Source organism: Manis pentadactyla, chromosome 7, assembly GCF_030020395.1.
Source record: "Manis pentadactyla isolate mManPen7 chromosome 7, mManPen7.hap1, whole genome shotgun sequence".
Lineage (NCBI taxonomy): Eukaryota > Metazoa > Chordata > Mammalia > Pholidota > Manidae > Manis > Manis pentadactyla.
The window spans coordinates 70,915,103-71,203,460 of NC_080025.1; the positions used below are offsets into that span (position 1 = coordinate 70,915,103).

Below are 288,358 nucleotides of genomic sequence, written 5' to 3' on the forward strand. Positions count from 1 at the left end.
ACAAGTACCAAATGATCTCACTCATCTGTAGAGTATAAGAACAAAGCAAAAACTGAAGGAATAAAATAGCAGCAGACTCACAGAACCCAAGAATGGACTAAGTTACCAAAGGGAAAGGGACTGGGGAGGATGAGTGGGAAGGGAGGGATAAGGGGCATAAGAGGCATTTCAATTAGCACACATAATGTGGGGTGGCACAGGGATGGCCGTATAGCACAGAGAAGACAAGTAGTGATTCTATAGCATCTTACTATGCTGATGGACAGTGAGTGTAATGGGGTATGTGGTGGAGACTTGATAATGGGGGGAATCTAGTAAGCACAATGTTGTTCAAGTAATTGTAATTGTACATTAACAATATCAAAATATAAATGAAAAATAAAAGGAAAAAGAAAAAAAACCTGCAGGAAAAGTAGCAAACCAATCACTTTACACAGCAAGTATAAAGTTTAAAGCACAAAAGTAGTAAAATCAATTATACACAAAATTTAATGAAGGGATACACAAAATAAAAGGTTGTTAATTATGGTATCATATACATAAAATATGGTTTGTGTTCAAACTTAAGTAACCGTCTACCTCATATAGACTATTATATATGTATATAGTTGCTAGGTCATAGTGATACAGGCGTACTTCAAGAAACAAGAACAATCACAAATAAACCATCTAATCTTACAATGAAAGGAACAAGAAAAAGAAGTACAAAATCCAAATTTAGTAAAAGGAAGGACATAATAAAGATCAGAGCAGAAATAAATAAAATAGAGATTAAGAAAACAATAGGAAAGAATCAATAAAACTAAGAGCTGGTTCATTGAAAAGATAAACAAAATTGACAAACCTTTAGTCAGACTTATCAAAAAAGAAAGAGGACTCAAAGAAAATAAGAAACAAAAGAGAAGTTATAACTGACACCAGATAAATTCACAGGATTATACAATTCTATGAAAAATTACATGCCAATAAATTGGATAACCTTGAGGAGATGGATAAATTTCTAGAAGCATAAAGTCTTCCAAAACTAACCTAGAAAGAAATAGAAAATCTGAACTGACTAGTGACTAGTAATGAAATTAAACTGGTAATTAAAAAGCTCCCAAAGAACAAAAGTCCAGGATTAGATGGTTTCATGGGTGAATTCTACAAAACATTTAAAGAAAAGCTAATATCAGTCCTTCTTAAAGTATTCCAAAAAATAGAAGAGGAAGGAATGCTTCCAAACTCATTCTATGAGTCCAGCGTCACCCTAATACTACAACCAAAGACAATACAAAAACAGAAAATTACAGATCAAAATCCCTGATGAGCATAAATGCAAAAGTCCTCAATAAAATATCAGCAAGCCAAATTCATAAATACATCAAAAGGATCATTCACTATGACCAAGTGGGATTTAGTCCAGGGATCTATAAGAATAGTTCAATATACATAAATCAGTGTGATACACCACCTTAGCAAGAGGAAGGAAAAAAACCATATGATCATCTCAATAGTTGCTGAAAAAGCTTTTGACAAAATCCAACATCCATTCATGATAAAAGTAGGAATAGAGAGCATGTATCCCAATACAATAAAGGCCATATATGACAAACGCACAGCTAACATCATCTCGATGGTGAAAAGCTAAAAGCTTTTCTTCTAAGATCAGGAATAAGACAAGGAAGCCTACTCTCACCACTTCCATTCCACATAGCATTGGTAGACCTAGCCATAGCAAGTAGACAAGAAAAAGAGATAAAAGGCATCCAAGCTGTTAAGAAAGAAGTAAAGCTATAGCTATTTCTAGATGTGATACTATATGTAGAAAATCCTAGACTCCACTAAAAAGCTGTTAGGACTGATAAATGAATTCAACAACAGAATTCAATAAAATCAATATACAGAAATCTGTTGCATTTCTACATATTAATAATTAATTAGCAGAAGGAGAAATTAAAAAAAAATCCCATTTACAACTTCATCAAAAAAGAATAAAATACCTAGGAATACACTTAACCAAGGAAGTGAAGGACCTATAATCTGAACACAATAAAACATTGATGGAGGGAATTGAAGAAGACCCAAATAAATGGAAAGATATTCCATGCTCATGGTTGGAAGAATTAATATTGTTAAAATGGTCATGATGCCCAAGGTAATATTTAGATTTAATTCAATCCTTATCAAAATCCCAATCGTATTTTTCACAGAGCTAGAAAAACACAATTCTAAAATTTCACCTAAGCAATCTTGAGAAAGAAGAACAAAATTGGAGGTATCATGCTGTCTGATTTCAAACTATACTACAAAGCTATAGTAATCAAAGCAGCATGTTATTGACTTAAAAACAGATAAATAGATGAATGGAACAGAATATACAGCCCAGAAATAAATGCGCACATGTATGGTAAATTAACATATGACAAAAGAGGCAAGAATATACAGTGAGGAAAAGAGAGTCTCTTCAAAAATTGGTGTTGGGAGAACTGGACAGCTACATGTAAGAGAATGGAACTGGATCGCTGTGTTACACTATACACAAAAATAAGTTTGAAATGGATTAAAGACCTAAATGTAAGATCTGAAGCCATAAAACTCCTAGAAGAAAACAAAGGTAGTAAATTCTTGAACATCAGCATTAGTAATTGTTTCCTGAATATGTCTCCCCAGGCAAGGGAACCAAAGCAAAAATAAACAAGTGGACTATGTCAAACTAAAAATCTTCTGCTCTGCACAGCAAAGGAAACCATCAATAAAAGGAAAAGGCAGCCCACTTTATGGGAGAATATATTTGCAAATGATATGTCAAATCAAGGGGCTAATATCCAAAGCACATAAAGAACTGATACAACTCAACACAAAAAAATACAACACAATTTTAAAAAGGGGAGAGGATGTGAATAGACATTTCCCAAAGATTGCATACAGATGACCAATAGGTACATGAAGATGCTCAACATCATTAATCATCAAGGAAATGCAAATCAAAACCATGTGAGATATCACCTCACACCAGTCAGAATGGGTACTATCCAAGTATAGGAAATAACCAGTGTTGGTGAGGATGTGGAGTAAAGGAAACCCTGTACACTGTTGGTGGGATGTAAATTGGTGCAGCCACTGTGGAAAGCAGTATGGAGGTTTTTTAAAAAACTAAAAATAGAAATACCTCATGACCCAGTGTAGTGCAGGGGCTCAGCTCCTGGCAGGTTCATATTGGATTTGGTGAAACCAAAAAATGACAAGGCTATAGGATTTATACCCAGCTTTTACTCTGCAGTGGCTAGTCAAGCACTAAGATTACACCCGCTGCATCTGCATGCAGCAAGCCTGTAACCCACAGTCCACATAGAGCACTGGGCGGCACTCCTTATACAGGAACATAGACAATTGCGACCTCCTGCCAATAGCGATCTAAGCTTGCACATGCTCAATAGACACGCATGAACACATGATGCACGTGCACTGTGAGGAGCCATGCGACAACATAGTGTGTGCCAAGTGGGCAGGTAGGTCAGGGTCAGGTGAGCATCCTGGCCAAAGGAACTCCATTTTCCCCACACCCAGTAATTCTACTTCTGGTAATTCACTTGAAGAAAACAAAACTACTGAATTGAGAAATATACATCCCTATGTTTATTGCTATATTATTTACAATAGCCAAAATGTGGTAGCAATTTAAATGTCCATCAATAGATGAAAGGATAAAAAAGAGGTGATACATATATAAAGTGGAGTATTATTCAAACCTCCCCACCCCCCAACATGGATTGATCTAAAGGGTATTGTGTGAAGTGAAATAAGCCAGGCAGAAAAAGACAAATATTATGATTTCCCTTACATGTGGAATCTAGGAACCAAAACAAATAAATAAAACAGAAATAGACTCAGACACATAGAAGAGACTGGTGGTTGCCATTGTGGCACAGGGTGGGGCAGGGCATGAAATAGGTGAAGGGGATAATGAGGCACAAAATTCTAATTATTAATTAGTTATGGTGATGAAAATATAGCATAGGGAATATAGTCAGTAATATTGCAATATCTTTGTATGTTGATATGGTAATTACACTTATTGGGGTGAGCATTTAACAATGTGGATTACTGTCATATCATTATGTTGTACACCTGAAACCAATATAATATTGTATATCAACTATTTTTCAATTTAAAAAGAAAAAGAAAAAAAATGTGATGAGAGGCGGAGCCAACATGGCGGCGTGAGTAGGACAGTGGGAATCTCCTCCCAAAAACATATATACTTTTGAAAATACAACAAACACAACTAGCCCTAAAAGAGAGACCAGAAGACGCAGGACAGTGGCCAGACTGCAGCTACACCAGCGAGAACCCAGTGCCTGGTGAAAGGGGTGAGATACAAGCCCCGGCCACGCGGGACCTGAGCACCCCTCCCCCCAGCTCCCGGTGGGAGAAGAATAGGCAGAGCGGAAGGGAGACGGAGCCCAGGACTGCCGAACACCCAGCCCCAGCCATCCGAGCCAGAGCGCAGACACAGTACATGCCCAGGGGGCCCTGGATACTGGGGGAACAGGGAGTAAGACCTCTGAGCGGGTGCCGAAGCTGATGCCCCTGTGACAAAGAAAAGCGGGGGCTTTTTGAAAGTCTTAAAGGGACAGGGACTTAACAGCTTGACGGAAACAACCCAGGTCACAGTACAGCAGCTGGAAATTACAGGGAAAACCGGGTGCACTAACCCCCTGGGCAACAGCTCTGAGACCCCTCACGGAGGCAAACAGTCAAGCAGCCCCCCCATCCATCACCCCACCGGGCGCTGCGAAAGCAGAGAAGCAGCCTGAGACAAATTCCGCCCACAGAAAGGGAAATTTCTCCCTCCCGGCCAGGCAAGACACAAGACCCAGTCTACACGCAATTACCCAACACAAGCCACTAGGGGTCGCAGTTGCCCCAGTAAAGAAAGGCCAGTAGTAAGTGAAAATTTTGGCCCTCCCAGCTGACAGTCAATAGCACCTGTCAACATGAAAAGGCAAAAAAATATGATCCAGACAAGACTAACCCAGACAGCTTCAGCATCTGCTACATCTTCCCCTGAGAAGGAATCTGGGGAGATAGATTTAGCCAGTCTACCTGAAAAAGAATTCAAAACAAAAGTCATAACCATGCTGATGGACTTGCAGAGAAATATGCAAGAACTAAGGAAGGAGAATTCAGAAATAAAACAAGCTCTGGAAGGACTTCAAAACAGAATGGACGAGATGCAAGAGACCATTAATGGACTAGAAAACAGAGAACAGGAACGCAGAGAAGCTGATGCAGAGAGAGATAAAAGGATCTCCAGGAATGAAAGAATTTTAAGAGAGCTGAGTGATCAATATAAAAGGAATAATATAAGAATCATAGGCATTCCAGAAGAAGTAGAGAGAGAAAAGGGGATAGAAAATGTCTTTGAAGAAATAATTGCTGAAAATTTCCCCAAACTAGGGGAAGAAATGGCCTCTCAGACCACAGAGGTACACAGAACTCCCATGACAAGGGATCCAAGGAGGGCAACACCAAGACACATAATAATTAAAATGGCAAAGATCAAAGACAAGGACAAAGTATTACAAGCAGCCAGAGAGAAAAAAAAGGTTACCTACAAAGGAAAACCCATCAGGCTATCATCAGACTTCTCAACAGAAACCCTACAGGCCAGAAGAGAATGGCATGATATACTTAATGCAATGAAACAGAAGGGCCTCGAACCAAGACTACTGTATCCAGCACGAATATCATTTAAATATGAAGGAGGGATTAAACAATTCCCAGACAAGCAAAAGTTGAGGGAATTTGCCTCCCACAAACCACCTCTACAGGGCATCCTACAGGGACTGCTCTAGATGGGAGCACTCCTAAAAAGAGCACACAACAAAACACCCAACATATGAAGAAGGGAGGAGGAGGAATAAGAAGGGAGAGAAATAAAGAATCATCAGATTGTGTTTATAATAGCTCAACAAGCGAGTTAAGTTAGACAGTAAGACAGTAAAGAAGCTAACCCTAAACCTTTGGTAACCACAAACTTAAAGCCTGCAATGGCAATAAATTCATACCTTTCAATAATCACCCTAAATGTAAATGGACTGAATGCACCAATCAAAAGACACAGAGTAATAGAATGGATAAAAAAGCAAGACCCATCCATATGCTGCTTACAAGAGACTCACCTCAAACCCAAAGACGCACACAGACTTAAAGTCAAGGGATGGAAAAAGATATTTCAAGCAAACAACAGAGAGAAGAAAGCAGGTGTTGCAATTCTGGTATCAGACAAAACAGACTTCAAAATAAAGAAAGTAACAAAAGACAAAGAAGGACATTACATAATGATAAAGGGCTCAGTCCATCAAGAGGATATAACCATTATAAATATATATGCACCCAATACAGGAGCACCAACATACCTGAAACAAATATTAACAGAACTAAAGGAGGAAATAGAATGCAATGCATTCATTCTAGGAGACTTCAACACACCACTCACTCCAAAGGACAGATCCACCAGACAGAAAATAAGTAAGGACACAGAGGCACTGAACAACACACTAGAACAGATGGACCTAATAGACATCTACAGAACTCTACATCCAAAAGCAACAGGATACACGTTCTTCTCAAGTGCACATGGAACATTCTCCAGAATAGACCACATACTAGGACACAAAAAGAGCCTCAGTAAATTCCAAAAGATTGAAATCCTACCAACCAACTTTTCAGACCACAAAGGCATTAAACTAGAAATAAACTGTTCAAAGAAAGCAAAAAGGCTCACAAACACATGGAGGCTAAACAACACGCTCCTAAATAATCAATGGATCAATGACCAAATCAAAATGGAGATCCAGCAATATATGGAAACAAATGACAACAACAACACTAAGCCCCAACTTCTGTGGGACGCAGCAAAAGCAGTCTTAAGAGGAAAGTATATAGCACTCCAAGCATATTTAAAAAAGGAAGAGCAATCCCAAATGAACGGTCTAATGTCACAACTATCAAAATTGGAAAAAGAAGAACAAATGAGGCCTAAGGTCAGCAGAAGGAGGGACATAATAAAGATCAGAGAAGAAATAAATAAAATTGAGAAGAATAAAACAATAGCAAAAATCAATGAAACCAAGAGCTGGTTCTTCGAGAAAATAAACAAAATAGATAAGCCTCTAGCCAGACTTATTAAGAGGAAAAGAGAGTCAACACAAATCAACAGTATCAGAAATGAGAAAGGAAAAATCACAACAGATCCCGCAGAAATACAAAGAATTATTAGAGACTACTATGAAAACCTATATGCTAACAAGCTGGGAAACCTAGGAGAAATGGACAACTTCCTAGAAAAATACAACCTTCCAAGACTGACCCAAAAAGAAACAGAAAATCTAAACAGACCAATTACCAGCAACGAAATTGAAGCGGTAATCAAAAAACTACCCAAGAACAAAACCCCCGGGCCAGATGGATTTACCTCGGAATTTTATCAGACATACAGGGAAGACATAATACCCATTCTCCTTAAAGTTTTCCAAGAAATAGAAGAGGAGGGGATACTCCCAAACTCATTCTATGAAGCTAACATCACCCTAATACCAAAACCAGGCAAAGACACCACCAAAAAAGAAAACTATAGACCAATATCCCTGATGAACATAGACGCAAAAATACTCAACAAAATTTTAGCAAACCGAATTCAAAAATACATCAAAACCATCGTACACCATGACCAAGTGGGATTCATCCCAGGGATGCAAGGATGGCACAACATTCGAAAGTTCATCAATATCATCCACCACATCAACAAAAAGAAAGACAAAAACCACATGATCATCTCCATAGATGCTGAAAAAGCATTTGACAAAGTTCAACATCCATTCATGATAAAAACTCTCAGCAAAATGGGAATAGAGGGCAAGTACCTCAACATAATAAAGGCCATCTATGAAAAACCCACAGGCAACATTATATTGAATAGCGAGAAGCTGAAAGCATTTCCGCTGAGATCGGGAACTAGACAGGGATGCCCACTCTCCCCACTGTTATTTAACATTGTACTAGAGGTCCTAGCCACGGCAATCAGACAAAACAAAAAAATACAAGGAATCCAGATTGGCAAAGAAGAAGTCAAACTGTCACTATTTGCAGATGACATGATACTGTACATAAAAAACCCTAAAGACTCCACCCCAGAACTACTAGAACTGATATCGGAATACAGCAAAGTTGCAGGATACAAAATCAACACACAGAAATCTGTGGCTTTCCTATATACCAACAATGAACCAACAGAAAGAGAAATCAGGAAAACAACTCCATTCACAATTGCATCAAAAAAAATAAAATACCTAGGAATAAACCTAACCAAAGAAGTGAAAGACTTATATTCTGAAAACTACAAGTCACTCTTAAAAGAAATTAAAGGGGACACTAACAGATGGAAACGCATCCCATGCTCATGGCTAGGAAGAATTAATATCGTCAAAATGGCCATCCTGCCCAAAGCAATATACAGATTTGATGCAATCCCTATGAAACTACCAGCAACATTCTTCAATGAACTGGAACAAATAATTCAAAAATTCATATGGAACCACCAAAGACCCCGAATAGCCAAAGCAATCCTGAGAAAGAAGAATAAAGTAGGGGGGATCTCACTCCCCAACTTCAAGCTCTACTATAAAGCCATAGTAATCAAGACAATTTGGTACTGGCACAAGAACAGAGCCACAGACCAATGGAACAGACTAGAGAATCCAGACATTAACTCAGACATATATGGTCAATTAATATTTGATAAAGGAGCCATGGACATACAATGGCGAAATGACAGTCTCTTCAACAGATGGTGCTGGCAAAACTGGACAGCTACATGTAGGAGAATGAAACTGGACCATCGTCTAACCCCATATACAAAAGTAAACTCAAAATGGATCAAAGACCTGAATGTAAGCCATGAAACCATTAAACTCTTGGAAGAAAACATAGGCACAAACCTCTTAGACATAAACATGAGTGACCTCTTCTTGAACATATCTCCCCGGGCAAGGAAAACAACAGCAAAAATGAACAAGTGGGACTATATTAAGCTGAAAAGCTTCTGTACAGCAAAAGACACCATCAATAGAACAAAAAGGAACCCTACAGTATGGGAGAATATCTTTGAAAATGACACATCCGATAAAGGCTTGACGTCCAGAATATATAAAGAGCTCACACGCCTCAACAAACAAAAAACAAATAACCCAATTAAAAAATGGGCAAAGGAACTGAACAGACGGTTCTCCAAAAAAGAAATACAGATGGCCAACAGACACATGAAAAGATGCTCCACATCGCTAATTATCAGAGAAATGCAAATTAAAACTACAATGAGGTATCACCTCACACCAGTAAGGATGGCTGCCATCCAAAAGACAAACAACAACAAATGTTGGCGAGGCTGTGGAGAAAGGGGAACCCTCCTACACTGCTGGTGGGAATGTAAACTTGTTCAACCATTGTGGAAAGCAGTATGGAGGTACATCAAAATGCTCAAAACAGACTTACCATTTGACCCAGGAATTGCACTCCTAGGAATTTACCCTAAGAATGCAGCAATCAAGTATGAGAAAGATCAGTGCACCCCTATGTTTATCGCAGCACTATTTACAATAGCCAAGAATTGGAAGCAACCTAAATGTCCATCGATAGATGAATGGATAAAGAAGATGTGGTACATATACACAATGGAATACTACTCAGCCATAAGAAAAGGGCAAATCCAACCATTTGCAGCAACATGGATGGAGCTGGAGGGTATTTTGCTCAGTGAAACAAGCCAAGCAGAGAAAGAGAAATACCAAATGATTTCACTCATCTGTGGAATATAAGAACAAAGGAAAAACTGAGGGAACAAAACAGCAGCAGAATCACAGAACTCAAGAATGGACTAACAGGTACCAAAGGGAAAGGGACTGGGGAGGATGGGTGGGTAGGGAGGGATAAGGGGGGGAGAAGTAGGGGGGTATTAAGATTAGCATCCATAGCGGGGTGGGAGAAAGGGGAGGGCTGTACAACACAGAGAAGACAAGTAGTGATTCTACAACAGGTTGCTACTCTGATGGACAGTGACTGTAAAGGAGTATATAGGGGGGACCTGGTATAGGGGAGAGCCTAGTAAACAAAGTATTCGTCATGTAAGTGTAGATTAATGATTAAAAAAAAAAATGCAGTTCCTATGTGGTGACCTCTAATGAGTTCTACACAATGATATAAAGGACATATAAAAGTGTAGGCAAAGGGTCTGTTTGTGTTTATACAGAGGATCAAAGCCTAATTTGGCTACCCCGAAAATGAACTAAGATACGATATGAAAGAGAACTTCCAACATCAGCACTCTCTGGAAGACTCATGCCAGAAGATGATCATCAAAAAACCCCAACAAAGATCCACGCACTGCTACAGCTGTAGATGCACTCATCCCACCAGCTCCTGGACTTGCCATGGGAATGAAGGAGATATCTAAGCTGGCCTGTGCATACAGTAAAACAACAAATTTGACTGGATCTATACTGTTGGAACTCAACCAAGAATTAGGAGAAGTGCAAATTGTAGCGCTCCAAAATCTTACAACTACAGACTATTTACTGTTAAAAGAACATATGGGATGTGAACAGTGCCCAGGAATGGGTTGTTTTAATTTGTCTGATTTTTCTCAAACTATTCAAATTCAGTTAGATAATAACCATCATATCATTGATAAGTTTTCACAAATGCCTAGGGTGCCTAACTGGTTTTCTTGGTTTCACTGGAGATGGCTGGTAATTACAGGTATGCTTTGGTTATGTAACTGTACTCCTATTATGTTAATGTGTGTGTGCAATTTAAGTAGTAGCTTAAAATCTATACATGCTGCAGTTACTCTACAAGAAGATATGTCAAAGAAATAATCAATCTTCCCATGTTTTCTCCCGCCTGCTACTTCTATAGCTTTTCTTCTTCCTTCCTAATTACAACGAATTCTTAAATAGAATTCGTGCCTCATATCAAATTTACCGAGTATCATAACTCCTCCAAGTGGTAAAGATACCTCAAGACAAATGCTGGGCATAGAAGCCACAGGGCATAAATATGCAAAGAAATAAAAAGCTAACCATTTCAAACAATAAGGCTTCTCTCTCACTTACCAACTTAACATTTCCCTGTATGGCCCCGGAAGATGACTGGTTAGCCAGAGACGGGTAAGATTCCTCAAGGGAGGAACAACCTAAGACAGGCACAGTCGCAGGGGGGTCATCAGGTGAGAAATTGGGGATCAACAGAGGTGAGGCTTAGAACCTCACCCTCCCTGTTCTGAGAGAAATCTTCTGCATATGTGGATGTTTTATTGCCCTTGTCTAGCTTGGATTAACACATAGTCTACAGGCACACACCTGATCATCTACATTTGCTCTCTTACAACACTAAACTATGTTTTCTACCTTTATGTTGTATCTACCTACCACTTCAGCATTTTATTAAAAATAATAAAGAGAGAAATGTGGTATCCACATATAAATCAAGCATAAAAATCAAATGTGTATTCATATTTGAACTGACTGTTTATAGTTCATAATGCATGAGCAAAACCAAAAGTTTCTGTGATGACTGCCCTTGTACTGTTCACCATGTAACTTATTCACTATGTAAGAATTTGTTCTCCATGTAAGAACTTGTTCGTTATGCTTCAGAAGATTGGAGACTGACGAAAATTAGGCTTGGGGTGGATTAATGATTGTGCATTGAGCATTGACTCCCCTATACAGAATTTTATTGTTGTTAACAACCATTTGATCAATAAATATGAGAGATGCCCTAACAACAACAACCAAAAAAAAGTACACACTTCCAATTGTAAAATAAATAAGTAACCGGGATGTAATGTATAGCATAAGGAATATAGTCAAAATATTGTAACAACTTGGTATGGTGATAGCTGGTACCTAGAATTATCATGTATATAAATGTTGAATCACTGTGTTGTACACCTGAAACTAATGTAATGTAATACTGTGTGTCAACTACCCTTCAATAAAAAATAATTATCTAAAAAGAAAAAAAATGAATGAGAGAAAATTTGAAGCAAGGTTGTAGAACAATAGATTTACAGGGGCCAAAACAGAGCCCAAATTATACTAACCCTGTTTCCTAGTCTAGGGATGAGGGTGCAGGGGTTGGTGGGAGAAAGTGTGGATTCCTCCTGATATTCAGGAAAGAGACCTTCATCAAGAGACAAACTTCAGATCTTCAGTTACAGGGAAGAGGCAGCAGCAGGTTAGGAAAATGCTGTATTTCTAAGGATATTTCTTGGATTAATTTGTGTCTTGACAACATAATAAGAAATTTTAAGGAGAGAATCATTGGGAGGAGGCCTGGAAATGGATAAAAATTGAAGTGGGTAGTGACGAACCTATGTAAGAAAATAAGTAACAGATAGGAAGTGTTATGGGCAATAACTGTGGTCAAAAGATGGGGGAGGCAGGTGTTGAGAGCTTGACCTAAATGGGACTATTTAGATTCAGGGTTGCCGCTGGTTATCAAGTTGGTTTTTGTCTGCAAATTTGCCATCTTACTCCTAGACAGAGCTGCAAACCTTTTCAAAGCCAAGGACATAATATGCTGAGGTTCTGCAGTGGATTATCAGTTCTTTTGGTGGCTTTGTCATTTTAGTGAGACTTTGGTGATTTGAAAAGGTGGGGTGGTATTACTTGGAAATTAAAATAATTCCAACCCTCGAGTTGGAATTAACTCTATCCCAACCAACTTCTTGGTTTTCATGAGGAAAGAAGGGATTAAGACAGTCATGAATGCTAAGAAAATGTTTTATTCCTCATGGATTTTTTCCCCCTATTCTTTTCTGAAGATGAAAGAACCACGCCTAATAGAAAGTCTGAAAAATTTAAAGAAGTAAAAGCAAAGAAACAAAATCTTCCTGAGTCTACCATCTGAGATCAGCCACCACTAACATTTCAGTATGTTTTCATCCCATGATTTCTTTGCCTTTCCCCTACTTTATGTAAGTCAAATCATAACACAAAAATATATACCTGGCCTTTATCATTTAATATTTTGTAGTAATCTAGCAGGATGTTTTTGAAGACTTGTTGGGATAAGCTGGATCTATTTTCAAGGCTTCTCCTAGAGTCTGAACCTGGTGAGGCATGCTCCCTTAAGTCCTCCTCCAGATGCCTCATAAACCCTCTCAAAATGTCTGCCTAAATTCATACCTATGAAATAACTACATTATTTGAGACATGTCATGCATATGCTTCTTATTATGGAATCTACAAACATTGATTGTGGATGAAAATGGTATTTGCACTGTGCTGACACATTTTTTAACTGTGCAGTTTTCTAAGATTTCTGAGTAAATTTTACAGAATTATATAAATGTGTGTATAGAAAGCCATCCTTTCTTATGGTAGAGTGGCAGAAAGGTTAGATTTAAGCAATAGAAAATAAGGCCTTAGATCCACCACATTCATTTCAGCAAGTTAAAATAAGGTAAATGGGATTAAATTGAATTTACTACTTGGAATTCTAAAAAAAAGTTTATAACTTTTGCAGGCATGTGAAAGTAAGTATTGACAAGTTTCCCTGTTTCTACAGGAAAAAAAAATTTTTAAGTATGGAATCTAATAATACTTTATATTTTTTAAATACAATGAGAACATTTTCATGATTAAAGTTTGATAATGATATGATGAAAGGAAATTTAAAAGAAAATTGAGACAGTTTTGAGGTTAATCAAGACTCAGTATAACTGAGAGGTCTCTGAGCTCCCTTATGAACCCTAGGCTCTAGGTTCCCTAAAATCCTAGATCTAGCCAAGGTGGTTAATGATAAGGACAGAACCTCCTAAACCCAGGCCTGGACACAGCTGCTCAACCTACCTCAGACTGGAATTCTCTGGACTGAAAAAGAACTGTTTGGTTAAAAGGTGTAAGGCCAGTTGTATCAAAGAATTTGGGGGAGGCGGAGCCAAGATGGTGGCGTGAGTAGGACAGTGGGAATCTCCTCCCAAAAACATATATATTTTTGAAAATACAACAAATACAACTATCCCTAAAAGAGAGACCAGAAGACACAGGACAACAGCCAGACTACATCCACAACTGCGAGAACCCAGCGCCTAGAGAAAGGGGTAAGATACAAGCCCCTGCCCAGTGGGACCCGAGTGCCTCTCACCCCAGTTCCCGGTGGGAGGAGAGGAGCTGGAGAGGGGAGGGAGAGGGAGCCCAGGACTGCTAAACACCCAGCCCTAGCCATCCACCCCGGAGAGCAGACACACAGTGTGTGCATGTAGTGCTGGAAACTAGGGAAACAGGACAGTAAGACCTGTGAGCAGGTCCCCGCAGCTGGCGCCCCTGGGACAAAGAAAAGCGAGTGCTTTTTGAAAGTCTTAAAGGTACAGGGACCCCACAGCTAGACGGAAGCATCCCAGGTCACAGCCCAGCAGCTGAAAATCCCAGGGAACTCCGGGTGCACTAACCCCCTGGGCAACAGCTCTGAGACCCTTCATGGTGATAAACAGCCAAACAGCCCCCCGAACATTATGCCTCCCGGGCCCCACCATAGCAGAGCATCAGCCTGAGGCTGGCCACACTCACAGCAAGGGAGCCTCCTCCATACTGGCAGGGCAAGATACAGAGACCCAGTCTACATGCAATTGCCCAACACAAGCCACTAGGGGTCGCAGTTGTCCCAGTAAAAAAAGGTCAGGAGCTAGTGGAAAGCCTTGGCCCTCCCAGCTGACCGAAAGTCAATAGCTCATCATTGCACCTATCAACATGAAAAGGCAAAAAAATTTGATCCAGACAAGACTAACCCAGACAGCTTCAGCATCTGCTACATCTTCCCCTGAGAAGGAATCTGGGGAGATAGATTTAGCCAGTCTACCTCAAAAAGAATTTAAAACAAAAGTCATAACCATGCTGATGGACTTGCAGAGAAATATGCAAGAACTAAGGAGGGAGACTACAGAAATAAAACAATCTCTGGAAGGACTTCAAAACAGAATGGATGAGATGCAAGAGACCATTAATGGACTAGAAAACAGAGAACAGGAATGCAGAGAAGCTGATGCAGAGAGAGATAAAAGGATCTCCAGGAATGAAAGAATATTAAGAGAACTGTGTGAACAATTGAAAGGGAACAATATCCACATTATAGGGGTACCAGAAGAAAAAGAGAGAGAAAAAGGGATAGAAAGTGTCTTTGAAGAAATAATTGCTGAAAACTTCCCCAAACTAGGGGAGGAAATGACCTCGCAGACCACAGAGGCACACAGAACTCCCATGACAAGGGATCCAAGGAGGGCAACACCAAGACACATAATAATTAAAATGGCAAAGATCAAAGACAAGGACGGAGTATTAAAGGCAGCCAGAGAGAAAAAAAAGGTGACCTACAAAGGAAAACCCATAAGGCTATCATCAAACTTCTCAACAGAAACCTTACAGGCCAGAAGAGAATGGCATGATATATTTAATGCAATGAAACAGAAGGACCTTGAACCAAGAATACTGTATCCAGCAGGATTATTATTTAAATATGAAGGAGGGATTAAACAATTCCCAGACAAGCAGAAGTTGAGGTAATTTGCTTCCCACAAATCACCTCTACAGGGCATCTTATAGGGACTGCTCTAGATGGGAGCACTCCTAAAAAGAGCACAGAACAAAACACCCAACGTATGAAGAACGGAGGAGGAGAAATAAGAAGGGAAAGAAATAAAGAATCATCAGACTGTGTTTATAATAGCTCAATAAGCGACTTAAGTTAGACAGTAAGATAGTAAAGAAGCTAACCTTGAACCTTTGGTAACCACAAACTTAAAGCCTGCAATTGCAATAAGTACATATCTTTCAATAATCACCCTAAATGTAAATGGACTGAATGCACCAATCAGAAGACACAGAGTAATAGAATGGATAAAAAAGCAAGACCCATCCATATGCTGCTTACAAGAGACTCACCTCAAACCCAAAGACATGCACAGACTTAAAGTCAAGGGATGGAAACAGATATTTCATGCAAACAACAGAGAGAAAAAAGCAGGTGTGGCAATACTAGTATCAGACAAAATAGATCTCAAAATAAAGAAAGTAACAAAAGATAAAGAAGGACATTACATAATGATAAAGGGCTCAGTCCAACAAGAGGATATAACCATTATAAATATATATGCACCCAATACAGGAGCACCAACATATGTGAAACAAATACTAACAGAATTAAAGGAGGAAATAGAATGCAATGCATTCATTCTAGGAGACTTCAACACACCACTCACTCCAAAGGACAGATCCATCAGACAAAAAATAAGTAAGGACACAGAGACACTGAACAACACACTAGAACAGATGGACCTAATAGATATCTATACAACTCTACTTTCAAAAGCAAGGATACACATTCTTCTCAAGTGCACATGGAACATTCTCCAGAATAGACCACATACTAGGACACAAAAAGAGCCTCAGTAAATTCCAAAAGATTGAAATCTTACCAACCAACTTTTAGACCACAAAGGTATAAAACTAGAAATAAATTGTACAAAGAAAGCAAAAACGCTCACCAACACATGGAGGCTTAACAACATGCTGCTAAATAATCAATGGATCAATGACCAAATTAAAATGGAGATCCAGCAATATATGGAAACAAATGACAACAACAACACAAAGCCCCAACTACTGTGGGATAGAGCAAAAGCAGTCTTAAGAGGAAAGTATATAGCAATCCAGGCATATTTAAAGAAGGAAGAACAATCCCAAATGAATGGTCTAATGTCACAATTATTGAAATTGGAAAAAGAAGAACAAATGAGGCCTAAGGTCAGCAGAAGGAGGGACATAATAAAGATCAGAGAAGAAATAAATAAAATTGAGAAGAATAAAATAATAGCAAAAATGAATGAAACCAAGAGCTGGTTCTTCGAGAAAATAAACAAAATAGACAAGCCTCTAGCCAGACTTATTAAGAGGAAAAGAGAGTCAACACACATCAACAGAATCAGAAATGAGAAAGGAAAAATCACGACCGACCCCACAGAAATACAAAGAATTATTAGAGACTACTATGAAAACCTATATGCTAACAAGCTGGGAAACCTAGGAGAAATGGACAACTTCCTAGAAAAATACAACCTTCCAAGACTGACCCAGAAAGAAACAGAAAATCTAAACAGACCACTTACCAGCAACAAAATTGAAGCGGTAATCAAAAAACTACCAAAGAAGAAAACCCCCGGGCCAGATGGATTTACCTCGGAATTTTATCAAACACACAGAGAAGACATAATACCTATTCTCCTTAAAGTTTTCCAAAAAATAAAAGAGGAGGGAATATTCCCAAACTCATTCTATGAAGCCAACATCACCCTAATACCAAAACCAGGCAAAGACCCCAGCAAAAAAGAAAACTACAGACCAATATCCCTGATGAACGTAGATGCAAAAACACTCAACAAAATATTAGCAAACCAAATTCAAAAATACATCAAAAGGATCATACACCATGACCAAGTGGGATTCATCCCAGGGATACAAGGATGGTACAACATTAGAAAATCCATCAACATCATCCACCACACCAACAAAATAAAGACAAAAACCACATGATCATCTCCATAGATGCTGAAAAAGCATTCAACAAAATTCAACATTCATTCATGATAAAAACTCTCAACAAAATGGGTAAAGAGGGCAAGTACCTCAACATAATAAAGGCCATATATGATAAACCCACAGCCAACATCATACTGAACAGCGAGAAGCTGAAAGCTTTTCCTCTGCGATCAGGAACAAGACAGGGATGCCCACTCTCCCCACTGTTATTTAACATAGTACTGGAGGTCCTAGCCACAGCAATTAGACAAAACAAAGAAATACAAGGAATCCAAATTGGTAAGGAAGAAGTCAAACTGTCACTATTTGCAGATGACATGATACTGTACATAAAAAACCCTAAATACTCCACTCCAAAACTACTAGAACTGATATAAGAATACAGCAAAGTTGCAGGATACAAAATTAACACACAGAAATCTGTGACTTTCCTACACACTAACAATGAACTAATAGAAAGAGAAATCAGGAAAACAGTTCCATTCTCAATTGCATCAAAGAGAATAAAATACCTAGGAATAAACCTAACCAAGGAAGTGAAAGACCTATACCCTGAAAACTATAAGACACTCTGAAGAGAAATTAAAGAGAACACTAGCAAATGGAAACTCATCCCATGCTCTTGGCTAGAAAAAATTAATATCATCAAAATGGCCATCCAGCCCAAAGCAATATAAAGATTTGATGCAATCCCTATCAAATTATCAACAACATTCTTCAATGAACTGGAACAAATAGTTCAAAAATTCATATGGAAACACCAAAGACCCCAAAAAGCTAAAGCAATCCTGAGAAGGAAGAATAAAGTGGCAGTTATCTCACTCCCCAACTTGAAGTTCTACTACAAAGCTACAGTAATCAAGACAATTTGGTACTGGCACAAGAACAGAGCCACAGACCAATGGAACAGAATAGAGACTCCAAACATTAACCCAAACACATATGGTCAATTAATATATGATAAAGGGGCCATGGACATACAATGGGGAAATGACAGTCTCTTCAACAGATGGTGCTGGCAAAACTGGACAGCTACATATAGAAGAATGAAACTGGATCACTGTCTAACCCCATACACAAAAGTAAATTTAAAATGGATCAAAGACTTGAATGTAAGTCATGAAACCATAAAACTCTTAGAAAAAAACATAGGCAAAAATCTCTTAGACATAAACATGAGTGACCTCTTCTTGAACATATCTCCCTGGGCAAGGGAAACAAAAGCAAAAATGAACAAGTGGGACTATATCAAGCTGAAAAGATTCTGTACAGCAAAGGACACCATCAATAGAACAAAAAGTTATCCTACAGTATGGGAGAATATATTCATAAATGACAGATCCAATAAAGGGTTGACATCCAAAATATATAAAGAGCTCACACACCTCAACAAACAAAAAGCAAATAATCCAATTAAAAAATGGGCAGAGGAGCTGAATAAACAGTTCTCTAAAGAAGAAATTCAGATGGCCAACAGACACACGAAAAGATGCTCCACATCGCTTGTCATCAGAGAAATGCCAATTAAAACCACAATGAGATATCACCTCACACCAATAAGGATCGCCATCATTGAAAGGAGAAAGAACAACAAATGTTGGTGAGGTTGTGGAGGAAGGGGAACCCTCCTACACTGCTGGTGGGAATGTAAATTAGTTCAACCATTGTGGAAATCAGTATGGAGGTTCCTCAAAATGCTCAAAATAGAAATACCCTTTGACCCAGGAATTCCACTTCTAGGAATTTACCCCAAGAATGCAGCACTCCAGTTTGAAAAAGACAGATGCACCCCTATGTTTATCGCTGCACTATTTACAATAGCTGAGAAATGGAAGCAACCTAAATGTCCGTCAGTAGATGAATGGATAAAGAAGATGTGGTACATATACACAATGGAATACTACTCAGCTATAAGAAAAAAACAGATCCTACCATTCTCAACAACATGGATGGAGCTAGAGGGTATTATGCTCAGTGTAAAAAGCTAGGCGGAGAAAGACAAGTACCAAATGATTTCACTCATCTGTGGAGTATAAGAACAAAGGAAAACTGAAGGAACAAAACAGCAGCAGAATCTCAGAACCCAAGAATAGACTAACAGTTACCAAAGGGAAAGGGACTGGGGAGGGTGGCTGGGAAGGGAGGGATAAGGGCGGGAAAAAAGAAAGAGGGCATTACGATTAACATGTATAGTGGGGGGGGGGCACGGGGAGGGCTGTGCAACACAGAGAAGATAAGTAGTGATTTTATAGCATCTTACTACATTGATGGACAGTGACTGTGAAGGGGTATGTGGGGGGTACTTGGTGAAGGGGGGAACCTAGTAAACATAATGTCCTTCATGTAATTGTAGATTAATGATACCAAAATTTAAAAAAATTAAAAAACCCAGAATACTGACAAAAAAATAAAAAAGAATTTTGGTATTTGAAAGGGATAGAGGGAATAGATGAAAGAGATGAGGATAGATGAAAGAAAAAGAGGGGATGCAAATTCAACAGTCCAAGCAGGTTTATTTGTAAACCGGAGAGGGACCCCCTCTGTCCTAGCCAGCAGAACAAAGGAAACAAGGGTCTCTAACAGGTCAACAGGCTTTTTATGGCCAGGGCTTTGGCAGGCTCTTTGAGGGGAGTGGTCAGGGGAAAAAGTGAGCTTGTGGTTTGCTGACATGTCCTCTGGAGGATGCTTGTAGCCTAGGTAAGATGACACCTAGGACTCTCTGAGATGGTGAGTGGGCTTATTCGAAAGGTGGTACTCAGGTCCAGATTCTATCAGTATTTATTGCGGAGCCCTGTAATGTGGGATACACTAAGCACAAGATGTTGGGCAAGTGAGTCATATTATGTCTCACCAATTTACAAAGATCTTGAATGAATTCTGCTTACCAGTAGAGATTCCAAATAACAATTCAGGTTAAGGAACAAAAAATAACACATTTATCAAACTACATAATTTTTCTAGGATTACTTCAATCTATCAGACTGAAATCATGAATTATGACTCAAAGACTTCGTCCCCAATTAAGGTTTTTTTTATTAAACTTTTTATTTTCAGATGTAGATTCATATCTACTTGTAAGAAATAATACCAAATATAATCCTAGTTATACTTATCCTGTTTTCCCTAATAGTAACATCTTGTAAAAAATTATCATACAATATTACAACCAGGATATTGACAATGATACAGTCAAGATACAAAACATTCCCATCACCTCAGAGATCTCTCAGGTTACCTATTCGTATAGCCACACCCAGTTCCTTCACTCCACCCTCATCTTAATCCCTGGCAGCTATTAATCTGTTCTGTTTCTGTCATTTTGACATTCCTAGAATGTTATATAAATGGGAACATCCAGCTGCCCTTTTGGAGATTGGGTTTTTCACAATCAGCACCTCCCAGGCTGTTGCATAGATCTATATAGTTCATTCCTTTTTTGTTGCCAACTATTACCACATACACCAGAGTTTATTCACTCACTGAAGGACATCTGGGTTGTCTCTCCTTTTGGCTATTATGAATAAACATGTATGTACAGGTTTTCATGGAGACATAAGTTTTTTATTTCTCTAGAATAAATGCCCAGGAGTATAATTGCTGGGTTGTATGGAAGTCTCATGTTTAACCTTTAAACAAATTGCCAGACTGTTCTGCATGATGGCTATGCCATTTTACATTCCCACCAGCAATCTATAGTGATCCAGTTCTTTGCAACCTCGTCAGCATTTAGTACTATTTTTATTTTAGCAGTTCTAAGAGGTGTATAGTGGTACCTCATAGTGGTTTAATTTGCATTTCACTAGTGGCTAATGAAATTTAACATCTTTTCATGTGCTTATTTAAAGGATCTGTACATCCTCTTCAGTGAAATATCTATTCATGTCTTTTGTTCTTCTAATTGGATTGTTCTTTACTGTTGAATTTTGAGAATCCTTTATATATTTTAGATGTGAGTTCCCTGATTAATATGAGGTTTCCAAATATTTTCACTTAGTGTTAATTTGTCTTTTAATCCTCTTACCAGAGTCGTTTGCAGAACAAAGTTTAAAAATCTTGACTCATCGCAAGTTCAATTTTTTCTTTTAAGGATCATGATTTTTGTGACCAGGCTAGGAACTTTTTACCCAGTAACATAACCTGAAGATTTTCTTCTCTTAAAAAAAAAAAAGAATTTTATATTTTACATTTAGGTCCATGATTCATTTTTGAGATAATTTTGTATAAGGTATGGGAATTATGTCAGGGTTCATTTTTTTGTTGTTGTCTGTGGACGTCCAATTGCTCCATCACCATTTGTTGAAAAGGTTATCTTGATTTTGAACATCTTTTTATGCTCTTGTTGGCTACTTGTATAACTTCTTTGGAGAAGTGTCTTTTCAAGTCCACTGCCCATTTTTTAATCAGGTTGTTGGTCTTATTGTTGTTGATTTGTAAGAGTTCTTTATATATTCTGGATACCAGACTGTTATAAGATATACAATTTGCAAATATTTTCATCCCATTGTGTAGGCTTTATAGATATTTTCATGATAGTACCTTTTTTTACTGTTAACCTTGATTTCCAAGCTCACTTTATTTTTATTGCACAAAAGGTTTTAATTTTGATGAAGGCCAATGTATCTGTTTTTTAAATTACATTACTTGTATTCTTGGTGTCACATCAAATAATCCATTGCCAAACCTAAAGTTTTTAAAAAAGAAACTCAAATGAATCCTTTCTTCTTCCTCACCCGTACCAGCAACTATTCTAGCAATAATTTAATGGAATTGTAGATCTTTGAAAATACATTGTTATGTAGTGATTTGTAATTTCCCCAAATTCACATGTTCAAGTACTAAGATCCAGTACTGCAGATGTGACTATGTTTAGGAGTAAAATACTTAAAGAGGTAATTAAGTTAATATGAGGCTGTCAGGATGGACGCTAGTCCAATCTGACTGGTGTCCTTATAAGAAGAGATTAAGGTATATAGAGAGAAATCAGAGATGGGTGTGCACAGAGAAATGGCATTGTGGGGACACAGCAAGAAGTGGTCATTTGCAAGTCAAGGAAAGAGACCTCAGGAGAAATCAAACCTGCTGATACCTTGATCTGGACTTCAAGCTTCTAGAACTGTGAGAAAATTTCTATTCTTTAAGCCACCCAGTCTGTGGTATTTTGTTATGGAAATCCTAACAAATTAATACACATATGGTGAGATTTGTATCCCAATTTACTTAGAGATATTGCAGCATTGGTAGTATCAAAGTGCACATTTATTCTTTTCAGTGTTAATGACCTTCTGTGTTCATTTGTTACTTTCTTGGCAAAAGATTTGGAAAATAAAACAAAAATTCCTGTTCCATTGCACAATTTTGCCTCTGGAATTTCTGTGTTCTTGAGCTTTGATATTTGATAGCTTCTGACATTGATGTGAACTGTATGAGCTGGAACTAAATGCAAGTAAGTAATCTTTGATTTTTATAGAATAATTTGAGATCAGCAAATAAATTGCATTCGCAAATCAACTGCAGCTAACATGAATTCCCATAGAGGTTGACCTTCAAATTACCAACACAGATTCTACAGCAGCTTTTAGGGAAGATGGGCAGGAAGGTGAAAGCAGAGTTTTCAAGAAGTACCTATCTCACGGTAACTGACTTGGTCAGGTTGGGCTACAACAAAGAATAAGTATTGTTTTAGATATAACTGTTCCCAGGAGTCTTCTTTTAATACAAATTGCTTTTGAGAGGTATACATTTTTGAGTTGTTGTTCTTGACTGTTCTAGTCTTCCTGAGTTAATTACGTAGTAATACTACTGGTAAGTAGGATCCTCAGGAGCATCAGATTCCAGGAATGGTGAGAGGAGTGAGTCCAAGAGAGTAATAAGGGAGCTGGGGGCAGGTAAGCGTGCAGAAACAAAATTGTTAAAATTGTGCTAGTTTACATTTGTTAACTATTTTATATGTTACAGAGCATTTTTGAGTCTTGTGCTCATCTAGACTATGAAAAATAATCCCTCATCTTCTGCTTCTTTAAAAAAAGAATTATAAAAAGTTTAAATATTAAGAATAAACCCAAGTTTCCAAAACTTCACTCACTTAGGAATTTGACAACCTGAACTATGTTTAGTTTTATTTTCATAAAAAAATGAAACATTGTGCAATCATTCTAATGACAGGCTAGATTATTCAGACCAACACTCTTGCTGAAAATTAAAAATAGCATGTGCAATATAGAAAAAAATGTCCTTAAAAATAGAGAAATACCTACCCATAGAATTTGACCTTGATTTAAAGCATTGCTCAACAAGGGAGGGAGCAATCAAAGCCTGATCCTGCCCAAGGTGCAAAATCTAAAGATATCTTCATCACATTAAACTGGCACCTTAAAAGGCTATATTTTAAATAAAAAAGATAAGTGCATAATTAAGCCAGTGCTTCATAGACTTGCAGCCCAAGTCTTCTTCAATTGTGTCATCCAAAAGCGTGAAGCTGTGAATTGAGTTTAAAGTGGTCTCAAGCTAGCAGAGACCTAAGGCAACAGAAAGAAGGCAGGTAACTTTTGGATGGAGGAAGTCACCTTCATTCAAGATCTCAGGTTTTTCCTAAAAGTAACTGAGTGGCTCATAAAAAAGTAAATAAGTAGGTAATTCACTCTATAAGAAAATAAATAAAACTTCAAATACAGAAATTAGGAAAACAATGTTTATGTTGTTTTTAAAAAATTAAAACATCTGTACTTATCTATAGGAAATAGGCAAATATAAGAAATGACCTAAATTAACTGAAAAAGGAAAAAATGAAATTCTAAAAATAACTATAATAATCTCAACTAAAAATTCAATAGATACAAACAGTATATAGGACTCTAAGAGAATTAGTGAACCAAAAGAGCAGAAGAAATTATCCAGAATGTGACTTAGAAAGAAAATATTGGAAAACAAAGAAGAAAAATTAAGAAACAGAAAATAGAGAAAGAAGGTCTAACATTGTTGTAATTCAGATGAAGAGGAGAGAGAAGAGGAAAGAAATGACATGGACAAGGTAATAGCCGATAATTTTTCAGAAATATGGAAATACAGTGATCTTGATTCAAGAATGAAGCTCAAAGAGGATACAAATAGAAATTTACATATAAAAACAAAATAGGAAAACGAGGACTTCAAAAATATAATTAGTTGGTGTAGTTATAATATCAGATAAATATACCTTCAGGCAAAAAGCATTACTAGAGAGAGATAAAAAGTCCACTTAGGGAATGACATCAAAATGGCAGAATAGGCAGCTCTATTCTTATATGTCGTTGAAAAACAAGCAGAAACCATCATAGCCAACCTTGTTAGAGTCCTAGAAAATAGAAGATTACATCAATCAAGCAAACACTGAATAAAGAAAAAGTCAACTTAAAAGAGTAGGAAAGCTCTGTGGTAATTTCACTTGACCCTGTCCCAGCCGCTCAGCACCCCAGTGGTCGTCTTGAAGAGAGCAGTCCCTATTCCCACAGTGAGACCTTGGTCCCTGGTGCTGAGGGAGCAGAGCAGACCTTACGCAACAATTAATGTACTGTTCTGTTCTAAACTGTGTGTGGGATTGAGGCAAGATGCTTGTGTGTTTCACCTAATTAGGAATTTACCTAGAACCCCTAGCAGTTAAGGAAATCTCTCCAAACACTAGCTGAACACAAACTAAGATACAGAGACATAAGTAACCACGTATGACAATGAAAACAGTCTCAGGGTAGGGGGTGTGGAGCTAGGAAAAGGCACTAGATAAAAGGACTACTACAGACTTCAATTTTTTAACAAAACAGAAAACCCTGGGAAAAGGGAGAATCTTATTTCCAGGGTTATTACAATATTCAAATATCTTGTCTTCAACATTCAAAACAATAACAAAAAATCCTAAGGTATATTAAAAAATTGAATATATGTCCCATTCAAAGGAAAAAAATTAATTGACAGAAATATCTCTGAGGAAGCCCAGACTGTGGATTTCCTAGATGAGGACCTTTAAAAAATTGGCAAATATGCACAAAGAGGTAAAATAAAATATGGATAAAGAACTAAAGAAAATAAGGAAAATAGATGAATACAATGAGAATATTAATAAAGAAATATAAATTTTTAGGAGACCATTCTATAAAAATCTGGAAAAAAGACAAGGATGCCTGATTTCACCATGTCTATTCAACATGTTGGACATTCTAACCAGAGCAATTAGGCAAGAAAAAGAAATAAAAGACATCCAAATTGGAAAGGAAGAAGGAAAATTATTTGTTTATAGATGACATGATCTTATATGAAGAAAAATTGTTAGAATAAAAGAATTTAGAAGAGTTGCAAAATATAAAGTCAACACACAAAAATCAGTTGCATTTCTACAAACTAACAATGAACAATTCTAAAATGAAATTAAGAAATTACTCTCATCAAAAAATAAAAAATAAGACACTTAGGAACAAACTTTGCCAAGCAGGCAAAAGACTTGTACAAAGAAATCATAAAACGTTGCTGAAAGACTTTAAAGAAAACATAAATAAATAGAAAGGCACTCCATGTTCATGGATTAGAAGGCTTAATGTTCTAAAGATGTCACAACTACCCAGAGGGATTTACAGATTTAGAGCAATCCCTGTCAAAATACCAACAACATTTTTTCAGATATAGAAAAACCCATCCTCAAATTCACAAGGAATCTCAAGGGACCCTGGATAGCCAAAACAGACTTGAAACAGAAAACTAAATTTGGAGGATTCAGTTTCAATTTTCAAAACTTATTGCAAAGCTTCAGAAATGAAAACAGTGTGGTACTGGTATAAAGATATACATATAGATCAATGAAATAGAATGGAGATCTCAGAAATAAACGTTCAAATATATGGTCAAATGATTTTTCACAAGGGTGCCAATTTCACTCAGTGTAGGAAGGACAGTCTTTTCAAATTGTGCATGGAAAACTGTTTAACCACATGCAAAAGAATGAAGTGGGACCTTTACCTTACAACACACACAAATATTAACTCAAAATGTATAAAAAACCTTAAGTGTAAGTGCAAAAACTATAAAACACTTAGACAGAAACATAAGGGATATCTTTATGCCATTGGATTTGACAGTGATTTCTTGGATATGACACCAAAAGCACAGGCAATAAGAAAAAGATATTTGTACAACATGTTCATAGCAGCATTATTTACAATAGTCAAAAGGTAGAACCCCGAGTCTATCAATGGACTGGTATATGCATGCAATAGAATATTATTCAGCCTTAAAAGAAGAAAATTATGCACATGCTACACACAGATGAACCTTGAGGACATTATGCTAAGTTAAATAAGCCAGGCACAAAAAGACACATATTTTATGATTCTACCTATAAAAAGTACGCAGAATAGTCAACTTCTTAGAGACAGAAAGTAAAACAGTAGTTGCCAGGGGTTGAGGGAGGGTGGAATGGGGAGTTTCAGTTTAGAGAGGTAAAAATGTTCTGTAAATGGATGGTGGTGATGATTGAACAACAATGTGAATATACTTAATGCCATGAAACTGTACACTCTGAAATGGTTAAAATGATAAATGTTGTGTTATATTATTTTACTCCAAGAAGAAATGGATCAACAACCTAAATATAATAGCTAACACCATCAAACACTTAGAAGAAAAATAAGGTGAATTTTCATGACTTGGCTTTGGCAGTAGATTGTTAGGTATGACATCAAAAACACAAGCAACAAGATTAAAAATAGGTAAATTGGACTTCTTCAAAATAAAACACTTTCATGCATCAAAGGATAGTATAAAACAGAGTGAAAAGACATCCTACAGAATAGGAGAAAATATTTGCAAATCATATATCTGATAAAGGTTCAATATCCAGAAAAAAAATATGTGCATTTAAAATATAAAAATGTATACATGTATATATTTTGCTGCGGCAATTGTGTATCTATGAGCCAAAAAAAGAAATCAACCAAACCTCACACCTTATAAAAAAATTAACTCATTATAGATGATATGTTTAAATGTAAAATATAAAATTAAAACTTTTAGTAAAAAAAAGAAGAAAATCCTTAGGACCTAAGACTTAGTGAAGAGTGTTTAGACTGGACACCACACCAAAATTTGATTCAAAAAAAGAAATTTTGATAAATTAAACTTGATCAAAATTTAAAACTTTTGCTCTGAGATAAAACCCTGTTAAGAGGATGAAAAGAAACTATAGACTGGGTAAAAAATAAAAAAGTAAATCACATATCTGACAACGAGCTGTATAAGGAACCCTAAAAACTCAGCAGTTAAGAAAACCCAAGCAATCCAATTAGAAAATAAGCAAAGTACATGAAGAGCTATTTCACCGAAGGGGATATTTATATAGCAAATAAACACTTGAAAAATGTGCTCAACATCTCTAAACCATTGAGGAATTGTGAATCACAACCATAATGAGATATTAATACACACCTACTAGAACAGCCAAAATATTAAAATCAATAATACCAAGTACTGGTGAAGTAGTGGAGAAACTGAATTTCTCATACACTGCTGATGATAATGTAAGATGGTGTGGCCACCAAGAAAATAGTTTGGCAGATTCCTGGCAAACTAAACATGTACTTAACATATGACCTAACAACTGTTCCCCTGGACATTTAACCCAGAGAAATGAAAATTTATGTTCCCACAAAACCTGCATATGAAAGTTCATAGCAGTTTATTTGTAATATTCTTAAATTTAAACAACCAGTGTTTCTCAGTAGGTGAATGGTTAAACAAATTGGTATATCTAAACATTGAAATACTACTCAGCAATAAAAAAGAAGGAACTTTTCCTACATAACAACTTGGATGGTTATCAACAGTATCTTGAAGTAAAGCAATCTCAAAAGGTCACACAATATATGAGTCCATTTATATAACATTCTTGAAATGACTAAGTTAAAGAGATAGAAAACAGATTAGTGGTTGCCACTGGTTAGGGATGATAGGGTAGGGGAAGGAGAGGGTGTACTTATAAAAGTGTAGTCCCAGGGCATTCTCTGTGGTGATGGAATAATTCTGTATCTTGATTACAGCTGTGGTTATACAAATGTACACATGTGATAAAACACAGAATTATATACACATGTTATTCCAATGTCAATTTCCTGGTGTTTACATGTACTATGTTTATGTTAAATGTAATTAAATGGGGAATCTAGGGGAAGAGGACATGAGACCTCTCTATACTACTTTTTCAACTTCAAATAAATTATTTCAAACTAAGATTTTTTTTAAAAGTTCACAACATAACAATAAAAGTTTAATTTTATTTTAAATTTATATAAACCAATAACTTAGCCTCTAAAGCAATAATACATTAAAAAACAACCTCAAGCCCAGAGGGCTTCTCTGGTGAATTCTAGCAAAAATCCAAGGAACAAATAACATCAATTTCACTCAAACTTTTACAGAGAATAGTAAAAGAAGAAACAGTGTCTATCTCATATTATGAGATGAGCAGAATGTTAATAACAAATCCCACGAAGACATTAGTGGAAATTAAGTTTTTGGCCAATGTATTAATAAACATGAATGGAGAAATCCTAAACAATGTATTAGCAAACTAAACCAGCAATATGTAAGTCAGGTAATACATTGTGACTATAATCCAAGCATTAAAAATTGATAGCTGGCCCTCTTCATTTCTGCTCTTCCTTCTTTTTTCCCTCTAAGGCTTAGAGCATGTGCTGTCTTCTCCACCACCACCAGGGTACTTTCTAGATTTCTATTCAGTTTGTTAGTATGTATTTTCTTTTGTGTGTTCAGCATAGAAATTAGGAAAGCTTTCACAGAAAATCGGATAAAACCTATGATATGAACAAAACAGAAATAGGGCTAATGATGGATCATAGTGAAGATAGATGTGTGGATTTAATGGATGCACAAACTGGGTCAGAGTGATGAGCTTTCTTTTTTTTTGAGCTTGGTAACCCTCACACTTGCCACTGGCAATGCCTGACTCAAGGCAGGTACTCAACAAAACTGCAGCCTGAACTGCCTAAGGCAGGACTGGATAAATGATCATGCATTCCATCAGAATCATATGGGAGATGTGTTAATCAATTCTTATAATTAGTTGGAAAGAGATTAAGATAGCAGAATAAAGAAAGCAAATGAATATGAGAGAGATGATTTTCAAACTGACTATAAGGTAATGTTTGCATTTATAATTTACATTTAAAATCTACTTCTCTTTAGAGTTTTAGATTTTATACAACTGATGGTTCAGACATTTGCATATTTTAACTTAAATTTATATCTACTATATCTCTTTTCAAAAACAACTTTAAACAATTTACAACTCAAGAAATGAGTAATAAAAGTAATAAAATGGAGGTTACAAAATTAGAACTGAGATGAAAATGGAGATAAACAATCTTTAAAGATGATCATGATTGACTAGCAAGAGATTAAAAATGGCAGCGTGAGAGGTGAGAGATACCTCCTCCTAAAACCATATGTAATATGAAAATATAATTAATAAACTAATCCTGAAAGAGCAATAGGAAAGAAGGCTGCACCAGACTGCAGACACCTGGAGAAAAAAACAGACCTCACAGAACAGGGTAACGTACCAAAGCCATGACCCAGCAGGACCCAAGCCCTTCCCCGCCCCAGCTCACTGGTGGAAGGAAGAGAAACAGAGTGGGGAGGGAGTGGAAGCCTGGGACTGCTCAACACCTAGCTCTGGAGTTCTGCTCTGGGAACATGAACCTACATTGCATGGTGCTCTGGTGATTAGTAGGGTTGGAAAGCAAAGACAGGCAGAATACCTGGAGAGACTGAGAGTCCAGCTGCTTATGAAAAACAGGGATCCATATCCAGCTGCTCTGGGTGGATAGGCTGAGAGACTTCCTAACAGCGAGAAGGCTGCAAAAGGAGCAAGGATTGCACATAGCTTAATGCTCAGGAGAAAGGACAGGTAAACAAAATTGTCTAGGTGCACTCTGCCGAGCAGGTTGGGAACTTTCAGGATCTTCAGGTGCTCCATCCCCCTGGCTGGCTATGAAGCTCCAAGGTCCCCCACTGTGATACACAGCCTGCTGCACCTCCTTCCCGGCGAGTCCCCACCTGGCCCACAAACCAGCAACTGCAGCCCTGGCATCAGGCCAGCTGGAGGGAAGCCCTTCCTACAGCAGCTAGAAACAAAGCATGGAGGCTTTTACACCTGTGTGTTCAGCCCACTGGTTCTGGCAATGGAGACAGACATAGCAGCCAGGAAGCAGGAAACAGCTCTTTCTTCCCACCAGGCACCAGCACCAATCCCCTGCAACCTCTGACATTGCTCTAGGGGCTGAGCAGCTCCAGAGAGTAGAGCTTCTGGGCACTAAAAGATGCCACATACAAATATAAAACATCAAAGGAACGTGGTTCAAACAAAAATTCCAAACACCAGAAAAAGGGCAGGTGAGGCTGAACTCATCAATCTTCCTGCAAGAGATTTCAAAATAAAAATCATAAACATGCTCCTGGAGGTACAGATAAATATTCAAGAACTCACAAATGAACTTTGGACAGAGATCCAATTGTTAAGGAACACAATGGAGGGTTTTAAAAGCAGGTTGGATACGGTGGAGGACATGATAAATGAAATAGAAATTAGAGAAGAGGAATACAAAGAAGGTGAGGCACAGAGAGAAAAAAAAGATATCTAAGAATGAAAAAATATTGAGAAAACTGTGTGACCAATCCAAATGGAACAATATTTGTATTATAGGGGTACCAGAAAAATAAGAGAGATAAAAAGGGATAGAAAGTGTCTTGGAGGAGATAATTGCTGAAAACTTCCCAAATCTGGGGAAGGAGATAGTCTTTCAGGTCTTGGAGGTGCATAGATTTCCCCACACAAGGGACCCAAGGAAAACAACAGCAAGACATACAATAATTAAAATGGTAAAGATCAAGGATAAGGACAGACTATTAAAAGCAGCCAGAGAGAGAAAAAAGATCACATTCAAAGGAAAACCCATCAGGATATCATCAGACTTCTCAGCGGAAACCTTACATGCCAGAAGGGAGTGGCATGATATACTTAATGCGATGATGTAAAAGGGCCATGAATCAAGAATACTCTATCCAGCAAGATTATCATTTAAATTTAAAGGAGGGATTAAACAATTTTCAGATAATCAAAAGCTGAGAGAATTTATCTCCCACAAACCATCTCTACAGTGTATTTAGGAGGGACTGCCATAGATGGAAGTGTTCCTAAGGCTAAATAGCTGTTTTATTTACTAGAGGTAATAAAACCACAGTAAAGAAAGTAGAACATAATGATAGCAAAAACAAACAAACAAATAAATAAAACAGCTAGAAAAAAGAAAAGAAAGTAGAACAGTTAATTATTAAGCAAATCCAAAATTAAATCAAATGCACCCAAAGTCAGTCAAGGGGTAGACAAGGAGTACAGAATATGATACCTAATATATAAAGAATGGAAGAGGAAGAAAAAGGAGAAAAAGAAAAGAACCTTTAGATTATGTTTGTAATAGCATATTAAGTGAGTTGAGTTAGACTCTAAGATAGTAAGGAAGTTACCCTTGAACCTTTGCTAACCATGAATCTAAAGCCTACAATAGCAATACGTACTTACATATCTATAATCACCCTAAATGGAAATGTGTAGAATGCACCAATCAAAAGACATAGAGTCACTGAATGGATAAAAAAACAAGATCTATCTATATGCTGCCTATAAGAGACTCACTTCAAACCCAAAGACATACACAGACTAAAAGTGAAGGGATGGAAAAAGATATTTCATGCAACTAATAGGGAGAAGAAAAAAGCAGGAGTTGCAGTACTTGTATCAGACAAAATAGACTTCAAAACAAAGAAAGTCACGAGACGAAGAAGGGCATTACATAATGATAAAGGGTTCAATCCAATAAGAGGATTTAACCAATATAAATATCTATGCACCCAACACAGGAGCACCTACATATGTGAAGCAAATACTAACAGAATTAAAGGGGGAAATAAAATGCAATACATTTATTTTAGGAGACTTCAACACACCACTCACTCCAAAGGACGGATCAACCAGACAGAAAATAAGTAAGAACACAGAGGTGCTGAGCCACACACTAGAACAGATGAACCTAACAGATATCTAAGGAGCACCCCATCCAAAATCAACAGGATACATATTCCTCCCAAGTGCACATGGAACATTTTCAAGAACAGATCATATACTAGGCCACCAAAAGAGCCTCAGTAAATTCAAAAAGATTGAAATTGTACCAACCAGCTTCTCAGACCACAAAGGTATGAAACTAGAAATAAAGTATGTAAAGAAAACAAAAAAGCCCACAAACACATGGAGGCTTAACAACATGCTTCTAAATATCCAATGGATCAATGACCAAATAAAACACAGATCAAGCAATATATGGAGACAAATGACAACAATAATTCAATACTGCAAAATCTGTGGAATATAGTGAAGGCCATGCAGAGACGGAAGTATATTGCAATACAGGGTTACCTCAGGAAAGAACAACAATCCCATATGAACAGTCTAAACTCACAATTAACGAAACTAGAAAAGGAAGAACAAATGAGGCCCAAAGTCAGTAGAAGGAGGGACATAATAAAGATTAGAGCATAAATTAATAAAATTGAGAATAAAACAGTAGAAAGAATCAATGAAAGCAGGAGCTGATTCTTTAAGAAAATAAACAAAATAAATAAACCCTAGCCAGACTTGTCAAGAAAAAAAGACAATATACATATATAAACAGAATAAAAAATGAGAAAGGAGAAATCACTATGGACACCACAGAAATACAAAGAATTATTAGAGAATACTATGAAAAATTATATGCCAACAAACTGGATAACCTAGAAGAAATGGACAAGTTTCTAGAAAAATAAAACCTTCCAAGGCTGACCCAGAAATAAATGGAAAATCTGAACAGATCAATTACTAGCAACGAAATTTCTTCTTAAAGTTTTCCAAACAGTAGAAGAGGAGGGAATACTTCCATACTCATTCCATTAGGCCAGCTTCACCCTAATACCAAAACCAGACAAAGACAACACAAAAAAAGAAAATTACAGACCAATATCACTGATGAACATAGATGCAAAAATACTCAACAAAATATTAGCAAACTGAATTCAAAAATACATCAAAAAGATCATCCATCATGATCAAGAAGAATTTATGACAGGGATACAAGGATGGTACAACATTCAAAAATCCATTAACATCATCCACCACATCAACAAAAAGAAGGAAAAAAACCACATGATCATCTCCATAGACATTGAAAAAGCATTCAACAGAATTCAATATCCATTCATGATAAAAACTCTCAACAAAATGGGTATAGAGGGCAAGTACCTCAACATAATAAAGGCCATATATGACAAACCCACAGCCAGCATCATACTTAACAGCAAGAAGCTGAAAACCTTTCCTTTAAGGTTGGGAACAAAAGAAGGATACCCACTCTCCCCAGTTTTATTCAACATAGTTCTGGAGGTCCTAGCCATGGCAATCAAAAAACACAGAGAAATAAAAGGCATCCAGATTGGCAAGGAAGAAATTAAACTGTCCCTGTTTGCAGAAAACACAATATTGTACATAAAAAAACCCTAAAGAATCCACTCCAGAAGTACTAGATCTAATATCTGAATTCAGCAAAGTTGCAGGATACAAAATTAGTACACAGAAATCTGTTGCATTCCTATATACTAATGATGAACTAGGAGAAAGAGAAATCAGGAAAACAATTCCATTCACAATTGCATCTAAAAGAATAAAATACCTAGGAATAAACCTAACCAAGGAAGTGAAAGACCTATACCCTGAAAACTACAAGACATTCATGAGAGAATTTTAAGAAGATGCCCATAAAAGGAAAGGCGTCATGTGCTCATGGATAGGAAGGATTAATATTGTCAAAATGGCCATCCTGCCTAAAGCAATCTACAAATTCAGTGCAATCCCTATCAAAATACCAATAACATTCTTCAGCAAACTAGAGCAAATAGTTCTAAAATTCACATGGAACCACAAAGACCTTGAATAGCCAAAGAAATCCTGAGAAGGAAGAATAAAGCTGGGAGGATTGCACTCCCCAACTTCAAGCTCTACTACAAAGCCACAGTAATCAAGACAATTTGGTACTGGCACAAGAACAAACCCATAGACCAATGCAACAGACTAGAGAGCCCAGATATAAACCCAACCATACATGGTTAATTAATATACAATAAAGGAGTCATGGACATACAATGGGGAAATGACAACCTCTTCAACTTCCAGTGTTGGCAAAACTGGTCAGTTACATGCAAGATAATGAAATGGGATTATTGTTTATCCCCATACAGAAAAGTAAACTCGAAATGGATCAAAGACCTGAATGTAAATCATGAAACCATAAAACTCGTAGATGACAACATAGACAAAAATCTCTTGAATATAAACATGAGCAACTTTTTCCTGAACACATCTCCTCGAGCAAGGGAAACAAAATAAAAAATGAACACATGGTAGTACATCAAACTAAAAAGCTTCTGTACAGCAAAGGAAACAAATCAACAGAACAAAAAAGCATCCTACAGTATGGAAGAATATATTTGTAAATGACATATCCAACAAGGGCTTAACATCCAAAATATATAAAGACTCACACGCCTCAACAACCAAAAAGCAAATAACCTGATTAAAAAATGCGCACAGGGTATGAACAGACAATTCTCCAAAGAAGAAATTCATATGGCAACAGGCACATGAAAAGATGCTCCACATCGCTAATTATCAGGGAAATGCAAATAAAACCCTCAATGAGCTATCACCTTACACCAGTTAGGATGGCCAGTATCAAAAAGACTAAGAACAAAAAATGCTGGTGAGGATGCAGGGAAAGGGAAACCCTCCTACACTGCTGGTGGGAATGTAAACTAGTTCAACCATTGTCAAAAGCAAGATGGAAGTTCCTCAAAAACTAAAAATAGAAATACCATTTGACCCAGAAATTCCACTCCTAGGAATTTACCCAAAGAATGTAATTTCTCAGATTCAAAAAGACGTATGCATCCCTATGTTTATTGCAGCCCTATTTACAATAGCCAAGAAATGGAAGCAACCTAAGTGCCCATCAGTAGATGAATGGATAAAGAAGATGTGGTACATATACACAATGGAATACTATTCACCCTTAAGATAGAAACAAATCCTACCATTTGCAACAACATGGATGGAGCTAGAGGATATTATGCTCAGTGAATTAGTCAGGCAGAGAAAGACAAGTACCAAATGATTTCCCTCATTTGTGGAGTATAACAATGAGAAAACTGAAGGAACTGTTCAGCAGGAAAACAGATTTGAGCAGGGTGGAAAGAGAGAAAGGCCATGAAATCCACTAAAAAATCCCAAAGTTAATCAATTAAAGCTCAAAAAGTCAGGAGCAATTTGGCCTGGAATGTTTGAATATTCCTCAGATAAAGGATGGTTCCTCAGCATAGCTCATGTCTTTATTGTGTTAATCATGCATACCCACTTAATTTTTTAACTTTACCTATATGCTGTTTGTTCTCCTGGCCCTAATCAAGTAGTTTGTAACCGAGCAACAAATTTAGCATGCCGGCCCAAGTGTAAACAACATAGTAAAAGGCAGGAAGAATTCCATCTTAAAGATTGTATTTTAATATCCAGGAAGTTAAAAATGTAAGATTCTTAACTTACTCTTTAGGAAACAGAGAATAACTCAGCCCACCTTGGGTGCTAGGCAGACAGCCTTGTTTCACATGCTCCAGGACCAAGACTCTAGAGAAATCAGAGCCGGAAGTTCCTTGTGTTAAGTTAATTCTAAGTATTCAAAGGCCACTTAACAGGTCTGAACCCCAAGGCCTTAGTCACATTGATGCCGGACTTCTTGTTTGCAGAGTCGAAGAATGAACTTAGCAAACACCCAAGGTAGGAGAGCCAGGGAGAGGATTTTACTTAGAGATACAGTGAAAGAACAGAGCTCCTGGTTCATGCCAGGAGGGGACAAAAGAGCCCAGGGTGGTGCATTGTCTAGGGGATTTATAGGCTGTTGAGGATTTTGGGGAACTGAGGGCTTAGCGTGTGGAGTTGTACCACCTTCCCTGCCCCTAAAGTGGGCTGGGTTGTTGTCTGTTTGCTAGGGCTGTTTACAGTGAAGTCACAGACTATGCTGAGATACCTGTCTTTATTTGCGGAACACTCAAACATTCCAGGCCAAGTTGCTCCTGGCCTTTTGATCTTTAACTGATCTCTCTGAAGATGTCTATTTTCTTAGTCTGGTATCTTTACCCTAGAGAATTAGTGTGACCTTGACTTTGAATAATGCTTAACACAGAGCTTCGATAGGGACTTCTTTGCACATTGTTACATTGCTCTGACTGTAAATATCCTGCCTTGCTTTTTCTGGAAGCCCTCACCCTACTCTGACTACACCCACTGGGTCTGTCTCAACATTCCTGAAGAATCCTTAAATGGGGGAACCCCTAATTTTTTGGGGCACTCCCCTCTCTGAGGTCACCCACACTTTGTAAGTGTGTAACCTTTTAATCTTAAACTTTCTCTTTCCAAACCTTTCAGGGCACCTTTCCTTGCGGAGGTGGCCTGTATTTTTTCTCTCTTTAAGTAACTTTAAATAAAAGTTTTACTCTGCTTCACTACTGTGTCTCTGCCCTTCAATTCTTTGTTGTGGCGGGAACAAGGACCAAGGAAAATACACAATGATCCCCCAACAGAACAAAACAGCAACAGACTCACAAACTTCAAGAAGGGACTAGAAGGTATGAAAGGGGAGGGGTGGGGAGGGAGGGAGAAGGGGATTGAGTGGTATTATGATTGGCATAATCATATACCAATATGATTGGTATCATATTGGTATGATCCCCATGGTGTGGTGGGGATCATGGGAAAGACAGTGTAGCACAGAGAAGAGAAGTAGTGACTCTGTGGCATCTTACTACACTGATGGGCAGTGACTGCAATGGAGTATGGGGGGCACTTGATAATATGGGTGAATGTAATAACACATTGTTTTTTCATGTGAAACCTTCATAAGAGTGTATATCAATAATTCTTTAATAAAAAAAACAGATGAGCATGACTGAGCATGACCTACACTCTAGTACAGGCAGCCAGGGATTGTTAACTTATTTGCTTCATTTGTATCCTTAAGGGCTTTAGTTAAGTATTAATATAATCAGCCTTTTTCCACCATTTATTTTGTAGTAGGAAAGAATCTAATGTCCTTTTTCTTGGGTAGCTGAAGGATCTTTCTGAGTTTGTTTTTCAAAGTAACCTTTAAGATTGCCCTAACTAGACTACTTTAAAAATGTATTCTGCCATTTAATTCTCAAGGACATTCCCTAAGGCAATTGGCCACACTGTCACTCATTTCAGACTTGAATCTGTTCGTCTTGCAACGCAGAAGGCTGTTGTTCACAGACTTAAACATACCAGAAACTTGCATTCTTTCATCTTCTCTCCTCTTTGTTCTTTCCATTCACTGTAGTTATACACCATAAAGCCAGAATGGCAGTGCAGTGTACTAAAGGTCTTCATTAAAATGTTAATGTATATAAAGGATGAGTGAGCTTTATATATGTAAAGTAAATCACATATAGCTAAAAATGTAAACACTCAAGAATTGAAAGTAAGTAGGTCATGGTGATTGTAGGTTCAGGAGGAAGAGAAGAATGAATGTTTGGAGAAGTAATATTCTTTTTCTCACTCAAGGTTGCTTCTGGTGTAGGGAGAATGGAAATTCCTCACCTGATCCTAATCTACTCATTGTGTACATGCAAGGATGTAATACTCAGCCTACTGTGCAGGCTCATACATGTACACCTGTTGGGAATAAGCCATTATTGTCTGTGTTGCTATAAAAGGAGTTCTGCCTGGAGCAAGGAGCCTAGAGAAGAGAGCAAGAGAGCAGGAGAGGGGAGAGCAGGGGCTGGAGGCGAGGGCAGAGCCTAGAGTGGAGACAGAGCCTGGGGCAGAGGCTGAGCCAGAGGTGGATGGGATTTAGCAGTTAACCTGCCTCCATGTGAATAAATCTTAATATAAGCCCCCTTTTACCCTCAACATTCCATTGTCATTATTCTGTCTCACCAGATCCAGAGTGAACTTGCCTGGGGCTGAAACCCTCAGGCAAGACACAGCCTTTGTTAGAATTGGTCTCATATACCACTGACACAGGGAATTACGATGTGTAGAAGACTGATAGGATACCAAAACCAACTCAAAATACTGTGACATATCCTTTTCTCAAAAATTTCAGACTTTTGGAAATAAAGGTCTAAATAAAATCTTACCTTTTTATACTCTTCCCTGCTGGAACATATTGAATGCTTAGAGGAATTTAGTGTACTTGCCTAACCAAGACAAGTTTTCCTTTGTGACTTGCTGGCTGAAAATCTTCTAGGACAGTTGCTGTGAAACAGTATGGACAGTCTGTCCCTGAAAGCACTTCCCTCTGGCAGTCGGAAGTATCCCTCTTCCAAAAGCACACTCAGATGGTCCAACTGGCTATTTAAAGCAGTCCCTGGGACTAAGTTCCTCTTGCTGCTTTGGAATGTTTAAATTCCGACCAGAGCTACGTGTTTTCTCTTGACCCGCTTTCTCTGGTTCTTGGACCTACAGTACCGTGGATCATCTCTTGGTTCCCTCTGAGTCTTTGAACATGATCTTCTATCTAAAGGGCTATTGTATCTTCACCTGGTAACAACCTAGTTACTAAGTTATATGTAGTAACTTACTCATCCTTTGGATCTCAGCTTAATGTACTCTCTTCAGAGAGTCTTCTTTTACCACCAAGTATAAATTAAAATATAAACCAAACTAGTGTTTTGTTTCACTTAATAAAAATTTTAATTAATCATTTATTTATTTTAGTTGCTTGATGGTTGTCTCATCTAGACTGTAAGCTCGATAAGGCTTGAGAGCATTTTAATCTTACTTTCTATTTCCTGTTTTAGTACTGTGACTAACAGTAAACACTGTTGAATAGATGGATGGATGAACAAATGAGAAAAACTGAATGTAGCAAATTATTATGGTATTTAACCAGGACACAGACTTTCACTTGCTTATTGGTTTGTGGACATTTATCTAGGATTGCTAGCATTCCTAGTAGTGGAATGTAATTTCCAAAGCCTAGGTTTTTGATTGACCACAAATACCCAACCCACTGTTTTCACATTTTCTGAAAGTGCCTGTGCTCTGGCAGAATAAAACTCCCTCTCCCTCCAGCAGCTACTCAGATTTCAGGGTTTCCAAACTTGTTGCAGCCTACCTCTCTCTTCTTGCAGTCTGTTTCTTTGCCATGTTGATCAACTGATGCTGGTGCCAGGTCCAAGGCTCCAGGTTGTTATTGCTCTCAAACTCTAACTCTCACTGTTTATGCCTCAGAGAGCATGCTATTTGGGCTAAGGCTGCTGACAGCATAAATACTGAACTGTTGCCTACTTGGGTTAGGCATTGTGTAATTCAAGTAGTCTGGATGTAGAACTGTTTCCAAACGCAACTCTGCCAGTGTGTAGCTTGAAGGCAAATGACACCACTACTCTTTTTTTTTTTAATGGTTGTCATTTCAACCATAAAAAAAGGAAGTGTGCTTTTTATTAAGCTATTACATTATCCCATAGCAGTATTACCTGAAATGATAATGAATAAGCAAATATTTGACAAAATTTAAAGCTTTTTTTTCAACAAGAGAGTTGGAAGAGATGATTAATAATGTCCCTTAAATTCCTAATATTTTATAATCCCAAAATAGTTTTTGAAGTACCCATGAGCGACTATCTTTTCTTAAGATAAATATTATTTTCACATCTGTTCATGAGGTTACCCTCCACTACCACAATGAGAAACATAAGTATATGTCGCCAAGGCTACTTACAGTATCAATTATTTTTCCCAAACTATGCAAGCCTGAGTCTGGCATCACTATTTTTGGCTTTGTAACTTCAACATGCCAATCGTATAGCCTTGCTTGTGATTTAATATGAGCCCTTTGAACTGCCTTTATTTAGTTCTTTTGAGTTCCCAGCCAGACGTGTTATTAGTATAAATGTCTACTGTGCTCATTCTTCCATCCATGCAACTCTGCCCTTTTCTTGACTGGATACCCTCTTCTCCTTTTCTCTACTTGGTGAACTCCTCCACAGATTCCTCATTTCAAGCCTGGCACTACATATCCTCGATCATTTTAATTTTTGCTATTCTTACTTAGGATTCTTAACATGAGATCTATATACAGTAGGCCTTGAGATTCTCATACTTCCCTGAAGGGTGGGGAAGGACAGTATTGTGAAAGAGGCAGATTCCTTGGCCCCACTGCTCCCTCTAACTCAGTAAGTCTGGCGCAAGGCTTGGGAATCTGCATTTCATACAAGCATCCCAGGTGATCTGACAAAAACTGTAGCCCATGCTTTAAGCAGTACTGAGAATGTCAGGGGATTTGTAAACCTCCAGACAATGTTTATAATATCTTGTTTCTATATTTGTATTTGTATTTCCCTGAGGGGAGGTTTCATAACTTTCAACAGATTATTAAAGGAGCCTGTGATAAAAATCACTTTTGTAAAAGCAATACATTATAATGTTAAATATTTACCATGAGGATATATTTGTCCTTATTGAATGAAATATACCTTCTTCCCTATTTGACAATAGAACATGAACTCAGGAATATCAATCTCCCTTTTATAAAGAAGTCAGTTTTGAGTAATGGTAAACTATAGGTAGTCCTTATAGAAAATAAGAAAAACAGGAAAATGTAAATGAGAAGGAAAACATTAATCCACAACCTCACACAGCAACTATTAATGTTGTTATATTTTCTTTAAAATATTATTATCAAGAGTCTAATGTATGTATTTTACTCTGTAAAGCCCTGTTAGATATACCAAAAAAAGACAAATTTTTCAGTTGATTAAGGGCAGTAGACACACACACACATACACACAAACCCGGATTGATTGAACACTTTGTTTTACGTTCTGGAATATCAGACATTTAATATAAAGTAGGTAGTACATATGTATAAAGCTGGAGGAAATGGTGGTTCCCCATTTCCACCTGCCATGCTCATTTTAACAGGAAAAATACAAAATTAGTAGCTGGAAAAATCTGGACCCTCTCCATCACTTCCTATTTGTAATAATTCTAGATAAGTCATTTAATATTTCTGGGCTTCTGATGATGCTTGATCTCTTATAAGGATAATGGGACATAATCTTTCTGAAGATAAGACACAGAACTGTATGATACTCTGACATCCCATAAAAATCTGCATGTGGATAGATACACATATATAGATATATAGATAGATAGTTATATCCACATGTATACATATATAACTATATATACATGCATGTCTGTATAAAATTATGTTGACCATTTGAAAAATGCAGAAGAGTGCAAAGGAATAAAAATAATCTATATTCTTAGAACCCAGAGATAATAACTATTATTCAGAAACTTTTTCCACACATAAAAATTCAAGCAGCACCCACTTTGGCTTGGCACTTTAAGACATGCAAAATATGTCTAATAAAATGACCTGTGCCCTATGATGGATTTTTATTTAAAAGCAAACATTAATGCAAGGGATGTAGCATTAAGTCCAGAAAAGAATCAAACCCAGCACTTGTATTTGTACCCACAGAATGTCAAATGCACTTTCTGTAGACATTACACATTTAGCAGCCTATGATTGTGTTTCACAATATACATACAAACTTCACCATAAAATTCAACAAAGAGTGCTTTCCAACTCCCACCTTCTGTGAGCTGTCATAATCATGAAACAGAAAACTGAAAAATACAGAACTGACTTGATTAGTATCTGTATTTAACATAATTCTGGGCAAGGAGCAGTGCTCAGTCTATACTTGTATCAGCCTCTGTGAAACAAAAAGAAAAGGAAGTGAACCATATACACATAAGGCAGAGTCCAAAACACTTGCAATGCTAACAAGAAAGCTACAATAATAGGCAGCCCGTGCTAACAAGTGTGAAATTGCCAGGTCACGTTAACTGTCCCAGTTAACCCATGTCAATTCACAGGGACTCAGGGAGCAATTGCCACTGGGGAAGTTTCACAATGATTACGTAAAGGATGGGCAGTGGAAAAGATCTGCGAGGAAACAAACTGTGCAGTTAGCCTGGCTGCTGGTAAAGAGGTGAGAAGAGGACGAGCAGGGGAACACGAAGAAAGGTTTCCTACACGGATTTATGTCGAAGAAAGACTAGAGAGCAGCCACAAGAGATGGGGGAACCCATTTTGTTTTCTAAGGAATCTTACAAGTTTCCTGTGGTGGATTGTACAGCACACATGCCATGACTACTCCACTTCCGCGGGAGATTTCTGCCCAACAAGAGACATGTAACATGTCTGCTGCTTTGGGATACCTTGTAAAAAGCTCATTAGGAGTTTCAGAGAATTACAGAGTAAGAAGGCCCTCAGAGGGCAACCACTTTGCTTCCCAAAATGCTCAGGCCTTTTAGGACTTGCGTGATTAACTCAAGAAAACATCTTAGCAGCAGGGGCCTGTTCCTTCACCATCCCATGAGTGCTCCCCCTGTCCTAACCTGCCTCATCCTACAGGGTGGGAATCACCGTGGCCCTGCTATGGGCTCTCAAGGCTCTCAAAGGCTAATCTGGGATCTATTTATAAAGGTTCCAGAATATTATAGTCCCTCTGCAGAATTCTGCTTGGAAAAATGATAGCCCCGAAGTCTGAATGGTTTTGTGTACCAAGGCAAGTCTCAGAACCTAGAAGAAACAGGAAGCTCCTCAGGGATCCTCAGTACTTCATAGGAAATGTATGTACCTCAGTAAAGCAGGGATACAATGTTGAATAAAAGTTGCTACACTACTGTGTAAACACGAATATGGCGGGGTACCATTAAGCTTTTAAAAAGTGTGGATAAAGTGAAGGTTCCTATGGCCAGGATTCTCATCTGGCCCTGGTCAGCTAGCTCACTATACCTGTGGACAATGCATTGCTCTTGACTCTATAAAGAGCTCTGCCCAGTGTTCTGAGTGACATGGTGGCAGGGCTGCTGCATGGCTGCAGGAGAGCAGAGGCTGGAGTGATGGCAGTGCTGAGAACAGAGACTGAGAGGGCTGCGGGGGCAGAGAGGCCCAGGGCAGAGACCGGCTTGCTGCATGCAGACTTGCTCTGAGTGGACAGGATTGTAGTGAGTAACCTACCTCTGCAAGAAAGTTCCATTGTCATTCTTTGGTCTCATTGAATCCATTCTGTATGTATTCAGGGCTGAAAATCACTGGCAAGACAAAAGATATTAAAATATTTTAATCTGAGTGTTTCAAAACTATTTTATTTTTATTGATTTAAGAGGTCACTTGAAGTTTTGTCATAAAAACTTCATCAAGTGGTTAAGTTTCTATTTCTCAGGAGAGAAGCTAGTTTGAAGGAAGAGCCTTTACTGTCTTCTTTTAGTGCCTGAGGAAATGGAATGTTTCCTTAAAAATACTTTGTATGAAGTAATAAACATTAGCATTAAATTAATAGTATTTTAAATTCACGCATAAAACTCACGCTCCAAAATTTGGGAAAGAGCATCTCCTGGTGCCTTACATTTTCCTGAAAAGTAGTGATGGGAAGGAACCACAAGTTTCATACACTGGAAGGATTGCTACTTAAGGGAATCCTTTATTAAATACATTGTAGACATTGCTCCTAAGAAAACCCTTAGTTTATTTTTAAGTAATTCCATATTATTATCTGATGTGAGCAGGTCAGGAAGTATGGATCCGCAGGGCGATGGAGTAATGAACTTAACGTCTTTATGGATACATGAATCACACGGTTTATTTTGCAATTTCCTTTCACACAACACTCAAAGGGGGGATTAAGCATATCTAAAAATCACACTTATCATGGATCAATACATCTCATACTGGTCACGACAGATGGTTCGGGTCCAGGCTGTCCCAATCAGCCTCTCTTCTGCCCCAAGGGGGAACGATGCAGGGGAGACAGTTCCTGTGGAGTGGTGCATCCACGATGGAGCAGCAGCACAGGCAACCCAGAACCTCTGGGACAGCTTGCCACAGGGGCTCTGAGTCCGGTTCTTCATATAGTCCAGTCCATCCATTTGGGGGCAGAAGATAAGAGGGACAATCTACATGTGGTGTTTTCCAGCTCAGGCGTTCACCAGCACGCCTGACATAAGGAGTTATCTGGTTTGGGCGTTCACTGGCACGCCTTTTGGGGTGGGGTATGTTTACAGAGGCTGTCGGCGCCAAAGCAAGCAAGCCTGACAGAAGCAACCCCATGTTGGAGACCTGACATAAGCAACTCCATGAAGGATGCTCACATCATTATCTAATATCTAATAGACATTATCTAACAGCTAATTTGCCTGACTGATGAATCTGAAGTAATCAAGGAATGGAAACAAGCTGTCTTCCTAGTCAGGTGAGACAGTTCAAAGGGCACAGATATAACAAGTGGAATATTCATAACATTCCCTAGATAAACAGGGACTTTTGTATTCCTATCTTGCCTTTTGCAATGCAGGGACAATAACAATAATGCAGAAGGTCCCTGGAAATGCTTGCCAACCAGCAAGCTCTTTTTTTCCCTTCAATAATGAATTCTTTCTTGAAAATTGAAGACTCTTCTTTGATTCTCCTAACAGCTCAAGAGAAATCTTAAAAGACAATGTGGTATAGCAGGAAGATCCCAGAGTAAGGAAACCTGCATTCCAGACTAGTGGCAGTTGGGGGGATATTAAATCCTTGGTGGTGTCTGTCTCTTATTTATAAAAGGGAAAGTTGTCTCACCTGAGAATTTCAGTCCTGGGCAAAGTTCATTCTGGATTTGGTGAGACCGAAAAATAACAATGGAATGTTCTTGGGGTAAGAGGGTTTATACCCAGTTTTATTCTCATGGGGGCAGGTCCAGCGCTAGAATCCTGTCCACCTCAGAGAAGTCTGCATGTAGCAACCTGGTCTCTGCCTCCGGACCTCTCTGCCATCTTGCAGCTCCAGAGACCTGGGCAAAGCTCTTTATGTAGAGTCAGTAACTACTCATTGCCCACACATGTACAAACCTGTGCCTGCGAGCATATCACATGCTCAGTAGGTCAGCAGAGCAAGGTCAGGTGAGATTAATGGCCATGGAACTTACATTTTCTCTACCGTTGTATTTCTAGGTTTAAATTTTTGTGTTTTTTCTCTGTGGCATTGAAGGAGCTTCATCAACTAGTACCACCTCTCTCTCTCTCATCTCTCCATGCCCAGTATGAACTTCTCAGCTGGCCTCCTCACTGTCCTCTACACACTTGCCACACTATCATTACCACTTTCTCATTGTCTTCCCTCCTTACTGGAGCTAGGGGTGCTCCTCTCTAAGCTCACTACTCTTGATTCCCTGAAATTTGATAGAACAACAGTATTTTCTTTGCAGCCTCATATAAACTTTCTCTTGAGCTCCAAATCTGTATACCCAAATATTTACTGAATGTATCTGCTGAATGTTTCAAGGCCATTCAAGGTCAACAGTTTTTGAGTCACATTAGAGGAGTCAGGATGCAACTCCTGTGTCCTGTGAGCTCTAGGCTCCTGTGAGTTGATGTGCCCAGAGGTGAACCTAACAAAAAAAAAGAAACAACAACAATAACAAGGAACAAGAGATGTTTTTAGAGGTTCTGTGAATTCAGAGAAAGCGACAAGTTAAAGGAAAGCACATATATGTTAGTTGAGATAGGACATTTTAAAGATACTGAATGTATAGAACTAAAGAAAAGCTAGGCAGGGACTGTCTGGAGAGAGGGACTCAGTGGATGTTCGCATGCAGTTTCAACAAGGAACAGATGGTTCCACCTGGCTCTATAACAAAATGAAACTACCTCTTTAAAAAGCATAGTTGCCTTAGAAAAGTAACCAGTGACTGGAAGGAGAATAAGGAGAGGGATTTATGTCTAACTTCACTACAACTGAGATCATATTTGTACAGCGTGTATCACAAGGCCCTTACGTGTTCGTATATGTAGACGAACTTGACATGGTGGAAAAAGGATGCTATTACAGGGAATAAAAGGCAAGTGAGGTCTTTGGAGCAGAAATGGAAATCCCCCTTCAGCTTCTTGACATGATGGAGGGCAGCACAAACATCAGATCATCCTTTGTGTGCTCCTGCTTTATAATACAAAGACTGTCATGAATAAAACCACAAGCAGTGACGTTTGACTCTAAGATTATGAGTAACATCATTTCATATCTCCTTGACATTATAGAGGGTACTTCAGATTATGAAACATTTCAAATTTTTATACATATCAATTATATTGGTATATACTAAAGGTAAATTCTGATTATTTGTGCTTCCCATTTTTTTAAGTTCCACAATCGTAAAAATGTGTTGATAAAGAGTGACTTCATCTCGTTGTGTTCTTATATTCTTATGTCATGGCAGATATAAGAACTCTTAACGCAGGAACTTCAGAAAGTACTTGGTAATTTTAAGTGTTAGGGTTTTGGTCACAAACATTACCGTCAAAAAACGCACAAGTAAAACAAAACACTGAAGCTCAGAGGAGTTGCAAATTGTTAACGGTGCCATGACAAAATAACACGGAATAGCATGGCACCTTCCCTTCTGTATAAACTTATAAAGGAGTTTCCTCTGTTTAATTTATGATATCCTTTCTGCTAATTTAATGATAGAAAAAAAAGGCAGAATGATGGTTAAGTAACCAGAAGCATTTTAATAATGCAACACTTTCAATATACATCGAAGAAAATATACATGTATTTTTTAATAGGCAAAGTACATTGTAAGGCATGTATCTGAATATGAGGCATAAACTAATATGGAATGCAAGTTTTAAAAAGACAAAATATTCATTGTATTACAAGGGTAACAAATTACAAGTCACTCTCAAATGTAACATTTTTCTCTAAGCACTTAATGCTGATAGACTGAACATTTTATATGAACAGTAAATTTCATACTGTTAATTATAAAAATACCACTAATATTGATAACTATTCCCCAAATTTAAAAAGGTCAGATTCAGTATGATGAAACATAATCAGGTAGATTACCCATAATTCCAGGGTGACCATTTTCTCAGTTGCTTTTCAAAGTTAGATTCTTGATAATATAATTTGCTTAGGAACATATGTCCTTCTGATTAGCCCACTGATGTTTCACCGAAGGGCTGACCATAGCCTTTTCTTTGCAAGCTATAGTTATTTAAACTGAATAAAACTGGTTTCTTTTTGAGGCTCTCTCTCTCTCTCTCTCTCTCTCTCTCTATATATATATATATATATATATATACATATATATATATATGTATATATATATATATATAATCTCTAATTTTCTTGAATGCTATACATTGGAAAGGTCCCCAGAAACCCATCAACATGAATATTTTGCACTATATAGACTATAAAGCTAGTGTTATTATAAATATTCATATTGAACTTTATATTTGTGAATCGTTCTTTCCTCATAATAACTGTAAATGAAGATGTAGCTACATGATACAGGAGAAACAAGAACATTGATATTTCCAGTTCACTAACTAGATTAGATTGGTTTCTCAGAAGCATAATGCATATGAAAAGTCAATATTTATGTCCTAAATGAAACACTATACTCTGGTATCTGTAGCTATATTGCAAAACTGTTATGCCCTATGTTAGGCAGAAAAATAGACATGAGCAGGGTGGAGAGAGAATAAAGCCAGTAAGGCCCACTAAGAGGGACTCAAAGAGTTAACCAGATAAAAGCAGAGAGCCAGAAAAGACTCACAGAGTTAATGAGTTAATTAGTTGAAGTTTCAAAGGCCAAGAGTGACTTGGAATATCCAGATATTCCTGACACAGAGAAAAGTCAATCAAGAACATCTCTGCCCTACCGCATGAGGTAGAGCAGGGAAATAGGACAAGGGTCATGCCACTGTAAAATCTACTTAGCCTGCAAAAAGGCCCAGCTCATTCTTTAACTTAATTTATATTCTGTTCTTCCTGTTCATCTAGACCCTTAATTAAGTGACTTTATAACCATGACAGGAGATAGACCTCCACAAAGTATAAAAAACTTATGTGGATAAAGAATGCTGAGATCTGAACCAACACATTTGCCTAGGAACATATGGCTGGCTGATTAGCCCACTGATATGTCACCTAAATAACCCTATTCTTTAGACAAAACTTCAAAGGAATTATAAATCACCTGTATACATCATGCTTTATGCTCACTCCTACCCAAAAAGCATTCTAAAAACCCCAGACCCTAAACCTGTAAGTGTGCCTCCTCTCTGAGGTTGCCCACACTCATCTTTCTTTCAGTCTGTTACTCTCCCTGTTCTACTCCAGGTAAACAGAGAGGGAATATTGAGAGCTCTGATTTGGGCTTGCAAGTTCCCCTAGCCTGGGTGACCAAGACAGGACTGTGCTATACAATCATGCTCTTTAGTAGCCTGCCTGAACATCTCCTTTCTTTGCTTCGGAAAGTTCTCAGAACATAATCTCACTCCATCCAGTGCTCTGCGGTTCTGCAAATCTTGGGGTGGTAAGGGCTTAGTTCCCACACTGTGCAGATTCAAGCGGACACTGGACGCCAGGTGACTCTAGCTTTAGGTGTTGGCAATGAATTTGCCCAATGCAGAGCAGGAGTTCAATGAGCTTCCCTTTCTTGCCTTTGTCTACCTTGACTCTGACCTGCTCCTCCCTTGATGTGTATTCAAATAAAACTTTCATTCTGCTTTGCTACTGTGTCTCTACCTTTCAGTTCTTTGTTGGGGCAAGGACAAGAACTGAGGAGAATAGATTCAACACCTACTACTTGGAAATGCAGTATATCCAAAATAACTAAAACAAGCTTGAAAAAGTAGAAGATGGTGGACTTAGACTTCCAGATTTCAAAACTAAAAAACTTCAGCAGTCAAGACAGTGTAGAAAACACAGTGGGACATTAGTCTTAGCAATTTTTTTTTTATGGATGCCTCTTCCTAGGCAAGAGAAAAACAAAAATAAACAAGTGGGACTACATCAAACTAAAAAGCTTCTCCACAGCAAAGAAAACCATCAACAAAATGAAAAGGCTTTTAAAAACCCATACTGAATGGAAAATAAATTTACAAATGATATATCTAATAAGGTGTTGATACCCAAAATACATAAATAACTTATACAACTCAACACCAAACAAATAATCTGATTTAAAAATGGGCAGAGGTACTGAATAGACATTTTTCCAAAGACATTTTCCAAAGTTTCCAGATGGCCAACAGACACATGAAAAATGCCACCAACACATAAATTTTTAAAGAGGTGCCGAAGACTTTTGAGTAGCTTTTTATTATTCCATTCAGGAATACTACCTTGTAAGCCAGTTTTAACATATGCTATAAAAGAAATGTTCTATAACACACATTCATTACTAAAAGTTTACAACCCCTTATCTGAAAACTTTTTTGGCCTGATATGTTTCAAAATTAGAACTTTTATTAGAAAGATGTGTCTGCTATATATTATGCAACACCTCGAGCAAGTCTGGAGCTGCACTGTAATCAAACACGCTACTATTTCTGTAGAAGACATGAAACACCAAGCCTCGGTTCCCGTTCAGGCCAGATTTTACTCATAAAGCTGTTAGGTAAGACAGATGAAGGATTGGGACTTCTAATGACATGTTAATCTGGAATCCAGTTCCTTGTATTTGATATCTAGTTCATAAGCACTGCAAACTTGGTCTTTTCATCCTCAGAAATCAAAGTGTTACTTAAAACGAAAAAGAAACAGTTTATTTCAAGAGGTATACGTAAAATGGATTATCCTGTGAAACTAAGTTAACTACATCATGATCTTCTAGAACGTGTCCAACTCCACTGTGGTTAAAAACCCTAATTCTTGGCGGGACAATAAAAGACGCCAGATCAATTACAAGCTTGCAGTGCGAGCTTCCCTGAGGGCTTCAAGGACCTTGGCAGCGCGAGCATCCCTGAGGGTTTCAAGGACCTTGGGCAGCCTGAAGGCCGGTAGAAGGAGAGGGAGGCCCGGGATGGTGAAGAGTCCTGCAGCATATCTATCGGGGGCTAACTTCAGCCTTAATGGATAAAGCGACAGAAGAGTTCAAGTAGGGATCTGTATGGTGACTGTTTTCTTGCCAGGGCACTCGGTGAACGCTAAGATTATTTTTTATGGCGCTGGTATAAATTTCTGCTTGGAGACTGAAAAAAGCGTCGCACGGGGAAGGGTAGCAGCGACTGGTAAACCACAAGTGGCGCCATAAGTGTAAGGGAAACTGCGCAGACATCTGCACGGGTGAAAATGGGTCTGAGCCATCCGTTCCCGCAAGCGACCCGGAGGATTAGGTACGCCAGGTCCGGAGACCTTGCGCAGTCCCGGGCCAGAACTTTGTGCTCCACCCGCAGCAAGCTGCTAACTGCTACCCACCAAAGTGCGGACCGTTCGTCGGGCGTCAGGCAAGCCTCTCCCAGGCCGGCAGCCTCCCGGGGAAGGGGCGGTCGGGTCTCCCTAGAGCGCAGGCCCGGCCCAGGCTTCCAGAACGCGCCCTCGCAGCTTTCCACCAATCCCTGTTCCCCAGTGGCCGCGGGGCGGGACCCTCGTGGCTTTCCGTCCAATTCCCGCTCTTCCGCGGCCTGCGGTGGGCGGGCGCCGCAGCTGTGGTTTGCGGGGCATTAGACGAAGGACCCGCAGGCCTGCCGGACAGCGCTCCCTCCCTCCCCGAACCCTTCTGGCGCGGGGGAAAGTTAAGTCGTGCAGAACGGAGTTAAAGAGGCCAGAACGGCGGAGGCGCCGGACCCGGCGGGGGTGTCGTGTCGCCTGGCATCTGGTCTGCTGGGGTCGGAGAGGTACCCCCGAGGTGGGGCCGCTGGGCTGGTCCGTCGTGGGTCTTGCTTGATTTCCCTCGCTTGGTGCCTCTTGAGTGTCTGGAGAAGCCCTTGGGTTGGTGGTGGGGGGAGGCTCCAGGCTCTCGTGGCCCTCCGCTCCTCTAGTTTCTGGAGCCGAGTTTTGAACTGGTCGCCCTGCGACAGGACGCCGGCGCCATGTACCCGGGCACAGACATGTACTTGTATCCCGTGGACGTGTCTGATGGGAGTGCGGTTGTCGGAAACCTGGTCTATCCTATAGGAACTGTTACGCAGCTCTCTAGCAGATGGACTTTTTCTAGTCTGCTGTGATTCCCAAAAGTTCGAGTTCTGGGGCCTCACAGCCCCAAGATTGTCTGTCTGCCACCTCCTTTTACCAGTTTCTGTTGCTTGTTTTCCCCCTGCAAATTGTTCAGCGTGTTTCTCCCTTCCACCGTCATCAGCCTAGTCCAAACCCCTGTGACCTCAAACCAGAATTGTTGCAATAGGCTCCTGGCAGAACTAAACAATTCATCGTGTGTACTGGTATGAGAAAACAAATTTGTTTTTTAAATCTTACTGTTCCTAATTCTTTTCCACTGAGTTTAAATCTTACTCCCCTCAGTAAGTCCACTGTCATTAAAGCCAGCATCATCATATTCATAATGCATATGAAAGTTCTTTTGGAATTATTTAATCTTTGAGGTTGAGAATTCAAAACATCCTTCATGAAAGAATCTGGTAATTCATATTTTTAATGTGTGCCTCTTGGTAAGGTAAGACTGCAGTGGGTATGGAACTGGTAGTCTTGGTATCCGTTTCCTAGACTCTTAAATGGCAGGGAGGTATACACAAACTTAACAGTTTAAACAATACAAATTTATTATCTCACAGCTTCTACTGTTCTGAAGTCCAGATAGGTTTAGGTAGGTAGTCTGCTTAGGGTCATAAAGCTGAAATAAGGATTTCTGGAGGCTCTGGGGATGAATCCACCTCCAGGCTCATTGAGGATGTTGGCAGAATTCATTTTAGTGCAGTTGTTGGATCGACTTCCCCATCTCCTTTCAGGCTGTCAGCCAGGGTCTCTCTTACTTCCATTAAGACCCCCCTGTATCTTCAAAGCCAGAGAGCACCTCCAGTCCTTTTCGTGTCTCTAATCTCTCTGACTCATTTTCTGCCGGCTGGAGAGAGCTTTCTGCTCCTACAGGTTAGTGAGTGGATCAAGTGAGTAGATCAGGCACACCTAGGTAATCTCCCTATTTTAAGGTTAATTGTGTTGTGTAAGGTAATACCATCACAGTCATGGAAATGATAATCTTATATTCACACTTTCTGGAGACTCAAGGGGGTGGAATCATAAGCGCCATTTCTAGAATTCTGCCAAACATACTATGGTTGTCTCATTAGAGTACTTTATTTTTATGATGTGCTTTTGCGGGCATTAAAACAATAATCCTAAAAACTCTCTGGTTATATGATTATTATCTTTATATGTAAGGAAATTCAGTTAATGTTAGTTGCCCAGGTCTACATAGCTAGTAAATGGTGGAGTTAGTATTTGGACTCAGATCTACATTTCCATTAGGTCTAAAGCCATGTTTATGGATGGTCAGAGAAAAATGCCGAAATTATTAGGTAGGAGAAAGCTGAGTAATTCAGATCATTCTGTACTTTGTTTTTGAATTATCTCTTTATTTTAGTGGTGCAGGTTAAGCTTTTCTACCCTAAGAAAGACGAAATAGAAGGGCATGCATAACATAAATTTTTTTTTTTTTTCCTACATCTAGAAGGAAGCTAGGACTAGTGGGAAGATTCTGACAACCTCAATACTTGTTCTCTATAAATGGGGCCAAGGTGATGTTAACAGTTGGCACAGTGGGAAGGAGAGAAAGCACAGGGAGAGTACGTAGAGTCCTTTATAGGGGCGTCACCTGGAGGTGACATATCATAAAGCTATACTGAGCTCCAAGGGGGAGTAGGAAAGATATAGCTATGTGGCTTTACACCCAGCTAAAACTTAGGATTCTGTTAAGAAAGAAGGGAAAAAATTATATTGGCTCAAAGCAATCTGCCGAACTCTTGTTTTTGGTAATGTTTTATTCTGTAACCTTCTCTGAGTGAAATAATTTGGCTTTGCTATTAGTTTTAAGAAGTAGTGTTTGAAAGGACAGCAATTTCTTATTCAATATTAATATTCCTTGATTTCTCAATTGCTGTTTTAACATTTAATTTTTAAAGGCATCTTTGAAAATCTCATTTATCATTTAACACTTGTATACTTCATATTTTGGGCTTGACTTTTCTGGGTAATTCTCTAATATATTTGTGGGAAATGTTCATGATTGCTTTGGGATACTCAACACCATTCTGTGTAGGCCTCACACCACTGGACCTACCTCAGGTTCCCTAACCCACTATCTTGTAGCCTTTGTGTAAGGCGGGAGATTGTGGTCAAACAGGTCTGGCTTTCAGTTGTTGGTTTGACCTAAGGCAAGTTACTAAATCCCTCTGAGTTTTAGTTTTTCCATATGTGAAACGTCAGTGAACATGCCACCTTTCAGAAATAACACGAAAATTAGGGAGATAACACTTTTTCTATAATACCTACTGCAGTATTTTGCAAATAGGTGCTCAATAAATGTTAATTATACTGATCCCAAAGATCACTCTGCTCCATGACTTCTAGCACTTAGAGTCTACATTCATTTTTTTTAATTGGCTTTCTCTCTCTGACAAGATTATGAATTCCTTAAGGTGTAGGATCATGTCTTGGATATAATGCCCCTGAATATTGCTTTAGTGAATTGGAACTAGCATGCATAAGAATGTTTATGAGATTGAAGTTGTAAGGGATTTTTTCTCTTTAGATTTCCTAGTGTGATTGAATCATGGAAAATCAGTTGTCTAAATCAAATGAAGAACGAACATTCCAGTACCAGGATTCACTTCCATCACTGCCTGTTCCTTCACTTGAAGAATCATTAAAAAAATACCTTGAGTCAGGTATGTTTGTAATCTTTTAGTATATGTTAATATCATTGACAACTTAGAAAACTATGAAATTGTTACAAGTTAATGAGGGCCTAATTGCTTTTTACTCTAGGCTTATGATAATTAAAGTACCCTTAAAATGTCTAAAACTTTTCTGTCTTTCTCATGTTAACTTTTCAACAGTTTGAAAAGCCAGATAGTACTATTAGGCTTACAATAAAACGTAGTAATCCTCTGCTTCATTCACCCCCCTCCTAATCCTACTTCCTAAGGCAAACATTTTCAAGTATTTTATCTGTTTCTTCTGTTGTTTATCTCCAAATTTAAACTAACATGCTCATACTACCATTTCTTGGGTTTTTATAGTTGTAGATATCATAATTAGTTCCTAAAAAGATGTGGGTTTAGCTCTCTTAAACCCTCTAACCTCCCTGCCCCAAGATATATGCAGTCCAACATATCCTCATTTTCTCTTTCATTCTCTTAATATAGTTGTACACAGTCACCATTTGGGATTAAATTAGTATTCACCTGATTTAATTCAGGGTTTTACCTGAATTAATTTCATTGACCATTGAGGGTTTATAGTTAATGCAACCCTTCAGTGTACTTTGATTATTACTTTTTTGTTGCATTTTGTTTTGTTTTTCTCACTTTTTATTGACTGTTTGCTTTGCGCTCATAACCAATGTACTCCCAAACACTTCACTACACTGAAGATCCCTGAATGCATGTAAATGCATAAAATCTCCTCTCAGTTCCATTTCTTTTTTGGGCACCCCTCCTGGGACCTCCACCCTCTTGCTCCAATCGGTGTTCACTTTTCTTGAGCTGGCTGGACAGCTGTTATCCTGGAGCTTTCCTTCAGCCATCATCCCAGCAGTTTCCTCTGGGTTGGATTTCCTAGATTCTGCCTTCCTCTTCTTCCTCTTCCTCTTCTCTTGTTTTGGTGAAGTATATCTTCAGAAGCTACTCGAGAAAGGGTATCTGGATGGAAAAGGATGTAAGTACTAAACATGTGTTTAGTTTGCCCTCATTCTTGATTGTTTGGCTGAGTATAGGATTCTGGGTTGGAAATTATTTTCTGAGTTTTGAAGGTACTGTTCCTCTTAAGAAGCAAGCCATTCGGATGTTTGATCCTTTATTTGTGACCTGTTGTTTTTGACTCTGGATGCACCTGGAAACAGTTTTTTTTATCCTTAACATTTTGAATTTGTCAGTGATGTCCCTTAGTGTGTAGGTTTTTTCATTTATTTCTCTGAATACTTGGACTCTTTTAGTTTAAGAAGTCATCTTCTTTAGTTCTAGAAACATTAAAAAATATTGTGTCTTTAATAGTTTTCTCTTCCCATCTTTGCTCTCTTTGCAACTCCTGTTTCTTGGGTCTGGGTCCTCCTGGGCTAACTGTTCAGTTAAAAAAATGGTTTTTGGTCCATTTACTGTTTGATATCACTGATCCTTTTTATTTATTTATTTATTTAGGTATCAATATACACTTACATGAGCAACATTGTGGTTACTAGATTCCCCCCTTATCAAGTCCCCACCACATACCCCATTACAGTCACTGTCCATCAGTGTAGTAAGATGCTATAGAATCACTACTTGTCTTCTCTGTGCTATACTGCCTCCCCTGTGCCCCCTCTACATTATGTGTGCTAATCGTAATGCCCCCTTATACCCCTTATTCCTCCCTTCCCACTCATCCTCCCCAGTCCCTTTCCCTTTGGTAACTGTTAGTCCATTCTTGGGTTCTGTGAGTCTGCTGCTGTTTGTTCCTTCAGTTTTTGCTTTGTTCTTATACTCCACAGTTGAGTAAAATCATTTGATACTTGTCTTTCTCTGCCTGGTTTATTTCTCTGAGCATAATGCCCTCTAACTCCATCCATGTTGTTGTTGCAAATGGTAGGATTTGTTTTCTTCTTATGGCTGAATAATATTCCATTGTGTATATATACTACATCTTCTTTATCCATTCATCTACTGATGGACACTTAGGTTGCTTCCATTTCTTGGCTATTGTAAATAGTGCTGCAGTAAACATAGGGGTGCATATGTCTTTTTCAAAATGGGTTCCTGCATTCTTAGGGTAAATTCCTAGGAGTGGAGTTCCTGAGTTTAAATGGTATTTCTATTTTTGGTTTTTTGAGGAACCTCCATACTGCTTTTCACAATGGTTCAACTAATTTACATTTGCACCAGCAGTGTAGGAGGGTTTCCCTTTCTCCACATCCTTGCCAATATTTGTTGTTGTTTCTCTTTTGGATGTTGGCCATCCTAACTGGTGTGAGGTGATATCTCATTGTGGTTTTAATTTGCATTTCTCTCATGATTAACGATGTGGAGCATCTTTTCATGTGCCTGTTGGCCATCTGAATTTCTTCTTTGGAGAAGTGTCTGTTCATATCCTCTGCCCATTTTTTAATTGGGTTATTTGCTTTTTGTTTGCTGAGGTGCATGAGCTCTTTGTATATTTTGGATGTCAACCCCTTATCAGATATGTTATTTATGAATATATTCTCCCATACTGTAGGATGCCTTTTTGTTCTACTGATGGTGTCATTTGCTGTACAGAAGCTCTTTAATTTGATATAGTCCCACTTGTTCATTTTTGCTTTTGTTTCCCTTGCCCATGGAGCTATGTTCATGAAGAAGTTGTTTATGTTTATATTCAAGAGAGTTTTGCCTGTGTTTTCTGCTAAGAGTTTTATGGTTTCATCACTTATCTATTCAGGTCTTTGATCCATTTCGAGTTTACTTTTGTGTATGGAGTTAGACAGTAATCCAGTTTCATTCTCTTACATGTAGCTGTCCAGTTTTGTTCACTGATCCTTTTTTGTAAAGCCATTTTTGTTTGTTCTGCTCTCTGTCGCGTGATAGGCTTTCCTCAAATATCTGACAGTCCTTAATTATTTAAGAGTCAGACTGTAACAAGCTGTCTGGGAGCTCTGTGTGCATGGTTAGGGCTTGGTGACTAGTGGGCCTTCTACTGAGGGGTATAGGTTAACAGGGTAGAGATGTAGCAGTTCTCTTAGGGTATTATATCCAAATTCCTATACTTCTCTCTCTCTTGTATTGATCTGTTTCCCCATAAAAGGATCTTCTTGTTTAGAAGGCACAAGCTCACCTCTAGTGCTCTGGGAGCTGAGTAGGGAAATGGTCTGGAGGACCTATTGTTTTCAGGCATTTTCCTTTTGCCCTTTCAAGTAATTTCTAGTGCAGTTTCTTCCATCATATTCCCTCACTTTTCAGTATGGAACACAATACATGTGCTCTGCTTCTCTGGGTCAGCTTCTCTTGAGAGCAGATCTCCACATTTCTACTGGCACTGGAAGCAGTTGCCTGGCTTTCTAGAGCAGAGGAGATCTCCAGGTGTGTGGGGCATGGTTGACCACTGCTCCTAAAGACTTCTGAGCAGTCTTCTTGTTCAGAGCCTTACTCTGCCCTTTGCCTGTGGAATCCCATGTGTCTGGAATTCTTGAACTTTTCCAGGATTGTAGGAGTTGGCTTGCTTCTTGGTTTGCATCTGACTCTGTGCTGTCTCTGACTGCCTTCTACTCTTTACTTTAGATATTTGACTGCTTTAGATATTAATTTCCTCCATTTTACAAAGTCAGTCACCATTGTTCCATGTGCTTTCTAATTTCCAAATGTTAGTGTAACTTGCCTTCTGTCCTCTCTTTTTTTCTATTTTTTTTTCCTTATGGATTTATGCCTCATTTTTACCTTACTGTCATCTTAGCATATTCCAAAAGGAATGGAGACAAACATTAGTTCACTTGGCTTAATCATCAACTTTTTGATACAATGGTAACATTTCTTCCTTTTCTCCTTTTTTCTCTTCCATTTTAATCTTGGAATTCTAGTTCCTTTTTTAAAAAAGTTCACTGATTAGTCACTGTTTTTGATTATTCTGAATACAGTTACTTAAATTGACTCTAAGACTTTGAAGAGGTCAAAAAACCAAAAAGAAGATATTAATGTCCTTTGTTTACTAATTTACTTTCATCTATAGCCTATAACTTAATTTTTAGAACAGTTGGGTTTGTGTGCTAGGACCCCTATACCTTTGTTTTTTGGAGGGAAACCATTATTGGCCACAAGGACCTTAAACTTCTCCAGGCTGGCTTTACACTTAAATTTACGCACAATGTTCAAGGCTCTGCTTAAACACTGGGGAAAGATTTAGTTTCTCCTATTTGTGGCTGAACAGGATTTACTTTCTTATTGGACTAATAACTAGATGATAGTCCTATCTTTGTCATTTTAATTATTATCATCCAGAATGATTTTAAAGTAATTTTTCAGAAAACAGTTACCAGATTATATAGTAGTCCCTGTTTTATTTTTTACAGTATTTTGCATTGTTGCTTTTCAGCAATTTTGATGTTGTAAACTCTTATAATTTATTGCACTGCTATGATAATACATAATTATTTTATATAACTGATTCTCAAGATTTGTGTAAGTAATAATAGAGGTGAGTGTGTAGTAGGTAATGTGATACTTTATGCATTTTTTCTTTACAGTGAAGCCATTTGCAAGTGAAGAAGAATACAAGAAAACCGAAGAGATTGCCCAAAAATTTCAAAGTGGTATTGGAAAAACATTGCACCAGAAATTACTTGAAAGGGCAAAAGGAAAAAGAAATTGGGTATTTATCTTACTGTATTTATAACTAGAAATTGATGGTTAGAGAATGAAAAATAAAAACATACATAGCTTTCATTTTAAAATAATTACTGTAAAAATCTTTGCAATCATTGTTGTCATTATCATCATTCCAAAGAATGAATGACTTGCTTAACTCTTAAGTGTTTTGAGGGGTGTATGTGGGGTGTATGTTCCTCTCATCATATAGGAAACTTGTTACAGTGCAGATTTCCTGCAACCAGGGATTCTGATTTAGCATCTCTGAATGGGGGCCCAGAAATCCTTATTTTAACAACTGCTCCATGTGGTTCTGATGCAGGTGATTTGTAGAACATGCTTGAGAGAATATTTTGTCCAGGTAATCATAGCCTAAAGAAAACCTGAAATACCAAAATAGACATGTCACATAAGTGGCATAGAAATATTTAATCAGTGCACAGGAGAAAAAGAGCAATTACAAAATTGGTGTTAAAAATGGTTATGAGTATCCTATATTTTGGTTAGATAGATTGAGGAGACCTTGGTATAATAATTAATTAGGATCTCAATTTTCCACAAGGAATCTTCTTTGACTTCTTCGGCTTAACTACTCTACTTCTGTAGGATGAACCAGAGGCTGTTTTCTCATATTTAAAAAAACATTGCCTTAGTCTAGAAATAGTGATTGTAACTATCTCTTAGTTTTAGAAGTAAAAAGCAAGCTGATCTTTTCTTCAGCCATTGGTACCTGTGATGGAACAATAAAACTTTATACTTCTAGCTTCTTTTATTTTCAATCTTCAACCTTGAGTGATCTCATTTAAATTAGGTAAAGGTGAAGTTGTTGTCTCCGTATCCTTTTCACTTATGTCTTTTTCTGAATGACTGATTATTGTTTATAATAACAGTTTCCTCAAAAATAACTCCATGTTATTTGATGAGATCTGCTTATGCATGAAATTCAATTGCATATTGTGAAAGAGGAACATATAGAAAGCCATGTCTGTGAAAAATCTGAATTAGCTTTAAGCTTGCAGAAAAGTTAAAAAAAATTTGATTTAGTGTTTCAGTATTTACTTGGAAAAGGAAAATTGTTAAGTACCTTATTAATTGTTATAATTAGAAATTTGTTGAGTATCTGTGGTACCCTGGGTACTCTGAGAAAACCCATCTAAGTACTTCATTAGGTCTTTGTGACTTCAATGTGGTCTGTCAGAAAGTGCCTTTTCAGTGCTTTCTTGTTTCTGGTTTTTGATGATTTAGTTAAACTGAATAGTATTTAAGATTCTATAGTTCCAAAAGAAAAAAATGATCACAATAACATTTTTCAATATCTATGATGATTTAAAACAAAAAAAAGTGTTTTAAAGTGTTGAAGAGTAATTAAAAAGAACAAATGTAGCTGCCTTTTTTTTCCCTCACTAGTTACATATTTAAGTATTATCAATAGCATTAGGCTGTTGTTCTTAATTTCTTTTAGCTGGAAGAGTGGTGGCTGAATGTTGCCTACCTGGATGTTCGTATACCATCACAATTGAATGTAAACTTTGCGGGTCCTGCATCGCATTTTGAACACTACTGGCCTCCAAAGGAAGGTACTCAGTTGGAAAGAGGAAGTATAAGTCTTTGGCATAATTTGAACTACTGGCAGCTGTTAAGAAGGTAAGGATAGTTATGCATATTTACCCAAAGTAAATGTTCAGAAGCTTAATTTACTTATTTGGAGATGAATACTACTGTCCTGACTATTTGGTTTGTAAGTTTAACAATGATTTCTTGATCAAAATGATTTTTCTTTTTTAATAGAGAAAAAGTGCCTGTTCATAAAGTTGGAAACACTCCTCTAGATATGAATCAATTCCGAATGCTGTTTTCCACTTGCAAGGTTCCAGGAATCACTAGGGATTCAGTTATGAGTTATTTTAGGACTGGTAAGTAAAAAACACCAGTACTTTTTTTGGTATAGCTGTTGGGATTTGGGTAGTTTTGCTATAGTTTCTACTGTGGCACTGGGGAACAAATATTTTGAAGAATATTTCTTATTGGATTTTAACTAATCAAAGGCTTCCTGAGAATCTTTTAGTCATTTTGACTAGTTGGAAGTAATTTACAGGAATGGATTTTCTAAACTGTTTTATATGATTCTGTACAAACCTGATACTTACGTGCATTGTTTGAGAGTTTAAATTTTAAAGAGTAGAATTATGAATCAGAATATTAGGAAATCTGGAGCATATGATCTGGACTCTTGTCCTTCTAACCTCATTCCTTCTTATCTGAATTCTCTTTTTGAGTATTTGCTTCTCTCTGCTCATCATGCTCATTTCTCTTTGTGAGTATGCCACCTGCAAATATCTGTTCCCCTTAGGTGATAGCCTGGTGTTAGTCTTCTTGAAGGCATATGAGTTCAGATTGACTCAACAAAGTTTTTGTTTTTACTGTCAGTTTAATGCCAATTTCTGCTTTGCATCCTAGCATATCTTGAAATGGAAAGTTCTTTTATAGGAACTGCTGGTTTCCTGTTACTTAAGGAATTTTTTTATTTTATAAATTTAATAACATAGTTTAGAATTACTGCAGAACATAATTATTAATGGATATTTTTCTTACATAAAATTTATTTAAAGACAAAATTTCTATAGCCAATTTTGCTTGTAGTATGAGGGATATGAGTTAAGTTTCATGTAGAACACAATTCCTCTCTGTAAACCTCTTTAGGGGCTTGAGATATTTAATGTCTTCAAGCTCACACACATTTACCTTGACGTTCTAAGTGAAAGAATTAAAAGAAAGGATTAAAGAACCAGGGTTATTTATTCATGAAGTTTCATGCCTAAATATAAATGGAGAAGGTGAACAGGAGAAAATTGATATCAGAATAGTAGTAGGAAAGAGGGACAATATGCATTATCAGTTAAGAACTAATATCAGTAGACCTGGTTTTGAATTCATTCTTTATCAGTTTGTAGGGGTGCCCCTAGGTAAGGTAGCCAGTGACAAATACTATACAGAGAATTCAAATAACATGAGTAACTGAGTGGCTGTTTTAGGTAGTCAGAGAAGGCCTCTGTGAGGATCTAATGATAAGGTGATACAGCACAGTTTTTCTGTTTTTTTATTTTGTTTATTTCAGTTTGTTGGGTTTTATTTTGTTTTTTTTTCGGTTTTTTGTTCTGGGGTAGAGGGGAATTTCCCCGAGCATGAATAAACTTGGCAGATTTGAAGGACACTTTGTGGATGGAGCGGAGTAGGCAGGAGGAGAGGGGCAGATTGGAAAGGGGACTGGAAGCTAGAACACAATGTTTTGTAAGCCAACTAAGGTTTTTGGCTTTTATTTAAAATGTGAATATGTAGATACTGTATCTACACAATAGATTTTGAAAAAGAGTGATGTGATCAGGTTTATGTTTTAAAAAGATTATTCTACTTGCTGCCTGAAGAATAAATTTTTTAGTAAAGAGACAAGTGTAAAAGCAGAGAGATCAGTTGGAAAGTTGTTTCAGTAGTCCAAGTGAGCCATAATGATGACTTGTACTACGGTGGTAGTACGTAGGTGGTGAAAAGTTATTAGAGTCTGGATATATTTTGGATTTGGGGTTAGCAGAATTATTCATAGCTTGGTTGTGAGATGTAAGAGGAATCAGATGACATCGAGATAATTGGCTTGAGTAACAAACAGGGTAGATAGGTGTGTTGGTTCATGAGGTGGGAAAAATTGGGAGGAAAACAGAAGGTCCTTTAGAATATGTTGAGTTTAAGATGCCTTTTAGACATTTAAGTGGAAATGTAAGTAGGCAGTTGGATACAGAGTTTGCAGTTCTAGGGAGAATTCATACTGCAGATACAGATTTAGGAGTCATCAGCAGCAGGCCTAGAAATTGTTTTTAAAGCCATAGGGTAGTTAGAATTACTTTAGAACATGTGTAGGTGAAGATGACCAGGGGAACCAGTACTGATTCTTATCACAATCAAACACAATCAAACACGGTATTGGTGGAAGAGCCAACAAGAGACTAAGGTAGGCAGAAACAAAGACAGTAGTCTCTCAGAGGCCAATGGAAGGAAGTGTTTCATTTATTGCTCCTGAGAAGTCAAATGAGTTAAAAAATTGTCACCTTTGAATTTGTCAACATGATGTGGACACAAGCTGCCCTTGACTAGAATAGTCTCAGTAGAAGTTGGTGAAGGGAGTTCAGCTGGGGATGAAAGCAAACTGAAGATATGGTCACAACATTTGGAAATAATGCTGCAGAGAAAGTGTTGATGTGCAGTGGGAGATTTTTTGTTTTCATTTTTTTAATGGGTGATGTTATAGGAATGACATAGAAGAAAAAGTAATCTCACAGGGGAAAGGATAAGAGGATGAAGTCATGAGGAAGGTAAGGCTGAGAGAGTCAAGAGCAGAAGTGGTGGAGGGTTTGGTCTTTGATAGGAGGGAGGGTGAGGGACTGTGGCAAGTGTGCATCTAGATGCTGACAGATTGTCCAATATTGTTATAGGAAGATGAGGAGGCCCTGTGTGTCGCCTGTGGTTTCCTTGGTGAAATAATAACAGAGGTGTCAGCTAGGGTGGAAGGCATGAGGGGAAAGGAGAAGGTTGGAAATAGTCATTTTGGAAGGTGGGAAAAGCCAACCTGCTTTGGAGATGTAGCTAAACAGTATGGAGTGTCCATTTGAGATGTATTTTTATGAATTTAAAGTTAGACTAAATGGTGTGCTGTGTTGTTTTCTTCACCAACACTTAGGGGTAGGTATAGAGGAAGAGGGAGTCATGGATTTAAGGGTTTTTGCAAGGGAGAAATTGTAATGTTGAGCCGTGGACTCTATGATGGATAAGGAGAAAATTAAAGAAATTACATGTTTGGGGGGAGGTGGGGGGAGGGCAGCATGCAAGCTGCTGTGGCTTAGAGGCTAATCTCAATAAGGTGGCAACACTTATGACCAGTTTTTGTTACTTAACACTTAAGAGACCATTAAGACTGATTCAGTCAGGCCTTCTATCCTGTTTACCTTATTTTTCCCAAGAAGTTCAGGCTTCCCATGTCATGTCTTGTCATCTGGATTCATGGATTTGTTCAAGCCTAATTTGAGCCGTGTTCCCCACCCTCCACCCCTCTCTAAACCCCTTTCCTGTACTTTCTGGATCTCAAGGATGGCAAATGCATTGTCCTCAACCTTTTCTCTGAAAGCTCCTGTTTCCTTCTGAAAGGTATAGTTACTGAAACTGGGTTATTCTTTGAGCTTATCACTTTCCCTGTAAATATCTCAAGTGGAGATTTTTTCTTATACTGTTCTTTGTTATGAGAGGGCATGTAGGAAATGGTGGTATCAGCTTTACTTCCCATTGCCCTTTCCATGTTCCCTTCGTCCTTACAATTGGAGCTTGGGGGAAAAAAGTGCGATCAGGCTGTATCACTACTACTCGTTGTCGTTGCAGTGGTGTTGTCGTTCACTGATTGCTTTAGCACCAGTGTCACTGTCCTTTGATACATTACTACCTCATCCACATTCTTGGTTACTTTAGCTTCCAGTTGATGATCCAAGGCGTTTCCTTTCCTTCACTTTCTTCCTCTAGGAATCTGTGCCGCCACTCCTTTTCAAGCAGCCACCCACTCCCCTGGTCATGCCCTAGACCTTGTTAGTATAAAAAATGTTCTCACCTCTAACGTAATCATGAGCATCGCAATCCAATCTCCACCTTCTCTTCACAACTCCTCTAGGAGTCTACATCAGCTGTCTCTTGGACCACGTTGTGATCTACAGTTCCGTTACCCTACAGGTCCTCATGGTTGCATTCCCCCCTTCCTGCCCCCAGTCTTCACTTCTGCCTGTGGTTCTTCACTGTGATCACTCTTTGGCACATACATGCAAATCGTTTCCCACCTGTGCATACCCTCCCCACCCCATTCCCACCTTAACATTGCTTAGATTTCAGTCTTCTGTCTGTCTTCTACATATTAAAGATGCCTACCCTAGCAATTTCCTTGGCCAAGGAAAACCACAAAACCTCACTTCTCAGTTAAACCTCAAATCAGCCACAGCACTACTTTGCCATAATCTTTTGTCAGGTTATTCCCTCACTTTCAGAGAAGATTTTCATACTTTCTCCTTCCTTATTCTCAGTTATTAATCCTTTTCTGTTAACAAGGGTAAAGTAGTCTTTCCATCACCAAATTTACTGGCCTATCTGGTAGGCAGAATAATGGCCCCCCAAAGATGTCCACTTCCTAACCCTTGGAACCTGTTGATGAGGTAGGTCACATGGTAAAGGGGAGTTAAGGTTGTGGTGAAATTAGGACTGCTGACCAACTGATCTTGAGATGGGGAGATTATCCTGGTTTATTCATCTGGGCCCAAAGTAGTCACAAGAGTTCTTACAAGTGGAAGAAAGAGGCAAAAGGGAACCAAAGAGATGGCAGCATGGGCCTTGTATACCCCTGATAGCTTTGAAGATGGAGGAAGGGAAACCTGAGAACAGGAGTGCAGGCAGCCTCTAAAAGCTGGAAAAGTGGAGGAAATGATTCTTTCCTGGAGCCTCCAGAAGGAACACAGACCTGCTTACACCTTCCGTTTAGCACAGTGAGACACATTTTAGGCTTCTGGTCCCTAGACCTATGAGATAAATCTGTGTTGTTAGTGGTAATTTGCCACTAAATTAAATTTGGTGGTGATTGTTACAACAGTCATAGAACATATATCCATGCAAATGTTTGTCCATCCTGCAACCCCTCTGCAATACACTATTGCACACTCATATACTTTGCCTTCCCCTTTTTTTTTTATTTTGTAGAGATTCTTTATTAACAATAATGTTAATAAATGATGGCTCTGCACACCACCATCCAGTCCCATCCCCAGCTGTCCCATTTGCTGGGGCCTACAAGATGACTGAGATCTGGACCTGGACATTATCAGTAACATTTCTGTCAGATGTAGAAAAAGAAGAGACCTTTGCACTTATTGAAAGATCTGAAGTGCAACATCTGAAGACACATTTCTATTTTAATTTGTATGGCCAACATTACTAACCTCTGAGGGCAATTGTGGAATAATGCTTGCAAATATGTCTTTCTTTAGCAGTTCTCTTCCTTAATATCATCATTCAAAGCTATTCTTTGATGCTGGGAGGTTTTTTTTTTCTTTGAGGGCATCTCTCATATTTATTGATCAAATGGTTGTTAACAACAATAAAATTCTGTATAGGGGAGTCAATGCTCAATGCACAATCATTAATCCACCCCAAGCCTAATTTTCATCAGTCTCCAATCTTCTGAAGCATAACGAACAAGTTCTTACATGGAGAACAAATTCTTACATAGTGAATAAGTTCTTACATGGTGAACAGTACAAGGGCAGCCATCACAGAAACTTTCGGTTTTGCTCATGCATTATGAACTATAAACAGTTCAAATATGAATACTCATTTGATTTTTATACTTGATTTATATGTGGATACCACATTTCTCTCTATTATTATTATTTTTAATAAAATGCTGAAGTGGTAGGTAGATACAAGATAAAGGTAGAAAACATAGTTTAGTGTTGTAAGAGAGCAAATGTAGATGATCAGGTGTGTGCCTGTAGACTATGTGTTAATCCAAGCTAGACAAGGGTAATAAAACATCCACGTATGCAGAAGATTTCTCTCAGAACAGGGGGGCTGAGGTTCTAAGCCTCACCTCTGTTGATCCCGAATTTCTCACCTGATGGCCCCCCTGCGACTGTGCCTGTCTTAGTTGCCTTCCCTTTTTTAAAGTGGATGAACTTATGACTCCTGAGGACACCCTTTCTATATGGTGCACTGGGCCCCACCTCCTCTTTCCTAATCAAGGACCTTGCTTCTGGATTTTCCTCTCTCTCTCTGCTGCATTATCAGTTTTCCCTTTTTACTGGATTGTTCCAATCTGTAATCTCTCCCATTTTAAAATGGGAAAATACAACCTGTTTCTCCTTCAAGTGTCACACTGCTGTGGAAGCCACCATCCCCTTTCACTTAGGTAGTTCTCACAGGACCCACTTCATTTGTCTCCTGACTGATTTTGCTGTATATTCTTTTTCCTCTTATAATCTCTTCTTCATCTAGTAGCTGGAGTGACCTTTGTAAAGTACTAATTGGATTGCGTTATTGCTCTCCTGCCTAAAACCTTCCATTGGTTCCCTTCCTATCATACTTCAGATTCAAAGCCCTTCCTGAGATCAGGATCTGGCCTCAACCCTATCTGCCATTCTGCCCTTTTCTCTTTTTGCTGCAGCTGTACTGACTTGTTTTCCTTTAAGCAAACCAGCTCATTTTTGTCCTTGCTGTTTCCTCTGCCTAGAACTCTTTTGCAGATACTTCCATGGTTGACTCCTTCATTTAGGTCTCTGCTCCAGTCTCTCCTCTTAATGCCCATCCTGGGACAGCACCTTCTTGTCAGGTCACCGTCCTTCCAACATTTGTTCATTAATTTGGCAGTATGCTCCTTTTCCTTTTTTCTTTTCAGCCCTAAATTTTGAGTATGGTGTGGTCAGTAGATGACAGAAATTAAGGTAGTGATGGCAAATATTAAAGGATGTAGAGGTTTTTAAAGGGGAAGAGAGAAGGATGGTTTGGAAGTAACCATAAGGGACAAGGGAAGTACATACTGCACCTCCTAGGGCTTGATGACGTAGGGTATGAGAAGACAGTAGTAGAGCTGCCAGGAAATGGTCCCTCATCAGAGTCAATGAATAGATTTCATGAGATAATGTGCATAAAGCATTTAGCACAGTTCTTCATGCATAATATCAACCAGTAAGTTTCCTTCCATTAGCAGTATATGTCTTCTTTAACTTTCTGCCTCTTTTTCTTTTTTTCCTTTCTTAGAAGGAGCAGGGATCATAGAAGAAGACCCTTGTCAAAGGGACTAGTACTCGAAAAATTTGGTTAAATCAGAATAGTCTAGTTTACAACAAACAAATAGTTCTTGGGGAGTTAAGGTGTGCCAAAGGAATCATAGAATCAGTGATCCGTGGCTTACCAGGTATTATCAGAGCCTTAAGTAAAACTACAGATTGGGCAAAATTCTTCCTCATTGCCACTCAGGCATATGACGCCCTTATTCTAGAAAACGATTTTATTGGGAAATCAGAGCTGGATATTACTGCAGTTAAATTATCTGATGGATAGTCAGCATGACAATAATACCAGAGAGAAACTTACTAATTCAGATAGCTTTCCTCCAGGGTTCCTCTGCTACCTTTTTCCCTTCCCATTCCTATCCATAAATAAAACTAGAAATCCCTGCAGTAGTTTGGAACTTAAATGAGTCGCAAGGTGTGCAAGTATTTGAAACTCCCATGGACTAATTAGTGTTTCATGGCAGCAGGTTTCAAGAGCATGTATTTATAATACCTGACATTCTATCACCTTATTAAAGTGTTTTTGTTCTTGTGACTTATTTGATGAATATGATAGAAAAAATATTAGAAGAAAAATTTTTTTCTTGTTGGATGTAAATATCCAACTTTATTTTACTCTTGTTTATCTTGTTTAACAATGTTTGAGTCTTGTGTTTTCTTATTCCAGAGAGTGAGGGGCATTCCCCAAGTCACGTGGCAGTGCTGTGTCGAGGCCGAGTTTTTGTCTTTGATGTATTACACGAAGGATGTTTGATCACCCCACCAGAGATTCTCAGGTTTTCAAACTGCTTTCTTGAGTCTTGTTAGGTCTTAAGCATTTGCTTGAGTTAAATGCATGTCATAATTGTCTTTTTATAAAGTGATGCCAGTTAACTTAAAAATAAGAATTTTATAAGTGATGATTTTTAAAAAATTATTTTTAATTAAAATTTTTTATTTTACTAGATGTATCTAAAAATATTCTACTTGGAGAAAAGGAAAACATTACAATATTACCAATCACTTACCCCAAAATTAATCATTGTTATTAATTTGGTGTAGTCTATCCTTGCAGATCTATTGCAGTGAATTTAGATGCACATACAGAGTTTAAAAAAGAATATATGTGTACATAGTATGTATTAAATAGGACTCTTGAAAACATACATGTACTATACTATCTCACCTAATGAATATGCTTCTTCTAAAAAATTAAGACTTCTTTAATATAATTAATATATAATCATTCAAATTGTCTAGATTGTCTTATAAATGTTGAGTTGTATATATCAATATATGTTTTAATATTTTTTTTTAGTAAGTGTTGCAAACATATAAAAGTATACACAGAAGTATACAGCTGTCATGTGACTATCCCCTAGGTTAAGACGTAAAACATTTCTAGTACTCCAGAAACCCCCCTGGTACCACTTCCCAGTTACTATGCTTTCCCTCCTTCCTAAGGACAATCGTTTAGGTTGCTTATAGTTTTTATTAGTACAAAAACTGCTGTGAAAATTCTTGTACAAGTTTTTTGATTACATGTGCATGCATTTCTATCTGCTCATGCATGAAAGGAGTTGCTGAATCATAGAGTATGTATTCATTCAGCTTCAGTAGTGATGTCAGTTTTCTCAAATAGTTGTGCTAATAAGCACTTCCACTAGTGTATGGGTAGTGTAGGAGTTCTCTCATTGGTTTTGTTTTGAAATCTACAAAGTAGATGTTTATATAACTGCCTTTTCTTTCTATTAAAGGTGTCTTTTAGATCAACATAAGTTCTTAATTTAAATATAGTTCAATTTATCAATCCTTTACCATACAGATTATAATTTTTTTGTCCTGTTTTAAAAAAATTTTCCCTAACCCAGTGTCAAGAGGATATTTTCCTTCATTGTATTCTAGACTTGTATTGTTTTGTCTTTCACATTTACATTAACAGTCTGCCTAGAAACTGGTTTTTCCATGTGGCGTGAGGAAGAGGTAGTTGTATACATTTTAAAAATACTGATATTTTAGGTATTTTTCTTCAGTTCACTTTTTTTAGTCAATAACACAGTGATATTTTTATATGGGAAAATATACATCTACCTTATTCTTTTAACTCTTGCATAGAATCTCATCAAATGGACATACTATAGTTGGACCATTTCTCCTATAGTACATAAGGTAGTTTCCACTTGCTGCCATAACAAATAATGAACATTTTGAAGGATGACTATTTGTGTATTTGGGAGAATGTATTAATAGTTTGATATTAGAAATGAAATTTCTGGATTATAAGATACGTACATTTAAAATATTTAAGTCAAATAGTCATCCAGAGGGGCATTATGTTCCCTGCCAGTATTTCAAGAGGATATCCACTTCTCCACATCATTGCTGACATGATATAATTAAACTTAAAACATATGGTGAGCTGAGAGGTAAAAAATGATCATTGTTGCTTGAATTGGCACATTTCTCATTAGGGAGATTAAATATTCACCATTTGTACTTTTACTTCTATGAGTTGCTCTATTTTTTATTGGCTATTTTTAAAATTCTCACTGATTTGTAGCAGTTATGTGTATGTCTGGACACTAATTCTTCATTGATTATATGTGTTGCAAACATTTTCTTACAGTTACTTTTTTTTTTTGGTAATTATGCACACATCATTAATTTTGATGCAGGCAAATGTATCATCTTTGATAAAAGAAAAAAAACATCTTTTAGGTATTTTGCATGTGTGTCTTTGATATTTCTGTATGTTCCAGTTATATTTTTAAATGTGTTGGATACAAATTTGACATACAATTCTAGGTCAGGATTATTCAAAGCCACTCTTCCAGAAATTGCATACATTTGACCTATGGGCCAAATTTAGCCTATGCCTTGTTTTACTTGGATAACAGAATTTAAATCACTATTTAAAAATTGGGAAAATTCACATAAAAGTATGATTTTCTGGTTTCTTTTTTAAAAATATCAAAATTTTCTTCATATATTTAATTCTCTATTAATTCAGCCTCCATGGTGGTTTTCTTGTCTCTGTATATTTTATATAGTCATCAGTCTTACAGCATTAAAATTCAAGTCTGATTGGATTTCACCTTGGCTTAACATTCTTACATGGTTCCTTGTGGTCTAGAATAAAGTCCCAGTTTCTCAGCAGTGTTCTAATCTGACCTTTGCTTATCTCTTTAGCCTTGTGTCCTGCTCTTCCCTCTTGTGCATCCTGTACTCCTACCTGTTTCTCTGCTTGCAATTCTTGTAACGCATCAGATTACCTGTGCTTTTTGCATTTACTCATGTTTTCTCTTTGGAAGGTTCTCTCCTGCCTTTTCCACCTTTAGAGTAAACATTCTTACTTGTGCTTCTTATGTCTGTTCATGTGTTCCCACAAGGTCAACTGTTTCCTAATTTCCTATTCCCTTTCCTCTCCCCAAGCCCCAAAGAGTTAGTTAGCCTTCATTAGTCTCTTTGTGTGCCTTGTATTTGTCTTTATTACATTGATTATAAGGTTGTATTGAAATAACTTATTTCTGTTTTCATATGCAGATAGAGCTCTGAGAGAATAGTAATCAGGTCTTTTTTTTTTTTTTTATTTCCCTTTGCTTACTACAAAACAAAAGAGCATGTGTGTATCAACAAGTGATCAGGTCAGTTCTGTGCATTAGGAAATTTTATCTAGAAATCTAAGACTCATAGGTATAAGAGTGATAAAATTCAGAATCTTAGTGAGTTGGAGTTCTTAGTGAGTTCTCAAAAGGAATGTGTTAAAATCTACAATAATCCAGGAAAGACGTAAGAGATTGGGACTTTAAAAGAAGGGACAGATGCAGAAAATATTTTGGAGATAAAATTAATAAGAATTGGTGGCTATTTAGAAAATGGGAAGGTATTAAATATGACTGAAGTTTTCCAGCTTAGTTGAGTAGGCAGATGGTATTATAACAGGAGGAGGTAACAGCAGAGAAGGAATCATTTCAATTCTTTTTTTCTTGTTTTTTATAACAGCTTTATTGAGATACCACAAAGCATACTTTTCACCCATTTAAAGTTTACAATGTTGCATTTTTTTAGAATATTCACAGAATTGTGTAACCCTCTCCATGATCAATTTTGGAACATTTTTGTTACCAATAACCCTGAATGACTAGTAACTCTCCATTGCTCCCCAACTCTTCCCTCATCCATTGGCAGACACTTACCCTATCTCCCAAACACTCCCACCCCATCAGCCCTAAGCAACCACCCGTTGACTTTCTATCTCTATAGACTTGCCTCTGCTGGACATTTCATATAAATGGAATATTATAATGTCTGACCTTTTGTGTCTGGTTTCTTTCATTTAGCATGTTTTCAAGGTCCATCCATGTTGTAGCATGCATTTCTTCCTTTTTGTGGCTGAATAATATTCTGTGATATACATTTTTTTAAATTATTTTATTTAATCATTCATCAGTTGATTTTGCATTGTTTCTACTTTTTGACTGCTGTGAATAATGCTACCATAAACATCTGTGTACAGCTTTTTGTGTGGACATATATTTTCATTTCTCCTAGGAGTGGAATTGCTGGGTCAGAACTCTATGTTTAACCATTTGAGGAACTGCCAGACTATTTTCCAAAGTGACTGCACCATTTTGCATTCACATGAGTAGTATATGAGGGTTCCATTTCTCCACATCCTCAACAATACTTGTTATGGTCTGTCTTTTTGCTTGTAGCTGTCCTAGTGAACGTGAAGTGGTATCTCATTGTGGTTTGTATTTGTATTTCCATAATGACAATGATGTTGAATCTTTTGATATGCTTATTAGCCATTTATATGTCATCATTGGATAAATGTCTGTTAAATCCTTTGTCAATTTTTCATTGGGTTGTCTTTTTATTATTGAATTATAAGACTTCTTCATTCCAGATATATATTTCTTCAAAGATATATATGTTTTTTCTTGGTGTAAAGGGGACAGGGAGATAATTTTTAAATGTACATCTAGTTTGAAATGTTGGCAGAAATTGATGTAGAGCTATCCAGCAAGCATTTGGAAATTTGATACCAGAAATTTAGAAAATGGGGTGAAGTTAGAGGTTTGGTTGCCTCTCATGTAAAGGTGATAGTTGAAGGTATTAAAGAAGTCAATGAAATTGCCAATGGAGAAACTTGTAGAAGAGGTTGGAGGAGGCCAGTCATAGAAATTTGGGGAAATGCACATTTGGCAGTAGAAGGAGAACAGTCAATGAAGACTGAGCAGTCAGTGAGGTTGGGAGATCACCATGGAACAGTGCTACAAAAGCCAAGACAAGATAATTAAAGATTCACTCCTGGGTGTTAAACACTCTATGATGAGGAAAATAGGATGGAGATAAAAACTACTAGATTTGTTTTATGGAACATTACTGGTAACTTTCAGAAATGCAGTTTCAGGATAATCACTGGATTAGAAATATGGTCTTACATCTAAGCCTTTGTTTATTTTGAGTTGGTTTTTATGTATAGCATAAAATAAAGCTTTAGTTTAGTTTTATTCTTTTGTGTGTGGCAACCCACTTTTCCCAACACCATTTATTTAAGAGACTATCCTTTTCCCATTCCCAACACCATTTATGTAAGAGACTATCCATTTCCCATTTGTACTCTTGGCACCCTTGGCACTCTTGGCAGTTTCAGTTGAGCTGTATATTGGTGGATTTATTTCTGGGCTCTCTATTCTGTTCCATTGTATATATATATATATATATATATATATATATATATATATATATATATATATATATATATATAATATATGTTTTAATGCAAATAACCATACTGTTTTGAATTCTGTAGCTTTGTAACACATTCTGAAATCAGGAACTGTGATGCCTCCAGCTTCATTCCTCTTGCTCCAAATTGCTTTGGCTATTTGGAGTTTTTTTGAGGGTCCATATGAATTTTAGGGTTTTTTTTTTTGTATTTCTGTGAAAGAAATGCCATTTGGATTTGGGAGATTGCATTGAATCTGTAGATTGCTTTGAGTAGTGTGTACTTCTTATTATTGAGTTTTGGGCAATTATTATCTGACCTCTTATTATCAAACTTAAAATGTCATTTCAGGTTTAACACATTTCCCTGGTAATTTCTGATAATGACCTCCTTTTATGAGGTAGTCATTTCCTACTAATTATGAAAACAGCCATATGAGGGAGCAGGAACAAGTTTCATAGTCAGAACTGGTGCTTTGAGGTGGTAAGGGAAGGGCAGCATCCAGTACCCTATGGAGAAAAACAGTGAGGTAGGTTTTATTATTTGTAATTGAAGCAAAATCAGAATTAACAAAGCCACACAGGAAGAGGCAAGGCAAGTTGCTCCCACCATAGAGACAGATTGTTTGGTGAAGAAGCCCTCTTCTGCTCCCCAGGACACCATCAGTGTTCAAAAGAGGGAGAGATTTTGTGGCAAGGAACTTACTTCTTCATCAGGGTTAGAGAAATAATTAAGAAACAGAGGAAATTATGCAAATCAATAATTGTATTTTTTTCCCCCAGTTTTAAATGATAAAGCCACAAGTAAAGGATGGCTACTAGAGGTGCTTTTTGGCCATTATTAAGCTATATTAGTTCACTTTCTGAGAAACTTTTGGAAGCTTTTATATTGAGGTAATTTCTTAGCATGTGCCATGAGGAAGTAGGGCTGAAACTAAACCTCTGGATTTTTGACTGATGACAATTTCTTTATGGAATGATGAAAATTAATTTTTTTATGGAATAACCCTGTTATTTACCTGCCATATATTTTAAGATACATGAAACACATAAGACTGGGGCTGTAGAATGCTGTGGGAAGAAATAATTAATCCTTAGCTAATAGTCTTTAAAATATAATGGTTACAATTAACAGCACTTGTGAAAACATTTAAAACTGACTACATAGTACTTCTGTTTTGGTGTTACACACAAATACTAATTGGGTATAAAGTAAGTCCTCTGTTAAATATGTATGCCATAGTTTTTAGTAAGATAAAGATGTACATGATATTTGTGAGATTATTTAACAGAATAGTTTTCAGGTTCTCTATGTAAGAGGTATTTACATGGACCCTGAAAGTACATTCATTTTAAAAGTATAAATTGTATTATCCAAACACCAAATTTACTGATTTATGATCAAATATACTTTTGGTGTTAATAGGCCACATAGTCACTTTTTTAAAAAAGATGCAGTATCTTGCTACACTGATGGACAGTGACTGTAGTGTGTGTGTGTGTGTGACTTGGTGATGGGGGGAGTCTGGTAAACATAGTGTTCTTCATGTAATTGTAGATTAATGATAGCAAAAATAAAAAATAAATAAATAAATAAATAAAGATGCAGTATAGGAAATCCATTACTGTTGAGATTGTAATCCCTTTATCAGAACATTTAAATACCAATAAACATTATGACCTGTTAAAGGCCAAAGTAGCTGGTGATCCTGCCTGTGCTCTTTCTGATTCCTCTTTCTTTAATTTTCCTTAAGGCAATTGACATACATCCACAAGAAGTGCCATAGTGAACCTGATGGGCCTGGGGTACCAGCATTAACTAGTGAGGAGCGAACTCAATGGGCTAAGGTTATAATTTATGCTTCTTTTTTTTTTTCTTTACTGAGGTACCACTGACATATAATATCGTATTATTCTCAGATGTACGTGATTCGATGTTTGTATATATTGTGAAATGGTCACCACAATAAGTGGTTAATATCTGTCACCATACGTAGTTACAAGGTTTTTTTTTCTTGTGATGAGAACTTTTAAGATCTACTCTTAGCAACTTTCAAATATGCTGTATAGCATTAACTATATTGGTACACCCCACTTTTCAGACCTTCACGTTTTGCCATCTCACTTTTACAAAAAGGCCTACATTCATATCTGTTTTCCCTGAAAGAAATCCAAAGAGGATTTTTTGCTTACACAAAAAAAGGCAAGAAGTGAAAATAGCGCATTCAGCATTTTGCAGCGAGTCATTATAGAGGCAGTGTGCACCCTGAGCAGGGAGAGGAGCTCCACCAACCTCCTTCCCTGGGAACTATGCTCAACACTCCAACATTAAGCTGCCATAGTTTTGAATCATTTATGTGAGCATCTGTGTTTATCTTGATTTATTTTATGCAACCATTAGCAAGATGTGTCCTAAGGCATCAGGAAAGAATGAAGAGAGATTTTTTTGGGGGTCTGGGAGTACTACAAAATTTTCCATATAAATTAATGGTAATTCCTTTTTCACTTTAATGCCATTTTGGCTTTTGAAAGTTTATAGGAATACTTTACTTTCAGATAGTGAGAGAAACCCATAATTTGCTCTTTCTTAATGAACCTTTTTCCCTACAAGCTATTTTGAGATTTTTCTGGATATATTATATTTAATTTGTAGTATTTAATCATTATCTTCTTTTGCTGCAGGCACGAGAATATTTGATTAGTCTTGACTCAGAGAACTTGACTATGTTAGAAAAAATTCAGAGCAGTTTACTGGTATATTCCTTAGAGGATGGCAGTCCACATGTAACACCAGAAGATTATTCTCAGGTACTTAACTATCTTGTTCCGTATTTCTTCCCACAAATTTTTCTGGAGGACTTTTGTGTATATTGAATATGGGAAGTTTGTTATATGCAGGCTCTTTAAAGATTTTCTTAGCTATAATATATACATGTACCAAATTCAAGCTTACACATAAATCAGTAAGGCTTTGTAAATTCTTGCCACATTGTTAGTTCTGTTTAGATATATCTTGTATGTTGTTTAAAGAAGTATGACTATTGTTTGCAAATCACATTTGTTTCCCAACCTTTTCAATTATTTGCATATACAGAAAATTTGCACAGGACACTGCCCTAAATGGGCTTCTCATGTCAAAGATGACATGAGAACCTACCTGTAACCCATACCAGTGTGCTTTAGTTGGTGAGATCTGTCCTAAGAATTATATCAATCTTAAAAGTAATTTATCATTTGTTTTTAGAACACGCTGACTTTACTGATTTAAGGGTAAATGTGGCCTTACTTTTTACTCCAACCCCCCAACCCTGCCACTGGGATAATATCATTTCCTAGGAAATAATAAAAGATAGTAGTCATATTTGTAGAAGTCTCATAGTCTTTTGAAAATAGTTATTTCATAATGCATTCATCAATGTTAAATAGTAGGAATAAAATAATAACAGCGCTAAAAAACCCTGTAATTAGAAATGTTTAGAAGTGTTTTCTTTTAATAGGAGAGGCATCAAACTTCTTTAGGAAAAATACATTTTAATGCATTGTTGCTCAAACTTTTTTTACTGCACTCTATAGCTAGGCATACATTTACTTTACAGCCCACTGTACACACACGTGTGCATGTACACACATATAATAGAAGTTTCACAAAATAGTAATTACTTTTGCTATCTGTGATGTACTCTGATACTTCTGTTCTGTTTTATTGTTATCTTTTTAAAAGTAAATAATGTTTACTGTGATGCACTAAGTTGATTTCATGACTCACTAATGGGCCAGAACCTACTATTTGAGAAACATGCTTACTTGGATATGAATTCTTAAAATATTTTCCATATAACTAGATTTTTTTTTTTTGAGCGCTTTTATAAAATTTTAATTTTTCAATTACATGCTCATTGTAACAAATTCAAACAACACAACTGGATGAAGCGGGTGGAGAAAGGCCCTGCCTTCTCCTTCCAGGTTGAAACCTTTCCCTCTGCTCATGACACATGAATGGTGGCTGAAGGTGCTGCTGGCTCAGGGGCCAGACCGCCAGGCTCCCTCTGGGCCCCACCACTTACTGACTTGAAAGCCCTGGGAAAATGACTTCTCTGTGCCTCCGCTTATAACTAGACTTTAATGACTGAACTTATCAAGGCCTTTTACACTATTCAAGATGCAAAAGCATTGTCCTTTCAATTGTATGTCCTCTGAACATCGATGAATATTGTACTAGTTGTCTTTTTTCTGGTAGGATTTCTTGAGATTTTGAGAAATATCTAAAGTTAGGGCTAGAATTATTATCACCTCTTGAATCTCTTGAATGTAACTACTATCATTTTATTAAATTTGGTTTACCTGAAGATGAAAAATGATATATATATATATGTATATATACATATGTACATATATATAGAATGTATTATGTATATGTTCTATACACAGATATATTTCTAGATTTACCAAATGACTTTGTAACTTTCTAAAATGACACATGATTTTTGAAACATTATTAATTTACACTATGGATATTAAAATGTATGGTACTTATTACCAATTTTTACTTATATATATATATATTTAAGATATAAATACTTACAAACCAATATTAAAGTCTTTTTAATTTGGAAATATTACATTTATTTTAGGTAACTGTAATGGTCCTTACTGGAGATCCAACAGTACGATGGGGTGACAAATCCTATAACTTGATTTCCTTTTCTAATGGAGTATTTGGCTGTAATTGTGATGTAAGTGAACTACTGAAATTTTTTCATTTTAATTTTTTAGGTTAATTTAATGGCAATAAACTACAATTCTTGTGCTAAAAAAAAAAATTTTTTTAATAGCCTAAATCATGGTTGCAATAAACACTTATAATTTCACTGTAACACCTTCATACAGTACAAAATTTGGTATAAAGTGGTATGAGTTAGACTTTTGTTTGTGTTTGGTGGCCTTCCAAAGCATCAATAACTAAAATACTAAGAAGACCTGTTACATTAATCTGTGTTCAATAGTTGGATTGATTAATGTTTATTCACTTTTAGGTATTAGTGACCTCAATCAAACTGGCATTAGCTTAAGGTACTTGTTAGCATAGTGGTATAGCTAAATTTGGATAAGGCTGACTTCAGTTTCCAAAGCTTTCATTAGGAATTCCTCTCTCCATTTTTTGGCACTGCTTTTCCTGTGTTTGGCTTCATTTTTAGGTAGACTACTCCATGTGATTGTTGTATACCCAATGTCATGCTTTCATAGCATTCTTAATAGATTAGTGCTCCCCATGGAAATAGCCAGCTTGTTTTTCTTCAGTAATTCCATCAAAAGTCTTGGGAATAATGGTCATTGGTTATGATTGGCCTGTGTGAACTGTGCCCGTTCCAGGAAATCAGGTGGTCTTATGTGTGGTGTTTTCCTGAAGGAAAATAGAGTAACTTTATCCCAGAAGGAAGAGTGCTTGATGAAGAGGTAATAAAACTAGTTGTCTTTATAGTAGCTCATCAGAGTGAAATGTTGCCCTGAGTCATTTTAAAGATGCATTGTCTTTCCTCTTCTTGGAGTCTACTGTTGACAAAATATTTCTCATTAATTGCCCAAGTTTTCTCTTAAACTCCTTGTTTGATTGTTCTGGACCTCTTCAGTCTGGTTTATATCCTTACTGTTCCCTGAAACTATCCTTTGTAAAGTAGCTAACTGCCTTCTGGCTTCATCCCTCCATTTGTCTTTGGCCTGTCTGCTAGGGCTGCTTACTGTCTTCTTCATATATATTCTGACTCTGCCTCCATCTCTCAACACTGTTTTCCTATCTATTGATTCTAAAACAAACCTTAATGTTAGTCACACTCTTTTCCCCTGTGCCTGCTCTCTTTCCTGGTTTAATAGTTTCATTGATCATTTTATATAGGCAGCTCTCAGTTACACTTTTCTAGTTTTTAATCTATTTTCTGATTATGAGAGTTTGTTTCACCATATTTTAAATTGTTCAAGCTGGATGTTATATTGTTACATAAATTGCTCTCATCAAGAACACATCTTGCTTTCCTCCCTCACTCCCAACCTCCACAAAAAACAACTTGCACTTTAATTTTTACTAATAGCACCAACATCCTGCTGTTCATATAAATTCAGGATGAAAATAACTAATAATTTTTTCTATTTCTGAATAAAGAATATTGGTTCCATAATGGGCATGCAGCTCAGCACAATTGAGATGCTTTCCTGTACTAAGTGTATGGACATGTTTCACATGCATGCATTAACACTACATATTTATAGAATTGATCTGATTATCTCCACCTGATAATCTGCTGTTAAGATTCCATGTAGATTTCCTGTGTAATGTAAGATTATTACAGAAAATGCAACTTAACCTATGTAAAACATTGTTAGTAAGTATATATAGTGTAAAGTAAAGCTGTTCTTAATCGAAAGCCACATTACTGCTTTCTTCATTGTTGCTTGGATATATACTTTTGTGAATATACTAATTAATCACAATTCCTTGTTGGGATTTAAAATCCTGGGGTCAACTATTTTGTCTTCTCTATATAGGCTAGATCATGGGGCTTTGTGAAGGGCACATAGGAAGCCTTAATAAACATTAGTTAATAATAACAGCAGTTATTATTGCTGTGGGCCAAGTTCTGTAGTAAGTGCTTTAAAAGCATTGTTAAAATCATTTTGCACAGCAGTTGTATGAGAATAGGAATTATCCCAAGAGATGAGGTACTTTAAAGAATTAACTAACTTTGTCACAGTTGCACAGTTGGGAAGTGGTAGAGATTGGGACTTGGAACCAAAGTCCACCTTCTAAAACAGTATGTTACATATATTGCCTCCATATAAATTTAAAAAGAAAAGTAAAATTTTGTTAACAGCTCACCAGGAAAACATCTGAATTTTCCATATTTCCTAACTTTTTTTCAATGAAATTGAGTATTAGCTTTCTACCAGGATATTTGTAGGTAGAATTATAAGTCAAAGAGACTTAAATCTTTCAGTCTTTCTCTGTCTTACTGATTGCAATAAAGGAGTGAAAGATTAGGAGAAAAATATCGTGGCATGAGAAGTGTGGCAGAAACCTCCTCCCAAAACCGCATATAACAATCAAATACAGCAAATACAACCAATCCTGAAAGAGCAACCCGAAGACCAAAAAAGACTGCCTACATCTTGGGAAAGAGAAGACCTCACAGAAGAGGGTAAAGTAGCAAAGCCACAATCTGGTGGTACCCAAGCCTTCCCCCAGCCACAGCTCACAGACAGGAGGAAGAGAAATGGAGTGGGGAGGCAGTAGAAACCCAGGATTGCTAAACACCAACCCCTGGAGGTCTGCTTCAGAAGCATGATCTCCAGGGGTTAAAAAGCAAAGACAGGCAGAATACTTGGAGAGACTGATTTTCCAGCCACTTGTGGAGAACAGGTACCCTCAGCTGGCTGCTTTGGGACAGAAGACAGGTGGGCAATTTGAAAGACTTCACAATAGTGAGAGGGCTGCTAAAGGGGCAAGGATTGCACAGAGTTTGCTGCTCAGGAGAAAGGACAGGTGGACAAAATCATCCTGACATACTCAACCCAGCAAGTTGGGAACTTTCAGGAACCTCAGACACTCAATCCCCCTGGCTCGCAAGGCAGCGCAGAGGCCCACCAATGCAGTACGCAGCCTGCTGCTCCTTCCACCTGGCAGGCACTTGTCCGCACACCTGCCCCCGCCATCGCACCAGGCCAGCCTGAGGGCAACAGCGCTGCCTACGCCAGATACAGGGTTGTAATGCAGAGGCTCCTCCCTGTGTGCTCGGCCCACTGGCCTTGGCAGTGGAAGCAGGTACTGTAGCCGGGAAATGGAAAAGAGCTCTTTCCTCCCAGCAGGTGCTGGCGCTGTGTGCCTGCAACCTGTGCCATCACTCAAGGAGCTGGGCAGCCCCAGAAACTAGATTTTCTGGGTACTAGAGGCTGTTGCCCACACAAAGTTCTTATTCCATAGTAACCACTAGAAATATGAAACAGAAAAGGAATTCAGTCCAAACAAAATTACAAGAAAAAAATGCCAGAAAGAGGGATCAGTTAAACTGAAATCACCAATCTTCTTGAAATAGGTTTCAAAATAAAAATCATAAACATGCTTACAGAGGTATAGAAAAATAGTCACAATCTCAGGTAGGAGTTCAAGAAAGAGATAGAAATTTGAAAAATACAGTATCTGAAGTGAAACATACAATGGAGGGATTTAAAAGCAGATTAGATGAGGTAGAGGAGACGGTAAGTGAAATAGAAATTAGACAACAGGAAAACAAAGAAGCTGAGGCACAGAGAATAAAAATGATCTCTAGGACTGAAAGAATAATAAGAGAACTGTGTGACCAATCCAAATCGAAAAAAATTTTTGCTTCATAGCGGTACGAGAAGAGAGAAAAGGCAATACAAAGTCTCTTTGAGGATATAATTACTGAAAACTTCCACAACCTGGGGAAGGAAATAGTCTCTCAGGTAATGCAAGTGCAGAGATCTACCAAAACAAGGGACACTAAGAAGACAAGACATATAATAATTAAAATGGCAATATCAAGGACAAGGACAGAGTATTTAAAGTAGTCAGAGAGAGAAAAAAAGATCACATACAAAGGAAAACTCATCAGGCTATCATCAGACTTCTCAGCTAAAACCTTACAGGCCAGAAGGGAGTGCCATGATATATATATATATATTTTTTTAATAATTATTTTTTATTGAAGGGTAGTTGACGCACAGTATTACATTACATTAGTTTCAAGTGTACAACACAGTGATAAAACATTTATATACATAATTCTAGGTTCCAGCTATCACCCTACCAAGCTGTTACAATATCTTGACTATATTCCTTATGCTATACATTACATCCCGGTTACTTATTTATTTTACCATTGGAAGTCTGTCCTTTTTTTTTTTTTTTTTTTGTGAGGGCATCTCTCATATTTCTTGGTCAAATGATTGTTAACAACAATAAAACTCTGTATAGGGGAGTCAATGCTCAATGCACAATCATTAATCCACCCCAAGCCTAATTTTCGTCAGTCTCCAATCTTCTGAGGCATAACAAACAAGTTCTTACATGTAGAACAAATTCTTACATAGTGAATAAGTTACATGGTGAACAGTACAAGGGCAGTCATCACAGAAACTTTTGGTTTTGCTCATGCATTATGAACTATAAACAGTCAGTTCAAATATGAATACTCATTTGGTTTTTATACTTGATTTATATGTGGATACCACATTTCTCTCTTTATTATTATTATTTTCAATAAAATGCTGAAGTGGTAGGTAGATACAAGATAAAGGTAGAAAACATAGTTTAGTGTTGTAAGAGAGCAAATGTAGATGATCAGGTGTGTGCCTGTAGACTATGTGTTAATCCAAGCTAGACAAGGGCAATAAAACATCCACGTATGCAGAAGATTTCTCTCAGAACGGGGGGTGAGGTTCTAAGCCTCACCTCTGTTGATCCCCCTTTTTCTCACCTGATGGCCCCCCTGCGACTGTGCCTGTCTTAGGTTGTTCCTCCCTTGAGGAATCTTACCCGTCTCTGGCTAACCAGTCATCTTCCGGGGCCATACAGGGAAATGTGAAGTTGCTAAGTGAGAGGGAAGCCTTATTGTTTGGAAAGGTTAGCTTTTTACTTCTTTGCATATTTATGCCCTGTGGCTTCTATGCCCAGCATTTGTCTTGAGGTATCTTTACCACTTGGAAGAATTATGATACTCGGTAAATTTGATATGAGGCACGAATTCTATTTAAGGGTTGTAATTAGGAAGGAAGAAGAAAAGCTATAGAAGTAGCAGGCGGAAGAAAACATGGGAAGATTGATTATTTCTTTGACAAATCTTCTTGTAGAGTAACTTCAGCATATATAGGTTTTAAACTACTACTTAAATTGCGCACACACATTAACATAATAGGAGTATAGTTACATAACCAAAGCACACCTGTAATTACCAGCCATCTCCAGTGAAACCAAGAAAACCAGTTAGGCACCTTAGGCATTTGTGAAAACTTATCTATGATATGGTGGATATTGTCCAACTGAACTTGAACAGTCTGAGATAAATCAGACAAATTAAAACAACCCATTCCTGGGGAATGTTCACATCCCTTATGTTCTTTTAACAGTAAATAGTCTGTAGTTGTAAGATTTTGGAGAGCTACAATTTGCACTTCTCCTAATTCTTGTTTGAGTTCCAACAGTATAGATCCAGTCAAATTTGTTGTTTTACTGTATGCACAGGCCAGCTTACATATCTCCTTCCTCATTCCCATGGCAAGTCCAGGAACTGGTGGGATGAGTGCATCTACAGCTGTAGCAGTGCGTGGATCTTTGTTGTGGTTTTTTGATGATCATCTTCTGGCATGAGTCTTCCAGAGAGTGCTGATGTTGGAAGTTCTCTTTCATATCGTATCTTAGTTCATTTTCGGGATAGCCCAATTAGGCTTTGATCTTCTGTATAGGCGCAAACAGACCCTTTGCCTACACTTTTATATGCCCTTTATACCCTTGTGTAGAACTCATTGGAGGTCACCACACAGGAACTGCCCTTTTTTTTTTTTTTTGCTTTGTTTTTGGTATCACTAATCTACACTTACATGACAAATATTATGTTTACTAGGCTCTCCCCTATACCAGGTCTCCCCTATAAACCCCTTTACAGTCACTGTCCATCAGCATAGCAAAATGTTGTAGAATCACTACTTGCCTTCTCTGTGTTGTACAGCCCTCCCTTTTCTCCTACCCCCCCATGCATGTTAATCTTAATACCCCCCCTACTTCTCCCCCCCTTTATCCCTCCCTACCCACCCATCCTCCCCAGTCCCTTTCCCTTTGGTACCTGTTAGTCCATTCTTGAGTTCTGTGATTCTGGTGCTGTTTTGTTCCTTCAGTTTTTCCTTTGTTCTTATATTCCACAGATAAGTGAAATCATTTGGTATTTCTCTTTCTCCGCTTGGCTTGTTTCACTGAGCATAATACCCTCCAGCTCCATCCATGTTGCTGCAAATGATTGGATTTGCCCTTTTCTTATGGCTGAGTAGTATTCCATTGTATATGTACCACATCTTCTTTATCCATTCATCTATTGATGGACATTTAGGTTGCTTCCAATTCTTGGCTATTGTAAATAGTGCTGCAATAAACATAGGGGTGCATCTGTCTTTCTCAAACTTGATTGCTGCGTTCTTAGGGTAAATTCCTATGAGTGGAATTCCTGGGTCAAATGGTAAGTCTGTTTTGAGCATTTTGATGTACCTCCATACTGCTTTCCACAATGGTTGAACTAACTTACATTCCCACCAGCAGTGTAGGAGGGTTCACCTTTCTCCACAGCCTTGCCAACATTTGTTGTTGTTTGTCTTTTGGATGGCAGCCATCCTTACTGGTGTGAGGTGATACCTCATTGTAGTTTTAATTTGCATTTCTCTGATAATTAGCGATGTGGAGCATCTTTTCATGTGTCTGTTGGTCATCTGTATTTCTGTTTTGGAGAACTGTCTGTTCAGTTCCTCTGCCCATTTTTTAATTGGGTTATTTGTTTTTTGTTTGTTGAGGCGTGTGAGCTCTTTATATATTCTGGACGTCAAGCCTTTATCGGATGTGTCATTTTCAAATATATTCTCCCATACTATAGGGTTCCTTTTTGTTCTTTTGATGGTGTCTTTTGCTGTACAGAAGCTTTTCAGCTTAATATAGTCCCACTTACTCATTTTTGCTGTTGTTTTCCTTGCCCGGGGAGATATGTTCAAGAAGAGGTCACTCATGTTTATGTCTAAGAGGTTTTCGCCTATGTTTTCTTCCAAGAGTTTAATGGTTTCATGGCTTACATTCAGGTCTTTGATCCATTTTGAGTTTACTTTTGTATATGGGGTTAGACAATGGTCCAGTTTCATTCTGCTACATGTAGCTGTCCAGTTTTGCCAGCACCACCTGTTGAAGAGACTGTCATTTCGCCATTGTATGTCCATGGCTCCTTTATCAAATATTAATTGACCATATATGTCTGGGTTAATGTCTGGATTCTCTAGTCTGTTCCATTGGTCTGTGGCTCTGCTCTTGTGCCAGTACCAAATTGTCTTGATTACTATGGCTTTATAGTAGAGCTTGAAGTTGGGGAGTGAGATCCCCCCTACTTTATTCTTCTTTCTGAGGATTGCTTTGGCTATTCGGGGTCTTTGGTGTTTCCATATGAATTTTTGAATTATTTGTTCCAGTTCATTGAGGAATGTTGCTGGTAGTTTCATAGGGATTGCATCAAATCTGTATATTGCTTTGGGCAGGATGGCCATTTTGACGATATTAATTCTTCCTAGCCACGAGCATGGGATGAGTTTCCATCTGTTAGTGTCCCCTTTAATTTCTCTTAAGAGTGACTTGTAGTTTTCAGAGTATAAGTCTTTCACTTCTTTGGTTAGGTTTATTCCTAGGTATTTTATTTTTTTTGATGCAATTGTGAATGGAGTTGTTTTCCTGATTTCTCTTTCTGTTGGTTCATTGTTAGTATATAGGAAAGCCACAGATTTCTGTGTGTTGATTTTGTATCCTGCAACTTTGCTGTATTCCGATATCAGTTCTAGTAGTTTTGGGGTGGAGTCTTTAGGGTTTTTTATGTACAGTATCATGTCATCTGCAAATAGTGACAGTTTAACTTCTTCTTTACCAATCTGGATTCCTTGTATTTCTTTATTTTGTCTGATTGCCGTGGCTAGGACCTCCAGTACTATGTTAAATAACAGTGGAGAGAGTGGGCATCCCTGTCTAGTTCCCGATCTCAGAGGAAATGCTTTCAGCTTCTCGCTGTTCAGTATAATGTTGGCTGTGGGTTTATCATAGATGGCCTTTATTATGTTGAGGTACTTGCCCTCTATTCCCATTTTGCTGAGAGTTTTTAACATGAATGGATGTTGAACTTTGTCAAATGCTTTTTCAGCATCTATGGAGATGATCATGTGGTTTTTGTCTTTCTTTTTGTTGATGTGGTGGATGATGTTGATGGACTTTCGAATGTTGTACCATCCTTGCATCCCTGGGATGAATCTCACTTGGTCATGGTGTATGATCCTTTTGATGTATTTTTGAATTCGGTTTGCTAATATTTTGTTGAGTATTTTTGCATCTACGTTCATCAGGGATATTGGTCTGTAGTTTTCTTTTTTGGTGGGGTCATTGCCTGGTTTTGGTATTAGGGTGATGTTAGCTTCATAGAATGAGTTTGGGAGTATCCCCTCCTCCTCTATTTTCTGGAAAACTTTAAGGAGAATGGTATTATGTCTTCCCTGTATGTCTGATAAAATTCCGAGGTACATCCATCTGGCCCGGGGGTTTTGTTCTTTGGTAGTTTTTTGATTACCACTTCAATTTCGTTGCTGGTAATTGGTCTGTTTAGATTTTCTGTTTCTTCCTGGGTCAATCTTGGAAGGTTGTATTTTTCTAGGAAGTTGTCCATTTCTCCTAGGTTTCCCAGCTTGTTAGCATATAGGTTTTCATAGTATTCTCCAATAATTCTTTGCATTTCCGTGTGGTCCGTCATGATTTTTCCTTTTTCGTTTCTGATACTGTTGATTTGTGTTCACTCTCTTTTCTTCTTAATAAGTCTGGCTAGAGGCTTATCTATTTTGTTTATTTTCTCGAAGAACCAGCTCTTGGTTTCATTGATTTTTGCTATTGTTTTATTCTTCTCAATTTTATTTATTTCTTCTCTGATCTTTATTATGTCCCTCCTTCTGCTGACCTTAGGCCTCATCTGTTCTTCTTTTTCCAATTTCGATAATTGTGACATTAGACCATTCATTTGCAATTACTCTTCCTTCTTTAAATATGCTTGAATTGCTATATACTTTCCTCTTAAGACTGCTTTTGCTGCGTCCCACAGAAGTTGGGGCTTAGTGTTGTTGTTGTCATTTGTTTCCATATATTGCTGGATCTCCATTTTGATTTGGTCATTGATCCATTGATTATTTAGGAGCGTGTTGTTAAGCCTCCATGTGTTTGTGAGACTCTTTGCTTTCTTTGTACAGTTTATTTCTAGTTTCATGCCTTTGTGGTCTGAGAAGTTGGTTGGTAGGATTTCAATCTTTTGGAATTTTCTGAGGCTCTTTTTGTGGCCTAGTATGTGGTCTATTCTGGAGAATGTTCCATGTGCACTTGAGAAGAATGTATATCCTGTTGCTTTTGGATGTAGAGTTCTATAGATGTCTATTAGGTCCATCTGCTCTACTGTGTTGTTCAGTGCTTCCGTGTCATTACTTATTTTCTGCCCAGTGGATCTATCCTTTGGGGTGAGTGGTGTGTTGAAGTCTCCTAGAATGAATGCATTGCAGTCTATATCCCCCTTTAGTTCTGTTAGTATTTGTTTCACATATGCTGGTGCTCCTGTGTTGGGTGCATATATATTTAGAATGGTTATATCCTCTTGTTTGACTAAGCCCTTTATCATTATGTAGTGTCCTTCTTTATCTCTTGTTACTTTCTTTGTTTTGAAGTCTATTTTGTCTGATATTAGTACTTCAAACCCTGCTTTCTTCTCACTGTTGTTTGCTTGAAATATGTTTTTCCATCCCTTGACTTTTAGTCTGTACATGTCTTTGGGTTTGAGGTGAGTTTCTTGTAAGCAGCATATAGATGGGTCTTGCTTTTTTATCCATTCTGTTACTCTGTGTCTTTTGATTGGTGCATTCAACCCATTAACATTTAGGGTGACTATTGAAAGATATGTACTTATTGCCATTGCAGGCTTTAAATTCGTGGTTACCAAAGGTTCAAGGTTAGCCTCTTTAGTATCTTACTGCCTAACTTAGCTCACTTATTGAGCTGTTATATACACTGTCTGGAGATTCTTTTCTTCTCTCCCTTCTTGTTCCTGCTCCTCCATTCTTCATATCTTGGGTGTTTTGTGCTGTGCTCTTTCTAGGAGTGCTCCCATCTAGAGCAGTCCCTGTAAGATGAAATGTAGAGGTGGTTTGTGGAAAGCAAATTCCCTCAGCTTTTGTTTATCTGGGAATTGTTTAATCCCACCATCATATTTCAATGATAGTCGTGCTGGATACAGTATCCTTGGTTCAAGGCCCTTCTGTTTCATTGTATTAAATATATCATGCCATTCTCTTCTGGCCTGTAGGGTTTCTGTTGAGAAATCTGACGTTAGCCTGATGGGTTTCCCTTTATAGGTGACCTTTTTCTCTCTAGCTGCCTTTAACATTCTTTCCTTGTCCTTGATCTTTGCCATTTTAATTATTATGTGTCTTGGTGTTGTCCTTCTTGGATCCTTTCTGTTGGGGGTTCTGTGTATTTCCGTGGTCTGTTCGATTACTTCCTCCCCCAGTGTGGGGAAGTTTTCAGCAATTATTTCTTCTAAGATACTTTCCATCTCTTTTTCTCTCTCTTCTTCTTCTGGGACCCCTATAATGCGGATATTGTTCCTTTTGGATTGGTCACACAGTTCTCTTAATATTGTTTCATTCCTGGAGATCCTTTTGTCTCTCTCTATGTCAGCTTCTATGCGTTCCTGTTCTCTGATTTCAATTCCATCAATGGCCTCTTGCATTCTATCCATTCTGCTTATAAACCCTTCCAGAGTTTGTTTCATTTCTGCGATCTCCTTTCTGGCATCTGTGATCTCCTTCCGGACTTCATCCCATTTCTCTTGCTTATTTCTCTGCATCTCTGTCAGCATGTTTATGATTCTTATTTTGAATTCTTTTTCAGGAAGACTGGTTAGGTCTGTCTCCTTCTCTGGTGTTGTCTCTGTGATCTTTTTATGCCTGTAGCTTTGCCTTTTCATGGTGATAGGAATAGTCTGCAGAACTGGCACGAGTGACGGCTGGAAGAACTTCCCTTCTTGTTGGTTTGTGGCCCTCCTCTCCTGGGAGAACAGCGACCTCTAGTGGCCTGTGCTGTGCAGCTGCGCGCAGACAGGTTTTCTGCTTCCTGCCCGGCTGCTATGGAGTTAATCTCCGCTGTTGCTGTGGGCGTGGCCTGGCTCGGGCAGCTACTCCAAAGTGGTGGAGTCGCGTTGGAGCAGGAGCGGCTGGGAGGCTATTTATCTCCGTAAGGGGCCTCCCTGCTCCCTGCAGCCCAGGGGTTAGTGTGCCCAGAGCTCACCGGATTCCCTACCTCTGGATTAAGTGACCCGCCCTGCCCCTTTAAGACTTCCAAAAAGCACCCGCCAAAACAAAACAACGACCACCAAAAAAAAAAAAAAGAAAAAAAAATTTTTAAATTAAAAAAAAAAAAAGTTTTTAATTAAAAAAAAAAAAAAAAAGGTGGTCGTTCGTTTTTCTTTATTCTCCGGTGCCAGCCTCAGGCCTCTGCTCACCGGTCTTTCTGCCGTGTTTCCCTAGTATTGGGGTCCCTATCCCTTTAAGACTTCCAAAAAGCGCTCGCCAAAAGAAAACAGCAAAAAAGCAAAAAAAAAAAAAAAAATGGTCGCGCGCTTTTCTTATATCCTCTGGCGCCCCGCCTCCAGTGCCCGCTCACTGTTCTTGCTGCCCTGTTTTCCCAGGATCGAGGGCCCTGCACTCTGGCCCGGATGGCTGGGGCTGGGTGTTTGGCAGTCCTGGGCTCCGTCTCCCTCCCACTCTGCCTGCTCTTCTCCTGCCGGGAGTTGGGGGGATGGGCGCTCGGCTCCCGCTGGGCCGGGGCTTGTATCTTACCCCCTTCGCGAGGCGCTGGGTTCTCTCAGGTGCGGATGTGTTCTGGATATTGTCCTGTGTCCTCTGGTCTTTATTCTAGGAAGGGTTGTCTTTGTTATATTTTCATAGATATATGTTGTTTTGGGAGGAGATTTCCGCTGCTCTACTCACGCCGCCATCTTCCGCCCCTCCTCTCCATGATATATTTAATACACTGAAGCAGAAGGGCCTCGAACCACGAATACTCTACCCAGAAAGATTATCATTTAAATTTGAAGCAGGGATTAAACAATTACCAGATAATCAAAAGTTGAGGGAATTTGCCACCCACAGACCATCTCTACAGTGTATGTTAATGGTACTGCTCTAGATGGAAGTGCTTCTAAGACTGTCACAAGAGAAATGGCTGTCACAAGAGAAAATAAAATCACAGTAAAGGAAGTAGACCAATTAATTACTAGCAAATGCAAAATTAAATCAATTACCCACAAAGTCAGTCAAGAGATTCACAAAGAGTACAGACTATGACAACTAATATATAAAGAGTGGAGGAGGAAGGGAGAGGAAACAAAAAAACCTTTAGATTTTTTTGACATGGTATACTAAGTGAGTTATTTAGACTATTAGATAGTAACGAAGTTGCCCTTGAACCTTTAGTAACCACTAAAGGCTTCCGAATATAAAGGCTGAAATGGCAATAAAAACATATTGATAATGGATAGTACCATAAATGTAAAAAGACGATATGCACCAATCAAAGGACATAGAGTTACTGAGTGGATAAAAAAAAAAGACTCATCTGTATGCTGCTTACAAGAGACTCACTTCAAACCCAAAGACATACACACACTAAAAGTGAAGGGATGGAAAAGGATATTTTATGCAACTAATAGGGAGAAAAAAGCAGGAGTTGCAGTACTTGTATCAAACAAAATAGACTTCAAAACAAAGGAAGTAACAAGAGACAATGAAGGACATTACATAATGATAAAGGGATCAGTCCAATGAGAGGATATAACCATTATAATATGCACCCAACACAGGAGCACCTACATATGTGAAATAAATACTAAAAGAATTAGAGGGGGAAATAGAATGCAATGCATTCATTTTAGGAGACTTCAACACACCACTCACTCCAAAGGATAGATCAACCAGAAAGGAAATAAGTAAGGAGACAGAGGCACTGAAAAACACATTAGAACAGATGGACCTAATAGATATCTATAGAACACTCCACTCAAAAGCAGCAGGATACACATTCTTCTCAAGTGTATCTGGAACACTTTCCATAATAGATCATATAGAAGACCACAAAAACAGCCTCAGTAAATTCAGAAGTATTGAAATTGTGCCAACCAGCTTCTCAGACCACAAAGGTATGAAACTAGAAATAAAAAATGCAAAGAAAACAAACGCCCACAAACACATGGAGGCTTAACATACTCCAAAAATAATCAATGAATCAATGGCCAAATAAAAAGATCGATCAAGCAATATATAGAAACAAATGAAAACAACAACTCAAGACCCCAAAACCTGTGGGATGCAGTGAAGGCAGTTCTAAGAGGGAACTATATTGCAATACAGGCTTATCTCAAGAAAGAAGAACAATCCCAAATAAACAGTCTAAACTCACAATTAATGAAACTAGAAAAAGAAGAATAAAGGAGACCCATGTCAGTAGAAGGAGGGACATAATAAAGATCAGAGCAGACATAAATAAAATTGAGAAGAATAAAACAATAGGAAGAATCAATAAAACCAGAAACTGGCTCTTTTAGAAAAAAAAATAGATAAACCCCTAGCCAGACTTGTCAAGAAAAAAAGAGAGTCTACACACATTAACAGAATCAGAAATGAGAAAGGAAAAATCACTATGGACATCAAAGATATACAAAGTATTTTTAGAGAATATTATGAAAAATTATATACTAACTAATTGAATAACCTAGAAGAAATGGACAACTTTCTAGAAAAATACAACCTTCCAAGGCTGATCCAGGAAGGAACAGAAAATCTGAATAGACCAATTATCAGCAATGACATTGAATTGGTAATCAGAAAATTACCTCAGAACAAAACCCCTGGACCAGAAGACCTAATAACTATCCTCCTTAAAGTTTTCCAAAAAGTAGAAGAGGGAATACTTCCAAACTTGTTCTATGAGGCCAGCATCACTCTAATACCAAAACAGACAAAGACACCACAAAAAAAGAAAATTACAGATCAATATCCTTGATGAACATAGATGCAAAAATACTCAACAAATACTAGCAAAACAAATTCAAAAATACATCAAAAAGATCGTCCATCATGATTGAGTAGGATTTATTCCAGGGATGCAAGGATGATACAATATTCAAAAATCCATCAACATCATCCACCACATCAACAAAAAGAAGGACAAAAACCACATGATCATCTCCATAGATGCTGAAAAAGCATTCGACAGAATTCAACATCCATTCATGATAAAAACTCTCAACAAAATGGGTATGGAGGGCTAGTAGCTCAACATAATAAAGGCTATATAAGACAAACCCACAGCCAACATCATACTTAACAGTGAAAAGCTTAAAGCTTTTCCTCTAAGATCGGGAACAGGACAAGGATGCCCACTTTCCCCACTTTTATTCAACATAGTACTGGGGTTCCTAGCCATGGCAGTCAGACAACACAAAGAAATAAAAGCCATCTAGATTGGTAAGGAAGAACTTAAATGTCCCTGTTTGCAGATGACATGATACTGTACATAAAAAACTCTATAAAGAATCCATTCTAAAACTAAGAGAACTAATAACTGAATTCAGCAAAGTTGCAGGATACAAAATTAATATGCAGAAATGTGTGGCATTCCAATATACTAATGATAAACTAGCAGAAAGAGAAATCAGAAAATAATTCCATTTACAATTGCATCAAAAAGAATAAAATTTCTCAAAAGTAACATAAACAAATTAGTGAAAGACCTATACTCTGAAAACTACAAGACACTCATGAGAGAAATTAAAAGAAGACAACAATAAATGGAAATACATCCTGTGCTCATGGGTAGGAAGAATTAATATTGTCAAAATGGCTACTGCCTAATTTGCCAATGTCAAAATTGCCTAAAGCAATCTACAGATTCAATGCAATGCCTATGAAATACCAACAGCATTCTTCAGTGAGCTAGAACAAACAGTTCTAAAATTCGTACGGATCCACAAAAGACCCTGAATAGCAAAGACATCCTGAGAATGAAGAATAAAGCTGGGAGGATTATGCTCCCCAACTTCAAGCTCTACTACAAAGCCACAGTAATCAAAAGAATTTGGTACTGGCACAAGAACAGAACCATAGATCAGTGGAACAGAATAGAGAGCCTAGATATAAACTCACACATACATGGCCAATTAATATATGATAAAGGAGCCATGGATATACAATGGGGCAATGATAGCCTCTTCAACAACTGGTGTTGGCAGAACTGGAAAGCTACATGTAAGAGAATAAAATTGGATTATTGTCTAATTCCATACACAAAAGTAAACTTGAAATGGATGAAAAGACCTGAACGTAAGTCATGAAACCATAAAACTATTGGAAGAAAACCAGCAAAATCTCTTGAATATAAACATGAGAAAGTTTTTCCTGAACACATCTCCTCAGGCAAGGGCATTAGCAAAAATGAGAAAATGGGACTACATCAAACTAAATAGCTTCTGTACAGCAAAGGATACCATCAGCAGAACAAAAAGGCATCCTACAGTATGGAAGAATATATTCATAAATCACATACCTGATAAGGAGTTAACATCCAAAGTATATAAAGAGTTCACATGCCTTAACACCCAAAAAGCAAATAACCTGATTAAAAAATGGGTGGAGGGTGTAAACAGACACTTCTCCGAAGAAGAAATTCACATGGCCAACAGACACATGAAAAGATGCTCCACATCTCTAATTATCAGGGAAATGTAAATTAAAATCACTATGAGTTACCACCTCACACTGGTTGATGGCCAATATCCAAAAGACTAGGAACAACAAATGCTGATGAGGAGGTGGAGAAAGGGGAACCCTCCTATACTGTTGGTGTGAATGTAAATTAGTTCAACCATTGTGGAAATCAATATGGAGGTTCCTCAAAAAACTAAAAATGGAAATAAATACCATTTGACTGAGCAATTCTACTCCTAGGAATTTACCCGAAGAAAATAAGATCCCTGATTCAAAAAAAACATATGCGTCCTTGTGTTTATTGCAGCATTATTTACAATAGCTAAAATGTAGAAGCAACCTAAGTGTACATCAGTAGATGAATGGATAAAGAAGAAGTGGTACATATTCACAATGGAATATTTTTCAGCCAAAAAATGAAAACAAATTCTATCATTTGTAACATCATGGATAGAGATAGAAGGTATTATTCTGAGTGAAATAATTCAGGCAGAGAAAAACAAGTACCAAATGATTTCACTCATTTGTGGAGTATAACAACAAAGCAAAACTGAAGGTAAAAAACAGCAGCAAACTCACAGACTCCAAGAAGGCACTAGCAGTTACCAAAGGTAAGAGGTTGGGGAGGGTGGGTGGGGAGGGAGGGAGGGAGGGAGGGAGAAGGGGTTAAAGGGCACTTTAAAATCAGCAATCACAATATAAGTAGGTCACGGGGAAGGCCCATAAAGCACGGAGAGGACAAGTAGTGACTCTGTAGCATCTTAGTAAGCTGATGGACAATGACTGCAATGGGGTGTTGGGGTGAGGGGACTTGATAATATGGGTGAATGTTGTAACCAGAATGTTGCTCTTGTGAAACCTTCTTCATAAGATTGTATATAAATGATACCTTAATTTTAAAAAGTGAGAAATTAATACTGTTGTTTTATGTGAAACAGTGTATGTGTCATCTGTGAAAATTCTTTGTAAAGCCATAAGGCACTGCACAGTTTTGAGATGCTGTTAGAAAAGGGGTTTGTCATCGACTTGTGAGTTTTACTGTGCAAGCTGTTGCTGACAAGTGGGATGCGTTGCTCATGCATCTTGTACTGACCACCCTCCCCCAAGAGCCTTACCTGATGTTGTGGCTACTACTAGGTAACAGTGCATATACTGTGCTTCCAGGTTCCCCAGGGCCGTCATACAGGGCAACCAGAGCTGTGTGATGTTATGGGGATACTTACAACACTTAAATTACTCCCTCAGAAACTGGGCCCAAGTGGCAGGTCCACATCATAAAGCCTCCCTTCTTTCTCTCCAAGTGTTACACTGAGTTCATAAATTATGGTAACTATGTTCAACATCAAGTGGTAGCAGTATCACAGAGGAAAAAACATCCGATGTAATTTGTCATCAAAGGAACATGGAGAACATAAGGCAAAACATTTGTCCTCCATGATAAATGATGGAAAAGTTCACTAGTTGCAATTCCTTTCTCTAAATATTGCTGTCAAAACTGTAATACCCCTTAAGTCAGCACAGCTTTCCCACATTCCTTAAACATTGAGAATTATTTCTACCACTTCTGAACACTCTTGTGGAAATAAATACAAAATGTTGTGTTTTCTAATGCCTAGTGGCTTATGTTTTCTCCTAAGGGAATTCATACCCATCCTCAGTTTAGCCTTCCGACAGTCTGCCATCCCCATCTGCTTTTTCCACGGTGCCTTTACAAGTTCAGAGCATGTTAGCATTGCCTACGTAGACTTGCTTTTATTTCTGTATGAATAGCAGTTATTTTCTCTAGATTGTTCATGTTTACACCACTCTCCATTACCTCAAAATCTCTAATTAGGTGCTTCCAAACTTTGAATATTTGTGCTTTCTCAGAAAATAAAATAGAGCAGCTACTTACTATACTGTAGGATATTCAAATCTTGGTCATCATGTAGGCATTTGAGAATTCCTTATTATGTGTTAAGAATGCAGGGAAAGTGAAAATAAAGTATTGGGTCAAATTTTAAGTTCATATAAAGTATTCAAAAACTTGTGTTTTTTCCTTGTAGCATGCTCCTTATGATGCAATGGTTATGGTAAATGTCAGCTATTATGTTGATGAGAAGGTTTTTGAGAATGAAGGAAGATGGAAGGTATGTTAGAATAAATATTTCATCCTTTTTCTCCTCATATATTTATAGATATGGTATTTTGAAGTATTTCCTACTTTTAGGGTTCAGAAAAAGTACGGGATATATCACTTCCAGAGGAGCTTGTTTTCACTGTGGATGAGAAAATATTGAATGACATCAGTCAAGCTAAAGCACAGTATTTCAAGCAGGTAGATTTTTTACTTTTCCCTTAGTAATACTTTCTCTTTAAACTACCAAATATAAAAATTGGGCTGTCATCCAAGCATGACAACATAAAACGTTTTTAACTTATAGCTTTAATACTTTTAAGTATATATAATGATTGCTTTAATGAGTATGATAATTTGGTTATCTTGGGAGTGTTCACCTGACATGATTTTTCATTGTTTGCATTTAATTCTTTTTATTAGGCATCTGATCTGCAAATTGTAGCATATGCCTTTACATCTTTTGGCAAAAAGCTAACCAAGAAGTTGATGCTTCACCCTGATACCTTTATTCAGCTTGCACTTCAGCTGGCCTATTACAGACTTCACGGACGGTGAGGACCATTCATTTTTCATTATCAGAGTCTTGAGGTCCAAGGGGTCTATCTTTACCACAGGTATTTTGTCCTAACTCCCCATTGTTTTTTTCTGACTTTCCTAGTTAGCACCGTGTCCTAATTTGTACTTTTGTCAACAGTGTATTTGTTTTGAGCTGTGACATTTTTCAGTCTTTATTTGTTTTCTATGACCTTGGTACTTTTAAAGTGTCTGTTCTCTTCTAAAAAGGGTTTTGTCAATTGTGGGAGTTCAGGTCACATGGTTTTCTTGTAGCCTCAGTTTCCTGATGGTTTCATGGATAGATAAGATTTTGTAGATAATTTTTTTTTTCTCATTTTTAGGATAGGAGAGATGGTATGTTGTGACTTCCTTCTTCCTAAGTAGTAGTGGAAGCTTTCTGATGTTGCTTGTTTTGTATCCAGAGAATATCTGTCTTTAAATGGGATATTTAGATCACTTTCAATAAATATAATTATCAGTAAGTTTGTGTTTAAATCTACCACCTTGCTGTTCATTTTTTATCTCATTTGATTTTGTTCCTTATTTTTTTTAATTTAGTGTTTTTTTGAAATTCTCCACTTATCTCCATTGTCAGCTGTTAATTTTTTTAAGTAGTTGCACTGTGGTTTACAAAATACATCTTTAACTTACTGCAGTCTACCTTCAAATAATATTTCCTACTTCAAGTATAAGAACCTTAAAACAATACTTTTCTTTTGCTTCTCTTTGTGTTGTTGTCATGAATTATACTTCTACTTACGTTACCAGTTTCAAAATATACTGCTACCATTTTGCCTTAAGCAGTTGACTATCTTTCTTTATTGTGGTAAAATATATGCAAAATAAAGCCTGACATTTTAACAGTTTTTAAGTGTACAGTCCAGTGGCATTAATTACTTTTAACAGTATTGCACAACAATCACCACTGTCTCTTTCCAGAATTTTTTCATCACCACAAACAGAAACTCTATCCATTAAGCAAAACCCGTTATTGATCCATTTCCTTCTCCTGCCCCAGCCTCTGGTAGCCTCTATTCTATTGTCTTTCTCTTTGAATTTGCCAATACTTATTTTTTCCATTAAAAAAAAGTTATACCTACCCACAGTAGTTGGTAGCTGTGAAGTGGTATCTCATTTTGTTTTTTATTTACATTTCCCTAAGGGCAAAGGAAGTTATATATCTTTTCATGTGTTTATCAGCCATTTGTTTATCTTCTTTGGCAAAATGTCTGTTCAAGTCCTTTGTGCATTTGGTAATTGGGTTTCATTTTGTCTGAATTCTTTATATATTCTGAATATCAGATATGTGATTTGCAAATATTTTCTCCCATTCTGTGGGTTTTTCTCTCTCTTTATAGTATCCTTTGATGCATGGTTTTTAATTTTGAAGTACAGTTTTTTTCATTCATTGCCTTTGTTATTCATGTCATATCCAAAAAGTCATTGCTAAATACAATATCATGAAGGTTTTCCCCTGTATTTTCTTCTGGGAGTTGTATAGTTTTAGCTCTTACTTTAGGTGTTTGATATGTTCTGAGTTAATATTTGTGTATGGTGTATGTTAATGGTCCAACATCATTCTTTTGCATGTGGGTAACTAGTTTTTATCAGCATTATTTGTTGAAGAGAACTGTTCTTTCCCCATAGGATGGTCTTGACATTCTTGTCCAAAATAAGTTGACTATAGATGTGAGGGTTTATTTTGGGGGTGTCAATTCTATCCCATTGGTTTATATGTCTCTTCTTATGTTAGTACCATATTGTTTTAATTATTGTAGCTTTGTAGTAAGTTTAAAAATCTGCAAGAATGACTGATAGACAGTAACCACAGTAGAGGGAATGAGGACTTGACAATATGGGTGAATGTTGAAAACACTGTGTTGTTTATGTGACACCATCATAAGATTGTATATCAATGACACTTCAATAAAAAAAAAATCTGCAAGCATTTGAGCCCTTCAGCTTTGTTCTCCTTTTCAAGATTGTTTTGGCTATTCTGGGTCCCTTGAAATTCCATATGAATTTTAAGATAGGTTTGCAGAAACACTATTGGGATTTTGATACAGATTACATTGAATTATAGAAATGCAACTGATTTTTCTGTATAATTTTGTATCTTGAAACTGCTGAATGAGTTCTAACAGGTTTTTGTGAATTCTTTAGGGTTTTCTAAATATAAGATTAGGTCATCTGTGAATAGAGATAAGTTTCCTTTTTCCTTTCCAGTTTGGATGACTTTTATTTATTTGCCTCTGGCTGGAACAACCAATATTATGTTATATAGAATTGGCAAAAGCAGGCTTCCTTATCTTCCTGCTCATCTGAAGTAGAAAGTTTTCAGTCTTTCACCATTGGGTATGATGTTAGCTGTGTGTTTTTGTAAGTGCCCTTTATCATTTTGAGGAAGTTCCCTTCTATTCCTAGTTTACTGAGTGTAAATGGAAGAGCATTTGATTTTGTTAAATGCTTTTTCTGTATCAACTGAGATTCTCATGTAGGACTTTCCCTTCATTCTATTAATATGATATATTACATTGATTTTCCTATGTTGAATCACCTTTGCATTCCTGGGATAAGTTCCACTGGTCATAGTGTATCATCCTCTTAATATGCTGCTAAATTCAATTTGCTAGTATTTGAGGATTTTTGCATCTGTGTTCATAAAGGATGTTGGTCTGTAGTGTCTTATAGTGTCTTTGTCTGGTTTTGGTATCAGTGTAGTGCTAGCTTTGTTATGAATTAGGAAGTATTCCCTCCTCTTCAGTTTTTTGGAAGAGTTTGAGAAGGATTTGTGTTAATTCTTTAAGTGTTAGAATTCGTCAATAAAGTTATCTTAGGACTTTTGTTTGTTGGAAGGTTTTTGATTATTGATTGATTTCTTGTTATAGGTTCAGTCAGATTTTTTTTCTTGAGTCAGATTTGGTAGTTTGTATGTTTCTCAGAATGCATACATTTTATCTAGGTTATCCATCTTACATAAGGTTTCTTATATTCTTTTACAATCCTTTTTATTTCTATAAAGTTGGCTGTAATGTCCTATCTTTAATAATTTTAGTAAATTCGAGTCTTCTCCCTTTTTTTCTTAGTTTGTGTAGCTAAAGGTTTGTCAGTTTTGTTGATCGTTTCAAATGTTTTAGTTTAGTTAACTCTGTTTTTAATTTCTGTATTTTGTTTACCTCTAATCTTAATTATTTTCTTCCTTGTGATAGTTTTGAGTCTAGTTTGTTGTTCTTTTCTTTAGTTCCTTAAGGTGTGTGTTAGTTCATTGATTTGAGATTCTTCTTCTTTAACGTAGGTGTTGGTTGGTGTTGGTTGGTGCCCCAACCCTTTGTGCAGGCAAAACCCACATATAACTTCTGACTCTCCAAAAACTTAACTACTAGTAGTCTACTAAGATTAGAACCTGACTGATAACATCAACAATTAACACATTTCTGCTATATGTATTATATACTGTATTCTCACAGTAGAGTACACTAGAGAAAAGAAAGCATTTTTTCAGATTGTCACAAATCTCTAAAAACTTGTCTAATATATATATTGAAAAAAATACATGTGTAAGTGGACATGCACAGTTCAAACCCATGTTTTTCAACAGTCAGCTACATTATGAATTTTCCAGTTTTCTTCTGTTTTCTGATTTCTAGCTTCATTCCGTTGTCAGTGAAGAAGATATTTTGTATGATTTCAGTCTTTTAAAATTTATTGGTATCTGTTTTATGGCATATATGTGGTCTATCCTGGAGAATGTTGTATGTACACTTGAGAAAAATTTACCTTATTTTATGTTTTAGTTTTTTCTTCAATTCTGTCAATATTTGCTTTATGTATTTTAGAGCTGTGTGGTTTAGTGCATACATGGGGGTGTTCTTTTCCTACATATATATATATAACAGTAACAATATTATACACAGAAGTAACAGTAGTATAACTTCATTCAGGTTCCTAGACCCAAATCCAATGTGTAAGTATGTAGGAGGGGGTTTCTTGAACACCAGCTGGGTGTTGGAGAGCTCAATTCTTATGCTCCCTGCCTGGAGACAGCACCAGATTCCCCAGGTTAAGGGCTCCATCCTACAAGACTGCCCTGCAATCCCCACTGCAGACACTAGTCGCCAGCCCCAGGCCGTTCCCTGTGCTTCTGACCTACTGTCTACAGATTGGAGGTTCCCACAACCTCCCCCTTAGGTTTGATTAACGTGCTAGAATGGCTCACAGAACTCAGGAAAACATTTACATTTACCAGTTTAATAAAGGATACTATAAAGAATACAAGTTAACAGCCAAGTGAAGAGAGACATAGAGCAAGGTCCCAATGAAGGAGCTTCTATCCCTGTGGAGCTTGGGGCCTGGCTGGGTGGCATGTGGAGGCGGTCCGGTTCCCCAAGCACAGAAGCTCTCTCTGACTGAGCAGCAGGATCCAACAGCAGGGAGAGATAAGCCCTTCTCAGGGGTTCTTGTGAGGGTTTCATTGCATAGTCATAATTGACTAAATTATTAGCCGTTGGCTGATTTCAGCCTCTGTCTTCTGCCCTTGGGTAGGCATCCAAAAATCATTCATTAATGTGACAAAACACCTATTTCACCTTTTAAGACTCTGCAGTGTTTTCAGGAACTGTGGATGAAGACCAAATATACCTGGGAAATATATATTTGATCATATGAATGACCAAATATGTATTTCTTATGACTCATTATGTCACAGTGCATGTATTTTTATAATTGTTATATATCTTCTTAATGAATTAATTAAACCTTTTATCAGTATATAATATTCTGTTTTCCTCTTTTAACCTTTTTTATTTAAAATGATTTTTATCATATGGTCACTTCAACCCTTGGTTACTATTAACTTCTGGTTAATATCTTTTCTCATCCTTTTATTTTTTACTTGTTAATATTTTTATATCTAAAGTGAATTTCTTGTAGACAGCAGATAGACTGTTTTTTATCCCATTCTGCCAATGTCTGCCTTTGATTGGAAAGTTTAGTCTCTTTACATTTAAAACAATTACTGATAAGAGGTATTTACTTCTGCCATTTAGCTATGTTTTCTGTAGGTCTTATATGGCTTTTGTTCTTCAACTCCTCTGCTACTGTCTTTTTTGTATTTAGTTGAAATTTTGTAGTGTACTTTGACTCCCTTCTTTATTTTTCTCTACATTTTTTAGCCGTTTTTTTTTTTTTTTTACAATTAACATCTTAAATTTATAACAACCTATTTTGAACAATACCAACCTAGTCTCAATATACAGGTATTGCTTCTAAATATCTCTGTACCACCTTCTTTATTTTGTTACTGTCACAGATTACATCTTTATACATTGTGTGCCTATTAACATAAATTTGTTACTTTTCGTGCATTTGTCTTTTAATTCAAAGAAAAATACCATTTAAACATGTTGCTCTGTCTTCCACATTTCCTATTAAACTGGGAGTTAGATCTAGAGACTTGAGAGTAAGAATCAGTCATTTATTATTTTTTACAACAGTAAGTCAAATAGTTATTGTTCCTTGTTTTCCATTTCATCCTGTTCAGCTTGAGAGTGGGTTCATTTGTTAGCCAGCATCCATTATAAAGTTTCCTTTCTGATTTTTCTACCTAATAGTTTTAGTAGCCATTCATGACCATTACCAAGATCTTTTATTTCATTAGAGGTTGTAGGGTAGCAACATCTTTTTAATCATGTTTTTTATTGGAATATAGTTTATATACAATATTATTTTTGTTTGAGATGAACTTAGTGATTCATCATATAAACATTATTAAATGATCACCATGGTCAGTGTAGTTACATTGGTCACCATACAAAGATATTACAATATTATGAGCTGTCTTCCTTATGCTATACTTGCATCCCTGTGACTAAATTACTTCATAATTTGACGTTTGTACCTCTTTATTCCCTTCATCTACTCCACCTGTTCCCACTCCCATGGTAACCAACTGTCAGTTCTCTGTGTTTGTGAGTCTGTTTATGTTTTGCTTGTTTGTTTTATTTTTCACGTTCCATGTATATGTGAAATCATATGGTATTCCTCTTTCTCTGACTGACTTATTTCACTTAGCATAATACCATGTTGTCCCAAATGTCAAGATTTCATTCTTTCTTATGACTGAATAATATTCAAGTGTGTGTGTGTGTGTGTGTGTGTGTATGTATATACATAAACACATACCACATCTTTATTATCCATTCATTTCAGTGAACACTGCATATGTTTTCTTTAGGAGTTTTATGGTTTCAGTTCTTATATTTAGGTCTTTAATCCATTTTTAATTTATTTTTGTGTATGGTGTAAGAGAGTGATCCACTTTCATTCTTTTGCACATAGCTGTCCAGTTCTCCCAACATCATTTTTTAAAGAGACTCTCTTTTCTCCATTGTATATTCTTGCCTCCTTTGTCATATATTAATTGACCATATAGGTGTGGGTTTATTTCTGGGATCTCTGTTCTGTTCCATTGATATATATGTTTCTGTTTTTATGCAAGTACCATACTGTTTTGATTACTGTAGCTTAGTAGTACAGTTTGAAATTGAGGCGCATGATACCTCTAGCTTTCTTATTTCTCACAATTGCTGTGGCTATTCAGAATTTTTTGTGGTTTCATACAAATTTTAGGATTATTTGCTCTGATGTAATGAAAAATGCCATTGGAATTTTGATAGTGATTGCACTGAATCTGTAGATTGCTTTGGGCAGTATGGCCATTTTAATAATACTAATTCTTCCTATCCATGAGCATGGAATATCTTTCTATTTATTTGTGTCATCTTCAGTTTCTTTCAACAATATTTTATAGTTTACAGAGTACAGGTCTTTTACCTCCTTGGTTAGATTTATTCCTAGGTATTTTATTCTCTTTGATACAACTATAAATGGGATTGTTTTCTCAATTTTTCTTTTCTGCTAGTACATTATTTATGTATAGAAATGTAGTAGATTTCTATACATTGATTTTGTATCCTGTTACTTTACTGAATTCATTTATTAGTTTTAATAGTTCCTTGGTGGAGTTGCTTAGGGTCTTCTGTATGTATTATCAAGTCATCTGCAAATAGTTACAGTTTTACTTCTTCCTTACCAATTTGGATGCGTTTTATATCTCTTTCTTATCTGATTGCTGTGCTAGGACTTCAAATACTATATTGATTGAAAGTGGTGGGAGTGGGCATCCTTGTCTTGTTCCTGATCTTAAAAGAAAAGCTTCTAGCTTTTCACCATTGAGTATGATATTAACTGTTGTTATTATATGGCCTTTATTATGTTTAGGTACATTCCCTCTATTTTCACTTTGTTAAGAGTTTTTATCATAAATGGATGTTGGATTTTGTCAGCTGCTTATTCAGCAATATTGTAAGGATTATATGGTTTTTATCCTTCCTTTTATGTGGTGTATCACATTGATTAATTTGTGGGTATTGAACTATCCTTGCATCCCTGGAATAAATACCACTTGGTCATGATGAATGATCCTTTGTACTTTTGAATTCTATTTGCTAATATTTTGCTAAGGATTTTTGAATGTATGTTCATCAGGAATATTGATCTGCAATTTTCTTTTTCTTTAGTGCCCTTGTCTGGTTTTAGTACCAGGGTGATGCTAACCTCGTAAAATAAATTTGCAAGCTTTCCTTTCTCTTCATTTTTTTTGGAAAAGTTTGAGTGGGAAAGCTATTAACTCTTCTTTAAATGTTTGGTAAAATTCATGCATGAAGCCATCTGGTATTGGAATTTTGTTTGTTGTGTATTTTTTATTCCCATTTCAATGTCATTACTAGTGATTGGTCCCTTCAAACTTTCTACTTTTTCCTAGTTTACTCTAGGGAACTTCTTAAATTATACTTTTACTTAATTCTGTAGTCAATCATGGTCTATATGAAGAAACTAAAGGCTAAGGACTCTATATTACAATCTATTATTGTGTAACAAATTACCCAAAACTTAGTGGCTCAAAACAAAAAACATATATCATCTCACATTTTCTGTTTGTCAGGTATCCAAGTACAGCTTAATGGGGTGCCTCCAACCTCATGTCTCTCTTGAGTTTCATCAGGATGTCAGGGTGTGTTCTCATTTAAAGGCACTCCTCTGAGAGGATGTGCTCCTCACTCAGCCAGTTGTTCAGTTCCTTCTAAGTTGTCCAGAAACCTCCCTCAGTTTCTTCCTTCCTGGGCCTTTATAAAAGGCAGCTTCCAGATGGTAGCTGACTTCCCTCAGCATAACAAAGAGAGCAAGACAAAGCCTTTTTGTCATCTAATTTTGGAAGTGACACCATTACTTTTTCCTCTTTTCATTGGTAGCAAGTCACGAGGTCCCTCCCATACTTGGTGTGACCAGTTATTCCAGGGCATAACTGGCAGGAGGCAGGGATCACTGGGGAGCCTCTTAGAGCATACCTACCACAGATTCCAGTGTATATAACCTGATATAGCCAAGCCTTTGAAGCACCACTAAGTTTTAGGGTAATTTGTTATACAATGATAGATTGTAGTATAAAGTCCTTAGCCTTTAGTTCCTTCATATAGAACATGATTGACTACAGAATTAAGTAAAAGTATTATTTAAGAAGTTCCCTAAACCAGGAAAAAGTAGAAAGTTTGAAGAGACCAATCACTAGTAATGACCAATCACCAGGTCCTGTGAACCAGAATAATTTTTGCTCTTTGAAAGTGAGAATGGTCTCTTTGTTATTGAAAATCTCAACTGTAGTCTGTATTGTAGAGCCTAATCTCTAACCAAAGTCAGCTTAATTGGGTATACTCTCTTTGTAGTAACAATAGAGCATTTTCTTTCTTATGCTACATTCTCTTATCTTCATTTTTTCCTGTAGCCCTGGTTGCTGCTATGAAACAGCTATGACAAGATATTTTTATCATGGCCGTACAGAGACTATGCGATCATGTACAGTAGAGGCAACCAGGTGGTGCCAGTCCATGCAGGATCCTCGTAACAGCGTAAGTATTTGGACAGAAAAATTTACAGGATTTGTTTACATGTTCTAAAGGAACCTTGGCTCTTGTCTTTACCTCAGTTCCCTTGGCTCAAAAAAATACTCTCAGCTATTTTTTCTAAGTTTTCAAAGCATTTGTTCATTTACCAGTGAAGTATATACCTGGAAAGAATAAGAAATGGGGAAGTCCTGAGAAGAAGCCCATTTGTGTCACTTTCTAGGCAAAGTATTTTTAAAACCATGAATATTTTACTACTTTTGATCTACCTTTAGAGTAATACCAGTGAAGTGCAGACTTCCCCAAAATTCTGCTAAAAGGAAGCTTTTGTTGATCGGGTCAAATATTTTTGATATCACAAATCGTGTGTTCATATATTAGAATTAGAATAATTTTATGTTTCTTTTAAGCTTTTTTTTTGAAGCATTTAGACAACAGGATAGTCCTTCCCACCACTATTTTGGTACTGTGTGTGTATTTGTTTCCTTAGTTTTGGTAGACATTGTTATGTATATGTGAATTTATTATAATTTCATAGAACTGCTTCATCATCATTTTTGTACAATTATGCCTTAGTTTTGAAATTCCAGTTGCTTCTGTCTTTACACTTGTTGATGTCACCTCAGCAATGCCCACAAATTACTATTTTCCTGTTCCAGGAAGAAAGAATCAAGATGTAAGGCAAATGGGAAAGAGGCAATAAGAAGTAAGAAGACATAGAAACATCTGTCTTAATTCTTCCTAGAAATCTTTTTTTCCCAAATTACATAAATCTTAATTACATTGAGCTCAGGGTTTTTTTTCATTTGTTTGGTTTCTAATGCAGTTGTTACTGAAGTGTCTCTTGATTTTTAATACAGCATCTTGAGCAGCAGCAAAAGATGTTAGAAGCTTTTGCAAAACATGATAAAATGATGAAAGATTGTTCAACTGGCAAAGGTACTTACCTTGGTATTTTTTGGACTTTAAAAAAAACTTTCATATTAACAGTTATTTTCTAACTTTATATTTGGGGTTTCATTGCAGGATTTGACCGTCATCTTTTAGGTCTTTTACTCATAGCAAAAGAGGAAGGTCTCCCTGTTCCCGAGCTCTTTACAGACCCACTTTTCTCCAAAAGGTAATATAATGTAGTGTTCTATAACTTCATCAATCATTTTCTTTTTCCTCAATGTTAAAAGCTCTTCAGAAGCAACATAAGCTTCTGTAAGGCTAGTAAAATATCCTTTCTTTATGCCACACAGTGGAGGAGGTGGAAACTTTGTTCTCTCCACAAGTCTGGCTGGCTATTCAAGAATGCAGGGTGCGGTGGTCCCCATGGTGCACAATGGCTATGGGTTTTTCTACCACATCCGAGATGACAGGTGAGGCTGCTCTGTTTGTTCTCACTGTGCTGTAGAGTAAAAAAGCTCTCACCGGTTGTTTGAATGTCTTTCTTACACTGATTCTGATTGTGCCACTGTCTGTCACTTGCTACCCATAGGTAATTGTTTTTGCCGCTTGGACATTTAATGTATTTTATTTCTCTGTCTTACTTTTGGGACTCTTATCAAATCAGTCCTTTAGGCATTTTGTGCAGAGCATCACTTAAGTTTGACTCCCTAATCAGATCATCATCACCCTCAAAAATCAGCATACACAGTAACATGTTTGTTCTACCAAGATATTTTATGGTTAAGTTCAGATAAAATTTGACTCCCTGTAAATACGTGGCAGTTCATAGTCATAGAACATACTAATGAGGCCAAGATAAAAGATTAAATTAATTTATATTCAAAAAAAGAATTTTTTTTTTTACCAATTCAGATACATTTAATTTGGGTTGCCTGAGGTCTAATTTAAAGAAAGAGTGAGATATTAAAACCTGGAAGGCAAAAGAGAGCTGTATTTCTGCTTTTTCAAGTGTGATTTGTACATAGTCTCTTATACCAGTGGTCTTATGTTTATTGACATCTGAGTCCTTAGATTCTGTATTCCCATAGTATTCAGTTTGTATACACTAATATGAAAATTAAAGGTTGAAAAACAAAGGTTAAAAAGGGATCTCATTATCATTTTTCATGATAAAGAGTCAGAGGTTTAAAATCATATCACACAGAGACTAAGTAAGCATTTTAACATACTTCCTAACAAGTAGTGGATCCTGTATCACATGCAATGGTAAGAGTTCATGCCAGGAATACCTCAGCTCTCTAGCTTTATAAAATGTATTTTTAATGATCCTGGGGCAGAACTCTGATTTACTCATTCAGGAAGTATTTAGTGAGAACTTAGAGTGTGCCAGGGGTTGTTTTAGGTGCAAGGGACACAAGACAGACAAGATTCCCCCCACTTACAGATTTTATTTTCTGCTTGGGAAAGAGAGACTAAAGCAAACAGTAACTTCAAATAGTGATGAATGCTTGGAGGAAGTAAGCAAGCTGATGTGGGAATAGAGACAAACTAGTGGAAGGATGGGGTACTGCTTTATATAGGTGACCAGGGAAGGCCTCCGCGGAGTGACCGCACAGCTCAGGTGTTCAGGATGAGAGGGAATTAACCATCTGAATAGCCAAGGAAGCAGCCGTCTGCAGTCGGATCACTGCTGACTGTCCAGTGCTATACCAAAGCTGAGACACCGTCTTTTCTCATTAGGTTGTTGAAACAGGTACCGAGCTTTTCTCTTTCCTTCCCTGGAGACCATTCTCTACACAGCAGTCCTGATGACCCCTTTAAAAATGTAACTCAAGTCCTGTCATTCTTCTACTCAGAATCCTCCAAGGGCTTCTCATTTCACTCCCAGTAAAATCCAAAGTTGTCCTGTGACACCCTACATGGTCTACCGCTCAGTTACCTCTCTGACCTTATTTCCTACAACTCTGCTGCTGTTTCTCTCGACTCTAGCCACATGGGCTTTCTTGTACTGTGAACACACAGAGCAAGCTCCTGCCTCATGGCATTCACAGTTATGATTTCCTCTGCCAAGTATTCTCTTCCTTGAAACATATGTAAGGATCACTCCCCTTTCTGAGACAATATTTGTTCTCATCCAGAGGCCTTCTCTGTATAAAAGAGCACTTTCTCTTTCTCCCTGTATACCTGCTGCATTTTCTTTATAGTATTTAGAGCCATCCAATATGTACAGTTATTTGTATGTGATCTATCCTCTCTTCCTAGGATAAAGAACAGGGTCTTTGATTTGTTCGTTGTTGTATACCCAGCTCTTTAACAATGCCTCATAAATATGTTATGTTCAGTTAATGGTTTTTTTTTATGTCTTTGTCTTTTTTTTTATTAAGGTATTATTGATATACACTCTTATGAAGGTTTCACATGAAAAAACAATGTGGTTACTATATTTACCCATATTATCAAGATCCCACCCATACCTGAATACAGTCACTGTCTATTAGTGCAGCAAGATGCCACAGATCCACTATGTGCCTTCTCTGTGCTATACTGTTCTCCCCGGGATCCCCCACACCATGTGTACTAAACATGATACCCCTCAATCCCCATCTCCCTCCTTCCCCACCCACCCTCCCATACCCTTCCCCTTTGGTAACCACTAGTTCATTCTTGGAGTCTCTGAATCTGCTGCTATTTTGTTCCTTCAGTTTTGCTTCATTGTTATACTCCACGAATGAGGGAAATCATTTGGCATTTGTCTTTCTCTGCCTGGCTTATTTCACTGAGCATAATGTCCTCCAGCTCCATCCATGTTGTTGCAAATGGTAGGATTTGTTTCTTTCTTATGGCTGAATAGTATTCTGTTGTGTATATATACCACATCTTCTTTATCCATTCATCTACTCATGGACACTTAGGTTGCTTCCGTATCTTGGCTATTGTAAAAAGTGCTGCAATAAACATAGGGGTGCATATGTCTTTTTGAATCTGAGAAGTTGTATTCTTTGGGTAAATTCCAAGGAGTGGGATTCCTGAGTCAAATGGTATTTCTATTTTTAGTTTTTTGAGGAACTTTCCACAATCTTTGAACTAGCTTACATTCCCACCAGCAGTGTAGGAGGGTTCCCCTTTCTCCGCATCCTCACCAGCACTTGTTGTTCTTAGTCTTTTCGATGCTGGCCATCCTTACTGGTGTGAGGTGATACCTCATTGTGGTTTTAATTTGCATTTTGCTGATGATTAGTGATGTGGAACATCTTTTCATGTGTCTGTAGGCCATCTGAATTTCTTCTTTGGAGAACTGTCTCTTCGTATCCTCTGCCCATTTTTTAATCGGGCTATTTGCTTTTGGGTGTTGAGGCATGTAAGTTCTTTATACATTTTGGATGTTAACCCCTTGTTGAATATGTCATTTACAAATATATTCTCCCAAAAGGATGCCTTTTTGTTCTGTTGATGGTGTCCTTTGCCGTACAGAAACTTTTTAGTTTGATGTAGTCCCATGAGTTCATTTTTGCTTTTAGTTTCCCTTGCTCAAGGAGATGCGTTCAGGAAGAAGTTGCTCATGCTTATATTCAGGAGATGTTTGCCTATGTTGTCTTCTAAGGGTTTTATGGTTTCATGACTGACATTCAAGTATTTAATCCATTTCGAGTTGACTTTTGTCTATGGGATTAAACAATAATCCAGTTTCATTATGTGGCATGTAGCTGTCCAGTTTTGCCAACACCAGCTGTTGAAGAGGCTGTCATTTCCCCATTGTATGTCCATGACTCCTTTATCGTATATTAATTTACCATATATGTGGGTTTATATCAGAGCTCTCTAGTCTGTTACATTGGTCTGTGGGTCTGTTCTTGTGCCAGTACCAAATTCTCTTGATTACTGTGGCTTTGTAGTAGAGCTTGAAGTTGGGGAGCATAATGCCCCCAGCTTTATTCTTCCTTCTCAGGATTGCTTTGGCTATTCGAGGTCTTTTGTGGTTCCATGTGAATTTTAGAATGATTTTCTCTAGTTCGTTGAAGAATGCTGTTGGTAATTTGATAGGGATTGCATCGAATCTGTATATTGCTTTGGGCAGGATGGCCATTTTGACGATATTAATTCTTCCTAGCCAGGAGCATGGAATGAGTTTCTATTTGTTAGTGTCCTCTTTAATTTCTCTTAAGGGTGTCTTATAGTTTTCAGGGTATAGGTCTTTCACTTCCTTGGTTAGGTTTATTCCTAGGTATTTTATTCTTTTTGATGCAACTATGAATGGAATTGTTATCCTCATTTCTCTCTCTGCTAGTTCATTGTTAGTGTATAGGAATGCCACAGATTTCTGTATATTAATTTTGTATCCTGGAACTTTGCTGAATTCAGATATTTGATCTAGTAGTATTGGAGTGGATTCTTTAGGGTTTTTTGTGTGCAATATCATGTCATCTGAAAACAGGGACAGTTTAACTTCTTCCTTGACAATCTGGATGCCTTTTATTTCTTTGTGTTGTTTGATTGCCATGGCTAGGACCTCCAGTCGTATGTTGAATAGAAGTGGGCAAAGTGGGCATCCTTGTTTTGTTCCCGATATTAAAGGAAAAGCTTTCAGCTTCTCACTGTTAAGTATGATGTTGACTGTGGGTTTGTCATATATGGCCTTTATTATGTTGAGGTACTTGCCCTCTCTACCCATTTTGTTGAGAATTTTTATCATGAATGGGTGTTGAATTTTGTCAAATGCTTTTCAGCATCTATGCAGATGATCATGTTGTTTTTGTCCTTCTTTTTGTTGATGTGGTGGATGATGTTGATGAATTTTTTAATATTGTACCATCCTCGCATCCCTGGGATGAATCCCACTTGATTATGATGGATGATCTTTTTGATGTAATTTTGAATTCGGTTTGCTAATATTTTGTTGAGTATTTTTGCATCTATGTTCATCAGGGATATTGGTCTGTAATTTTCTTTTTTTGTGGTTTCTTTGCCTGCTTTTGGTATTAGAGTGATGCTGGCCTCATAGAATGAGTTTGGAAGTATTCCCTCTTCTACTCTTTGGAAAACTTTAAGGAGGATGGGTATTAGGTCTTCACTAAATGTTTGATAAAATTCAGCAGAGAAGCCATCTTGTCCAGGGATTTTGTTCTTAGGTAGTTTTTTGATTACCAGTTCAATTTTGTTGCTGGTAATTGGTTTGTTCAGATTTTCTGTTTCTTCCTTGGTCAGCCTTGGAAGGTTGTATTTTTCTAGAAAGTTGTCCACTTCTTCTAGGTTATCCAGTTTGTTAGCATATAATTTTTCATAGTATTCTCTAATAATTCTTTGTATTTCTGTGGTATCCATAGGGATTTTTTTCTTCCTCATTTCTGATCCTGCTTATGTGTGTAGACTGTCTTTTTTTCTTGATAAGTCTGGCTAGTGGTTTATCTATTTTGTTCATTTTCTCGAAGAACCAGCTCCTGCTTTCATTGATTCTTTCCATTGTTTTATTCTTCTCGATTTTATTTATTTGTGCTCTAATCTTTATTATGTCCCTCCTTCTTCTGACTTTGGGCCTCATTTGTTCTTCTTTTTCTAGTTTCATTAATTGTGAGTTTAGACTACTCATATGGGATTGTTCTGCTTTCCTGAGATAGGCCTGTATTGCAATATACTTTCCTCTTAGCACGGCCTTGGCTGCATCCCACAGATTTTGCAGTGTTGAATTATTGTTGTCATTTGTCTCCATATATTGCTTGATCTCTGTTTTTCTTTGGTCATTGACCCATTGGTTATTTAGGAGCATATTGTGTAGCCTCCATGTGTTTGTGGGATTTTTCATTTTCTTTATGTAATTTATTTCTAGTTTCATACCTTTGTGGTCTGAGAAACTGGTTGGTACAATTTCAATGTTTTTTAATTTACTGAGGCTCTTTTTGTGGCCTAGTATATGATCTATTCTTGAAAATGCTCCATGTGCACTTGAGAAGAATGTGTATTCTGCTGCTTTTGGGTGTAGAGTTCTGTAGATGTCTAGTAGTTCCATCTGTTCTAGTGTGTTGTTCAGTGCCTCTTTGTCCTTTCTTATTTTCTGTCTGGTTGATCTGTCCTTCAGAGTGAGTGGAGTGTTGAAGTCTGTTAGAATGAATGCATTGCATTCTATTTCCCCTTTTAATTTTGTTAGTATTTGTTTCACATATGTAGGTGCTCCTGTGTTGGGTGCATAGATACTTATAATGGTTATATCCTCTTGTTGGACTGACCCCTTTATCATTATGTAATGTCCTTCTTTATCTCTTGTGACTTTCTTTGTTTTGAAGTCTATTTTGTCTGATACAAGTACTGCAATTCCTGCTATTTTCTCCCTATTAATTGAATGAAATATCTTTTTCCATCCCTTCACTTTTAGTCTGTGTATGTCTTTGGGTTTAAAGTGAGTCTCTTGTCGGCAGCATACAGATGGGTCTTGTTTTTTTATCCGTTCAGTGATTCTATGTCTTTTGATTGGTGCATTCAGTCCATTTACATTTAGGGTGATTATTGATAGGTATGTACTTATTGCCATTGCAGACTTTAGATTCGTGGTTACCAAAGGTTCAAGGTTAACTTCCTTACTATCTAATTGTCTAACTTAACTCATTTAATATGCTATTACAAACACAATCTAAGGATTCATTTTTCTCCTCCTTTTTCTTCCTCCTCCAGTCTTTATATATTAGGTATCATATTCTGTACTGTTTGTCTATCCCTTGATTGACTTTGGGGATAGTTAGTGGTTTTATTACCTCTGGTGACAGCTATTAAACCTTAGGAACACTTCCATCTATGGCAGTCCCTCCAAAATAGACTGTAGAGATGGTTTGTGGGAGATAAGTTCTGTCAGCTCTTGCTTATCTGGAAATTGTTTAATCCCTCGTTCAAATTTAAATGATAATCTTGCCGGATAAAGTAATCTTGGTTCCAGGCCCTTCTGCTTCATTGCCTTAAATACATCATGCCACTCCCTTCTGGCCTGTAAGGTTTCTGCTGATAAGTCTGATGTTAGCCTGGTGGGCTTTCCTTTGTATGTGATCTTATTTCTCTCTCTGGCTGCTTTTAACAGTCTGTCCTTATCCTTGATCTTTGCCATTTTAATTACTATATGTCTTGGTGTTGTCTTCCTTGGGTCCCTTGTGTTGGGTGATCTGTGGCTCTCCATGGCCTGAGAAACTATCTCCTTCCCCAGATTCGGAAAGTTTTCAGCAATTACCTCCTCAAAGACACTTTCTATCCCTTTCTCTCTCTCTTCTTCTGGTACCCCTGCAAAGCGAATATTGTTCCATTTGAATTGGTCACATAGTTCTCTCAATAGTCTTTCATTCTTAGAGATCCTTTTTTCTCTCTGTACCTCAGCTTCTTTGTATTCCTCTTCTCCGGTTTCTATTTCATTTATCGTCTCCTCCACTGTATCCATTCTGCTTTTAATAACCCTCCATTGTGTTCTTCAATGACTGGATCTCTGACCGGAATTCATTCCTGAGTTCTTGAATATCTTTCTGTACCTCAATTAGCATGTTAATGATTTTTATTTTGAACTCCCTTTCAGAAAGAGTCATGAGGCCCATGTCATCTTTCTCAGGGGCTATATTAATTTTAGTCTGGACAAGGTTCCTTTGGTGTTTCATATTTGTGTATGATGCCCTCTAGTGTCCAGAAGCTCTACTCTCTGGAGCTGCTCAGCCCCTGAAGCAATGTCGGGGGTCACAGGGGAGTGGGATTGGTGCCTGAGGGGAGGAAAGAGCTGTTTCCTGCTTCCCGGCTGCTGTGCCTGTCTCCCCTGCCTGAACCAGTGGGCTGAGCACACAGGTATAAGCTTTTGTCCCAGAGCAGCCAGATATGGATCCCTGCTTTCCACAAGTGGCTGGAATCTCAGTCTCTCCAGGAATTCTGCCTGTCTTAGCTATCCAACCCCATAATCACGAGAGAATCATGAAAGCACCATGAAATGTAGGTTTGTGCTCCAAGAGCAGATTTCTGGAGTTAGATATTCAGCAGTCCCAGGCCTCCACTCCCCTGGCTCCATTTCTCTCCTACCCGCTGGTTAGCTGGGGTGGGGGAAGGGCTTGGGTTCCACCAAGACACAGGTTTGGTACGTTACCCTGTTCCGTGGGGTCTGCTCTTTTCTCCAGGTGTATGCAGTCTGGTGCAGTCCTCTTTCCTGTTGCTCTCTCAGGATTGGTTGTATTAATTATATTTTCATATTATATGCGGTTTTAAGAGGAAGCCTCTGTCCCTCCTCTCACACTGCCATCTTTAATCCTCTCTCAGTAAATGTTTTTACAATGACTTTGTTGTTGAACCTAAATATACAGGTCCTGGGTTAAGAAAGAGCTTGACATTTATAAGAAACACAAAAGGCAGTATGGATAAATCAGCAGTTGAGTCGGAAGGTGGTGGAAGAGGAGGTTGAAGAGAGGTAGAGAGGAGCTGCAGGACCATGTTCACAACCCTGAGTATATATTGGAGTCACCTGGAGGCTTTAAAGTAAATGCTCCTGGAGAAACTGATTTGGTTGGACTGGTCAGTTGGAGTTCATGTGTTTCCATACTTGTCCACAAGGGCATATGTCAGTGGTAGGTTGGAGGTCTGAGTGTGGAACTCAGAAAAGAAATCAGGGCTTGTGGTTATTCATGTGTTATTACTATGAATATACTTAAAATACTTTTCAAATGAAATACATGGAAATTATATGGAAGAGATTTTTTTCATTTTATACTTAGAAATTGTGTGACTTAAAAAAGAAATTGGTTCATTTTTGAAATAGCATTTTATTTTAAATAAATGCTCATTATAAAAATTTTTTTAAATATGGAAAAAATGTAAGAACAAATTATTTATATTTCCATTATAAGACACAAGATTTACTGTTTTTAATCTATAAGGTATATAGATTATATGTAGAATTTCTACAAATGTAGATTATATTATAAATATTTTAATATCTTTTTTGTGAATTTCATTCTTTTTCAAGCCATTATTTCCACTGCCATTAAATATGCTTCAAGATATTTTTAATTGTTGAATAATGTCTAGTCTTACAAATTCCCATAATTTAACCACTTCCCTATTTCCAGTTTTTCATCATTACAAATAGTGTATACTATTATATATCCTTCCATATTTAATCACATCATTACCAACTTTAGGCATTATAAATTATTCATTAATAATTTGATAGATGAAAATAACTTGAATTCTTATGAAGCAAAATATTTTCTCTTTGTTCATTGGCATCTGTACATTCTTTGTGAATTGTGCAGATAGGAAAGGTTCTTTCTATAATTTAGAAAGATAACGGAACTTTTAAATATGTTAATACTTTTATAGGAATCATTAATCTTTGCAAAGAAATATTTAGATATTGCTAAATGGAAATTAGAAAATGACTAGTAATCATGAATCACTAGGTGAAAACAAAGTAAGACTCTCTAGGTTCCTGTTTATCTTTCAGCAAATGTAATCCATGCAAACATTGGTTTCACCATTAAAAATAGGGCCAGGGCATGTTTTTCATTCTGCTTAATCTAAAGTACACGTTGAAGTTTGATTTCCTGTCTTTTTTAATGATATAAAAATTGCATGGTTGTCCGCAAGGTTTACATTGTTCAATATTTTTATTGGAATTTGAGCTAATGCATGTTTTGCTATAAAAATTGAGTGTCTGAAAAGGGGAAGGCTAGTGCCAAGAGAGTTAGTAGCCCTGTTTCTGCTCTGAGTCTACCAGAAGCCAAATTTGTCCTGTTTTCTTCAGCTTCCTGGGGCCACTTTTATCATCTGCCAGATGGGAGATTTGTTCATCAGGAGGATCTAGAAGGAGGTGGAAGGCATGGCATGGTCCCAAGAGAGTTTCTCTCTGGCTTTTCTAGAAACAGCTTTTCTCTCCTCTTACCCTTCATTTTTCTTTTTACTCTATCAAATACTGTATTATTCTTTAAAAATAGTTCAATTTTCATTGCAAACAGTGACACAATTTCATGTTCCAGCTAATTCCATTTAAGGGACATTAGGAAAGTCTTTTTCAGGAAGCCAGCGGCTCGGTTTGTCTAACAGAATATAAGGCCTTCCTCCAGAGCATTCTTGGCTCTCGGTAATTTTTTGTTGCCTTTTGTCCTTAGTCTCTTCTCACATAGTAAAGTAGGTATTCTTAGCATTATGTATAAATACAGCTTTACCTTCAGTTGTGTCAGGTTACATTTACCTGATTCAGTAAGGATTCACATTTCATATATGAACAGCCATATGAGATAAAGGTAGGGGCTGTATTCATCACCATTTGGAGCCTTTTTATGTTGTGAATTTTACATATTACCTAACCGTTTATTATTTGTGCTTCACAGGTTTGTTGTGGCCTGTACAGCCTGGAAATCATGTCCAGACACTGATGCAGAAAAGCTAGTTCAGCTGATATTTAGTGCTTTCCATGATATGATGCAACTGATGAACACTGCTCATCTTTAGAGACTAAACTTGTTATTAAGCTCTTACCAAAATATATCATTAAGGTGGGTGCTGGGAGTGGGTTGGTGATTTGAGATAGGAGGGAATGTTGACTTGAAGGAAACTTGGTAAGTGTAGAAATGAGTACAATCATGCTTTCTAAATTTACTCTGACAGAGGTAGAGATATTATTTTTAAGTTTCCTCTGATGCAGCAGCAATGCAAATTATGATATAGTGAATATCGGTCAAACTATGCAAAGTTTAAGATAAGCCTCAACAATGCAAATCTACAAATTGTAACAATGCAAGTCTTACTCTTTTATATACTTTTGTTGGTCACTGAATAGGTTATAAATCCTGCCTTTGAACATCATTCTAGAATTTGTCTTTCAAGCACTTTAAGCTTTCCTAGTTGCCAAAGGGTATGACATATATGATTAGATGGTTATTTTCCTAAAATCAAAGACTTCCACACTCACTACAAGGATATAAGCCTATATGTTTGATGGGAAAGACCACTACAACTGATTGATTTTTTTAAATAGAGAGTCTCTGCTGAATAGTAGAATAAAGTTGTGAAAGGGAGGTTTACACCTTCTGACAACAAAACCCTAACAAAATTTATTATAGCATAATTAGTTTTGTGAATAAAAAGTTAAAGTACTTATATTTCAAATTAGTTGTGAGAGTTAGTGACTTTAAAAGGATTAAATGTTGAATTTGATTCTCAGGATTTTACAGCTTGGTTTTCTTTCCACTGTTAAATTTTATACTTTCTACTCTCAGAAAATAAAACTCTCAAAATCCTAGTTTCTTGTTTTGTGTTTGAATAAGTGATTCTTTCCTGTTTGAGCTTATAATTTCTGATCTTAGTTGTGTATTTTGTCAAAACCACTCAAAACTTACAGCCATAAAACAATTTATTAGTTCTCATGATTGTTTCAGTTGACTGTGCCCAGCTGGGTGGCTCTTCTGCTGGTCTTAATTTATGCAGATCACCAGGCTGTTTGACTGAGGCTGGAAAGTCTGACGTGATCTTGCCCACTGCCTGGGGCCTTGGTGGCTGAGACGCTGTCTCTCCCTGTGGTCTCTGGTCATTCAGCATTCTAGCTGGACTTCCAAACTTGGAGTGTTCCAAAAGGGAAAGGTGGAGATTGCAAGACCTCTTGAGGCTTAGGCTCTGAAGTCACATGATGTCACTTTTGAATTTTATTGGTTAAAACAAGTTACAAGGGCAGTTTAGATTTAAGGAGTCAGGGAAAAGTCTCATCTCTTGATAAGAAGAACAGCAAAGTCATTTTGTAAATGTAAATGGGCACAATAGAGGGCATGATTTATCAAGGGCCATTGTTGTAGCAGTATACCATGAAAGATTACAGTTTATTTGGTGTACTGGTTATGCATCTTTTTTTAACCTGTTCACATATTCTAAATCTGATAAGACTGATTTATTATCATTATTTCTTTGTGAAAATAATGAGTTGGCTTCCATGGCACTTGATACATCCTTAGCAGTTGCTATAGAATAGGAAGGTGAAATCTGAACTATGTACCTTTTCCCTCAACTAGTACAATTTTATAGACTAGATTGCCATGGCATTTAGAATCATTTGGTTGGTTGTTTTTAAATAATGTCTAAGGACTTGGGTATTTTAGAAACTGATACCTCTTGCAGAGAATCTCTTCTTACTCATGCTTTAATATGTTTCCCTAACATGTCTGAGTTAATAATCACCAGGAATGTTTTTTATAGAGCCTCAACCAGTCCTCAACCCAGACCTACTGAGTTAGAATTTCTAGGGGCAGATACTGCATGATCCTTAGCAGGCAAGTTTGGAAATACACAAGAAGAGTAGGTAGAATTCTGCTCACTTTGAGTCACTGAGGTAATTACCCCTTGTTCCACTCTTCTGTGGGTTTATCTGAAATTTAATCCACTGGTACACATGGTCTCATTTGAAAAATTATTTGATACGATCTTTTTTATTACAGATAGAAGAACTTAGTTTGGATCATTTACTGACCTAAACAACTTGTCACAACCAAGAGTATTGATAGTGCTGGAGTAAATTATGGAGAAAACAAACGGAAAACTTTCAGTGTGATTATAGCTTCTAAGAGTTGTCTAGAAAATTTCTTTTGTTCTCTAAGTGTATTTCCTTCTTATGGGAGAAGTGGATTAATATTCTGGGAAAATTAGAAATATTGGTAAAAAGTAATTCAGTTGCTGTAGAAACTCAGCATTATTGATTTTTCTAATGTTTCCAATTACACTAAGGAATAATGAGTTTTAAACATTTTTTAAAATACTCAGTATTATGCCTCTTTCTTGCTTCATAGAACAAATGTGTGCCTGCAAAGTTAGCTTGTCTAGGGTAATTTCATTTTCTCTTGGACTTGGGTGATAAGCCAGGAATGTATTCTTTTAGAAAAACCTCATTCCCCAGTAGAATAATTTGGAAACTTACCAAAGGAGAGGGGAAGGGCTATTGAAAGATGTATTTTTCCTTTGTTCTTCTGAAATTGTTCCCAAACCACCCTGTCATCTACCCAGTTATTCAGGATGATAAGCATTTTTCCTAAGCCTGTGACATCTGTTAATTCTACAGCTTTATGTACCTGAATTTTCCCCTTCTTTCTCTGCATGTTTCTGGTAAGTCAGGAATTGCTAGGTTGCCATTTTCATACTTCAGGACAGGTGTCTTGTGACTCCTAAATTTCAAGTGTCATATCAAACACCAAATTGGAAGTGCTGAATTGATCTGGAATAAGACATACCTATATTTTATGATGGCAAACTAGAAACTTCTTTCACAAATCAGAAAAACTTGTAGGATGATTTGAATTTATTTTTAAGATACACTATAGCAAGAGTTCATAAGTTCTGTGTCCCAGCCTGGACACTGACCATGGAAAAATAGATGCCTTTCTGTGCCAGCAGCTGTTGATGTGTGCCATGCTCCTTGACTTTGCCATTCTGAAACACCACTATTAAGTCTGCGTTCTGGATGGTGGACAGGCGGTGAGCGATCACTATGCAGGTGCGGCCTTCTCTGACTTTGTCCAGGGCTTCTTGGACAATCTAATCATAAATCAGAACAGAAGCCTTAACTTAAAAATACTGTAAGTAAATTTTAACATTGAAGGAGAATTTAAAACTTTACACATGGTTTTATGCATCTGAATGTACATAATTGACATAATCTGTATGTAATTATGTTTTTAAGTTATCTTGTAATAACTGGTAACTACACTTATTGTGACAGATGGTAACTACACTTATTGTGAACATTTTATAATGTATACAATTGCCGAATCACTGTGGTACACCTGAAATCAACGTGATATTGACTATAATTCAATTAAAAAGTGGAATTTTATGGTTAAAAATATCTTTGGACATGTGTTAGAGCTAAGCATAAGTGAGATTATAAAAAAATGCAACATGTTTTATTGCCAAAAATTGGATTCCCACACTGTAAATCTTCATAAGTACTTCAATTTTCTAACTAGTCACAGTATGTTTCACTTAACTAGTTCCCTTTTATTGAGTATTTTATCTAGTTTTTCACTTTTAAAGTTAATTTGTTGAAAATGATTTATGCAGTTTTCTTTTGAATACTTTGTGTTTCTAAAGATAATGTAAAGGTCATTTAGAAAATATGGAAAATACTGGAAGAAGTAAGATAGGAAAATATTCTTTCTCAAAAGTTAACTACTAAATTTCTGTTAACTTTTCTTTTCCTCTTTGCTTAATTTTCTTCATGGACAAGAAACTTTTATTTTACAAATTGTGTGGAACATGAGATGAGAGGTCCTACCTTTTCACTTTCTGTGTCCAGAGCAGACGTAGCTTCATCCAGCAGTAGGATCTGAGGTTGTCTGAGGAGGGCTCGAGCAATCGCGATCCTCTGTTTTTGACCTCCTGAGAGCTGAGTTCCCTTATCTCCCACTCTTGTTTCATATTTCTGCAAGTTAGCCATTAATAAAATTAATAGATCTCTAACCCAGAAAAATTACTAGTGGTATATTGAATAAACTTTTAACATTTGACAGTTGTACTTACAAGGCAAAAATATTTAGAATCAATAAAAATTTCTGTAACAACTACATAGTTATCTATTTAATATTTTTCCTATTTAACAATGTTCATTTTCAAAATCAAACTAGAAAACCAATGACTTTAGTTCTCAATGGTACTCTGCAACAGAAATTTGAGTAAATTCTCAAATTCCTACCATTATCATACTGCCAATTAATCTGATATCACTAGAGTCCTAAAAAGGTTAAATTCTAATGTTAAAAAATTCTTTAAATTTGAAATATATGACCCCTCCCATGGAGCCTAGTTTGTTCTTTTAAACTCATTCATTCACTTAAATATTTACTGGCATTCAATATAAGGTCAAGCAAATACCAAATGAGTAGTATTTGCAACATGCTATGAAAGACCAGAAGAAAATAGAAACTCTTTTTCTCCCCTTCTCCTTCTCCCCCACCTTATCTCCACAAAGGAAAGATACTTTTGTACAGAAGTTGGGAAGCTGGATTTTGAGAGAACATTCTAGGATGAAAAAGCATAGAGTGAATAAAGGTACAGATTGAGTTGGTTCAGTTTGCAGAGCTTATTCAGTAATGTACATCATGTAAATTAATGTCCTAAATAAAGTCCAATGTCAGTTAAAAGCTGAAGCTTTAAAGTTTTTCTGTTCATTCAAATCCATTGCTGATTAAAGTCAATGACTATGTTAAGGGTTGATGTAGGCTAACCAACATGGAGGGTTTTAAATTTTATGAGTGAGTGTGATTCTAATTATAGCAGAATATAACAGTAAAAATAGTTAAGCTCTGCTTCAATTGAATCTTGGATGACAGATGATTACCACCAGATGAACGATCCCCTGCTATCACTTTTTGGTATCTCAAGTCATCTTTCCAGGATTACTCCCATTTACCAGTCGCTGAAGAAAATTGTCATTGAACTCCTTACCTTAGATATATTTCAAACCCATATTGATTTCACTGCAGTTGGGCTACAATCATCCTAAGAAGTTACCAGTTAACTTACATGGGGTAAGGTCTCAATGAAAAGGTGGATATTGGCTGCTTTGGCTGCGCACACGATCTCTTCCTGTGACACGACCCGGCTGTTGTCTCCGTAGGCGATGTTCTCAGCGATGCTGCAGTCAAAGAGGATGGGCTCCTGGGACACAATGCCCAGGTGTGCTCGGAGCCACTGCACATTGAGTTTCTTTGCTTCTTGACCATCTAGGACCTAAAAACCAAAGTCCACAAACTATAAGAGCAGCTTACAAAGAAAAAAGAAAACTCAAAACCAAAAAACTAAATAAAGTTACTAGATAAACCATATAGAGGACTGTTGTGTGTGGGCATCAGCAGTTTATGAAATAGCCAGGTACTTACACTGCTGGGGGCCTGTCTAGCCAACAACGATGATGTTTGTGGTGATTTGGTCACCCCTTTCTTGGGCTAACTGGCAAAATGTTAGCACCTTTGGCCCTGTCTTGCCACATTCTTCTCTTTGTCCTTATCTGCCCTCCTCCAGGCAAGTATACCATCCTGCCTTTAAGTCTGTAATTAGGGATTGTACTCTGATGTGCTGTCCCCTGAATGATTCCAACCTTCTGTTTTATCCCCATCCTTCAGGCATAAAAGAAAAAAAAATAACAGATCAGTAGTATGGCCCAGGATTCTGAAAGTTGGCTACTTCCTGTCCTACCTCTACCTCTCTTTTCTCTGAGAACTACCAGCCTTAAACTTCTCCCATTTCTCTCTTGACAGCACTAAGGACAAGAGTTCAGTTGAACAAGTTCAAAGGGCAGTGTCTTTGGGAGAATGGTTTTGTTGGTAGTGTTTTTGTTTTTTGTTCGCAGTAAGCAGGTGGCATGATGCTTCTAGAAGAGCCTTGTGATGTTGTGTCTGAGAATGCAGCTTCCCACAAGGCAAAGGTCACAGACACAAGCCCAAATAGTTTTGACTTCTTAATAAAGGAATTCCGCCCCTAGTGTTAGCACAGCATATGTATGGAGGGCTGTCGAGACGGTTTGCCTGAATTCATACCCGCAGGGTAATTGTAACAGTGGAAGCATACTATTTCCCAAAAAGAAGCAACAAGGTTTAACACTTTGGCAACTGTCTAAATGGGGATGGACTTCCAGGGCTGGGTCAGTGGGCCACCATCCCAAGGTAATGGGAGATGGAGGCATTATCAGCAAGAGCCAGGTTTTCACTCATGGAAGGGAGTCAGAGGCCAGACACCAGAAAATCAGTGATGAAAGCCGAGTATGAAAGGGTCGAGGTGAGGGTCAAAGGCCTAGACCTCAGGGTTACATAGATAACGCGAAGCTGGAGGAGGTGGGAGGGAATACACAGGTACTGGCCCATTCTGGGACTCAATTTAGTGTTCCGGCTGGAGTCTGTGGTGTATCTTTATAAACCTGGATGTGTTTGTCAGGAGGGTTAGGCTGGCTCAGAAGACCCAAAGCGGAGGTTAACTTGATATTCAGTACTTTCTGAGCTACACGGAACTCCAGACATTTCTGCCTTACTGTCCCCATATATTAGTCTGACTACGGGTGCCAGTTTGGGGTCTGTAGAATGTAGTCATTGTATCAAATAGGATTACATGTCTTGTCCCAGTTTTTTCCATTATGGGAATACTGGGTTAGCCACTTGAAATAAAGTCTAAATCAAACTATTAATTTAAGAAAGTGTGCTCACCACTGCTCCGGCCAAGGGGTCATAGAACCGAGCGAGGAGCTGGACCACCGTGCTCTTCCCACAGCCACTGCTGCCCACCAGGGCCAGCGTCTGGCCCTTCTTCACCTCCAGGCTCAGCCCCTGGAGCACAGGCACGTTTGGCCGGCTGGGATAGTTGAACACGACTTCATTAAATTTCACATTTCCTTCAAACTTATCCTAAAAAAGTTAAAATTTTTTGAATGGTCTGATAATTATTGGAATAAAAAGTATTATTTCAAAGAGTTGTCTTCTAAACTTGATTTCTGGCTTACTTAATACAAATATTTAGCTTTCCCAACTGATGATTCAGAGGCTGAAACCTTGCCAGTGTCCTAAGGCTCAAAGGCTTGGAGATTGAGAGCAGTTGCACCTGAACTCCCAGGGACAGCTGTGCTCTGAAGCCCCGGCAGCCTCTCTCACTGGGCACATTTTCTCACATCAAATACCTGGTAAAGTACCGGGAAGGTTGTGTAAGTTCCCATCTCTTCACCCTCACTGTGAAAATGTGCAGCAGTTTGTGTTGTGCATAGAACACAAAGAACCCTAAGATCTAAGCCTGAGTAATCATTGGAGATAGTATAGGATTATTACTTTTGCTCCGAATAAAGGGGCTTTATGAGTTGTAACTGAGTTGTTACAAAATATGATTAAAGCCAAATTGCTTATCGCATTTACATATGGAATTTTATGCATATACTTTCATGCAGAAATGACATATTTCATGGAAATTACTCAGTTCCGGTACATTTGGATTTGTTGGAGGTTTTTTTGTTTTTTGTTTTTGATTTTTTACTTTTGATATGCTAAACTTCAGAATCCTGGAAACCCCCTATGGAATTTTTTAAATGCCAGGGTAGTTGGAAAAATATTAGCCCTGTAAATATCATAGAGTAAGCTAAATAAATGTGTGATCACTGCAAATTTATCCTATAGTTACAGTCTAGCAGACAGCAAACCTTTAGGAGAAAATTAACCGAGCACTCATCAGGAGCAGAGAACTCACAGGCCTCAGGCCTTCTTCACTGTAGCTGTCAATCAGAGGTTGTCTTTCAAACAGCATGAATAAGTGGGCTGCAGACAGCTTGGCTTTAGCGTAGTCTGGAGCAAAGGAGCTGGCATGTCCCAGAGCCACAGCGCCAAACACAATTGCTGAAAACACCCTGGGCAGAAGCACAATTCCAAAAATAGCTTATAAAATTAGCTCCATCATGCTTGAAAGTCCAAAGACACTGTTTACCAGTATTGATTTTTTTATTCCACTAGTCATTCCCCCACTACACACACATTATCGTAAAATTCCAGTAACAAAGGAACCTAGAGAAGAGGCAAGATCCACTGCCTGAAGGGTTCCTTTCTCTCCACTGCCTCCTGGCTTCCCTAGGAGCCTCTCATTTCATAGAGTTAATGTAACTTTCTGAAGTTCTTCTCTTTCAGGAAGTGGCTTGTCACTATATCTGGTTTGTGATCAAGTAATTTAATAACTAAACTCCTTTCAGAGTTGAGGGAACTGAAGCACATGGAGTGCTTACCGGGCTGGATCAGCACCAGACAAGGAGTAATGTTTCCTTTTGAACCTATGGCCCAACTTCCAGTTTGTAGTTTCTTCTGTACTCCCCCACAAACAATTGTTACCACTGTAGTTACAGATTTTTTTTAATTAGCAAAAACAAGCTTTTATTAGACATCACTTTCTCTTACAATTAAAGTAACTACAGACACTACCCTGAAAAAAACAGTTGTCCTAAGCTAAAGGTCAGTTTTCCAATCATATGCTCTTCAAAGAATGGATATAGATTAGAACAACTTTTAGGAAGGGCTAAAGATTCTGAGATCTATATTTCCAGAAAGCTATTTACTTCTGACACCTAGAAATAGGGGAGTAGAGGAACTTCTCAACTAAAGCTAGAAATACCATATGATCCAACAATTCCACTTCTGGGAATCTGCCCAAAGAAAACAAAATCACTAATTCAAGAACATACATGCTATGTTTATCGCAGCATATTTACAATAGCCAAGATATGGAAACAACCTATGTCCAACAATAGATGAACCGAAAAGAAGATGTGGTACATTTATACAATGGAATATTACTTGGCAATACAAAAGAATGAAATTCTGCCATTTGTGATAATATGGATGGCCCTTAAGGGTATTATGCTAAGTAAGTAAGTCAGAGAAAGATACCATATGATTCCACTTATATGTGGAAAACAAAAACAAAAATAGACTCATACAGAGAACAGACTGGTGGTTGTCATAGGGAAAGGAGGTTGAGGGGAATGGGTAAAAATAGGTGCAGAAAAAATTAGAATGACCCCTTCTGGGTGGTGGCTATATGAGTGTATACATATATCAAAATTCAACCTGTAAGATAAAATTTGTACATTTTATTGTATGTACCTCAATTTTTAAAAACCTTCCAATCAGAGCAGAAATATGCCAAGTGATTTTAAAAGGAATAGCTTCTCTTTGGCAAGACTAGACCCAACCTAATCGAATATACTTAGTATATTTTGAAAAGAGGAATGCATCAATTAGAAAGACCATTACTTAGCCTTGGAAACCAAGAACAAAGGAGAGGCTAAGGGGCAAATGTTGGCAGGGTCATTCCAGGCCTGGTTAGAAGAGAGCCTTTGCCGGACCTCAGTCAAGCATTCCCATCCCATTGTCAAGGCCATCTTTTGTTGCAGATAAATAGCAAACTGTTTTGAGTACATGATCACAAGCAACTTTCTAATTATGATTCATTTTTGCCTGCATTCTTCAATGAGAAAATTTGCTGTCCTGACTGCAGTATTAATAAAATTCTGGTTTATGATCATTTTCATGAGCTTGGTTAATTTAGTGTACTCAGATGATTCAGCTGCACTTGGGAGTATTGACAAGATCAGATTTCTCTGGTGGTTCAACTCTGACCTCATCTTAGAACAAGAGAGTTTTTTCCTACTGCAAACATAGAACTATTGAAATCCTATTAAAGAATAATCTCAGTGTTGTTAAAGATACTTACAGAATAACATCTCTGAATCGCATATGTCCATTCACAATGAGATAGGCACCAAATCGAAAACAAGCAGCATAGGAAAAATACATAAATGCTTGTGAAATACTAAAAGTAATTCCATAGACGTGTGCCTTCCGCACAGAATTCCTGAAAAGCAAATTAGTATATTTATAGCCATGTCTTCAGCCTCTCTTAGTTAGCAATATGTTGTCAAGAAAGCCCAGCTTCTAAGTCTAGAGGAGCTGGGTTTAAGTTCTTGTGTGTTGTATGTTAGCTTGAGTAAGTGACTTAACCTCTCTACACATCAGTTTTCCAATTTTGCAATGGGGATAACCAGTATGATGCAGAATTGTTTTGAGAATTAAATAATAAGAATGCCTAGCACTGTACCTACTTCATGGTAGTTGCTCAAGTAATAGATACTGTGAATATTACACGTTAAAATCTGATGACTCAGATATTAAACTCCTTTGATGTAAACATGATGGTTGGTTCAAAAATATCAAGGATGTCAAAGTTAGGAATTGTCAGACTGTGATTTCTGTTATGGTATCTTGGCTTCTGTGACTGGTTATAGTCTCATCTGTCAAAATTCATGTTCCACATTCAGAAAGGCAGGGTCACTGAGGTTTATACAGAAATACACCAGAAGTTCTCTCAGCTAGATTCCATCAGCCCCACTACAATTTGTTTTGCACCATTTCTAATGAAATCTCATTGCGTATTAGTATAGCTACTTTATTATACTTTATTATTCTAAATCCTCCACCAAAACAAGTAGTTACTCATAGATTAGAAGGCAGATATTTGCAAGAGGGAAAATTCAAAGTATTACCGATTTGGATGGTTTAACTTCGGTGCTGTGAGCATTGTGTTATTACTGAACAATTTACAATGCTACTGAATTTTTAAATTATAATAAAATTAAAAAGTAGATTCAGCTTTTTATTCCTTAATTATCTTGAGGATCAAAATAAACCATAAGTTCATACATAGGTAATGGCATTCATTTATCCATTCATTTATATATCAGACATCAAATGGACAGAAAAATACAGCTATATGACGTATACATAACTAAGAAGATGGAATAAATTGAGATTTCAACTATCCCCTTTCAGATTTTAAGTGTTCTAACTATTCGTCTCATCTACAAAGTTTAAGTTGTATTCAATTTTGTGTTAAAATATATTCATTTATGAAAACAGGCCCTGGCTGAAAACAAACAACCAGTAGAGGTACTGGAATTTCTTGAGCTGCTCAAATATAAACCAATGATACAGGCTATGTGTCTTTGTTTTCAGAGTAGTTTGGGTCTGGTCCTCACCCACAGATTAAATAGAATACCTTAATAAACCAAATAACAAGTCTTAGCTTTGGTTCAGTCTACACAATCCAAAGAAAATAAAGTTTGAGCTATTCCCGAAACAGTGATTCTGCTGAATCCCGCACAGGTTGGTTGTGTTGGCCGCACTGGTGAACAGTGCAGTTCTCGGTATCTCTAGCTCTTGGGAAACCCAATTTATTATTTTTATAAGAAATGTAAAAATCTGATCCTATGGGCAGTCACATCAGAAAACTATTTTTAGTGAGATAGTTATTGAGAAAGTATCTTCCTTGTATAGTCATATCACTGTTTGGAGCAGAATTTCTATTGTCTTTTGGGGACAATTAATTCAGCCTCAGGAAAGCACTGTATTCTTAGTAACAATCACATGGTCATTACCTGTAAGCTCCATACAATTTTTCTGCATACATCGATTCAAATCTTCTTTCCTGGGTCAAGGATACAACTGTCCTAATATTTTCTATGGCCTCTGTTGCAATCTGTAATGTAGAACACATCTTGATTAGAAGTGGGGCTGTTACTTCTAAAATAATGAAAACACGAACTTTAGGGCTCTGTCAGAAGAATCTGGGGGGTTATATTGATGGGGTTTTAATTCCTTCAATTTTGAAAGCCAAGGCATAATAAATGTCCTGGGAGATGAGCTCTATGGCAAAACTAGCAATCTTTAGAGCACTTCTGGTTGTGTCAAGTATGATGGGCAAGTCTTGGTAGGCCCAGGGGGACTGACCAGCCTACAGCAAGACCAACCAGCCTGGGCACCTGCAGCCTGACTCTGTTCTCAGCCCTGCCTCCAGGCAGTTCCTTGACTGGTTTTAGTCACACCCCTTTGTGGCTTGCCTTCTTCAGAGGGCAAGGTCCTAGAAGAGAGAATTGAATTCGTATATGATTTCTAAGACCCATTGGAGGTACCGTTTCCTCCAAGAGCATATTTCTACTTACAGAAAATATTCACCCACAATTGGGAAGACATGTAATTCCTTTGTAAATAACATAACTTTGTCTTTATCCTGATGAAAGGGACAAACAGCTGATAGATCTAGGCCAGTCAAATTCAGTTCCCTGGACTTGGAGGCAACTGCTTGAAACAGATGGACTCACAGGCCCCCAAATGGTGGCCCCACTGGGTATGTGTAGGAAGCTGGTCTGAATATACAGCAGTTGAGGAAGGGAACAAATGTGTAGAGACTCAGTAACAACAGAGCTTGTACTTTAAGAGAGAAACTCCAGGTGACGTTCCAGTAACCTAAACCATGTGTCCCCCCTCCTTGTGTGTCTGTGCCTCAAATCCCTTTTCACCCAAACCGGCCAGAGCAGTTTTGTGACTCTTACAGCCAAGCCACCAATTTCAGAGTAGTTTGGGTCTGGTCCTCACCCACAGATTAAATAGAATACCTTAATTAACCAAATAACAAGTCTTAGCTTTGGTTCAATCTACACAATCCAAAGAAAATAAAGTCTGAGCTATTCCCAAAACCGTGATTCTGCTGAATCCCGCACAGGTTGGTTGTGTTGGCCGCTCTGGTGAACAGTGCAGTCCTTGGTGTCCCCAGCTCTTGGGAAACCCAATTTATTATTTGTATAAGAAATGTAAAAACCTACATTTTGACTATTAACAATTGACTAATGTTAATTGTTTGTGACTTATCTATTTAGTCTAAGCCATAATTCTGCAAGTGAGTCGTCGAAATGATTAAAGAACATGATTTTAGTTGTTTTTCTTTAATCAGCTTTAAGACTTTTCTCCAGTTTTCATCTTCTCTAACTAGATGAAAGCAAAATAGTTGATATTTTAGGCTGATTAGCCATATATCTATATTACAGATGAAAAATCTAACAGTAATAATAGCTGGAATAGAAGATACATACTGAGCTTTTCCTCTGTGTCAGGTAGGACCTCATTTAACTGACATGATCTCACTTAGCCTCACAACAATCCTGGGAGGTCAATGTTGCTCCTGTTTGCAAAGATGAGGGAATTGAGGCACAGAAAAGTTAAATGACACTCCTACAGCTCTGAAATTGGTATGTGTGCAAGGATTCCTTATCAGGCCATCTGATACCAAGTCCATGTTGTTAACTCATGATGCTGTTCTGCTTCCCCAGCTTTATGATTTACACAAGGAGAAACTACTTGTAATGCCTCTACACTCAGCTCTTGGTTTTCTGGCTATAGACTAACTGCTTTGAGTGTGAATACTGGTTCTGCAGGCCTCTACTCTCAGTAGTTAGGGCCTGAGTCAGGAGGGTTAGATGCAGCCCCCCTCTACCTGCTTCCTGACCAAGCAATCAACCCCTTTATTACCAAGCCCTTTTTGGAAAATGAAAATGGGAACAGATCCCAAATCCTGCTGTACTGTAATCTGCACCCATGTCAATGAGACCCTTTCTTTTGGGAAAAAACAGTGATTTGGGGGGGTTTCCAGAACCCTCTATCTAACCATCATTCTATGTTAATCAAAATTATTATTGAATTGCTGCTAATTAACATTTAAAATGTCCAATCTCTCCTATTTAAAAAAAACTCATTAGGTTAAAGTAGCTATTAAAAATAATTTCCGACATATCTGAGTTCTTCACTCTTTGATCCCCAGTATGAGAGTATCAGCTGTAGGGAACATGGGACATTATCACATTATCTGGTACAATTTCTCACTTCATATATGTGGAAAGTGACGTTAAGAAGAGTTGGAATTCTCCAGTATCTCCACTGTGAGTACCAAGCCAAGACTAATAACCAAAGTGTTGTGTTTATTTGCCAATTCCAGTTGCCCTATTCCTGCCTAAGTTCTGACAACTTCCAGTGTTATTAGGCATTTTTAATGGAGTTAAAGACTCTTAACTGGATTCAAGATGTCTTTTTAAATTGGATTCAAGATTTTTTTTCATGTAGTTAGTCTAAGAAAACTTTATCTTCATTCTATCTTGACAATTTTCCCTTCTGAAATGTGGAAAGAAGCAGGGTTCAGAAGAGAAGGGAAATCAAATCTACAGGGTATATTTTCTCAGCAGCTAGTTGTGAAAAAAGAATTCAAGGAAACGATGCCCAGGCATATTCACAGCCAAGCAGCTAAGAGGATCTTCACAAACTCTGGACACCTAGGGCTTCTCAGATCCCAGAGCCATGAACTGTTCTACAGATCTGAGTCCTGGAGAGGCTGCAGGGTGACCGGGAGAAGGAACCACTCAGATGGAAACCGGAGAGGAGCCTAGCACCGCGTCCAACTGTAGCTAATGTGGGCTAAGAGAAATGGTGAAAGCGTTTCTTCATTGGACATAATTGGTTCAGTGGAAACATACTTTGTAATTCTGATCTCATCCCCTCCTTGCTATATATCTGAGCAAGTCACTCAGCCCCTGAATGCTTTCATCCTGTGAGGTGGAGATATGATCGACCCCACCTCACGCAGGGAGGCCAGCTGCAGCGGTGTTTGTGAAGGGGCTTTGTGAAGTGTGGTGCTGTAGAAACTGTATCACAATTTATATTCATTATCTGCCTCACCTCTTGAGGTGTCAATAAAGGCTAATACTTATATAAACAAGAGTAAAAAATTTCCTAGCTGTAATCTACATTTAAACATTTAAATGCACATATAAACATAATAAAATGTTTATATGGAGATTTAGACACATTTAAGTACATATTAAAGGGGTGTTCAGTAAAGAGCTTTGAAATTAAACCTGCACTTGAATCCAAGTCATGAGTTAATTTTGTCTAATTCTCAGTTTCCTCGTTTGTGAAACTGGGGTAACATTAGTACCTGCCTCAGAGGATTATTGTGAGGATGTAATGAGTTGGTGTATGTAAATACTTAACACAATAATTGGCACATAGTAAGGCCAAGTCAATGTTTGGCCAATTTCTAGTAAAGCCAGAACCACAAATAGAAGCATTACTGCCACCTGGTGTCTTCACACCTTAACTTCAGAAATCACAGCCAAGAAGAAAGAACTTGTCTTGGTGCCAGACTATTCCTATCTTGAACAATTCACTTATATTCTCTGTCCTAAGAACTCCTCATCTATAAAACAGGGGTGACCTTTGTCTTAACAATGGCACTGGGTCATTAAGGAAAAGGTGAAATGAACTTTGGGGATTTGGAAGTTAACTAACGATGCATTAAGTGCTTTTTACTGGCTATATGTTTTACAGTAATTTTCCCATTTTCAAGTTATAGGAATTATTACAGTAAACTATAATATTCATGTGCAGTGTTGACAATTATTAGTTTAGGTGAGTACAGTTATTAAACATGCATGTTGTAATAAATAAAATACATTTGTAAAGACAATTCTTAAACTAACTGAAGCCTTATTTGACCTACCTTTCCAGCAGTTTCCAGTTCTTTCTTATCTCTTTTGGCATTTCCAGCCAACAGTTTCATTTCAACAATTCCTGATACAGCAATAATTGGAACAACCGATAATAGCAGGAGAGTTAACTGCCAACCGTAGACAAATGATATGATAATACCCGTTCCAAGGTTAGCTGTATTCTGGGCTATTAAAGCCAACCTTGTCCCAGTGGCCTAGAAGAGCAAAAGAAGAGAGGCAATTGTGTTTTGAGTTGCAAAGCCATGAGCTGCGGCCTTAGGCAACCTAGTCAGAATGATGTGAGGTTTTGAGGCCTGCGCAAACATTCGCCCCCTTTCATTACAATAAACCCAAGACACCTGTGCTTAGCTCCTGACGCTCTACAAGGGTTTCTTTGTTCATGCCTTTCATCATCCGTTCCTCTCCTGCCCATAGGAACTCAGCCTCACAGGAGCAAGTAATGAGCTGCTCTGCATTGGGGACAGGTGTGGGGCACACACACTTTTTCATGAGGGAACATGTAAAGAGGAAACTAACCCCAGGGTACTCTGGTCATTTTTAAGGACCATTTGCTTCAAATGTGTAAGAGGGAAATCACACTCTCCCAGAGAGCACCTGCTACAAGGTGTACATATGCTAAGAGATGGGAACAGACATAAGGATGAATTACTGTTTGGACACTCAGAAGAACGGGGCCATTGTGTGGTCACTGCCGTTGACTCTCCCTGCCATCTGCATTGTGTGGAAGCAGCGGGTTTCCGGGTAACCTCACCTCCAGGAGCGGGACCTCTGCCAGGGAGAGGGGCTATCCCCAGAGAGTTATTGGTTCAGGGCTTGGCCTCTGACCCCTGTTAGTCTAAATCAGACTTAACGGAACGGTGTTTGCTGGTTGAGACACAGGTGCGCACTCTCGTCCACTGGATGGGAAATGAAGAATCTTGTAGATTGGTGGCCATGAGGGAATGAGCCTTATATTGCAGCCCCCGCTGAGGACTGAAAGCCACTCAGAGCCACACAGAGGGACCCTGAAGTCTAAGTCTTCCTCTTTAGTATTTCGGCCAGTTTGTGTAGAGCATCTTACTTCCAGCCAAAAGCAGCTTAACGGGCAGCCATGCTGTACGTTTATTCAAAACCATGTTTAAGAACAGTAACAGGCAAGCACAGGCTACATACCCCTTGTACTTGGGAGGCATCAGTTGCAAGTCTTGTAGAAAGTGCACCAGTATTGTTTTTATAATCATCAAACCAGCTCATGTCCTATGGCACAAGATACACCTTTAAATTAGTTCAAAATTAAAACAAGCAAACAAAGTCCGATGGAACCTCCAAAATATCCACGCTTAACTTGTGCACATGGGAGCCTGGGCCCTGCCCCTGAGCACATGCCCTCAGGGCCTTCAGGGGACTCAGGCACCCAGGCTGCTGGGCTGTGACAGGCGCACCACTGATGGGGGCTGGGAGGGTGCGTCCAGACGGCACCTGGGCTTCCTGCCCACTGTGCCCCCTGCCAGCTTTGCCTGAGGCTGTGGGTGCCTGGGCACAGCCCACCACCCAAAGCTCACAGCTTGCCCTGCGGGCACCGCCTCCCTGATCCGGCGGGGTCTCCCGTACAGGCCGGCGAAGCCGTGCTGACGTGCTCTTCTGGTGAATGCGGGGCCTGAGAACTTCTGCCCTGCTTTCTCACCTTGGTTTTGCTTTTTTTTAAAGAAGGATGAAAAGAGTTTATCTTAGATATGATTTTAATTATAAGCTACTCATCTATAGCATCTTTTAGTTTCATATAAAATAATTTTCCCTACACAGAACAGTTTAAAAGAATTGGAAAAATTGTAACTTCAGCCTTGCTCAAAATGTGATACTTGCTGTGAGCTCCTTTGTGAACAGGCATGTAATCAATGTCTGCCATTTGGATAGATGATATTCTGGCCCTCTCTTAAGCCTGCTCTATAAAAATAGAGAATTCATGTGTGCATACTTTTCCACATGTCTTGTACTAGAGTGAACTTCCCAAGAGAGCCGATAATAGGTTTTATAGTCCCAGCTACCAGCATATTGTCTGATACATGGTGAGTAATGAGTGAGTGAATTAATGTGAAAACAGAGCTCAAATAAGACAAATAAAACTCAATTACCAACATTTGGTAAAACCTACAGTTAGTATGGTCAATTGTGGTACATGGATACCATCAACCACCTTTCCCTTTGTTTAAAGGCATGCTGGAATCTCAAGTGACTCACCAGAACCTATGTTGAGTCCAGAGAAGAGATACAGGTCCTTGAAATGATTATATCCACATGAATAGAGATGCAAAATAAGCCACAAAGCTATCAAGCCTATTCCTGTGAAATCCCTAAAGGGTCTTTGGATATCAAAGGACCTGGACGATTTGCAGGGCCTGGACCAGAATCCCATGAACTGGGCGAGGGGTGGGGTGGGGGTGAGGGCCTGGCAGCACACCAGCCAGAACAGGGAGAAGCTCACTGTGAGAGAAGGCAGAACGGAAGGCACTCTGTAGTGCAAACACGCACCTGTCTTAGCATTGCTTTGAAAGCCATGGACCGAAGCCTTGTGGTGAGGATCTCTCCGGCTTTCCCAAAAGTGAAGCCCTGGTTGAGAAAGAAAGCTGTTGTCCTTTTTGGTCATCACTAGTATTCTGATACAAGTGGGGATACTCACATTGATTTTTACATTCCTTGTATATTCCTCTGCAGGAATACATTTTGGCTCATGTAGTGTAGAGGGAGAGAGGATGTGTGTAGTATCAAGCTCCAAATTAGCTTGTTGGTTCCCTGTCCCAGTGCCACCTGCTCTCAGACTGGGCAACGATTAGGCTACTTTTTCTCCTCAAGCATCGTTGCCAGACAGTTTCCCTCTTTTTAGTAATATTTAGTAACAGACGTCCCCAGCTGGGTTTCCTTCTGGGACATCTGGGGAGGGTGAGCGCCTGCAGGCGGGCTGAGTGCTGGTGGAGGCGTGTCAGGTGCTCCCCGAAGGCAACATGTCAGATGTCTTCATTGAGCCAGGAGGATGGGATGCATGGGGTGAAGGTGCCCCAGGTGCCCAGGACTAGACTGCTCTAGGCCCCTCCTTCCTCTGCAGCAGATAGCTCAGGCCCATGACAGCACCACAGTTCTCTCCACCAGCCCACTGTCCATGCAGCCTCTAAAACACATTTATATAAGCAAGCCCACTCCCTAATACGCCAGGACTTGGGGCCAGATCAGATCGCTGGGCTGCTACTAGCAAGGCAATGATTTCTAAATTACAGCTTGCTTACTTTTGAACTGTTCGTTCAACAATGATAAAAAGAGAAGCATTCTGGGGAACCTCATTGTGCTGACTTAAAGGATTGTACTAAAAAGCCTGTGTGGTGCTGAGTTAAAGAGACAAAATAAATTTAGTATAAGTCTAGGTAGACAAGCAGAACAAAGCAAGGTTTACTAGTTCATTTTGGCCAGCTCTACAATAAATAAATTCAATATAATGTATGTTCTTTCAAAGAGCTCACCAGTTAGTTATGGGGGAAAATGATGATGCCACCTCTGAAAAAGCCTTGGGCCAATTGTGTTTGCAATTCATTTCAGTCTGAGATTTGGAAGCTTCATTAGGTTTTGATTAACAATTAACTAAGCTATATTAATATTCAATAAAACCTAATTAACGATTATTCATCTATATTCTCTAATTGGAAATAGATGCAATGAGAGAACCAAAGGGACCCACCTGAAGGAAGAAAGTAAAAAAAGAAATAATTCCCAGACCTAAAAACAGCAATGAGAACATGTTGCACTTCTGCTGCTTCACTTCATCATCCCCTGGTCCGAAAATCTGCAAAGGAACATATAAATTACCCACTTGGATTACATTATTCGTGTTCATTCTTTCCATAAATAGTGGCTAGAATATCACATTTTTAAAATCTAGGCTTCAAATATGTGGGGTTTCCTTATTGCGGGTAAGATATACATACTGTAAAACCACTTTCACCTCACACAAGGGTACAGTTCATGGCATTAAGCACATTCATGGGGTGCGACCATCACCACCATCCATGTCCACAACTTTTTCATCTTCCCAAGCTGATGTTCTGCAGCCGTTGGACAGTAACTCCCCATCACCTGCTCCCCCAGCCCTCCAGGACCCACTGTTCTACTTCCTGTCCCCATGAAGTTGAGGATATGAGGTTACTCACCGGGGCTGAGACCCTGCCTGTGGATTGTGGGTGGTCGCACATTTCTGTGTCTGTTCCTCTTCCTCTGTGCTGCTGGAACTCCTCCTTCCCCAGGGCCAGCCCCCCACCCCTCGTTTTGCAGGGCAGCTTCCAGGAAAGGCCTCCCCTCACCATCTACATGAAACAGCACCCCCACCTCCAACCCCTAGATAGCCCAATACTGCTTTCAAAACACTTGCTCTCCCCGATACATTGCATACACTTTTTTGCTTGTGTGTGGTGTGTCTGTCCCAACAGGAAGTAAACTGTTTGAGGGTAGGACCTGGTTTACTTCGTTTCCTGCTGTATCCCCCCAGTAGCAGAGCAGCATTTGGTGCAAAGGAGATGCCCCCAAACATAAATACAGTCCACACAGCTCTTGAATTGCAAGAGAGCCAGATATTTCCTTATTTTTTAATTTAAAAACATTAGGAGAGTCCTTTGTAATTTATTTGTGTTTTTTTCTTTTGGCCTGTAGTTCTAATTGTAGACGAATGTCTTACATCACAAGCATAATAAATTCTCAGCATGATGGAGAATAATTCATCTCTAGCAAAGAAGACTGTCCAATAATGTTAAGGGTTGACTAAGATTATACAATATAAATGCTGGGTTTTATGGAGCCTTAGCTAGTTCTGGTAACTTCCTGTAAATATACCTCAGTGACTTCAACAATTAGACAGTATGTTTCCTGTCTTAATCTCAGTCTCCCCAAGCCTTGGAAGGATTGCTGAAACAATCACGTAGTGGCTATCACTTTTTGAATACTTACGGGGAGGCAGACACTCTTAAATGCTTTCCGTGTAGTTAGCTATACAGCCTCTTTTCATCTTCAGTCACTGAATAAGGCAGGTATATTTTATAGATTAAGAAATGGAGGCACAGCATGGGAAAGCATCTGGCCCAAGTGTGCACAGCTGTTAAGTGGTGAGGCTGGTCTGCCCACAGCCTAGCCTCCTAAACTCTGTCTGGCGCCCCAGCCGTCCTGTGAGACGTGCATCTCTATAAGCAGGATGGGGGTCATTGCCTGACACCAGTTTCACCCATATGAAAAGAGCTAATTAGAATGCCTCCTTCCATCCTTTTACAGTTTATAACTTCATTTATGTCTTAACTTGGAATGGTTTGAAGGCTACTTTTTCTTTTGTCTCACTGTTTTCCTCAAAGGAGAACTTAAAACTGGCTTGGTTTAATTTGAAGCTGCTTTACTCCAGAACAGACCCAGTGGTAAGTGTGGCATGATAACTGAATTAGTGATGAACTGATTTAACTCAAGCTGTTCAGTGATGTTTTCAAACTTACTTGTATCATCTCTGAGAATAAGACTGAAAATGTCGGCTGAAGTGCCCCATTGGCGACGGCACACACTGTCCCCACCACAAAGTAGGGCCATTCTGCTTTATTCAGTTTCAGGACCTTCAGAAAAGACACCGACGGCACATTTTCATCCTAGAACAAAACATGATCAGGACAAACTGGTGATGACACAACAGTTACCAGAGTTCGCAGACATAGAAGAGGCATGACATGACATTGCCCTCAAGGAACGTGCAGACGAGGGACAGAGAATGATCAGTCCATCACAGACTACGAGGGAGTAGGACAGTATATTTAAAAATATTGACAGTCCCATTGGCTACGCAGTGTAAGCTGAGTACAAGTTCACCCGAGAAGCAATCTTTCCATCTCTACTGCAGCCTTGGCAGAGCGAGCAGAGGCAGGATGTGGGCACAAAATGCCCTAGAGTTCAAGTCCCAACTCAGCCCAGGGGTGTTGGGATCAAATGAGACAATACCTGTGAACCAATGGGTGAGCGTCCTTACAATGTAGGACACCATTATTCACCAGAGAACATGGGCCTGGCCTCCTCGCCCCCAGCACTTTGCTCAGCGCTGCCTTTTCTGCCACACGTTCCCAGCTCATAAACCAAATTAATTATGGCTTTTTTCCTTTACCACTATTGCCTGTGCAGATGTCTCTTATTTCATAGCTTACCTTGTTTTGTGATTTTTTTTCTTCCCTGTGTGTCTACATGTCTCCTTTCCTAATATGGGAATTTTTTAAAGGTGAAGACTATGTCTTTACGTCCCTAGAAACTAGCCCAATGCCTGGCACATATCAGATTCTCAGAAAATGGTGAACTCAATGTCTGATAAGCATGAAGGATTCAGATCACATAAAGGAGAATATTCTGACTATAGCAGCAGTGTAACATTAAGCTAGACACAAAAGGTGCCTGTGGAATCTGAAAGCCTTATCGTTGTTTAAAAAGGTCATGTTTGAGTCACCATGAAACAGGGAACATAGTAGTAGGTTCTACTCCACTCTTTTCTTTCAAATCACTCATTTTCTCTGTATTTTTAGGTGTTTTTTTTTCTCCCCAGTTAACACTGTCTTGATGTCCTGATTTCCAGTCTGATAAGTGTCTTTTCCTTGGGCAGTTCTTTAATACAACAAACAGGTCTTCCCAGGTCCCTGCAGTCAGACTTCCTTGCCCCCTCTCCTGGGATGTACTGTCTATCCTTATGTGATGGTACCCTGACAGTCTTGTTGAGTGTGCCCCTCTCCTCTGTGTGTGGCTTCAAGAAAAAAGTGCTCCTCTAAAATACGAGGCTCTAAAGATTTAGCAGCATAAATCTCAAGATAAAGAAATGAAAAGTGGATACTTCCATAGCCAAAAAGGGAGATACTATTTATATTACATAACATAACGCAGCTGCACAATATTACAATTGCTACTCCTCTTTCCATTAATATACCAAATCCAGACCTCTAAGAGAGCCCCTGTAATTTCTGCAGTAAATGATATTGTGGGAAGAGAGAAACAGATGCAATGAACTCTCTGCAGGATTAGCTTCTTGAGGCCAACACCAAGAGTCAAAATAAATTCAGCCTTTATCAATAACATCAAAATGGATTCTCAAAACGTATTTCTTGAAATAAGAAAATGTCTCTTCTAGAAATGGATTCCCTCTCTATTATAAAAGTTTCTGTTAACTTGAATTAATAATATCCCAAGTCTTCAGGTGAGAAATGTTCAAGAATGTACCACTATGCAATTTCTGGCCATTCTCCCCTTTTTCTTAGTAAGAGAATCCCAATCTAACTAAAAGTGGCAATGCACACAGCAAGAAGTTCAATTTTCTACCCTCCCTTGTAGCTAAATATGACCATGTGATTAAATGATGGCCAAGGACATATAAGTAAAAGTATTGTGTGGGAATTCTGGGAAATCACTCTGTTTCTTCCAGCTGCTTGAAGCATGGGTGTGAAGCCTGGACCCTCAGGAGCCATTTTAGATTGTTGAGGACAGATGCCACATGCCAGGACAGTGATGATAAAGATGACAGGAGCCTGAATCCATGGTGACTGTGGAGCTACCATTCTAACCCTGGGTTTCTTGCATCTAAAACTTTTTTTAATGTGAAAGAGAAATAAAAACACATATTTTGTCTAAACTGCTGTTTTTCTGGGTTTCCTAGTACAGGCAATCAAATGTAATCCAACCTGATAGAGTATGCAAATATCAGAGCCTTTTACTTTAGACTAGCCTTATTTATCTCTGACTCTAAAAGTCAAATGGAGTATCTAATTATAATTTTGAGCATCTAAGCACAAATACTACATTTTTTAATCTATTTTTTTCCATTGGAAATCCATTTTTAATTGGAATTGATTTTACTTCATTGTCAAATACATTTAAAATTTGAAATTTCCTTTTATCAAGAAGAGTAAGAAGAATACGGTTCACAGTACTAATCAAATGGGCCTATAATATGCTTGCAAGGCTAGGAATCTGAAAAGAAAAACTATACAGTAAAGGATTTAAGTAAAAAACAACTTACAAGTTCACTGATTCCCACATCTAGGCCCTTCTGATACTTTCGTGAATTCCTAAGGCTTTTCTGAGTAGAATTCCTAAATATCCGAGATTTCCAGCCATTTGGGGCCATACCCTTGGCAGCATTTTGATCATTTGGTTCAATTCCAAATCCTTCTGATTGGATCAGGTTTCCTGATGTCTGAAAGAAGAAAACGTTAAATTGTGTGTGTGTGTGCCCAGATAGATAGAACCTCCAAGTTTAGAACTATAAAGCCACTTTGAGTATTACATGTGTCAAGTGCTTCAGATTCCAGAACAGCTTCTCAGTCCAGGTTAGGTGGAAAACTGTAAAGGAGAGCATTAACACATGGAAATAAAGAAGGTTACAGAGGACAGAGAGGTTAAATTCTATTTGAACCATATGAAAGTTTTGCATGTAAAATCTGTAGAAATTAAAGGGCAAATTTTCATTATCCAGCAGGTATGTGGGATTTTCCTCATTATACAAGAATCCAGAGAACAAGTCATGTCATCAGCATATGGGAATAAGGAATGGAAAAAGGGCTCCTTTTTAAAGCTACAAATGAGGAAAAGCTGGTCTCTCCCCAAGGGAGGCAATTAGACTTTCCTCCATCTCTCCAACAGCACCAATGAGTAAAGGGCAAGGCAAAACCCGAATTGGCAGTGGCAGAGGTAGGGGCATCAAGGTGGAGAATTTCAGGGTCTAAGAATCATAGAATGCTGGAGAGAAAGGAACAGCAGCGGTCATTGTAGTGCAGGGCCCACTCATTTAACAGGTGAGGGCACCAAACCCAGTCTGGTTAAATGACTTGCCCAAAGCCGAACTTGGTTGCCGACAGGCCTTTTCTATCACACCAGGTTGCTGCTCAGTCTTTAATTGTACTTTAATTATAGGAAAGAAAGGTTAGAGAAGATAATATAGAAAGGTCAGAGCTCTCCGTATCTGCTTGGCGGTCTCCCAGCCTAAGTCCTAATAGGAGTGAGTGGAAGATCATTCTTTCAGGGTCAGAGAAATAGGCCAGAGGGGGAAAGGGGTTACTTCCTTTGGGGACCCAGCACGCCGTCACAGGCAAAACTGCACAGCCTTAGTAATCATGAATGAAATGAAAATGAAAATTGAATTGCAGGAAGATTATATATATATTTTTAGTTGAGACCCTGTGATGGCTAACAGACACTATGATTAATCCCCTCCTGCTGGAGAACATTCTCTATTGAAGCAAGAGTTATAAAACTTTCTATCATTTCATTTGATATTTTCAATTTGGAGACTTCATTAATTTAATAATTGTCATTTATTATGCATCTATTTTGTGTCACGTGCTTCTCTTTTAAAATTAAGTAACAGCTTTATTGAGACTTAATTCACATACCATAAAATTCACCCTTGAAGTGGCTTTTCCATATATTCACATGCTTATTTATAGACCTTAGAGCAAGCTTGAATGGTAGGTTTAGTATTTCAAATGTGGAAACTGAGTTACTTGTGGGAAAAGAAGATGAATTTTTTTACTTGAACTTTGTTTTGACTCACATGTGTTTCCAAGGTACACCATTTACAATAGAGAAATACTGGAAACAAACCAAGTATCCAGCTTTAGAGAAATGACTAAACAGTTTATTGCACGGTAACATAACTGACTGCTGAGTGAGTACCCACTAAAATGATAGTATTTGGACAATATATATCTGAATGTTAAGAAAAAAACCCCAAAAATATGTATGTACATACTCATTACATCAAATCAAATGTATATATTATAAAGATGAGAATATTTGTAGAAGAAAATATTTTTATGTCATTTATTTTGCAAAAGTGTTCAAGTAAGTTCGATGTCTTGTCCAATAATAAAACAAGCTAATTATTATCACTATCACCAGTTTTAGGAACTAGTGTCAATAGTTTTCACAGAACTTCCCTGAAGTGCTACAGATGCTGGGCATTTCCCTCTTAGTCTTTCCACCACTCTGATCATCCCATCTCGGGTGGAAAGGACCTCTTAGTTTGAACACACTCCCTAGGCAATTAAGAATCTCTGTCCTAAGGAACAAATTCAAAATATTTTTGGCATTCTGCTCCTCCCTCAACTTTCTCTCTTTCAGGGTTCTTTCACTGATTCTGAATTAAAGTTTCAGATCAGGCTTTTAGGCAACCTCCTGAAGTTTCTTAATTCTCAGTATAGCATTAGCTGTGTGATATTTTGGTAATGTAAAGAATACTATATCAAGAAGCAGAAAAAATGCCTGGGGAGCAGATACCTGCATGTTAACAAGCTTGAAGTACACCCCTTCCTTCTTCATCAGTTCCTGGTGGCTTCCTTGCTCCACAATGACTCCATCCTCCAACCCGGCGATGACATCTGCATTTCGGACGGTGGACAGCCGGTGTGCTATCACGACGGTGGTCCGGCCTTCCCTGGCCTGAATGGGGAAAGGACACACATGTGATGCAACAGGGTTACTATGGTCAATGCACTGTAAATTAACATGCATGATTAAGCTCTTGGTTGGATGTGTTTGCAGTTGGCTGATGAGAGAGTAGCTTACTGTCCCTGTGTGATTAGGGCACAAAGGCCACCCATTTGTGAAAGGTTAAAGTGAGACTTGAGATCTAGACCAGACAGGAGGCCAACCCACTCAGTATAGAATGGGTAACTCTGGAAGTCTACATTAGAGTCAGTGTTTACTCAACAAAAACAAGAAATAGCTTGACTTCTCAATGGTTTTCATATTTGCCTGAGGAGCCTGAGTTCTGAGCTGTGTGGTATGCCAGAGACTTGAGCAGAAAACTTGGCAATGCAGCCTTTTCCAGAACACTTTCATAGGGTTTCTTTTGAAGAACCTAATTTTAACTGTAATTCAGATGGACTGCATTCAGTCAGTTTAGGTAAAAATGTACCTCAAGATCAGGACAGTTCAGAGACCATCTGAATCACAATCTCCGGGAGGAGGGCAATAGCTTTGATTTTTAATAAGCACCCCTAGTGATTTTTATGCATGCTAAAATCTACAAATCACCCCTGTAAGAAGTTCAGTGAACTTATATGTTAGCTTGGTAGGGCATCTAAACTGTGGAAAATGCTCATAAAATTATTCGTGCTATGTCATAAATAAAGGTTACTCTTTTTGATACTCATTAGCCTTATAGGCTAACACCTTCTTAAGACCACTTCTACTCCAAGGCAATAAAACCACATCACCAGGATGGTTATTAGAGTGTAGCCTAGTCCACATAAGAAGTTAAAAACTAGAGTTAAAATGAGAGACTAGATAGATAATAGCCAAAAAGTAGAAACAATCCAAATGTTCATTAATTGATCAAAGGATAAACAAAAGGTGGTATATCCATACAATGAAATATTACTGGGCCATAAAAAGGAATCGCATTCTTATGCATATTTTAATATGAATGAATCTTGAAAACATGTTAAATGAAAGAAGCCAGTCACTAAAGACTATGTATTGTATGATTCCATGTATATGAAAAGTCCAGAATAGGCAAATCCATAGAGACAGAAAGTAGATTAGTGGTTTCCAAGGTGCCTGCTAATGGATACAAGGCTTCCTTTTGAGATGATGAAAAGTATCTGCAATTAGATAGTGGTGATTTTTGCAAAATCTTGTGAATATACTAAAAACCAATGAACTGTACATTTTGAAAAGGTGAACTTTATGGTACATGAATTATATCTCATCTTTTTTAAAAAAGAGCAGCCTTTTCTTAAATTTAATAAAGTTAATGAGAGGTGACTATCTCCAGCAGATACTGAAACATAAAAAGCTACAGCAATTAAAACAGTAAAATATAGGGGAAGATATCACATGAATAGGCAGTTTCATTAACAGAACAAACTAGAGTCCAGAAATAGACATAAAACATTGAAGAACTAGTATATGACAAATATGGCATTGTCCATCAGTAGGGAAAAGTTGGATTATACATAAATGGTATTGAACTGACTGTGTAGCCACCTAGGAAAAAACAGCGTGGTCTTTCTACTTCAGTCCTTGCACTAAATTGCCAGATAAAAACATTGTGTTTGAATAAATATGAAGGGGCTAAACCGTAAAAGAGAGGGAGATTAGAGATTAGCTCTATTTGACAACATTTGAGACTGTTCTTTGATTTTTAGTATACAGGTCCCAAAGAAGCATTCATAAATAGTAACTGATGTGGAAGTTGCATAACTTGGTCCATGTATAATAAGGCATATAAAAAATAATTTGATTTATCTAATTATATTTAGGATAGTAATAGTGATGAGTCATTTGCTAACAGTGACTGTATTATCATTATAATAATCAGTCAATACTATGTCAATATAAAAAGACAGAGGAATTCAATCAGACTTCTGAGTGAATAATTGGTGTGTGGGAGAAATAAAGAACATATGTGTGAATTTAAAAGTTAACAACTGCCACCATTGACAAGAAAATTTAGGCCAGAGGAAAAATTTGACAACAAAGATATTTTTCAAAGCTTTCAGATCACCAGTGATGACAAGACACTGGCAAATAAATATCCTATATTAAAGGACACTATTGAGAAATCTGGACCTTCTTCTAATTTTGGATGTGCAGGGATGAAAGGCCCAAAGAAAGGGAAATCTAATCCATTAGTGTTTCTGGAACTTCTGGGGGAAAAAAAACATATAATAAAGCCTTTTGGAATCATTTCATACATCACCATGGAGACTATCTTTTGGTTCTTCATTTGCCCCTCCAGTATGGCAACAGTATGAATACAAGAGTGCATGTAGGTATGAAACTTTGTGATTACTGATTTCCCTTAAAAAATTAAAATATCCATTCTGCTCTTGTATTCTTCCTTAATATCTTATACTGGAAAACTTACTATTTATTTTGACAAATAGTTGCTATCTATTGTGTCAAAAGCTGAAATGATCATAAAAAATTTTTTTTAATGTAGACATGTATTATCTTCATGAACTGGACCACAGTACTCAATTCAGTAAATATTTATTTAGGCTCTACTTTGTGCAAGGCACTGGACTAAGTGTTAAAGAAATATGAACATGAACCATTTATTAATTATGCCTCTTAGAGGATTTATTCTTTCTATGAGAGGGAAGGCATATAAATAAATAGCTAACTGCAATAAGTTGGTGCCACACAAGAGGCACTGATAATTGTATTAAGGATTCACAAAAGGAAAATATTTTTCTTCCAGGATAGGTAATCAGGGAGCAATAACAATAGATATAATAGTGGTATATCCTTATGCTCCTCAAAGGAAAGATAATAAACTGCAAAATTCAACTTGTCATTGTTAAGAGAAAGTTGGTTCAAAATTAAGAATGGCCAATCAGCTGAATAGTATCATTGAAGGGCATGCAGTAAGGGATGATTTCCCTTTTAATGATGTGGTTTACTGTCTGCAAAATATCACTTTAGTTATCTTGGAAATTATGGAGCTCAATTAGGTACATTATAAATGATTCATAGCAACTATGGTAGATAAAACATGGTCACAAACTCTTTACATCTACTCCCATTCAGAGACGGAGTCTATTTCTCCACCTCCTCAAATTGGGGACCTTGTGACTTACTTGTTTTGACCAAAAGAATATGGAAGAATTGATGTCTGTGCAATTTCCAGAGTCTAGTCTTCAAGGGGCCTTCCAGCTGTGCATTTGCCATCGTCGAATGCTACCTCAAAATCACAGTGAAAGGAAGTTCATCTAGACTAATGGAGGATGAGAAGCCTCATGAAGAAGAAACCAAGCTGCCTCGGGCAACAGCCATCACCAACTCCAGGCACATGAGTGAGGCCATCTTGGATGTTCCAGCCCCGCTGACCCTGAGCTGGAAGTAGCTGCCTGGGTGAGACCAGGAAAAAGCAGCCAACCCAGTAAGTTTTGGCTTAAAGCGACTGATATGGAAATTAGTAATCAGATTGGGATGCTGCGGTAAGAAAAGCCTAGAACATGTGACATGTTCTCTGGGACTAAGATCTTTTTAAAAAAGGGCTTCTATAACTCTTAAATAAGGATTTTCTCATGGCAGCTTCATAGGCAGCCCAAAGAATAGAGAGGTTTGCATTGAAAAAGTTACAAAGGGGGAGGCGGAGCCAACATGGCGGCGTGAGTAGGACAGCGGGAATCTCCTCCCAAAAACATATATACTTTTGAAAATACAACAAACACAACTAGCCCTAAAAGAGAGACCAGAAGACGCTGGACAGTGGCCAGACTGCAGCTACACCAGTGAGAACCCAGCGACTGGTGAAAGGGGTAAGATACAAGCCCCGGCCCGGCGGGACCCGAGCGCCCCTCCCCCCAGCTCCCGGCGGGAGAACAATAGGCAGAGCGGGAGGGAGACAGAGCCCAGGACTGCCGAGCACCCAGCCCCCGCCATCCGGGCCAGGGCGCACAGTACATGCCCAGGGGGCCCTGGATACTGGGGGAACAGGGAGTAAGACCTCTGAGCGGGTGCTGAAGCTGATGCCCCTGTGACAAAGAAAAGCGGGGGCTTTTTGAAAGTCTTAAAGGGACAGGGACTTAAAAGCTTGACGGAAACAACCCAGGTCACAGTACAGCAGCTGGAAACTACAGGGAAAACCGGGTGCACTAACCCCCTGGGCAACAGCTCTGAGACCCCTCACGGAGGCAAACAGTCAAGCAGCCCCCCCATCCATCACCCCACCGGGCGCTGCGAAAGCAGAGAAGCAGCCTGAGACAAATTCCGCCCACAGAAAGGGAAATTTCTCCCTTCCGGCCAGGCAAGACACAAAGACCCACTCTACACGCAATTACCCAACACAAGCCACTAGGGGTCGCAGTTGTCCCAGTAAAGAAAGGCCAGTAGCAAGTGAAAATTTTGGCCCTCCCAGCTGACAGTCAATAGCACCTGTCAACATGAAAAGGCAAAAAAATATGATCCAGACAAGACTAACCCAGACAGCTTCAGCATCTGCTACATCTTCCCCTGAGAAGGAATCTGGGGAGATAGATTTAGCCAGTCTACCTGAAAAAGAATTCAAAACAAAAGTCATAACAATGCTGATGGACTTGCAGAGAAATATGCAAGAACTAAGGAAGGAGAATTCAGAAATAAAACAAGCTCTGGAAGGACTTCAAAACAGAATGGACGAGATGCAAGAGACCATTAATGGACTAGAAAACAGAGAACAGGAACGCAGAGAAGCTGATGCAGAGAGAGATAAAAGGATCTCCAGGAATGAAAGAATTTTAAGAGAGCTGAGTGATCAATCTAAAAGGAATAATTTAAGAATCATAGGTATTCCAGAAGAAGTAGAGAGAGAAAAGGGGATAGAAAATGTCTTTGAACAAATAATTGCTGAAAATTTCCCCAAACTAGGGGAAGAAATGGCCTCTCAGACCACAGAGGTACACAGAACTCCCATGACAAGGGATCCAAGGAGGGCAACACCAAGACACATAATAATTAAAATGGCAAAGATCAAAGACAAGGACAAAGTATTACAAGCAGCCAGAGAGAAAAAAAAGGTTACCTACAAAGGAAAACCCATCAGGCTATCATCAGACTTCTCAACAGAAACCCTACAGGCCAGAAGAGAATGGCATGATATACTTAATGCAATGAAACAGAAGGGCCTCGAACCAAGACTACTGTATCCAGCACGAATATCATTTAAATATGAAGGAGGGATTAAACAATTCCCAGACAAGCAAAAGTTGAGGGAATTTGCCTCCCACAAACCACCTCTACAGGGCATCCTACAGGGACTGCTCTAGATGGGAGCACTCCTAAAAAGAGCACACAACAAAACACCCAACATATGAAGAAGGGAGGAGGAGGAATAAGAAGGGAGAGAAATAAAGAATCATCAGATTGTGTTTATAATAGCTCAACAAGCGAGTTAAGTTAGACAGTAAGACAGTAAAGAAGCTAACCCTAAACCTTTGGTAACCACAAACTTAAAGCCTGCAATGGCAATAAATTCATACCTTTCAATAATCACCCTAAATGTAAATGGACTGAATGCACCAATCAAAAGACACAGAGTAATAGAATGGATAAAAAAGCAAGATCCATCCATATGCTGCTTACAAGAGACTCACCTCAAACCCAAAGACGCGCACAGACTTAAAGTCAAGGGATGGAAAAAGATATTTCAAGCAAACAACAGAGAGAAGAAAGCAGGTGTTGCAATTCTGGTATCAGACAAAACAGACTTCAAAATAAAGAAAGTAACAAAAGACAAAGAAGGACATTACATAATGATAAAGGGCTCAGTCCATCAAGAGGATATAACCATTATAAATATATATGCACCCAATACAGGAGCACCAACATACCTGAAACAAATATTAACAGAACTAAAGGAGGAAATAGAATGCAATGCATTCATTCTAGGAGACTTCAACACACCACTCACTCCAAAGGACAGATCCACCAGACAGAAAATAAGTAAGGACACATAGAGGCACTGAACAACACACTAGAACAGATGGACCTAATAGACATCTACAGAACTCTACATCCAAAAGCAACAGGATACACGTTCTTCTCAAGTGCACATGGAACATTCTCCAGAATAGACCACATACTAGGACACAAAAAGAGCCTCAGTAAATTCCAAAAGATTGAAATCCTACCAACCAACTTTTCAGACGACAAAGGCATTAAACTAGAAATAAACTGTTCAAAGAAAGCAAAAAGGCTCACAAACACATGGAGGCTAAACAACACGCTCCTAAATAATCAATGGATCAATGACCAAATCAAAATGGAGATCCAGCAATATATGGAAACAAATGACAACAACAACACTAAGCCCCAACTTCTGTGGGATGCAGCAAAAGCAGTCTTAAGAGGAAAGTATATAGCACTCCAAGCATATTTAAAAAAGGAAGAGCAATCCCAAATGAACGGTCTAATGTCACAACTATCAAAATTGGAAAAAGAAGAACAAATGAGGCCTAAGGTCAGCAGAAGGAGGGACATAATAAAGATCAGAGAAGAAATAAATAAAATTGAGAAGAATAAAACAATAGCAAAAATCAATGAAACCAAGAGCTGGTTCTTCGAGAAAATAAACAAAATAGATAAGCCTCTAGCCAGACTTATTAAGAGGAAAAGAGAGTCAACACAAATCAACAGTATCAGAAATGAGAAAGGAAAAATCACAACAGATCCCGCAGAAATACAAAGAATTATTAGAGACTACTATGAAAACCTATATGCTAACAAGCTGGGAAACCTAGGAGAAATGGACAACTTCCTAGAAAAATACAACCTTCCCAGACTGACCCAAAAAGAAACAGAAAATCTAAACAGACCAATTACCAGCAACGAAATTGAAGCGGTAATCAAAAAACTACCAAAGAACAAAACCCCCGGGCCAGATGGATTTACCTCGGAATTTTATCAGACATACAGGGAAGACATAATACCATTCTCCTTAAAGTTTTCCAAGAAATAGAAGAGGAGGGGATACTCCCAAACTCATTCTATGAAGCTAACATCACCCTAATACCAAAACCAGGCAAAGACACCACCAAAAAAGAAAACTACAGACCAATATCCCTGATGAACGTAGACGCAAAAATACTCAACAAAATTTTAGCAAACCGAATTCAAAAATACATCAAAACCATCGTACACCATGACCAAGTGGGATTCATCCCAGGGATGCAAGGATGGCACAACATTCGAAAGTCCATCAATATCATCCACCACATCAACAAAAAGAAAGACAAAAACCACATGATCATCTCCATAGATGCTGAAAAAGCATTTGACAAAGTTCAACATCCATTCATGTTAAAAACTCTCAGCAAAATGGGAATAGAGGGCAAGTACCTCAACATAATAAAGGCCATCTATGAAAAACCCACAGCCAACATTATATTGAATAGCGAGAAGCTGAAAGCATTTCTGCTGAGATCGGGAACTAGACAGGGATGCCCACTCTCCCCACTGTTATTTAACATTGTACTAGAGGTCCTAGCCACGGCAATCAGACAAAACAAAAAAATACAAGGAATCCAGATTGGCAAAGAAGAAGTCAAACTGTCACTATTTGCAGATGACATGATACTGTACATAAAAAACCCTAAAGACTCCACCCCAGAACTACTAGAACTGATATCGGAATACAGCAAAGTTGCAGGATACAAAATCAACACACAGAAATCTGTGGCTTTCCTATATACCAACAATGAACCAACAGAAAGAGAAATCAGGAAAACAACTCCATTCACAATTGCATCAAAAAAAATAAAATACCTAGGAATAAACCTAACCAAAGAAGTGAAAGACTTATATTCTGAAAACTACAAGTCACTCTTAAGAGAAATTAAAGGGGACACTAACAGATGGAAACGCATCCCATGCTCATGGCTAGGAAGAATTAATATCGTCAAAATGGCCATCCTGCCCAAAGCAATATACAGATTTGATGCAATCCCTATGAAACTACCAGCAACATTCTTCAATGAACTGGAACAAATAATTCAAAAATTCATATGGAACCACCAAAGACCCCGAATAGCCAAAGCAATCCTGAGAAAGAAGAATAAAGTAGGGGGGATCTCACTCCCCAACTTCAAGCTCTATTATAAAGCCATAGTAATCAAGACAATTTGGTACTGGCACAAGAACAGAGCCACAGACCAATGGAACAGACTAGACAATCCAGACATTAACTCAGACATATATGGTCAATTAATATTTGATAAAGGAGCCATGGACATACAATGGCGAAATGACAGTCTCTTCAACAGATGGTGCTGGCAAAACTGGACAGCTACATGTAGGAGAATGAAACTGGACCATCGTCTAACCCCATATACAAAAGTAAACTCAAAATGGATCAAAGACCTGAATGTAAGTCATGAAACCATTAAACTCTTGGAAGAAAACATAGGCACAAACCTCTTCGACATAAACATGAGTGACCTCTTCTTGAACATATCTCCCCGGGCAAGGAAAACAACAGCAAAAATGAACAAGTGGGACTATATTAAGCTGAAAAGCTTCTGTACAGCAAAAGACACCATCAATAGAACAAAAAGGAACCCTACAGTATGGGAGAATATCTTTGAAAATGACACATCCGATAAAGGCTTGACGTCCAGAATATATAAAGAGCTCACACGCCTCAACAAACAAAAAACAAATAACCCAATTAAAAAATGGGCAAAGGAACTGAACAGACGGTTCTCCAAAAAAGAAATACAGATGGCCAACAGACACATGAAAAGATGCTCCACATCGCTAATTATCAGAGAAATTCAAATTAAAACTACAATGAGGTATCACCTCACACCAGTAAGGATGGCTGCCATCCAAAAGACAAACAACAACAAATGTTGGCGAGGCTGTGGAGAAAGGGGAACCCTCCTACACTGCTGGTGGGAATGTGAACTAGTTCAGCCATTGTGGAAAGCAGTATGGAGGTACATCAAAATGCTCAAAACAGACTTACCATTTGACCCAGGAATTCCACTCCTAGGAATTTACCCTAAGAACGCAGCAATCAAGTATGAGAAAGACCAATGCACCCCTATGTTTATTGCAGCACTATTTACAATAGCCAAGAATTGGAAGCAACCTAAATGTCCATCGATAGATGAATGGATAAAGAAGATGTGGTACATATACACAATGGAATACTACTCAGCCATAAGAAAAGGGCAAATCCAACCATTTGCAGCAACATGGATGGAGCTGGAGGGTATTTTGCTCAGTGAAACAAGCCAAGCAGAGAAAGAGAAATACCAAATGATTTCACTCATCTGTGGAATATAAGAACAAAGGAAAAACTGAAGGAACAAAACAGCAGCAGAATCACAGAACTCAAGAATGGACTAACAGGTACCAAAGGGAAAGGGACTGGGGAGGATGGGTGGGTAGGGAGGGATAAGGGGGGGAGAAGTAGGGGGGTATTAAGATTAGCATCCATAGTGGGGTGGGAGAAAGGGGAGGGCTGTACAACACAGAGAAGACAAGTAGTGATTCTACAACAGGTTGCTACGCTGATGGACAGTGACTGTAAAGGAGTATATGGGGGGACCTGGTATAGGGGAGAGCCTAGTAAACAAAGTATTCGTCATGTAAGTGTAGATTAATGATTAAAAAAAAAAATGCAGTTCCTATGTGGTGACCTCTAATGAGTTCTACACAATGATATAAAGGACATATAAAAGTGTAGGCAAAGGGTCTGTGTGTGTTTATACAGAGGATCAAAGCCTAATTTGGCTACCCCGAAAATGAACTAAGATACGATATGAAAGAGAACTTCCAACATCAGCACTCTCGGGAAGACTCATGACAGAAGATGATCAGAAAAAAAAAAAAAAAAAAAAAAAAACTTCAACAAAGATCCACGCACTGTCACAGGTGTAGATGCACTCATCCCACCAGTTCCTGGACTTGCCACGGGAAAGATGAAGGAGATATCTAAGCTGGCCAGTGCATGCAGTAAAACAAAAATTGGACTGGATCTATACTGTTGGAACTCAACCAAGAATTAGGAGAAGTGCAAATTGTAGCACTCCAAAATCTTACAACCACAGACTATTTATCGTTAAAAGAACATATGGGATATGAACAGTCCCCAGGAATGGGGTGTTCTAGTTTATCTGAATTCGCTCAGACTGTTTAAGTTCAGTCGGACAATATCCACCATATCATAGATAAGTTTTCACAAATGCCTAAGGTGCCTAACTGGTTTTCTTGGTTTCACTGGAGATGGCTGGTAATTACAGGTATGCTTTGGTTAGGTAACTATATTCCTATTATGTTAATGTGTGTGCACAATTTAATTAGTTGTTTAAAACCTATCCATGCTGAAGTTACTCTACAAGAAGATATGTCAAAGAAATAATCAATCTTCCCAGGTTTTCTTCTGCCTGCTACTTCTGTAGCTTTTCTTCTTCCTACCTAATCACAACCTTTAAATAGAACTCGTGCCACATGTCGAATTTACCGAGTATCATAATTCTTCCAAGTGGTAAAGACGCCTCAAGACAAATGCTGGGCATAGAAGCCACAGGGCATAAATATGCAAAGAAGTAAAAAGCTAACCATTTCAAACAATAAGGCTTCTCTCTCACTTACCAACTTAACATTTCCCTGTATGGCCCCGGAAGATGACTGATTAGCCAGAGACGGGTAAGATTCCTCAAGGGAGGAACAACCTAAGACAGGCACAGTCGCAGGGGGCCATCTGGTGAGAAAATGGGGAGCAGCAGAGGTGAGGCTTAGAACCTCCCCCCTCATGTTCTGAGAGAAATCTTCTGCATACATGGATGTTTATTGCCCTCGTCTAGCGCGGATTAACACATAGTCTACAGGCACACACCTGATCATCTACATTTGCTCTCTTACAACACTAAACTCTGTTTTCTACCTTTATCTCGTATCTACCTACCACTTCAGCATTTTATTAAAAATAATAATAATAGAGAAATGTGGTATCCACATATAAATCAAGTTTAAAAATCAAATGAATATTCATATTTGAACTGACTGTGTATAGTTCATAATGCATTAACAAAACCGAAAGCTTCTGTGATGACTGCCCTTGCACTGTTCACCATGTAACTTATTCACTATGTAAGAATTTGTACTCCATGTAAGAATTTGTTCGTTATGCATCAGAAGATTGGAGACTGACGAAAATTGGGCTTGGGGTGGATTAATGATTGTGCATTGAGTATTGACCCCCCTATACAGAGATTTGTTGTGGTTAACAACTATTTGATCAATAAATATGAGAGATGCCCTCACTATATATATATATATATATATATATATATATATATATATATATAAACACACTTCCAATTGTAAAATAAATAAGTAACCGGGATGTAATGTATAGCATAAGGAATATAGTCAAAATATTGTAACAACTTGGTATGGTGATACCTGGTACCTAGAAATATCATGTATATAAATGTTGAGTCGCTGTGTTGTACACCTGAAACTAATGTAATGCAATGCTGTTGTCAACTACCCTTCAATAAAAAAAATAAATAAATAAATAAAAATAAAAAATAAAAAAGAAAAAATAAAAAAAGAAAAAGTTACAAAGGCAGCTTGAGTAAGTGAACCGAGAATATATAAATTATAGAGTAGCTGGAGCTTGAGTGAACTACAGTCAGATTCTGAGCAAACTTATAAAGTCTTTATAAGAGTCTACAAGCTTGCACTAAAAGAGATTGAGAAGAAAAAGATGGTGGTGTGAGAGGTGAGAAAGAAACCTCCTTCCAAAACCAAATAAAATAAGGAAGTATAGCAAATACATCTAATCCTGAAAGAGCAACAGGAAAGAAGGCTTCAGCAGACTGCCTACACCTGGGGAAAACAGCAGACCCCAAGAAAAAGGGTTAAGTACCAAAGCCATGATCCCGAGGGACCCAAGCCCCTCCCCCACCCCAGCTCACTGGAGGGAGGAAGAGAAATGGAGTAGGGAGCGGGTGGAGGCGTAGGACTGCTGAACACCCAGATCTGGAGATCTGCTCTAGGAGCACAAACCTATATTACATTGTGCTCTGGAGAGCACAATTAGTAGGGTTGGAAAATTAAGACAGGCAGAATACTTGGAGAGACTGAAATTCCAGCTGCTTGTGGAAAACACATATCCCAAACCAGCTGCTCTAGGACAAAAGAAAGGCAGGCAGTTTGAGAGACTTCTAACAGTGAGAGGGCTGCTAAAGGGGCAACGATAGGACAGAGCTTGCTGCTCAGGAGAAAGGACAGGTGGACAAAATTGTCTGGACACACACACTGTGCCCAGCAGGTTGGGAACTTTCAGGAACTTCATCCCCTGGCTGGCTACACAGCTTCAAGGACCCCAATGCAATGCGCAGCATACTGCACCTTCCTCCCGGCTGGCACCAGCTTGCAAACTGGCAGCCCCTGCCATTGCACCAGGCCAGCCAGAGGGTGGCCCTACCTAGGCAACAACAAGTGCAAACAGGCTTCTCCCTGTATGCTCTGACCACTGGCCCTGGCAGTGGAGAGGCAGGCACTGCAGCCAGGAAGCAGGAAAGACATGTTTCCTCCTCTCAGGCACCAGCACTGCTCCCCTGCAACACCCACCATCACTCCAGGGGCTGAACAGCCCTAGAGAGTACAGCTTCTGGGCACTAGAGGATGCCACCTACAAATAAGAAATGTCAAAGGAATCTAGTTCAAATGCAAAACCCACAAACACTAGAAAGAGAACCAAGTGAAACTGAACTCATCAATTCTCCTGAAAGAGATTTCAAAATAAAAATCACAAACATCTTCATGGAACTACAGAAAAACATTCAAGAACTCAGGGAGGAATTCAGGAATGAGTTACGAATGTTGAAGAATTCAGTATTTGAAATGAAACACACAACAGAAGGATTTAAAAGCAGATTAGATGAAGTAGAGGAGACAGTAAATGAAATAGAAATTAGATAACAGGAATACAAAGAAGCTGAGACACAGAGAGAAAAAAGGATCTCTAGGAATGAAAGAATACTGACAGAAATGTGTGAACAATCCAAACGGAACAATATTTGTATTATAGGGGTACCAGAAGAAGAAGAGAGAGAAAAAGGGATAGAAAGTGTCCTTGAGGAGGTAATTGCTGAAAATTTCCCCAATCTGGGGAAGGAGATAGTCTTTCAGGCCATGGAGATGCACAGATCTTGAAACACAAGGGACACAAGGAAGACAACAGAAAGACATATAATAATTAAAATGGCAAAGATCAAGGATAAGGACAGACTATTAAAAGCAGCTAGAGAGAGAAAAAAGACCACAAACAAACAAAAACCCATCAGGCTATCATCAGACTTCTCAACAGAAACCTTACAGGCCAGAAGGGAGTGGCATGATACATTTAATGCAATGAGGCAGGAGGGCCTGGAACCAAGAAAACTCTACCCAGCAAGTTTATTATTTAAATTTGAAGGGGGTTTAAACAATTTCCAGATAAGCAAAAGCTGAGAGAATTTATCTCCCACAAACCATCTCTACAGTCTATTTTGGAGGGACTGCTATAGACGAAAGTGTTCCAAAGGTGAAATAGCTGTCACCAGAGAAAATAAAAACACAGTAAAGAAAGCAGAACAGTTAAATAATAAGCAGATGCAAAATCAAATCAACTACCTCCAAAGTCAGTCAAGGGATAGACAAAGTGCAGAATATGATACCTAATGTATAAAAAATGGAGGAGGAAGAAAAAGAGGAAAAAAGAAAAAAGAACCTTTAGGTTGTGTTTGTAATAGCATACTAAGTGAGCTAATTTAGGCTGTTAGATAGTAAGGAAGTTACCTTTGAACCTTTGGTAACCACGAATCAAAAACCTCCAATTTCAATAAGTACATACCTATCAATAATCACTCTAAATGTAAATGATCTGAATGCAAGTCACTGAATGGAAAGAAAAAAACAAGACCCATCTATATGCTGCCTACAAGAGACTCACATCATACCCAAAGACATACACAGACTAAAAGTGAAGGGACAGAAAAAAGATATTTCATGCAAACAACGGAGAAAAAAAGCAGGTGTTGCAGTACTTGAATCAGACAAAACAGACTTCAAAACAAAGCAAGTAACAAGAGATAAAGAAGGACATTACATAATGATAAACAGGTCAGTCCAACAAGAGGATATAACCATTGTAAATATTTATGCACCCAACAGAGCAGAACCTACATATGTGAAACAAATACTAACAGAATTAAAGGGGGAAATGAAATGCAATGCATTCATTCGAGGAGACTTCAACACATCACTCACTCCACAGGACAGATCAATGAGAAAGGAGATAAGTAAGGAGACAGATGCACTGAACAACACATTAGAACAGATGGACCTAACAGACATCTACAGAACACTCCACCCAAAAGCAGCAGGATACACATTCTTCTCAACCACATGGAACATTTTCAAAAATAGATCATATACTAGGCCACAAAAAGAGCCTAAGTAAATTCAAAGGCATTGAAATTATACCAAACAGCTTCTCAGACAACAAAGGTATGAAACTAGAAATAAATTATGCAAAGGAAAGGTCCTGAGGCATGAAAGAATAAGACATGTGTGAGTCAAGGAGAAAAACAGGCTCCTTGCAACTGAGGAGATTTGGAGAAGAGATGCTTACAGCCAAGGGTTTGCCTCTGAGAATTTAGACACCTACAGGCAGTCCTCCAGCTCTGAGCAGGATGGACAATGGGGTTAAAACAAGGTGGATTTAACCATAAGAACCTCAAGTCTGCTGCAGTGCCAGAGGTTAAGCCAACCACCACCATCATCCTTGCTCTCCTAGACCCACAGCTCTGTGGTATCTCTGAAAGAACACAGGATTAAACTTTGGATCTTGGTCAGCTCTTCTTTTGGCTAACTAAGTGTGACTTTTGACCAAGTCCTTTTAACCTATCCAACGCTCATTTTTTTTGCCTGTAAAATGTGGGGAATAACAGGTACGGATACTAGAGGATAAAATGAGATATGGTGTGTGAATGGCTTTGTGAATTTTAGAGCTCTATACACATATTGTTATTGCCTATGTTAATTACTGGCACTTACTCTTTCTCAGATATAAGCTCTGTCATAGTTTTAGTTATCATATACAGTTTCATTACTTCCTATGTGATCTATGTGCTACTTTGTGATTAAATTATTGCATATTAAAAAAAATTAACCAAAGGAAACAAAAAGCCCACAAACACATGGAGGCTTAACAACAAGCACCTAAATAATCAATGGATCAATGACCAAATAAAAGCAGAGATCAAACATTATATGGAGACAAATGACAATAACTCAACACCACAAAACCTATGGGATGCAGCTAAGGCCATGCTAAAAGGGAAGTATATTACAATAAAGGCTTACCTCAGGAAAGAACAATCCCATGCGAACAGTCTAAAGTCACAATTAACAAAACTAGAAAAAGAAAAAGAAATGAGACCCAAAGTCAGTAGAAGGAGGGACTAATAAAGATTAGAGCAGAAATGAATAAAATAGAGAACAAAACAGTAGAAAGAATCAATGAGAGCAGGAGCTGGTTCTTTGAGAAAATAAACAAAATAGATAAACTCCTAGCCAGACTTACCAAGAAAAAAAAGAGAGTCTACACACATAAACAGAATCAGAAATAAGAAAGGAAAATCACTACAGACACCACAGAAATACAAAGAATTACTGGAGAACACTATGAAAAATTATATGCTAACAAACTGGATAACCTAGAAGAAATGGACAACCTTCTATAAAAATACAACCTTCCAAGGCTGACCCAGGTAGAAAGAGAAAATCTGAACAGACCAACTACCATTAATGAAATTGAAATGGTAATAAAAAAAACTACCTAAGAACAAAACCCATGGACCAGATGGCTTCACTGCTGAATTTTATCAAACATTTAGTGAACACCTAATACCCATTCTCCTTAAAGTTTTCCAAAAAGTAAAAGACAAGGGAATACTTCCAAACTCATTCCATGAGGCCAGCATCACCCTAATACAAAAAGCAGGCAAAGACACCACAAAAAAGGAAAATTACAGATCAATATCCCTGATGAACAAAGATGCAAAAGTACTCAACAAACTGAATTTAAAAATGCATAAAAAATCAAGTAGGATTTATTCCAGGGATGCAAGGATGGTATAATATTCAAAAATTTATCAACATCATCCGCCACATCAACAAAAAGGACAGGAACCACATGATCATCTCCATTGATACAGAAAAAGCATTCAACAAAATTCAACATCCATTCATGGTAAAAACTCTCAACAAAATGGGTATAAAGGGCAAGTACCTCAACATAATAAAGGCCATATATGACAAACCCACAGCCAACATCATACTTAACAGCGAGAAGCTGAAAGCTTTTCCTTTAAGATCAAGAACAAGACAAGGATGCCCTCTCTCTCCACTTTTATTCAACATAGTTCTGGAGGTCCTAACCATGGCAATCAGACAACACAAAGAAATAAAAGGCATTCAGATTGGCAAGGAAGAAGTTAAACTGTCTCTGTTTGCAGATGACATGATATTGTACATAAAAAACTCTAAAGAATCCACTCCAAAATGACTAGGTATAAAATCTGAATTCAGGAAGCTTGCAGGATACAAAATTAATACATAGAAAATCTGTTGCATTCCTATACAATGAACTAGCAGAAAGAGAAATCAGGAAAACAATTCCATTCACAATTGCATCAAAAAGAATAAAATATCTGGGAATAAACCTAACCAAAGAAGTGAAAAACTTATACCCTGAAAACTACAAGACACTCATGAGAGAAATTAAAGAAGATACCAATAAATGGAAATACATCCCGTGCTCAGGGATAGGAAGAATTAATATAGTCAAAATGGCCATCCTGCCTAAAGCAATCTACAGATTCAATGCAATCCCTATCAAAATACCAACAGCACTCTTCGACAAACTAAAGCAAATAGTTCTAAAATTAATATGGAAGCACAAAAGACCCCAAATAGCCAAAGTAATCCTGAGAAGGAAGAATAAAGCTGGGGGCATTACACTCCCCAACTTCAAGCTCTACTATAAAGCCACAGTAATCAAGACAATTTGATACTGGCCCAAGAACAGACCCACAGTCCAATGGAACTGACTAGAGAGCCCAGATATAAACCCAAGTATATATGGTCAATTAATATACAATAAAGGAGCCATGGATATACAATGGGGAAATGACAGCCTCTTCAACAACTGGTGTTGGCAAAACTGGACAGCAAAATGTAAGAGAATGAAACTGGATTATTGTCCAGCTCCACACACAGAAGTAAACTCAAAGTGGATCAAAGACCTGAATGTTAGCCATGAAACCATAAAACTCTTAGAAGGAAACATAGGCAAAAATCTCTTGAACATAAACATGAGCAACTTTTTCCTGAACACATCTCCTTAGGCAAGGGAAACAAAAGCAAAAATGAACAAATGGGACTACATAAAACTAAAAAGCTTCTGTACAGCAAAGGACACCATCAACAACAAAAAAAGGCATCCTACAGTATGGGAGAATATATTTGTAAATGACATCACCGACAAGGGGTTAACATCCAAAATATATAAAGAACTCACATGCCTCAACAACCAAAAAGCAAATAACCCAATTTAAAAAATGGGCAGAGGATATGAACAGACACTTCTCCAAAGAAGAAATTCACATGGCCAACAGGCAAATGAAAAGATGCTCCACACTTTTAATTGTCAGGGTAATGCAAATTAAAACCACAATGAGATATCACCTCACACCAGTCAGGATGTCCAACATCGAAAAGACTAGGAACAAGAAATGCTGGAGAGGATGCAGAGAAAGGGGAACCCTCCTACACTGCTGGTGGGAATGTAAGCTAGTTCAACCATTGTGGAAATCAATATGGAGGTTCCTCAAAAAACTAAAAATAGAAATACCATTTGACCTGGGAATTCCACTCCTAGGAATTTATCCAAAGCAAGCAAGATCTCAGATTCAAAAAGACATATGCACCCCTATGTTTATCACAGTACTATTTACAACAGCCAAGATATGGAAGCAACCTAAGTGTCCGTCAGTAGATGAATAGATAAAGAAGATGTGGTACATATACACAATGGAATACTTATCTGCCATGAGAAGGAAACAGATCCTACCATTTGCAACAGCATGGATGGCGCTAGAAGGTATTATGCTCAGTGAAATAAGCCAGGCAGAGAAAGACAAGTACCAAATGATTTCCCTCATTTGTGGGGTATAACAACAAAGCAAAAGTGTAGGAACAAAACAGCAGCAAACTCAGACTCCTTGGAGGGACTAGGGGTTACCAAATGGGAGAGGTGGGGGAGGTTACGTGGGAGGGAGGGAGAAGGGGTTTAGGTGTGCTATGATTGGTACACATGGTATGTGTGTGGGGTCACGGGGAAGACAGTTTAACACAGAGAAGACAAGTAGTGACGCTGTGGCATCTTACTACACTGATGGACAGTGACTGCAATGGGGTTTGGGGGGGACTTGATAGTATGGGTGAATGTAGTAACCACAATCTTTTTAATGTGAAACCTTCATAGGAGTGTATATCAATGATACCTTAATAAAAAACAATGGAGATTGAGAAAATTCAAAATGTCATCCAGGGTCATCCAAAAAATGTCCCCAATTTCTATGGGGGAATGCCTGTTAAGAAAGCTACTCAGCTGCAGGTACTGGCCATCTGTTATTGAAAAGGAAGCACCTCTCAGAGGGAGGATCCAATAGCCAGTGGGTGGAGCCCCAAATCAATGAACTAGGGAATTTACTAGCAGGGGGCAGAACTGGGTCTTAATCAAGGATCATTCCTTTTCCCTGGAGCAACAGGGTAACTGGCAACCTGCACCAGACTGCATTTCAGAATTGCCATGGACCAGTAGCTGCTATGTACTTACTGTTCTCTTTTTTGAACAGTAGTATCTATTATGCTTATACTATTCCTGTATCACCATTATATGTTGCGTGTATGTGTGGGAGTGAATTTGTCTCTTTAGCTCATAGGTCTCTGGATCAAGATGAGTTTAACATGAAAAACCTCATCTGTATATGGACCACATGTAGATCATTAGATTCTAGACTTTGGGTCTGATGTCATAACTGTATGAAAATATTGAGGGTCTTAGGAAGAGAAGAATTTATTTTTCACATAGGAGAAATGTAAATAGGTGTGGCAGAGGGTGTGCCGTGGAAGATTAAATATGGTCACAGAATCTTTACAGCTCATCCATGAAAATGCACGTTCTATTTCCTCACTCCTTCAATCTGGGCTAGCTTTGTGACTTGGGACCAACAGAATGTGGTAAAAGTGACATTGTGTGAATTGTGGAGTCTATGTCCCTACAGGTCTTAGAGCTCCAGCCTTGGGGTTCAATGGCCTGAGACTTCTGTGTATGGAAGCCAGGTAAGCCTATTGTGCAACTGTAAGTATGAAGAGCTCATGAGATGATCAGCCAAGAGCCAGAGCATGAGTGAGGCCATCTCACCCATTTTTACTAAGTCATCCCTCCAGTATTTTCATTAAATGCTCAGGGGAAAATAGCAGAAAATCTACCCATCTACTCCACATAATTATTGTTTTAAGTCTGAATTTGGGATAAATTGTTATGCAGCAATAGGTAACTAATTCAGCAATCAATAAAATTAATAGTCATGACTATCATTAGTAGTCACCATAAAAATAGCAGCAGATAACAAACTCAAGTGTTTCCTATGTGCAATGTATGTGCTAATAACCTTCCAGGCAGTGTCTCATTTAATTTTTTCAATCATCTTATGACATTATTTATCCCCCACTCCCCAATTATGCCTGTGTATCTCAGGCTTAGGGAGGTTCATTCATTTGCCCAAGGTCACACAGCTAGAAAGGGATAGAGCCAGGATTCCAACCTCAGCCTGTCTAGCACCAAAGCCTGTGCTCTTAACCTTATTCCAAGCTACTAATGACTTTTCTTGAGGATTTAAAAAAATTATGAGTAATTTATCAGTTATTTTTAAAGTCAATACATAAAACATTATCAACTCAGGAGTGAGTCAAAATCCTAAAAAACACAAATTGCTAAAATTGAGCAAAGTAACTTGTCTGAATATGAATTAAAACTTCCAAGACTGTAGTTTCTCTGAGATCAATGTCACAAAAAAACACAATATTTCTAATAATTCTGTTCTTTTAGCATGGCATGGGCTAATATATTTAATATCTATACCCTAGAAAACATTGGGTGGGGGCCTTAGGGTTAAATGGGACTTTTCCCCCCCATGAATCTTTCTTATCTTACTTGATTTTACTAAAAAGTAAAAAAGCCTATTTTACTAAAAAGTAAAAAGTCATATAAATGCCCATTTATATGTTTCAAATTAAAATTAATTTATGTGTGTGTTTTCTAAATGATACCTTACTTACTTCAAGTCACTTCTAATTAACTGACCAGACAAGAGTTTCCTGTGTAGTATATTTTGGTTCCTTAATACTGAGACAATGTACATGAAAGCAATATAATCCAGTGTAAGAATTTGTGAGGAACAATTATCATCATCTTATGAATCATTAAGTTATTAGTCTAATCAAGGAACCATTAATTAACTATAGTTTACAGCACATAAGCCAGTTATATTTACTCAGGATTCAGGGATAAATTTTCCTGAGAAAATAAGTTTCATACAGCTCATCTCTAAAACTGAGAGGTAGTTTAGATAGAATCTGTTAAGCAGCTTGCACATTTTATTACTAAATTTTATCAAATGAAATACATTTATGATATTTATGTGTTTGAAACTCACTTACATGGTGTCATATGATTCTGGTTTTTATACTGTGTTGTTAGCACAGATAACATTAGCACTCATCCTGACGGTGTCCTAAGATAAGGTTCCTCCTGTGAAGCTTCAGCTTAGCAAGATGATAGTAAGAGATTTAGAAACATCTGAGAAAGCACATGAGCTGAGCATCTAAAACATATTGCTTATTATATGCCTATTTTTAAACAAACACACAAGTTGAATTTTTATTTCCAGAAGAGCATCCAGTTACCTTCATGAACAGATAAAGATGATGTTACTTACTACCCAAAAGGCAACTATTTTGAACTGCTTAGATACAGGGGACCAGTATCTAGGTAAGCAGATTTTTCTTTGTACCTTTTAACACAGCCCCTTTTGATCAAAACAATAGCCTATGTGCAAGAAATAAATAAAGCCAAGTGGCTCATTGCATAGTCCTGGATTTGGGCTCACTGCATCTCACAGCATGCCAGGTGACGGGCCAGCCACCTCTCTCTGCAATCCAACCTGAGAAAGGAGAAATCAGTGAAGCCCCATGAGAAAGCTCCATTTGCTGTTATGTTTATGCTTTTTCATTTTAGATTTGAAAAGCAGTAGCAGGAATTTTCAGTGAAGTTTCTTGGTGGTCCTTCAGGTGTTTAGGGCCTACTGACCTTATCCAGAGCTGCTTGTACCTCAGCCTCACTTTCAGTGTCCAAGGCTGATGTGGCCTCGTCCAGCAGGAGGATCTTGGGGTTGCGAACCAGGGCCCGAGCGATGGCGATTCTCTGTTTCTGTCCCCCACTCAGCTGGGCCCCCCTCTCTCCCACCAGGGTGTCAAATTTCTACAACAGAAAACGTGGAGGAGGTCTTGAGGTATTTTAAATAGGAAAACCTATGGGGTCTAGAAATTCATGAAGACAACATGGAGCTTCATTTTGACTATTGCCATGGGTCATAAATGATGAAATATGTGAGTACTGAATTCTAAAAATCTGCCAGCACATACCGTGTATAAAATTTTATGATTCATGCACCAGGCTATACTCCTTAAACCTCCCACTGAATCATTCAAGAGACTTACCTGGCAAAGTTGGACAACGCTTCATCTCAAACAATATTAGCTTAACCTTTGAAAAAAGAACTCAGTGGCATGATATGAAATTTTAACTGAGAACAACTACACTGACAGAGCTTTTACCTGAGGTAATTTCATGATAAACTCATAAGCATTGGCTTCTTTGACAGCTTTCTTTATCTCATCCATGGTTACATTTTCACGTCCATAACGAATATTTTCAGCAATTGTGGTAGAAAATAGCACTGGCTCCTGGCTCACCACTCCAATGATTTCCCTTAGATACCGGACATTAAAGGTTCTAATATCCTGCCCATCAATGTTAATCTGAAAGAAAAAAATTGGTTCCATGAAATACTTTAAACCACCTGAACTCTAAAGCATCAAAACCTTTTTTTTACAAAGGCTTAGCTAATATTAAACTTATTTCACTGGTTAGAAATGAGAATTGGAAATAACAGTGTGCAAGAATAAAAATTTAAAGTATATGCTCACTTCATATTTATTACCTTACATTTTTTCATGGATGGGTTGTTCTCCATAGCAATATTGGGTTATACAATCTTGGCACACTACTATTTTTGTTTACTATTGTTACATTTGAAGAAATTGCCCACTTACGTACCTAGTCTACATATTATTTTGATGGCATTATGATTTTCACTATATGTAACGTACTATAATTTATGATAGCATTTTCCACCTACTGGACATTTGGTTTCTTTCAAGGAACATTGAAAGACAATCATTGTAAAAGTAGAGAACTTCCAGGCTGAAGAGTATGATTTACTTTTTCTTTTCTGATATTGATTGCTTACCTCTACAATGGCAAGTGTATATTGAGCATTTATTACTTGCTGAATAACGGTTGAATAAACTACCATCTAAAAAGATTTTAGTAATTTAAAATGTCAACAGGAATATATAAATATATCTGCTGCATTGTAATTTACCAGCTCTGGGTTTTATCAGATTTTTAATTAATAGAGTGAGGTGCTAGCTTGTATTTGCTTTAATTTGTATATATTTATAAGTGAGATTGACCATTTCTTGAAATTTTTTATCAATCTATATTTAATCTGGAAAGATTTACATGTTCATTTCCTATTATAGATGCACATTAATTTTTCAAATATTAAATACAATAGTTTTCCCATATATATCATAATTTGTTCCAATTTCTTGCTTTCCATTTTATAGTTCTACTGAGTTTTGCTGGAGAAAAGTTTAAGGAAAACTGAATTAATCAATTATATCATTGGGTATTTCTCCTATTATTTTAGTAGTAACAAAACTGTTAAATATGAACAGTGAGATTGGATTAAAGATGGCAGCATGAGAGGTGAGACAGAGGCCTCCTCCTAAAACCACATATAATATGAAAACATAATTAATACAACTAATCCTGAAAGAGCAATAGGAAAGAAGACTGCGCCAGACTGCATATACTGGAGAAAAGAGCAGACCTCACAGAACAGGGTAACATACCAAAGCCGTGATCCAGCAGGACCCAAGCCCTTCCCCCACCCCAGCTCACTGGCAGGAGGAAGAGAAATGGAGCGGGGAAGGAGTGGGAGTGGAGGCCTGGAACAGCTGAACACCTAGCCCTGGAGATCCGCTCTGGGAGCATGAACCTACATTGCATGGTGCTCTCTTAATTAGTGGGGTTGGAAAGCTAAGGCAGGCAGAATACCTGGAGAGACTGAAATTCCAGCTGCTTGTAGAAAACAGGGACCCACAACTGGCTGCTCTGGGACAAAAGAAAGGTGGGCAGTCTGAGAGACTTCCTAACAGTGACAGGGCTGCTAAAGGGGCAAGGATTGCACAGAGCTTAATGCTCAGGAGAAAGGCCAGGTAGACAAAATTCTCTGGGTGCACTCTGCCTAGCAGGTTGGGAACTTTCTGGATCTTCTGGCGCTCCATCCCCTTGGCTGGCTATGCAGTTCAAAGGCCCCCCACCATGATATGCAACCTGCTGCACCTTCCTCCTAGCCAGCCCATACCTGGCTCACAAACCAGCAAACCCTGCCCTGGCATCAGGCCAGCCAGAGGGAAGCCCCACCTACAAGTAGCTACAAATGCAAAGCATAGAGGCTTACACCTGTGTGTTTGGCCCACTAGTTCTGGCAGTGGAGACAGGCATAGAGCCGGGAAGCAGGAAACAGCTCCTTCATCCCCCCAGGTACCAGCACCAATCCTCTGTGACCCCTGACATTACTCCAGGGGCCAAGCAGCTCCAGAAAGTAGAGCTTCCAGGCACTAGGGTGCCACATGCAACTATGAAACATTAAAGAACCTGGTTCAAACAAAAATCCTTCAAACACCTGAGAAAGGATCAAGTGACACAGACTTTGTCAATCTTCCTGAAAGATATTTCAAAATAAAAATCATAAACATACAGAAAAATATTCAAGAACTCAGGGAGGAATTCCAGTCAGAAATCCAATCATTATGGAATACAATGGAAGATTTTAAAAGCAGATTAGATATGGTGGAGGAGATGATAAATGATAAAGAAATTAGAGAAGAGGAATACAAAGAAGTTGAGGCACAGAGAGAAAATAGGATCTCTAGGAATGGAAGAATATTGAGAGAACTGTATGACCAACTCAAATGGAACAATATTCGTATTATAGGGGTATCAGAGAAAGAAGAGAGAGAAAAGGAGATAGAAAGTGTCTTGGAGGAGGTAATTGCTGAAAACTTCCCCAATCTTGGGAAGGAGATAGTCTCTCAGGCCATAGAGGTGCACAGATTTCCCAAGGGACCCAATGAAGGCAACAGCAAGACATACAATAATTAAAATGGCAAAGATAAAGGATAAGAACAGACCATTAAAAGTAGCCAGAGAGAGAAAAAAGATCACATTCAAAGGAAAACACATCAAGCTGTCATCAGACTTCTCAGCAGAAACCTTACAGGCCTGAAGGGAGTGGCATGATATACTTAATGCAATGATGTAAAAGGGCCTCGAATTAAGAATATTCTATCCAGCAAGATTGTCATTTAAATTTGAAGGAGGGATTAAACAATTTCCAGATAAGCAAAAGCTGAGAGAATTTATCTCCCACAAAACATCTCTACAGTGTATTTTGGAGGAACTGCTATAGATGGAAGTGTTCCTAAGGCTAAAAAGCTGTTTTATTTACCAGAGGTAATAAAATCACAGTAAAGGAAGTAGAACAGTTAATTATTAAGCAAATCCAAAATTAAATCAAATGCACCCAAAGTCAGTCAAGGGATAGACAAGGAGTACAGAATATGATACCTAATATATAAAGAATGGAGGAGGAAGAAAAAGAAGGAGAAAAAAAAAAGACAATCTTTAGATTGGGTTTATAGTAGCATACTAAGTGAGTTAAGTTAGACTCTTAGATAGTAAGGAAGTTACCCTTGAACGTTTGGTAACCACGAATCTAAAGCCTGCAATGGCAATAAATACATACCTATTGATAACCACCCTAAATGTAAATAGTCTGAATGCACCAATCAAAAGACAAAGAGTCACTGAATGGATAACAAAATAAAACCCATCTATAAGCTGCCTACAAGAGACTCACTTCAACCCCAAAGACATACACAGAATAAAAGTTAAAGGATAGAAAAAGATATTTCATGTAATAATAGGAAGAAAAAAGCAGGAGTTGCAGTACTTGTATCAGACAAAATAGACTTCAAAACAAAGAAAGTCACAAGAGACAAAGAAGGACATTACATAATGATAAAGGGATCAGTCCAACAAGAGTATATAACCATTATAAATATATATGCAGCCAACACAGGAGCACCTACATATGTGAAACAAATACTAACAGAATTAAAAGGGGAAATAGAATGCAATGCATTCATTCTAACAAACTTTAACACTCCACTCACTCCAAAGGACAGATCAACCAAACAGAAAATAAGTAAGGAGACAGAGGCATTGAAAACACAGTAGAACAGATGGACCTAACAGACATCTACAGAACTCTACACCCAAAAGCAGCAGGATACACATTCTTCTCAAGTGCACATGGAAGATTTTTGAGAATAGATCATATACTAGGCCACAAAAAGAGCCACAGTAAATTAGAAACACTGAAATTGTACTAACCAGATTCTCAGACCACTACAACAGTATGAAACTAGAAATAAATTACACAAAGAAAATGAAAAAGCCCACAAACACATGGAGGCTTCACAACATGCTCCTAAATAACCAATGGATCAATGACCAAATAAAAACAGAAGTCAAGCAATATATGGAAACAAATGACAACAATAATTCAACACCACAAAATCTGTGGGATGCATCCAAGGCTGTGCTAAGAGGAAAGTATATTGCAATACAGGCCTACCTCAGGAAAGAAGAACAATCCCATATGAACAGTCTAAAAATCACAATAAACGAAACTAGAAAAAGAAGAACAAAAGAGGCCCAAAGTCAGAAGAAGGAGGGACATAATAAACTTTAGAGCAGAAATAAATAAAATTGAGAAGAATAAAACAATAGAAAGAATCAATGAAAGCAGGAGCTGATTCTTTGAGAAAGTAAACAAAAATGGATAAACCACTAGCCAGACTTATAAAGTGAAAAAGAGAGTCTACACACATAAACAGAACCAGAAATGAGAAAGGAAAAATCAATATGGACACCACAGAAATACAAAGAATTATTAGAGAATACTATGAAAAATTATATGCTAACAAATTGGATAACCTAGAAGAAATGGACAACTTTCTAGAAAAATAAAACCTTCCAAGGCTGACCCAGAAAGAAACAGAAAAGCTGAACTGACCAATTTCCAGCAACGAAATTGAATTGGTAATCAAAAAACTACCTAAGAACAAAGCCATGGGCCAGATGACTTCAATGCTGAATTTTATCAAACATTTAGTGAAGACCTAATACCCATCTTCCTTAAAGTTTTCCAAAATGTAGAAGAAGAAGGAATACTTCCAAACTCATTCTATGAGACCAGCATCACTCTAACACCAAAACCAGGCAAAGACACCACAAAAAAAGAAAATTACAGACCAATATCCCTAATGAACATAGATGCAAAAATACTCAACAAAATATTAGCAAAACGAATTCAAAAATACATCAAAAAGATCATTCATCAAGATCAAGTAGAATTTATGCCAGGGATGCAGGCATGGTACAACATTAAAAAATTCATCAACATCATTCACCACATCGACAAAAAGAAGGACAAAAACCACAAGATCATCTTCATAGATGCTGAAAATGCACTCAACAAAACTCAACATCCATTCATGGTAAAAACTCTCAACAAAATGGGTATAGAGGGCAAGTACCTCAACATAATAAAGGCCATACATGACAAACCCACAGCCAACATCGTACTTAACAGTGAGAAGCTGAAAGCCTTTCCTTTAAGATCAGGAACAAGACAAGGATACCCATGCTTGCCACTTTTATTCAACATAGTTCTGGAGGTCCTCACCACAGGAATCAGACAAAACAAAGAAAAAAAGGCTTCCAAATTGGTAAAGAAGAAGTCAAACTGCCACTGTTTGCAGATGACATGATATTGTTCATAAAAAACTCTAAAGTATCCACTCCAAAACTACTAGATCTAATATCTGAATTCAGCAAACTTGTGGGATGCAAAATTAATACACAGAAATCTGTGGCATTTCTATACACTAATGATGAACTAGCAGAAAGAGAAATCAGGAAAACAATTCCATTCACAATTGCATCAAAAAGAATAAAATAACTAGGAATAAACCTAACCAAGGAAGTGAAAGACCTATACTCTGAAAACTACAAGACACTCATGAGAGAAATTAAAGAAGACACCAATAAATGGAAACACATCCCATGCACATGGATAAGAAGAATTAATATTGTCAAAATGGCCATCCTGCCTAAAACAATCTACGATTCAATGCAATCCCTATCAAATACCAACAGCATTCTTCAACAAACTAGAGCAAATAGTTCTAAAATTCATATGGAAGCACAAAAGACCCTGTATAGCCAAACAAATCCTGAGAAGGAAGAATAAAGCGGGGGGCGATTACACTCTCTGACTTCAAGCTCTACTACAAAGCCATAGTAATCAAGACAATTTGGTATTGGCACAAGAACAGACCCACAGACAAATGGAATAGACTAGAGAGCCCAGATATAAACCCAAGTATATATGGTCAATTAATATATGATAAAGGAGTAATGGACATACAATGTGGAAATGGCAGTCTCATCAACAACTGGTGTTGGCAAAACTGGACAGCTACATGCAAGTGAATGAAACTGGATTATTGTCTAATGCCATACACAAAAGTGAAGTTGAAATGGATCTAAAACCTGAATATAAGTCATGAAACCATAAAACTCTTAGAAGACAACATAGGAAAAAAATCTCCTGAATATAAACATGATCAACTTTTTCCTGAATGCATCTCCTTGAGCAAGGGAAACAAAAGCAAAAATGAACACATGGGATTACATTAAACTAAAAAGCTTCTGCACAGCAAAGGACACCATCAACAACAACAAAAAGCATCCTACAGTATGGGAGAATATATTTGTAAATGACATATCCAACAAGCGGTTAACATCCAAAATATATAAAGAACTTACATGCCTCAACAACCAAAAAGCAAATAACCCGATTAAAAAATGGGTGGAGGATATTAACAGACATTACTCTAAAGAAGAAATACAGATGGCCAACAGGCACATGAAAAGATGCTCCACATCACTAATTATCAGGGAAATGCAAATAAAAACCACAATGAGACATCACCTCACACCAGTTAGGATGGCCAGTGTCAAAAAGACTAAGAACAACAAATGCTGGCAAGGATGCAGATAAAGGGGAACCCTCCTACACCGCTCATGCAAATGTAAGCTAGTTCAGCCATTGTGGAAAACAATATGGAGGTTCCTCAAAAAACTAAAAATAGAAATACCGTATGACCTGGGAATTTCACTCCTGGGAATTTACCCAAAGAAAGCAAGATCCCTGATTTAAAAAGACATGCACCCCTATGTTTATTGCAGCACTATTTACAATAGCCAAGATATGGAAGCAACCTAAGTGTCCATCAGTAGATGAACAGATAAAGAAGATGTGGTACATATACACAATGGAATACTTATCAGCCATGAGAAGGAAATCAATCTTACCATTTGCAATGGCAAGGGTGGAGCTAGAGGGTATTATGCCCAGTGAAATAAGCCAGGTGGAGAAAGACAAGTACCAAATGATTTCCCTCATTTGTGGAGTATGACAGCAAAGCAAAACTGAAGGACCAAAACAGCAACAGACTCACAGACTCCAAAAAGGGTCTAGCGGTTACCAAAGGGAAGGGGTAGGGGAGGGAGAGAGAAGGGAATTAAGGGGTATTATGATTGGTACACATGGTATGGGGGAGATCATGGGGAAGACAGTGTAGCACAGAGAAGAGAAGTAGTGACTCTATGGCATCTTACTACACTGAGGGACAGTGACTGCAATTGGGTATTGGGGGGGACACGATAATATGGGTAAATGTAGTAACCACATTGTTTTTTCATGTGAAACCTTCATTAGAGGGCATATCAATAATACCTTAATAAAAAATTTTTTTAAACATATGAACAGTGAATATCTCTGAGTTACAGAATTTCTGAATACTTTTTTCCCTATATGTATATTTTCTAAAAAATTATGTACATAATAATATATAGAATAAGGTATTCTCAAATGCTTATCCTCAATTGTTAGTATTTTACTAGGTTTTTTTTTAAATAAAGAAAAATGTCTACATTTGAACCAACCTAGAGTTTGCTTTAGTAAATGAGGATGGGTCTATGTTCCTCCATAGTAATATTAGATTTTTCCAAGGATGTTTATTAATTTCATTAAATTAGATAAACTAATAATGCATGTATCTTAGAAAACTTTGTATTCATTTCTGCAATCTGTTTTATCTCAATGTCTTATGTCTTTTGTTTTTCTTTGTAACTTCTAATTTTCAGTTTTTTAATTTCTGAAGTATAATTTAATTTCAGGTAAACTCAATGCCCTAAAATTCATACAACTAAGGAAATTTGAATATAAATGTGAATTAGTATTAATGTTAAATTTACTAATTTTGATAAATGTTTTGTGGTTATATAAGAGATTGTCCTTCTTATTAGAAAATATATACTCACATATGTAGAGTTCAAGGGGCATCATGTCCTGAACTTACTCTCAAAGATTCAGGGAAAAATGTGTGTGTGTGTGTGTGTGTGTGTTATATACACATGCATGCAGAAAGAGAAAGTGAAAACAATAAATCAAGTGGTTCAAGATATAATCAATTGGTAAATCTGGGTAAAGGGTATATGTGAGCTCATTGCTCACAACTTTCCTGTAAGTTTGAATTTATAACAAAATTTTGTAAAGGCAAAAAATACACCCTAGGTATTTCTATCTCCCATGTCTCCAGAAGTTTAAGAGGCTACATCAATTTTCCCTTCAGATTTTCCAACACTTAAGAAAACTCAGCTGTCTTTCACATGAAAAGATACTCAACACCACTAATCATCAGGGAAAATGCAGCTCAGAACCACAATGAGACCGCACCTCACACCATCAGAAGGGCTGTCATCAACAAGACAAGACACGTGTGCTGGAGAGGACGTGGAGAAAACGGGACCCTTGCTCACTGCTGGTGGGGTTGCGAACTGGTGCAGCCACTATGGAAAGCAGAATGGAGGTTTCTCAAAAAAAATGAAAATAGAAATACCATATGATACAGCAGTTCCACTTCTGGGAATATACTCAAAGAAAGCAAAATCACTAATTCAAAAAGATATGCACTCCTATGTTTATTGCAGCATTATTTATAATAGCCAAGATATTGAAGCAATCAAAGTGTCCATTGATAGATGAACATATAAAGATGTGGGGGGACATATAACACAATGGAATATTACTCAGCCATAAAAAAGAATGAAATCTTGCCATTTGCAACCACATAGGTGGACCTAGAAGGTATTATGCCAAGTGAAGTAAGTCACACAAAGACAAATACCATATGATTTCACTTATATGTTAACTCTAAAAAATAAACCAAATGAACGAACAAACAAAACAGAAATAGGCTCATAAGCAGAGAACTGACTGATGGCTATCATAGGGGAGGCAGGTGGGCGGATGGGCAAAATGGGTGAATAGGATTAAGAGGCACCAACATCTAATTATAAAATAAATTACTTACAGGGATGAAAATATAGCATAGGAAATATAGTCAATAATATTGTAATATCTTTGTATGTTGACAGATAGCAACCACACTGTGATGAGCATTTAGTAATCTATATAATTGTTGAAACCCTATGTTGTACATCTGAAACCAATATATGCAATGTATATCAATGATAGTTCAATTAAAACATAAAAAATTTAAAATAAATAAAAAGATTCAAAGATTATTTTTGAAGACTCAACTGTGTTTGATTAGTTTAATTATTACCCTAATATTTCTTGTGACCTTGATCACCAGGTTGTCCACAACTGCTATATAGAATATTTTTTACCAAACCCAATAGCTCATTGAAAATAATCCCCTCAGTGGTTTGGATGACTGTTTCCCAGTGATTTAGTGGTTATGAAAAGCTTAGTTGGAACAGAAGAGGGTGTTGTCTAGCTACTTTGGCTTTTATCATCTTTGAATTCTTTTGTTAAACCAGCCTAAGGGTTTGAATGCATTATCCAGATGCACTGCAATTCCCCAAGCCCTTCATGAAAACTAGATTCACAGGCAAATTTGTTACTAAAAAAACAATTTCAAAGGGTTAATTGGTACTCAGCTTCCCACTCTGAAGAACTTGGTTCTTCCCACTTACCATACCCTTATCAGGGTCATAGAGCCTCTGCATCAGCTGGACAGTTGTGCTTTTCCCACAGCCACTGCTCCCAACCATGGCCACCGTCTGCCCACTCTGAACCTTCAGGCTGAGGCCCTTCAGGATCTTAAGGGAAAAGAGAGAAAGAACACATATCTTAAGAAAATGATAGTAATGGAGTAATTTGATTCCATTTTAAACTTGAAAAAAGTATTAAGGGAATATAACCCAAATGGGAAAAGTACATAAATATAAAAAAATAGAGACTTCAAATTATTTAAGATGATTAAACAAACAATCTGAGTTGGGAATTCCTATACGTATTTTTTACAATACCTTGACATTAGCTCGAGCTGGATAAGAAAAATGAACATCATTGAACTCCAAATTCCCTTTGATGTTGTCTGGTTTGTGTCCTCTTTCTGAAAAACTGTCAATTTTAGGATTCTAAACAAAAAAAAATTCAATGACTATTCCACCATAGGACAAACAATTACATTTTTAAGGAGTAGGATTCAGCAAATTCCAAAAGTAGGACCTGGAATGGCCCAATCTCCCTCACATGAGACAGAGCCCAAGGTGAAGACTCTGTGTGCATGTGTGTTGCTTGGGAAATATTCCTTCTCAGAAATCAGGCTTTTCCTGAAACGTCCATAACATTCATTTCATTGCACACAGTATTTCACTTTAAGTTTATTGCATATCCTCATACATTTTCTAAGTGGGTGGATCTGTATGCTTATACAACTATAATAACAAAAATAAACTATAATTGATATCACCAGGTATTTGAGCATTTAATGAAAATTAGCTTATTCCGAAAGAGTAAACGCAATGGATTGGGTTGAAAAGACCAACTGAACGATTGATTGGAGCCAAGTTATTTAGGAACAAGTAAACTTTCAAAATGCTCAGAAGCTGAGCAATATTCCCATGATTTAGATCAATGAAATGGGAGAAATTGCTTAGATTAAACAATCAAATTTCAATGACCTACTTTGCATTTTAGGTGTGTAAATGCAGGGACTTATTTTAATATGTCAAAACTATTGTTTTTATTTCACTGCAGTTAGTGCAACTTACGCAGTATAGTTTATGCAAAAGCATGTTGAACATGTGGTGATCATTCTTTTTTGAACGGGGTAGCCCACGGGAAAACATACGTTAATTTTGGTCCCGCCAAAAATATTTCTACCCACTCATCCTGAATACAAACTATAATATTCTCAGTCTGGTAGAGAATGAAAACAGAAAAGGAGAAAAACCAAGAAAACAAATTTCTTTGCTCTGAACTCTAATAACAAAACACTAGTGCATTTACTTTTCCAGAAGGAGATCAGTGTAACAAGATTTAAAGATCAGCTTTTAGAAATATTAATAAGAGGCATTTTGTTTCATTCGTTACTAAGAAGAGGTTGTTTCTCTCCATAATTGATTTTTCACATGATATTTAACTATCCAAGCCTCAAAGGATTTTCTACATTAAAGTGATAAATGACTCACATTATCAATAATGTCAAAGATCACATATGCTGCTCCTCTTGCATTGGCAAAAGCATCAATACATGGAGCAGCCTGTCCAACACTGAAAGCTCCAATCAGGATTGAAAAAAAGACCTGAGCAGAAGAACATGAGGAAAAGTTATAAGCCCCACGTTGGTATCCATTTTTCTCTCAAATACGCGTTTGAAACACACACTACACAAAGGATTGAGTTTACATTTATCCTTTTAAAAATCCTTGTAGTGAAAGAGCAAACTTTACAAGGTTAATACAGTGCTTCAGTGCATGAATGGATTTCTTAAACCTCAAAAAAATATATATATAATTTTTTAGTTTAGCTTGTCAAACTATCTGTTGCTCTTCTCCTGAACTCAGAGTCAGAAAGATTTTCAAACCTTTTTCTTTGACTCTGAAGCTAATGCCACCAGAGGGAAACATTTCCATCAATATTATAATTCAGTCCCATAAGATTTTTTCTAACTTTGCATTGAATTACACAGAATGCTGAAAATGAAACATGGTAGATTTTGGCCCCAATGGAATTTTCCTTAAAATGGACCATTTTGGATACATATTTTAGTAAGATTTTTAACATAGAAATTATTAACCATTCACACATTATAAAACACTATATCACACCTGGGTGCACTCATTAATCACTCCTCCACACAATTATTGTGTACAATAGCACACAAAACACATTTCCCTTCACATTTTTTTCACTGAGAAAATAAATAGACATAGAAAAACCAATAATATAGATTTGGGAATCCAGATTATTAGCATAATTTAACTAAGGAAAACGTAAATGAAGAGAAATTACTCCTTTACCTCTGGGCATGGTGAAACTTGTACATGTAATTGGACTTTCCTCAGAAGACAATAACAATAATACTTCACATACCCAGAACTCAAATACCCCCCAGATATCTATTCACTACCTGCAATATACACAAGGGCCAGTAAGAAAGAGAAAATGTCTCTATACCAAAGTAGACGTTATAAAGCCAATGCACTGGAGGTCATGCCCTTTACCCAAAGGGCTTTGCTGGGCTCCCTGCCACCTGGCTATGCCTCTCCAGCCCTGCTGCGGAGATGCACCGTCTACACAGTACACACGAGGAGGCCTGACCAGAGAGGACACACTCGTCACAAAAGGTGAACGGCAAGTCAGGATTCCATCTCCCTTCCTCATAAAATTCATCAAATGAGGACATGAACAAGGTGGAAGGCTTCCAGAGAGACTGGCCCCCATAAAGGAAACCAAAACAAGTAAAAATAGGCTCCACAATTACAAAAGCTTGTCCACCCAAACAGCCCTCAAGATCTCAATGGGGTTTGAAGATGCCACTCTAGGAAACATTTGAAAGGATTAATTTTCATAATGGACATGAGTCATCATCAAAGGGCCAAACTGTGTTCTGTACCCTCTGTTTAGGAAGATATGGAAGTGCAGGTTATAAAAGATTGCTATTTGAATGTTGTTCTGATTGTTACTGTCACAGAATACTGCTATTTATAGAAAAAGTTACAAAACGGTATTCACAATAAAATCCCAGTTTTGAAAGAAAAAAGACATACAAATATATAGAAATTGGTCTGGAAGATCTACAGTGAAAGTTTTTAAGTGTATTTGGATTATTAAATTGTAAGTAATTCTAAATAATTTCTAATTTTTTAAAATTTTGTATTCTAATCTTTTGTAAATTAGTATATATATATAATTTTTAGAATCACAAAATGAAGTGAAAAACAAAGCAAATGAAAATAACTTTTCATCTTGTATTTTGGAATAGCTGGTGTTATAATATGTAAACTTAACATTCTCTCATACTGTGACTCATAATATAATGTTCACCTTTTTATATACCAAAACTGAAAAACAGAATGAGGATGGTTCCAACCCATATTTGTTCATTCATAAATTCATTCAATTTTTACTTCCTTTCAGATATTATGTATATTTCTCAACTGGTCTAATCAAATGCTATTTTCATGCCTCTACTTGTAATCACACCTGTTTTCCAGAAGGCCAGTTCTGCCCAGAGCACCAAGCAAAGACTCACTAAAGAAAGAAGCCTATAATCATGGCTAACCTTTGACGAGGAGCCACATGGAAGAAAAGAAAAGGTAGATTGATAAACAGTATTTTTAGATTCTTAATAAATACTAGAAAAACTACTTACTGTCATTGCATTTCCAATAGTGTATTCTTTTGAAATAACTAGAGTGGATCCATACCAGAAGGCCAGCGCATATGATGCATATATTAACAGGAAGGCAATGCCCATGGAAATGTTGGCTGAAATAGCCTTTTTAATTCCAATCTTTTTGGCTTTTTCTAGATGTTTCTGATACCTACCAGAAAATGAGGGAAAAACATAATAAGAAAACAACCCCTACTCTGAGCTATATTCACCCCCTGTGTAGTTAGAGGTTTAGGGAACAAAACCATTAAACTAAGAAACCCCTGGTGAGACTCAGCTTTCTGGGAACTAACCCCCCAATTTAAGATCAACCAGGACTAGAACCTATCCGAGCCTTGTCTTTCCTGGCCTGGCCCCGTCTTCCTTCTTCCCTCTGGTCCCATAGCTGTTCCAGAACTCTCACCCCAGGATATGGAAGAGCTTCACCATCACCTTCTTGGCCAGCACCATAAATCAAGGTGAAGGTAGAAGGAGAGAAATCAATGAGAGAAACCCAAGCCAACCCAGAATGGAACCAAAGGTAAATTCGATGCAGGACTCTTAAAATAGTCAGATTCTTAACCCAGCTCAGTCTCCTCTAGAGAACAGAAAATCCCTCCTATGTTGCCTCTGGTGATTGACAGGAATTTTATATATTTTTGTTTTTAACTTGGGCCTTTGTTTTTGTTTTCTGATCAGGCTGATGTTCAATTGTCAGACCAGAATACAAGGTTATAAAATGGCCACTATTTATGGGATGCAGGTTGCAGGTTCTTACTCAACTTTTTCTAGATTAAGTTTCATCTGAAACTGAAGTTTTAAAGTTGCAGATGAAAAAATGGAGGTATAAAGCCTACCTTGCAAGATAATTGTGAGGTGGACAGATAATTACAGAAAGGAGTTAATACAGTGCTGGCACCTAGTTGGCAAAACCTGATAATTCCTATTACTACCATTGTTTTAGAATTTAATCTCTTCCTGAATATTATTCATTCTATTATTATCATATTTCTGAAGAGTAATTAAAATTCATATTACTGGTTCCTAGGATTTGATACAAAGGTACAAGTTTCTAGAATGGTACAGTTAAATTACAATGTTTTTTATTTACATCAACTTAAATTAAATCTAGCTTTCCATCCTAGACACAGAGAGTGTATACAATTACATTTTGGCTGCCTAAAATCAGAAAAAAATCCAATGGATACACAATGAGACTTGGGGGAAAATATCATATAAAACAGGGTGTTTCTGTTTCTAACACAAAAACAAACAGCATCATATTTTTTTAGTTTAACCAAGTGAGATGTTCAAAATTTATTCGTTCTTAAAAATGTATGCTGCCACCAGGAAGTTTATCTTTTTAATTACCTAAAGCACCTAGCTGGTCAGTGAACTTTCCTCAGGGTTGGGCACTGCATTCATTTAGCAGAGCCAAACGCCTGGGAGGCAGCCAGCATGCCACATCCAGGACAGCAATTAGTCCTGTGTGGCTGGGCTCCAGGCCTGTGCGTGGAGGCTACGTTGGCCCCAGTGTGACCCAAGGCTCTGGTAACAGTGGTGGACATGCTGTAATTACCTTCACTTAGGCGGCTTGTTTACAGCAGCTAATGGAGCGATACTGATTACACCCACATCCTGAGGTCCGACCGAGGGCTAGTGTGGTCTGTGTGGACTATTGTGTACAGGAAGCAGCAGTGAGAGAGAAAAAGGAAGAGATTAGATAACCAGCAACATGGTGGTTTTGAAGAGGGTTAGGAAATAGAAAAATAGAAAATGAAATGGAGGGTATCAGGGAAACTCTGCTTCTAATGCTGGACAATTTCCAGAGAATCTGTTTCAAAGAGATGGAGGTATCAGGAGTCCCATAGAACGGCAGAAGAAAATACTTTACATAAAATTATATTGCAACTGTACTAGGGAATGATATTATTTAAAGAAAGCTGGTTGGGAACACTTAACAAAAGCAGAGTAGCCTTTATCAGGGGGCTTAGTTCTGGCATTTAGGCTTTTGCACATCAAGGTCCTTCAGAGCAGGGACTAGACAAGAGGTCCATGGTCAAGGAGCTTGAATGGGGAAAACTTATATATTTATCTTCACTACCCTATCACTGAAATTTAGCATTTCCTTTAATTATCAATGCAGGTAACAAACCACTGTAGTATTAGCAGTAACTGTGACATTGTTGCCAATATAAATCCCAGGTCATTTTCATATCCTGTTACATTTTATACAAATACCTTGAAATATCTTTTACTTGCATCCTTCCTTGGGAATTACAGTAGTTATTAGAGCCATAGTTTGCTCTTATTATTTACTATGTTAATATTAGAAGTACATATTCACTATATCACAATTTAAAAATATTTTGATAACTCTACATCAATATAATTGGTTTCCTTTGTAATCCTATGTATTTTGTCTTATGCATTTAAAAGCATTATTCTAAGAAGGAAGTCTATAGCTTCATCAGACTGCCAAAGGAGTACATGGAACATAAAAGGCTAAGAACCCTGCTTTAGAGTCTGACATTAAACACATCAGTAAAGAGTGCCTCTATTTTGTGGGGGGGAAAGGTTAATATCAGGAAACAGGAGAGTAGTAACACTTATCAACAAAAGAACGAGCAACAAAATGTAAGAGTGGGTTCTTTGAACTGGTGGACAAAGAACGTTCCTGACCTTTCCAGCTCTTTGTTCTGGCCACCAAAAGCTATCACGGTCCTGATGGCTCCCAGAGCCTCTTCTGCCACAGCACCTGCTTTCGCATATGCAGCTAGTTCTTTGTCACTAAATGCCGAGAGTATCTGGACAGAAGACAAACATTCATGACTTTTGTATGGAGAGAAAAGTTTAAGGTAGTCTGTTCAACTTTAACTTGCTTTTTCTTCCCAAACCCTATCCTTTACCAAACACTGAAGTCATGACGCAGGCAACATTCAGTGCGCCACATCCAATGGCTCCTTGCGCCCCCTACAAAGGCTACATCTGATCCACCCTGGTGATAATGCAACCCGGGAGTAGTCAGGAAAAGAAAATCCGCACACAGTTCTCTGAATAGCATTTTTAGGGAATAATGACAAGTTCCACAAACACTGTTTGTTTCTCTGCTAATTGCAAATTAAACTAAAACAAAACCTTACTGCTTTGAAAGGATTCACCACCCTTTCCTTTATCGTATCACAATTTTGAATTACTGTGAAAACAATACTTCCAGATCTGGTCATGGGCCTTTTACTGAATAGTGAGATGGCTAAACAAGATGTTTAAGAGAAAGGGAAGGGAAGCATCGAAACAAAAGAGATACAAATAGGTTACTAGGTAAATCATTAACCCCAGAATGAGCAAAAGTATCTAGTACAATTTCTCAACTCTGCAGTGTTGGCTAAAGTTGAACAGGTTATGTGTATTTTATTACAAGACAAAATTGGCAGAGTGCCACTTAACTGTCACAGGTAACAATTCAAAATAAATAGAACAAACCCAAACTTTAAACTTTTTATATTCCTGCAAGACAGTAGAGGAATTTTGTGTTTTAAAATTGTGTTTCCTTAAATAAGGACACAACCATATATGTGATTTAAACTACTACACCAGAAGATTAACCCAAAGAAACAGCAGTGCAAAACAACCTGTAATGGAAGTAATAACTGTGACATTTTGTATCACATCAAAAATAGCTTTTCTTATTAAAGCACCATATTAACAACATGCTTCTAAATGTGGTTTCAACTGACATTTACCACAGATCAGCACAACTACAAATACCAGAATCCTGCATATTAAAAAGTTAACTCTGTATGTGTGGGGGTAACACACACCAAAATGCCCAAGTGTCACATACCTTGGCCCAAACAGCTGCAGAGAGTCCCAGGATAGGGCTGATGGCCATTATCACAAGGGTGAGCTTCCATCCTCTGATGAACCCCACTATGAATCCTGCAAAAAACGTGGCTACTGCTTGAAAGAACATTCCAACCTTGTCACCAATTCCTTCACTGATTTTGGAGATGTCACTAAAAAAGATGACACCTAAGTGGTTACAGGCAGGAGGTCTTCAGTTGGCAAGGTGAAACAGACATCTGACAGACACACAGACAGCTAAAACTTGTTCATACTCCTATAAGCCTCTGGCAGAGTCTTAGTCTCTTGAATGACATTTTTCCCCACCTAAAGTCTGTACAAAGGGAGCGATTCTGGATTCGTTCACGCTCTAAGTCAATGTCATTAGTCACACTATTAAATTGGTTAATCCTGTTAGAGCATCATTAACATTTTGAACATGAGTCGATATGTTTTAAGCAGGAGTTAGAAGGGACATTGATTGCAACAGTAATGGGGAAGGGCTCCTGGCTTCTGCCCTTGGCTCTATTCCCAGCCCACTTCATTCTCAACACAGCAGCTAGCGTGATCCTTTCAAAATGGAAGTCTGGATGTGTTACTCCTCAGATCAGAAACTTCCAGTGGCTGCCCATGTCACTCAGAGTGAAAGCTGAAGTCCTCACCAAGGCCAACCAGGTTCTAAATGCCTTGACCTTCCTTCTTTTTTTTACTTCATTTGCTCACTACTATCTTGCCAGGATCTCCAATAAGAAAACATTTATCATCTATCTCTCCATGCTGGAATGGAAGCAATGAGAGGACAGAGATCTTTGTCATGTTCACTGCTATATCACAGATACATAGAAGGGCTCTCAGCACATAAAAGGCCCTCAAATATTTGCTGAATAAGTGAAGAGTCAACAATTACTGAGACAAGTCTCTTTGTGAATTCATTCACACATTTACTCATTCATTCAACCATCTTAACTGAGTGTACAATATGTGTCAGGACCTGCAACAGACCTTTACCACAAATATAATATATTGGTTTGTCTTAAACAAATAAAAGATGTGAGCTCAGTCTTCAAATAAATCTACTATGTAACTGAGGAGAAAAAACTAACAGATAAGGAAAATACATCATGGCACAGGCTATAAATGCTAGAAATGGCTGTCAGATGACCTATTACTAATACATATCAAAGTGATTTTTTTCATTTAAAATCTTCCCATGAAAAATTTTCACATGGTTAGTAGTTAACTTTTTTATGAAAATGTGACATTTACAATACACTTACTCTGTTAGCCGTGTATTTAGTTCGGTGGTGTCATTGATGTCAAACCAGCCCATTTCTTGTCGTAGAATAGCATGAAAAAACTCTTGCCTGATTTTTCTAATCTGTCGGCCGGCTGCCAAAGTCCAAAATGAAACTTGTATGTAGGCAGCAATGAGAACTCCAGCACCTAATCCTGAGTAATAATATGCATATCTGAAAGATAATTAGAAAGTTTATTTTAAATGCTGTCTTTTATTCATCTCTTTCAGGAGAAATTTTCAGAACTGGGTATTAATAGTTTACCGAACTAATCACAAAGACTGTGTAGGACGTTATAACAAATACTAATTAAAAATTTTTTTTCTTTCCTTAAATTATAAGAGGATTATGGCCAACCTATTTACTTGAATTATCAGCCAAAGAAAACAGATAATTTTTTGTGGTTAACTACAAAAAATAAAGGTGTTAATGAATCATTTAAAAACTGATAAGCAACAATGTATAGATACAATTTGATTCTTTCATAATTAACTTTCTAGACTTACATTTCTTACTGTGCTGATAAAGCTCACTGTTATTCACATATTGCAAATATAGATATAAACAGCCTGAGCATGTGAAATGGTTCTTAGTATAAGTTTGCTCTTATTGTTTAGACAACGAATGAAAAGAAACTCTTTATTTGGCAGAATTTGAAAAGAAAATTTTAAATAGTATGCTCAACTGTCATGAATTCAAAGTAATTTAGAGTGAAGTCTTAACTAAATTAGAGGAAAGTTAGTACCTTTAAAAATAATAAATTCAGCTTCAGTATTTTCAGATATATTTTTAACATAATTTTACAAACTGTTTCAGATAGATACCTGCTACCACATACAGATCATTTTCATTTAAATCACCAACACTAATAAGTAAACATACAAATATTATATTACAGGCTTTTGAGATTTCTATTAAGAAGGCTGAAGGAAAGGGAAAAAATGTTTTAAATGACATTATTGGATCAACTGACAAAAGTGGAATAGAGATGGTAGATTGAAAGTGTTGCATTTAATATTTAGTATTTGTAATGTATTTTAATATTAGCACAAAATACTGTGTTCAATATTAAATTTACTGAAGGTGATAACTGTCCTGAGGTTACAAATTGAATATTATATTCTTAGGAACCACATTTAAGTATTTGAATAAATGACCATGATGTATGTTACTTTAAATGGGGGCTGTGGGGGGGTGGGAGGTATGAATGATAATAATAGGTTACAGAGTATAAAAGGTAAAGAATATAAGGCACTCTTTGTATATTCTTATAATTCCCTATAAATTTGAAATTGCTTTCAAATAAAACATTTTTTTAAATACACCAGAAATATATATATATATGTATATTTATTTCTTTATATTAGCCAATTACCTAGTCATTTCTTCTTCCAGAATTCTGCCTGGATTTAACATTGATAATGAAAAATTCGCTAAATAAAAACAAAACAAAACAAACATAAGACATTTTGTAAACGTTGAAATACAGGCATTGGCAAGTTTTATAATTTTATTCTTTTCACTCTCTAGTGCACTCTTCTCACTTTCCCCAAGTAAAGAGCCCAAGGTTTCAGGTGCAGGACAGCTAGTGTCCACAGGGGAAGATACACCCTCCCAGCTTTTCCCCAACCCTGGGTCTCAAGCCTTTAGCCAAGCAGCTTCCTAGGCAGCAGAGAGGAGCGGACCACAGGAGGGGCCACAGAGCATGCCTGGGCAGAGGAGGGAGAGAGCAGTGGCCTGGATAGGAAATACAGGATTTAAGGGGTACTTTTTTTCTTAGTGGCTCAAAGCACTGTACAGATACTTGCTTCTGCACATTTCACTTTTACATACATGTGTTTTCTCTTACATGCTTCCTTACAACATGAGTAATAGAAAGGCTGAATTACATCCATTGTAAAGGAGGAGAAATTAAAGACAAGGAAGATAGCTGAGTTGCTCAAAGACAAATCAGTGGATCACTGGCAATTAAGTTATTGTCCTGCATTCGATGCCTAGTTTACCAGCAAAACGGTATTCTGGTATTGTTAAAGCTATATTAATTTGTCCAATAATTTGAGCTAATTTGATAAAAATAGCAATGTGCCTTTCCTGGTTTTCATACCTTAATAACAGCTAGCATTTATTATATGTGAGGCTGTATTCTGAACACTATGCATGTATTAATTATTTCAATTTTCAGCATAACCCTAACAGGAAGGACTGTTTTATAAATCCCCATTTTACAGATGAGGAAATTGGGGCAGATGAGATAAAGTAATTTACCCAAAGTCATACAGCTAGCAAGTAGGCTGAGAAGCCCAATACTGTAAAATACAGTTCCTAACACTATACTGTGCAAATTGATTCATGTAGTAATGACTTATTTTCACATTTCTTAAAACACAAGGTGAAGAAAATAAAAAGGAAACAGCCCGTATCTACTGCATTCAAAAAATAGATAGGATAAAATATCACCACAGCACTGTTGAGAAACATACCAGGGTAGGTATCTCCCATTTACCATGCTACTAGGAGAGAAACTAGTCTTTGTTCCTTTATCACATATAAATAACCCATATTTTCTGGGTGCTGAGCATCCTTTTTATCTTATTCCAAAGGGAGGTAAGGTTGACATTTATTTAAAACTTAAACTACTATCAGGATCAATTACTAGGTATTGGCCCTGATAGTGGCATAATTTTTCCCTCATGACTGTAACTTCTAGTGACCTTCACAGTAAAATGTGTCTGCTTATTAATCTAGCTCTTTATCATCTCTCAGAACCCTAAGGAGTCACACCCTATTTTACTTCTGTTCTTATCAATTTAGTCCTGTGTGCTCATTTCCTTCCGAGTTCTTAAATTTGGCACCTCTAATAGGCCAAATTGGAACTGTGTTTGGAATTAGAGGCAGACAAGCTATCCTAAAGCTGTGGTATTTATAGAAATCATTGTTCATAACCTTGGGAAACCTCCAGATGTATGTGTACAGGGCCAGTTTTACCCTGAACTTACAGATCAGGTGCAATTGTAAATGAGTTTTACTCTCCTCCAACACCTACCTCAAACTTTAAATTCTCTCAGTGAGGTTATTATAACTCAGGCTGATTCTCCCTTCTAGGAAATAAGAATCTTATATGCATTCCAAGTTTTATCTGCTCCTTTCTCAGAGCCCAGGGCAATAGTGGTGATCTAGTTCTGGGTTAGTAACCCTAGGATCCCAAAGCACCTGGGAAACCAAGAGTTTCTGCTGCCTGGAGACAAAGGTGAGACAGATGTGTGTTGATGTGTTCCCAGCAGAATCATGGGATTCTAGATCTGGAAAAGTCTTCTCAGATGCTATCTATTATGCTTCAGTCTCAAAAACAATTTCTAAGTAGTTGGAAGGGTTGGGGGTTCTCAATGTTATCTGCTTCTTAGGACCATGTGGGGAGTTTGAAAAAATACAGATGCCCAGGCTCCACCCAAATGTATTAAATCAGAACCTCTGGCCAAATCTAGAGCATCCTATTTCTAAAAAGCACCCCTACTTGATTCTAATGTTCCAGTATGGAAAACTCCTACTCTAGTCCACCTGAATACCTTCCATAACAAGGAAATGGAGAATTCTCGAAGCTGCTTATACATTTTAGAGAGCTTCCATAGAATCCATTCATTTTATAGAAAAAGAAACAAGATTTTAGAGTGTTAGCTTCATTTCCAAGTTCTCACAGCTAGTGTCCCAAGTATTTATTGATCATTTGTTATGTTCCACAAATTATCTTATTTCATTCTATCAGGAAGTCTATGATCACCTTTCAAAGATGAGAATAAGAACGTGGAGGTTATATAACTTGCCCAAGGTCATACATCTGGTCAGAGAAAGGCATAAATAATGACTGTTTACCTTAAGGACTACACAGGGAGTCCTGACTGTCATTTCAGAGTCTCAAAGAAAATCAATGCCTGCCTCCCTCAATTCTTCCTAGAACTTCTCTTATCATATAGAAATATTCAGAACCAAAGAGTTGGTGTTTGTCCAAGAAACTTTGGCAGTATGGACAGTTAATGACGGTAACTGGGAGCTCAAAAATGGCTTTTCTTCTCAACCACAAGGCAATGCAAAGACATACACGGTATACTGATTTCTCCACAGAACTTCCTAGATTATTACAGTGACATACACTTGGCATAAATATACCAAGTTTCTGATACTCTGTGGAAAACTGCTTCCTGTGACTCTGTCCTTAAGGTTTTGGATGTGAATGTTTTATGCATAGTTTCTGCACAACTGACGTCCCAGTGTGACAGAACAACCTTGTCACAGACAGCTTTATTCTGTTGACAAAGATGGGTTCTGTTTGCAAAATCAGTCATTGACAGGCATTTTTGTAATCCAAACCTTTTTTTCTTCTAACATTCCCTTCTCACTTGGCTCACATAAGGTTAGCTGTCCAAGAATACAACAAGTCTGAAGAACAGACTCTAAACAAGCGTCATCTCTATGAGATGAGCTAGTGAGCTCAGCTGAGTACTCTATCTTCACTCAACCTCCATGATTTTTGTTATTTTTCTTCTAACATTCCCTTCTCACTTGGCTCACATAAGGTTAGCTGTCCAAGAATACAACAAGTCTGAAGAACAGACTCTAAACAAGCGTCATCTCTATGAGATGAGCTAGTGAGCTCAGCTGAGTACTCTATCTTCACTCAACCTCCATGATTTTTGTTAAACTCTACAACTAGAAACATATTGATGAGCTCTCTGGATTTACAGGAAGTATGAAATGTGAAGATTTCATTTCCTCCAAAGAAGTATGAGAATATTACTTTGACAAACTACCAAAAAGTGGACGTTGGAGATTAATAACATTTGAGGGCCATCTCATTTCAAATCTTCCAAGACAGCCTATATGCAAAGTGACAGACGTGGCTGTAGAAGACCAAGGGTCATATAATTTGGCAGCTACTGAAACTCAGTTGGCAACTCTGGTGAGTTTATCACTCCAGCACCCACAGGTCTGTAAGCACTTGCTTGTGCCATTCCCCCAGAGAGACCTTGAATTTGGCCCTGGGCACAGCACATGGCACCTGCCTGCCATGTCCAGCTTCAAAGCTGTTCGGCTGCATAATTAAAAACAAGTAAACAAAAACAAGCACACCAAATAAGAAAGTTGTGGAATTATTCTAGTGTTAGTAAAACAAAAAATTGGGTCAGTAAAATTGGACCAAATGCTAACTCATCTGTGATAAGTGTGTTGTATTGTTTCAATCTGTTTTTTCAGATTTTGGTGATGAAATACACCTAACAAGATTTATCATCTTAACCATTTTATGTGTACAGTGCAGTAGTATTAAATATATTCACACTGTTATACGACCAACCTCCAGAACTTTTTCATCTTGCAAAACTGAAACTCTATGCCCATTGAACAACAACTCCCCCTTTCATTCTCCCAACAGCCCCCAGCAACATGGTCTACTTTCTGTTTCTATGAATTTGACTACTCTAGATACCACTTACAAGTGGAATTGTACACAATTTGTCTTTTTCTGACTGACTTTTATCATGTAGCCTAATGTTCTCATGGTTCATCTGTGCTGTAGCACTGTCAGAATCTCCCTCTTTTTAAGGCTGAATAATATTTCATTGTATGTCTATACCACATTTTGTTTATCCCTTCACCCATTTATCTGATTTTTTTAAACCCTGAGTTGAAACCAGTTTTTGATTGATGTGTCTAAATAGGGACATCATCCAGCTATATATATATATATAAAATATTAATGTGAAAAGATCTATAGATCTAAGAAGTAAAGGGAAAACAAATTGAAAATTCCTACCCTTCATTTCCTTAGAGACTGTTTAAACTCTCCTATCTTACTCCAATTTTATCTTTATGGTGTTCCCATTAGAATTTTGGTCACTGATGAAACATAGATAATCCATTTAAAACTTCTCCCAAAACAGTTTTGTTTTCAAGAGAAAGTACAATTATGTAGGTTGGCAGCATAATTAACGTACATGGTCATGAGCCTGAGTGGATGGCAGAAACACCTAGGTTGCACTCTGCCCTAACACTCACCAGCTATGTAACTTTGGACAAGTTATTTATCCTCTCCAAGCCTCAGCTTCTTCCTATGTCACAGAGGATAATACTACCTATGATGCAGGATTGCTCTTGAGAGGGTGAAGTAAAATAGGACCTAGCAAATAACAAATACGGTGAAAGAGTACTATTACTGTCATTTTTATGATAAAGAGGTTCTTCTCAGAGAAAACAGTGCTTGAGAATAAATAAACTATTTTTGTAGGAGCTTGCTTTAACTCTTCAAAGGACACTTTTACTGGATTTCTAAAAGGCATTAATATTTATGTAAATAAATCCTATTGTGTAAATCAAGCAATCATATTCTCTCGGGTAATTACACTTAAGCCCTACAATGCTGACCAAATGTGTAGTTCTCAGTCAGTGAACACTGAAAACTCTTACTGGAGCCCACTTTTTCTTAGGTGTCTTTGTGAAAGCTGCTCTTCCCTTATCAGCTTTTTTCTCATATTCCACCAATAATAATAAGTCCTCCCTCTTCCCTTAGTCTAGTGCCCACAAAGTGTCCTGGGAGGCAGTGAGCCTTCAGGCTTGGTAGAAAGCATGGAAATCTTCCTTTTTGGGTTGACCTTGGCTATAAGGAAAATACACATATGCACTGGAACCTCATGCCAGCGCTGTTGCCATAGGCCCTTACAGACGTCATGAGCATGTGCAACTACTTTGACTCTTCACTGATTATGGTCCTTTTTGTGGTTTTCAAAGTGTGTCATTCCCATTCACTCTTTTGTGAAGTGTTATATCAGGTTCCTGTCAACCCAACTGATTCAAAAATTAGAGACAGAAACGGGTAGAATTTTAACAAAAAGGGTGGAGGGAAAGAAAAAACAGAAAGCCAGAACCAAGCTGAGCCCAGCAGGAAGTGCTGCGGCGCTAACTGCCACGTTCTGAGACCCACCAGTGATCAGGGGCAGGACGCAGAGAGACGTGGTTACAGTCCCACCAGCCTCAAGTGGAGTGACTTATCTAGTTTATTTAGATGCAAAGTTGTCTATATTTCCTCATCCTGCACTAAAAATCAAGCAAGATACACCTATTTGCTGAAATTTAAATGAGGGAGGAATTTTCTGGGAATTTTATAACACCTTCTGTGATAACTGGAGTCACCCAGATGTCTAAATCATTAAACAAGTGGATAGTAGATAGCAAAACCAATTTCTAATCTTCCATTTAAAGTTGTGCTGTGCATCTTTAAAAAGGTAAAGAAATGCTTACCAGGAAAGGAGAAGTTTCCTGCTGTTATAATAAATCTGTCAGTCATTTGTCCAAATACTATCATCATGAGGGGGAGACCTGCTCCATGAGCTATGGCCATGAGCGTGCCCAGGGACATAAATAATTTATCCTGCCAGTCAGAGTATCGAAACTAGGGGAAGAAAAAGAAAGAAAGAATACTTACTTTACAATTCTATGTTCTTTGGATTTTTATTTAAGGTCAGTACTTTTGTAATAGTTGCAAATAAGTGTATTAAAGAAGAATTTTGATACAAATCATTGACAGATTGACTTCATGATTCTACTTATTTTGTATCCTGTGAAGAAATCAGTCTGAGTCTGTTTAATTGGTATCTTATTTAGTTCAATGACTGCAATAAAAGAAGAAGGGATAAAGGTTTGGTTCCATTAAGAAATATTGTTTGCATAAAAGCCACAGGGCATAAATCTGCAAAGAAGTAAAAAGCTAACCTTTTCAAACAATGTTGCTTCACTCTCACTTACCAACTTTACATTTCCCTGTATGGCCCCGGAAGATGACTGGTTAGCCAGAGACGTGTAAGATTCCTCAAGGGAGGAACAACCTAAGACAGGCACAGTCGCAGGGGGGCCATCAGGTGAGAAATTGGGGATCAACAGAGGTGAGGCTTAGAACCTCACCCCCCCTGTTTCGAGATAAATCTTCTGCATCCGTGGATGTTTTGTTGCCCTTGTCTAGCTTGGATTAATACTTAGTCTATAGGCACAGACCTGATCATCTACATTTGCCGTTTTACAGCACTAAACTATGTTTTCTACCTTTATCTTGCATCTACCTACCACTTCAGCATTTTATTAAAAATAATAATAATAATAAGGGAGAAATGTGGAATTCACATATAAATCAAGTATAAAAATCAAACGAATATTCACATTTGACCTGATTGTTTATAGTTCATAATGCATGAGCAAAACCTAAAGTTTCTGTGATGACTGCCCTTGCACTGTTCACCATGTAAGAACTTATTCACTATGTAAGAATTTGTTCACCATGTAAGAACTTGTTCGTTATGCTTCAGAAGATTGGAGACTGTTGAGAATTAGGCTTGGGGTTGATTAATGATTGTGCATTGAGTCCCCTATACAGAATTTTATTATTGTTAACAACCATTTGATCAATAAATATGAGAGATGCCCTCTCAAAAAAAAAAAAAAGAAATATTGTTTGATCTTCCAGAGCTACCGAGATACTGAGTTAGAAACAGCTAGGCATAGACATGAAGTACACACACACACACACACACACACACACACACACACACACACCCCACATCCTTTAATACAACATTCAGCATATTTCAGAGGGAGACTTACAGATGAGGGGGAAACAGAACCTCCGAGTTTTGAGGATGAGATCCCTGTAAGAGGTTTAGGTTATCTTTTATAGTCAGCTCAGCAGTGAAGTGCAGCAAATATAAGGGAATGCCTGAATGTGAACTTCAGGGAAGTCCTGCTTGTGGATACTGATGCTTATTGCAGCATCTTGAAAGATGAGGGACAATTAGCTGAAGACAAATTGGGGAGCGCAGAGGAAGCAGGGGCGATTTCGGCTGAGAACAGTACGGTGACTAGCAATGGCATGGAGTGCTCAGGTAACTCCTGTACTTGCCAGCAGTGGAATTCCTGAAGTGTACAGTACAAAGGGTGGAAGAGGGCATGAAAAAGAGGAATAAAGGCCCTGGTGGGTCACACCAAGGATCTTGGATTTAGTACTATTAAAGTACAATGTATTTAGTACTGTCACTTGGAGGGGTGACAGCAGTTGTCACAGTGAAGTGCACAACACTGAATAACTATCCAGCCGATCAGTGTTACAATACCCCAAAGATTTTGTCCCTCACCGTCTTCAGTCTTCTCCAATTTCTCACTTTCTCTCCCCATTTTTGGTTGACCGCTCTGGGGCACTCTCTTTGTTCTTTCCTCCTCTGCCTTCCAGACTACATCTCCCTTCTCTTATTTTCCCAATTCTGTACCTTCCCCTCTGTCGCTTGCATCTCTCCTCTCCTTTTAACCTTTTTCTTCTACCCATTTCCAAGGAATAGTCTAGGGAGAATGGGTGAGATGAGTCAGGCTTGGCAGAGGGGGTGGTGCTTGTGAGCTGAAGTTGAGTCACATAGGGTCAATATGCCAGGGCAGCCTGAGGTCAGCTGCACATGTGGGGAAAGGGTGTGTGTGCAAACTGTTCTCAGATAGAGTTCCAGAAGTTCGGTATGGGCAGGCCAAATTCCATCATCCAACACGCAGGACAAGTCAGAAGCTGAAAGAGACAAAGGGTCAGAAGACAGGAGGAGCTTGGAACAGAACAAGAAAGCAGGTAAAGTCAAGTGCACAAGGGAAAGGGGAGAGAGCACGTGGGTCCATCAGCCACAGTTACAAGTACAGCAGCAGGTCCTCATGTTATGTTCTCTTTACCGAACACTTACATGAAATTGAGGTACACTGTAAGTGCTTTTCATATTACTTAAATGAAATTTTAGTATCTCTAAGCTTAAATGTAAAATTATGTGAATTTCACAGCAACATCCCACATAAACCTAGATTTGTTTTCAACAATTTTCAAAAAAACAGGGCATGTCTAACTCCTGTTAGAGCACAGTTTTATCCTGAACCTCTTTCAGGACAAAAAATTATCTATACAGGGGCTGAAAAGATTACATTTAAATTTAATTTAAATTTAACTTTAAAATTCACATGAAATTCCTGTGTTTCTATGTTAAGGTTTGTAGCATATTATTTTCTGTAGCAGGTAAATTAAGGATCTGTACATTGAAACCATACTTAGGTTTTATACACAATTATTTTCTAAAGCACTAAATTTTGAAAAGTTCTTACTGAGACTTTCACAAAAATAAGAATAAGGGAGAAAAGAATGAATAGGGGCTTTATGGTGAGATAAGAAATGTACATAATGTTGGAGACTGAGGATATTTTGATGTCTTTTCACCAATTTCCTTACTACGCTGGGGATTTCACTGACATGCCTCTTAATACCAACTTCTCTGTTAATGAATAATGGCTATCATAGTTTGAAGCATATCATATTAACCAAAAGTAGGCACTTCCTTGGGCTGCCTCCCTGAGACACATTACAAAAGAAAAACTGAGTAGATATCTTCCCAAAATATGTTGGCTTGCCTTGTGACCACAGAAAGCCATGGAGACTGTTGTTAAACATAATCTGAATCTCTAATAGTTACTCCATATTTAATCAGTTTTCTTGGAAGCCAAATATGAACACATATTTCTTAATTATTTTAAAATTTCTGTAATTAACAATCATTTTCTTCATATGCAAGCTTATTTTAAGTTAAATTTGGGCTGGGGGTGGGGTGGGATTGGTGGAATAAATGCAGAGATGCACTTCCCTGAAATTGTTTAGTCTGTATGGTGTTACAAACATGTCTTATTTTCAATTTCCTCATAAACCAGTTTTCTCTCCTGTTTCATAGGCAGCCTGTCCCCACCTCTTTTATCATCCATCTTGAGAATTTAAGCCACTGACTAAAATGAGTTAACCTAAGACAGGACAAGTACAGCAGGGAAAATCTGTCACTGCCTGTCAATGATCTTAAAGTACTGGCCCTACAGCTGTTTATTCAAGACACCAAAGTTGAATGAAGGCAAGAATTATTCACATTTAATATTTCACATCTTACCAATGTTAATGGTCCAATCAAATTCACTTTCTTTGTTTTTTTCCTGTCTTGAATGCTGTAAAAGAATATAACTGTTTGAATTTAAAACCATTATAAAATGTTTCAGGCAATCAAACATAAATATGAGTAGTTATTATATTCAACTATTATAATATCTTCAAATATAAAGCAGTGATAACCACAAACTGTCAAAATTACCCAGCTTAGCAAACACTGCAAGGTAATCACCAAGTACATAGGTAACTGTCCAAGGTACTACAAGGAAACCCAGGTAAGTGAGACATGGTTGCCTGCCTTGTAGAGCCCACACACAGGGAGGATGAGTGTATTAACAATGTCTGCCAAATAATTATACCCTTCTTTTGCTAAAATAAAATACATATTAACTTAAAAATAGTAAAGGCTACTCTTCTGAAGGACTGCAGGGAATGGTGGCAGTAAATCTTGTTGGCTGTACATTCAAAATACATCTAGAATTCAACCACTGCTACCACTTGTACTGCTATCCCAACAGCCCAGGAGAACCACCTAGTCTCTCCTCTTCCACTTATGCCGACTTTAGTCTGTCCTCAACACAGCAGCCAGAGTGATCATTTAAAAACCCAAGTCATATCATGCTATTCCTCCACTCAAAAGCCTACACTGACTCCCATTTTCCTCAAAGTAAAAGCCAAAATTCTCACATTGGCCTCTAGGCCCCTACGTGATCTGTTTTCTTGTGCTCTCTGACCCCACTTCGCACTCCACCCTGCTCGCTCTGCTAGCCACCCTGGCCTCTCTGCTGTTGCTGTTCCATGCAAACACCAAATGTGTTCCTACCACAGGGCTTTTATTTTTATTTTTTACCCAAAGTGCATTTATTTAGCTTAAATATCCAGGCAGGTGATAACGTTTTACTCAGAAGACTTGATCCCAAGCTACTTAGAACATTTGCTAAAATCAAAGGACATCTGCCTCTAAATGTAAAAATGTCCCCAGGCAATAACATCATGATTGGAACAAGCATATAACTATCTCCCAGTTTGCCCTAGACAGGTGAAGTGAGCTTAACTTCCTGTGAATGTATAAGTTTTGGTCTGTTTTTTATAAAAATTAGTCTCATTACATTTAATTTCATAATCTTAGAGTCTCAACTTATTCTCAACTCTGTTTCTCTTGTGAACTGTTCTCTTCTTTCCAACACAAGCCTGTGAGCCCCACTTCTGAGCACTTCCCTGGGTTCAGGAGTGCTACTGTTTCTTTCACAAGGATAGCTCCTTTGTGCATGCATCAAATGTACAGCTAGTGCAATACATAAATAGCCTTCTTCTGAAAATGCCATCTATTTATAGATGCACAGTGAATCGTAGCCTAAATTGCCAGCTGATGAAAACCACACTTTTCTAGCAGAAATAATGCTGCCTACTGGTTTTCTAATTCTAGATAGCAAATTCTATTTTCTATGAATGACTACTATTGTTATAAAAAATAGAGCAATATCACTGTATACAGAAGTTAACCAACTAAAATAATTCTTCAGTTTAAACATCATCAGATAGTCATATTTCCAGTTAGCCAATCAGGTCCCTGGCAGCCTGAGGGCACACTACAGAACATAAATTTGACTCTGGGTGACTGACTTGATAACACAGGTCAATTAGTTCTGGATGGCCCAACATGAACTCAGAGACCGTTAACAGCCTCATAATCTATTTGAGGCTAAAGGCGAAAATGATTCACTGTTCCCACAGTAAAAGAGGAAACAACGACAACACACCGTTGACTGGTGGCTTCTGCCCCACTGAGGCCGGTGAAGTGCGCTTAACAAGGTCCCCTGGGAACCAAGAAGCCAGCTCAGGAAGAAACCAGCGCAAGCAAAGGAAATGTTGACGTATTCCCCTTGAATTTTAACACATACTGACTGGGAAGTGCAGGTTATGGAGGAAAAGAGGCTCCTCGCGGTCGCCCTCCCCACCACATTACCCAGAAGTTAGCAAGGAACCTGCCTGGCGCTGGGAAGATAGGGAGGGTGGGGGGAAGACAAGGAGGAAGAGGAATTATCAGAGGGAGGTGGCAGTTCTTTGCTTCACTCCCCTTGCTCAAAAGCGTGCCCATCAACAGCAGATGTCTGATGCTCTAGAAACACAGAAAACCAGATGATGTTTATGAAGGTTATTTGTAAAAGTTTTGAGCTATCTAAGGCAAGGAATGTCACACAACACAAATATTCATCGAAGCCCCCTGCACAAAGAGAAGGGGCCCTTTTACAGTCAGCCTCTTCTTTCCGAGCCTGTTTCAAAAGGAGCCTCGATGACATTTCCCGAGGAAGGTCAGAACCTCACACAAGATCCCCCAAAGGCATCAACAGATTTTTCTCCTTTCCAAGATCGAGTCCTGGCCCCGCCGAGTGGAGGGTAGCGGGAAAGCGGTGGCGCGGATCAGGTACCTGCTGCAGCCCAGCTCCAAGTCGCCCTCTGCTCTCCCGGGGCGCCGGACCGCTCCGTTCCTTCCCGCCTCTTGGTCCATTGCAGCTTGGGGAGAAAGCCCAGCCTCAGGTGCCGGGGCTCCCGGCCAGTTCGGGGGCGACAGCCGCCTCCTCGCAGGGGCCGCGGGGCCCAGGGCCGCCGGGGTGAGGCCGGCTGTCGGGTCCCGCGCCCACCGCCTGGGGGTTCCTCGCAGCCCTGCGCGCCCGGCCGCCCACCTTGGACTTCGCGCTTCGGGTCCGAGCCGCGGGGCGCCGCGCGCTGCGGCCGCCGGGCCTGGACTTTGCTCGCCGCTGCTTCGCCCCGCCCCGCCCCGCGCGGGGTCCCGGTGACGCCCCCGGCTGCCGCTCCCACCGCCCTCCGGGCTCGCCGCGCAGGCCAGGCAGCGTGTGGGGCCCCGCGCGGCCGCCGCCCACCCGGGTGAGCCTCCACCCCGGCCGATGCTCCCTCCGCCCGTGCTCGCAGAGCGTCGCCTGGCGGGCCTCCCGAGCCCCTCCGGGGACCGGCACGCTCAGTTTTCTCCTTACGCTCCTACCGGGGACAGTTTCCGGGAGCTCAGCAGCCACCGGCGGCCGAGGAGAGAGAGAGGCCGGACTCGCCTCCGCGCTCCCATCCCGGGCCTGGCCGCGGGGCGTTGACCCCGCCGTGCAGGACGGCGAGAGCGCACCAGGGCTGCCTGCACTTAGCACGCTGTCCTCCTTCGGGAAGAGCCCTAAAGCTTTGAGACGCAGAACCCTGGGGCTGGAAGGGACTTGAGAGTCCACCCAATGCAAAACTCGCCTTTTGTACAAGAGACGGCCGCCCAGAGTTGAGTCCTGCCTGCGGCTGCCTCAGCGGAACCAGAGTCCCGTGTTCAGTGCAGCCCCGGCTCTGCTCCCCTCTCAGATTTCTCCCTGGGCTGCACTGGCTCTGCACCTAGAGCCTATTTGAGTCCCCCGTATGTCCCGTCTGATTAATATCTCCACATTCCTCCGAAAAGGAAGGGCCTAAAGCTGGGGGCAATCTTTATTAAGGCTTTTATTAATAATTATAAGGCTTTAAATAGAGGGATTCAAACTCTGAGCTTCGCATCTTATTAGCCAGGTGACCTCGGACACTGGCAGACCCTGTCTTGAAGAGTATGCTGGGAGGTGATTGAAAGGATGGCATGTTCTAGAATTTTGTTAGAAAAAGAAATTTACTTATTTTCCCTCAAAATGTTTTGTCTCCCTTCTAGCCCACCGTGAGGATTCTCTATATTGATGAACCAGAATTCTTCCTTCTCGGGAGGCTAACAGGTGGTCAGATTACTATTTTTCAGATACTCTGGGACTGAAACAGTTGGAGCTGTTTAGTTTGAAAGAAACCTTGGTGATAACTGGAGGACATTATGGAAGTGAGTAGACTAAGGACCATAGCCTCTTCAGTTTCTATAAAAGGAATCTTGGGGAATAAAAATGCAGATACTTGAAGAAGGAGGAAGCTGCTGAACTAAAACCGCAAATGACCAACTGACCAACCAGAGAGCAGCTGGCAACGAGATGTGTCGGCCTGTCTGACTGTCTGAGTCAGCTCTAACGTTGTCCCTCTAGACGTGCTCACTCTGTGCTCTGTGTCTGAGAGCATAAGTGAGAATCTAGGACCAGGGGTGTTTGTGGAGACGAGTAGCCACGTCTACTTGATGTGTTTATGTATATCAGAGCCAATTCCAAGGGCTCCTCTGTATTTATTTGATAACAATGAAACAGCCCTACCTGGTGCAACCATCCAGCTATTCATTCATTGAGAAACAATATTAAGCCACTATGATCAACTGGATGGTAAAATGGAACAGAATAGAGATCTTAAAATTGATGGAGCTAGAATTCTAAACCAAGGACATCTTAGCCACCACATTAAGTAGGGCAGGGAAGTGGGGGTGGAGAAGATGCGTCAAACACATCGGGTCATTAAACACATGCATCCCCTTCAATCCAGTGATTTCACCACCTTTGTCCTGCTCCTCACTACCTTAATTTGATCTCTTACTTTGTAACCCATCTTGCAAACATCTGCAACCCTCTTGTAGGCCTTATCAGGCTTGCCCATCAAAGCCATAATCCTGCTAATTTAACTACAGCAAGTCTCCACTAAGCAGTAGAACATGACTGAAGAAAAACCCAATCCATTTAGCTGGTCTCACCATGAAACTAAATGGCCCTTTATTATATACTTCATGCAATTATTATGCTTGTTATTTATGTCCACTCTGTAGGATGCAAGATTCATAAGGACAAAGATGTTTCTTCTCACTTATACACTGATCCCAATATTTGCTGCCCAACAGTCATAATATTTCCTTAGTTCATTCTCTCTTCCAGTGTCCTAATAATTATTTCATACTTACCTTTCCTCAAACTTCTATTACTCTTGCCCTATCTTCACATTCTGCTGAATTACTGTGCTGCTCATTTCACAATAAAATCAAAGAGTTCAAAAGGGCATTGGATACAACCTCCCTGACATTTGCCCACTTACCAGCATCTGCACCAACACACTGCCTTCCCACCAGTTTCTCTAAGTAAACTATCCATGTCCCTATTTGCAGCCAGTCCTTCTGTTTGTACTTTATACTGTAGATCCCATCCCCTTAAGAATGGCTGCTTCTACTTAAGGAGCCATTCTTCCCTCTTTCTCCTGAATCATCAACATTCCTGTCCCTGTTGGATCATTCCCCTTGGCACATATACATGTTGTTATTTTTTCCATCTTAAAAGAAGGTCTCTCTTGACCCCATTTCCCTGACAATGACCATCATGTTTCTCTCCTCCTTGCAACTAAACTTTTTAAGAGCTATCTCTATCATTTCTCCATTTCCTGTCCTCCTGTTTTTCTTTAAACCCACTCTAATCAGGTGTTTCACACCATCAAAACTGCTCTTGTAAGGGTCACTGATAACCTCTACATTGCTAAATCCAAAGGTCAATTCTTTGTCCCTATCTTACTGACATATTCAAGCAGTTGACAAATGTATCATCCTCTCTTCACTAATATACTTTCCTCACTTGGATTCCACAACTCCGCATATTTCTTGGAGTTCCTAATGCTTTACTGGTCACTCTCAGTCTCCTTTGATGTAACACTTCCTCTTTCAGCTTAGTTAACATTGGAGCTTTCTGAGGCTTGTTCCTTGAACTTCTCTGTCTATTCTCACTGTCTCTGTAATCTCAGCCAGTCTGGTGGTTTTAAATACCATCTGTATCCAACAATTTCTAAATTCTGATTTCCAGCCTAGCCTCCCTCCTGAATCCCTGACTTATACACACAACTACATCTTTGACGTCTCTATTTCGATGCTTAATAGGCCCAACCTTGTCTCCCAAGCTTTTCTTAGACTGCCCCTCCAAACAGGCTTCTTCTCAGCAGGCAGCTCCAGCCTCCCAGTTGCTCAGCAAAACCACTGCAGTCATCCTGCAATCTTCCCTTTCTTCCACACCCCCTACTCGGTCTGCATATAGGAAATCCTACTGGCTCTACCTTCAACGTATTTCCAGAATCCAACCCTCTCTCTCTCTCCAGTTCTGCCACCATGGTCTCCACCTGAATTACTGCAGTAGTGTCTAAATGACCTCTCTGCTTCAGTCTTTGCCCCCTCTGCCTTTATCTATTCCCAAGGCAGCAGCCAGAGTGATGTTTTTGAAATGTGCATCAGATCACATCACTCCTCTTCTCACCATTCAGCCCCTCGGAGCCATGGCCTGCAGCGGGTTCTCCACATCCTCTCCGACCTTGTTTCCTCCTCTCCCTGCCTCCTCCACCCCAGCCACACGTGCTTCTTTGATGTTCCTCAAACAAGAGGCAGAGTTCCACTCAGGGTGTTCATGCTAGTTGTTCCCCCTGCCCCAAATTCTCTTCTCCCATATCTTTACAGGGCTAAATCTCTCACCTCTTACAAGTCTCTTCTCAATTACCATTATTTTTCCCTACAGTACTGTGTCATTTTTTCATTGCTGATTTCAACATGTTCTTTTAGTTTTCATTTTTGTCTTTATATTTTTTACAACAGCTTTAAGTTTACAGCAACATTAAGTGGAAGGGAGAGAGAGATTGCCCATAGATACCTTCTGCCCCTACACATACATAACCTTCCCCATTATCAGCTTCCTCCCCAAAAGTGGTACATTGTTGTACAATTGATGAACCTACATGAACACATCATAAACACTAAAAATCTATAGCTTATGTTAAGGATCACTAGTGATGTTGAACATTCTATGGATTTGAACAAATGTAGAATGACATGTATTCACCATTACAGTATCATACAGAATATTTTCATTGCCCTAAAAATCCTCTGTGTTGTACTTATTCATCCATGCCCACCCCATCCCACCCTCAACCCCTGGCAGCTATTGACCTTTTTATTGTCTCCACAGATTTGCCTTTTCCAGAATGTCATATACTTAAAATCAGACAGTATGTAGCCATTTCAAATTAGCTTCTTTAACTTAGTAATATGCATCTGTGATCCTCCATGTCTTTTCATCTCGATAGCTCGTTTTTTTAAGTGCTGAATAATATTATATTATCTTCATAAACCACAGTTTGTTCATCCATTTACCTCCTTAAGGACATCTTGGTTGATTCCAAGATTTAGCAGTTATGAATAAAGCTGCTATAAATATCTGTGTGCAGATTTTTGTGGGGACATAAGTTTTCAACTCCTTTGGGTAAATACCAAGGAGTGTGATTGTTGGATTATACAGTATGAGTGTGTTTCGTTTTGTAAGAAACTGCTAACCTGTCTTCCAAAGTGGCTATACCATTTTACATTCTCACCACCAGTGAGTTCTTTAACCTTTCATATGAAGCTACTTCTAAGAAAAGTAATTCTCTTCTTGGTTTCACTGGAGATGGCTGGTAATTATAGGTCTGCTTTGGTTATGTAACTGTACTCCTATTATGTTGATGTGTGTGCGCAATTTAATTAGTAGTTTAAAACCTATACATGCTGAAGTTACTCTACAAGAAGATAGGTCAAAGAAATAATCAATCTTCCCAAGTTTTCTTCCGCCTGCTACTTCTAGAGCTTTTCTTCTTCCTTCCTAATTACAACCCTTAAATAGAATTCGTGCCTCATATCAAATTAACCGAGTATCATAATTCTTCCAAGTGGTAAAGATACCTCAAGACAAATGCTGGGCATAGAAGCCATAGGGCATAAATATGCAAAGAAGTAAAAAGCTAACCTTTTCAAACAATAAGGCTTCTCTCTCACTTACCAACTTTACATTTCCCTGTATGGCCCCGGAAGATGACTGGTTAGCCACAGACGGGTAAGATTCCTCAAGGGAGGAACAACCTAAGACAGGCACAGTCGCACGGGGGCCATCAGGTGAGAAACTGGGGATCAACAGAGGTGAGGCTTAGAAACTCACCCCCCCTGTTCTGAGAGAAATCTTCTGCATACGTGGATGTTTTATTGCCCTTGTCTAGCTTGGATTAACACATAGTCTACAGGCACACACCTGATCATCTACATTTGCTCTCTTACAACACTAAACTATGTTTTCTACCTTTATCTTGTATCTACCTACCACTTCAGCATTTTATTAAAAATAATAATAATAAAGAGAGAAATGTGGTATCCAGATACAAATCAAGTATAAAAATCAAATGAATATTTATATTTGAACTGACTGTTTATAGTTCATAATGCATGAGCAAAACCAAGTTTCTGTGATGACTGCCCTTGTACTGTTCACCATGTAACTTATTCACTATGTAAGAATTTGTTCTCCATGTAAGAACTTGTTCGTTATGCTTCAGAAGATTGGAGACTGACGAAAATTAAGCTTGGGGTGGATTAATGAATGTGCATTGAGCATTGACTCCCCTATACAGAATTTTATTGTTGTTAACAACCATTTGATCAATAAATATGAGAGATGCCCTCTCAAAAAAAAAAAAGTACACACTTCCAATTGTAAAATAAATAAGTAACTGGGATGTAATATATAGCATAGGGAATATAGTCAAAATATTGTAACAACTTTGTATGGTGATAGCTGGTAGCTAGAATTATCATGTATATAAATGTTTAATCACTGTGTTGTACACCTGAAACTAATGTAATACTGTGTGTCAACTACCCTTCAATAAAAAATAATTATCTAAAAAAAAAAAAAAAAGAAAAGTAATTCTGAAAGCTCACAGATCAGAGAAACAGTACAAAAACAGATGGGATCAAACAGTGAAACCTGGAAGAAAGAAGGTGTGATCTTAAATTGGCTGAGGCAAACTGTAGAGGAGGATGTGGTGAGCTATAAGAGATTTTATATATTAAAAGACTAAAAACTATATGAATTTAGACTTATGGAGGTAATTATGAAGGTTTTTAGGAAGCAATCATTACATTGGTCAAGAATGCAAATTCTTTTTGCAATAATAGAAACTGTCCTTTGTCAGTCAGATCTCAGCAGCGGAGGAGTGGCACACTCAAATTAGGATATCCAAGAAGGATTTAATGAAGGAACTATTAACAAAGATATGGGCAGAACATAGGGTATAGTGCATATAGTATAATGAAGTATTTGGGGGCCAAAAAATGGAAGGGCCATTGCCTTTCTCAGGCCAGCATGGTGAGAGGAGGTAGCAGTTACCAAAACCCATATTGCATGTCATGTAGAGGAAACTACTTTGAGAAGGGCCAGTTACCCTCCAACTGTGCCCCAGCTTCCCCTTCAGCTGAGCCCACAGAGGTCAATCTCCTAGGACAGAGAGCAGTGTGGAGAGAAGGGTGGAGAATACATACGAAAGCAAATGGAAGATACTTGGCACATGTCTCAAGGTGGGAGAATCTGGAAACTGGCCAAAGATATTTTAACTCCACCATTCCTTGACTGGCTGAGACTATTCATGATTCATGCAACACTTTTGAAGAGGTTATGTGCTATGTCAAGACACACTGCTTTAAGCACAGTGAAGACAAACACAATGAGACCCAGCCCGCAGGTATGTGGAAAATAGCTATAGAGTGAAAAGTAATAAAATTAATTATACAGATTAATTAAATACAAATAATTAAAATTCACAGTGAAATAGAAACATAAAGAAGTATAGAACGTATATGGAGTTTGGCGCAGAGAATAGCTGACTTAGGACCTTATCCTTGATATGCAATGCTAGGATATAAAATTATTGGCTAGAATAGGCTTTCTGGTATGAATGCAAATTTTTAGAATTTAAAATGTACATGAAATTTAATTTCATCTATAAGTAGCCACTAATGACCCATGAAAATTAGCTACTCAAAGAATTTGCCTTCAGAATTAAAAGATATGCAAAAGACTAATTAATGAACGCTGTTATGAAACATCCAGTATTTTGTATTTAACCTCTGACACTCTTAAACACCTTTTAAAATATTTGTTCTCATAAAGAAAATCCTTAAAAGTGTCTTTTCCCTTAACCAAACCATTTACATTATAGCATATTTCTCTCCAGATTTTGTCTATATACACATGTTCCAGACTTGGGATCCTTAATCCCGAAGAATTTTCTAGCGTTTTTTAATCTAAGAAGGTAAAATATTGCAGCAACAGGGTTTTTCAAATAATTCAGGTAGTCTCAGCCATAGCTTGGCTGGGACTGGCACTTTCCCAAAGCAACATAGAAAAATCCATGAAAAATCCTACCTGAGTCATCTATTTAAACTCTAAAGAGTGGGAGTATTAAGGTCATTGCCCACACTGATGGACATATTTTGCATAAGAGAAAATTGAAGAGGGTCAATGAACTCTTCCAGAAAGGAAAAACTATCACACTTAAATACTGATTAAATAGGAAGCCTCAGTTACAAACTGGCTTGATTATAGAAATGAAATATTAGAGTTATGACCTTGATAATATTGTTTAGTTTTCTCTATCTCTTCACTAAAAAGAAAAAAAAAACCCTCTTTCCCTGACCTTGCTTTTTCCCCTCCTCCACAAATAGAATAATGTGATTTCCTGCCTAAGATGCTAAAACCTCCCAATGCTTATAGTAGAAATGCTTCAGCCACTACAACTCTCTTGCAGGTTACCCACATGCTCAGGAATCGAAGATGGGTTTCTAAATTGTGTTCTTTTTTTCCCTTCAGGTGTAGAAGGTGTAGGAGGGTATATTTTCATCTTTATAATGGAAATCAAAATGGTTAAGTGTGATTTATTTTAGAAAACCCACTGCACAGATATATTTATAGGAAGTGGACACTCTAAACTGAGGCATAGCTCAACACTCTATTTCTAATAAACCACAGCAAGAATAAAAATAAACCTATGCTGGCACACCAGGCCCTTCAAGCTGAGCTCCTGTCTGACGTTCCAGATTCATTCTTGTGGCAGCCACCACCCACTCCTGTCTATGCCTAATCCCTGACACTCTGACCACCCTAAGTCATTCCAGGCTGTTCTACACTGCCCTCCACATCCACAGAAGCAGAACTCAGTTCTCCAGGAGGCTTTTTAAACTCTCAGATCACTTTCAGGAGAAGTAATTAATCCCTTCTTGATTCCCCAAGAAGTCTTGCATCATGGAGCCAATACATATTACTTATTGTTTTCTGTGTCCTAAACTGTGAGATCCTTGTCTTATCATTGTGCTCCCAGTATCTAGTCTAGTAGGCACTTAAGATTAATTGTTAAATCAATAGATATAACACAAAACTTTCTTCTCATGAAGAGAATTGGTAGGCAACCTAGAAGAGCAAGAAAAATAAGAAGTGAAGACACCTATGACTTTTTTTGCTTCTATTTTGTATATTGCATATTGTCCTAAGTACTTTATTATAATATTTTAGTGCTCAAGTAAGCCAATGAGGTAGTAGTGATTGAAATCCCTTAATTGCTGGTGAGGAAATAAAGACTTAAGGAAAATAAGTAACTTGCCTCCTCAAACCATACATGTTAACAAACTGGCAGTCAAAAGAGAAACACAGTTTTTTCTTACTGGAGAGTGGAGGTGCTTCACCATACACCAAACAACAATCAATAAGGCATTAAAACTAATGTAGCTGCCCAGTGAAGAAAGTGAAAAAGTTCAGTTTTCAACTCAAAGGTCACTTTTCCATATGACCAAAACTGGCTCTTTTGAAAGAGTCCAGGTGAAAATATTTCATCATGTATCTTTGCCTCTTGCACATATCTGGAAGCATTCCTGCTGTTCTCTGCTATTCTGATCTTTCTAGTCTCCAAGGGCAGAGGTCTTTCAAGTGCTAGAAGTTCCAAGTGGAACAAAGGACTGTAGTTACAGATGGTACTCCCTAAAAATCTTTTAGTTTTTTCTAAGAGCAAGAAATCTTGTTTTTTCATTTAACAACTTTTATTGAGGACTTTGAAGGTACCAGGTGTTGACTGAAGTGTTGGAGTACAATGGTGATTGGTGAACCCATTACCATCAAGGTATTGCAGCAGCCTAGGGGAATACTTTTGAAGATCAAGAGTGTTAAGCTAAGTGAAAGTCTTTATAGACTCTGAAAGAGAAGGGCTATTACTTGTTCTAATTATCAGCTGGTTTAAAACAATGGTTTTTATGATCCCTTACAGTTCTGTAAATTGACTGGGCTCAGCTGTGAGGTTTCATCTCACAGGGGTGCATTTAGATGCTGGCTCAGGCTGCATCTGAAGGCTTGATGGGGCTGGATGTCTGCGATACACACTCACATGGCTGGCATTGATGCTGGCTGGGGGGCGGGCTCTCAGCTGAGTCCCCAGGCATCTTGGGCTTCCTCTTACAACATAATGGTTGGGATCTGAGAGGGCACGGTTGTCATAGTTTAGGATCTGCTCTTCAGTTTAAAGCACTCCCCAACTCCTGTTGTCAGGCAGAACTCCCAGGAAAGCAGGCATCTCTGGTTACAGCACCAGGGAGCCTCATGCCTCTCTGCCTTGCTCAGCCAGCTCCAACCCCAATGGCCTTTTTCTGCACTTCAAAGGCTCTTTGAAAAATGCATCAAGGGGAAGGTGGGTGAAGATGACACCATTAAAGAGCCTGAACTCACCTCATCTCACAGACATTACAAACCCACATATGGAATAATTTCTTCGGAAAGAGTCCAGAAGACTAGTTGAACAGTGTCTCCACAAAAAAGGATAAAAGGGCCACAGTGAGATGGGCAGGGGAGACAGAGACACCCTCTTTCCAAGAACACCACCCGAGGCATGGGGATCCATAGTTTGGAGGGATCTCAAAAATATAGAACTTTTCCCTGAGGAGCAAGGAGTCTGTGCCTTCCGTCAGGCACCCAGACCCTTGGGTACTGCACTGGAAACATGAGCTCCCAAAATATAAAACCAATGAGTATTACATTCAGGAGAACCATAGAACTGTAGGAAATGGAGTTATTTAGGAATTAATAAGAGGGTCTCCTTCATATATCGTCAAACTGCTGCTATTGTACTGGTTCCCAGGGAAAGTGAGTCTGAATGTGGGCCTTTTAAGAGCAGGTTATTTGGAACTCTCTGTGATTCCTGGGCTTGGATGTATGTTTCCTCCCCCAGATTAGAAAAGTTGTCAACCACTATTTCATCAAATAAGTTTTCTGCCCCTTTCTGTCTTCTCCTTCTCAGACCCTATGTTGCAAATGTTATTTGCCAAATAACCTGCTCTTAAAAGACCCACATTCAGACTCACTTTCCCTGGGAACCAGTACAATAGCAGCAGTTTGACAATATATGAAGGAGACCCTCTTATTAATTCCTAAATAACTGACTTCCAGAGAGCAGGGACCCAGTTGGACTCTCTGGGGTTGGAAGTGCTGGTAGTTGCAATTTTTGTGATTGCATTCTACCTTGCCAACACAGTGCTGGTGGGTACCATGTTGGCAATCTTCTATTCATGCAAGAGGATATACCACACCCCTCCATCCCACGCCGCAGTAGCACCTCAGCCAGTCAGGTGAGTGACCTGCCCCACCCTGTGCTACAGCCATTCCACAGCCAGCTGGATGAGTGCCCCTCCTACCCTGCCCCACAACCACAGCCTTGCTATAGCTGGTGGGCTCATACCGGCCACACAGGGACTTCTCCTTGAGAACCTGGTTCTGGGGCCAGGGTGACTACACTTCTAGGCCCCACAGGTCATTTACTATACAAGGTCACCTCTTCAAGATTGGGAGAGGTAGTAGTTTCACCTAATACGTAGATAGAAACAGTCAGACAAAATGAAGAGACTGAGGAATATATTTCAAATAAAAGTACAAGAACTCAGAGTAAGATGTAATAGAACAGAGATAAATAATCTACCTGATAAACAGCTCAAAGGAATGGCCATAAAGATGCTCACTGAACTCAGAAGAATGGTTGATTACAGTGAGAACTACTGCAACAAAGAGAGAGAATGTATAACCAAATATTGAACAGAAGACACAGAGCTGAAGAATTCAATAACTGAACTGAAAAATACCCGAGATAGGCACAACATTAGACTGGATGAAGCAGAAGCATAACTCAGCAAGCTGGAAGAGAAAGCAATGGGACTCAGAGTAGCACAAAGAAGAAAGAATTTTACAAAGTGAAGACAGCTTAAAAGACCAATGGGACAATATCAAGCCAAATCACTTTTGCAACATAGGGTCTGAGAAGGAGAAGACAGAAAGGGGCAGAAAACTTATTTGATGAAATAGTGGTTGACAACTTTCCTAATCTGGGGGATGAAACATACTTCCATGCCCAGGAATCACAGAGAGTTCCAAATAGATGAACTCAAAGAGATCTACATCAGGACACATTATTGAAACATCAAAAGTTAAAGATAAAGAGACAGTCTTAAAAGCAGCAGGAACAAAACAACAACTTGTCATATAAAAAGAAACCCCAGATGGCCATCAGCAGATTTTTCAACAGAAAGTTTGCAGCCAAAAGGAAATGAAATGATACACTCAAAGTACTGAAAGGAAAAAAATTCCAACAAAGAATACTTTACCCACCAAAGTTACCACTCAGAAGAGAAGAAGAGATAAAGATTTTTCCAGATAAGTAAAAGCTAAAGGAGTTCATCACCACTACACTGGCCTTACAAGAATGTTAAAGGGACATATTGAAACAAAAAACAAGAGCACTAATTTTTTTTGTGTGTGTGTGAGGGCATCTCTCGTATTTATTGATCAAATGGTTGTTAACAACAATAAAATTCTGTATAGGGGAGTCAATGCTCAATGCACAATCATTAATCCACCCCAAGCCTAATTTTCGTCAGTCTCCAATCTTCTGAAGCATAACAAACAAGTTCTTACATGGAGAACAAATTCTTACATAGTGAATAAGTTACATGGTGAACAGTACAAGGGCAGTCATCACAGAAACTTTTGGTTTTGCTCATGCATTATGAACTATAAACAGTCAGTTCAAATATGAATACTCATTTGATTTTTATACTTGATTTGTATCTGGATACCACATTTCTCTCTTTATTATTATTATTTTTAATAAAATGCTGAAGTGGTAGGTAGATACAAGATAAAGGTAGAAAACATAGTTCAGTGTTGTAAGAGAGCAAATGTAGATGATCAGATGTGTGCCTGTAGACTATGTGTTAATCCAAGCTAGACAAGGGCAATAAAACATCCACGTATGCAGAAGATTTCTCTCAGAACAGGGGGGGTGAGTTTCTAAGCCTCACCTCTGTTGATCCCCAGTTTCTCACCTGATGACCCCCTGCGACTGTGCCTGTCTTAGGTTGTTCCTCCCTTGAGGAATCTTACCCGTCTGTGGCTAACCAGTCATCTTCCGGGGCCATACAGGGAAATGTAAAGTTGGTAAGTGAGAGAGAAGCCTTATTGTTTGAAATGGTTAGCTTTTTATTTCTTTGCATATTTATGCCCTGTGGCTTCTATGCCCAGCATTTGTCTTGAGGTATCTTTACCACTTGGAAGAATTATGATACTCGGTTAATTTGATATGAGGCACGAATTCTATTTAAGGGTTGTAATTAGGAAGGAAGAAGAAAAGCTCTAGAAGTAGCAGGCGGAAGAAAACTTGGGAAGATTGATTATTTCTTTGACCTATCTTCTTGTAGAGTAACTTCAGCATGTATAGGTTTTAAACTACTACTTAAATTGCGCACACACATTAACATAATAGGAGTATAGTTACATAACCAAAGCAGACCTATAATTACCAGCCATCTCCAGTGAAACCAAGAAAACCAGTTAGGCACCTTAGGCATTTGTGAAAACTTATCTATGATATGGTGGATATTGTCCAACTGAGCTTGAACAGTCTAAGAGAAATCAGATAAATTAAAACAACCCATTCCTGGGGACTGTTCACATCCCATATGTTCTTTTAACAGTAAATAGTCTGTAGTTGTAAGATTTTGGAGCACTACAATTTGCACTTCTCCTAATTCTTGTTTGAGTTCCAACAGTATAGATCCAGTCAAATTTGTTGTTTTACTGTATGCACAGGCCAGTTAGATATCTCCTTCTTCATTCCCATGGCAAGTCCAGGAACTGGTGGGATGAGTGCATCTACAGCTGTAGCAGTGCGTGGATCTTTGTTGTGGTTTTTTGATGATCATCTTCTGGCATGAGTCTTCCAGAGGGTGCAGATGTTGGAAGTTCTTTTTCATACGTATCTTAGTTCATTTTCGGGGTAGCCCAATTAGGCTTTGATCCTCTGTATAAAAACAAACAGACCCTTTGCCTACACTTTTATATGCCCTTTATACCCTTGTGTAGGACTCATTGGAGGTCTCCACACAGGAACTGCCTTTTTTTTTTTTGGTATCATTAATCTACACTTACATGACGAATATTATGTTTACTAGGCTCTCCCCTATACCAGGTCCCCCCTATATACTCCTTTACAGTCACTGTCCATCAGCATAGCAAATGTTGTAGAATCAGTACTTGCCTTCTCTGTGTTGTACAGCCCTCCCCTTTCTCCCACCACCCCATGCATGGTAATCTTAATACCCCCCTTCTTCTCCCCCCCTTATCCCTCCCTAACCACCAATCCTCCCCAATCCCTTTCCCTTTGGTACCTGTTAGTCCATTCTTGAGTTCTGTGATTCTGCTGCTGTTTTGTTCCTTCAGTTTTTCCTTTGTTCTTATATTCCACAGATGAGTGAAATCATTTGGTATTCCACTTCCTCCGCTTGGCTTGTTTCACTGAGCATAATACCCTCCAGCTCCATCCATGTTGCTGCAAATGGTAGGATTTGCCCTTTTCTTATGGCTGAGTAGTATTCCATTGTGTATATGTACCACATCTTCTTTATCCATTCATCTATCGATGGACATTTAGGTTGCTTCCAATTCTTGGCTATTGTAAATAGTGCTGCAATAAACATAGGGGTGCATTGGTCTTTCTCATACTTGATTGCTGCATTCTTAGGGTAAATTCCTAGGAGTGCAATTCCTGGGTCAAATGGTAAGTCTGTTTTGAGCATTTTGATGTACCTCCATACTGCTTTCCACAATGGTTGAACTAATTTACATTCCCACCAGCAGTATAGAAGGGTTCCCCTTTCTCCACAGCCTCGCCAACATTTGTTGTTGTTTGTCATTTGGATGGCAGCCATCCTTACTGGTGTGAGGTGATACCTCATTGTAGTTTTAATTTGCATTTCTCTGATAATTAGCGATGTGGAGCATCTTTTCATGTGTCTGTTGGTCATCTGTATTTCTGTTTTGGAGAACTGTCTGTTCAGTTCCTCTGCCCATTTTTTAATTGGGTTATTTGTTTTTTGTTTGTAGTTTGTTGAGGCGTGTGAGCTCTTTATATATTCTGGACATCAAGCCTTTATCGGATGTGTCATTTTCAAATATATTCTCCCATACTATAGGGTTCCTTTTTGTTCTATTGATGGTTTCTTTTGCTGTACAGAAGCTTTTCAGCTTAATATAGTCCCACTTGTTCATTTTTGCTGTTGTTTTCCTTGCCCGGGGAGATATGTTCAAGAAGAGGTCACTTATGTTTATGTCTAAGAGGTTTTTGCCTATGTTTTCTTCCAAGAGTTTAATGGTTTCATGACTTACATTCAGGTCTTTGATCCATTTTGAGTTTACTTGTGTATATGGGGTTAGACAATGGTCCAGTTTCATTCTCCTATATGTAGCTGTCCAGTTTTACCCGCAACATCTGTTGAAGAGACTATCATTTCGCCATTGTATGTCCATGGCTTCTTTACCAAATATTAATTGACCATATATGTCTGGGTTAATGTCTGGATTCTCTAGTCTGTTCCATTGGTCTGTGGCTCTGTTCTTGTGCCAGTACCAAATTGTCTTGATTACTATGGCTTTATAGTAGAGCTTGAAGATGGGGAGTGAGATCCCCCCTACTTTATTCTTCTTTCTCAGGATTGCTTTGGCTATTCGGGGTTTTTGGTGTTTCCATATGAATTTTTGAATTATTTGTCCCAGTTCATTGAAGAATGTTGCTGGTAGTTTCATAGGGATTCCATCAAATCTGTATATTGCTTTGGGCAGGATGACCATTTTGACGATATTAATTCTTCCTAGCCACGAGCATGGGATGAGTTTCCACCTGTTAGTGTCCCCTTTAATTTCTCTTAAGAGTGACTTGTAGTTTTCAGAATATAAGTCTTTCACTTCTTTGGTTAGGTTTATTCCTAGGTATTTTATTTTTTTTGATGCAATTGTGAATGGAGTTGTTTTCCTGATTTCTCTTTCTGTTGGTTCATTGTTAGTGTATAGGAAAGCCACAGATTTCTGTGTGTTGATTTTGTATCCTGCAACTTTGCTGTATTCCGATATCAGTTCTAGTAGTTTTAGGGTGGAGTCTTTAGGGTTTTTTATGTACAGTATCATGTCATCTGCAAATAGTGACAGTTTAACTTCTTCTTTACCTATCTGGATTCCTTGTATGTTTTTGTTTTGTCTGATTGCCATGGCTAGGACCTCTAGTACTATGTTAAATAACAATGGGGACAGTGGGCATCCCTGTCCAGTTCCCGATCTCAGAGGAAATGCTTTCAGCTTCTCGCTGTTCAGTATAATGTTGGCTGTGGGTTTATCATAGATGGCCTTTATTATGTTGAGGTACTTGCCCTCTATTCCCATTTTGCTAAGAGTTTTTATCATGAATGGATGTTGAACTTTGTCAAATGCTTTTTCAGCATCTATGGAGATGATCAGGTGGTTTTTGTCTTTCTTTTTGATGATGTGGTGGACGATGTTGATGGACTTTCGAATGTTGTACCATCATTGCATTCCTGGGATGAATCCCACTTGGTCATGGTGTACGATCCTTTTGATGTATTTTTGAATTCGGTTTGCTAATATTTTGTTGAGTATTTTTGCATCTACATTCATCAGGGATATTGGTCTGTAGTTTTCTTTTTTGTTGGGGTCATTGCCTGGTTTTGGTATTACGGTGATGTTAGCTTCATAGAATGAGTTAGGGAGTATTCCCTCCTCCTCTATTTTTTGGAAAACTTTAAGGAGAATGGGTATTATGTCTTCCCTGTATGTCTGATAAAATTCCGAGGTAAATCCATCTGGCCTGGGGGTTTTGTTCTTTGGTAGTTTTTTGATTACCGCTTCAATTTTGTTGCTGGTAATTGGTCTGTTTAGATTTTCTGTTTCTTTCTGGGTCCATCTTGGAAGGTTGTATTTTTCTAGGAAGTTGTCCATTTCTCCTAGGTTTCCCAGCTTGTTAGCATATAGGCTTTCATAGTATTCTGTAATAATTATTTGTATTTCTGTGGGGTCCATTGTGATTTTTCCTTTCTCGTTTCTGATACTCTTGATTTGTGTTGACTCTCTTTTCCTCTTAATAAGTCTGGCTAGAGGCTTATCTATTTTGTTTATTTTCTCGAAGAACCAGCTCTTGGTTTCATTCATTTTTGCTATTGTTTTATTCTTCTCAGTTTTATTCATTTCTTCTCTGATCTTTATTATGTCCCTCCTTCTGCTGACCTTAGGCCTCATTTGTTCTTCTTTTTCCAATTTCGATAATTGTGACATTAGACCATTCTTTGGGATTGTTCTTCCTTTTTTAAATATGCTTAGATTGCTATATACTTTCCTCTTAAGACTGCTTTTGCTGTGTCCCACAGAAGTTGAGGCTTAGTGTTGTTGTTGTCATTTGTTTCCATATATTGCTGGATCTCCATTTTGATTTGGTCATTGATCCATTGATTATTTAGGTGCGTGTTGTTAAGTCTCCATGTGTTTGTGAGCCTTTTTGCTTTCTTTGTACAGTTTATTTCTAGTTTTATGCCTTTGTGGTCTGAAAAGTTGGTTGGTAGGATTTCAATCTTTTGGAATTTACTGTGCTCTTTTTGTGGCCTAGTATGTGGTCTATTCTGGAGAATGTTCCATGTGCACTTGAGAAGAATGTATATCCTGTTGCTTTTGGATTTAGAGTTCTATAGATGTCTATTAGGTCCATCTGCTCTACTGTGTTGTTCAGTGCTTCCATGTCATTACTTATTTTCTGCCCAGTGGATCTATCCTTTGGGGTGAGTGGTGTGTTGAAGTTTCCTATAATTAATGCATTGCAGTCTGTTTCCCCCTTTAGTTCTGTTAGTATTTGTTTCACATATGCTGGTGCTCCTGTGTTGGGTGCATGTATATTTAGAATGGTTATATCCTCTTGTTGGACTGAGCCCTTTATCATTATGTAGTGTCCTTCTTTATCTCTTGTTACTTTCTTTGTTTTGAAGTCTATTTTGTCTGATAGTAGTACTGCAACCCTTGCTTTCTTCTCGCTGTTGTTTGCCTGAAATATGTTTTTCCATCCCTTGACTTTTAGTCTGTACATATCTTTGGGTTTGAGGTGAGTTTCTTGTAAGCAGCATATAGATGGGTCTTGCTTTTTTACCCATTCCATTACTCTGTGTCTTTTGATTGGTGCATTCAACCCATTAACATTTAGGGTGACTATTGAAAGATATGTACTTATTGCCATTGCAGGCTTTAAATTCATGGTTACCAAAGGTTCAAGGTTAGCCTCTTTAGTATCTTACTGCCTAACTTAGCTCGCTTATTGAGCTGTTATATACACTGTCTGGAGATTCTTTTCTTCTCTCCCTTCTTATTCCTCCTCCTCGATTCTTCATATGTTGGGTGTTTTTTTCTGTGCTCTTTTTAGGAGTGCTCCCATCTAGAGCAGTCCCTGTAAGATGTTCTGTAGAGGTCGTTTGTGGGAAGCAAATTCCCTCAGCTTTTGCTTGGCTGGGAATTGTTTAATTCCACCATCATATTTAAATGGTAGTCGGGCTGGATACAGTATCCTTGGTTCAAGGCCCTTCTGTTTCATTGCATTAAATATATCATGCCATTCTCTTCTGGCCTGTAGGGTTTCTGTCGAGAAATCTGATGTTAGCCTGATGGGTTTTCCTTTATAGGTGACCTTTTTCTCTCTAGGTGCCTTTAAAACTCTTTCCTTGTCCTTGATCTTTGCCATTTTAATTATTATGTGTCTTGGTGTTGTCCTCCTTGGATCCTTTCTGTTGGGGGTTCTGTGTATTTCCATGGTCTGTTCGATTATTTCCTCCCCCAGTTTGGGGAAGTTTTCAGCAATTATTTTTTCCAAGATACTTTCCATCCATTTTCCTCTCTCTTCTTCTTCTGGTACCCCTATAATACAGATATTGTTCCTTTTGGATTGGTCACACAGTTCTCTTAACATTGTTTCATTCCTGGAGATCCTTTTATCTCTCTCTATGTCAGCTTCTATGCGTTCCTGTTCTCTGGTTTCAATTCCATCAATGGCCTCTTGCATCCTATCCATTCTGCTTATAAACCCTTCCAGAGTTTGTTTCATTTCTGTAATCTCCTTCCTGGCATCTGTGATCTCCATCCGGACTTCATCCCATATCTCTTGCGTATTTCTCTGCATCTCTGTCAGCATGTTTATGATTCTTATTTTGAATTCTTTGTCAGGAAGACTGGTTAGGTCTGTCTCCTTCTCTGGTGTTGGCTCTGTGATCTTTGTCTGCCTGTAGTTTTGCCTTTTCATGGTTTTAGGAATAGTTTGCAGAGCTGGGTCAAGTGACGCCTCGAAGAACTTCCCTTCTTGTTGGTTTGTGGCCCTCCTCTCCTGGGAGAACAGCAACCTCTAGTGGCTTGTGCTGGGTAGCTGCACGCAGACAGGGCTTCTGCTTCCTGCCCGGCTGCTATGGAGTTTATCTCCGCTGTTGCTGTGGGCGTGGCCTGGCTCAGGCTGCTCCTCCAAAATGGTGGAGTCGCGTTGGAGGGGGAACGGCCTGGAGGCTATTTATCTCCATAAGGGGCCTCTGAGCTCCCTGCAGCCCAGGGGTTAGGGTGCTCAGAGATCCCCGGATTCTCTACCTCTGGATTAAGTATCCCACCCTGCCCCTTTAAGACTTCCAAAAAGCACCCCCCAAAACAAAACAACGACCACAAAAAAAAAGAAAAAAAAAGAATTTTAAAATAAAAATAAAAATAAAAAATGGCCGCTCCGTTTTCTTTATTCTCCAGCGCCAGCCTCAGGCATCTGCTCACTGGTCTTGCTGCCCTGTTTCCCTAGTATTGGGGTCCCTATCCCTTTAAGACTTCCAAAAAGCGCTCGCTGAAACAGAAAAAAGAAAAAAAAAATGGCCGCTCGCTTTTCTTATGTCCTCCGGCGCCAGGTCTCCGGTGCCCACTCACTGTTCTTGCTGCCCTGTTTCCCTAGTATCCAGGGCCCCCCGCGCACACACTGTGCCTGCGCTCTCGCCCGGATGGCTGGGGCTGGGTGTTCAGCAGTCCTGGGCTCCCTCCCCCTCCCGCTCTGCCTACTCTTCTCCTGCCGGGAGCTGGGGGGAGGGGCGCTCAGGTCCCATGGGGCCGGGGCTTGTATCTTACCCCCTTTATGAGGCACTGGGTTCTTGCAGGTGTGGATGTGGTCTGGATGTTGTCCTGTGTCCTCTGGTCTTTATTCTAGGAAGAGTTGTCTTTGTTATATTTTCATAGATATATGTGGCTTTGGGAGGAGATTTCTGCTGCTCTATTCACGCTGCCTTCTTGGCTCCAATCCTCAAGAGCACTAATTTATAACAGGAAAACAGAAAGCTATTAAACTATAAGGGAAGAGAACAAGAGAACAGGAAAGGAACATAGAGGAGCTACAAAAACAGCCAGAAAACAATGAAAAAAAATGGCAACAAACACACAATTACCTTAAATGTAAAAGGACTAACTTCTCCAACCAAAAGACAAACAGTAGCTAAATGGATGAAAAAACAAGACTCATCTATATTATGCCTACAAGAGACTCACATCAGAAGTAAAGGCACACACAGACTGAAAGTAAAGGGATAGGAAAAGAGTCCATGTAAATAGAAATGAAAAGAAAGCTGGTATAGCTATACTCATATCAGGCAAAATAGACTTTAAAACAAAGACAGTAGTAAAAGACAAAGAAGAACATTACATAATGATAAAAGGATAAGTCCAGAAAGAAGACACAACATTTATAAATGTATGTGTACCCAATACTAGAGAACCAAAATATATAAAGCAATTATTTAAAGACCTAAGGGGAGAGATTGACAGCAGTACATACTAGTAGTGGACTTTAATACCCCCATTTACATCAATGGATAGATCATATAGACAGAACACCAATAAGGAAACATTGGCTTTAAACAACATATTAGACCAGATGGACTTAATACATATACAGAATATTCCATCCAAAAACAGAATACACATTCTTCTCAAGTGCACATGGTGTATTCTCCAGGATAGATATGTTATGTCACACAATAAGTCTCAATAAATTCAAGAACATTGAAATCATATCAAGCATATTTCCAGACCACAATGGTATGAAACTAGAAATCAACAATAAGAAAACAAGAAAAATCATCAAAATGTGGAGATTAAATAATATGATACTGAACAACCAGTGGGTTATTGAAGAAATCAAAGGAGATATAAAAAGAAATTCCTAGAGACAAATGAAAACAGAACTACAGTATGCTAAAATATATGGGCTGCAACAAAAGCAGGTATAACAGGGAAATTCACAGCAATATAGTTCTACTTAAAGAAACAAGAAAAACCTCAAAAAATCTAAATTTACACATTAGGAATTAAAAAAAGGAAATCAAATGAAACCCAAAGTTAGTAGAAGGAAAGAAATAATAAAGACCAGAGCAGAAATAAATGAAATAGATTAAAAAGGCAAGAGAAAACATCAAAGAAACTAAGAGATGTTGAAAGTGGGGTATTGAAATCCCTTACTATTATTGTATTGTCTATTTCTCCCTTCAGATCTGTATTTGCTTAATATATTTAGGTGCTCTGATGTTGGGTGCATATATATATATATATATACTATTCTTATCCCTTCTTGATGAATTAACCCCTTTATCATTATATAATGACCTTCTTTGTCTCTTGTTACCATTTTTGGCTTAAGGTCTATTTTGTCTGATGTAAGTATAGTTACCCCTGCTGTTGATTGGTTTCCACTTGCATGGAATACCTTTTTCAATCCCTCCTTCACTTTCAGTCTGTGTATCTGAAGTGAGTGTTTTGTAGGCATAATATACATGAGTGTTTTTCTTTATCCTTTCATCCACTCTATGTCTTTTGACTAGAGAATCTAATCAATTTTCACTTAATTTTTGCTGTTTTATAATTCCTTGTTCTCTCTCCCTCTCTCTTCCTTCTTGAATTGATTTTCTGTAGTGGTAGCTTTTGATTCCCTTCTATCTTTTGTGAATCTACTTCATATTTTTGCTTTGTGGTTACTAAGAGGCTTACATCTCTTATATATATATATATATATATATATATATATATATAGTAGTCTATTTTACACTAATAACTCCAATTGCATATAAAAATGCTAGCCTTTTACTCCTCCCTTTCATGTTTTTGATGTCACAAATTACCTCTTTTGCACCGAATGCTCATTAGCAAATTGTTGTACTTATAGTTATTTTTAATACTATTGTCCTTTAACCTTTATACTAAAGTGGTTAACACACCACCATATTACAGTATTAGAGTATTCTAGATTTGGCTATATATGGAGCTTTACCAGTGTGATCTATATTTTCATATGTTCTCGTGTTACCAACTAGCATAGTTTCATTTCCGCTTGAAGAACTCCTTTCAGTGTTGCTTGTAAGACAGATCTAGAGGTGATGAATTCCCTCTGCTTTTGTTTTTCTGGGGAAATGTTTCTCCTTCGTTTCTTGAAGAAAACTTTGCTGGACAGAGTATTCTTGGTTGGCATTTTTTTTTCTTTCAGCAGTTTTGAAAATATCATCCCACTCTCTCCTGGCTTTTAAGGTTTCTGCTGAGAAATCTTCTCATAGCATTATGGGAGTTCCCTTGTAAGTTACAAGCATTTTTCCCCTTGATTTAAAGATTGTCTTTAATTTTTGACATTTTTATTACAATGTGTCTTGGAGAAGATCTAACTTGATTTTGTTTGATGACCGAAGAGCTTCATGAACTTTGATATACAGTTTCTTCCCAGGTTTTGAGAGTTCTCAGCCATTTTAGTAAGTTTCCTGCTCCCTTCTCCCTCTCTTCTCCTTCTGTAACTCCAATGATTCACAAATTGGTTCTTTGGATGGTATACCATAGGTAGCACAGGATTTCTTGACTCTTTTCCCATCTTTTTCCTTCTTTCTCCTCTCACTAATCTCAATGCTTTGTCTTCTGTCTCAGATTCTTTCTTCTAATTTATCTGTTCTGCTGTTAATTACCTCTTATTATGTTTTTTTAGTTCATTCATTGTATTCTTCAGCTTCAGAACTTGTTTCTTTTTAAATTTTCTCTCTGTTAAACATGTGATTTTGTTTATGTATTCCTTTCCTGATTTTATTTGCTGTCTTTCTGTGTTTTCTTATAGTTCACTGAGTTTCCTTAGAACAGCTATTTTTAATTCTTTAGCAGATAAATTACACATCTTCACATCTGGGGTTGGCTACTGGAAGATTATTGCAATTCTTTGGTGCTGTTATGTTTCCTTGATTTTTCATGTTCCTGGAAGTTTTGCACTGCTGTCTTCTCACTTGAAGTAGCAGTCACCTCCTTCAGTCTTGATTAATTAGCTTCAGGAGAGAAATATCTTTAATCACCCCCGCTAGTGATTCTGAGGCTATCTCCAACAGTCTGTGGATACAGCTGATCCATGTTTCTTGCTCCCTCTTGTGGCAGAATTGTTAAGCTTCTATGCCCTCACTTGATTGTAAGATTCAGGGCACCAGGTCATGTACTGACTGCCTAATTTTGGTTTTCCAAATGAAATTTTGTTTTTAGGTTATGTTTGCATGATGATGTATTTTAAACATCTGCCCCCAGAAGGATCAGCTTTGGAAGAGACCAGTTACTAGGAAAAGTTATTCACCAACAAAACAGAAAAAGAGTAACTATATATATATATATTTTTTTTGAGAGGTCATCTCTCATATTTATTGATCAAATGGTTGTTAACAACAATAAAATTCTGTATAGGGGACTCAATGCACAGTCATTAATCAACCCCAAGCCTATATCTCAACAGTCTACAATCTTCTGAAGCATAACAAACAAGTTCTTACATGGTGAACAAGGTCTTACATAGTGAATAAGATCTTACATGGTGAACAGTGCAAGGGCAGTCATATCACAGAAACTTTCGGTTTTGATCACGCATCATGAACTATAAATAATCAAGACAGATATGATTATTCGTTTGACTTTTATACATGATTTATATGTGAATCCCACATTTTTCCCTTATTATTATTACTATTTTTTTAATAAAATGCTGAAGTGGCAGGTAGATGCAAGATAAAGGTAGAAAACATAATTTAGTGCTGGAAGAGGACAAATGTAGATGATCAGGTCTGTGCCTATAGACTAAGTATTAATCCAAGTTAGACAAGGGCAACAAAACATCCACGGATGCAGAAGATTTCTCTCAGAACAGGGGGGGTGAGTTTCTAAGCCTCACCTCTGTTGATCCCCAATTTCTCACCTGATGGCCCCCCTGCGACTGTGCCTGTCTTAGGTTGTTCCTCCCTTGAGGAATCTTACCTGTCTCTGGCTAACCAGTCATCTTCCGGGGCCATACAGGGAAATGTAAAGTTGGTAAGTGAGAGAGAAGCCTTATTGTTTGAAAAGGTTAGCTTTTTATTTCTTTGCAGATTTATGCCCTGTGGGTTTTATACCCAACATTTGTCTTGAGGTATCTTTACCACTTGGAAGAATTATGATACCCGGTAAATTCGATATGAGGCACGAATTCTATTTAAGGGTTGTAATTAGGAAGGAAGAAGAAAAGCTATAGAAGTAGCAGACAGAAGAAAACATGGGAAGACTGATTATTACTTTGACATATCTTCTTGTAAAGTAACATAAGCATGTATAGGTTTTAAACTACTAATTAAATTGTGCACATACATTAACATAATAGGAATACAGATACATAACAAAAGCAGACCTACAATTACCAGCCATATCCAGTGAAACCAAAAAAAATTAGGTACCCTAGCATTTGTGAAAACTTATCAATGATATGATGGATATTGTCTAACTGAATTTGAATAGTTTGAGAAAAATCAGACAAATTAAAACAACACATTCCTGGGAACTGTTCACATCCCATGTGTTCTTTTAACAGTAGATAGTCTATAGTTGCACGACTTTGGAGCACTGCAACTTGCACTTCTCCTAATTCTTGGTTGAGTTCTGACAGTATAGATTCAGTCGGCTACAACTGCAGCAGCGCCAGGATCTCTGTTGAAGTTTTTTGATGTTCATCTTCTGGAATGACTCTTCCAGAGGATGTTGATGTTGGAAATTCTTCTTCATATCGTATCTTAATTCATTTTCTGTGTAGCCAAATTAGGCTTTGATCCTCTGTATAAACACAAACAAACCCTTTGCCCACACTTTGATATGACCTTTATACCATTGTGAAGAACCTATTGGAGGTCACCACACAGGAACTGCTTTTTTTTTAAAGAGAAAGGCATATTATCAGAAAAATGTACATCCATAGCTGATCATCTGACACCCTTTGAAAGATCAAAATTAAGGATATGTAAAGCATGCATTAATCGTTGATTTGCAGTTAGTTTTATCCTATCAGGGAGTAATCCCACTTTTCTTTCTCTCTTTTTTTTTTGTTATCATTAATCTACAATTACATGAAGAATATTATGTTTACTAGGCTCTCCCCTATACCAAGTCCCCCCCACAAACCCTATTACAGTCACTGTCCATCAGCATAGCAAAATGTTGTAGAATCACTACTTGTGTTCTCTGTGTTGCACAGCCTTCCCCTAGACCCCCCATTATACATGCTAATCATAATGCCCCTTTCTTTCCCCCCCTTATCCCTCCCTTCCCACCCATCCTCCCCAGTCACTTTCCCTTTGGTAACTGTTAGTCCATTCTTGGATTCTGTGATTCTGCTGCTATTTTGCTCCTTCAGTTTTTTCTTTGTTCTTATGCTCCACATATGAGTGAAATCATTTGGTACTTGCTTTCTCAGCCTGGCTTATTTCGCTGAGCATTATACCCTCTAGCTCCAATCATGTTGTTGAAAATGGTAGGATTTGTTTTCTTCTTATGGCTGAATAATGTTTCATTGTGTATATGTACCACATCTTCTTTATCCATTCATCTACTGATGGACACTTAGGTTGCTTCCAATTCTTGGCTATTGTAAATAGTGCTGTGATAAACATAGGGGTGCATCTGTCTTTTTCAAACTGGAGTGCTGCATTCTTAGGGTAAATTCCTAGGAGTGGAATTCCTGGGTCAAATGGTAAGTCTATTTTGAGCATTTTGAGGAACTTCCATACGGCTTTCCACAATGGTTGAACTAATTTACATTCCCACCAGCAGTGTAGGAGGGTTCCCCTTTCTCCACAACCACACCAACATTTGTTGTTGTTTGTCTTTTGGATGGCAGCCATCCTTACTGGTGTGAGGTGATACCTCACTGTGGTTTTAATTTGCATTTCTCTGATAATTAGCAATGTGGAGCATCTTTTCATGTGTCTGTTGGCCACCTGAATTTCTTTTTTGGAGAACTGTCTGTTCAGTTCCTCTGCCCATTTTTTAATTGGATTATTTGTTTTCTGTTTGTTGAGGTGGGTGAGCTCTTTATATATTTTGGATGTCAAGTCTTTATCGGATCTGTCATTTACAAATATATTCTCCCATACTGTAGGGTACATTTTTGTTCTATTGATGGTGTCTTTTGCTGCACAGAAGCTTTTCAGCTTAATATAGTCCCACTTGTTCATTTTTGCTTTTGTTTTCCTTGCCCTGGGAGATATGTTCAAGAAGAGGTCACTCATGTTTATGTCTCAGAGATTTTTGCCTATGTTTTTTTCTAAGAGTTTTATGGTTTCATGACTTACATTCAGGTCTTTGATCCATTTTGAATTTACTTTTGTGTATAGGGTTAGACAGTGGTCCAGTTTCATTCTCTTACATGTACCTGTCCATTTTTGCCAGCACCATCTGTTGAAGAGACTGTCATTTCCCCATTGTATGTCCATGGCTCCTTTATCAAATATTAATTGACCGCATATGTTTGGGTTAATGTCAGGAGTCTCTAATCTGTTCCACTGGTCTGTGGCTCTGTTCTTGTGCCAGTACCAAAATGTCTTGATTACTATGGCTTTGTAGTAGAGCTTGAAGTTGGGGAGTTGGATCCCCTCCACTTTATTCTTCCTTCTCAGGATTGCTTTGGCTATTCGGGGTCTTTGGTGTTTCCATATGAATTTTTGAACTACTTGTTCCAGTTCATTGAAGAATGTTGCTGGTAATTTGATAGGGATTGCATCAAATCTGTATATTGCTTTGGGCAGTATGGCCATTTTGACGTTATTAATTCTTCCTAGCCAAGAGCATGGGATGAGTTTCCATTTCTTAGTGTCCCCTTTAATTTCTCTTAAGAGTGTCTTGTAGTTTTCAGGGTATAGGTCTTTCACTTCTTTGGTTAGGTTTATTCCTAGGTATTTTATTCTTTTTGATGTAATTGTGAATGTAATTATTTTCCTGATTTCTCTTTCTATTGGTTCATTGTTAGTGTACAGGAAAGCCACAGATTTCTGTGTGTTAATTTTGTATCCTGCAACTTTGCTGTATTCCGATATCAGTTCTAGTAGTTTTGGAGTGGAGTCTTTAGGGTTTTTTATGTACAATATATCATGTCATCTGCAAATAGTGACAGTTTAACTTCTTCTTTACCAATCTGCATTCCTTGTATTTCCTTGTTTTGTCTAATTGCCATGGCTAGGACCTCCAGTACTATGTTAAATAACAGTGGGGAGAGTGGGCATCCCTGTCTTGTTCCCGATCGCAGAGGAAAAGCTTTCAGCTTCTCGCTGTTCAGTATGATGTTGGCTGTGGGTTTATCATATATGGCCTTTATTATGTTGAGGTACTTGCCCTCTATACCCATTTTGCAGAGAGTTTTTATCATGAATGGATGTTGAATTTTGTCAAATGCTTTTTCAGCATCTATGGAGATGATCATGTGGTTTTTGTCCTTCTTTTTGTTGATGTGGTGGATGATGTTGATGGACTTTCGAATGTTGTACCATCCTTGCATCCCTGGGATGAATCCCACTTGGTCATGGTGTATGATCCTTTTGACATATTTTTGAATTCAGTTTGCTAATATTTTATTGAGTATTTTAGCATCTACATTCATCAGGGATATTGGTCTGTAATTTTCTTTTTTGGTGGGGTCTTTGCCTGGTTTTGGTATTAGGGTGATGTTGGCTTCATAGAATGAGTTAGGGAGTATTCCCTCCTCTTTTATTTTTTGGAAAACTTTAAGGAGAATAGGTATTATGTCTTCTCTGTATGTCTGATAAAATTCCGAGGTAAATCCGTCTGGCCCGGGGGTTTTGTTTTGGGTATTTTTTTGATTACCGTTTCAATTTCTTTGCTCGTAATTGGTTTCTTTAACTTTTGTGTTTCTTCATTGGTCAGTCTTGGAAGGTTGTATTTTTCTAGGAAGTTGTCCATTTCTTCTAGGTTTTCCAGCTTGTTGGCATATAGGTTTTCATCGTAGTCTTTAATAATTCTTTGTATTTCTGTGGAGTCTGTTGTGAATTTTCCATTCTCATTTCTGATTCTGTTGAAGTGTGTTGATTGTCTTTTTGTCTTAATAAGTTTGGCTAGAGGCTTATCTATTTTGTTTATTTTCTCAAAGAACCAGCTCTTGGTTTCATTGATTTTTTATATTGTTTTATTCTTCTCAATTTTGTTTATTTCTTCTCTAATCTTTATTATGTCCCTCCTTCTGCTGATTTTAGGCCTCATTTGTTCTTCTTTTTCCAGTTTCGATAATTGTGATGTTAGACTATTCATTTGGGATTGTTCTTCCTTCTTTAAGCATGCCTGAATTGCTATATACTTTCCTCTTAAGACTGCTTTCGCTGCGTCCCACAGAATTGGGGCTTTATGTTGTTGTTGTCATTTGTTTCCATATATTCCTTGATCTCTATTTTAATTTGTTCATTGATCCATTGATTATTTAGGAGCTTGTTGTTAAGCTTCCATGTGTTTGTGAGCCTTTTTGTTTTCTTTGTAGAATTTCTTTCTAGTTTTATACCTTTGTTGTCTGAAAAGTTGGTTGGTAGAATTTCAATCTTTTGGAATTTACTGAGGCTCTTTTTGTGAGCTAGTATGTGGTCTATTCTGGAGAATGTTCCATGTGCACTTAAGAAGAATGTGTGTCCTGTTTCTTTTGGATGTAGAGTTCTATAGATGTCTATTAGGTCCATCTGTTCTAGTGTGTTGTTCAGTGCCTCCATGTCCTTACTTATTTTCTGCCCAGTGGATCTATCCTTTGGGGTGAGTGGTGTGTTGAAGTCTCCTAAAATGAATGCATTGCATTTATTTCCTCTTTCAGTTCTGTTAGTATTTGTTTCACATATGCTGGTGCTCCTGTGTTGGGTGCATATATATTTAGAATGGTTATATCCTCTTGTTGGACTGAGCCCTTTATCATTATGTAATGTCCTTCTTTATCTCTTGTTACTTTCTTTGTTTTGAAGTCTGTTTTGTCTGATACTAGTACTTCAACCCCTGCTTTCTTCTCTCTGTCGTTTGCCTGAAATACGTTTTTCCATCCCTTGACTTTTAGTCTGTGCATGTCTTTGGGTTTGAGGTGAGTTTCTTGTAAGCAGCATATAGATGGGTCTTGCTTTTTTATCCATTCTGTTACTCTGTGTCTTTTGATTGGTGCATTCAGTCCATTTACATTTAGGGTGACTATTGAAAGACATGTACTTATTGCCATTGCAGGCTTTAGATTCGTGGTTACCCAAGGTTCAAGGTTAGCTTCTTTAGTATCTTACTGCCTAACTTAGCTCACTTATTGAGCTGTTATATACACTGTCTGGAGATTCTTTTCTTCTCTCTCTTCTTATTCCTCCTCCATTCTTTATATGTTTGTTGTTTTATTCTGTGCTCTTTCGTGTTTCCTTTAACTGCTTTTAGTGGGTAGTTGATTTTATTTTTTGCCTTTAGTTAGTATTTGGTTGGTCTGCTTTCTTTGCTGTGATTTTATTTTCTCTGGTGACATCTGTTTAGTCTTAGGAGTGCTCCCGTCTAGAACAGTCCCTCTAAAATACCCTGTAGAGGTGGTTTGTGGGAAGCAAATTCCCTCAACTTTTGCTTGTCTGGGAATTGTTTAATCCCTCCTTCATATTTAAATGATAATCCTGCTGGATACAGTATCCTTGGTTCAAGGCCCTTCTCTTTCATTGCATTAAATATATCATGCTATTCTCTTCTGGCCTGTAAGGTGTCTGTTGAGAAGGCTGATGATAGCCTGATGGGTTTTCCTTTATAGGTGACCTTTTTCTCTCTAGGTGCCTTTAAAACTCTTTCCTTGTCCTTGATCTTTGCCATTTTAATTATTATGTGTCTTGGTGTTGTCCTCCTTGGGTACTTTCTGTTGGGAGTTCTGTGTATTTCTGTGGTCTGTTCAATTATTTCCTCCCCCAGTTTGGGGAACTTTTCAGCAATTATTTCTTCAAAGACACTTTCTATCCCTTTTTCTCTCTCTTCTTCTTCTGGTACTCCTATAATACAGATATTGTTCCTTTTGGATTGGTCACACAGTTCTCTTAATATTGTTTCATTCCTGGAGATCCTTTTGTCTCTCTCTATGTCAGCTTCTATGCGTTCCTGTTCTCTAGTTTCTATTCCATCAATGGCCTCTTGCAGCTTATCCATTCTGCTTATAAATCCTTCCAGAATTTGTTCCACTTCTGTAATCTCCTTCCTGGAATCTGTGATCTCCCTCCAGACTTCATCCCTTAGCTCTTGTATATTTCTCTGCATCTCTGTCAGCATGTTTATGATTTTTATTTTGAATTCTTTTTCAGGAAGACTGGTTAGGTCTTTCTCCTTCTCTGGTATTGACTCTGTGATCTTGGTCTGCCTGTAATTTTGCCTTTTCATGGTGATAGAGATAGTTTGCAGAGCTGGCACGAGTGACAGCTGGAAGAACTTCCCTTCTTGTTTGTTTGTGGCCTTCCTCTCCTGGGAGAACAGTGACCTCTAGTGGCTTGTGCTGAGCACCTGCGCACAGAAAGGGCTTCTGATTCCTGTCCGGCTGCTATGGAGTTTATCTCCGCTGTTGCTGTGGGTGTGGCCTGCCTCAGGCTGCTCCTCTGCTATGGTGGAGCTGCATTGGAGGGGGAAAGGCTGGGAGGCTATTTATCTCCATGAGGGGCCTCCGTGATCCCTGCTGCCCAGGGGGTTAGAGTGCCCAGAGATCCCCAGTTTCCCTGCTGCTGGACTAAGTGTCCCAGGATGCTTCCATCCGGCCGTGTGGTCCCTGTCCCTTTAAGACTTCCAAAAAGCACTCGCTTTTCTTTGTCCCGGGTGCAATGTCTGCAGGGATCCACTCACAGGTCTTACTGTCCTTTTTCCCTAGTTTCCAGCACCTCACGCATGCGCTGTGTCTGCGCTCTGGTGCGGATGTCTGGAGATGGGTGGGTATTTAGCAGTCCTGGGCTCCCTCTCCCTCCCTGTTCCAACTCCTCTCCTCCCACCAGGAGCTGGGGCATGGGGCGCTCAGGTCCTGCTGGGCTGGGGCTTGTATCTTACCCCCTTTGCGAGATGCTGGGTTCTCACAGGTGAGGATGTGATCTGGCTGTTGTCCTGTGTCTTCTGGTCTCTCTTTTAGGAAGAGTTTTCTTTGTTGTATTTTCAAAAATATATGTCATTTTGGGAGGAGATTTCCACTGCTCTACTCATGCCACCATCTTGGCTCCGCCCCCGAGTAACTATATTTTTTAAAGTGCAAAAATATTAAAATCCTTGAAGAACCCTTTATAAGAACAATGCAAAATATTTAATGTACATCAGAGTATACAATTCACAATTGTGTATCTTCGGAATTACCCCAATCTGCCAAATCTGGAATTGACATTTGTGGTTGGTTTGGGAGCCATCACAATGTGGGAATGGAAGAATCAGCAGGATCGAGTCCAAGAAGAATGACAGCAAATGGCTCTGTAAGACCCAATGGCGAAGTCTTCAATAGCAATTACTTACACTAATAAATAGAAATTATTTTTACCATTCCAACCATTCTCACAAATATTAGTGGGAATGCTTAAGGAAGTCTTTTTAAAATTGAAGTGTAGTTGATATACAACATTACATTGATTTCAGATGCATAATATAGTGATTTGACAGTTATCTACATTAAATGCTTACCACAATAAGTATAGTTAGCATTTGTCAACATATAAGTGTATTACAATATTATTGTCTATATTCCCTGTGCTGTACTTCCATCTTCATAACTAATTTATATTTTAATTGGAATTTTGTGCCTCTTTATCCCCTTCACTGATTTTGCCCAACCCCCCACCCCACCACCATGGCAACCACCAGTCATTTCCTTATGTCTATGAGTTTATTTGTTTTATTCACTTTTTTTGATTCTACATGTAAGTGAAATCATATGGTATTTGTCTTTCTTTGTTTGACTTATTATACTTAGCATAATACCCTCTAGGTCCATTCATGTTATTGCAAATGGTAAGATCTCATTCTTTTCTATGGCTGAGAAATGTTCCATTGTGTGTGTGTGTGTATACATATGTGTGTATATATATATATATATATAGAACATCTTCTTTATACATTCGTCTATTGACAGACACTTAGGTTCCTTCCATATCTTGACTATTGGAAATAACTCATCAATAAATATAGGAATGCATATATCTTCTCAAAGCAGTGATTTGTTTTATTTGGGAAAATTCCCAGAAGTGGAATTACTGGGTCATATGGTATTTCTATTTTTAGTTTCTTGATAAAACTCCATACTGCTTTCCATAGTAGCTGCACCAATTTCCATTTGCCCTAACAGTGTATAAGGGTTCCCTTTTCTCCACATCCTTGCCAAATTTGTTAATTTTTGTCCTTTGAATAGCAGCCATTCTGACTGGTGTGAGGTAATACTTCATTGTGGTTTTGATTTGCAATTCCCTGATGATAGTAATGTTGAGAATCTTTCCATATGCCTGCTGGCCATGTGTATTTCTTCTTTGGAAAAATGTCCATACATGTCATTTCCCCATTTTTTAATCATGTTATTTGTTTTTTTGGTGTTGAGTTATATGAATTCTCTATGTATTTGGATATTAGCCTCTTATAGGATATGTCATTTGAAAACATTCTCAAAGAATAAATGAGAAGAAGATTGGATTAAAGATGGCAGCATGAGAGGTGAGACAGAGACCTCCTCCTAAAAGCACATATAATATGAAAATATAATTTAATACAACTAATCCTGAAAAAGCAACAGGAAAGAAGGCTGCACCAGACTGCATACACCTGGAGAACAGAGCAGACCTCACGGAACAGGGTAATGTACCAAAGCTGTGACCCAGTGGGGCCCAAGCCCTTCCCTCACCCCACCTCACCAGTGGAAGGAAGAGAAACAGAGCGGGGAGGGAGTGGAGGCCTGGGACTGCTGAACACCTAGCCCTGGAGATCTGCTCTGGGAGCATGAACCTACATTGCGTGGTGCTCTGGTGATTTAGTGTGGTTGGAAAGCTAAGACAGGCAGAATGGAGAGACTGGAACTCCAGTTGCTGTGGAAAACAGGGATTCATATCTGGCTGATCTGTGTGGGTAGTCTGAGAGACTTCCTAAAAGCAAGAGGGATGCTAAAGGGGCAAGGATTGCACAGAGCTTACTGCTCAGGAGAAAGGACAGGTAGACAAAATTGTTTGGGTGCACTCTGCCCAGCAGGTTGGGAGCTTAAATTATCTTCAGGTGCTCTAGCCACCTGGTTGGCTATGCAGCTCCAAGGCCCCCACAATGATACGCAGCCTGCAGTGTCTTCCTCCCGGCTAGCCTGTGTCTGGCTCAGGCTTGCAAACCGGCAACCCCTGTCCTGGCATCAGGCCAGCCATAGGAAAGCCCTACCTATAGGGAAGGCCTGCCTATAGCAGCTACAAACACAAAGCATAGAGGTTTACACCTCTGTCTTCGGCCTACCGGTTCTGGCAGTGGAGACAGGCATAACAGCTGGGAAGCAGGAAACAGCTTTTTCCTCCCCCCAAGCACCACCACTGCTCCCCTGCAAACCCTGACATGGCTCCAGGGGCTGAGCAGCTCCAGAGAGTAGAGCTTCTGGGCACTAGGGGCACCACATACAAATTATGAAATGTCAAAGGAACCTGACTCAAAGCAAAATTATGAAAACACATGAGAAAGTTTCACATGAAATCGATCTCATGAAACTTCCTGAAAGAGATTTCAAAATAAAAATCATTAACATGCTCACAGAGGTAAAGAAAAATAATCAAGAACTCAGGAATGAATTTAGGACAGAGATCCAATCATTGAAGAACACAATGGAGAGTATTAAAAGCAGATTAGATATGATGGAGAAGACGGTAAATGAAATAGAAACTAGAGAAGAGGAATACAAAGAAGCTGAGACACAGAGAGGAAAAAGGATCTCTAAGAATGAAAGAATACTGAGAGAACTGCGTGACCAATCCAAACGGAACAATATTTGAATATTTGTATTATAGGGGTACCAGAAGAAGAGAGAAAAAAAGAGATAGAAAGTGTCTTTGAGGAAGTAATTGCTGAAAACTTCCCCAATCTGGGAAGGAGGTAGTCCCTCAGGCTATGGAAGTACACAGATCTCCCAACACAAGGGACCCAGAGAGGACAACACCAAGAACTATAATAATTAAAATGGCAAAGATCAAGGATAAGGACAGACTATTAAAAGCAGCCAGACAGAGAAATAAGATCACACGCAAAGGAAAACCCATCAGGCTATCATCAGACTTCTCAGCAGAAACCTTACAGACCAGAAGGGAGTGGCATGATGTATTTAATGCAATGAAGCAGAAGGGTCTCGAACCAAGAATACTTTATCCATCAGGATTATCATTTAAATTTGAAGGAGGGATTAAACAATTTCCAGATAAGCAAAACCTGAGAGAATTTAGTTCCCACAATGATCTCTACAGTGTATTTTGGAGAGACTGCTATAGATGGAAGTGTTCCTAAGGTTAAATAGCTGTTACCAGAGGTAATAAAAAGGGATAGACAAAGAATACAGAATATGATACCTAATATTTAAAGAGAGGAGGAGGAAGAAAAGGAGGGGGAAAAAATTTAGATTATGTTTGTAATAGCCTACTAAATGAGTTAAGGTAGACTCTTAGATCATAAGGAAGTTACCCTTGAACCTTTGGTAACCACAAATCTAAAGCCTGCAATGGCAATAAGTACATACCTATCGATAATCACCCAAAATGTAAATGGTCTGAATGCACCAATCAAAAGACAGAGAGTCGCTGAATGGAAAAAAAACAAGACCCATCTGTATGCTGCCTACAAGGGACTCACTTCAAACCCAAAGACATACACAAAATAAAAGTGAAAGAATGGAAAAAGATATTTCATGCAACTAATAGGGAGAAAAAAGCAGGAGTTGCAGTACTTGTATCACACAAAACACACTTCAAAATAAAGAAAATAACAAGAGACAAAGAAGGACATTACATAATGATAAAGGGGTCAATACAACAAGAGGATATAACCATTATAAACATCTATGTGCCCAACACAGGAGCACCTACATATGTGAAACAAATACTAACAGAATTAAAAGGGGAAATAGAATGCAATCCATTCATTCTAGGAGACTTCAACACTCCACTCACTCCAAAGGACAGATCAACCAAACAGAAAATAAATAAGAAGACAGAGGCACTGAAAAACACATTAAAACAGATGGACCAAACAGACATCTACAGAACTCTCCATCCAAAAGAAGCAGGATACACATTCTTCTCAAGTGTACATGGAATATGTTCCAGAATAGACCACATACTAGGCCAAAAAAAGAGCCTCAGTAAATTCAAAAAGATTGAAATTGTACCAACCAACTTCTCAGATCACAAGGGTATAAAGCTAGAAATAAATTGTACAAAGAAAACAAAAAGACTCACAAACACATGGCGGCTTAACAACATGCTCCTAAATAATCAATGGATCAATGACCAATTTAAAATAGAGATCAAACAATATATTGAGACAAATGAAAACAACAGCACAATGCCCCAACTTCTGTGGAACACAGTGAAGGCAGTTCAAAGAGGGAAGTATATAGCAGTCCAGGCCTATTTAAAGAAGGAAGGACCCTCCGAAATGAAGTCTAAATTCACAATTATTGAAACTGAAAAAAGAAGAACAAATGAAGCCCAAGTCAGCAGAAGGATGGACATAATAAAGATCAGAGAAGAAATAAATAAAATTGAGAATAAAACAATAGAAAAAAATCAATGAAACCAAGAGCTAGTTCTTTGAGAAAATTAACAAAATAGATATCCCCCTAGCCAGACTTATTAAGAAAAAAAGAGAATCTACACACATAAACAGAATCAGAAATGAAAAAAGAAAAATCACAATGGACACCAAACAAATACAAAGAATTATTAGAGAATACTATGAAAATGTATAAGTTAACAAACTGGATAACCTAGAAGAAATGGAGAACACTCTAGAAAAATAGAACCTTCCACGACTGACCCAGGAAGAGACAGAAAATCTAAACAATTACCAGAAGGATATTGAATCGGTAATCAAAAAACCACCCAAGAACAAAATCCCTGGACTAGATGGATTCACCGCTGAATTTTATCAGACATTTAGAGAAGACATAATACCCATTCTCCTTAAAGTTTTATAGAAGAGGAGGGAATACTGATTCTATGAGGCCAGCATCACACTAATACCAAAACCAGACAAAGACACCACAAAAAAAGAAAATTACAGACCAGTATCCCTGATGAACATAGATGCAAAAATACTCAACAAAATATTAGCAAACCAAATTCAAAAATACATCAAGAGGATCACACACCATGATGAAGTGGGACTCATGCTAGGGACGCAAGGATGGTACAACATTTGAAAATCCATCAACATCATCCACCACATCAACAAAAAGGAAAAAACCACATGATCATTTCCATAGATGCTGAAAAAGCATTTGACAAAATTCAACATCCATTCATGATAAAAACTCTCAGCAAAATGGGAATAGAGGGCAAGTACCTCAACATAAAAAAGGCTAAATATGACAAACCCCCTAGCCAACATCATACTTAACAGCAAGAAGCTGAAAGCTTTTCCTTTAAGATCAGGAACAAGGCAGGGATGCCCACTCTCCCCACTTGTATTCAACATAGTTCTGGAGGTCCTAGCCACGGCAATCAAACACAAAGAAACAAAAGGCATCCAGATTGGTAAGGAGGAAGTTAAACTGTCACTGTTTGCAGATGACATGATTCTGTACATAAAAACCCTAAAGAATCCACTCCAAAACTACTAGATCTAATATCTGAATTCAGCAAAGTTTCAGGATACAAAATTAATATACAGAAATCTGTTGCATTCCTATACACTAATGATGAACTAGCAGAAACAGAAATCAGGAAAACAATTCCATTCACAATTGCATCAAAAAGAATAAAATACTTAGGAATAAACCTAACCAAGGAATTGAAAGACCTATACCCTGAAAACTACAAGACATGCCTAAGAGAAATTAAAGAGGATACTAATAAATGGAAATTCATCCCATGCTCTTGGGTAGGAAGAATTAATATTGTTAAAATGGCCATCCTGCCTAAAGCAATCCATAGAGTCAATGTAATCCTTATCAAAATATCGACAGCATTCTTCAACAAACTGGAACAAATAGTTCTAAAATTCATATGGAACCACAAAAGACCTCAAATAGCCAAAGCAACCCTGAGAAGTAAGAATAAAGCAGGGGGGGGATCTCGCTTCCCAACTTCAAGCTCTACTGAAAAGCCACAGTAATCAAGACATTTTGGTACTGGCACAAGACCCATAGACCAGTGGAACAGAATAGACAGTCCAGATATTAACCTAAGCATATATGGTCAATTAATATATGATAAAGGAGCCACGGATATACAATGGGGAAATGACAGCCTCTTCTGGTGTTGGCAAACTGGAGAGCTACATGTAAGAGAATGAAACTGGATTACTGTCTAACTCCATATACAAAAGTAAACTTGAAGTGGATCAAAGACCTGAATGTAAGTCATGAAACCATAAAACTCTTAGAAGAAAATATAGGCAAAACTCTCTTGAATATAAACATGAGCAACTTCTTCATGAACATATCTCCATGGGCAAGGGAAACAAAAGCAAAAATGAACAAGTCAGACTATCAAACTAAAAAGCTTCTGTACAGCAAAGGACACCATCAGTAGAACAAAAAGTCATCCTACAGTATGGGAGAATATATTCATAAATGACATATCCAATAAGGGGTTGGCATCTAAAATATACAAAGAGCTCATGCACCTCAACAAAGAAAAAGCAAGTAACTCAATTAAAAAATGGGCAGAGGATCTGAACAGACACTTCTCCAAAGAAGAAATTTAGATGGCCAACAGGCACATGAAAAGATGCTCCACACTGCTAATCTAATAATCAGAGAAATGCAAATTAAAACCACAATGAGATATCACCTCACACCAGTTAGGATGGCCACCATCCAAAAGACAAACCACAGCAAATGTTGGTGAGGATGTGGAGAAAAGGGAACCCACCTACACTGCTGGTGGGAATGTGAATTAGTTCAACTGTTGTGGAAAGCAGTATGGAGGTTCCTCAAAAAACTCAAAATAGAAATACCATTTGACCCAGGAATTCCACTCCTAGGAATTTACCCTAAGAATGCAGCAGCCCAGTTTGAAAAAGACATATGCACCCATATGTTTATCGTAGCACTACTTACAACAGCCAATAAATGGAAGCAACCTAAGTGTCCATCAGTAGATGAATGGAAAAAGAAAATGTGGCACATATACACAATGGAATATTATTCAGCCATAAGATGAAAACAACCCTACCATTTGCAACAACATGGATGGTGGTAGAGGGTATTATGCTCAGTGAAATAAGCCAAGTGGAGAAAGTATCAAATGATTTCACCCATCTGTGGAATATAAGAACAAAGAAAAAACAGCAGCAGACTCACAGAACCCAAGAATGGACTAGCAGTTACCAAAGGGAAAGGGGCTGGGGAGGATGGGTGGGAAGGGCGAGATAAGGAGAAGAAGGGGCATTATGACTAGCACATACAATGTAGGGGGAGGGCACGGGGAAGGCAGTATAACACAGAGAAGACAAGTAGTGATTCTATAGCATCTTACTATGCTGATGGACAGTGATTGTAATGGGGTATGTGGTGGGGACTTGATAATGGGGGAAATCGGTAACCACAATGTTGTTCATGTAAGTGTATATTAATGATACCAAAAAAAGAAAGAAGGAAAAGAAAATATATTCTCCCCTACTATAGGTTTTTTCATTATTGATAGTTTCTCTTGCTGTGCAAGTTTTTTAGTTTGATGTAGTCTAACTTGTTCATTTTTGCTTTTGTTTCCCTTACCTAGAGAGGAATATCCAGAAAAAAATTAGTAATGCTGATGTTCAAGAGTTTATTACCTATGTCTTCTTGGAGTTTTATGGTTTCAGTCTTGCATTTAGGTCTTTAATCCATTTCAAATGTATTTTTGTGTATGGTGTAGGACAGTAATCTAGTTTTACCCTCTTGCATGTAGCTATCCAGTTTATTGGATACCCAACACCATTTATTGAAGAGACTATTTTTTTCTCCACTGTATATTCCTGCCTCCTTTGCCTTCTATTGACCATATCGGAATGGGTTTATTTCTTGGCTCTGTCTTCTGTTCCACTGATCTATGTATCTATTCTTGTGCCAGTCCCATATTGTGTTGATCTTTTTCAAGATTGCTTTTACTGTTTGGGGCCTTTCATAGTTCCATACAAATTTTAGGGTTATTAGCTCTAGTTCAGTGAAAAAAGGCCATTGGTATATTGATAGGGATAAAATAGAATATGTGTATTGCTTTGGGCATTATGGCCATTTTAACCATATTAATCCTTATCCATGATCATGGAATAGCTTTCCATTTATTTGTGTTTTCTTCAATTTCTTTCATCAGTGTCTTATAGTTTTCAGATTACAGGTCTTCTACCTCTTGGGTTAAATTTACTACTAGGTATTTCATTCTTTCTGTTGCAATTGTAATTGGGATTGTTTTCTTGATTTCCCTTTCTGCTAGATCATTATTAGTATGGAGAAATGTAGTAGATTTCTGTATACTGATTTTGTATCCTGCAACTTTAATGAATTCATTTATTAGTTCTAATAGTTTTGGTGGGGTCTTTAGGGTCTTCTATATATAGTATCATGTCAGCTTCTTCCTTACCAATTTGGATTCCTTTTCTTTTCCTTATCCCATGGCTGTGGCCAGGACTTTCCAGTACTATGTTGAATAAAAGTAGTGAGAGTGGGCCTCTTTTTCCTGGTATTAGAGGAAAAGCTTTCAGCTTTTCACTGCCAAGTATGATGTTAGCTGTGGATTTGTGGTATATGAGCCCTCATTATGTTATATTTCCCACCTTGTTGAGAGTTTTCATCATGAAGGGATATTGAATTTTGTCAAATGCTTTTTCACATCTATTGAGATGATCATATGGCTTTTAGCCTTCCTTTTGTTAATGTAGTGTATCGCATTGATTGATTTACAAATACTGAAGTATCCTTATGTGTCCAGAATAAATCTCACTTGGTCAAGGTGAATGATCCTTTTGATGTATTTTGAATTTGGTTTGCTAATATTTTGTTGAGGATTTGTACATGTTCATCAGGGATATTGGTCTATAATTGTCTTTTTTCTTTTGCAATGTCTTTGTCTGTTTTTGGTATTAGGGTAATGCTAGCCTCATAGAATGAGTCTGGAAGTATTCCTCCCTCTTCCATTTTTTGGGAGTACTTTAAGGCTAAGTATTAGCGCTTCTTTAAATGCTTGGTAGAATTCACCTGTGAAGCTATCTGGTCCTGAAATTTTCTTTCTTGGGAGTTTTTTGATTACTGATTCAAGTCCACTATTAGTAATTTGTCTGTTCACATTTTCTATTTTTTCCTGGGTCAGGCTTGGAAGATTGTACATTCCTAGGAATTTATCCATTTCTTCTAAGTTGTTCAATTTATTGGCATATGATTTTTCTCCAAGTATTTTTGCTTTTTCTGATTTGTTCATTGATCCATTGACTATTTAGTAGCATATTATTTAGCATCCACGTTTGTGTTTTTTTCCATTTTTTTTTAAATTGCTTTCCAACTTCATATCACTGCAGCTAAAAAAGATGTTTGGTAAGATTTCAATCTTGTTTAATTTACTGAGATTTGTTTTCTGACCTAACATGTAATCTAATTAGAGAATATTCCATGTGCTCTTGAGAAGATTGTGCATCCTGTTGATTTTGGATGGAATGCTCTATATAGATCTGTTGACTCCATCTGATCTAATGTGCCATTCAACACCACTGTTTCCTTATTTACTTTCTGTCTAGATGATCTATCCACTGATGTGAGGTATTAAATTCTACTATTATTACATTACTGTCAATTTCTCCCTTCAGCTCTTAGAATATGCTTTATATATTTAGGTGCTTTTATGTTGGCTGTGTAGATATTTACAATTATTATATCCTCTTGTTAGACTGATTTCTTTATAAAGATATAATTCCCTTCTTTGTCTCTTGTTAACTTTGAAGTCTGTCTTGTCTGATGTAAGTGTTGCTGCTACTCCTTTTTTTCTCTTTTATTTGCATGAAGTATCTTTTTGCATCCCTTCACTTTCAGTCTATATGTGTCATTAGGTCTGAAATCTCTTATAGGCAGCATATAGATGGGTCTTATTTCTTTATCCATTCAGCCACCTTGTCTTTTGTTTGGAATATTCAGTCCATTTAAATTTAAAGTAATTATTAATAGATAGTAGTTACTGATGTTTTAATTGTTTTCAGGTTGTTTCTGTAGCTCTTTTCTATTCCTATAAGTTTTTTTCTTAAACAAAGAAATGATTTTCAATATTATAATCGGGAGATGATATATTACACATTTTAGACACAATGAGTCCAGTCATACAAAAGTTTAGTTTTATTATAGGCACTTTATGCAAACATTCAGTATTCCTTACTACTTCTATAGTCTTTTAGCAAGGCAGTTACAGTTCAAATAAGAAAATATAAACAAAAATTATACACCTTAACAAAATCCACTCTGAATTACTGTATAAGTTTTATAATGCAATCAAAACTATTACTTTGTTTCATTTGATGATGTTTCTTTCAGTTCCTTATAGTCTCTGAAGACTGAACTTGGTAGTGTTCTTAAATTCTGGCAGGAAGTGTTAAACAGGTAACTCTACATAGTTTTTCCAGGAGGTGCTTGCTTTTTAACTTTGATTAAATGTCATATTTTAATACAAATATTAGAAAATATTTAACAGCTCATGTGGTCACAGTTCACTAGTTCACTAGCGCTTTGCTCCAGCCTGGACACTGACCATGGAAAAATAGATGCCTTTCTGTGCCAGCAGCTGTTGATGTGTGCCATGCTCCTTGACTTTGCCATTCTGAAACACCACTATTAAGTCTGCATTCTGGATGGTGGACAGGCGGTGAGCAATCACTATGCAGGTGCGGCCTTCTCTGGCTTTGTCCAGGGCTTCTTGGACAACCTGTTTAATAACCACTTATATTAATTATGATAAAAATAGTCCTCTCCCTTTCATTCCTCCTCCATAATAAGCCTCACAATTAATTTATCCAATACTAGGTCCTTCTGTAATGATGGTATCAGTGAATTTACAAAGAATTTACAAAGCACACAGAATTTACAAAGCAAAGCATTTGTCATATCAGAAGATAATTTAATCCTAATTTGGATTAGTTCTGAGGCAGGAGTTACCGATTCTCAAAGTTAAGACAATAAGTTCAATAGAGCCAATCACTTAAAAAAATTTATTGCTGTGCCCACCCACACATCCTTGAAAGTCACCATCTAGTCTAGCTCAACAGCAAATTCAGGAACACTGAGCCCAAGATGAACACAGCCTCCTTGGTTATTTTTAAGATTGGGAACATCTTAGAACTTTGTTTTTCACAGTCCTGAATGCTCAACTTTTTCTTGAGCTGAAAATGATTACTAATATTTATCTTAAGGTACAGTCAGCTTGCAACTCTGTATTGACCTTTGTATATTGCTGTATTTTAATACTGTTTTATTGACCTTTCTATATTGCTGAGGAGATGCTTCCAGTAGAAATGAGAAATATGCCTCCAGAATGCTGCTTCTGAGGTCAATACAAAGTGATCCAGGGCTGTTTTTGAACTGTAAGTGCTATAAGACTGATGTGCCTAGTTTTCTCTTAGTTCTCCTGATAACAGCTAAAGAGCATTTAAATTCCACTGAAAGTTGACATAAGTAACAACCAACATATCTGGCTGAATTTTGATCTCTACTGTGGAAGACAGCGGTGTAATTAAAACCTTGTAAGGACAACTGATTCAAGTGTGAATGAGTTGAACTTAAATTCTTACCTTTTCACTTTCTGTATCCAGAGCTGATGTAGCTTCATCCAAGAGCAAAATATGAGGCTGTCTAACAAGGGCACGAGCTATTGCAATGCGCTGCTTCTGGCCACCAGAGAGCTGAGTTCCTTTGTCTCCTACTCTGGTGTTATATTTCTGTAAATAGGGTTACATTATTACAAAAAAGTAGAACTGATAATAAAGTCTTAAAAACAGAGTTTTGTTTAAAAAAATAGGATAACCACTTCCATACAGCAAAGTTTGGGTTCAGAAGCTAAGAATGAGTTCACAGGAGTTATACAAACAACAAAAACAAGAGCACATTTGATCTTTCTTCTTGAAGAGACAGTTGGATCTTAAAAGTTCAGTGTAAACAAGTCAACATTTTTATGAGGAAGAATACTGTTGCCATGTTAGTCTCTTCCAGTCTTTCGGTTTCATTATATTTGGGACAAAGATTGTAGGAAGAAGGAAGGAAATTTAATTTGAACAGGCTATACATAATAAATAAATGATGCTTATTTTATTTATAACCAGCAGGTGATGCTCTCTGCATTGTTTTAAACTGAGAAAGGTCCAAGTCCTGGGATGCAAGCCTTTTGCTGTTTTTATAAAAACGATCGCCAACACTTCAACAATTTTAATGTATGCCACACAATTCTGATATCTAACTTTAAAAGCTGAAATCCCCTTTTTTAATTTTTGTTTCCAGAATTCACCTAAAATCCTTTTCATATTCTTTGCCACCATAATTAACTCTATTCAACATAATGATAGGGACAGGAATTAAACAGGTAATTAGAGGAGAGAAGACGTGGACTCTGACAGCATGTGTTACCTAGAAAATAATACTATGCTATTGTTTTCTGGTTTTTGCTAGGCTGAAATTTTAATCAAACTGCCTGTTCTGATTCTGACACCAAGTTTGACTTTAAAATTCATGTTCTGTATGTTCTTAAAATTCATGCTCATTCTATTGTCTATTTTTATTTGCTGTTTCTAGCAACCTTAGTTCTACAGTGCACAGTCTGAAATCTCCACCTCCAGATGGGGAAGACTGCAGGTGAGGTTGCAGATTGCCCAGGACTGACTCTACCCCAGAGTTGCAGCTGCCTGGGAAGGCAGGAGCACTGAGGTGTGTCCCACAGGAGTGCAGGGGTTGCTGGGATGCACTGGCATAGGATGGATCCTGTTGAGGCTGAGTAAAGACAGGACTGTAATCCAGGGAAGGAGGAATTAGACCAGTCTCCTGCAAGGTAAGGGAAATCTTAGTACAAATCACTTGGGTGAAGCAGTGGGTCCTTAGATAGAAAACAAGACGTAAAGGGGTTTGCCTTCTCTTTCCATATTAAGACACTGGGGAAAGGGCTGCCATGTCTAAAGGTGTGCTGTGTGTGACAGACAAGAGCCCAGGAGCCCAGAAAAGTGGGGTCTCTGTGGCAGACAAATACCAGGGGGCAAAGCTTATTCTCTTTGACTTTACTAACCCCTAGCCCAGCTTTTCTCCAACTTTAGCCTTGGCTATTAAAATGGATAGCTGGGCCCCACCTCCAAGGTGTCTGATTCAGCAGGTCTGGGGCAAGGCCTGATAATCTGCATTTCTCACAAGTTCCCAGGTGATGCCAATGTGCTAGTCCAGCATCATCTTGGAGAACATACTTTGAGAATCTATGGAAGGAGATTGAAGTTATATATTCGAAAAGTTCTAGTCTTGGGAAAGGCCAACTATCCACAGTTGGGCTAGAAGGTTAAAGGAGGGGAGGAGACAATTCCTCCTCCCTGGGGACTATGCTGTGGAGGCAGCAGCTATCAGAAGAGCCTGAAGAAAATGAAATATTGGGAAAGAACTGGGGCCACCTCCCCCTTGAGGAGATTGCCCTCCCTACTGGTTTGAGACTACTGAGCTTTATTTTTAGGGGCCACGATAAAGAATATAACTAGTACTAAGGTAGGGGAGATGGACTGGGTCAAGATGCACTTCAAAATGCAGGACCTAAGAGGCTTAAGAGAGAGCAAGAGGTTCCGTTTCACTAACTTCCTAGGAGGAATTCAGAGGACATCCATGGGACAATAGCCCAGGGAGCCCAGGAAAGGCTTCAATGATTAACCCTATAAGCAAAGCCTGGGTTCCATAAATATGCAATGGTGAGAGATTATGTGGCACCACTGTCACTCCAGTGCTCAGCTCTATTCAGAGAGAGCCTTCTTTATGGCATGGGGCCAGTTCCTCGGCCTGGCCTGACTCAGATTGTGGGAGAACTGCAAGGAGGCAGAAAGAAGGTCAAGAGAGAAATAGGCAGGGAGATCACGCCTGCTTCTGTGGCCCTGCGCTTAGACTGAGTCAAAGGCCTCCTAGACATACGCCTCTTCAGTCAGCTTGCTCACAGCATGAGTCAGTTTGGGTGATCAGGTAAACGCGGCATCAAACTGGGAGAGGAAGTGTGTCTGGATGATTGTGTACATGTGGGTGTGTGTTTCAGTTGCTCATTTCTCTTCCCCTTTAGGAAACTAGCCCTTTAGAAACTGAACTACAGGCCAAGGAGACTGCCACATGTTCCTGCTCTAAGAAGAGAGAGGCTTACGTCAGGCAGTGTCTCGATGAAGGGGTGTATGTTGGCCTCCTTGGCCGCATGCACGATCTCTTCCTGTGACACGACCCGGCTGTTGTCCCCATAGGCAATGTTCTCAGCGATGCTGCAGTCAAACAGAATGGGTTCCTGGGACACAATGCCTAGGTGCGCTCGGAGCCACTGAACATTCAGGTGCTTAATTTGTTTGCCATCAATCAGCTGAAAACAAGAGTTCACAGATCAACTTCAGGACCAGCACACTCTGAATTTAGCAAAATCAGGATTGTTATTTCGTACGTGGAAACTGTCAAGTTACTGTGAGACATTTTTGTTGGTTTTTGTTTGGATTGTTGAGGCTAACTGAATAAGGTCACAAAATTGAATGCTTTAAGGAACTGTCGTCATGTTTCTTCTGTTTTAACCCTGGCTTCAGATATAAGCATGTGGTTCATATATTCATTCAGAATACACCTCCCTAGTTCTAAGATATCCATGTTCTAATCCAGGAAAGCTGATGATAATGTTTAATCACATGGCATTGGGAATTAAAAGTATCAGGTTGCTCATCAACTGACTTCAGAATAAGATTATTTGAATTACCCAGGTGGGTGCAACATAATCATAACTGTGAACGAGGGAAGCAGGAGAGCGAATATCAGAGTGATGTGATGTGAGAGACTCGCTCGGTCATTGCTGGCTTTGAAGGTGGAGGAAGGGCCAGGAGCTAGAAAGACAGGAACACAGACTCTCCCGTAGTGTCCAGAAGGAACACTGCTCTTTAGTCTAGAGACCTGGCTCCCCGGAATATCCTGCAGAAGCCTCGGGAATGCCCCTTATGGCCTTGCTGATAAAAATCCTTACTTCATGATGCAGATTGCCTGCCTAAAAGGTCTACTTTACAAGAAAAATTCAACTGAGAGAACTGTCATCCCCACTGAAGAAGACATCAGTGACTCAGTTTCAAGCTTTTCTAATAGTGGTGATGAGTGTACGCTGAGCTATATATACTCTCTTTATCCCATGTGCCTGGCTGGGTGCCCCTGGGAGACAGCTGACCAGGGGTAGAGTACACTCTTTGCTTCAGGAGCACAGCTTCCGTTTGTGGAGCCAGCAGGTGCAGGGATGGAAAACACAGCCATGACCTTATTAGTACCAAGCCCAGTTGCCATGGAGACTCTTCCGAGCATCTCTGCTCCAGGCTTCCTTACACTGTTAAGTGAAGGTGGAAAGCAGAGGGTGGAGAGAGGCAGTAAAAACCATACAAGGATGTGGCAAAACAAGAGATCCTGTTAGATGGAACACTGTAACTTGAGAAATGGAAATTTGAGGAAAGAAGGAGGGTTTTTTCCCCAGGCTTATGCCCTTGGGAGGAAAACAGACACCACCGGCCTAATATAATCAGACAAATTTGAATGATCTCAGCAAGTTTTAATGACTTTCCCTATCACACTGAATGTAATAACACTCTTGAGCCTCCTCATCCCCACACGACACACTGGAATTGCAAGCCATTTAAAATCTATGCTGGCCAAAGAATCCTTTCTTTAGGGAAAGCATGTTTAGAAGGGCAGCTCTAAAAGACATCAATGCAGAACTTCTTTTGCTGAGACATGGTCTGAGGAAGACCAAGGAACTCAGGGGAATCAGTAAACAGTGGTCCAAGGATACTGGCCTAAATCAAACTGAACTAGGAAAGTAAACACATTGGTAATAACAATGTACAGCCAAATTAAAATGACTAGCTCTGTCTATTCTAGATTGTAAATCTACTGCTTGCTTTTACTAGCAGAAACTATCAAATGTCAAATATGTATTCTTCTATATGTATTTTCTCTGAAATAAGGATTAGAGATAAATTATTGAACACTAGGTCTTGTGATAAGTACGTCTCATGCCTCCTTTTGTTGACTCTTCACAACAACCCTGTGACATAGGTGTGATTTCAATCCCCATTTCACATACAAGGAAATGAGCAAAGCGAAGTAGCTTGGGAAAGGTCACACAGTTAGCAACTGGAGGGCTGGGATCTCATCTACATACTACATACATACGGGTTTTGGTAACACAGTGTCTCATAACTGACAGATATTTTTTTGTCCTCCATCAAAAGAGGAATGTGGAATGCCCCCATGTTAGCCCAGGCACCACTAGGTAATGCCCAGACAATGACAAAGGGCTTGTAACTGGATCCTAAGGAGGAGAGAGGACTGATGGTGGGTGGGATGGTTCAGAAAGGACAGAAAGGAAAGGTCAGGGAAGACTCAAACCAGAGGGGATGTTAACAGTGAAGTTAATGAACTTCAGCTTCGGGGGCCCTCAAGTGCAGGTAACTGCTGGGAGCTGACAGTGTCCTGGAGGGCAGGGAGGCCTGGCTGTAGTCAGGAAGCTCTTATAGGCAGGCATTTATGAAAACCTGCCTAAAGGGGAAAGGGGCCAGAATTTTTAAGGTTTCAGTATTTTCTTGTGGTTTTTTTCTCATTCTAAGTAAATATTCACTTTTGTACCTAATTTTGTATTCATAACTTAATATATTCTTTTCAGTAGAGCCCCTAAAACGTAAATTCTTCACGCCCAACAAAACTTGGAACCTCCCCTTTGTTTTTCAAGACTCCGCAATTTACCTTAAAACTTCCAACTATATCAGTTCAGCAGATCTAAAACTATGGTTGGTATCAGAATCAACTGGGAAAATTATAAAAATTAAAAGACAAGGCCCTGACCTACTTGAATGAGCCAGGTTGTGTTCCTTATTAACTTTGTAGGCTAGTCTGATAGGCACCTGTTCGAGAACCACTGCTCAGATCAATGTTTCTCAAAGTATGACTCTAGGCACACCGATGGTCATGAGGATTTCCTGACCTGAGAGTCAAGTCCTTCCTGTGGGTATGATCAAATGACATTCAAATCCACAGACTCTACATGGAAATAAGAACTAATTACCAGTAAGCTGCTGAGTTATTAAAGGTTACTCATAAACAAAACTTGACACATTTACTAGTGTTTGTTGAGGGTACTTTCACTAAGAAGTCTGACTGGTGCACACTGGTTGGCAGTATTTCAAATCTCTAGTGCAAATGCATAGGAGCAGATGAAAGAATTCCAAGAACAGAAGAGGATGCTTTGGTTTCAGTGCATCATCTGTGTTGTCTTGACATGGTTACTGTCCTGTGCACTCAGCATTCATTTCCATATTCTGTGTCCCCCCTTCCATACATCAAGGGACTGGGAGGCTAAAAATTATTTCCCAGACTCCTCTTAGTTCCGGAAGTAATAGGTTCTACCAGTGAGATGCACTGTGCAAAATCTGGAAGGCGGAGGCCAATCTCCTTTAGCAGCATAGGTGAGCTAACACGTATGTTCAGGCAGACAGGGGATTTTGCAACAGCCATACTCTGGTGTTGTTTCTTCAGTTTTGGAACAGTTCTGAGACTGGCATAATTTTCTGCAACTTCCTGGCTATAGGATCCCAGCTGCCGTGTTGTGATTTGAATGTCTGGGAGCATTTACATTCACTTTTTACTTCCCCTGTTCCATCCCTTCCAATGACTGTGTAAGCATCCAATCTCCTTTATTAAATACTTACTTACTTGAAATACCTAGGGCAGTTTCTGTTTTCTACATTGCACCATAACTGATATGGTCCATGTTTTTAGTTATGCTCTCCTTGTGTTTCTGTACATATAGAATAATCAATAATTTACTTTCTTCTTGTTCAATTACTGTACTGTTTACCATTATTGTTGTTTTCAACTCAACCCCTGTTATTACCAAGTGCTTTTTCCACTGAAGTGACTATAAATGCATTAGGGGGACCAGATGTTTTTGTCCCTGCTTAATAGGTTATAATCCTACAAGTTTTATAATCATAACTTTAATTAAATCTGCTATTTCTTCCCGTCTGGGCTCTATGGGCACTGGGAACAAATCACTTATCAACCACAGCTCATATTAGCTCTCATACAAATGATCTCTTAACTGCTCACCTTTACACCCTTATGCATCCAGGTCTACTTATCCTTAAAAACCAGTCTTAGGCCTATCTTCTTCTGTAATTTAATTTATGGAAGTATATACCCCACCTCTTCAGTTAAAGTCTTTGATGGCAGACACCAAACCCTACAAATCATTAGAGTTACACATTTAACACATTGCTTAATAAAAATCTGTTAGGGACTATAATCAGTGTCTGAGAGTTAATATTTTTCTCCTCTAATCTCTTCATTTGTCAGGAAGGTCATCCTTTAGTGTCCTTTTTTCAAACATTAACCACAAAATTGAAGCATCAAATCAGAATTCATGGCAAATATAAAATAAGGAACAAAGCTTAAGTAGCTGTGAAAGAATAAACTGCATCAAGGCACAACTGTCTTTGAATACTGCAAAAAGATTTATGAGCACCTGTATTGCTGTGGAGAAGTAAAAATGGAGCTTTCTACAGTTTGAAAATTCTGTTTTCACATCAGTCATTAATGCAAGCAGAGTCCACACAGAGCTGGGGGGCATCGATCCGACCATATGGAACAGGGGTCCCTTCTGGGTGGCCAGTTCCCAGGACACTTCAGCTGTTAAATATTTTCAGTATCACCTCTGAGTACAACCAATAACCAAATGCCTACAGAATGAAAATTTCTTGCTGTAATTTCTATTTCTTCTGAATTTGATTCTTTTCCTGTACTCCATTATATCATTTAAAATTTCACTACTTGCTTCAGGACTCCTTTCTCATCCCTGGTACCTGGGACAGTCCCTGACAGTCACTCAGTAAAGGTTTGTTGAACTATGAATGAATAAATCTGACCTTTCACTTACTCTTTTAGTTTGGAAAATGAAAGGGAAGCCCTCTGTACTCTTTATCTACTCCCTAAATTTGTTGATCTCACTTTTTTCCTTAGAAGGTGTTTCAGTGCCCTCTCTCCATCAATGGTTTTATCGCATCCGCAGCCATAAAAACGCTCACATTTTCCCCTCCTAAACCTTTCCCCTAGACTCTGCCTCTCCACCCAAGCTGCTGTTTTTATTTGCCTTTTTTTCACCTTTGATCTTCTTGATAATCTACACTCAGTGTCCATTTCCCCTCCTTACCATCCCTCAACCATGCTAAACTGTTTTCTACCATGACCACTTCACCAAGAATACCTACAAGGTCAGAAGTAGCCCACTAACTGTCAAAGCGTATCATGTCTTTTTCCATCTTCATCTTACCTACCTCCCTATGGAATCTGTCATTGCGGACTGTCTTCTCCTTGACATGCTCCCCATCCTTGGCTGCCATCTTACTGGTCTCTCCCAGCACCCCTCCTCTATCTTCCTGGCTAAATTTTTGCTGGGTCTTCTCAGGCAAGTAGAAATGCAACAAAGGGAAGGGAGGTGGGTAGTAAAAAGGCTGCTCACAAGGAGATAGTAGGCAGTGTTGAGAGAAGCTAGAGAAGTTGGCTGGGGAGTTGCAGCTTGGAGACTGTACCTAGGGGCTAAGTGAGACTGTTGTTTAAAGGTTTGAAAACAATGGCTTATTAGTTGAGAATCAAATACATCCAGGCATAGAGATGATGGAAAACCTGAAATGGACTGAATGTGAAAGTGTGCTCACCACTGCTCCGGCCAAGGGGTCGTAGAACCGCTCGAGGAGCTGGACCACCGTGCTCTTCCCACAGCCGCTGCTGCCCACCAGGGCCAATGTCTGGCCCTTCTTCACCTCTAGGCTCAGCCCCTGGAGCACTGGGATGTCTGGTCGACTGGGATAGTTGAACATGACTTCATTAAATGTCACATTTCCTTCCAACGTATTCTTAAATCAGAAAAACAACAAATGAGATTTCTGCAATCCTGGAAAGTCAGTGTAGAGCCACACCCCTCTGCCACCATGTATCAGAAGGTAATGAACTTGTCTTACAAGTAGGCTAGATTTGTAATGGCTAGAAGGTAATAAATAAGATCTAAAAGGGTCAGTGTTTTTATAGCACATATTGTTAATACAAATGTGTCAACTCAAATCTCTTCCCCAAGGACAGAATAACCCATTTATAATAAAGCCTGATGTGCAAGGTGTGCTTATGAAGTGGGCCGTGTTTCTATCTCCCTGTAGGTTTTTTCTACCAAAACACTGGGTGTTAATATATATTATTAGCATTTATTAAAATGAACCCACAATCTAGAAAGTTTCATTTTATTACTCGCAAGTAAAAAAGCACAGCTTTTATTAAGTTTCCCCTTGGAATACTTTCGCTCATCAGTAAGGAGCAGATTATGTCATCAAAACATCAAACTCACTGGCTGTAGGCCTTCCGTGCTATAGCTGTCGATTAGAGGGGTTTTTTCAATGATCATGATGATGTGGGCCGCTGACACCTTGGCTTTGGCATAGTCGGGAGCAAATGAGCTGGTCTGCCCCACTGCCATGGCCCCAAACACAATAGCTGAGAACACCCTGCAAGAAACAAAGACGTACATGTGCAAAGAGTTACGACTGCAGTGCCAAACAGTGACACTTTGCAGCCAGAGAACACTGCCGCAACAACCATGAGACAGAAGTTATAGATCAACACAACACTTCTCCTTACAAATTCATGTTTGTGTAATAATCTGATTATAGAATGGCCCATTTTCCATCTCTCTCTGTATCCTCACCTGCCTGTAATTAACTTTGCAGCTCGTCCACTGAAGAGGTGAAATTTGTATTCCTACTATTTGAATCGGGGTTGGCCTTGTGACTTCGCTGGTCGACAGGATGTGGCAGAAGTGACTGTTGCCAGTTCCAAGCCTATGACTTACTGGGCCTTGAATCCTTTCTCTCTTTCTCTCTGTCACTACTAAAGTCCAGCTAGCCTGCTGCAGGATGAGGCACAGATGGAAGAGCATGTATGGGCCCCAGCCACCCAGGCACAGCTCCCTGCACACGTGAGCAAGCCCAGCAGAGATCCGCTATGCGCAACCCGATCAGCACAACTGCCCAGCTGACCCACAGACACGTGGGCAAAAATACATGTTCATTATGGTATGCCATTGGGGTTTAGTGGCTGGTTGATATGCAGCATTACTGTGGCATCAATAATGGATACAGGTGGTGATGCTGGAATTATACCAGAGTCCTAGAAAAACTGTGAGGTACACAGCAAAGAAGGGTTCCTTACAGAGCAAGATATCAAGCTGCTCTCAAGATGCATCAACAGTCTTAAAATATGACATGCAAATCATAGCAGCTTAAAGCTCAAAGGACTTTACAGCATATCAAGTCCAGCTCTTAATGTTGTGCCTAGTCACTTCCCCTAAGTTGGCTTCCATTCTGTTTTAGGAAGTAGCAGGCTTGATGAAGTCTCTTGTTTAAAAAGTTCTTTTTCAAATTGAAGAAAAATGTACATCCTTTTGATATTACAGCCCTTCAAGTACTGGCATATTGTTAAAAAGGCCCTTCGCTTCCTCTCACCCTCACCGTTCCAGCTGCCCTCAGCTGGACCTGTTTATCAACCTGTCTTTGGGCCTGGAATGGACATAATTTTGGGGAATCCTCCCAGAATAATACTGTAAGTCCATCACATACCCTCCTCTGGAATCTAGGCCTGTGCTAATGTAGCATAAAGTGTTTTTTTATTTTTTTAATAGCTGTAAATAAAGGACTTGAACTTATTATCATTTAGACCTATGGGGTATTTTTAAAAATAGACTGCTCTTCAGATAGATCACCTTTTTCCTTTAACTGGAAAATTGATTCTCCAAATCTAAATGCCCATCTGTCAGTAACTTTCATCAATTCAGTGCCTTACCTTGGAGCAAAGCAATACATCAAAAAATTATCTAATCAAAGTCCCAGTGCCAATGATGTTTGGTTTGATCTTTTCATTAGAGTCATAAGTAGCACCTACATATAATTTGTCAGAGATATAAAGTAGAAATTTTAAATCTTCTATTGGGGTTGTCCCAAGCAAACTATAAAACATGCACAAATCCATGTTTATATAGTATGGTATGGACACATTATCCTAACACATTATACTGCCAGGCTTGGGTGATTCTGGTTTAAATGTAAAATATGTTACCAATAATTATGGGATGCTGTCAAAGGTCAGAATCTCACCCATCACCCCATCTAGATGCTCAGTAAGATTACATACACTTTTCACTGCCAAATTCCACAATCGAGTACTTGACAAGTGTAATTAAGCTGAGGCTTCTCTTCCTCTGACTGACGTACTATTTTCTGCATTCAGAACAATGTAGCAGAAATCCCAATCCACTTTTCCTTTATCATTTCTGAATTTCCACAGCTCCTACTTCCTAACTGATCTTCTCTCACAGAAAGCCAATTCACCCAGGAATCTCTGAGCAATTGTGGCATTCACTGCCCCCCACCAGTTCTTTAGCTGCCCTACTCAGGAGTCCCTAATTTAAAAGGAGCCAGTCAGACCTTTGGCTCTGAGTTAGGCCTCTTCCCAAAGGCCAAGGCTTTCTGGAAAAGCCTTATTGTATAACCACCCAACTAGCCACAGATTTGGAAATGTCAAATGTGAGTCAGCACTGGGGGAGGGGAAAGTCACTGAGTCACCTGAAACAGGGTGCTTCCATGGTAATGTATGGAGACTCAGAGGCAGAACACCACCTTCGGAATCACCAGAATATCTTTCTGAAGCTTCACACAGTAAGGTTTTCTATCCAGGCAGGAAGCAAGCCCAGCTTGGCTTTATTTCTGGAATTTAACTATAAATATTAGCAAGATACTTACAGCAGAATATTCTCAAAGGTCATGAAGTTATTGGCCACCAAGTAGGCACCAAACCGGAAACAGGCAGCATAGGAAAAATACATCATTGCCTGGGTGATGGAAAATGTGATTCCAAAGATGTGTGCTTTCCTCAAAGAGTTTCTGAAAATGAGACATTTTGCAACTTACTTGACTTTCATTACTCAGTCCTTGAAACATAACCTTTGATAGGTTAACACTGAAGGCTTGGAGGCGTGGCAGACAAAATGGGTTTAGTTTCCCAAACATTTTAAGTTTAAAATGTTTTTTTACCACTTTACCACTTGAGAGAATTAGGAAACTGCCTCTTGGAGGACCACATCTCCAAGTGTTGAGGTAAAGTTAAAATAAGCCAAGGAAAACATGAAGAGCCTGCTGGGGATTAGTAAATGGAAGTTCTTTCCCTTCTCCCCTTCGTGGACATAGAACCTGTACATACTCTACAGTAAACATTCATTCACCACACATTTACCCAACACCTACAAGCTGCAGGGGCCACATGGGAGCCCAGCACGTTCTTGTCCTTGGGACCCAGAAGTCCAGTTGGATTGTAATTTATGCATGAAGGTACCTTATGAAAAACATGTCATGGGAAGAGAGAAGGAAATATTTGACTCCCCAGGGGAGCTACAGAGGCTTTACATCAGTGGATTTTCACACCCACCTGGAACCAGGCGAGGTGGAGAGAAGAGCAGGCTGGAGCGTGGGCTGCCCTCAGGGCCTCCTACTGCTGCTTCAACCTGCTTTTATCTGCTGCATATATTGGGATTTCAGTTTTGGGGTTTTTTTCCAGAAAAAAAAAGGCTTTACTATATTAAAAAATTTACAAGTTTGAAAATTGATAAAGTCTAGCTCTCTCCTTTACCACAGAGGAAACTAAGGCTCAGAGAGGTTGGGTTTGCTCATGTTCACATCACTTTTTAGAGCCCTCGCTGGATGAGGGAGAACACTGAAGGGAAGAGAGAAGTTCTCCACTGGAGAAATGTAAAGAGAGGCAGGAAAGCCATGCCAAGCAGCACCACCCTCTTGGATCCCATACACACTTCAGATTTCATGTTCCATAGAGAACTCACTCCCAGTGACAGCAAATAATAGGGCCATTAATGAAACTCGGCATCAAAGAGGCAGGTCAATACCTTTCTTACAGGTGGCACCTCAGAGATGTCCCTGCCTTAGGTCAGAGCCTTGTGATTTTGCTCCTGGGTAACTCTAAGTGCTTCCCAATTCCCCAGTGGAATAGCTTATCCACATGTTCCCTACCTTCTGGCCAAAGAAATCCTCCTCAAAACAAATCTGATGACTGAAAGACCCCCCCCTCCCCTGCACTCTTCAGGGGTTATTACCTGTATGGTACCTGTAAATTCTGCGCATACATATGTTCAAACTTCTGTTCCTGAGTCAAAGAAACAACGGTTCGGAAGTTTTCTATTGCTTCAGTAGCGATCTGTAACAGAGACACCCAGTCACTGAGAGGCACAAAGGCACACGGAGGCAGTTAGTTCGAATTCCATAAAAGAGATTAATCAAATTAACTTTATTATCACATATTATTATTTACTGTGACCTATTAGCTTGTTCAAGTTTCAGATCTAGAAGGAAGATCAGCGAATTCAATTACTCTTTACAGAGAGAGAAGCTACAGTTTAAACAGCTGAAGGCATTTACCTAAAGCCACATAGCTTTGCAGCAACAAAATTAAACTGGGGACTCAGTATTTTACATCTTTTGCAGCACTCTTTCTTCTACACATTATTTTAAGTTTATATGTGTGTGTGTGTGTGTGTGTGTACTTTAAAATGTGATGTTTATATTTTTATAACTGTCATTCCTGATGACAGAAGAATATATTTGGAAAACAAAAAAGATAAAGAAAGTAATAAGTTATGCATTGGTATATTTTACATATTAGCTTACATGTTGTTTTCCCTAAACATACTTAACAAAACTGGAGTGATATTCCGTATTTGGTTTTATATCATTATTTTTACCTTAATAAATATCAAAAGCATTTTCCAAGATCATTAAATATACATTAATGAGTCACGTAATAGCCCAGCCACTTAAACACTCCTTTATTGTTGAACAAAGTTTTCAATTCTTTTCTTATGAAAAATAATGCTCTGATAAACATCCTTGTACATAAACATTTGTCCATACTGAATTATCTTCTTAGGAAAAGTTCTTAAAAGTGAAATTATTATGTTAAAGGGAATAAACTAATTTTTAAGGAACACAGCACATATTATCAATTCGTTTTCTAGAACATTCTTACCATTCAATTGTGTTTTAATTGAATGTAACTTCCAAGACTATTTGAATCGGACAAAATACATCCTTTACTGTCTTTTGGAGTCTGAGTAAAAGGCTGTGGAAAATACAAAATGCACCAGTGTACAAAATGAGATTTCAGCCTGTATAAGCCTTTGGTCCTTGAAACACCTCTCTGTCTCCTTCTCCTCAGCTATAAAATAAGAGGCCTGGGTGAGACAGTTTCTGAAGTCCCCTTTAATTCTGTAATTCTAAAAGAAATAAGTTCTTGAATTCTAACTGTAAACTATAAATCAGTAAGTAAGAGAAATCACTCTTAGTGTTCAAAATATTCCTTTCTCTGGCTTCTACACTGGTCAGAAGTGATTCTAATAAAGACACATTCAATTATATCAGAGTGATTTACAGCTTAAAAATCATAGCCACAAAATCTTACTCCTCACTGAATCCTATACAAATTATATAACTTCAAAGATAACAGCAAATATTTGAAAGGACATTGTCAGTTTTCAAGATTAATGAAAAAAGCTATTAGAAGAAAAAAATACTATATTCTTAAAAACAAAACTTATTTAAAAAATAAATTAAAAAATATTATACTCTGAGAAGATTGAACTATGTTTACCATAATAAGCTGTTTATAAAGACAGAACAAGTTCAGATTCAATTTATATTAAAATGTTCTAAAATTCTTTACACATTATAAAAATAATACACATTCATTTCAGAAAATCCTAAAAAGTATATAGAAAGCAAAAAAGGAGAAGAAAAATTCACCTCCAGTCAAATCCCATGTCCTACCATCAAGACAATACTGGCTCAGACCCAGTTTGGAAATATTCAATGATAAGGCTTCAAACAAACAAATAGAAGAGGTTTTTTCCATTACTGTGAAAATACAACAAACTATAACAATGTCTGCTAAAAACCAGACTTTATAGTAAACACCACTGTATTGGTTTCAAGAAATATTTTCTGTGCTCCATTTTCTAAAGCAGGTATATTTTGTTTGTGATTTGTTTGCAAATGTCGTAACTTTTTAGAGTGTATCAAGCCAGTAAAATTGAGAGTTTGTGAGTCACAGACCTTACATGGTAAGCAGAACAGTATGATCACTTCAGTCATGTTTCTCCTGCCACATGAGGCAGGCAGGAAAAGGTCTAAGGCATTCTCTGCATCTTCACATCTCCCTTTACTCCAAGGACTTTAAATATTAAAGACTCAGTAACTGCTACAAGGAGAACGAACTTCTAATTCCGGAAGAGTAAACAGCATTGAATTTCCCTCAGAAACCATCATGCACCAAATAATTTTGAGGAAAGGAAAAATAAAAATGCATGTTTCCAGAAAAGAAAAAACCTCCTCACACTTCTCTTCCTATTCTTAAATACACTGAAGTTTGATTACGGTTTTTTATTTCTGAGAAGGAAAAAACTTCTATTTCATAAAAATGTTCAGTAGCCATAATAATGTGACAGAAATCTATGGAGCACAGATCACAGGCAGGGTGGAGACTACCAGTAGGGTCTGACATCACACAGTCCTGCACTGGAATCCTGTCCCTCTAAGAGCAAACCAGCAGTTAGATCCTGGTCCCCGTAGAGATTATGTTTTCGTACAGACAGCTGACCATTAATCAATAAACAAAGAAATAGGGCAAGAAAGAGCCTCTGCTTAAACAGCTGGAAGACCTAAGGTGCAGCTGTCCCAGGTGATTGTCACCAAAGTGACAGGCGGCGAGCTTCCATGCTCTCCAAGATCCAGAGTCATCTGCAAATATGTCGCCCATGTTCTCACCATCACTACCCAGACTCAGAAGCAGAACCTCAGGAAATTCTACCTGGGCAAGAAATACACGTCCCCAGATCTGCAGCTCATGAACGCATGCATGCACCACCGGCTCAATAAACATGAAGAGAAACTACAGACCGAGAAGCAGCAGTGGAAGGAGCAGCTGTAGCAGCTGAGAAAATGCGTTCTCAAGGCCTGAGAATCGCAGGGTCAATAAAACACAAATCGGAAAATAAATAAAAAATAAACAGGAAGGACCCATCCAGTGCTGAGAAGTGTCCTTAATTAATTCAAGTGTCAGGGAAAACCTCCCTGAGAAGGGAGTAATTCTGAGCTCTGAATAACAGAGCAACCAGTCATGAGAAGATCGGAGGGAACCAGCTTGGAGAATTCTAGGAACTGAAAGAAGTCCCAAGAGGTCAGAGCTGCGTGGGCTCACGAGACACTAGTGCAAGAGGAAGTCACAGAGATCATCAGGGCTGGCTCATGCAGAGTTTTATAAACCACAGGAAAAGGTCAATCAGAAGCCACTGGAGGGTTTTAACTAGGAAACAGCATAATCTTCTTTGTGTTTGTAAGAGACCAGTGTGGCTTCAGTGAGAGCAACATAGAAGGCTGGTATACAAGAATGGAAGCAGGGAAAGTGGGGAGATCAGACTGCTGCTGTATGACTTTGGGCAAGTTACTTGACCTTTCTGAACAATGGTATTTAGTCAAAAGGGATCATTCAAAAGGTTATTGACAATATCAAGTGAGAAAATGTATGTAGAGCTCTAAGTGGGATGCCTAGTATATAATAAATACCCAATAAACTGTAACCTGAGAATGATGATCAGAGGAGTTGATTTTCAATGTCACGTGAATTGACTGGCGTAGCACCCACCACTTTCTCTACCCACTTTTGTCCCTCTCGTGAACCACCACAGAATCAGAGCGTTTCTCTCACCTCCGACCTACTTAGGAAACCTGCCATATACACACGTAGGCTCTTTTGTCTGCACACCCTTCCCCACCCCCTCTGACTAGACTCCAAGTCTTAAATCTGACGTACCACTTCCAAGGTTCGCACCTGTGGTTTGCAAGGAATGAGCTTACACCCCATCATCTTCTTCCTATGAATCCAGGAAATACAATCTTTTTCCTAAGATGACTCTCTGGGACATTTTGAACACCTCAGTAAATCATGACACTGTTAAGCAGTAATGCATTTTCTTTTGATACATTTTGTCCTTGATTTTGGCATCTTCTCCTCATATGAAGAGTCAAGTCCATGGAGGGAAAACAGTGAAGTCCAGTATTAAATAAAGCGATTGGTCACAAAATGTATTTTCTGACAGGGCTAATATTTCATGGGCCAGACCACAGCCAGATGCCTGTGGGTCAGCCCCGTCTCACTGACCCTCACAAATGGCCTCTGCTGGCCTGAAGGGAAGACTCACATGAGGTCTCTCCCTGATGGACCTTCACTGGGAAGCACTAAAGCTGGTCCAAAGGAATTTCCTGAAGGAATCCCAAGGAAACAGCTTAAAAAATATGAGGAGATAGCAGGAGGTGGAGGACAAAGCGTCAGAGGTCATGACCAGCCTCCAGGACATGCGTCCTCATTCCTATTGGTGAGGTGCCTTGCCCAGAGATGAAGTACTGCAGACCCTTAGGCCCCCTGAGAGCTGGGGCCCTTGATCTGCCTGGGTCTATCCCCGGACTCTTGGGGCCCTCAGTTGGTCCACTGACCGATGAATCCCTAACCCAGACTTTAGGCCCAGTTTTGGGGGTCGGCCCTGCTCTGACGGCTCATTTCTGCCATGATACCCACCACACGATCTGTGCATGTTCCGTTCTGCCATCAGCAGACGGCTTTGTTTCTTAACAGATAGGGGACACGATGTTGGAGCACAACTGTCTTAGGTTTGTGTCCTGGCTCTGAGGCTTATCAGCTCTAAGGCACTGGGGACTTTACCAGCCTGTGCCTCTGCCTCACCTGAAAAAGGAGCTGATAGAGGAACCTACCCCACTGGGTCACTATGAGGAGTAAGGCATTTGCCAAGATGACATGGTAAATGCCATATAAGCGTTTGCATAAAAAAAGACAAGGATGCAAGAACAACAAGAAAAAGAGAGGTAATATAGGTAAACAGAGATAAGAGAAAGGAGGAGGCATGATACAAAGGAAAGAATGTTAATAAATTAAGCAAAATAGAATAAATACCTTTAGGACTTTTCCATACTTTAATACTCCCATGATATGACTAAATACACCTTCTTTCCTCAATAAAGGAATGGATTTCAGCTTACTTGAGACTAAGAGGGAAAGAGTGAGGCAGAGTGGGTGCGGTGGGGGAAAGAAGGAGGCAGGGAAGAGGGCAGAGGGTGAAGACCGTGGCCAGACACTCGGGAACCGTCATTAAATTAGTTGTCCATCTATGAGCCTAAGAATTTGTTTTGCTCCTTTTCTTCAGTTTCCAGTCTGCTGAACAAGTGTTAAAAGAAGGCTGCTTTCATGAGCGATTATAAAAATATTCTCCTAGTGGGCAGTTGTAATAGACACCGATGAGAATACTTAGGCCAGGAATTATATTTAGTCTGACTCACCTTTCCAGCACCTTCCAGTTCTTTCTTATCCTTCAGTGCTTGTCCAGACAACATTTTCATTTCAATAACTCCCGCTATTGCAATGAAGGGTACAATCGCTAAGAGTAAAAGTGTTAATTGCCAGCCATAGATTAAAGATATAATAATGCCTGTCCCAAGATTTGCTATATTCTGGGTAATTACAGCAAGCCTGGAACCTGTAGCCTGCAAAACAAAGAAACAACACCAGTTAGAAGGAGACTTTCATATTATCTTGAAAATCCATGCTTATTGAATCTTAAGGATTATGATAGTTCAGCTCATGAAATTCCATTATCTTCCCAGTTATGAATTAAAAAGGAAAAGTTTAGTTAAGTTTATTTGGTTTTTAAAATGAACATTTCCATGATCAGAACAAATACTGTAAGATCAATAATTCAGAGTTCAACTACATATTTCTATCTCTTCTGATTGTCTAATACCAAGAAAAGTCTCATTAATCAATGATGGCATGACCACTAAAAGCAAGCTCTGAAAATGAGAGATAGATAAAATAGTCTGAAAATTACATTAATCTGGGCATGTTGGAAGTTTCCAATGTTAGATGCCTAACTACTTGTAATTTAAGCCTAATTTTTGTCATAAAGACCATCTAAATATATCTTGCCCTATTTGAGAGGCTTATTGTGCTTAATTTAACCTGCATTTGACTTGGAGAAGATAACACAGAGCTGACAAAGTTATGGGATTTAATTTAGGATATGAGGCAGGCATCAGAACCTGTACCTGGAATGCCAGAAAGAGCCTGGAGCATAACTTTGATTAGCACGCAGTGATTTCCAACTCTAAACCAAGAAGTCAGACTATAAGGTCACTGTAGTCCAGGACTCTACACTTCTCTCCTGTACCCAGGAAACATCCTATGCCCACAAGCCATTCCAAATTTCCAATCCGGCCCCCAGAACTGCTTTCTCTGGAAATGGCCCATGTTTCCCCCCCTCTTCCAAATTCCCTCTGCCTGAGTGGGGCTCACTCGGGCCCTGATTCTGATGGGGTATAGTCTAGATGGGTCTCTGCTGCCTCTGTGTTTCTGGACAAATGTCCCCCAACCCCCAAATGGGCAGGTGCATTTATTAATAACCAAGGCTTCTCTCAGGCTCTGAATTTTAGGACAAAATCTTTTACAATCATCCTCCACTCCCCCCAGTAGGGCCCTCTGAAATCATTCAACACTTATGTGATAGAAATATTAGACTGGTTATTAGGAGGAAAGAGTGCACTACTTCTAGCAACCTCTGTACATTAAATTCTACCCCAGGGAACTGCACCAGGGCTGAGAGAGACAGCATAAATAATACAGCATTTATTTTTATTTGATGCAGTCATTGAGCTTATGTTAAAGGCTGGGGAGGAGGAGGAGGTTAAGCCCCTTGGCTTAATTTCATTTAACATTTCAAATGACGTGGCAGGGTCACTGTTCTCTATCCTAAAGACTAACATTAATGGTCCCACGTCTGCTTACACAGAGGGGCATTTCTAGAGCTCCGAGGATCACAGTGAGTGAAAGAGCACGGGTTAGAAGGAGGCACACAATCGTCATTTCAAAGAACAGGGCTGAGAGAAGGTGACGCTCCTGAACCACAGCCCAGGGGTGAAGCCAGGTAAGACTAAATGGGTTAATACTGGAAACCCGCTCTGTCCCACTCATGGTCTCCCCATCCCACTAGACTTCCCACAGCTCATTTCCTCCCCTTGTTGTTTTTCTCCCCCACCTTTCCCTGATTCTCCTTCTTCTGCTGTTTATTTCTGCCTCAACACCCTATCATTCCACTTGAAATCTAGCTTTTTGTTTCATAATAGCACTTTAGTTTTGCTGACTGACATTCATCTTGAGGTGGACTAATAGCACAACCTCCTGACATACATTCCCTCCCCTTCTCCCTTCCCTCACTCTCTCCTTTCATTCCTGGCCAAGAGTACAATCATCATACAATTATCCTGGAAACAAGATTCAGAATTATTTTTCTGCCTGAACTCTAATTTAAAGATATTTGTATTTATCAAAAAAAAGAAGTAATTTTCCTTTTGAATGGGAACACTTCACTTCACTTTTGCCATCCACCTTCTCTCAGAAAAAAATTTTAAAAATAGTTACTTTTGATTTCTATAAGACTTTCATGTGCTTTTAGTCTTTGTAGAATTCTAGTTCTCATACCACAATAAAATTTAAAAGACCACCATTTTACAGGCAAAATATTGAGATATATTTTCTTCTGATTTATCTTTAGCAGGGTGAAGCTATTTACTTGAAAATACATGAGGAAAGTTTCAAGGATGGTGTATAAATATGTGTTTATGTTCTCTCATCAACACAGAGAACAAATCAGTGGTTGCCATAGGGGAAGAGATGGAGTGAAATGGTTCAAAGGGGATAAAGAGGTACAAGCTTCCAATTATAAAATAAGTAAATCACAGGGATAAATAATATTATATATCTTTGCATGGTGACATGATAACTATACTTATTGTGGTGAGCATTTTGTAATGTATAAAATTATCAAATCACTGTTATACACCCAAAACCAATGTAATATTGTTTATCAACTATATATATGAAAAACTTAACCTAGATAAACATTATATATATATATATATATATATATATAGAGAGAGAGAGAGAGAGAGAGAGAGAGAGATTTAACCATATTACTTCCCATGTGGAATATATACACCTGTGTATGTGTATCTGTGTATGTGTACATATGTGTGTATACACACACATACTTGTATACTTATACACACATGTATCCCTCATCATAAGCAGGTCAGCTGGTGGCATAAAGTGGATCCAGCTGCCCCCTCTCAGCCCATCTGTGGTAATGGCCGTACCGGTTCCCCCAGTTCCGAGGGCACTCACCAGTCTGCCTGCTCCCTCTTCCCTGGGCTTTCTGTTTCAGCCACTGTTTTAGGTTCTGGAGGGGTTCTGACTCTGAGTGGCTCACACAAGGTGGGCGGGTGTCTGTGCTAATAGGGCATGAAAGTGCGAGTCTAGGATGCCCACGAGGTAACCAGTGACAGAGGGGGTGGACGCCAGCAGGCCTTAGGGACTCCTGGAGCTCCTGGGTACAGTCCTTGGCCTCACAAACAACTCTGTAGAGGGAGAGGACTGAGGGCCAGTTTTATACACACAGGAAAGCACTGTGGCCCAAGGCAGGTCCAGGCTCCAGAGGAACAGAGGAGGAAGATAAACGCCAGCAGAAAGGAGGCACATACCCCTTTGACTTGAGCAGCATCATTGGCAAGCCTAGTCGTCAATGCTCCAGTGGTGTTTTTAGGGTCATCAAACCAACTCACATCCTGTTGGCACAGAAAATGATTTTAATATTCTAAAGCTCTTTGTGTGAGACTCTCAGGAGCAGGGGCAAGGAGGGGCTCAGTTTGGTCATCCTTTACATGCTTTGCATTCAACACCCAGGATTTGACACACAATACATAAGGAAGAGACTTAGTAGACAAACATACGAATAATTTTATTTGTTCAAAAATGTTTGAATGCCTGCTTTGTTGCGAATGTGATTTCTAAGTGTTGGAGCTGTGCAACAGAGACCAGAAGACAAAGTTGCTGCTTTCATGAAGCCTAGGTTCTTGAGATGGAAGCCACAGGTAAATTAGTATAAACCATACCAGGTGGTGATAAAAGCTGTAAAGGAAAGGAGAACGAGACAAGGAAAAGGTAAAAAAAGGGCATTCTTTTATAGACTGGGCTGCCATGAGCCTTAAAAGCACCACTGTGAGAATTTAGCAAAGCTGCCTCTTCCTCCAAACAGACTGCCATTCTGACTTGCCTTACTCCTCCCTGATTCCCCTTACACGGTGGGTTCGGGGTGTAGAGTAGGTGGTGCCTTAGAAGAGGGGTTACGCTGTAGGAAATGAGGTCTGAGAGGGATTAGGGACCACATCATTTATGAACTTATAGGCAACTATAAAGATGCCATATTTTTTATCCTGAGGGATTTGGGTAACACTCAGCAGGTTTGGGACAGAGGAATGGATGGAATCTCTTATATTTCAGAAGAATAACTGGCTTCTCTGGAGTGAACCTACTGGCTTGGGATGACGATGGAGGTGGTGTGGCTGGTTAGAATGCCATCGCAGTATCACACAGAAAGAGAGCAGTCAAGGATGGCGTCCAGATTTTTAGCCTGAAGAACATTTAGTAGAATGGAGCTGCCATTTATGGATGTGGGGGAAGACTAGGTAAGGAGTAAGCCCTGTGGGGAGGGGAGAGTCAAAAGTTCAATTTTGGAAATACTAAGTTTGAAATGCTTATTAGACATCCAAATTGAGAATTTGAATAAGCAGTTAGATCACTGTAGTTCAGGGCAGAATAAATAAATCACGTTGAAAAATTAACAAAAGAAATTTTATTAAAATTTAACATTCAAAATGAAAGATTTTCTTTCTAAAACCACTTAAGTTTGTAAATACACAAATACTACAAAGATTGTGAGCTTTAAGTATGCATTTATGTCTGTTACAAAAATAACTGTGCTCCTAAGAAGTTATCTCATCTGGTGATTTGTAACTAAAGCAGTATCTATCATTTTCCCCAAAATATTTAAGAAAATCAAAGCATTATAGTTTATTATAGAATATATCAATTTGTTTTTTAAAATTATTGTGCCTAAGTGTCTCCCCCACTAGAATATAACTTCCTTGAAGACAGGGATCTTTCAGGTTTGAATGCCTTATAATACTTAGCATTATGCCTTGTAAGCAGAAGGCACTTCATGTACGTTTGCCAGACTTTATAATTTATGGAGGGCATTACACAAACCATCAGCTCAGCTTCCAAAGTATAATGGATATAATGGACCTGCAGTTGGCCCAGGGCTGGTGGGGTAATGGGGCACTTGGCACTGGAGCAACATCTGCCCCATTCTAAGTGGGATCTCAGCTATAAATACGGTTTAACTCAGAGTCCAAGGACAGAGTCCCCATCAAAGAATGCTCTCTAACTTTTTAGACTCAGTCTTGGCTCTGTCAGTCACTAGCTACAATTCCCATAAATGTCTTATTTTTTAAGTGGTGGGGGAGAAGTGGGAAAGGATTGAGGAATCAGACTTCTGGGAAAATGTGAATGTCACTTAGAAATCCTAACACAGCCAATTCATGCTTCTCAGCCAGGGTTCAAGTACTGCTACTATGTCCCAGACATGCTTCTGGAACATCATTTTATTTATTGGCAAGCGATTAGTGATTTTAAAATATAAGTTATAGTCACATACAAAATTTTCATGATTGTTAAAGGAACTGTCCCCTTTGAACTGGGCTGCTCAGGGTTACATTCCCAATACCCCTGTCACCTCGCCCCCAGGACAACACACCACACATCTGTCTGCTGTTAGGGTTCTGAAAGTGTAAAACGTGAGAGGCATTCCTTAAGGTATTATCAGCTGCCAACACCACAGCTTGATTCGGGTATCAGTCCAGCCCCAGCAAAGGACAGAGCAGTGAGGATACATTTTGATTTGTGGAAAGAAAGGGAACAGAGGTACCTCCAGGTGTGAAGAAACACAAGTGTTTGGGTATCCCAGGGAAAGAAGGGAAGAGAGGAAAGGGCTGTGGGAGCCTGAAGATTGCTTCCACCTACTCTGCGTGCAGCTGCTGACACAAAGGGTGCAGGGCCTGCTCTGGAGAGCATCCCTCGGTGACCCGCTGCCTGTGCAGCCCGCACAGACAGACAGCAGGGCCCCCACTCCTGACCTGGGGCGGTTCAGCTGCATCCTCGACGTGTGATGGCAGGAAGACAGGAACATGCGTGAGCAAACTGACATCCTCCCACTGCCTGAGAAGCTCAAGCTGGGAGCCCTGCACACCCTGGGACACAATCCTCAGCAGACATACCTGTCTAAGCACGGATCTGAAAACCATGTATCGCAGCCGCTTGGTGAGGATCTCGCCGGCTTTGCCAAACATGAAGCCCTGGGAAGATCAAGAACATGCCACAAGGAAGGAAACATGATTACACAAGGGAGGGGGATTGATGTCATTGCTAAAGAGGACACTACCCAGTCAGAAAGCCTGATGTCCAGGGGTGGCTACATTTTGGTGGCTGCACTCTGGTGCAGAGTGGCATTATGGCACAGCCAGGAGAGCCCAGTTTTGGAACTGACACTGCCACTCCCCTGCTAGCTGGCAGGCGGATCGAGGATTTATTAGGAAACATGTTTCTTCGTCCTACACACCCAGCCTTACTTCTTACTGCTTATTTCTCCCAGAGAAGCAAGGTCTGTCACCCAGGAAACTGGAGCTGCTCCCAGGGGAGGAGCTCTAAACAGGGTGCTCTATTAGGTGTCATCCAGGACCATTGGGAATGGAAAGGGGTGCTCATCACAATTACAACAGGCCCTGAAGTGTTCCTCAGGGAAACAGGAACATATGGTCACCTCAGGCATAAAGGACGCAGAGACCAAAGATGGTAAATTCTTAGTTCCCAATTTTAAAAAAGCCAAAGTCTAGGAGTAAAGCAGGTTGGGAAGAAGGCTTACTGAGAGAATATGGGGCACTGGCTATGACCTCCCACGTCAGGGAGGAGGGAGGAGAGGTTTGGGGAAGAATACAGTGTAATGAGATTGCGCAGCCATGCGGGGTCCCATCTGTGCAGGAGGGACAACAGAGCCCTCATGCAGTGAGTCTGGGGGACGCAGGACTAGAAGGAAGGGACCTCCCCTTTCTTTCTGGTGCTCTGGGAGGTGGCGTTTACGGACAAGGCCTCCCACACGATGGCACAGGGAAAGCAGAGAGGGCGAGCCTGGACAGTGCATCCGCAGACAAGGGGCCCTAATAACAGCCCCGCGTCTCCTGGGAATGAGAAAAGTGGATGCGGGCAGCCACATCTCCTCCGGGCTCCCAAGCGGACTGTACAATGTTACTGAGAGAGTGGGAAGAAACACATGGAAAGAGTGCCAGTGAAGAAAAGCAGGGACTGTTCCAAGAGGTCCTGATAAAGGGGGGGGGGGGGGGGACAGCCAGACCAGAGCCAGCAGCTGAAGGCGGCGCAGGACCAGGAAGGCACGTGATATCAGCAGAGCCCTGCCCCCCGCCCAGTGCTGGAGGCCAAGTAACTCCTCGACTAACCCAGAACCGAGCCAGGGAGGAGGAGGACGGGGGAAATCCCAGGTTAAGTGAGCTGAAACCTGAAATTACTGAAATGGTTAATTTACTTGGAAATAACCAGATTAAAGTTTCTGCTATTAGACTGAATGAAATGTGAAACATCTTGTCTGTGAATGGAATAGTACTGTTATTTTGTTGACATGATTAAGTGCTTACTCCAAGGCTGTACTTTATATACATTATCTCTATAAGCCTTTTGAAAACACTAAAATCACCAACTTTACAGAAGAAATGAGGTTCAGAGAGGCTGCTAAGTTGCCTGAGGCCACAGTTTTAAGGTGGCAGGACTGGAACCTGAATCTGAGTCTATGAGAATTTAATCACTTGCTGACAATCACTCATTTAGGGTCCACCTTGTGTCCCTAAGGGATGAGAGGGCATGCTAACATCACTTGGCACTGTGCCAGCTGCACTCTTCTGAGGCCTGGTAATTCAGGGTCTCTGCCCTACCTCAGTTTGCTGGGCCAGCCAGGTTTGTGTCCCTGAGCATCACTGGTTACAAAGGCATGGCTTTAGCTGCCTTTGCTTCACCAATTCCTGTCTCCAAAGTTTAAGAGACCAGCTCAGAGACTACCTCCCACCAAATTCCTTCAACAACTACACACAAAAAGCCATTTTACCTTCTCCTGACTTTTATAGCATTAACAGTTGGTGGCTGTCTTGTATACAGTAGACTGTTATATCCATTACAGTCAGGTCAAATTCTCCAAAGAGATGTTAAGTGTTTAGCAATGGAAGAGTTCAGTCTTTTCCCTTTTGTACTTCCTACATCATCAAAAAAATGCTTTGTCTATATAAACAAATTAACACATGCTTATGACATGTTAAAAACGATACTTACCAGAATTTTATCTTAAAAATTACTTGTGGCTAATCATTGATTCATTCACTAATGACTGAGTGCTTGCTACGGCCTCACATAAGCCTAGGAACTTAGTCACATTCTCTTTTAATCAACAAAAGGCAGGTACTATTATCCCTATCTTACAGATGAGGAAACAGGCTAAAACAGTTTAAGTAACTTATTTGCCAAAGGACACCAAATTAGGAACTAGTTCAACTTGTACTTGATCCTAGGTCTAAAACAAAAACCATTACTGCCTTACCTTACTAAGCTTTTAAAGCACTTAATTCCTTTGCTCTGTTTCCTCTAGTTTCATTAAGGTTGGGGGAGGTGAGGGTGGGCAGGAGGAGATAAGCAAGGGAGCCCGAGGAGGCAAATACGTCGAAGAAACTTGGCTGCTAATAGCCCAGTTCATAGAGGAGTAATTCTACTAAAAAGCAAGTTACAGATGTCTATAAATTCCCACAGTTAAAAATGATACATTTTTCAAAATAAATAAAATAAAAATATAGACATTTACCTGAAGGAAAAATGTAATAAAAGAAATAATTCCAAGAACCAGAAACAGTAGTGAAAACATGTTGCTATTGTTTCGTTTTGTTTCAGCATCTTCATTTTTGGTAAAAAGCTGTTAAGAAAATATTCAAAGGTTTTCAATTCAATCACTGAAGAAGCCATTCTGGGTCTGCCTCGTTTCCCATCCAGCACAGGATTTGGGCGTCAATACAGCCTTAGAATAATGGCAATGGCGGGGCTGGCTTCCCTAACGCCAAACTTAAAATTATATACACTCTGCCTTCCTTCCAGGCCGAGAAGGGGTTCTTCATTCCTATTAGGTTTCAATACTTCCGCACATACTACCTCTTTGAGTCATGAGCGCCACAAGGGCCACACCTACTGTGGAAATGAGGAAAGAGAACGAATGTTCTTCTTCCTTTGGTGGGAAAGAAACTGGCAATTCATTGTTTTACAATATGGACACTTCAACTGCCCGGCGGTGTCTGGAAAAAATCTGCTGAGGTGAACCTGGGAGGTGCTTTTCACTGGCCCATGCCCTTCAGAGAAAGGAGGCTCTATGAGCCAGCCTTCTCTGTAGGAAGCAAACAGGTAGCCAGTGAGGGAGTGCAACCAGCTGACCCAGTACCTCACACAAGACCCTTCTTCAGGGCGGCTGAGGAGGGCTTACAGATGACTGGGGCACGAGCAACACAGAGAGTGACCACTCAACAGGCGAGGAAATAAGCACCTCCCTTCACACCGGGCCAGACTCCATCTGTGACAGAGCCACATTCCTAACCCAAGGCAGAATCCTTTATCCTTGGTAAAGGAAAAAGGCTTTTAGAACACATTGATTTTTCTTGATTACTTATTCCAGCAAAAATAATATCTAACAATCAGTGAGCTATTACTCTCTGTCAGGCATTATTCTAAGAAAATGCATGTATACAATTCCTTTTATCCTCACAATCACCTTCTGAGGCTTGTTTTTATTATCATCACCATTTTACACAGAGGGAAACAAGCAAGCACAGAGACATTAATCAACCTGTTCAAGGTAACAGAGCCAGCAGGTGAGGAGCCAAGGATATAAACCCAAGCAATCAAACTGAGTCCACAACCATGAACTCTGCGTTACAAACCTTCAGCAAGGCAGAGAGCTGGTTGCCTACCCAATATCTAAGAGGTAATGTGCCAGCCCTCGATCACCTGCTTCCACACTTATTGTTACATGAGAAAAGAGGAAAACATAAAATCCTTGAATTACAATAGCCAAATCCATTCCTAACTGATCCACTTCAATTTTTTCCTGCTGATGTCACTGTCTACCTTACTGTCTGTAAGATGTTTGAACAGGTATTGGTAAATTATGGGCCACCAGCCAACTGTTCATATAAAGTTTTAATGAAAAAACCATTCGTTTGTGCATTACATATGGGTGTTTGTGCCCTACAATGGCTGAGCTGAGTGTTTGCAGCAGAGACAGTATGGCTTGCAAAGCCAAAAATATTTACTATCCTACCCTTTATAGAAAACTTTTATTAACCCCTGTCCTAGGACAGTTGCTTCATACAATCAAACACTTTATCTCAGTATTTTTTTCAGCACATAGAACAGTACCTGGTACAACGCAGACACTGAAAAAATGTTTTTTGAATGAATGCATTAAACATATCCATGTCAACCTGAAACAAGTTAGCCACACGTGAACAGACCAGAACATCTGTATATTTTTTGGTATAATCAAAAGTTAGTGTTTGGCCTATGTTTCATGTAGCGACCAGTGTCTCTCTCAACAATGTTTTCAGCAGTAATAGCAAGGTTGGTCTCAGCTTGGTGCTTGAACATGCGCTACTAGACAGATCATTCCTGCCTGGACTGTAACTTTTGTTGAAAATGCAATAAAAGTAGATACAACCAACGTGCCAGCCTCCATCTTTCAGATGCTGTGCCTTTTTGTTTTGGTGGGAAAGAAACTACATTATATGGCAATTCATTGTTTTACAATATGGAAATTTCAACTGTCAGGGGTATCTGGAGAAAATCTGCCAACGTTGTATTGGTGACTTCCTATAGGGGCAGCACGTCAGGCCTGTGCCAGTGCAGACAAGCACCTGTGTTGGAGAACAGCCTTCTCTCAAGCCAGTCTGACTGATCAGTGAGGAACTCTCTGCACGCTGGTGACACGACAGTTCATAAGATTCACTCAGAGCCCAGTGATGGCAGGTACCTGACAGTCATCAGTCCATTCATGGACTAATTTGGGAGATGGTCCCCTGGGTCGTAGGAAACTGACTGACAGGTAAAAAGAAGGCTTGAAAATGAGGCTCCCTATCACAAGCCAGACTCGTATTCTTACATCTTTAACATGCTTAGTGCCAAATAAAAAATGTATTTTTTGTGTGTGTGACTTATGTTAGAAACAGTTCATTCTTTAGTCAGGACTCACAAATAAATCCAAAAAATGGACATAAATACTTACCCCTATAATCCTTGAAAATATTACTGAAAATGCTGGTTGTAGGCCTCCATTTATAATAGCACAAAATATACCAACCACAAAATAAGGCCATTCAGTTATATTCAGCTTCAGAGTCCTCCAGAAGGAAACTAGAGGCACATTTTCATCCTGGAAAACACAAAATATTACAAAAGGCTAGTTAGAAAACAAATTAATATGTAATTGATTTAATGATTTATAGTTTTCCCATATGCACAAAAAATTTTTAATGAATATATCTTATTCCTATTTCCTCATGAACTGAGGGCTATTTAGCTTTTAAATAAGTGCTGAAAGGTTCTGTTATATGACTCTTTATTTTGTAAGAAGTAAATGGTGTTTTCACAAGCATTGAACTCTTGTCTGACCCTTGGAGCACCACAAGAATATTTACAACTAGGGATAAAATAGAAATGTTTATATTTGAAGACCCATTATAATCTCTCCTTTTACAATATGAATTCTAATTCTAAAGTTCCCATCCCATAAATTCTCATTCACAAATTCGAAGCCAAGTCTAAAATGTTGAGATTTTGGTTTATGGAATGCTCTGGGAGCTAGGACAGGAGGATTCTGGACAACTCTTTCTAGTTCCCTCTCCTCCCCAAGCCCTAGCCCACCAAACTAGGAGAGCCACAGCAGGAAGGTGGAGGGTGTAGCTCTACATCCTCCTCCATACCAAGGCCTCTTTTGTACTGAGCTTTCTGTCTTGGCCTGGTGGGGGGTGGATACTCTTCAACGTTGATTTTCTTCTTAACAGACTGGATCCTGACTCTTTTGGAGACATTTCCAAGGCATCAGTTTCACTTTTGGATTCACCAATATCATTTTCTAATTCAATTTCATTTCCTCTTGTCTAAAATAAACAAGAAATATGCATAAGCTTATTAGGCTCAGTTAACCTATGAAAATTGTTGATCATCAGCTACCACGAAAAATGATAATGTAAGTAATTATAGAAAAGGACAAAGTTAAACTGCTATTTCTTGTGATATATCTGAAAATTGAAACTACCTAACTATGCTGAAATCACATGGTGTCCATTCCATGTATCCTATCTAGTTATCTCCTTTCCGTGGAAATACACAATGTAATCACATTTGCTTTAGGACAGAAATATGGTACAAGCCATTCTATGAGCCACCTTGATCATTTTAAATTTTGTCACTAGCCACATTAGAAAATAGGAGAGGTAAAATTAATTTTTATTTATATACTTTATTTAACATAATATATCCATTCAACATGTAACCAATGGAAAAACTTATCGAGATATTTTGCATTCTTTTTTGTACGAAGTCTTTAGATTCTGGTATGCATTTTCTACTTACAAACACTTCAACTCAGATTAACCACTGCTGAAATGCTCAAAAGTCACATGTGGCTAGTGGCAAGTATAGAAAGGATAGCTCACTTTAAAACTTTTTAAACTTTAATTTTCTCTAATTATCCTTTTTTTATTTTTCCCTCCTTTCAAGAGAAAAAAATATCTAAAACACTGGTCTGATCCTGAATCCCCCAAATATTTTTTCCCACTTCCTGAAATAATCAAGTCAAGTAAGATTTATTTGTAATACGGCACACAGCAAAAATCAGCTTGTACCTGAGATGTTCTAGGAAAATTCTAGAGTTAGACTATACCTGCATTGTGACAAGTTTGAAGTAAACGCCTTTCTCTTTCATGAGTTCATCATGACTTCCTTTTTCCACAATGACTCCATTATCAAAACCAGCAATGACATCAGCATTACGAACAGTAGACAAACGATGAGCGATCACAATGGTGGTCCGGCCTTCTCTGGCCTAAAAAGAGAAAAATTTGGGTTTTGAATACATGAACAATTATATGCAAAAATTCATTCATTTAACTTATATTTACTAGAGACCAATGCCTTGGACATTGTAAAACCATCTAAGCTTTACAAGGTGGTCTCTGGCTTCAATAAATTATAGTCAACTGATAATGACTTAAAATGTTTTCTTATAATAAACATAAAACAAATATAATAGTCACATATTAAGTAAGCCTCTAAGTGTTTTACTTAACCTCTATCAGTCTAAGTTTACAGTAATCATCAGTAATTACAAGGTGGAAAAACCATAGAGCCCAGGCATTGGCTAATCAGAGCAGACTCACACCAGCGAGCTGTACTGCTGCACACTAGCTGGCGATCAGTCCTGGAAGTCATAACGTCCTTGCTCACAGGTCGTTTGGATGATCAACACAAACCATTAATGTGAGGCAGCAAAGTCCAGGCCTCAGTGTCACATTGATCTGAACTCAAATCTTAGTTCTGCTGTTTATGAATCTCAGGATTTTACCTAAATCATTTAACCTGTGAGAGGCTCAATTTATTCATATATAGAATGGGGTAATAATAGTACTTATTTCTTAGAGTAGCTGTGATGACCAAATAAAATTATCCCCATGAAGCATTGTGATGCATATATGGTGACTGCTTAATAAATGCTACATATTTGTTGGTAGAAACATTAGGGAAAAACCGAAGAGCTATGTACATGGTTTTAGATGCCTAATCTCATTTTTATTTTAGTATGGAACAAGAACAGACAACCTAGAACTTGTCAGAGATTTCTTTAACCTCTATAACTTTCCCAGTGCTTATTATTTGTGTTACTACACATTTTTCTCAAGGAACAAGTGATAAAATTATCAACACAAACTAAAAAAGACAGTATCAGGATCAGTGTGCCAGAGACCAAGTGCACAGAGCCTAGCAAAGTGGAAGTACTCAAATCCGATTTTGGTGAATCAGTCACACGGATTCTAGAATTGCAGGAAGGTCAATCTGTGGACAGTCAAGGACATTTCATGGCTCAGGTAAATTTCCTCCATCATCAGCTCTCTGCCTCTCTCTTGAGGTAACAGGTTTTTCATTTCCCATAGAGTATTCAACAGGTCTTTATAATGTCTTGGAAATAAAATGTGAATCTTCAAATGATTTTTCCTCTTACTGACAATAGTAAAAACTCACAAACCTAAATAAAAGGCTTCTCTCTAAAGGTAAGGTTTTAAGATCACAATGAAGACCAGTTTTCATTTGAGTCTATATTTCTTACTGTTAACTTTTTAAAATGTCCAAGTACCTTTTAATGAATGATTATTGATTTCTACTTTTAAAAAGGAGAAATAAATAGAGATTAAACAAACAGATGCAAAGGCCCAAAGAGATTATTTTCCTAGCTGAAGGGATCATTTCAGAAGCAATTGGACATTCCTTTTTCCAAAATAATATTAAGAAGAATTAACAGTGGGCTATTCTTATGCTTATAAGTCAGGTTATTTGAATGGAGGCTCACAGACCTTATCCAGAGCCACCTGAACCACTGCCTCACTTTCAGTGTCCAAGGCTGATGTGGCCTCGTCCAGCAGGAGGATCTTGGGGTTGCGAACCAGGGCCCGAGCGATGGCAATTCTCTGTTTCTGTCCCCCACTCAGCTGGGCCCCCCTCTCTCCCACAAGGGTGTCAAATTTCTACAACACAGAAAACACAGGACAGTTTAGCAAAAGGACAAGCTATCTCAGCTCACATGTTAAGATGGGAAGTGATCACATGAACAACCCAAGCCTCACAGGCAGTCTGGTCCAGTTACTTAAAATTCACAATCACCAACCACAGTTTTTATTTATTTGTATTTTTTATTAGGATAGAGTTTCTGATGAACTACATTGGTTTCAGATGAACACCTTAGTGATTCATCAATTATATACATTATTAAATGCTCACCACGGTAAGTGCAGTTACCATCTAACACCATACAAAGATATTATAATATTATGAGCTCTGTTCCTTCCCCATGCTACACTTTCATCTCTGTGACTAAATTATTTTATTATTTGAAGTTTTTACTTCTTTATTCCATCCACCTATTTCACCTCTCCCCCCACCATGGTAACTAACCATCTGTTCTCTGTGTTTATGAGTCTCTTTTTATTTTGTTTATTAGTTCGTTTTTCAGATTCCACATATAAGTAAAATCATACAGTATTCCTTTATTTCTGACCCATTCACTTCCCTTACCATACTGCCCTCTAGGTCCATCCATCCATGTTGTCACAAATGGCAGGATTTCTTTCTTTTTTTATGGTCGAACAATATTCCCTTACATATACATACCACTTCTTCTGTATCCATTCATCTATTGATGGACACTTAGGTTGCTTCAATATCTTGGCTATTGTAAACAATGCTTCAATAAACATAGGGGGGCATATATCTTTTTGAATTAATGATTTCATTTTCTTTGGGTAGATTCCCAGAAGCGGAATTGCTGCAACCCTTGGTGTTAAAAATATGCCTACTACTAACTGATGCTGCTAGAGATTTAAAATCTGAAGCAACCTGAATTTCCCTTCTTAGGAGTTCCCTCCCATTTATAGTAGTTTTGTACCGTCTTATGCTTCGGCCAGCATTCTATTCTTGGAACCCCTAGCGTGACAAAGATCAAGAAGGACTTACATTAGGCAGTTTCATGATAAAGTCGTAAGCATTGGCTTCCTTGACAGCCTTCTTAATCTCATCCATGGTGACATTTTCACGGCCATAGCGTATGTTCTCAGCTATTGTGGTGGCAAATAACACAGGCTCCTGACTCACCACACCAATGATTTCCCTCAGATACCTTACATTTATGGTCCTAATGTCCTGTCCATCAATGCTGACCTGAAATAAAAAGTGTGATTTGCATACATTGCAGATTTGGAATGCGTGATCTGCAATGGCAACTGCTGGTTGCTGCAACATCTAGGTCAGCAAGAGCCATCTCACCACGCCCTCTGCAGGATCGTAGAGCCTCTGCAACAGCTGGACGGTTGTGCTTTTCCCACAGCCGCTGTTCCCAACCAGGGCCACCGTCTGCCCACTCTGAACCTTCAGGTTGAGACCCTTCAGGATCTAGTGGGATGAATGAGAAATAAACTTAAAGGCAATACACAGATGCTGGGACTATGAACTGACAGTTCAATTCAAATCTAGGTTTGACTAGACATTTTCTATTTCATAATCTCTAAATCAGAAACTGCATCCAATCCACTGATGAATCATTGATTAATCATTTATCATCATACCTGAACTTCTTTTCGAGATGGGTAACTGAAGTAAACATTTCTGAATTCCAAATTTCCCTTAATAGTATCTGGTTTGTGCCCATTGCTCGAATAGCTGTCAATGCTTGGTTTCTGCACAATAAAATTTCAGAAGATTACTAGGTTACGACAACTAGTTTTAGTGACATTTGTGGAGAGTTGGATAAAATGATAAAGAAATTGACTAATAATGAGAGAAACTTTGAGATAGATAGATAAACGGCCAGCCCAAACTTACGTTGTTGATTATCCTGAAGATTTCATAAGCTGCTCCTTTTGCATTTGCAAATGCTTCAATGCTTGGGGATGTCTGTCCAATACTAAAAGCCCCAACTAATACAGAAAAGAAAACCTAAGGAATATGAAGGAAAACCATCAATTTACTTAGCATTTACTACACTTTTTCATACTTCTCTCTTTAAACACATTTTAGAATGGCAAGGCCACTTACGAAAACTAAAATGTTAAAAACAGTTTAAAAGTTTAAATACTTTCTGATTTACAGTGTAGAATTAGTTTTACCTGCTCACTTAAACAATAATTTAAGTTCTGTTAAGACCAGAATATTATGAATACATATTTATGTTTTGTCAATTGCTAAGGATTTGCTTTAGATCAGCAGTATAGTGGAATCCAGCAGTGGGAGAGTCAGAGACCCAAGTCTGACTCCTAGAATAAGCAATCTCCTAGAATCCAGCAATTTTCCTAGAATCTTTGGGCTTCAATTTATTCATTAGCAAAAATAAGCAAGATTCTGTCTTTCTCCCTACTCAGCAATAGTGGAATTGTTTTATCAAATGAAACAGTATATTCGAAGGTATTTTGTAAATGATAAATAGTGCACATATAGGGCATTATTCTTTGCCAGGTGACATCTTTGTTCCTCAGCCAGACTGTGTTCTCTTTGAGGTCTGGTAAATAGGTTTTGTTTTATTCATTCTGCCTACATCAATTTCTTACTGGTAAAGACTTGACTTCGTTTCTCTTCAGGGTTAAAGAGAACCAGTGTCACTATTCATTTGTTTCTAACTCAGACAGGTATTATATTACCCAATAATTTATGTAGAAGGAATCTTGTGAAGTGAGTCTGTACTCATTTTCCCAAGTAGTCCTTACAATAACACTAAAAGTTATATGTATATTATTCCTTTCATTTCCATTGGAGGTTTGAAAAGTCTAGTTGGCCACCCCAAATTATACAGCTAATAAGTGGCACAGGTGGGAATTTGAACCAAGTCAGCCTAATATCAAATCCCGTGCTCTTAACTCATTACTTGATACTTCCAGTTTGTAAGGCAGGTCTGGATTCAGTGAATACTAGATGTAAGGCTGCTCAGCTACGTCACCATTAAGCAGAACAGAGCTCCTATCACAACCTCAACCTGGGTTCACCCACAACATCACCATCCTGAGAAAAGATTTTTGGTAAAAGCCATTCTGAACTAAATAGCCCTACACATTTTAGATAAGCCAACACTTTGAAAAGACAAAAGATGCAACTATTGTATTCACATTCCGAATGTGTTTCTGACAAGGGGAATGTTTTAAGGGACTCAACAATATGTGATCTGTCATTAACTCAATATACTTGTGGTTGGCCTATGACAAAGGAAACATGTGACTCTTGGAACAGTATGTACTTTATTAGATGATGATATAGATTCACTTTTTGTGAATCATTTCACTCTGTTTAAATAAAAGAGGATAGAATCAAATGGTAAGCCTTCTGTGCTTGTACAATGGTCGATAAGGCAGAGAACCTCCAAACAGTATACTCTTTAAGGAAGAGTAACAATTTATACTTCTATCAATCTGTGAGGTAGACCAGCTATCACTCAAAAGAATTTGAAAAGAAAAACTATTTTGCCATTTGTTGTGAACAGTAGATCAGAAAATAAAAGTGAAGTGAAGTGCTCATCCCAGAGGCTGATATAAAGAAATAATATCAACAAATGGAAGCTCATACTGTAGAGGTTGGTGATGTTAATGTTATTCAGGCTGTACGATTAACTGCGCAAGGGATCTGCACAAAAAGACAAGCTTGGCTGTTGAATACATCTAATTTCCTTTCCCCTTTTTAACCTAGTAGTGCATGTCTGTTTGTATTAGTCAATAATTCTTCAAAACATATTCTCTCCCAGTCAAGCCAACACCACTCAATTTCACTGGCATTTTTAACAGTGATCCATTTCTTAACACATGACTTACAGTGAGAACTTGTCCAATAGTGTATTCTTCAGAGAGGACCAAGGAGGTCCCATACCAGAATGCCAGAGCATATGAAGCATAGATCAGCAGGAAAGCAACACCAATAGAAATGTTGGATGTAATAGCTTTCTTTATTCCAATTCTTTCAGCTTCTTCTAAATTTTTGTTGTACCTGGCAGAAATAACAAAAATTAAAAATAAATTTAAAAAATATTACATATACTCATAAATCTTATGAAATAAGTGAATATAGCATGATCATTACTGAGGATTTAGAATGTGCCCACCTCTATGGTGTTTCACATGCTATTTTTTTCCTTTTGTCCTTCCATGTACCCAATGATGCTAGGGCTATTTTAATCCTTTCTCATAGACGAGGAACTTGAGGTTTATACAGAGGAAATGATTTGTGGAGGAGTCTTCTAAAAGCTCCTTCTCTTGGTGTAGTGATGGTGAAGTAATATTTAGCAAACTTCCAGAACTTGGATTGTTTCATACACAAGACAAAATAGAAGCTAAGAAAACAGTTGTTTTCCCTTTAAAATGCCTTTTAAATTTATTAATAAAATGAAGATTGAATGCTAGAAAATGCTCCACATGAGAAGTCCTTTAAATCCTTTTTGAGATTTGAGATTAAATCCTTTTTGAATGTTCTGAGAGCTTTGGATTGCTACATGATACTATTACATTTAAATAAGCTGTATAGTTTATCTTGCTTTCATAGACATTTATTTTAAAAATCAATGACTTGAAAAAATTATTTGGCTCAAAATAGAGAATAATTCATCATTATGTATCAGTGTTCCCTTCCGTACTCTTTCTGCATCTCTTCCCACTGTCAGTGCTTCCCAACATCATTGACATCACGGGGTGCGCTGCTGGAGGACGGGGCTCTGGCCCGGTGGTTGGGCCACCCAAAGCCTCCTGGTTGCCTCACACACCGATAAATTAAAATCTCAGCACATCTATAACCCTATAACCTGTCCATAGCATGAAGATTTGCACTATATCAGCCAAACTTGGAGAACACCTTTAATACTTCTTACAACAAATACTGGGAATTAGACAAGAGAAGGCAAAAGCAAAGAGGCAAAGAAAACCCAAAAACAATGTTGGAAAGCACTGACAGGTTTTTCTCTCTCTGTACTAATGATTACACTCAAGTAATAATTCAAGAACTTTTTAAACCCTGGGAATGTGGTTAATTTCTGCTGTTAAAATTGAAGGAGATGGTGTCTATAATTTTATTTTCATTTGAAAATACAGATTGTTCTGCATAAGAAGAGGGACATAGAGATAAGCTAATGGGGAGATAAGCTAATAAAGAAAAAGAAAAAATCTTTGCAAATATAGAATTTAGATAAAATTATTAGAGAAAAAAAGATTATAATTGAGCTGTAAATCTGTCTTTATTCTCTTAATCACAACTCCTTACAGAGCTTAGAACATTGCCTTGCAGAAAGGAGCTCAGAATTGTTGAAATGGAAGGACTTACTTCCATATAGATTCATACTTTGTAGTCTTTGATCCTTAGAAACGTGACTATGTATTTTTCATATTATTATATTAATTTTCTTTCAAGGAGGCATTCCATTAGTACATCCAGCAGAGTTCAAGCCGTGCTGAGATGTGAACATGCATTCTTTCTTGCCTTCATGACTTTTTTAACTACTTACTTTACCTGTTACAAAAGCATGACAAATGAAATTTACAGGACTACGGTGTTCGCTAAAGACCAAATTTAAGCTTCATAAAACTTTATAGATAGACTAGTAACATATTATTAGAATTTCTCTTTCCAAAAATGTAAATCTCCAACGTGCCAGTTATAATCTTTGAAGAAAAAAAATATTTTTGAGTAATGTGTTTGAATGGTTGATATATTTATCTCGTAGTTTATGAGTTGATCTGAGGTGAAAGGTACTACTAGATGTAACTCATGCCTGATTACATTTAAGGAACGATAACGCTAATGACTCACACTCTGCCATTTCCTTTATTTTGGTTCTTGCTTACCGAGGCTAAGGTGGAAATCATTTCACTGATAAATTGTTGTCCCATGTAGCCAGAGGAAACATTAGCATAGGAAGAAGCAAAAGCAAAAGGAAGAAAATCATTTAGACACCAGAAAAGATAAATGAAGAAAAGAAGGGGAAAGGAGGAAGAAGCCATAAACAATACTACTTCTACCCTGGCTTCTTAATTAGCATTTCAATAAAAATGTCACAATACAAAACCAAATATTAAAAGCATCCATTCATTTAAAGCATTAGTATGAAAACTGTCATTAAAGAAGTTCTTAAAACGAACTAAAGCTGTTTAACAAAACTGTTGATATTTAGAAAAGATTATTTTTCTTAAATAATATGAAACTTCTCAGTGACACAAATAGCTACTCACAAGAGCAAGGAATAATTGACTTTAAACAAATAGAAATCAATACTAATGAGTAAACATTTGTAAGATACAAACGAGAAAAATATTTTTCAGTTAAGGAAGATAAAGCTACTGTTATAGTAATGAATTTATTTTAAATTCTGGTTACATTTCCTCTCAAAGAGAGCCAGCTTCCTCCTGCACCTACTAAGAAGAGAAAGTCTGACCAAGACCTTAATTAGTTGTCTATGTAGAAGCAGAAAAGGGAAGCGGAAGACCTAGAAAGAAAACTGAAGTATTGTATTTGGTCTAAGAATGATTTTACCAATTCTACTTGCAGAGTATATCCTGAGTCGAGGTGCCTGACACCCCTCTGCTGCCTGTAGTCTAGGCCCAGCTACCACAAGCCCTTTCACCTGGGCCACTACAACCGCCCTCCCGTTGGTCTCCCTGCTTCCACTTTGCAACTGCTCTCATCCAATCACCAGATCAATCACAGAGAAATCATCTTACATAATGCAGATATTCACTCCCTTGTTGAAGACCCTCAGTTGTGTCCCTGGGCCCTTGGAATAAAACCCTAACTCCTCACCATGGCTGCAAGTCTTGCATTCCAGCCCCTCCCACATTCTACAGCTTCTCTTCTCCTCAATCTCCCCTCACTCAGCTGAGCTCCAGCCACACAAGCCTTATTATATTTTCTAGAACACACCAAAGTCTTTGTTTTGCCACCTCAGGATATTTGGAAGACTCTTTTATCCCCCTTCCACCAGGGCAGGTTTTCCTCACCTTCAATAACATCCTCAGCCTAGATGTAACCCCCTCAGAGATGCCATCCCCAACCACCATCTTTAAAGTAAATCTGCCCTCCTCACTCTCATCAGCACACTCTTAGATTCCTTGATAGCACATTTTAAAAATCTGTAATTTCATTCACTTGTGTGATGACTTACCTTTCTTTTTTCCTCCCTTTCTTTCTTCCATTTTTTTTTCCCACCTTTCTATTTTGACTAAGGACCATATGGGGACAGGCATCTTCTATTTCCAATTCACTGTTGAAAACCAAGAGCCTAGCAAAGTGCTTGGCGTGTGGCAGATGCTGCCTAAATTTGTGGAATGAATGAACTTTCAAGATATGACCAAGCCGGGAAGAAAGTTAGGTCAGCGGGTTGTACTCCTGAATCTACTCTTGATTGTCAGGCAAACTAATTTCCAATTCTCCAGTGATCATCCTTTCAAAGATAATCCCAGTAATTAATATCTTGTGAATTTAGTGATTCCACACATAAAATGCATCTTTCAACATAGCTCTGTAAACCCATTTGTTTAATCTTATAATAAAAATTCGATCACCATCTTCTTTAGGAAAAAAATTTTTCTGTACCTAATTAATTAAAGCACTTGAACCAAAAAAAATTTTTTTTTCAATTCTTTTAAGCTTTTGGTGAAATAAAATGATCAGCTTTATTGACATTCAGTATTGGACTTAATAATGAATGCCCTTTCCCTTCTTACCCAAGTTACTACATCCAATATGTCACTATAGATTTTATTGCTAATATCTTTTAATAATATTACATATTCCTCAAATTTAGGATGTCATCGATTGCAAGGAGTTTGTTATTCTGTTATTTTACGTAGCATTGAGACAGGCGCTGACTGTGACCCTCCATATAAGGCTGGGACAAAGCCTCAGTATAATAAGCACCTGCCACAGGGAAGGTGACAGCAGAACCTGTGTGTCTCAACCTTGACAACAGATAAAGGGAGGAAAAAACCACCTCCTCTGAGAATCTGAACCATAAGGCAATACTCATGCCAGTTTGAAGTATGAATTCACACTACTGCGTGGTTCAAAAACTCCCAGACAGAGAAATTAATGTAAGGTGGCCTCAGGTCAGTAGCACCTCGGGTGTATGGCAGCAGCACAGTCTGCCTGTAAGTACTGACTTCAATCAGACCCATAGTAATCATAAGATGACACTAACTGTAAGATTTATCTCAATTTCAGAGATGAAATGATATAAGAGAAAAATGTGTATCTTAGAATTGGTGAGATACTCTATATTTGCTAATTGTTCATTGCTCGTTCACAGGAACCCCATTTTTTCTGAATCGTGATCAGGTACCCAGAAATCTTCCTGTGCATTGCTAGTCTGCAGAGTCTGCTAGAATTTCTATATATATAATCATCTCACCTGTGGATAATGAGATTTGCTTTTTGTTCTGCAACCCTTATGGCTTTTATTTCTTTTTTGTTTTATTATTATTATTCTTACTCTTATTCATTTCCTGGGTCCTATTACCTAGTACCAGTACAACAGTGCACAGAAATGCCACTAGCACACATACCTGTTTCATTCATTATTTTAAAGGAATGCTTTTAACATTTCATCATTAACTATGATGTTCCCTAAGTGTCTCTGGTATATACTCTTTATTAGGTTAAAAAGGTTATTTATTATTCCTACTTTAACTAATTTTTGTCATGAATCATATGTAACTAATGTTTTTTTTCCGTCCATCAAAAAAAAATGTTTCTTTTAATCTGTTAATATTGTTAATTACATTAATAGATTTTTTTTAATGTTAAAGCATCTCTGCATTTATGGAATAAGGCCATTGTATTGAGGATTTTTTAAAAATCTGATGGTATATTTTATGTGGATTTGATTAGCTAATAATTTATCTAGACATTCTGCATCTACGATTTAGATGAAACTGACTTATTTTCCTTTCTCATCACACACACACACACATACACACACACACACATTTTTCATTTTCTAAAACAATTTGTATAAGATGGGGTTACCTCTTCCTTGAAGTTTGGTAGAACTTTGTAAAATTATCTGGACCTGGTGGTTTTGCTTGTTTATGTGTAGGGGCAGGTGATGAAGATTTTTAACTTTGGATTCAATTCCCTTATGATTATGGGTCTACTCAAGTTTTCTTCTTAAGTGAGAGTTTTAGCCTATATTTTTCTAGGACATGGTGTTTTTCATCAGAGTTTTAAATTTTATTGGTATAAAGCAGTAATTTAAAAAATCTTTTTTTATCTGGAGCAATTTTTCCTTAATTCTTTTTTTGTTCCTAATTAAACTTGCAAAATACTTGGTTATTTATTAGTCTTTTCAAATAATTAGTTTGTGGATTTGTCAACCCTCATTTTTTTATCTTTATTTTCTACTAAATAAAGTTTTGCTCTTATCTTCATTATTTCCTTCTTATCTGTTCCTTTATTGTTCTTTTTCTAAGTTCTTAAGCTGGATGCTTAGTTCTTTCCTTTTCAGCCATTTTTTGATTTCTTTCTAGGTGCCCACCAGACACCGTAGGGGTTATCACTGGACTAGGACTTGTTTTAACATGAACTCCTCAGCTTCAGGAAGAGAGAGCTCCCTATCCAGAGTAACATAAACTCAGACTCTTAACTGCCCCTGAGGTGAGGCCTGAGAATTTCATTTCCATGGAGAGATGCTTTGCCTCAGCTCAGAAACTAGGCAAAGGTACATAAACTTTGCTTTCCTCCCAATGCTGGTGGACATATTCTTTTTCTAGTCCACCTTTCCATTGAGGAAAACTGAAAAATAATCCCAAATTCAATACTTCATTCTGTGTCTGATCAAACATTAACTATGCAGAAAGGACTTTTCTGAATAATCTCTCTAAATAGTACCCCCTATGACTCTAATACAATGCTTTATTTCCCTAAATAATATTTACCTCAACTGACATATTAGGTACTTTGCTTAATAATGGTTGTCTGTACCCTTCCTGCCCCCGTGCTAGATTTTATGCTCCAAGAGATGAAGGGCTATATTTGACTGGATGTCTACCTGGTCATTAAGCAAAACTTCCCATTTTATTAGTCAGACATATGTTAAGGCAAGAGATAAAAACCTTAGCAAGAACTGAGATAGAACACAGACATTGCTTTCCTTTGAACTATGGTAGGTGCTTGGTGATCACAAATTATTCTCAGAAGACATCCTTGTGTGCATGAGATATATATGAACAGAAGTGTACTCCAAACACATATGTACAATTTAAAGAATAATTATACAGTGAACACCCATGTAAACACAACTCAAGAAAACAGAACATTGCCAGAAACATAGTAGCCCCCTGAGTCCCACTCTTATTTACCAACTCATCTCCCTAGAGGTAACCATTATTCTGACTTATAAAAATTCTCTTGTTTTTCTTCATGGCTTTACCAAATGATATCAAACCTCCCAAACAACATAGTTTAGTTTTTCCTATTTCCAGAAAAATTTATATTTATGACATATAAATTACTATAGCATCAAAATATTGTAATAAATACTTCATAAAGTCTGTCAATTCAGATATGATGAATACTATAAATTTCAATAAATTAGCATCTATACTCTCAGAAATCTAATAAAAATAGTTGCAAGGAAGATACTGAACATACTTTTGTACAAATGTGCTTTTTAGTTATATATTTATCTTCCCAAACATGAAGCATAACCCAACTAATTAGGGGCTTGGGCAAGGTGGGAAACAAACCACATTAAATATCCCCATAGATCTTAAACAAAATACTGATTCATACTTGGAGAATCAAGAATTAACTTGGTAGGTTAAAAAAATGTTCATCAGGGATATAAAATATGTTTCAGCCTTAAGAAACTATTTTATGTCACTACCCACCTAGGAAGCTCTAGAAAATGCTTTGAATTAGCAGATACTTGAAGAGTACATCTATAATTATAACTTTTCCAAAGTATTAGCTATGCTATGATATTTCATGAAGATGTTTATGGAAACATATATATTGGAGAATACTCTTATCATCAGCACTGTCAACATGAAAGGCATTTAGTAAGATGACACAGAATTTAATATTTCTATCAACTTAAAAAAAAAATGACTCAAACCTTTCAAGTTCTTTCTTTTGTCCTCCAAAGGCAATCACAGTTCTAATTGCTGCTAAGACCTCTTCAGCTACTGCTCCAGCTTTTGCATATGCCAAGAGTTCTTTATCAGTAAATGAAGATAGTATCTGTTTAAAAATGCAATTTCAGGACATTTAAAAATTTTTAACAAGTTAATTCTACCTTTTGTAGAGTAAAAAATAAATATATACAAAAATGCTGCTTGTATATTAGTGTATAGAACAAAATCTGTCTTCCCCTGGTCATTCGTTACAATGTTCTCTTTTTTATTGGGCAGACTCTTTGAATTTTTATTGTGCAGAGATAGTCTACAATAAATTAATTTTTGAAACTTCTCATTAAATACCTCATGGATCCTCATTTAAATAAATTAAACTCAGACTTTGGGAGAGATCTTAAATTTCAGAAAAGGTGGTATATATGACAATCATAAACAAATATAGGAAAAGAGGCATTACATCAAGGAAATGTGGTGTGTACTCCCCAAAGCAATTGCTATTGGTACTCTGGTGCAGAAGGATCAAAGTGGGAGTCCAGAAGAAGGCAAGATACCAAATGTGGTGTAGTGATGGGACTTCAAGGTTTCACATACTGGGGAGGCAGAAGGTTCCCTTTAATGGTGCTCCTAAGCAAAACAATACTATACAGAGACCGGGAAGGTCTTGGTTTTAGGGATGCTCTTTGATTCTTCTGTTTCATTCCTGGACATATATTATACGGGAAACAGTACTGGGTACTTTATATATAAGGGATCTCATTTATTCTTCTCAATTGCACAGTGAAGTAGGTTTTCCACACTTTGTATATGAGGAAATGGAGGGATGAAAGGGGTAAGTAATTTGCTAATAAGCACAGTCCAGGGTTCAAGACTGAGCCCATATGTCTCTGTTGAGGAGAAAGAAATTTCCTCTGCCTCTCAAGATTCTTCTGGCTGTTCTAAGAATAAAACTGACGGGAGGATTCGAGATGGCGGCATGAGAGGTGAGACAGAGAATTCATCCTAAAACCACATATAGTGTGAAAATATAGTTAATACAACTAGCCCTAAAACAGCAACAGGAAAGAAGGCTGCACGAGACTGCATACAGACCTCATGAACAGAGCAAACCTCACGAAACAGGGTAACATACGAAAGCCTTGATCAGGCGGGACCCAAGCCCTTCCCCCACCCCAGCTCACTGGCAGGAGGAAGACAAACTTAGCAGGGAGGGGGTAGAAGCCTAGAATTGCTGAACACCCAACCCTGGAGGTCTGCTTTGGACCACAGACCTACACTGTCTGATGCTCTGGAGGTTGCTAGGGTTGGGGAGCTGGGACAGGCAAAGTGCTTGAGAGACTGATAGTCTGGCCATTTGTGGAGGATGGGTATCCACATGTGGCCGCTCTGGGACAAAGGAAAGGCAGCAGTCTAAGAGGCTTCCTAGCAGCGAGAGGGCTGCTGAAGGGGCAGGGTTTGCACAAAGCTTGCTACGGGGGAGAAGGGATAGGTGGACAAGGTTGTCTGGGCGCACTCTGCCTAGTGGGTTGGTAGCTTTGAGGAGCTTCAGGCACCCCATCCTCCTGGCTGCCTACTCAGCTCTGACGCCCCCCACTGTTACATGAAGACTGCTGCACCTTCCTCATGGCCTGCTGGCACCTGCTCACACACCTGCAGTCACTGCCCAGGCATCAGGCCAGGCAGACAGAGGCCCCGCCTACAACAGCTAGAGATGCCAAGCACAAAGGCTTACACCTGTGTGCTTGGCCCACTGGCTCTGACACTGGAGACAGGCACTGCAGATGGGAATCAGGAAACAGCTCTTTCCTGCCCCCAGGAACCAGTGCTGCTCCCCTATGACCCATAACCTCACTCTAGGGGCTGAACAGCTCCAGAGACTAGAGATTCTGGGCACAAGAGGGCACCTCATAGAATTATGATATATCAAAGGAACCTGGTTCAGACCAAAATATCACAAACTCCAGAAAAAGGCCCAAATGAAACTGAACTCAACAATCTTCCTGAAAGAGACTTTAAAATAAAAATCACACACATGCTCACGGAGGTACAGAAAAACATTCAAGAACTCAGGGACTAATTTAAGACAGAGATTCAATCATTAAGAAATTCCATATCTGAAATGAAACATACAATGGAAAGATTTAAAAACAGATTAGGTGTACCAGAAGAGACGGTAAATGGGATAGACATTAGAGAAGAGGAATACAAAGAAGCTGAGACACAGAGAGAAAAAAGGATCTCTAAGAATGAAAGAATACTGAGAGAACTGTGCGACCAATCTAAACAGAACAATATCTGCATTATAAGGGTACCAGTAGAAGAAGAGAGAGAAAAAAGGATACCAAGTGTTATTGAGGAAGTAATTGCTGAAAATTTCCCCAAGCTGGGGAAGGAGATAGTCTCTCAAGCCATGGAGGTGCACAGATCTCCCAACACAAGGGACCCAATTAAGACAACATCAAGACATATAATAATTAGAATGGCAAAGATCAAGGATAAAGACAGACTTTTAAAAGCAGTTAGAGAGAGAAAAAAGATCATAAACAAAGGAAAACCCATTAGGCAATCATCTTATTTCTCAACAGAAACTTTACAGGCCAAAGGGATTGGCATGATATATTTAATGCAATGAAGCAGAAGGGCCTCGAACCAAGAATATTCTACCCGGCAAGGTTATCATTTAAATTTGAAGGAGGGATTAAACAATTTTCAGATAAGCAAAAGCTGAGAGAATTTACCTCCCACAAACCACCTCTACAGTGCATTTTGGAGGGACTGCTATAGACGGAAGTATTCCTAAGACTAAATAGATGTCACAAGGGGTAATAAAACCACAGCAAAGTAAAACAATTAAATACTAAGCACATACAAAATCAAATCAACTACCCTCAAAGTCAATCAAGGGATAGACAAAGAGTACAGAATATGATGCCTAACATATAAAGAATGGAGGAGGAAGAAAAAGGAGGAAAATAAAAGAACCTTTAGGTTGTGTTTGTAATAGCATACAAAGTGAGTTAAATTAGACTGTTAGATAGTAAGGGAATTACCCTTGAACCTTTGGTAACCATGAATCTAAAGCCTGCCATGACAGTAAGTACATACCTATCAATAATCACCCTAAATATAAATGGTCTGAGTGCACTGATCAAAAGACACAGAGTCACTGAATGAAAAAAAGAACAAGACCCTTCTATATGCTGTCTACAAGAGACTCACTTCAAACCCAAAGACATACCAGACTAAAAGGGAAGGGATGGAAAAAGATATTTCATGCAAATAACAGGGAGAAAAAAGCAGGAGTTGCAGTATTTGTATCAGACAAAATAGACTTCAAAACAAAGAAAGTAACAAGAGACAAAGAAGGACATTACATAATGATAAACAGGTCAGTCCAACAAGAGGATATAACTATTACAAATATCTATGCACCCAACACAGGATCACCTACGTATGTGAAACAAATACTAACAGAATTAAAGGGGAAATAGAATGCAATGCATTCATTTTAGGAGACTTCAACACACCACTTGCTCCAAAGGACAGATCAACCAGAAAGAAAATAAGTAAGGAGAAACAGGAACTGAACAACACATAGAACAGATGGACCTAACAGACATCTACAGAATACTGCACCCAAAAGCAGCAGGATACACGATCTTCTCAAGTGCACAAAGAACATTTTCAAGAAGAGATCATATACTAGACCACAAAAAGAGCCTCAGTAAATTCAAAAAGACTGAAATTGTACCAACCAGCTTCTCAGATCACAAAGGTATGAAACTAAAAATAAATTACACAAAGAAAATGAAAAAGCCCACAAACACATGGAGGCTTAATAACATACACATAAATAATCAATGGATCAGTGACAAAATAAAAACAGAAATCAAGCAATATAAGGGGACAAATGACAACAATAATTCAACACCACAAAATCTGTAGGGCACAGCAAAGGCCATGCTAAGAGGGAAGTATATTGCAATACAGGCCAACCTCAGGAAAGAAAAGCAATCTCAAATGAATAGTCTAAACTCACAATTAATGAAACTAGAAAAGGAAGAACAAATGAGGCCCAAAATCAGTAGAAGGAGGGACATAATAAAGATTAAAGAAGAAATAAATAAAATTGAGAAGAATAAAACAATAGAAAGAATCAATGAAAGCAGGAGCTGGTTTAAACAAAATCACTAGCTATATTTATCAAGAAAAAAAGAGAGTCTACACACATAAACAGAATCAGAAATGAGAAAGGAAAAATCACTACAGACACCACAGAAATACACAGAATTATTAGAGAAAACTATGAAAAATTATATAGTAACAAACTGAATAACCTACAAGAAAGAAATGGACAACTTTCTCGAAAAATACAACCTTCCAAGGCTTACCGAGAAAGAAACAGAAAATCAGAATAAAGCAATTACCAGCAAGGAAATTGAATTGATAATCAAAAAACTACCTAAGAACAAAACTCCTGAACCAGATGATTTCACTGCTGAATTTTACAAAACATTTAATGAAGACCTAATACCCATTCTCCTTAAAGTTTTCAAAAAAGCAGAAGAGGAGGGAGTACTCCCAAACTCATTCTATGAGGCCAACATCACTCTAATACTAAAACCAGGCACAGACACCACAAAAAAAGAAAATTACAGACCAATATCCCTGATGAACATAGATGCAAAAATACTCAATAAAATATTAAC

At 38.4% G+C, this 288,358-nt stretch overlaps 3 protein-coding genes across 16 annotated transcripts in view; 1 reads left to right on the forward strand and 2 right to left on the reverse strand.

The window, feature by feature from the left end:
- The first annotated feature begins 51,316 nt into the window (after positions 1–51,316).
- Positions 51,317–118,083, forward strand: CROT (carnitine O-octanoyltransferase). 6 transcript variants are annotated; one of them, XM_036911843.2, is made up of 18 exons: positions 51,358–51,522; positions 51,957–52,065; positions 54,387–54,522; positions 59,040–59,164; positions 60,623–60,804; positions 60,949–61,073; positions 68,689–68,797; positions 75,488–75,581; positions 76,416–76,541; positions 78,365–78,466; positions 96,362–96,445; positions 96,526–96,633; positions 96,856–96,986; positions 105,830–105,953; positions 106,808–106,886; positions 106,974–107,067; positions 107,192–107,311; positions 117,173–118,083. In XM_036911843.2, the coding sequence occupies exons 3-18, from the start codon at positions 54,408–54,410 to the stop codon at positions 117,291–117,293; spliced, it is 1,839 nt and encodes a 612-aa protein (XP_036767738.2). In that variant the 5' UTR covers positions 51,358–51,522; positions 51,957–52,065; positions 54,387–54,407; the 3' UTR covers positions 117,294–118,083. The 6 variants fall into 6 exon arrangements, 5 of the variants coding, with proteins under 5 accessions (XP_036767735.2, XP_036767736.2, XP_036767738.2 ...); XM_036911842.2 differs by having other exon boundaries at positions 51,395–51,533; XM_036911840.2 differs by lacking the exon at positions 51,957–52,065 and having other exon boundaries at positions 51,317–51,522.
- Positions 118,084–120,101: 2,018 nt separating this feature from the next.
- LOC118925712 (phosphatidylcholine translocator ABCB4) lies at positions 120,102–197,373 on the reverse strand. 6 transcript variants are annotated; one of them, XM_036911828.2, is made up of 27 exons: positions 197,145–197,373; positions 194,720–194,774; positions 191,025–191,175; positions 185,116–185,173; positions 183,723–183,914; positions 182,447–182,618; positions 181,285–181,409; positions 178,603–178,774; positions 176,417–176,530; positions 175,250–175,360; positions 174,914–175,039; positions 165,199–165,402; positions 164,672–164,842; positions 143,020–143,181; positions 140,762–140,938; positions 138,219–138,365; positions 136,430–136,534; positions 135,235–135,312; positions 133,879–133,962; positions 132,717–132,920; positions 128,770–128,870; positions 127,050–127,190; positions 125,040–125,196; positions 124,016–124,213; positions 122,343–122,549; positions 121,096–121,242; positions 120,102–120,356 (listed from the first exon to the last, which is right to left on the reverse strand). In XM_036911828.2, the coding sequence occupies exons 1-27, from the start codon at positions 197,222–197,224 to the stop codon at positions 120,150–120,152; spliced, it is 3,846 nt and encodes a 1,281-aa protein (XP_036767723.2). In that variant the 5' UTR covers positions 197,225–197,373; the 3' UTR covers positions 120,102–120,149. The 6 variants fall into 6 exon arrangements, with proteins under 6 accessions (XP_036767723.2, XP_036767724.2, XP_036767725.2 ...); XM_036911829.2 differs by lacking the exon at positions 127,050–127,190; XM_036911830.2 differs by lacking the exon at positions 194,720–194,774 and having other exon boundaries at positions 197,145–197,273.
- A 41,262-nt stretch (positions 197,374–238,635) lies between these two features.
- ABCB1 (ATP binding cassette subfamily B member 1) overlaps positions 238,636–288,358 on the reverse strand; it is a 223,087-nt gene continuing 173,364 nt past the window's right edge. For 2 of the 4 annotated variants that reach the window (XM_057504470.1, XM_036911836.2), the window contains exons 8-28: positions 283,634–283,758; positions 276,354–276,525; positions 274,384–274,497; positions 274,128–274,238; positions 273,829–273,954; positions 273,520–273,723; positions 272,364–272,534; positions 270,680–270,841; positions 269,718–269,894; positions 269,021–269,167; positions 266,561–266,668; positions 263,925–264,002; positions 261,291–261,374; positions 258,039–258,242; positions 252,734–252,834; positions 251,373–251,513; positions 248,927–249,083; positions 248,247–248,444; positions 242,672–242,878; positions 240,099–240,245; positions 238,636–239,236 (exon numbers count right to left, since the gene is read on the reverse strand). In XM_057504470.1, coding sequence (XP_057360453.1) covers positions 239,033–239,236; positions 240,099–240,245; positions 242,672–242,878; positions 248,247–248,444; positions 248,927–249,083; positions 251,373–251,513; positions 252,734–252,834; positions 258,039–258,242; positions 261,291–261,374; positions 263,925–264,002; positions 266,561–266,668; positions 269,021–269,167; positions 269,718–269,894; positions 270,680–270,841; positions 272,364–272,534; positions 273,520–273,723; positions 273,829–273,954; positions 274,128–274,238; positions 274,384–274,497; positions 276,354–276,525; positions 283,634–283,758 — 3,138 coding nt within the window. In that variant the 3' untranslated portion in view covers positions 238,636–239,032. Of the gene's footprint in view, positions 239,237–240,098; positions 240,246–242,671; positions 242,879–248,246; positions 248,445–248,926; positions 249,084–251,372; positions 251,514–252,733; positions 252,835–254,435; positions 254,460–254,744; positions 257,962–258,038; positions 258,243–261,290; positions 261,375–263,924; positions 264,003–266,560; positions 266,669–269,020; positions 269,168–269,717; positions 269,895–270,679; positions 270,842–272,363; positions 272,535–273,519; positions 273,724–273,828; positions 273,955–274,127; positions 274,239–274,383; positions 274,498–276,353; positions 276,526–283,633; positions 283,759–288,358 lie in introns of those variants that run through there. The other 2 variants (XM_036911837.2, XM_036911839.2) reach the window with 2 other exon arrangements.

Excerpts from the sequence above, each read along its gene's own strand:
- CROT (XM_036911840.2), top strand. The coding sequence starts at position 54,408 with ATGGAAAATCAGTTGTCTAAATCAAATGAAGAACGAACATTCCAGTAC. Across the intron at positions 61,074-68,688 it reads TATGAGTTATTTTAGGACTG|AGAGTGAGGGGCATTCCCCA; the intron begins GTAAGTAAAAAA and ends TTCTTATTCCAG. Across the intron at positions 106,887-106,973 it reads AGATTGTTCAACTGGCAAAG|GATTTGACCGTCATCTTTTA; the intron begins GTACTTACCTTG and ends GTTTCATTGCAG.
- LOC118925712 (XM_036911828.2), bottom strand. The coding sequence starts at position 197,224 with ATGGACCAAGAGGCGGGAAGGAACGGAGCGGTCCGGCGCCCCGGGAGA. Across the intron at positions 136,535-138,218 it reads TATTCTCAGAGATGATACAA|ATTTTCGGACCAGGGGATGA; the intron begins GTAAGTTTGAAA and ends GTTCCTTTGCAG. Across the intron at positions 122,550-124,015 it reads ACCCCTTGGCCGGAGCAGTG|GTCCTAGATGGTCAAGAAGC; the intron begins GTGAGCACACTT and ends TTTGGTTTTTAG.